The sequence below is a fragment of the Heterodontus francisci genome, chromosome 7 (genome assembly GCF_036365525.1).
Source record: "Heterodontus francisci isolate sHetFra1 chromosome 7, sHetFra1.hap1, whole genome shotgun sequence".
NCBI classification, from domain to species: Eukaryota; Metazoa; Chordata; class Chondrichthyes; order Heterodontiformes; family Heterodontidae; genus Heterodontus; species Heterodontus francisci.
The window spans coordinates 99,822,974-100,111,331 of record NC_090377.1 but is presented as its reverse complement, the minus strand read 5'-3'; the positions used below and the strand labels follow the sequence as shown (position 1 = coordinate 100,111,331).

At 43.0% G+C, this 288,358-nt stretch overlaps 2 protein-coding genes across 8 annotated transcripts; both read right to left on the bottom strand.

The window, feature by feature from the left end:
* Positions 1-29,112: 29,112 nt before the first annotated feature.
* Positions 29,113-54,536, bottom strand: LOC137372176 (BTB/POZ domain-containing protein KCTD18-like). Of its 5 annotated transcripts, none has more exons than XM_068035725.1 (7): positions 54,452-54,536; positions 53,586-53,781; positions 44,860-45,071; positions 42,103-42,296; positions 39,573-39,667; positions 37,596-37,698; positions 29,113-31,906 (listed from the first exon to the last, which is right to left on the bottom strand). In XM_068035725.1, exons 1-7 carry the CDS (start codon positions 54,533-54,535, stop codon positions 31,339-31,341), a joined length of 1,452 nt encoding a protein of 483 aa, XP_067891826.1. In that variant the 5' UTR covers position 54,536; the 3' UTR covers positions 29,113-31,338. The 5 variants fall into 5 exon arrangements, with proteins under 5 accessions (XP_067891826.1, XP_067891829.1, XP_067891828.1 ...); XM_068035728.1 differs by lacking the exon at positions 54,452-54,536 and adding an exon at positions 54,267-54,441; XM_068035727.1 differs by lacking the exon at positions 54,452-54,536 and adding an exon at positions 54,281-54,441.
* An 18,175-nt stretch (positions 54,537-72,711) lies between these two features.
* On the bottom strand, positions 72,712-282,730 carry LOC137372175 (SPATS2-like protein). Of its 3 annotated transcripts, none has more exons than XM_068035723.1 (12): positions 282,580-282,730; positions 211,886-211,970; positions 207,703-207,811; positions 196,260-196,309; positions 195,916-196,168; positions 194,517-194,705; positions 175,367-175,502; positions 133,921-133,979; positions 110,033-110,142; positions 87,803-87,905; positions 83,494-83,690; positions 72,712-78,964 (listed from the first exon to the last, which is right to left on the bottom strand). In XM_068035723.1, the coding sequence occupies exons 2-12, from the start codon at positions 211,922-211,924 to the stop codon at positions 78,584-78,586; spliced, it is 1,626 nt and encodes a 541-aa protein (XP_067891824.1). In that variant the 5' UTR covers positions 211,925-211,970; positions 282,580-282,730; the 3' UTR covers positions 72,712-78,583. The 3 variants fall into 3 exon arrangements, with proteins under 3 accessions (XP_067891824.1, XP_067891825.1, XP_067891823.1); XM_068035724.1 differs by having other exon boundaries at positions 282,637-282,730; XM_068035722.1 differs by lacking the exon at positions 282,580-282,730 and adding an exon at positions 229,261-229,432.
* Between the last annotated feature and the right edge of the window lie 5,628 nt (positions 282,731-288,358).

Genomic DNA, 288,358 nt, shown 5'->3' with positions numbered 1-288,358 from the left:
AAATGTTTATCCCTTGAATAATATTGAGTCGATCAGATGCAAATCTGCCTTTTCAACTCAGGAGAAACAGCTCCCAATTAGACTTTCATATTCTATAACTATAAACAAGTCACAAGGCCAGACTCTTGAGAAAATGTATATTTATATTTCTAGGCCTGTTTTTATACTTGGACAGCTTTATGCAGCCTTTTTCCAAAGTGAGAAGTCTTGACTCTGTTAACGTCTTTGGTGAAAGAATAACTTGAAATCTTATATTTAAAGATAAATAAAGATACTAATTTGATCACAAATGTTTTGCAGGTCTCGGCTAGTATCCTTTGATTCCCTCAGTGTCAAATGATCTGTCGATCTCAATCTTGAATCTGTTTAACAACTGAGCATCCACAGACCTCTGGGAATTCACTCCATCTACCTTCCCAGCTGTCAACTCAGTATACATCTCGAAGCTGAGCCTTCCTCTCCCACAACTGATCAGTCACCAGGACTGCTTTTTTCACCTCCATAACATCTTCCACTGCCTTTACGTGCCCCCTTTGCTGATGAAACCCTAACTACATCATGGCTGCATTTTCTCCCCCCGGAATCCCTGCTTCCATTACCTATAATTCATGCAGAAATCTGCAGCCCTTGTTCTCTCTAATCTGCACTAAGACCCACATCCCCATCATGCTTGCCCTTACCAAACTCCACTAGCTCCCCATGTCCCAGACAACCATCTTTAAAATTCTCTCAATTCTCTCTTATTTCCTAGACTTTGCTTTGGATGGCAGCTGTTCAGAATCCTGCTAGTCACACCTGCTCTAGACACATTTTTTTGCTTCTTTACATGTGCCATATTCACTCCCTCTGGCTTGCACCATGAAAGCATTTGTCATTTAATTTTTCCTTTCTTCCACCCTATCACACACCTTCCCCTTTGTTCAAGGAAATTACGGAAACTTTGAACAAGTATTTTGTGTCTGTCTTCACTGTAGAACACATTAAAAAATCCCAAGAATACTTGAAAATCAAGAGGTAAAAGGGAGCAACTTAAAACAATCACAATCACTAGGGAAAAGGGGAAAGGGAAAACTAAAGGCTGACAAGTTCCTTGGACCTGATGGCCTGCATCCTAGGGTCTTAAAAGAAATGGCTGCACAGATAGTGGATGCATTGGTTGTGAACTTCCAAAATTCCCTTGATTCTGGAAAGGTGCCAGCGGATTGGAAAATCGCAAGTGTAACACTTCTATTCAAGAAAGGAGGGAGACAGAAAGCAGAAAACTTGCAGCCAGTTAGCCTAACATCTGTCATAGGGAAAATGCTAGAATTCATTATTAAGGAGGTAATAACAGGACATTTAGAAAATCATAATACAATCAGGCAGGGTTAACATGGTTTTGTGAAAGGGAAATCGTATTTGACTAATTTATTAAAAGTTCTTTGAGGAAGTAACAGCAAGGTAGATAAAGGAGAACCTGTAGACCTGTTATACTTGGATTTCCAAAGGCATTTGATAAGGTGCCACATCAAAGGTTACGAAACAAAATAAGAGCTCATGGATTAGGGATAAATGGGTGTTTTTCGGTTGGCAAGCTGTAACTAGTGGAGTACCACAAGGATCAGTGCTGGACCTCAACTATTTTCAATCTATATCAATGACCTGAACGAAGGGACCAAATGTATGGTAGCTAAATTTGCTAATGACACACAAAGATAGGTAGGAATGTAAGCTGTCAAGAGGACATAAAATGTCTGCAAAGGAATTTAGATAGGTTAAGTGAGTGGGCAAAAATTTGACAGATGCAGTATAATGTGGGAAAATGTAAACTTGACCACTTTGGTAGGAAGGATAGAAAAGCAGTATATTATTTGAATGGAGAGAGACTGCAGAACTCTACGGTACAGAGGGATCCAGGTGTCCTGGTACATGAATCACAAAAAGTTAGTATGCAGGTACAGCATGTAATTAGGAAGGCAAATGGAATGTTGGTGTCTATTGCAAAGAGAATTAACTATAAAAGTAGGGAAGTGTTGCTACAGCAGTACAGGGCCTTAGTTCAACTGCATCTGGAGTAATGTGTACAGTTTTGGTCTCCTTAATTAAGAAAGGATATAATTTCATTAGATGCAGTTCAGAAAAGGTTCAGTCGACCAGGAAAGGTTGAGCAGATTAGCCCTATACTCATTGGAGTTTAGAAGAATGAGACGTAATCTTATTGAAACATATAAGATCCTGAGGGGACATATCAGGGTGGATGTTGAGAGGATGTTTCGCCTTGTAGGGGAGTCTAGAACGAGGGGACACAATTTAAAAATTAGGGGTCTCCTATTTAAGACTGAGATGAGGAGAAATTTTTTCTGTCAGAGGGTCATTAGTCTATGGAATTCTCTTCCCAACAGAGCAGTGGAGGCTGTGTCATTGAATATATTCAAGGCTGAGTTAGACAGATCTTTGATCTACAAGGGAGTCAAGGGTTATGGGGAGCAGACAAGAAAGTGGAATTGAGGCAACAATCAGATCAGCCATGATCTTATCGAATGGTGGAGCACGCTCGAAGGGCCGAATCCTGCTCCTAATTCTTGTGTTCTTGTGTTTCTAGCTTTTCCTAGTTCTGACGAAAGGTCATAAACATGAAACATTAACTCTGCTTCTCTCTTCACTGATGCTGCCAGACCTGCAGACAATTTCCAGCTTTTTCTGTTTTTATTTTAAAATTATCATCCCTGCCTTCAAATCTCTACATTACCTTTTACCTTCCTACCTCCATGATTTCCTCCAGTCACAAGTCATTTTATGCAACTTCTTATCCTCAACAATCAAAGACAAGAAAGCATCACTTCTAACCCTCAAGTTTAATAACCTAGAAATCATTATACGAAAATTTCCTTGGAAAAATGGAAGAATTTGTGCTTTACCTTGTTCTTGAAGTTTACATGCAAAATTCAAACTACATTTCACTGCAGGTTTTCATTCTTGGAACATTTTCTTTGAAGCACAAGAGTGGAATATGGTGCAAAACTTGCAAACAGCAGGTAGCATTTTCCTCCATTTGTATATTTTAAAATATCTGGGAGTCTGGTACAATCATCAATCACCTCAGGACCTCCTGCCATAGTAGGAAAAGTGAGAGGTTAAGATTGAAGGGGCACACATGAGTAGGCACCAAAGAGAGCCACAATAGGAAGACTGTCAGATTTGTTGTCAGTGATGGGATATGTCCAGAATGATTTGCAGCAAGCTGGAGGAATGCCAGTACGAGGGAATAGCAGAGTAGTCTCCCAATGGGAACCATGGTTGTTGTGCAGGAGAGCTACATGTCAGCCAATGGCCAAGTAAAATTAATTGCCAAAACAGGATTGGAATGACAGGATTCATTTGTCAGTGGTCTTAAATATTAGTCAGCTGAAGATCTTTCTCTGCTCTTACAACAGAGATGCAGTTTTCTGAGCCTTGCCAAGGGTGACAGTGAAAGATCCCACATGCATCTGCAGATGGAAAGGTGTGGGTACCAGAAGGTACCTATGGTGCCTTTTCAGCCTGGCATCCCTGCAGTGGGCCTCAAGACCTGCTTTCTCTTCCTCCTCAGAACAGTGGGTCAGGAGAGGCCCAAGGGAGACTCTGCTGGTTTTTGATTAAAGACCTTAAGGAAACAACAAAAAACCATTAGAATCTTTTTTAAATCTTAAAAATTACAAATCTACATTAAATTATACTTTTAAAATGTTACTTACCCTGGTCGCTATAACCTTCAGCAATGGAGTGCCTCCAACCCACCCCAAGCAGTTTCTTCCATCTCTGCCCTTCAAGCAGATTAACAATAGGATTTTGTTCCCAGCCCAACATTGGGTTCCATGGCAGGTGAGGATGGGCAGAGAGCTGGATGGGCAGCGGCCGCCATGGAACTTGATACTGGGATTGCTGGGCCCAATCTTACTGCCGGCGGGGAAGCTCCATCGCGGCCCCCTGCCGCTCTGTGATGGGACCCTAGTTTAAATATTTAAAATACCTATCTGCATACATTATCATGTCATTTGTCGTGATCTTCCCATCCGTTCCCGATCTGCAGCACCACGTGCGGCACTCATGTGCCTTCGCTTTCCCGTCCAGGAGAAGCTGGTGCCACCAGGAAGGATAAGGGTGGAAAGCGTCAACTCTGCAATATTTTGTGGATACGGGGGGGGGTGGGGGAGGGAAACGGGGTCAACTCTGCATTATTTTGAACTGTTTGCAGGCTGGCAACTTTTAAAAATGACGCCAGCACCTGCTCCAGCATCATGTGACACAGTGAATGGTGTTGCCATTGCCACCCTGCCACGTGTTTGCTTGGGCTGCCACCACCAATATGTTAAGTGGCCACCCGCCGTGTAATCACAGTGGCACAGCTCCCATGCAGGGCAGCCGTCATTTTCTGCACCCACAGCCGCGCACAGCGGTGGGACAACAAAATCCAGCCCTAAGTGTGCAAACAAAGAAATATGTGTATATGTAGAAACAAAGCAAAGGCAACCCGACCATCTTCCACCTTTAACATTCAATGGGGTGGGGCACAGGGGATTGCAGCAGCTAAAGATCTCCACCCCTAGCAGATTTCCATGAAAATCTGCCTGCAAGTTTCTGCAGCAGCATACCCAAACTGTCCCTCAAATCCCCAATTTACCTTTTGTTGGCTGCCCAGGTATGTAAGAGATAAAGTGGCCAAATGGAAGAGAATGCAATAAAAGAGTTAACGTTTCAAGTCAGTGACCCTTCATCAGTTCTGAAACTCTGGTTCTCTCTCCACAGATGTTGCCAGACCTGCTGAGTATTTCCAGCATTTCTTGTTTTTATTTCAGATTTCCAGCATCTGCAGTATTTTGCTTTTATATTATTACGATGGAAGAGAATGCAACCTGCTGTTGCAAGTTATTCCATCTTCCACTCTGGTGATGCAGAAGAATGAAATCCTGCGGTTAAATGTATTTCAATTTTTCGACATACAAAGTCAAGAACAAGGTAAAGAACGAACTCTTCATTTTTTCGCAGGTAATTTTCTTATAAAAATACCTAGGTTACTAAATTTAAGGAATATTTACAACATGCTACATGTGTGGCAAAATAAACTTTTAGATTTTGTGATATATCCACACGAGTTTCTCTTCAATATGTATGTTTATACCAAGTTTTCAAAAACAGTTGTTCATTTAAGCAGCAACTTCTGGAAAGGCTGTATGTTCAAGTCTGAAGGGAGGTTATTATTCAAAGTCTTTGATCTGAAACATTTCATGAAAATGCTGCTTAAATAAGCTAAGCACTATCGAAGAGGTATTTTGTAAAGAAGGAAATATGCAAATAAGATTTTTAAAAGTTATTTATATATTTCTTGGTCTTCACTATAAAACCTACACTCAGAACAGGTAGATGGTCGAGATTAGAAATTGCTTCGTCTCATAGTGAAATTATTTCTCTACATGCAATGTGAGGGCAGCATATCTAGTTATCTGCCTATTGTACATCCCCAGGAAACCTCTTGCAAATTTTATTTCAAATTTTTTCACTGGATATGTTGCAACCCTCTGCCCCTTGTAGCCTTTGAGTCACTATGAGTAATGGCACAAAAGTTCTTCGAATAATGCATTAAAACCTTTAAAAATTTATGGTCTTTCATTCAATTTTTGATTTTAAAGAACCCGAAAAACAAATTTAAATGAAACATGGCCAGAACTCAGAAACAAGCCCTGATTCTTCGTGGATCACTTTAACATAAGCCCTCACTGGAAGGAAACTGACAGGACCATTTTGGCCACCCATTTTACCCCCAGCCTGATATAACTTTCTGTTGAAGTCAATAAAAAGTAAAATCAGGAAGGGTGTAAACTAGGCGACTGATCCAATCCCATCAGTTTCCTGCCTGGTGGGCTAGGCTAAAATTATCCTCCTAATCTCAGTGACATTCCATATCCCCATATAGAACATGCAGGAATGTTTTCAACTGCTGGCTTTTATGTTTCATTGATAACTGGTCAAAACCTTGAAGAACGATGCACCAGAATTTGAATAGTTTACTAGGACACAGTCTGAACAATTTATTTCATCGAAGCCAACATTTCTCTATCAATGAACAAAGAGCTAGGTGTCATGTGTACAAGAAGTACGACAATGAAAAATTATGGTCAAAAACTGAAGCTATAAAAACTGACTTTGTCTTTTAAAAAAATTGACCTGTCTTTTAAAAAGTGAACAATTTGCTCCAAAATGGTCACCAAAGGAAAAGGATTTAGCCTTTGTATACTAGAACTGTCCGACAGGGATATTCAAAGCTAAGAGGTGTCAATTACATCCATCCTACACCCATCCTAAAATATTCCAGAATTGAATGGGCTCCTCTGAAACAAAGAAGGTGTGGAGTGGAGACATCATAACTGCAATATTCTCATCCTGAACCCATCTGCAAATTTCTTAATCATGCCTCCTACATTTAAGTCTAAATCATTGACATATCTTGTTACCACAAATGTTGCCTGAGCAAAAGTAAGTCAAAAAAACCTCACCTGCAACTTGTTCAGTGGCCCTTTAAATAGACCCAGAACAGTGCTTATCCTGCTTCATAATCATTGTTGTTTCAGAAGTGATTAACAAAGACACTGCCTACATGCACTGACCAAATTTGGTATCCTGCCATTACATTAGCCCATTCGGGTCACTGACGTCATGATAGCAACCATTCAAGGTCTTCACACACATGCAAGGGACGCACCTCTGTGCACCATTGTAATTCAGTAATGTCAGGTGGTCAGCAGCCAGTCATGCATCATATGCAATGAAACCTCCCGTCGGCCGCCATAGTGGCGCGAGAACCAGTGCTACACTACTGAATTTTGCACCCAAGGTGTTTTAATAGTTTCGTAGACTTACAATTTTCTTCACAATATTAGAAGAAAGCAAATCCACATAAAAATCTGTCAATGTTCTTCAAGCTTGTGATTTTTAAAAACTTTCTCCTTCTTCTGAAGCAGCATTGGCTCCGATTAGGTTCATTTCATACGTGCTTTGTACTTCAACCGAATGGCCGTTTTTATGTGTAAACCTAAATACTGGCAACGCTCTGGTACCTGCTCAAGAAACCATTCTAAACATGTGAGTGGGAACTGAGTGTTGGTAGTGAGTGTAAATTGACAGAAAGCAACTCAATACAAATCAGGACTTTATCAGTGTGGTCCAGCATCACACTAAGCAATAGATTTGCCAACTATGCCTTTACATAAAATGACCTACTTTCATTCTAAAGAAAGTTTTATTTCCCAATTATTTGAATTATAATAGAATGGACAACTTTTATATAGAATAAAGCTTAGATTAATGGCCACGGGTTGGCAACAATTATTCAATGTTCTTCAAATAATCTTACACTTCAATTGGTGCCACATATTCTTAAACTGTACCATCAGTAGCCACCAATTGACAGGCCAGAGGCCTGTGTAAATGGCTGTATGAGCTCTGGGCCACAGCTCCGATGCCTCAAAGACAAAACAGTTATCACGTCACTCTTTTATCTCATATGCAAACATTTCCATTTTACTATTAAAAACCAATTGATTCAAAATTTCAAAGACAAAGGTGTACTGATGTCTAATTATATTTACACATATTTTGTACTGAATTTCAGAGCTGGTTGTATTGGATCAATCAAGTGCTTTACGCAGTGGGATCAAAAGATTCCGAGCTGCCACAGATTCATAGTTTATAGCACAGAAGGAGTCCATTTGGTCCATTATGTCCGTGCCAACTATTTGTTAGAGCAATTCTAAACTATTGTCACTGCCCTGCTCTCTCACCACAGCCCTGTATCTTCCCTTGCTTCAAGTGTTTATTAACTGATTCCTTAAAAGATGCAAGGGTCACTGCCTCAATCATTCCCCGCAGCATAACATTCAATGCTCTGACAACTTCTGCATGAAGAAATTCCTAAACATCCTCTCCTCATTCTCTTGCTAGCAATTTTAAACTGATGATCCACTTGTCACTGATGCCCCAACAAGAGGAAATAGTCTTTCTTTCTTCATCTGTTCAAGAGTAGGGGAGATGGTGGTGTAGTAGTAATGTCACTAAACTAGTAATCTAGATGCCCAGGCAAATCCTGTGGGGGCACAGGTTGAAATCCAACCATGGCGGCTGGTGAAATTTAATTAATAAGTTCAATAATAAAAAATCTGGAATTGAAAGCTAGTCTCAGGAATGGTGCCATGAAACTATCATTTTTTGCTGCCAAAAAAACCATCTGGTTCACTCATGTCCTTTAGGGAGGGAAATCTGCTGTCCTTACCTGGTCTGGTCTAAACGACTCCAAATCCACAGCAATGTGGTTGACTCTTAACTGCCCTCTGAAATGGCCTAGCAAGCCACTCAGTTAATGGGCAATTTAGAGATGGGGAACAAATGCTGGCCTGCCAGTGACACCCACATCCCATGAAAGAATAAAAAAAAACCTCGCTAGTTTAAAACCTCTTAAACCCCTTCTGAACCTTCTCTGCTCCAGTGGAAATAGTTCCAGTATTTTAAGTGTTTCCTGAGTCTAATTAGCCATTTTATTGACTTTTGTAAATCTAGGGATGGAATTTTCTGGTAGGAGGTAACCAAGAAGTTATACTCATTAAGTATGCCCGTTTGTGCACCCATTTCGTCGATTTGCACTTAATTCCAAATTTCCTGCCAATCTCATTAATGTACGCTGGATCATAAAAATGGGCATAAGCAAGTGCAAATCCGTGTAAACAATCGCGCCTGAGGGTGGCATCGAGCACACACCATATATTCCTTCTTTAAGTATGAAAATTAAACTTGCAAGCCATCTAACTATCATTCATGCTCATTAGGTGCAGCATGTTTAAGAACATACAATCGTGGAAGCTTTTCAATTTTTAATATGCTTGATACTGATGCCACAAAAATACCTTCAAAGAAACAGAAAATATAGAGCAGGTCACAGTAAGAATAATTTTTTTTAAATCACTCAAAAAGCAGCAATAGAACACCAGAAAAATAATTGTTTCCTGCTGGAGCTATAATTCTGGACTTAATTTTATACCCGTTTTGAACCAGCATAATTGCAGGAAATTCACATGTATGGCTCTTTATCCTGAAGGTGGAGCCACTATAATAACCAAGATACCTTTGGGCACAGAGATCAACAGATGGCCTCATATAATTTAGTGTGAAACGCATTAACAGCACAGAAATAGGCTATTCAACCAAACAGCAAGTGATGCACCTCAGTTTCCTTGACATTATATGTCGGATTATTTGCCTTATGCCTTGCTTACACCTGTCTCTGGGCACAAATACACAGGAAATTCTAGCCCCTCATGTTTCCTGATTATGTAATAACACCAAATGTACAATAGATAGAGGGATGGGACAGCTTCAGGAAGCTGATGTGTCAGAAGAATTTTACAACACAATTTCATAATTTTTCAGCTATTAAAAAATTGTGAAAAACCTCAGTATATGATTTTGAGTTAAACTGAGATAGATTCCTATTGATTTTGTGCATGCTCCCAGGAAAATCTACACTGGCTTTCAATATTGCACTTGGGTTGGAGGTGTGGAGGGGTCGGGGGGTGGGGGGGGGATAATGCTTCGACAAGGCATTGAACGGAGGGAGCCATGGCACCTTTCGATGTAGCATGAGAAGGAGGAGACATAGAATCGTACAATGTTACAGCAAAAACAGATACTTTTGTCCATCGAGTCTGAGACAGTGTTTTTCTCCACACGAACCACTAGTCTAATACCACTCTCCTACTTGCTTCCTCTCTTCTTTAAAATTACACAATGCAGAAGGGTGCACAGCACCTCATAAGAGGGCATAGGAAGAACTTCCATGTGTGAACATTGGAACATAACAATTGCAAGATGAAAAAAGACCATGGTCCATCTATTTTGCTTTCTACCATCCTGGTAACTATATGATACAATGATACAATGATATTGGAGTTCTATCAATTAGTCTGCAACAGTGATAGAGAACTTTGATCATTTTAAGTCCAAGGTCACCTTTTCCTCCCAAACATGCTACACTTATCAAATGTTATGGCTCAAATTACTCAAAAGCTATATCCTAACATGTCATAGAAGGAATTAGGGTTCCGAAGAAGGGTCACTGACCCGAAACGTTAACTCTGCTTCTCTTTCCACAGATGCTGCCAGACCTGCTGAGTGAATCCAGCATTTCTTGTTTTTGTGTCATAGAAGGAATTGTAGTACATGTCAGAGAGAGGGTGGGACCACATCCCCATTGAAAGGACACAGGGCAGAATATTTCCATCCTGATGACTATTGATAGACATTAGGTGAAAACAGGATCAGGCTCAGAAGTGATATTTCTAACTGTCAAACAGCACTATTGACACTATTTAGGTTAACACATGGAGAATTATGGGCTGTGAGGTGTACTGAAAGACTCCTTGCAACCATGGAACTATGCCCTGGCATAAGGGAGGCCTTCAAAGAGGAGATGGTTCCGGTACGAAGCAGACACATTCCCATGAGAAGGAAAGAGGGCATCCAAAGCCAAAGCTCCCTGAATAACTAAAGATATAAAGGTTTAAATGAGACAGAAAAAAGAGCTGTACACCCATTGTAAGGTACATAAAACCGTAGGGAACCTGAATATAGAGACTACAAAGGAGATCTAAAAATGAGAACAAGAGGGGCAAAGGGAAAGTCTGAGAATAGATAATCAGCTAACACAAAAGAGAATCCAAAAGTATTTTATAAATGCATTAACAGTAAAATGGTAATCAAAGAATGGGTGGAGTTGATGAGGGACCAAAAATATTTTTTTTTTCTGGAGGGAGGGGGCATGACTGAGGTATTAAATGAGTAATTTGCATCTGTCTTCACTAAAGAGGATATTACCAATGTAGCAGTAAAGGAGGAGGCAATAATGATATTGGATAGAATAAAATTAGATTAGGAGAAAGTACTTAAAAGGTTGGCAGTCCTCAAAGTAGAAAGGTCAGCTAAGTCCAGATGGAATGCATCCTAGGTTACTGAGGGAAGGATGGAAATCACAGAGGCAGGGACTAAATTCACAAGATTCCACCCCCTATGTCAGCATCAAGCCATCACCAGCTTAGGTTAAGTATGAGATAGAATCAGAGTAAAAGCCACCTTTACTGTGGTTCGACATTTGATTCAACGTATTTTTGCAATTTGTTCTCCTGTCTTCATTCTCTTTGAGGCTTCAACCAGAAGGGTAGCACAGCCTGGGACACTCATCTCTGCAGAATCATCATAAATTCTGATAAATTTCAACCAATAGGAAACAAACATGGTGGGCAAGGTAACATCCTTGGTTGATTCCCACTTTCCCCACGGAATGTGGCAGGTTGGATCCAAAATTGGCTCAGTCACAGGAAACAAAGGGTAGTAGTCGACGGATGTGTTTTCGAATTGGAAGTGGTTTCCAGTGGCATTCCACAGTTCTCAGTGTTATTTGTGGTATATATTAATGATTTGGACTTAAATGTGGGAGGCATGATTGGGAAATTTGCTGACGACACAAAAATTGGCCATGTACTTGATAGTGAAGAGGATAGTGTAGACTCCAGAATTGTATCAATGGTTTGGTTGAGTGGGCGGAAAAGTGGCAAATGGAATTCAATCCAGAAAAGTATGAGGTAATGCATTTGGAGAGGGCAAACAGAACAAGGGAATACACAATAAACAGGAGGATATCAAGAGGGGTAGAAGAAGTGAGAGACCTTGGAGGGCATGTCCACAGGTCCCTGAAGGTGACAGGACAGGTAGATAGAGTGGTGAAGAAGGCAAATGGAGTGCTTTCTTTTATTGGCTGAGGTATAGAACACAAAAGCAGGGATGTAATGTTGGAACTGTATAAAACGCTGGTTAGGCCATAGCTGCAGTATTGCATACAGTTCAGGTCACCGCATTACAGGAAGGACATAATTGCTTTGGAGAGAGTACAGAGGAGATTTACAAGCACGTTGTCAGGGCTTGAAAGTTGCAGCTACAAGGAAAGATTGGATCGGCTAGGGTTGTTTTCCTCAGAACAGAGGAGGCTGAGGGGGTGACTTAATTGAGATGTACAAAATTATGAGGGGCCTAGATAGAGTAGACAGGAAGGACCTGTTTCCCTAGAGGAGAGGTCAATTACCAGGGAGCACAGACTTAAGGTGATTGGTGGAAGGATTAAAGGGAACATGAGAAAAAACTTTTTCACCCAGAGGGCAGTGGATCTCTGGAATTCACTGCCAGGAATGGTGGTGGAGGCAAAAACCCTCAACTCATTTAAAAGGTACCTAGACAAGCACCTGAAGTGCTGTAACCGGCAAGGCTACGGACCAGGTGCTGGCAGGTGGGATTAGATTGGGCGGCTAGTTTTTTTTGGGCCAGCGCAGACGTGATGGGCTGAATATCCATAATTTTTCTATTGTAAAATAAAAACAAGAAATGCTGGAAATACTCAGCAGGTCTGGCAACATCTGTGAAGAGAGAAGCAGAGTTACCGTGTCAGGTCAGTGACCCTTCATCATCTATGGTTCTATCTCGCCCAGGCCCTTAATTGGCCTCGGGCAGGACTTCTGCACCTCTGAGGCAGGAAGTCCTGCCTCCAGGAGCTGCTGGCCAATCAGGAGCGGTGGCCACTGCTGGGACTGCACCCAGCTTCAGGAGGATCATGGACGCCGGCACCGAAAAAGTTAAGTGGGGTTTTGGGCTTGGCCGGGGACAATTGGTTGGGTGCTAGCAAAGCAAGAGGTGGGGGGGGGGGGGTGTTGGTTGGGATGGTAGAGGGGAATGTAGTGCAGTGGGGGCATCTTGTGCTGTAAGGGGGGGGCCCTCTGTGGGACACAGGATGCCCGATCAGGAGGGCCACGCCCCCGCCCAGCCCCCAAGAAGGCCACCAGTTTTTACTGGGCGACCTCCTGAGCTGCCCACCTGCCACTGATAATATTATCAGCGGCAGTGGGAAGAGGCCCTTAAGTGACAGTTAATTGGCCACATAAGGGCCTTAATTGGCCTGAGGCGGGCGGGCCTTTTCTTGCTGCCGGCACCACTCATAAAATTGTGGGGGGGGGGGCGGGGGGGGACAGGAAGGCAACGGGAACAGCACCCACCGCCTCCCACTCAATTTTATGCGCCACCCCCACCTCCTGTGGGAATGTAAAATTCCAGCCACTAAGTCAGTTTGATAGTCAAAGTTAGGTTTAAACACAAGTTTACTGCTTATCACTGCAAACTTCCAACCTTTACTGAATATAATTTTAAAAGCTACATTGCCAACCCAGTCACACAGTTTGCAAGATCCTTGTATGTACTAAAAAGATGAGATTGATAGTAAAGGTTTCTTCTTTAAAATAATTTGAACAAAGATGAAAATCAAAAAATATAAATGAAGTGGCTTGAATTTTTCCTTTTAACCATTGTGGCCAGATTTTGCAAACATCTGTCCTTCACTGTTATCGGAGCCAAGCCTGCTGGAAAGTGCCATATGGTGGCAATAGCTCTTTTAAAAAGCAGCAAGTGCAGAAATGGCAGTGCAGTGCAGAAGTAGGCTGCAGCTTCAAACCCATGATTCCCCACAGAGCAACTTTCTGATTTCAATCATGTCATCTGAGGAGAAAGGACTTCCTCTGCAAGGAAGAAACCAAAATAGGAAAGTCAGCCCGTCCAGGCCTTTCAGGGACCTTTTATAGGCGCTGTTATACGTTACAATTGGCAGAGACTTACTTTAAGACAAGGGAAGAAAAAAGAAAAATACAAAATAACTATACCCTTTTTTCTCCAAATAAAACAATTATTGCTGAGTTGCTAATAGCAGGATCAATTAAATACTATGCATTAGGAATCGAAGGACAAGTTAAAGCCTCTGTATTTCATGGCAGTCAATATTTGCTGGCTATCAATCAACACACAACACTAAAATAATCAGTAATTGTTTTGAACATAGCAACTGTCAGTTAAATGCTTCTCAGAACAAATTTTATGGGAGACATGGTCAGCTGTACAAATTGTGATCGAACAATGAGTACTTCTGTTGATAAGGAAAGAGATCCAGGTTTGACAAGCATTAGCCTGTCAATTAAGAGGTGATGAAATACTACTTACTATTACCAATTCCTGTAATCAATCCCTCTGGGTCATTTCCTCCTCACTGCATCTTTAGTCACAAAGCCTTCAGTTTTACTGAACACAAGAAGGAAATGAGAAATGGTTTAACAATATCAATGCTGCTATTTAAGCTTAACCTTTAAACCTTTATTATAGCATTAATATTTTATATGAACAAAAAAATCAGATGCATTACTGTCATGAGTTTGGAAGGATTATTTGCCTTCTCAAATGCAGCAGGTACATTGGCACTCATTTCCTTTTACAATCTGTGGCCCATATCCTGTCAGCCTTGACCTAGATATAATACTGTTGTCTTTACATCTTGAGGTTCTGCATTCAGGCCTAACTCTAGAGATTTCAGTTCTTAATCTGGGATTACATTTCAGTGCAATGCTGAGAGTGCTGCACTGTCAGAGGTCCTTATCTTTTGGATGAGATGTTTAAGCAAGGTACTATGTGCCTTTTCAGATAGACTTGTAAAAGGAGGGCCACGAGCGTGCCTGTTCGCAACTTAGTCTTGTGGTGCTTCAAGTACAGTATTTAAGTCTAAAACCCCCTTGCGAGGAGTGGGGAATAAGAGTTTGAGAGAAAAAGGTTCAGGATCACAAACCTGCATGCCTGCTGTAGCAAGGCATTCCTGCATCCCATTGTTTGATAAACAAGTCTGCAATACTGCTGATTCCAAACAAAGAGTTCAACTCTCGATAGTTCTCCTGCTTGGGGGTGGAGAGGTGGGGGGTGGAGAGGTGGTGAGCGCGAGCAATGGTTATCCACTTGAATGAGTTAGCTTCTTTAAGATAAGTTTTTAGTCTTCATGACTGTACTTTCATGTTTGCTGCCAGTGGGATAAAGAGACACTGAGCTGGAACCTTCACATGTTCAGTGTGCTTTCTCCACATTCACACCAAAATTCAGGTTATTGGAATAGGAGAGTCAGCGTCAGCCTGGATAAAAAGTTGGCTTATAGACAGAAACCAGGGAGTCGTGGTAAATGGTTATTTTTCAGACTGGAGGATGGTAGAGAGTGGTGTTCCCCAAGGGTCAGTGCTGGGACCATTGCTTATTTTGCTATATATAAATTACTTGGATATTGGAATACAGAGTAATATTTCAAAACTTGCTGATGATACCAAGCTTGGAGGTGTGACAGAGAGTGAGAATGATACCAATCAACTGCAACAGGACATAGATAGGCTAGCAGAATGGGCAGACAGGTGGCAGATGGAATTTAATACAGAGATGTGTGAGGTGATGCATTCAGGCAAAAGGGATAGGGATAGGCAATAAAGAGTGTACAGGAACAGAGGGACCTGTGGGTTCATGTGCATGGATCTTTAAAGGTGGCAGACCATATTGAGAGAGTGGTTCGCAAAGCATATGGGATCTTGGGCTTCATAAATAGAGGTATTGAGTATAGAAGCAGGGAGGTAATGCTGAAACTTTATAAAGTATTGCATCCCAGTTCTGGTCACCACACTTAAGGAAGGATGTGAGGGTCCTTGAGAGTGTGCAAAGAAGATTGACCAGAATGGTTTCAGGAATGAGGGATTTTAGCTACAAGGTTAAGCTGGAGCAGCTGGGCTTGTTCTCCTTGGAGCAAAGGAGTTTGAGGGGAGATTTGACAGAGATGTACAAGATTCTGACAGATTTGGATAGGGTACACAAAGAAAATCTATTCCCATTAGCTGATCTTACAAGGGCTGGGGGCACAGATTGAAGGTTTTGGGCAAGAGATGCAGGGGGGATGTGAGGAAGAACTTTTTTACACGGTGAGTGGTGATGACATAGAACTTGCTACCGACAAGGGTAGTAGAAGGGGGGGCGATGAATGATTTCAAAAGGAAATTGGATGGGCACTTGAGGGAAATTAACTTACGGGGCTACAGGAATAAAGTCAGGGAATGGGACTGATTGGATTGCTCTGCAGGGAGCCGGCATGGACTTGATGGGCCAAATAGCCACCTTCTGTGTCGCTATGATTCTATAAAAGATTACTGAGCACAATTTGAAGAGCAGCAAGTGATTTCTTCAGGTAACCTCCTCAACATTTGTCAGGTAACCTGACCGTTTAACACTTTGCTGTTTGTGAGACAGATACTGTTCTTGGCCGAGTATCTGTAAGTAAAATGCTGAACCAGCAGACCTAAATTTATACAGCCAACTAAACTTCACATTGAGCTGAGTGACTATGGACACTGCTCACACCAACCACTTCCCCCACCCCCTGCATATGTTGGAACACTTCCACTCTTCAACGGTCAAAGAGGGAGTAAAAATAAATTTTACAAAGAGGTAAAGGAGTCTAAAGTAATAGGTTCAGGACTTGAAGAAATGTACCTTAGGGTAAATAGGAGAGATATTAAGGAGAAGGATAGTGAAGGAAAGGAAAATAAAAGGGAAAAGGATACGGAGGAATTTGGATGTGTCAGCAGTGCAGATTTTATATCCAAATATATTTATAAATATAAAGTCAGGTGAGGGTCATCCACTTAGGTTAGCCTTCTCTTGCTCAGAACTTACTTCAACACCCCAAGAATGTGAACCCTTCCCTCTGGCATCTGTATGTTGACCTTCCTACCCCTTTCCTGAATCTATTCAGCTTATGGCACAGGAAGCACTATAGAAATTACCACCCTTAATGTTTTGTTTCTCAATGTATGATGTGCAATTATCAGCTTGGCTCAATGGCAGTACACTCATCTCTGAGTTAGAAGGTCATGAGTACAAGCCCCAGTGATTTGTGCACATAATTGAGCCTGGATACTTCAATGCAGTACCAAGGCTGTTCAGCATTGTCAGAAGTGCCTTCTTTCAGAGGAAATTTTAAACCAAATCCCTGTCTACCCTCTCAGGTGGATGCAAAGGAGCCTCTGGCATTATTTGGGAGAGCTAAGAAGTTCACCTGGTGTCATGGCCAACATTTATCTCTCAACTAACATCACTAAGAAAGCAGATATCTGGTCATTTATCTCATTTATGGGATTTTGCTGAGCACAAATTGGCTGCTGTGTTTTTTACATTGCAACACTAAGTACATTTCAAAAGTACTTCATTACCTATGAAGAGCTTTGGGATATTCTTAAGGTCATGAAAGGGCTTTAGAAATGCATGTTCTTTCCTTTTTCTTGGCCTGCATTTTGGCACAAGGGCCTTACCATGCACCTTTGCCATGCAAAGTACCTTAAGATAATGTGAATACATGGAAGGAAACCAGTTGTGTTGGATGGTCTTGTTTTTGATTGTCTGAGTCTTGTGCATTTACCCAGCAAGCTAAGAGAAGGATGCCTACATCCGACTGACAAAATGTAAAAGGCAGAATGGGGAATAAACATGGTAGATTAATGAGGAAGTCTCCTCATGGCAACCCTCTTTGACAATGCAAAAAGTTAAAAAGTGTGATCCATTTTGACATTTTAATCCAATGTGTTTTTTAACACCTTTGTTTAACTATTAATTACTGAGGCTATCTTTGGGGAGAATAACTTGGAAATGTTACTGAGCACAACACTTACAACTAATAGTTACTTATCTTATAGCCAAAGCTAGTGTTGGTATCAACTGCTCTTAATTCTCCTCCCACCATCATAATCAATAAATAACTACCTGCATGTTTTGTCTTTAACATAGAGAAATGTTCCAAAGTGCTTCTGAGATGTAAACAAATAATGGACACGGAGATAAAGATATTAGGAAAGATGAAAGCTGGGTCAAAGTGCTTGGTTTTAAGAAGGGTCTTAAAGAAGGAGATGAAGAGTTAAAGCATTTAGGGAGGGAATTACAGAGGTGAGTTGGTAGAGGTCGCGGGTGTGGAAGGTGCTGTCTAAGAAGCCTTGGTGCATTGCTGCAGTGCATCTTGTAGATGGTACACACTGCTGCCACTGTGTCGGTGGTGGAAGGAGTGAATGTTTGTGGATGGGGTGCCAATCAAGCGAGCTACTTTGTCCTGGATGGTGTCTCGCTTCTTGAGTGTTGTTGGAGCTGCACCCATCCAGGTAAGTGCAGAGTATTCCATCACACTCCTGACTTGTGCCTTGTAGATGATGGACAGGCTTTGGGGAGTCAGGAGGATTTGGGGAGTCGCCGCAGGATTCCTAGCCTCTGATCTGCTCTTGTAGCCACAGTATTTATATGGCTACTCCAGTTCAGTTTCTGGTCAATGGTAACACCCAGGATGTTGATAGTGGGGGATTCAGCGATCGTAATGCCATTGAATGTCAAGGGGAGATGGTTAGATTCTCTCCTGTTGGAAATGGTCATTGCCTGGCATTTGTGTGGCGCGAATGTTACTTGCCACTTATCAGCCCAAGCTTTTTGTGCACAGGACATACCTGAGCAATTTTCCACATTGATGGGTAGATGCCAGGGTTGTAGCTGTACTGGAACAGCTTGGCTAGGGGCACGGCAAGTTCTGGAGCACAGGTCTTCAGTACTATTGCCGGAATGTTGTCAGGGTCCATAGCCTTTGCAGTATCCAGCGTCTTAAGTCATTTCTTGATATCACGCAGAGTGAATCGAATTGGCTGAAGACTGGCATCTGTGATGCTGTCAGGAAGAGGCCGAGATAGATCATCAACTCAGCACTTCTGGCTGAAGATTGTTGCAAATGCTTCAACCTTATCTTTTGCACTGATGTGCTGGGCTCCCCCATCATTGAGGATGGGGATATTTGTGTAGCCACCTCCTCCAGTTAGTTGTTTAATTGTCCGCCACCATTCACAACTGGATGTGGCAGGACTGCAGAGCTTAGATCTTATCCGTTGGTTATGGGCTCGCTTAACTCGGTCTATTGCATGCTGCTTATGCTGTTTGGCACGCAGGTAGTCCTGAGTTGTAGCTTCAGCAGGTTGACACCTCATTTTGAGGTATGCCTGGTGTTGCTCCTGGCATGCCCTCCTGCACTCTGCATTGAACCAAGGTTGGCCCCCAACTTGATGGTAATGGTCGAGTGGGGGATATGCAGGGCCATGAAGTTACAGATTCTGGTTAACTAAGTAAAATACAGGATAAAATTAGTTTTTTTTCCAGCACTCAGTAAGTCCTTTAATTACCTATTTGTGATTTTATCATTTTTATCTCTGGGGGCTGAAACTGGAAGCGCATCTTGGATCTCATCTTTGTTACAATTCTTCATTTGAATTGTTAATCAGGTTGGCTGTGATTGTATTGTCGGGATCCTGGAAAAGGCTATGTAGACTGAAAAGGACAATGGGACTTCGAAGAATATTGAACTTAAGGGTTATTTTTTGGACTTCAAATGGATATAAATGACACAATATAACATAGAATTATCATTGTCAATTCCAACAGGCTTTTTTAGAATCCACTGTAAGCAGCACAATGTCTCTTTCAAATTGAAGATTTGAAGCAAAATTCCTAAAAGGCTTACAGTCAATCAAAACAAGAAAATCAACTAACCTACCTGATTGAAGGTTGAAGGTTTTTGCAACAATCACTTAAAGAGTGCTTTGCCCTAGCATAATAGGACTGAAATTCAAAATGCCTCCTAGGTAAAAAGCAGAGACAAAATAGATCATCAGATAGTGAAATTATAAGAAGTTACAACAGCATCATCTTGATCAGTAAGAATAATAATTTGTTTTGTTGCCTTGTCTTAGCTTATTTCTGTAAAGGAACAATGTAAATATTTTTTATTATACACTTTTGTTGCTAGAGTGAATAATACGATATATTTACCTTCTTACTAGTGTGAGCTATTTTGCCCCTTCCAATCGTTTTCCCTCAGCTCCTGAAGTCTCCAATTCGTATTGGATATGGTTCCATCAAACAAGTGACCCTTAAGCATGGACATCAAAGGTAAGCCTGATTCTGTCCTTGGCTGATGACTGTACACACACAATGTTCAACTACAGCCAAAACAAAGGCAGCTGTTATTTTTTTGAGGTCTGGATAAACTCTTCCTTTTTAAAAAATCTCATCCCGCCCTGTTTCTGCCTTCCTCTTTGGGAAGGGTTAGTAGCAAGACAGGAGGAAAATACTGCAGATGTTAGAAATCCAAAATAAAAACAGAAAATGCTGGAAATACTCAGCAGATCTGGCAGCATCTGTGGAGAAAGAAGCAGAATTAACATTTCAAGCATCCATGCAAGTTAGACTGGCCTGTCGCCTTCTCCACAGCTGTAATCAATAATACTCTACAACTGATCATTAGGTGGTGTTATTCGTTAGAATAGGCTGGTCAGGATAGCCAAGATGCAGTGTGACACAAGATGTGGCTGTACCGCAACAAATATCAAATCTCCCAATTTCTTTCTCATCTTCAGTAACGGCATGGTAGATACCATCAAAAGTGATGTTATTATCCTTGATGACATATACCCATCAGTTTTCTACAAAGCCTATATCTACTCAGTGGTGCAATTTTGTCTGGCAGCTGGTAGAGAAAAAATATCTCTCTAGACTCAGTAGATTACACCACTATTCAGTTCAGTGGACAGAGCACAGCCTACTTCATACCAAAATCAACGCTCTGCAACATCGAACAGACATTGCTGAGTGATCAGTCCTCTATATGATTATGCCTAAAACAGTACAAAGATGATTAGTACTTATGCCAAGAACACAAAAATTGCTGCAATTTTATCTCAGCCTTCAATACCAATCCACAAAATCCATACAGTAAATGGGAGGTGTAGAGGAGATGAGGGGCCTTGGAGTGCATGTCCACAGACCCTGAAGAAAGCAGGACAGGTCGATAAGGTGGTTAAGAAGGTATGTGGAATACTTTCCTTTATTAGCCAAGGAATAGAATATAGGATCAGGGAGGTTATGCTGGAGCTATATAAAACACTAGTTAGGCCATAACTTGAGTACTGCATACAGTTCTGGTCACTTCATTACAGAAGGATGTAATTGCACGAGAGAGGGTACAGAGGAGATTTATGAGGATGTTGCCAGGACTGGAAAATTGTAGCTATAAGGAAAGATTGGATAGGCTGGGATAGTTTTCCTTGGAACAGAGGAAGCTGAGGGGAGATTTTATTTAGGTGTTCAAGGTTGTGAGGGGCCTGGATAGAGTGGATGGGAAGGACCTATTTCCCTTAGCAGAGGGGTCAGTGACTAGGGGGGCATAGATTTAAAGTGATAGGTAGAAGGAGATGAGGAAAGACTTGTTCACTCAGAGGGTGGTAGGGGTCTGGAACTCTCTCCCTGAAAGGGTGGTAGAGGCAGAAACCCCCAACTCATTAAATAGTGTCAGGAATGCACCTGAAGTCCTGTAACCTCCAGGGATTTGGACCAAGCACTGGAAAATGGGAGTAGGCTGGGTGGCTCGTTTTCCAGTAGGTGCAGAAATGATGGGCAGAGTGGCCTCCTTCAGTGCCATAAATTTTTCTACATTTTCTAAATATCTAAAAAGGACTATGCAGGGATGTGGGGAGAGGGTGGGGATGTGGCAGTACGTGAATATTTCCTTAGGAGGGCTAACATGGACACGATGGGCCTATTGGCCTTCTTCTGTGCTGTCACAATTCTATGATATCGGAAATCTGTATTTTACTCACTTATAGTCCCCTGTGCAATCAACTTAAGATTGGTGGGGAAGTTATTGAAAACCATTATTAGAAACAAAATAAACTTTCATTTGGAAAGGCATGGGTTAATGAAGGAACAGCCAGCATGGATTTGTTGAAGGTAAATTGTATCTGATTATTTGATTGAATTCTTTGACAAGGTAACACAGAAGGTTGATCAAGGTATGTAAATGTATATATGGAGTTTTGGAAGGCATTCAACAAAGTGCCACAGAGGAAGCTTATTAAGAAGATGGGAATCTATGGAATTAAGGGAAAGTGGTGATATGGATACAGATTTGGTTCAGTGACAGGAAGCAGGAGTGGTGGTGGATGGATGTTTTTCAGATTGGGAGATGTTTTTCAGAATGGGAGGTCGTTTGCAGTGGTGTTCCCCAGGGTCAGTTTTTGGTCCATTACTCTTTGCAATTTTTTTTAACAACCTAGACTTTGGTGTGGGGAGCAGTGCAATGAAGTTTGCAGATGATGCAAAACTTGGCAAAATAGTAGATCATGATGAGGATAGTTATAGGCTTTAGGATGACAAAGACAGGATGTTGAAATGAGCAGAAACATGGCAGATGGAGTTCAATGCAGAGAAATCTGAAGTGGCGCACTTTGGGAGGACTATAAATTGCATGATTTTGAGCAGAGAGATCTTGGTGTTCATATATACAAATTCTTAAAAGTGGCAGGGCAAGTTGATAAGATGGCTAAAAAATGTGGATTATTTGGGTTTATACCTAGAAGAATAGAATATAAAAGCAAAGAGATCATGCTGGAACTTTATAAATCACCGGTCAGGCCTCAGCTGGAGTATCATGAATAATTCTGAGAACCACCCGTCAGAAAAGATGTAAAGGCATTAGAAAGGGTACAGAGGAAGTTTAGCAGGGTGTTACCGGAGATGAGGGACTTCAGTTCTGAGTAGAGGTTGGAAAAATTAGGACGGTTCTTCTTCGAACAGAAAAGGCGAAGAGGTGACCCAATAGACGTTTTCAAGATGATGAGAGGTTTTGAGAGTAAATAGGAAAAAATATTCCTTCTGTCAAGTGGATCAATAACTAGAGGTCATAGATTCAATATCATTGGGAAATGATCTAAAAAGATGAAGAGAATTTTTCCACTCAGAGTTATCAGCATCTGGAATACTCCAATTGATTAGGTGATAGCTGATTCCATAAATAATTTTAAAAGGGAGTGGGACACATACTAGATGAAGAACTTACAGAGTTAAGGATAAAAAGAGGGCATGTGGGATTAAGCACTACTGCTCTTTTGAAGAGCTAGCACATGCATGTCAGACTGAATGGCCTCCTTCTATGCTGTATTTTCCATGACCCCACCCTCGCACTCTGGAACTCCTTTCCTAAAGCCTTACTATCTGACTTGCCACCTTCAGAAGTCTTCTCAAAACCTATCTCTGACACAAATCTTCAGTTGTCTCCTCTAACCCGTCTCTTACTATAGCTCAAAATCTATTCCTATGTTTGTGAAGTGTATGGGCGCAATTACTGCATTAAATGTGACATATAGATGCATGTCGTATTGGCAATATTACCGTGGACCAAGTTAGACATGGAAATGAAAATAATAATCTTGAAAGGATATATAAAGTGAATCTATAGGAACTTTATCCTTTTAATATTGTATTAGCTATAAAAAGCAAATTTAAAGATAACTTCACCATGCAAAAGATGTGGGTTACTAAAGGAATCAAAAAGTGTTATTGCTTTCTTAAGCAAGCTTTACCAATATAAATCTTTCAAAGTGCTTCATCCAGCGATGGTAGTAAAATAAATCGAGAAGAATAAAGAATTTTAGGTCGTGCCTCACAAACCTTATTGAGTTTTTCGAGAAGGTGACCAAACAGGTGGATGAGGGTAAAGCAGTGGATGTGGTGTATATGGATTTCAGTAAGGCGTTTGATAAGGTTCCCCACGGTAGGCTATTGCAGAAAATATGGAAGTATGGGGTTGAAGGTGATTTAGAGCTTTGGATCAGAAATTGGCTAGCTGAAAGAAGACAGAGGGTGGTGGTTGATGGCAAATGTTCATCCTGGAGTTTAGTTTCTAGTGGTGTACCGCAAGGATCTATTTTGGGGCCACTGCTGTTTGTCATTTTTATAAATGACCTGGAAGAGGGTGTAGAAGGGTGGGTTAGTAAATTTGCAGATGACACTAAGGTCGGTGGAGTTGTGGATAGTGCCGAAGGATGTTGTAGGGTACAGAGGGACATAGATAGGCTGCAGAGCTGGGCTGAGAGATGGCAAATGGAGTTTAATGCGGAAAAGTGTGAGGTGATTCACTTTGGAAGGAGTAACAGGAATGCAGAGTACTGGGCTCATGGGAAGATTCTTGGTAGTGTAGATGAGCAGAGAGATCTTGGTGTCCAGGTACTACCCAGGTTAATAGGGCTGTTAAGAAGGCATATGGTGTGTTAGCTTTTATTAGTAGGGGGATCGAGTTTCGGAGCCACGAGGTCATGCTGCAGCTGTACAAAACTCTGGTGAGACTGCACCTGGAGTATTGCGTGCAGTTCTGGTCACCGCATTATAGGAAGGATGTGGAAGCTTTGGAAAGGGTGCAGAGGAGATTTACTAGGATGTTGCCTGGTATGGAGGTAAGGTCTTACGAGGAAAGGCTGAGGGACTTGAGGTTGTTTTCGTTGAAGAGAAGGAGGAGGAGAGGTGACTTAATAGAGACATATAAGATAATCAGTGGGTTAGATAGGGTGGATAGTGAGAGTCTTTTTCCTCGGATGGTGATGGCAAACACAAGGGGACATAGCTTTAAGTTGAGGGGTGATATAGGACAGATGTTAGAGGTAGTTTCTTTACTCAGAGAGTAGTAGGGACGTGGAACGCCCTGCCTGCAACAGTAGTAGACTCGCCAACTTTAAGGGCATTTAAGTGGTCATTGGATAGACATATGGATGAAAATGGAATAGTGTAGGTCAGATGGTTTCACAGGTCGGCGCAACATCGAGGGCCGAAGGGCCTGTACTGCGCTGTAATGTTCTAATTCTAATTTGCATACATTGGATCAAAGCAGGAACCACAGCACAAAAGCTTTCAGATTGGCGATCCTCGCATCAGTGACAAGAAAAGTGTTACGTTTAAATATGAAAATATATTGTCTCATCACTTTTCACCTCATGAAAGGGTATGTATAATGTCTAATATCCAGCAGATTAATAATGTTGCTTTGAGATTTTGTTGTTGTTATTACATTCTATTCTACAAAAATATTTTACATGCTTTTCTTAAATACATAACTCGGGAAAGCAGATAAAAAGTAGAGATACAGAGTGTGCAGAAACCAGGGCGTAAACATCCAATCTCCAGATAGTCGCTCTATAGTTTCTTTTTATTATGCTTTTATAAAAGATGTACTTGGACACAGACAGTACAATCTCTGAACAGTAATCCAATAAAAAAAATCAAAATATTATTACAAACTCAATGTGAAGCCCATTCAGATATGTTCAGTGAAGCTTTGCTGATGTGATTAATCACCTTCCAACATGAAAATGTTAGCTCCAAATCACACAAGGCTGAGTCGACAAAGATGATCAGACAAAAGAGAGTAAAACCACTTTTAAAGAACCAGAACAGTTTCAAATACATGCAATGATTAAAAAATAATGCTCCACTTATTTTTTTTTTGCTGTGCTTGCTTCCTGAAAGAGAATAAATTGGCTTGTCATATCCAACCAAGTAGTTTTCTATGGAATGATAGATTTATTGTAGTGTTTCAAAGAGCTTTTCTGAAAAGCATTAATGGCATCTCATTTTAAATCCTATACTGATTTCAGAACATTTCCTGTAAGCCAGACATTGTTTTATTTTTGCTGTAAAAAGGACACTGAAAGGAAACACTAATTCATTTTTTTTCCTATTTTAGTGCCAAGAGTCTGTTAATCAAAATAATTACTATTCAATCCCATTAAGACAGTTTGTCTAGGTAAGGTTCTCTGGAGATAAGACTGAGCTTTATGAACCTATTGTATTAAAAAAAAGTAGTTTCCAATTTGCAGACTAATTGAGGTTGAAATAGACATTGGGTATAATACTAACCACCCACGGCAGGCGGAAAAGCGGCAGGGCGGGTGTTTAAATAGGTAAAAATGCGAAACCCGACCCCAACCTGGCGTGAGTGTGCCTACTTCCAGTTTAACCGTGGCGGGTTTGGGGTCGGCCAAGTAACCCACCCTGGAGATGCGGGTCAGTGATTGTAATATGTATTATACACATATTTTAGCAGCCATTTAAATTTAGTGACTGTGGTATGGTTTTCCTAGGACTCAGGAAAACCAGTGCTAAACAAAGGCAGGAGCTGCCAGATGCAGCAGGAAATTGGTTTTCCAGCAGTGCAGAAGGTATATCTACCCCACATGGACTGCAGCAGTTCAAGAAGGCAGCTCACCACCACCTTCTCAAGGGCAATTAGGGATGGGCAATAAATGCTGGTCTGGCCAGTGATGCCCACATCCCATGAATGAATAAAAAAAATTAACAAAAGAAAACCAAGTCACAGATCATCTATATCGGGTTGCCAGCTCTACCTGAACATATTACTGGAGGTTTCATCAACAACTTTTCCAACTGCCCTCCCGCCAATGGTCACCCTACATCTATCCTCACAGGGCACCACTTCCCTTTGCCAACTGAAAAGCAAACATACCCGATTGGATGATTCTTGACTGTCAGTTAAACAGTTTCTTGGAATCCAATATTTTTACAACCAATAAACAAGAGTGTTCACAGAAAATGCGAACAATAAGTTTTTTTAAGCCCTTTTGATTTTGTTTCTCCTGCATTGCTTGCAGCAGTGTCCTGAAGATTAATCTTTGATTCCAGGCGGCTTGGCAACCCTAATCATGTGATTTAGGAAATCAAATTGCTGCTTGAAAACACCAATCATTTGGGGAAAAAAATAAACCGCTGCAAAGAAACGCTTCACAGATTAGAAACGGTAATACCCCAAGACCCAGGAATGTGCATTGTAAATAGATAGAGCACGCTTAATGGCAGCAGCAGAAACCTAGCAGAATGACTATCAACTGCACCTGAACATCACACTGCCGTGTATGCCAACTGTTTCTCCAGACTGGCAATATTTGCTGTCTGAATTCAGTATTATTCACAGCCTGAGGTATCTTCTTCAAGTGACTGAAAGGTGCGAACCTGTGCAATGCTGCGCACGTGCAAATGCCAGAGGTTTGTACGCGTGCGTGCAGGTGGCGGGAATGCGCGAGCCGGGCGCTGTCCTTGGGAATGCATTGCAAGACTAGTAGGTTTTTTTAAAGCATTTCCAGCATCGCAGTGTCTGTTAATACTGTGGGATAAATGATTCCTATATTATTAACAACAACATTCTGCTGTTTACTCACAGTGTATGATCTTATAATGCTACAACCATGAACAGTTAATCGTGACTAGCTACAACTAAATGTTTCAAATAGCCGGTGTCTGCTGCAATCCTCCCAGTCAACGATTTTCACTTTCAAAGACTGAAGGTGTGGCACCAATTTGCGCCACTGGGCGGTGCTGTAAGTCTTTTGTACTGAAATATATGGATTGTACAGTGTTAGGACTGTAAACACGAAAACATTGTGGAACTGTGCATCACTGCAAAACACTGTTGTTTCTATGCTGTGGCACCTGGCAGCGAGAATCAGATACTACATGGGACAATTTAATATTGAAGTCTGTAACCAGTTCAAAAAGTCGGGAGATACTAACACAGGAAATACTGAAAAAAGATATTTGCCTTATTCTAGCTCACCAATCGAGCAAGAAGTTACAGCTCCCCTCTAAGTATAGCATTCAATTAATTTAAATGATTCCAGGGATTCTAACCTGCATTGTTATCCTGAATTCCATTCCATGGATTAATCATCCACTATGCGAAGAACTTGGTGACAGTAATCCTAAATTTAATTTGCAATAGCATTCTGGATCTATTGTCTCTACTGTTTACTATAACTCTCAACTGCTTCCTTTAGTTTCCCTGGTTTTCCCTCAGTTCTCTGATACTAGGGCTCTTGTAGCTCTAATTTGAACCACTCCAAAGTTTGTGTCTGACCAGAACTGGACGTGAGGGAGGATCAGCTCGCCCATTATAGCCTTTCCACCTAGTAGAAAAATAACTTAATTTTCCTTCCCCAAGCTCACCATCATATCAGAGCAATTCACAAGTGCAATGAGTGAAACGAGTAGAAATTGTTAGTTTAAAAACACAAAATATAGTTGAAGTGAATGAAAACAGGACATGAATGAAAAGTCAGAATTCCAAAACAGTTACAAGAAACAAAAGGTCAGTGGATCAGAGCGCCAGAAGAAAATCAGTGCTAACTCCTTTGATGGCTCAATGTGTACATGCACTCTGTAGTGTGAAACTGAGTTATACAGACCAGATAGGTCCCAGGTTCAAACTGTAGTCTTAAATTATCTCAGCCAGAATAGCAGAAGGGGTCTGATCTTAATGCCTCAGGAGGTAAGGAGAAAGTCAGTCTTATTACTATCCCTATCCAGTGACTCCTGCTGGAAAAAACAACTGCATGGATCTCAAACAAGGACAGAATTGGATTATGTAGGAACATATGGGACCAAAAAAGATCACTGCAGTCCATCTGGCTGATAGAGGGACATGATATTTCATACACACTATCTCATCTAACGTTTCTACAGCTACTGACCCAACTCTTTTGAATGTGCTACTGGACAGCTTCCACTGCCTCTCTTGGCCTGTGTAAAACTGTTAAATCACTAGTAACGAGCTCCACTCAAACAGCTGCTGACACTCAAATATCTAGGCTCAAATATGAAGAGTGACCACTTGGGTGATGTCCCAGAAAGCACTTGTGGAACTAGACGTCCAGGCAGTCAATGATTTCAGGAGGAGGAAATGTAAAAATTAGGGATAGATAACCAGTAATTTGGTGCTATATAGTTCATTTTAAAAATCATTTTTGCAAAGGAGGACAGCAAGTACAGGTCGATATCATTTGGTATGGAATACTCTGAAGCAGCACCTACATCACTTGGGAGTAGCCATATTTGGGCTGAACGCAAAGTCTCTAGTTGGTTCTTACAAAGTATGAAGTGTGCTCTCCGGTTATTGGAACATGTGAGGTTGATTTATCATCAGTAACATTATTAAGATGGCAGTTTATTATCTGATTTGACTTAGTTGGTTTCTAAGCACACTTTTTTTAAAAACTCTATCAACTATGCATAAGTGAGTTAGTTTTGTTTGCATTGCTGATGTCCCCAGATTGCTAGTTATAGCTATTGGGAAGAAGCTACTAAAGTTTAGAATGAAGTAAGAGCATCAGAGAAGTGCACCACACAGCATTAAGTGTATTTCCTTAAGCATGAATTATTCTATCTATACCACTAGGCTGAATACACCCTTATGACAACACCGATAATTGGAATTCGGATCATACAAACCGAGAAGTAGCAAAACCATAGAACTTCAAACACAAGCAAAATCATATTTTATTTTCCAGTAAAACAAACAGTTGACTTTTTAGGTATGAAGGATACAAATTTTAAATATAAAACTGGAGCCAATAAAAGTTTTACATTAAAAACCTACACATCTGTCACCAAAGGTAAAGCTTGCTCCAGATAAACACATGCCTGAATCAAGCACAAAACTCCAGTGCATTGAATCACTTCTCACTCACTCCATTATAAGTAGGGCAAGTGATCTGCCACATATGGCTTGCCACACTGAAAGTGTCAGTTTCTGAGCAATAACAAATCACTTGTCCTAATCATACAACTTTTCTGTTCCAGGTATAACCCCTAAATGTGGGGCCTTGATCCCAAAATAAAATGTTTTCAGTTCATGTTATTGTTGACTACTGCCAGTACATACGATTTATGCATTTAATTCAGCCAACAAAATCAACTTATGAGTAGAAACAGATTTATGGTTGAAACCTGAATAGGCAACAGCAAATTCTGGAGTGAATGGAATCCTCTCCAGACTATCAATCCCACCACACCATATGTGGGAATACACTGAAATTTACACCTGACCTGAGCAGCAGTGTGAAACCTCAACAAACCAAATACAAAAAGAAATTGAACAAAATAGCTGTTTTTGTTCTTTGTTTGACGGTAGGTAATCAACGTTTTCCTTTCAGATCTGAAAAAAAGCCCTAATTTGTTTTGCTCTAACTTAATCCCATTGTCCTTATCATCGTAAAAATAAAAAAGGTCCATTCCAAAATCTGCCTTTCACCAGCATATTTTTCCCCAAATGGGAAGACAGACAGACCACCTAATCCAAGGTTACAGCCAACTACACACTTGAACAGGAAACTTCAAGCCAGGGTACTGGTTGTACAAGAAACACTCTTATTCCCATACTGCACCACACTAGATGGCATGGCCAAGATTAGCAACTCAGTTTGGGAATGGAGGGGTTTGGAGGGCGCAGCAAGTAAAATCAAAGGGAAGAATTCCACTTCCTTATCCCTTAAAATTGACCAAACAAACAAATAAACTTAAAACTTCATTCTCTATAGTTTGTCCCATGTGTTGGCCATAGTTCTCTCCCACACACAAAAACCTCATGTAAAACATTGTACAAGTGATGGCAAAATGCTTCCACTAGACCAGAATTTGAAGGGGGGAGGGCTGTGTGAAGATGCAGTTTGTCAATCAGTCTTTTCCTCTATCCCCCAGTACAATAATGCACAGTCCATGACTACTATTTGATCAAATCCACTGTTGTTCTGAAGTTCATTTCATTGCTGGTGTCTCCATTGCGTGGAACAGCAGCACCCTTTCACTTTACAACTCACAGTTCAATGTTGTTGCCCAATTCAACTGCATGTTCCACAATAAGGCTACAGTCCATCAGACAAGACAGTTGTCTTTTTTACGACCTGCATGGGGGCTCTGTAACTAAACTTTTAGCTGCAAGTGTTCAGGAGCAAAGATTGTCTATCTAATATTCTATTGTAAGCTTTGAGGATGTCAACTTTAAGAAATGCTCTACTAGCTCCAAGTAGGTTGCACAAGAACCAACTTATAGTGGAAAATTTGGTAGATGTGTGCTATTAAAGTACCACATTTGCATTTAAATTCAGTTGTAACACAAGTTACTAAACGAGTTGAGATTCAATTAATAGGCTTTTGAAAAAAAAATTTCTTCCCTCCTTATGCTCTTGAAGCTGTTTACTCCACAGACAGTGGTCGTTCTCTGGTATCTTGCTCAAGTGGTCATTAATTTTGAGCCCTGGGTGAGAACTAGCAGGCGACATGAGTACAGATGTGGGAGATAGAGGAAGCATAGCCAAGGCTAGTCCTGGTGTCCACACACACGCAGTTCCAGCATGATTGACAGATAATGATGAGGTGCAAGAGGCTTGGCAAAAGTTCCCTTCCTTACTCCAGAGATGCTCAATACAAATGTAGCACACCTGCAACCACCCAAACAAGAGGCCAACTAAGCACAGAAGAAAGATCAAAACTGGGACCTCCTTGGTCAATGTGATGTACTGGAGAAACCCAAATGAGCTACCAGTGAAAGGACAAATTTTCCATTTTTACCTAAGCAACTCTATTGGAATCCTGATCTAAGGATACCATTTCTTGGGACATTATGCTATGCATCAATAGGTTTCAAATACTCAGTCCTACCAAACCACTTCAACAGTCCCATCCCCTCCCCTGAAAACCACTGGCCATTTAACCATTCTCATCCTTTTTTCTACCATTTCCACATATTTCCTCTAGATGGTCTACCATTAAATTCACAGTACTGGAGGTGTGAGACTTTTCTGAAGTACTTGGCTGTACATCTGAATTGATTGTATGCATGTCTCTTTCACTCTTAGTAGGATCTGCTGGCATTACAACTGTTGCAGAAGGTGGCTTCCTTTTCAATTTGATCACTCGATTCACGATTACTTTCTTTTCTGGAAGCTTGACTGCTGCTGTGCAACAAGACTTCGTGGCATTCTGGGACCTGACAGGTTGAGAAGTTTGGGGACTTGATCCAGAATTAGACCCTGTGGCACTGGAAGATGCTGTCCTGTGGTTTACAAACTCCCCAGTGCTTACTCTCTTTACAGCTGTGGCTTTGAGATGAACCAAGGTGTTTGGCACCATTTTTGAAGCATCGCTTGGTGTTGACAGTTTGACCAATCCAGAGTTCTTCACTTTAATACGGGTGCTGGTGGATGGGCCTGAGAACTCTACGGGTTTCAGGTTCTTTTTGGGAGTTTCCATTTCTGCTTCATTGATATCAATGTGTCTGGAACATACAAAAAAAACTTAATGTAAAGGTTAAACAGAAGAGAAAAACTAGTAGCAATTCTGATCCATTAGTAACTGAGTGAATCCATAAAAAGGGTCTGCACAGAGTGTGAAGTAGCGAGTTTGATAAGTGCTGGCATGTTAAGGGTTAAACTCTCTAGTCTAGTTTTTGTTTACATTTAGCAATTAACTAAAATTACTGTTTAAGTTAGAAGGCAAGTTAAATTTAAACTGGCAAAAAACAAGCTCTGAGAGTAGCCATAGCTAGCTTAAACTGGTTTCTGAACACTAGCAAAGCTGATTCATCATTTTTTCAAAGAGAATAAATTCATGAGTCTCTCAGAATGCTGCTTGTCTGCACAGAGTGTGAAGAAGGAAGTTTGGTAAGTGAGGGAGGGAAACTATAAATTAAAGTCAATTTAATTAAATAGAGAGAGAGCGTGCAAGTGGGACCAGCAGGTACTTCAAAAGAGTGGTGGTGGGAAGCAGAGAGAGAGAGACCAGTGAGCAGTTTAAAAGAGCTAGCCAATCTAGGTCACCAGAGCAGACCAACCTCGTTCTGAGGAGAAAAAAAAATTAAAGTGCGACATCACAGGAAAACAGATAGTTGATTGGTTAGTGAGGTTTTTTTTAACGTTTATCTTTCAAAACACAGGTAGGTTTACGAATTGTAAGGTTTTATTTACCAATACTAGTAAAGCTGAATAGATTGGCTGGTGAATATTTCCTATTAATTAGTTATGCCAATAGTTAATTAAAACACAAACAGGATGCCAGGGCAGGTGATGTATTGCAGCTGCAGTATGTGGGAGCTGGTGGATGCCAGCATGATCCATGGTAAACATGTCTGCAGTAAGTGTCTGCAGCTTTAAGAGCTTTGGTTCAGAGTCAGTGAGCTGGAGGTTGAGCAACAGACACTGCGATGCATCGGGGGGGGAAAGTTACCTGGACACTTGGTTACAGGAGGCAGTTGTACCCCATAGGATAGGGTCTTCTGATTTGGTCAGTGGTCAGGGACAGATGTGACTACGAGTAAGGCAGGTAAGGGAATGAGAAGGCAGAAGTGGAGCAGGCTCAACCCTTGCAATTGTCCAACAGGTTTGAGTTTTTTTCAGCTTGTATGGATGAGAGTGAGGGCTGCAGGGTGAATGAGCAAACTGACTATGGCACCATGGTACAGGAAGTCATTCAAGCGGTGTAGGGGGGGGGGGGGAATAAATAGAAATGTAGTGCTAGTAGGGGACAGTATAGTCAGGGGGATAGACATTTTCTATGTTTCTATGACACCGTTCTCTCCAGCCAAGAGCGAGAGTCCAGAATGCTGTGTTGCCTGCCTGGTGCCAGGGTTTGGGACATCTGCTCAGGGTTGGGGAGGAACTTACAGTGGGAGAGGGAGGATCCACTTGTCGTGGTCCACGTGGGTACCGATGACATAAATAGGACTAGGAAAGAGGTTCTGCATAGGGAGTACGAGCAGCTAGGGGCTAAATTAAAAACCAGAACCTCAAAGGTAATAATGTGTAGGTTATTACCTCAGCCACAAGCAAACTGGCATACGGTAACTGAAATTAGACAGTTAAATGCATGACTCAAAGATTGGTGTGGGAGAAATGGGTTTGATTCATAGGGCATTGGCACCATACTGGGGAAAGTGAGAGCTGTACCGTTGGAATGGTATACCCCTGAACCATGCTGGGACCAGTATTCTGGTGAGTCATATATCTAGGGCAGTAGAGAGCGCTTTAAACTAAATAGTGGGAGCGAGGGAAGATGTGATAATTTAAAGAGAGAGGAGAAGGCAAGATAGCAATAAGGATAATGATAATCAGGGTGTGACAGGAAGGGCCAGTGCATACAAATTCAAGAGTGAGCCAGCAGATAAGACTAGAAGCTGTGAGCTAACAGAGTGGGGGGAAAGGTTCGGGAGAAGTGAAATTTAGAAATCCAAAGAGGGGGGCCAAGGCATCAGAACAGTATTGCGTTGTGGGGAAAGACAATCAGAATGGGACAGGAAGGGACAGAGTTTAACATAAATTGTATATCAGCAAATAAGATCACTGCAGGGAATAGAAGCAAAAAAATTAAATTAAAGGTTCTATATCTGAATGCGCGAAGTATCTGCAATATGATAGATGATCTAGTGTCACAAATAGAGGTACATGATTTAGATCTATTCGCCATCATAGAGATATGGTTACGTGGTGATCAAGGTTGAGAAATAAATATTCCAGGGTACACAGTATTTCAGAAAGACAGAATAGCAAAGGAGGAGGTGTAGCACTGATGGTAAAGGATGACATAAGGGCATTAGTGAGGAAGGATCTGGCCTCAGAAAATCATGAAGTAGAATCAGTATGGGTGGAAATTAGGAATAACAAGAATCAGAAAACACTGGTGAGAGTAGTTTATAGGGCCCCTAACAGTAGTTATACTGTTGGACAGAGCATTAAGCAAGAGATTATAGGAGCTCGTAACAAAGGCAATGTAATAATTGTGGGGGCCTTTAATCTTCATATAGACTGGGAAAATGAAATTGGCAGGAGTGGTCTAGATGATGAGTTTGTAGAATGTTTAAGGGACAGTTTCTTGGAGCAATACGTTGTGGAGCCAACTAAGGATAAAGCTATCTTAGATCTAGTATTGTGTAACGAAGCAGGGTTAATAAGCATCCTAGGGTTCTAAAAGAGATAACTGCAGATATAGTGGATGCGCTAGCTATGAGTTTCCAAAATTCCTTAGATTCCGGAACAGTCCCATCAGATTGGAAGTTGGCAAATGTTACACTGCTTTTCAAGAAAGGAGGGAGAGAAAACAGGGAAGTACAGGCCAGTTAGCCTATCAGCCATTGGGAAATGCTGGAATCTATTATTAAGGAAGTCTTAACACTGCACTTAGAAAAGTACAGTATGATTAGAACAAGTCAACATGGTTTTACTAAAGGGACATCCTGTTTGACAAATTTATTTGAGTTTTTTGAGGCTGAAACTGGTAGGGATAAAGGGAGCCAGTAGATGTAGTATACCTGGATTTCCAAAAAGCATTCAATAGATGCCACATAAAAGGTTAACTGGCAAGATAAGGGCTCATGGAGTTGGGGGGTAATATATTAGCATGGATAGAGAATTGGTTAACAGACAGGAAGCAGAGAGTGGGCATAATTGGGGCATGTTCAAGTTGGCAGGCAGTGAAAAGTGGGGTACCACAAAGATCAGTGCTGGGGCCTCAGCTATTTACAATCTATATTAATGACTTTGATGAAGAGACAGAGAGTAATGTATCTAAATTTGCTGATGATACAAAGGTAGGTGGGAAGGTAAACTGTGGGGAGGCCACAGAGAGGCTGCCAAGAGATATAGACAGGTTAAGTGAGTGGGCAACAAGATGGCAGATGGAGTATAATGTAGGGAAGTGTGAAGTTATGCACTTTAGTCATGAGAACACAAAAGCAGAATATTTTTTAAAAGGTCTGAAAGTTGTAAGCGTCGATGTTCAGAGACTTGGGTGTGCTTGTACAAGGAACGCAGAAAGTTAACATACAGGTACAGCAAGCAATTAGGAAGGCAAACAGCATGTTGCCCTTTATTGCAAGGGAATTAAAGTAAAGGAATAAGGAAGTATTGCTACAATTGTACAGGGTTTTGGTGAGACCACACCTCTAATAGTGTGTGCAGTTTTGGTCTCCACATTTAAGAAAAGATACACTTGCATTGGAGAATGCAAAGGATATACTTGCAGCAAAGGTTCACTAGATTGGTCCCTGGGATGACGGGGTTGTCCTATGATGAGAAACACGGGGTCACAGTCTCAGGATAAGGGGCTGATCATTTAGGGCTGAGATGAGGAGAAACTACTTCACTCAAAGGGCTGTGAATCTTTGGAATTCTCTATCTCAGAGGGTTGTGGATCCTCTTTCGTTGAATACATTTAAGGCTGGGATAGTCAGAGCTTTGGTCTCTCGGAATCAAGGGGTATGGCGAGCGGGCGGGAAAGTAGAGTTGAATTCTAAGGCAGCCATGATCATTTTGAATGGCAGAGCAGGCTCGATGGGCCATATGGTCTACTCCTGCTCCTATTGCTTGTGTTCTTGTGTGGAAGTTAATCCTTTGAATACTGATGTTCTTTTCATTATTTTTCAATTATACATTTGGCAATCTAATTGCTACAAATAGTAAACTGTGAATCTGTAATAGTAAATTCTACAAAACAGAGAATATCCCTCATTTAGACCATTCATGGAATGAAGAGCGACTGTGATTTCCATGTTAGATGAGAAGGCTGCCCATTTCCTGCAGTTATTTATTTAGCAAATGCAAATCCCTGGAGCCATTTGCTGAGTTTAAGGTGATTAGTCCACCACTTAGTCTGTAGAGAGGACACTCCTCGGTAATGTGCAGCATTGTTTGTGTCTCTCCACAAATGCGTAAGGGGTTTGTACTGAGGCCCCAGCGGTGAAGGTTGGCTGCACAGGGGCCCTGGCTTATCCTGAACCCGTTTAGCAAGGACCACTCTCGCCGTGGTAGTTCAAAGCCTGTCATTCGACAAATGGGTTTGTCACAAGGAACTTATTAGTGACTTCCCCTGTTTTCCATTCCTTGATCCAAAGGATGTCTGCTGGTGGATCTTGCTCAGGAAGGTGGCACCATATGGGGCACCGAGATGGAAGGCGGGCAGTAGATGGATTGAACATGTCATTATGGAGTGGTAAGTGAGGCGTAGCACAGATGGTTTCAACCAGCTTCTGGGTTTTTGTCAGTCGGCGGATGTGTGAGGGAGTGATGTTTGTGACGACAGGAAGCCAGGGGAGGGGTGTTGAACGGAGGGTTCCAGTTATGATGCGCATTGTTGCATTCAATTGAGTATCAACAAGATGTGTGAGAGATTTCCTGCAATGAGTTTGTGCCATAGAATCAGTGATGAAATTAATCCTGTTCTTAGCAAGTCCATCACCAGAGAATTACAGCATCAGCCTCTGGTTTGGGACAATTGCCCTACCACAAGCAGTGGCAAAACTCTATGTTGTGTCCATAAATTCCCATGTAGCTAGTCGCTAATTTATACCCCATGGTAATGGAACAAAGCAAGGTCAAAGCGACCCCCTGCAGGAGGGAGGAAAAAAAACTGTAGGGTGAGTCACACACAGCAGGCATGCCTTTGTGGCCTGCTCGGAGCAGCAGTGATATGAGTTGGAAGCTGGACATACTCCCAGCTGGGCAACAACTGGCGAAGGGAAAAATAAATGTTTAAAGAAATACATAGATTTATCCTAAGTGAACATCATGTATTTAGAGAACGACAAAGGCATAACACAGCAATTTATTGTCAGGTAATTTTTTTTCTGAAGGGGATCTCTCCTCACGGATATTTCTAACGGTTAAACTTAGAATCACTCTGATTAATTAAACAGAAGCCAGTCTTTCCATATGAGTGGTTTTCAAACTTTCCTGTTCAGGAGAAGCCTTCAGCATACACCAGTACTCCTAAGACCCTCTACTAAATTCTGAAAGACAGCATCAGCTACCATAGCAACAGTTCCATCATTGTGAAAAAGCAGTTTTATTAGTTAGATCCTCCAACTGACTCCCCGGTGTCCAAGGACCCCAGTTTGAAAATCTAAATTCTATTCGGCATAAACTGAGCCACGCAGGAATTTTTAAGAGCCACAACACATGATGAAGCAAAACACCTACCGCTTCTGAATTGGCACAACCTTCTCTTGGCTGCCTTGCAGAGGTCGGCCTTCAAGAGTCCAACATTCTATCAACTCCTGAGGCACTCTCCAATAACTGACACCTGCAGGTAAAATAAGGCACTGTATCTGCTTGCTGCAGAAGATATAGATACAAAGATGAAGATCTATCACCAAGGCACAAATTACTTATGCTCAAATGCAAGGAATACGATACAGACTACTTTCAATGTGTATTTTGTTAATGCAGGATTCAAAATTATAAGAATTAAGTAGAATTTTTAGTATATGTGCAAACTATATCGCTGTACAGATTGAGTGGTCTCACTACAAACTGTTCCTTATAACAGTGTCATCTGATTTTAATTCCACTACCTTTGTGAAGTATGAAAAGTGAAAAAGATGGAAAAAATGAAAAGGATAAGTGATCTGACATAGTGTTAGGATAAGAGCACTTTCATTCCATACACTTATCTCCCCCACTTTGATTCAAGCTTGAGAGTTCAGGATCAAAAGTTCAATCCATTTCTAAAAATCACCCTTTGTGTGAATTTTGAATAACAAAGCCACCTACAGAAATCTTAGTCATTTTTTAAAGTGTATTATGGTCTGAAAGAGAGAGAAATACAATATCACAGCTGCACTCTGATGAGAGCTGGCTTGTTTTCTACTTGTGTGATCGATGCTTGTTCTTGGCAAATGATCATTAATGCACCACGTCCGTCTCATGTAAAACAGGACAATTCTTCGTATCAGCTGAAATACTCTATATCCCAGTTCAGGCCTCTCACAGTGTGTCACAATGAGAAAAACGAATGCTTTGTGTTACAGCCTACAACTCTTTTTTTTTTCTCAAAACAGTAAACTTCAAGCAATCATATTATAATGTGCTTTTGATTGAACTGGGTACTTTTTACATGAGTTAATCCACTTTGAAGTTTAGGGAGGGCATGAATTTCTGATGCTGAACAATGCAGTTATCCTGCACAAAAAAGACTCTCAGATAAAACACCTGATGCTCCGTCAATTCAGACTTTTAAAAACAGGATGAATAACTGGGAGAAGTGAGACTGCAGGCAGGAAAGATAAATTCAGATAGAATTGTGTATGAAGCATTGGCCAAGAATTTAGCGCTAGTCGGACAGGAGCTGTCCACCGACCGAAAAGTCGGTGGCGTTCCCACCTCCCCCGGGCCCGGGGATCCAGTCCAGATTTTACGGTCCCCTTAACTGGTCTTAGGCAGGACTTCCACCTCACTGAGGCAGTAAGTCCCGCCTAATGGAGCTGCCGGCCAATCAACGGGCTGGCAGCTCTTAGTCCCAGCAGGAGCGGTGGCTGCTGCTGGGACTGCAACCCAGCTTCGTGATCAAGATGACGGAGTGGTTGGCAAAAAGTTAAGTTTGTAGATCCTCACTGGGGGTGATCGGTCGGGACCCGGTGATGCAAGGGTGGTCAATTAGGGGGACGGAGAGTGTGGCTGGGCAGAAGGCCGCCTACTTTTTACAGGCGGCTTTTCTCCGGCCTGGGACGCCCACCAGCCAACGGTAAAATCCTTGTGGCGGCAGGCGGAGGCCCTTTAGTGACCGTTAACTGACCACTTAAGGGCCTTGATTGGCCTGGGGCGGGCAGGCCGATTCCCACCGCTGCCGTCCTACATTAAATGGCGGCAGAGGCGGAAGCGGATCTGGAAGGGCCCCCCCGAGCCTCCCACTTCATTTTACGCTCTGCCCCCCCTCCTCCGCCACCATCCCACTCGTTGTGGGGGAAATGTAGAATTCCGCCCGTCGCCTCTTTGTCCAGTGAGTGCTACGTTATAATAAGCATCCAACATAGGAAAAGACATTAAAAGAAACATATCTACTGATGCAACTGGCTGGTGACATTAGTGATAACCCAAAACACAGCCCACATATATCTGAGCTTTACAGCTCACCTCCAAAGTTTTAAATGTTTTTATGTTGACATGAAGGTTAAGTACCTCGTCCCTCCCAGGAGTCAAAGGCATCCATCATTTTCTTCAGCTCACCGGCTGAGTAATAGCTCCATATGTATTGTAGATTGTTTCCAGCTTCCCTACAAACAAGGAAAAATACAGAAAATATGGAGCAACATTAATGCAGGAGTACAGTGAGACATTCAATGTGCAATGCATAATAGCCACAACAGTTTATAAACTGCAAAAATGGTTATAGTTTTCTGGTGCATCTATTTATTAGCTTACAGGTATATAGGTTGGTATAAAGGCGATCATCAAGGTGGCAGGTGTTGAACTCCTTATGAACAAGAGAGCTCAGCAGAGTGCAGTTTAAGAAGAGCACCTGAAGCATTGATAGACTGAGGCCAGAGTGGCTGGGGCTGTTTGATAAGCTTGTGGAGGAAGTAACGTATATTGATTGATACAGGACGTAAATAGAACTGTGACATAGAATCATCCATTTACACGTTTCGAGCTGCTTGGGGACCAGATTGGGAAGGTTGCAGTAAAATGAGAGATTTGCTCGTGCAAATGTTTCTCGTTATGCTTCAGTGCTGAATCATGAAGATCCTTCAAAATGGAAAAGATTAAAAGGCCACAAACTGAACTAATAAAATACAAGCTCACTTGTCTCCAAAGCAGCCATATTTATTCATAGTATTCCCTCCATCTTCTAACTAAAAGGATAAAATATATTTTTTCTAAATCCTCAACTTTTTAATCAGTTCTGATTGGCCAATTCAGAGCCACCTGACTCCAGAGGAACTGTGGCAGCTTTTAAAGCAATATGTACAAAGTATTCAAAAATAAATCCTCCCAAGACTTAGCGATCCTCATTTTAATAACCATTTTCTAGTTATCCTTCCCACGAGCAGGTAACAACACTGTGGCTTTGTGGGGTGGGGGGGAGGCAGAGAGTGGGAAGATGGGAAGCCAGAGAGTTGGGGGAGAGGGTGCATGCTGGCGGGGGAAGCGTGAGTGAGCTTGGGTGGGGGGAGCAACAGCGAGTTCGGTGGGGGGGGGGAGGGAGAAAGAATTAGGGGAGAGAGGTGTACAAAAATAGCAAAGGAGGGTTAGAGAAAACGAGCTCACGTTCAAATATACCTAGCGACATGCAAGGTAGAACCACCCAGGCGAAAAAAGGGAATGGACACCACAAATGCGGACAGAAGTTCACGACTCTCGGCATCCCAGGAGGCCAAGATAAGCAACACAGAGGAAGGTGAGACAGCCAACTCAACAATGCCGATTCAATGATTAGTTGTGTTAGCTCCTTGAATCATTGCTGAAGCTGTGCACATAGCCAAAATAAGCTGAACTAAATGGACTTGCTTCTTAAAATTGTTAACTTGTCTGCTACATACTAAGTCTAACAATAAACTAATTTTAATACAAAATCAAAATACTGCGGATGCTTCTGAAATAAAAACAGAAAATGCTGGAAATACTCAGGTTAGGCAGCATCAGTGGAGAGAGAAACAGAGTTAACATTTCAGGTCTGTGACCTGAAACAATAAACTAATCCTGATGATACAAATTATATCAATATTGGATATTGAGCTTAATATCAACATATAATCAGTGAAACCTGGCTAGTATTGAGTTACTGTGCCATGTTACAAAAGCAGTTCAAACCTTAATTGTTAACTCTGCCAGTTAACGTTATCTGGACAGTTTGCATTCTGTAATATTTAATGCTTAAATGCTGCAAATTGTGTTATAAAGTATTTACAAAGAGATGTTGACTTGTGACATCATGGTCTCACTTACTCTTTGATGAATTAAGGAAAAGGGATTAATTCACTCAGCAACTTATAGACGGTTAATAGTGTACTCTAGCCATAGTCCCAAAGGACTATCGGCATCTCTCCCCATTAGAGAGAGACAGTTGATGTATAGCTTGAGGGTCACCATTCCTCAAGCATGGGGTAAGGTGAGGAGGCAGGCCTCAATGAAGTAGCACAGCCAGTATGGGGATTGAACCCACACTGTTGGTGTCTATTCTGCATCACATTCGAGCCGTCTTGTCAACTGAGCTAACTGACCCCCCCATAAACAGTTAATAGTGTAAATCTTTATCAATGAACATACAAAAAATGACAGACTTGACAAGACCTACTGGTCCATCAAGCCTGTCCCATACAATTGTGAGGTCTTCAAATAAAACAAGAAATATTTTGACAAGTTAGCTTAACCTATTAAGGTACATGTTTGCTAATACGAGAAGAATTTTTAACAGGGTGACTAAGGCTTGATGTAATCTGAATCAATTGATTTAAGGTTTAGCGAGCCAAATTTAGGTATTTTGTAGTTCCTAGACACACAGTGGCAGTAAATCCCCAACAGTTCTTTGACAAGGAATCAAAGAGACAGAATTCATCTGCTGCCTTTTGATTAATCTGATAATTTACCAACCCCAATGTTCTTCATGTAAAATAAACACAATATTACAGATCAAACATGACATACACTGCAAATTGGCAGATTTTACATCTTAGATATAGTAAATGATTGCCAGATCACCCACTTTTACCTCTTATAGATACTTCTACTTTTCATCCTGCCTCCCAGCTGTTTTTCAATGGCTCCAATCCCCTCGGTCTTTGATGCAAATACACCTAGGATCTTGCTCTCACAACTGGCACCACAAGTATTGAGATAGTGCAAGATCCACACCATGGGCTTTGTGCAGATTAAACCATAGGAGTCACATATGTCTGTCAATGCCTATATTTAATAAGTGGAACAGTAACAAAAAAACAATTGATTATTTGAAATGATTGATGTAAATGCTTTACATATACTATCTTCACATAAACAGTTATCAGGAGATACGTGTGTAACAGTTCTTAAATTAAGCTACCGTCGGCAATTTTCTTAGTCCCATATGAAATTTCACTATAGTGTCAAGCTAACGCATATGTAAAATTTCAGTTGACTGCGGCTTCTGAGAGCAGCGTATCAGAAGGATTATAAACCTCAATCCAACGATACCACTACAAAATATGGGATGAAGAGACATAACATTTCTATTTATTTTGCTTGAATTATGCCTTTTAATAACACAAGGGTCATATGGATTGGGGTTGTGAGTTTTGTAGATGGTTGGATAGAGTTTCCTTTTTGGGTAAAATCAGGAAATTGCATCCAAAATGCACTTGAAATTGTGCTGGTGAGTCCGAAGTTTCTGCTAAAATTCATTTGCATAAAGACAAACATAAAACCTTCCATGAACCAGTGCTATCGAGGACAGTAATAGAACATAATCATTCCTTATTTTTTCTCTTTCCGCTGAAGAGTATTCCGTGATGTATTTAAGAATGGGCCGGGCTTTTTAGGGTGAATTTAATCTTCAACCAGAACAGAAGATAACATAAATGCAAGTGATTTTGGGCATAACCCACTTAACGTATAAAATGCCCAATCTTTTGCACTGGTTCAGCCACTTTCACTGGAATCTGAAAGTAAAACTATCATAACCAAGCAGAAGCTCTACCCCAGTATCCCATTGTCCTGATTAAAAAAGCACCCAACAAAAAGTAGCATTCTTTATGATAAATAAATGCAGGAGGAACAAAGTTATAATAGTTTGTCTCCACGAGAGTGATTTTATTGATGTTTTTTGGAATTGAAGTGCGAGGAAGCGAACAGGGATCTTAGGAAATGACACCACTTGTAGCCTTTAATAATGTTACTGGTTAAGCCTAGAAGCAGTCATTAATGAACTCCCCTGTTCCTCAATGGGTTGCCTCAATTTTAGGATAAAACATACTAAAGTTAATTAATCTTAAAAACATCCCTCCATGAATTACTCACACAAACAATCTAGTTCCTAATAATGTATGTTGGAATAATTGTGAAAGTAAATCCAATGCACATCATATGGCAGTAACCGCATGCTGTTAAGTGATTTTATTATAAAAAGCCATTCTGAAATGAACAGAAGACTGAGCAGTAGGACAGGATTACACCCAGAGTGATTACTGATATTATGTGCAGCAATAAGTTGTGAGTTCAACGTAGTTAAGGATGCAACATGAATAGTTCATAGTTCTTGTAAACAACAAATTCAAATTCCAGTCTGGGAAACACAAGTCATGAGGGAAAAAAACTACTTTCTGGAGAAGGTAGAAAAGAAATACTCACCACGTTTCTACCTTCTCCGAGGCACTGTTTTCCTCCTAAGTTACATTTTCAGGAGTGCCAGATATCCTCTGATGACACACAAACTATGAGCCTTAATAGTCAAAGTGCCACAATCCTCCATGACAACATGGAAGCATCAAAGCCAAGGCCAGTCAACCTTGCCCAAATCAAATGCCACATGCACCTTCAAGGTATCTGGATAACAAGATTCAAGCTGAACTCTGGCCAGTTTTCCTCTTCCTAAACTAATGCCTTATTCCAGTGCTAGATGAGATCAGCCAATTCAGCAGAAGCTCAAAAATGAAACCTGGATTCTCCTGCTCTGCAGGACTCAGTTACACTGGAAGAAAGAAAGAACCTTTACTTACATACTGCCTTTCACAACCTCAAATTATCCCAAAGTGCATTACAGCCAATAAAGTAATTTTAGAAGTACAATCACTGTCCTGTAGGAAACATGCTGGCCAATTACGCAAACAGCAAGATCTCACATACAACAGTGAGATAATGACCAGGGATAAATAACGGCCAGGACATTGGGATGAACTCCCCTGCTCCTCTTCAAATAGTACCATGGGTTTTTATTTATGTCTGTCTGAGGGGACGGGGCTTCAGTTTAATGTCTCATTCAAAAGATAGCACCTCTCGCAGTGCAGCCCTGAACTATCAACATATATTATGACTGAAGTCTTTGGAGTGGGACTTGAACCCATGTCCTTTAGGCGAGGGTGTTACCACTGAGCCAAAGCTGGCATTCAATGAACTTGCAGTGCTGCTAAGAAAGGTCCAAAATCTAAGGATGTTTCAGGCCAGGGGAAGATACTGCTTGATCTGACATAGTTTAACTTGCTAAATATCAAGCTGATTAAAATTTTACTTTTTTCAAATCACTGTATTCCAAGAATGAAAATAACAATCACAGATGGTTTAGCGAGACTTTTTCATCATCAATCAAAATGATCATAAACAAAGCTTTAACGATCAATTGTCAAAACAGTGCTTAGCCCACTCCTCTCGTATATTTCCCCATTTTCACTAGGCTTCACTTTTTGGAAAAAAATTTCAAGTAGAATTAAAAAACAGGTTAGAAATGTCCGAATTAAAATTGTTGAGCTCCAAAACATTTGAGATGAACATTACAAACCTTTTTGATTTCAATATTAGATCTTGAGCAATGTCTCTCCATCTCACTCGACAAATAGTCAGTCAAACTGTAGGGATAGGGAATGCCAAAGTAATCTGCCTCTTCTTGTAATGCTACACGAGTCCTCGCTTCTTCAGGGATGCAGAGCTCTCCATGCAGATAATCCAAGAGATACTTGAAGAGTTTGCCATCCCGTTCAATAAGGCAAGCCCCTATATTAAAAGATTAGATATTAGATTCTAAACTTCAGCATTACGCATTTCAAATTCAGAGATCAGATGATAGCTCAAGTAGTTTACTTTTCAATGAGTAAGCCTCAAGTTCACCATGGAACCATAAAAAGATTACGGCACAGCAGGAGGCCATTCAGCCCATCATGTCTGCACCAGCCGAAAAAACTGCCGCCCAATCTAATCCCACCTTCCAGCACCTGATACACAGCCTTGCAGGTTACAGCACTTCAGATGCATATCCAGGTACCTTTTAAAAGAGTTGAGGGATTCCGCCTCCACCACCGTTCCTGGCAGTGAATTCCAGACACCCACAACCCTTTGGGTGAAAAACTTTTTCCTCATGTCCCCTCTAATCCTTCTACCAATCACCTTAAATCTGTGCCCCTGGTAACTGACCTCTCCGCTAGTGGAAACAGGTCCTTCCTGTATACTCTATCTAGGCCCTGCATAATTCAGTACACCTCAATTAAGTTACTCCTCAACTGTCAATAATTCACCCCATGACTCAGTCAGGTAAATTGTGTCATACTTCAGTGGCTGTTGCACAGTTATACTATACCACAAGAAAGGTAATCCATCTCAGTTAAGGGAAATCTGGCATTATCCAGCTCTTGCCTCTTAAGCAAGAAGAGGTAACAGGGTATGGTAGCATAATGGTTATGTTACTGGACTAATGAGACTTGAGTTCAAATCCCACTATGGTAGCAGGGGAATTTAAATTCAATTAAATAAATCCGGATAAAAGCTACTTATCAGTAATGGTGACCATGAAGCTACTGAATCGTTGTAAAAACCCATTTGGTTCACTAACGTCCTTTAGGGAAAGAAATCTGCCATCGTGACTCAACCTGGCCTCTATGTGACTTCAGATCCACAGTAATGGGGGATTAATAACAGGGAACAGGGAAATGGCAGATAATTTAAACCAATATTTTGCATCGGTCTTCACGGTGGAGGACACTATAAACATCCCAACAATAGATGAACAAGGTGTAAATGGGAGGGAGGAACTTGTAACAATCTCTATCACGAGGGAAAAGGTGATGGATAAACTGATGGGACTAAAGGCAGACAAGAAAAGAAGTGACTGCAGAGATAGTGGAGGCATTGGTCATAATATATCAAAACTCACTGGATTCCGGTAGGGTACCAGCAGATTGGAAAACCGCTAATGTGACCTCCCTATTCAAGAAAGGAAAGAGAGAGAAAGCAGGAAACTACAGACCAGTTAGCTTATCAGTCATTGGGAAAATGCTTGAGTCAATTATTAAGGAAGAAATAGGTCATTTAGAAAAACATAATGCAATCAAACAGAGTCAACATGGTTTTATGAAAGGGAAATCATGTTTGACAAATTTGTTAGAGTTCTTTGAGGATATAACAAGCAGAGTGGATAAAGGTGAACCAGTAGATGTTGTGCATTTGGATTTTCAGAAGGCGTTTGATAAGGTGCCATATAAAAGGTTATTGCACAAAATAGGAGCTCAGGGTATCGGGGGTAATGTGTTGGCATGGATTGAGGATTGGCTAACACACAGAAGGCAAAGAGTCGGGATAAATGGGTCTTTTTCAGGTTGGAAAGTCGTAACTAGTGGGGTGCCACAAGGATCAGTCCTAGGGCCTCAGCTATTTACTATCTACATTAATGACTTAGAGGAAGGGCCAGAGTGTAATGTATCTAAATTTGCTGACGATACAAAAATAGGTTGGAAGGCATGTTGTGATGAGGACACAAAGAATCTGCAAAGGAGTAGAGATAGGCTAAGTCAGTGGGCAAAACTTTGGCAGATGGTGTTCAATGTGGGAAAGTGTGAGGTAATCCACTTTGGTAGGAAGAATAAAAAGGCTGATTATTTGATTATGATGAGAGATACAGCACTGAAACAGGCCCTTCGGCCCACCGAGTCTGTGCCGAACATCAACCACCCATTTATACTAATCCTACACTAATCCCATATTTCTACCAAACATCCCCACCTGTCCCTATATTTCCCTACCACCTACTTATACTAGTGACAATTTATAATGGCCAATTTACCTATCGACCTGCAAGTCTTTTGGCTTGTGGGAGGAAACCGGAGCACCCGGAGAAAACCCACGCAGACACAGGGAGAACTTGCAAACTCCACACAGGCAGTACCCGGAATCGAACCCGGGTCCCTGGAGCTGTGAGGCTGCGGTGCTAACCACTGCGCCACTGTGCTGCCCTGATTTAGATGGAGAAAGACTACAAAATACTGCAGTACAGAGGGATCTGGGTGTTCTTGTACATGAAACACAAAAGATTAGCATGCAGGTGCAGCAAGTAATTAGGAAGGCAAATGGAATTTTGGCCTTTATTGCTAGGGGGTTAGAGTTTAAAAATAGGGAAGTCCTGTTACAACTGTACAGGGTGTTGGTGCGGCCACACCTGGAGTACTGCGTACAGTTTTGGTCTCCTTATTTAAAGAAGAATATACTAGCATTGGAGGCAGTTCAGAAAAACTTCACTAGGCTGATTCCTGGGATGAAGGAGCTGTCTTATCAAGAACGGCTAAACAGGTTAGGCCTTTATTCACAGGAGTTTAGAAGAATGAAAGGTGATCTTATCGAAACATATAAGATTTAAAGGGGGCTCGACAGGGTAGATGTTGAGAAAATGTTTCTACTAGTGGGGAAATCTCAAACTAGGGGATATAATTACAAAATAAGGGGGCACACATTTAAAACTGAGATGCGAAGGAATTTCTTCTCTCAGAGGGTGGTGAATCTCTGGAATTCTCTGCCTCAGAGAGTTGTGGAGGCTAGGTCACTAAATGTATTTAAGGAGGAGGTATATAGATTTTTGAAATCTCAGGGAGTCGAGGGTTAGGCAGAACAGGCCTGAAAGAGAAGTTGAGGACTGCAACAGATCAGCCACGATCTTATTGAATGGCGGGGCAGGCTTGAGGGGCTGAATGGCCTATTCCTGCTCCTATTTCTTCTGTTCTTATGTACTTAACTGCCCTCTAAAATGGCCTAGTAAGCCACTTAGCTGTATTCAAGGAGGGGGCTCACCACCACCTTCTCAAGGGGAAATAGGGATAGGCAGGAAATGCTGGCCTTACCAGTGGCACATCCTGTAAATGAATTTTTAAAAAGAGCAATGACTCCTGCCGACCATTTAGTCTGCAGCATTACAGTCTCAAAGAGAAGTCAGCAGCTCAGACTGAAAGGAGGGGAAAAAATACATTTGAAAAAAAATGGCAAGCAAATATAAGCAGAATGGCACTCCAGTTATGATTTTTCTAAGCAGGAAATTACATAGCTTAAATGACATTATTTGCTAACATTTTACAGTGATAAGGGAAAAAATACTCAGTGCTACAAAATGATAGACTTCCTTGGTAAAAGCAGCATTTTGAGTATCCCACAAATATAGAACTTCATATAGTTCAATTCAACTTCTTTTGCAATCTATGAGACAGCTGCTTCAAAAACATCCATTAATCTGACAATGTTTTAAACATTATTGCACACCTTAAATGCTTTTATACTTCTCCACCCAGTCGTAGTCACAGAATCATCTACCAATGGCTTCTCTTCCCGCTCTCGCAACATTAACTTTGGCGTCCCTCAAGGATATAGCCTTGGACCCTATTTCTCACCTACATGCTGCCCCTCGGAGACATCACTGGAAAAAGGTTCCGTATGTACGCTGAAGAGACCCAGCTCTACCTCGCCACTCTTCCACTGTCTTTAAATTGACAGACTGCTTGTTCCACTTTCAGTATTGGATGAGCAGAAATTTTGTCCATCTAAATATTGGGAAGATCGAGGCACTGTCTTTGGTCCCTGCTACAAACTCCGCTCCCTAGGCACTGACTCCATCCCTCTCTTTTGGCAACTGTCTGACGGTGAACCAGTCTGTTCGCAACTTTTGTTGTATTTGACCCCGAGATGAACTTTTACTACACATCCTCTCCATCACCAAGAGCACCTACCTCTACCTCCAACATCACCTAATTCAGCTCAGCTGCTGCTGAAACCCCCAAGCATGCCTTTGTTACCTCTAACCTTGACTATTCCAATGCACTCCTGGCCAGCCTCCCATCTTCCATAAACTTATGCTCATCCAGAACTCTGCTGCCCCTATCCTAACTTGCACCATGTCTGTGCTTGTTGACCTACACTGAATCCCAGTTAAGCTATGCCGCGCTTTTAAAATTCTCATCCTGGTTTACAAATCCCTCCACGGCCTCGACCCTCCATATCACTGTATCCTCCTCCAGTCCTACAATCCCGAGATATCTGCATTCTTTCAATTCTGGCCTCTTGCACATTCCTGATTTTAATCACTCTATCATTGGCAGCCGTGCCATCAGCTCTGGAATTTTCTCCATAAACCTCTCTGCTTCTCTTTTATCCTTTAAGATGCGCCTTAAAACTGAATAACAAGTGAGCTAATTTGCCACTTCTTATGTGGTGCTTTTAAGAAATATATTACAGTACTTCAAGATAGAATGGTTTTTCGACCACAATTGTGCCACATCTTCATTTTAATCTTTACCTCAGTAGATATAAATTCATTTTAATCTTTACCCCAGTAGATATAAATCTGCTGCTACGATTAAGAACACCCTTACAATAACCAGTCATCAAAATGTGCAGATGAAGACAAGATCAACTTTTGCACACAGACTGCAGATTCTGTCCTAAAACTATAAGCTAAAAACATTCAAGTTACACTCACAACATGAAATCATCATTAAATGTGAATACCACACAGATCTCCAGTTTCCGTGAGAAAGTAATCATTGTCACTACATCACTTTGCAAGTGTTGCTGTTCAAATTCCCACAGGAGTTCTGACTTTAAAAAGAGGAATACAGTTGCATATATGAGATGCAAAACGGTTTTCCTTTTCTCTTGCATCTGTTCAAGTTGGAACTTGAACAGATACAAGAGAAAAGGAAAACAGTTTTGCATCTCATATATGCAACAGGTTTCCTCTTTTTTAAGTCAGAACTCCTATTCCGATAGAAGTCAAAGTTTAGGAAGTTCAACATTGGACAGAGTCAAACATCATTACTGAAGTGACTAATATTTGTTATTTAAGAATAATGGCGAATATGTTCTTGGTGTTGTGGATGTCTAATCCTGGTAATGCTTAGATTTTAAAATTCTCATCCTTGTTTTCAAATTCCTCCATGGCCTCAGCCATCCCTTTCTCTGTAATCTCCTCCAGTCCCACAGCCCTCCAAGATATATGTACTGCTTTAATTCTGGCCTCTTGAGCATCCCCGATTTTAATCACTCTATCACTGGTGGTCAAACCTTCAGCGGCCAAGGCCCTAAACTCTGAAATTCCCTCCCTACATTTCTCCACTTCTCTCTCATCCTTAAAGCCTACTTCTTTGACCAATCTTTTGGTCACCTGTCCTAATTTCATCTTATGCGGCTCAGCGTCATAATTTGCTTAGTAACGGTCCTGTGAAGCACCTTGTCACGTTACACTACATTGAAGGCACTATATGAATGCAAGCTGTTGTAGTAACTAACTCCCTTTGCTATGTCACTTAATTTTAAATGGAGACTGCTTTTGTATTTTGTTGAGTTTCTTGGTACGGTTTGGATGATTCCATTTGAATCAGCTACTCAGATGGTGCAATGAAGCTTTCTATAAATTGTAGTTATTCCAAGTGCTACATACATAGAAACTAGGAATAGGCTATTCGGCTCCTCGAGCCTGCTACACCCTTCTATAAGATGATGGCTGATCTATTTGTGGACTCAGCTCCACTTTCCTGCCTACCCCCGATACCCTTTGATTCCCTTGATTGTCAGGAATCTGTTTTCCTCTGCCTTAAAATCACTCAATGACCCTGCCGCCACCGCTTTCTGGGGAAGAGAGGTCTGTGGACTCACAACCCTCAGAGAAAAAAAATTCTCCTCATCTCTGTCTTAAATGGGAGACCCCTTATTTTTAAACTGTGCCCCCTACCTTTAGTCTCTCCCCCAAGGGGAAACATCCTTTCAACACCCACCCTGTCAAGTCCCCTCAGGATCTTATACGTTTCAATAAGATCACCTCTCATCCTTCTAAGCTTCAATGAATACAAACCCAACCTGTACAACCTTTCCTCATATGATAACCCTCTCATCCCAGAAATTAGTCGAGTGAACCTTCTCTGAACTGCTTCCAATGCAATTATATCCTTTCTTAAGGAGACCAAAACTGTACACGATACTCCAGATGTGGTTCCAACAATGTCCTGTACAACCATAGCAAAACATCTCTTTTATATTCCATTCCCCTTGCAATAAATGACAACATTGCATTTGCCTTCTTAATCACTTACTGTACCTGCATACTAACTTTTTTTGTGTTTCGTGTATTAGGACACCCAGATCCCGCTGCATCTCAGAGTTCTGCAATCTCTCTCCATTTAAATAAGTTACTTTTCTATTTTTCCAGCCAAAGTGGACAAGTTCACACTTTCCCACATTATATTCCATCTGCCAAATCTTTGGATCCTCACTTAACCTATCTATATCCCTTTGCAGACTCCTTATATCCTCTTCACAACTTACTCTCCTACCTATCTTTGTGTCATCAACAAATTTAGCAACCATACATTCTGTGCTGTTTGTTAATTACCGCACGGAAGTAACGCAAAGAAAGCAATGTACTGCAGTCCTCACCTCAGGAAGGAAGAAATATGGGTAACTCAGATAAGATAAACATGGTCATCCAGCTGCTCATTCAGTAGCCTCTATTTATATCACCAGTTTAAAAAGGTGTAATTTTATTTTATTTTAAAGAACACAGGATGACTTGAAAACACCATGAGGGCAAGTTTCATTTAAATACCATGTTAGAAAACCCTCCAAACCATCCCTCATAAAGGAGATGCAAATGAAAAATTGGGCTTCCTAAAATCCACAAATACTACCCTTTTTATGATTGTTTTACTGTAAACCTTCAGTTACATGATTGAACAGTTGCGAAATTCACAATAATCAAAAGCAGATGCAGACATCGAAATCAATACTGACCATTACAGTATTCACAATATGAAAATAAAATGCAAACTCTTTTAATTCTACTTATATACCTTTAATAAAATAGTTTAAGCCTATTTGCATATCTTGCAATCATGAGCTAACAATTTTCAGTAACTCTTAACTACAAATGTCAAACCTTAAATCTTTTTTTTGGTTCTAACATCTCACTGTCGTAATTGTTTTTCTAGTCAGCAAGCAGTCTGATACGCACAGAAACCCATCTTTCCAAATCTCCTAACAAACAGAGCAGCTGTGAAATCGACAACTGCAGTTTCCTTTGACCCCATATGGAATGCACACCCTCTCACCTCCCCCACAGGACGATACCAGCTTATTCAAATCCAGAGAGACTCGGTCAGCAGGACCAGAAGGGTACTGCTGGAATTTGACCAGCTAAAATTGCACAATCCACCAGATAGGTTGTCTATGACTTTTCCAGCCATAATCACTCTAATCATTAGGATACTGGCCTGCAACATTAACTGGAATTGAGTAGGAAGAGTCCATGTTCAGGTGGCAAGTTCCATTAGTGAATGAATCAGAATAGTCAATCATCAAGAGCAGCCAGAGGTACTGCAGACCTGTATGGTTCTGGATTAACAAGTCTGTCGCATTGAGCTAGCTGGGCTCCAAACTTCCATCATCAAGCAGGTCCATACCACAGTTTGGACACATGACATACTCCACAGAACACCTCTTCCACCATCTGGAGGTGTGGAGCTCTTAGCAGCAGTAACATGCTGGATGTCGATATTGCAAAAGTACTGAACCTTAAATATAACGAGCACTTGTTTTCATACCAAGCCAGTCCAGAGCTTTCACAGCAGCTATACAACAGACACCAGCCTTCAAGCAGGGTGGAAAGATCATCGCAAGGCAACTTATGACTTACTGCTCCAGATGTCCAAGCATATGAAGCTTACTCATCACCAACATCAGTAGTTTCTAAAGCAACCACTGTATACAAACAACCCCACTCTGGAACACTGAGACTATTTGTGCTTCAAGCAGGATCCTATTCCAGAAATTCCTTGTTATTGGGGTTATGAGGAGTCTGATGAAAAGAAAGACTTGCATTTATAAAGCACTTATCACGACCACCAGATATCTCAAAGCAGTTTACAGCCAATGAAGTACTTTCTGAAGTGTAATCACTGTTCCTGCATAAAAGCAACAAAGTAAACATGTTTTTGCATAATCAAGTCGCCCTTACATGTACTTGGTAGTGAAAACAGGGCAATATTCTGGCATATTCACTTAATTCCTTTTTTTATTCTTTCATGGGATGTGGGTGTCGCTGGCATAGTATTACCCATGGCTATTTTCATATACTGAATCAGAGGTTTATCGACATCAACACTTCTTTAATTTTACCCAAAGAAATGAAAACAAGGAAAGGCAGCTACTGGAAATTAGTAAGTGTACCACATGAATTGGTATGATTGACAACTTCATTCTTTTCATTACCTGATTCATCTAGTTTCAAAGGAAATCGTCCACTAAACATAGCACTAAGCATTGAATCTTTAAAACGACAGAGAGAATTTCGTCTGGCTGTATACAAACAACCACCCACATTCAACCTGAGGATCTCGGAAATAGCTTCCCTCTCACAAGACTCCATGGTGTGCAACAAGCAATTACTCCATCGCTGAAATTCTAACTGCAGAAAACAAACACAAAAGTTGTTGTTACTAGGATAACTCAAATATTACTCAGCATTTAAGATTGCTACCCTAAATATTACTAGCCAGAACATACTTCTAGTAATTACAAAAACAGTAACTGGTTTAAAGTTGGCAACATCCAACAATATTATTTTGATTATGCTTTTGTGAAGTACCTTGGATGTTTTCTAGAGGATCTACATAAGAGTAAATTGTATTGTACCATTAATGTACAAAACAAATGCCAATCAGACAGATTATATAGAAATCTATGAGAGGCAACACAAAATCCAGAAATCCTGAACAGCTTTGATGACAAGTTGCAATAATTACTGCACACCATTTACAGGGACGAAAGAGTTTTAGACTTAAGATTGGGATCCTCACTCTTCTTATCCTTATGGAGCATAGACTTAAGAATAAACAGAGTTGCTAATAAGACAGAAAGTTTGCTTCCTGTAACAAAGCCACTTTGAGCTACATGTTGATCAGCACTTATCAAATCCCCGGTATTTTCAGTGAGTTTCCGATTATCTTCATTCTCTCAGGGAGGGCGCTCCTTACAGTCACTCTCTTGAATTCACTCCCGTTAATCTACATTTCAGCAGCCTCACTGAAATTCAGACCCTGGCTCACTCTCACTGGCATCAACCCATTTCCACTTACCCTCTTCCCAGCCAGTCGCACACTGATGACACGAACACAACCCAACGCAGCCGCTGTGCCTCCATCTGCTGACCGATTCCTCATGAGCCTGGGCCTCCGGCTGCCATGGCCCCTGGCGGCCGGAGTAGAACAGACCGTCCCGCTACCGCGACGCTTTGGGGAATGGATTACAGGGAGACCTTCGGCTGCCATGACCCCTGGCGGCCGGAGTAGGAAACTTCTCCTGTGTCTTGCAGTGTCCTCCACTGGCTCCAGAGCCTCTCAGCTATCCAAGGCCCCAAACACTGTTTTCGGGTGAAGCAGCGATTTACTTGTACTTCTTTCAATTAAGTATTTGCTGCTCACAGTGTGGTCTCCTCTACATTGGGGAAACCAAACGCAGATTGGGTGACCACTTTGCAGAACACCTCCGCTCCATCCAGAAGCAAGACTCTGAGCTTCCGGTTGCTGGCCATTTCAACTACCCCCTCACCGTTCTCATGCCCACATCTCTGTCCGGGGCTTGCTGCAATGTTCCAGTGGACATCAATGCAAGCTGGAGGAACAGCATCTCATTTACCGATTAGGTATGCTACAGCCTGCCGGACTGAACATTGAGTTCAATAATTTCAGAGTATGACGAGCCCCCCTTTTTATTTTTAGTTTTTTAAAATTATTTTTATTTGTTTATTTTATTTTAGTTTGTTTCATCATTCATTTTTTTACCATGTGCCTACCCACTGTTTTATTTCATGTTTGTGCTTTTGGCCAGGGCTGTTCATTTTTCTGTCAATTAACACCCTCTGTGCACTAACACTTTGTCTTTCAACACACCATTAACGCACCGTTTGAGTTTGCTCCATGACCTTCTGTTCAGTTATTCTCTGTGACTCTCTGTCCTATCGACACCTTGCCCTTTGTTATCTCTTGCCCCACCCCCGCTTTATTTACTTAAAACTTATTACATTTCTAACATTTGCCAGTTCTGATGAAGGGTCACTGACCTGAAACGTTAACTCTGCTTCACTCTCCACAGATACTGTCAGACCTGCTGAGTATTTCCAGCATTTCTTGTTTTTATTCCATAAAATTCCAGTGTGACAATAATTATTTTAAGCAAGAAGTCAAATTCTACTTTTATGACATGTTAAAGTTGTAGTGTCAGCTGTGGCTCAGTTGGTAGCATTCTTGCCTCTTGGTCATAAGGTTCAAGTCCCACTCTCAGGCTTAAATCAAGGCTGCACTACAGTGCAGTACTGATGTAGTGCTGCACTATTGGAAGTGCTGTCTTCGAACGAGACATTAAACCGAGCCCCCAACTGCTTGCTCGGGTGGATGTAAAAGTTCCCGTGGCACTATTTCGAAGAAGTAAGAAACTTCTTTGAAGAAGATCAGGAGAGTTATCCCTGGTTTCCTGGACAATATTTATCCCTCAATCAGTATCACAAAAACAGATATTTCATTATCACATTGCTGCTTGTGGGAGTTTGCTGTGCTGAATTGTACTGTCTGCTGTGTTTTCTGCATTAAAACAGTGACTGCACTTCAAAAAGTCCTTCTTTGACTGTAAAACACTTTTAGACATCTGGTGGTCGTGAGAGGCGCTATATAAATGCAAGCTTTTGTTTAGTTGTACTTAATTTTTGGCAATCACATTCTGAGATTCTTTTTTGTGTGACAAACACAAATCAATATCCATGATCGGTAGAGTTTGTTGAGGGCTATTTCCCTCACTGTGGCGCTGCTGGTTTAGGTGCTAAAAGTCTCCGAGATGGCTAAGATGGGGTCTCGAGCTGCATCGCCTGATTAGCTTGCCTTTTAATTAATGTAGCTAAGCAAGTTAGTGACTCATCACAGGCTCGATAAAAGCAGTCAGATTTTCAAACCGCACAGAGTAAGGGGTGCACGGAGAGGAGACTTTGCCTGAGTGAGACGTAGTCAGAGTGTGAAGGTGGGAATTTAGTGCAGAGGGGGAAAGAGGTGCTCCTTTTTCAGCCTCCAGTAGTTGTAGAAGATGCAAGTTGCTTCCTAGAAATAGAGGGTAATGTAGAGACAGCAGCGAGGGTTTGATGAGCTAGGGTGGTGAGTCTGTGGGTTTAGAGCATACCAAGGAAAATTGACATGTGACGTTACAGCAAAGAATGTAAATGATTGGTTGGTGAACATTTTCTCTTTTACTCTTATCTAAACTAAGGAATTTTATTTGGGATTAGTGTAACATTATTTGAAATAATAAGAATAAGAATCTTCTGAGTTTCAGGTAATTTATTAGTAAGGTTTTATTAGTAGTAGTAGGCTTTACTAGCAGTAGTAAAGCTTATTAGTAGTAGTAAGGCTTAGTAGTGGTAGGGTTTATTAATTATAAATGAATTAAGAAAAATAAATTAACACATAATAAAGATGGCAGGGCAGGTGATCTGATGCGGCTGCAATATGTGAGAGCTGATGGACGCCAGTGTGATCCATGTCTGCAGGAAGTGTCTGTGACTCGAGGAGCTTTGGCTCAGAGTCAATGAGCTGGAGGCTGAGATACAGACACTGTAACGCATCAGGGAAGGGGAAAGTTTCCTGGACACTTTGTTCCAGAAGGCAGTCACACCCCTTAGGATAGGGTCTTCTGATTTGGTCAGTGGTCAGGGACAGAAGGGTGTGACTGCGAGTGAGGCAGGTAAGGAGACTGAGAAGGCTGAAGTGGAGGAGCCTCAGTCTTTGCAATTGTCCAACAGGTTTGAGGTTCGTTCCGCTTGTATGGATGAGAGTGAGGGCTACAGGGTGGAGGAGCAAAGTGACCATGGCACCGTGGTACAGGAAGCCATTCAAGCGTGCGGAGTAAATAGGAATATAAGTAGTAGTAGGAGATAGTATAGTCAGGGGGATAGACACAGTTCTCTGCAGCTAACAGCGAGAGTCCAGAAGGCTGTGTTGCCTGCCCAGTGCCAGAGTTCGGGACATCTGCTCAGGGCTGGAAAGGAGCTTGTAGTGGGAGGGGGAAGATCCAGTTGTCATGGTCCACATGGATACCAACAACATAGATAGGATTGCGAAAGAAGTTCTGCATAGGGAGTATGTGCATTTAGGGCCTAAATTAAAAAAGCAGAACCTCAAAGTTAATAATCTCAATTATTACCTGAGTCACAAGCAAATTGGCATATGGTAAATAAGATTAGAGAGTTAAATGCAGGGCTCAAAGATTGGTGTGGGAGAAATGGGTTTCAATTTATGAGGCACTGGCACCAGTACTGGGGAAAGTGGGGGATGTACTGCTGGGACGGTCTTTACTTGAATCATGCTGGGATCAGTGTTCCGGCGAGTCATATAACTAGGACATTAGAGAGGGATTTAAACTAAATAGTGGGAGCGAAGGATCAAGTGAAAGACGATGTGATAATTTAAAGGGAGAGGAGAAGGCAAGAGAGCAATGTAGCAATCAGGGTAATGATAATCAGAATGTGGCAGGAAGGGACAGAGCGTACAAACGTAAGAGTGTGCCAGCAGATAAGGCTAGGGATTGTGAAAATAATAAGACAGAATTAAAGGCACGTTTTCTGAATGCACACAGCATTCACTATAAGGTAGATGAATTGACAGCACAAGTAGAAGGATACAGGTATGATCTAATTGCCATTATGGAGACATGGCTGCAGGGTTACCAAGGCTGGGAACTGAATGTTGAAGGGTATTCAACATTTAGGAAGGATAGGCAAAAAGGAAGGATGAGATCAGTACATGAGTGAATGAGGATCTTAGATCGAAAGATCAAGATATAGAATCAGTTTGGGTAGAGCTAAGAAACAGCAAGGGGCAGCAAACCTTGGTAGGAGTTGTTTATAGGCCACCAAACATGGTGGTAATGTAGGGCATGGTATAAATCAGGAAATTAGGGGTGCATGTAACAAGGGTAGTAGAGTAATCATGGGGACTTCGCTGTACATATAGCCTGGGAAACCTAAATAATACTAGTGCTGTGGAGGATCAATTCCTGGAATGTATACAAGATGGTTTTCTAGAACATTATGTTGAGGAACCAACTAGAGAACAGACTATTTTAGATCTGGTATTGTGCAACAAGAAAGGGCTAATTAATAATCTCATTGTAAAGGAGCCTTTAGGGAAAAGTAACCATAATATGATAGAATTTTACTTTTAAGTTTGAAAGTGATGTAGTTCAATCTGAAACTAGGGTCTTAAATCTAAACAAAGGAAACTACGGAGGTATGAGCAAGTTGACTGTGGTGGATTGGGAAACTACATTAGGAGGTATGATGGCTAGCATTTAAAGAATTAATACATAGTTTACAACAAATTTACATTCCTTTGAGGCACAAAAACCCAGCAGGAAACGTGATCCAACCATGGCTAACAAGAGAAGTTAAAGATTGTATTAGATCAAAGGAAGAGGCTAATTAAGTTGCCAAAGAAGTAGTAAGCCTGAGGATTGGGAGCATTTTTAGAATTCAGCAAAGGAGGACTAAGAAACTGATAAATAAAGAGGAAATAGAATATGAAAGTAAACTAGCAATAAACATAAAAATGGACTGTAAAAGCTTCTATAGGTATGTAAAAAGGAAAAGATTATCAAAGACAAATGTGTGCCCATTTACAGTTTGGTAATCTATCGATTGAAAAAGGTTTTTGTCTGTTCCACCAGTATTGGTAGAAACTTATGGAAAACCTTTTTTAATGCTTTTTAATGGTAATGCTCAGCTTCTCAACCAGTGACATACAGGGCTGAACTTTATCACAGAACTGTGAAGTTGGCAGCCTTCTGACATGGAAGTGCCGCCGCACAGCCCCGCGATATTATGCGTGGGGGCTCATTTAAATGGAGGGGACGGAGTGACCGCCCCCGATGACATAGAGGGGGCGGCCGCCGCATCCCTGGCAATGGCAGCCGGCGCCACCGCGCACTTTTAAAGGACTTCAAGCCCTTCAGGAGAGATTTAAATATTTGAAGATGTCGGTAGGATTTACAAAATTAATAAATGTTTAATTTAACATTGAATCTCCTCTCCCACCACCCCCCCCCCCCCCCCACTGAGTCCTCAACATATAAATTGACCTATCCCGCCAAAAATACACTTTTTGAAATTCCAGAAATCCCCCCGAACCTCAGTACCTTTAACCCTTCCCACCATCCCCACAACCAATAGGAATAGTTTTCCCTGCTCCTCCCCCCCCCCACCCCCCTCCGCCCTGATAATTTAATTCCTCCCCACCAGTGTCTCGCCTCGAAGGCGTGTGATTTGTGGCTGGTTGGCTGTAAAATTGGCTTGGGCCGGCCGCCATCGGCAGGTAAGTTCATCTGCATTTAATCATCCTCATTTTGATATTTTGGTGGGGTGGCACCAAGGCCTTGCCGCTGCCGCTAATATCAGGCGCCATGGCTTGTGGCGGGCCCCTCCTGCTAGCATTTTACAGGCCTCCCCACCATGACCCAGGGCACGAGGGGCTGGTAAAATGCAGCCCACAGTTGCCACTGCTGGTACTGAGAGGCTTACATTTTCGAGCAGTGAGTGGTGGGGCTACTGAGACGGATGTGACACTGTTGGCATCACTTGGCCAGCAGAGGTTGGCACAGGAAGCCCTGGGGAAAGAGCAAATGGCAGCTGAGAGAGTTGACACGAGATCAGGCTACTCTGACATTGGACAGACTAGCTAGGAGGTGCTTCAGCATTGCATCCTTCTGGATAAGAGGAAGCCAGAGAAGCACAGCGGGAGTCTGCAAGGGGAAGATAGCAGTACCCAAGTGTTATGAATGCTGGACTTTGTAATATGGTTATGTTTTAAAACCTGTGATCTTTAATGCAGTTTAAAATGGACATTTGGAGAACCCATGTGACTTCACACAAAATCTGTCCAGAGACAGAGACACCATGAGAACAAGGAACCCAGATCAAAGACCCTTTGGAAAGCAGGGTGCAAGGTTGCAACAACTAAAGGACAAAGGGTTTTGCTCTCCCCAACTCTCATTGCAAACAGGGAGCCAGGGGCTCTAAAATGCAGATTTAAGTTGCAATTTTTAACAACTGGAAACAAATGAAGGATCAGGTGGTTTTGCTATGATCAGACTTATGGGGCTGGATTTTGTTCTCTCCCAGGCCTTGGGGTTCTTGGCGGGGTTTATCGAGTCATCAACTCATTTACGGCACAGAAGGATGCCATTCGGCCCATCGAGTCCATGCCAACTTTCCGCTTCCACCACCCTTATGGGTCCTGAAGATGCCTCCAGGAGCGGGCTGCCATGCACCCCGATGCCGGGAGAGCCTGGCCCAATATTACTGGCGGTGGCGAGGCCTCGTGGTGGCTCCCACCCTCCCCAGCCGCTTGGCGATGGGACCCCCATTTGAATATTTAAATGAATTAATTAATGATACTTACGCAGCCGCCTGATGTCCTACTGTGATCTTTGGCCCGGTGGCCAGCACTCCCACGCCTTTGAATCCCCATCCGGGGAAACGAGGCACCACATTGGTGGAGAGGGCAGAAGAGGTAAATTTATCAGAGTGGGATGGGGGTGGGGGAACAGCGTCAAAGTAACATCATTGATGTAGGGGATGGTGGGAAGGGTTTGAGATTAAAATCTATGCTGTTTGGGTGGAAGAAGTTCAGAAGGTCAAGGTTAAGTGTTTTCGAGGGGGAAAGGGCAAATAATTAATTTATTTATTATTGGGTGGGGGGTGGTGGGAGAGCGGCAGAAGAAATGTCTTTATTTTCCTGAGCTTTAAATATTTAAATTTACAAGTAGGGTTCAAAGCCCTTTAAAAATGGTGTCACACCTGCGCACAGACAGCTGATGCCATTGCCGGGGAAGGACAGCTAGCCCTCTCCGTGTGATTGGGGTGGGCAGCCCGCCCCACTATTTAATGAACCACTACACGGAAGATTGCAGTGGCTCTGCGACATGTGGGCTGCCGTTCTCTGGCGGCGGGCACAGAAGATTCAGCTCATGGTCTCTGAAAACTGACAATTGCAAACGACTATTGACATTTGATCTGGATAAATTTGAGAGGCTTTCCTAGGTCTGGGGACTGAAAGGAAAAATGAAGACCAGCAGTCAGCTGCGTAGCCTAAAGAGAGAAAGAGAGGCCAGGGGGCTGTTTTCTGGGGAAACAGCTGATCTCAGATCACTGTGACAGCAAAATGATGCTAAGATCTGAACCCAATTCAAAGGCGCAAGATTTGTGGAGGAGAAAAGACCATGGGGTCACTAGAGATTCTCCTATTAATGGATGTCCAGTCGAATGTGCTTGGAAGAAGTGAGCGAAGAGGACATTGGCTTTGGGACGGGCACTAGGAGATCCAACCCTTTGCAGCTGGAAAGAGTTTGGGACTTCTAACTGCAAGGGTACTTTTTTTTGCTGAGAACACTGCAATAAATAAATGTGCTGTGGGGTTTTCAAGTGTCTTAATAAGTTAATGGGAAATCCCTCTCCCTGTAATTTAATTATCATGCTAGGCCCCCACCTGCCAAGAATGAGGCACATCAATTTTGGAGTTCCGAAGAAGGGTCACTGACCCGAAATGTTAACTCTGCTTCTCTTTCCACAGATGCTGCCAGACCTGCTGAGTGGTTCCAGCATTTCTTGTTTTTATTTCAGATTTCCAGCATCCGCAGTATTTTGCTTTTATTATAAATGTTTACCCAGTTACTGATATGGTCAATCATATACTCTACTCTTTATCCCAGAATAAAATACACCAACCAGGTTTCTTCAATAAACAACAAAATTATCAGTTTATTATAAAACAAGACTTAGCTGGTAACGAAGCAAAGCACACAGATTGAAATATTTAAGCTCCCTTTTAAAATACCCCTCACACAAAATCACATGTGCACTGAAAAAAATAAAGCAATTCTCTCTGCAGAGATCTTTTACAAAAAAAAGACAAAAAGGGAATACTTTGGCCAAATACTTACTAATACTTGAAGAAAAAATGTGAAGATATGGAAGGATGTCAGTTGTCCCTTTTGGTCTGGCATCCAGGTATACAGAGACGGATCACTGGGATAGTTTCAGAAGCAGTTCATTCTGGAGATGTCAAGAAGCAGTCTGGTAAGCTTTCCAGGAGAAATGTGGCATCAGGGGTTTCAGTTATCACACTGTGGATTCACAAGGTTTCTTAGGTGCAGGAAAGTTGAGCTGGGGGTTTCTTTTTTCAGCAGGTTACAAAATCAAATGCTTTTCAACACTCCAACTGGACCAAAGCAATATCTCAGAAGCCAAACCAACTCCTAACCCTCATAAATCTTGACATGTCACTTCTCTGTAAACATCTCCCCAAGTCACTAAGGTTTCTGTTGTTTATTTATCTTATGGCATGTGATATCCAGCAAAGGTTGTTTTCAAACACAACATCTCAAGTGTCCTTTCAGTGACCCTTCAACAAAAAAAGTCCAGCATCTATGAAATCTTCAGCCTTCCAAAATGAATCCATTTCCACAATTTAACTATGAGTCTTCAAAAAATGGAAACACTTTCATAACAATCGGACCAATTTATAGACTCTGGCCAGCATCAAATGGTGCAGTCTGGAAACCCAGCAACAGCACAACTATACCGCTGCTTCCCTTCTGCTCTCTAGAAAACCGCCAGCATCACAATGAGCCAGAATGGGCAGGTATTTCCATGAGACCAAGTACATTTCCCCCAACAAGTTTTCAACCTTGTGCTCCAAGCCTTCAGGCGTGGAGGATGAGGAGAGGCGAAGGACATGCAATGCCCTGAAGAGGCAGAGGAGGAATGAGTTGAAGATTGTCTATTGGTTCTTCGAGATGAGGTGCCAGAACGTTCCAAGAATGACAAGGCCCCAAATGCGATCATTTTGAGAAAAGCAACAGAGTATGTTAGCAGGCTGAAGGCAGAGCAACAGAAATTGAATGCAGAGAGGGAGAAACTTCAGAAAGAACAGCAACAGATGAGACACAAATTCCCCAAGCAAGAGTTGTCAAACCATCGAGACGATATATAAACTTCTGAGCCTCTATATTTGTAAAGTTCATTATCTGTATCCATGTGTAAATAGTTTTGATGTTATCTAATTTTATTTGTTTTTGCTTTTAGCATACAAGACTTATCTTTGAAAAGAAGAGGGATGTTGTGTGATTGCCTTTAAGAGTAATGTACCTTTAAGATCTTAGTATGCTAATGAGCCAAGTACCAGGACGCAGTCATGTAACTACCAGCCAGATGCGCTCTGTAACTGTAACACCAAGAGGCAAGTCCTGTAAGTAGTTAGCTCTATACTGTATAGACATGTTAGCTGTTAATAAACCTGTTTGAGATCTTCAATAAACTGAACTTCACACATCTAGCAACTACAGGGCAATTAGTTTATCACAGTGGTGGGTAAAGTTTTAGAAACAATAATCAGGAAAAAAATCAACAGACACTTGGGGAGGTTTGAGTTAATTAAGGAGAGCCAGCACGTATTTGTAAAAGGCAGATCATGCTTGACTAATCTTATTGAAATTTTTGATGAAATAACAGAGAAGGTTGATGAAGGGAATGTGGTGGATGTTGTCTATATGGATTTTAAGAAAGCATTTGATAAAGTGGCACATAAAAGTCTGGTTAACAAAACTGAGGCTCATGTAATAGGAGGGTCAGTTTCCAATTGGATAAAAAATTGGCTTCAAGACAGAAAACAGTGAGTCATAGTAAATGGTTATTTTACAGACTGGAGGATGGTAGACAGTGGTGTTCCCCAAGGGTCAGTGCTGGGACCACTGCTTTTTTGTTATATATAAATGATTTGGATCTTGGAATACAGAGTAGAATTTCAAAATTTGCTGCTAACACCAAACTTGGAGGTGTGGCAAACAGTGCAGACAACATAAACTGCCTGCAACAGGACATCGATAGACTAGCAGAATGGGCAGAGAAGTGGCAGATGGTATTTCAAATTGACAAGTGTAAGGTGATGCATTTTGCCAGAAGGAATAGGGAGAGGCATTATATACGTTATGGCAAAGTTCTAAAGAGCGCGCAGGAACAGAGGGAGCTGGGGGTGCATGTACATTGATCTTTGAAGGTGTCAGGACATATTGAGAGAGTGGTTTGCAAAGCATATGGGATCTTGGGCTTCATAAATATAGGCATTGAGTACAAAAGCAGGGAAGTTATGCTGAACCTTTATAAAGATCTGGTTAGGTCCCAACTGGAGTATTGCCTCCAGTTCTGGTCACCACACTTTAGAAAGGATTGTAGGGTCCTTGAGAGGGTGCAGAGGAGATTTACCAGAATGGGGGATTTTAGTTACAAGGTTAGGTTAGAAAAGCTGGGGTTGTTCTCCTTAGAGGAAAGGAGATTGAGGGGAGATTTAAAGAGATGTACAAGATTATGATAGGTATGGATATGTTGGACAAGGAAAAACTGTTCCCATTAACTAATAGTACAAGGACTAGGGGACACAGATTGAAGGCTTTGGGCAAGAGATGCAGGAGGAAGGTGAGGAGAAACTTTTATACGCAGTGGGTGGTAACGACCTGGAACTCGCTGCCCACAAGGATGGTTGAAGTGAAGACAATCAATGATTTCAAAAGGAAATTGGATAGGCACTTGAAGGAAATAAACTTGCAGGGCGACGGGGATTGAGTGGGGGAGTGGGATTGACTGGATTGCTCCATGGAGAGCCGGCGTGGACTCGATGGGCTGAATAGCCTCCTTCTGTGATGTAAATTACTCTCTATGACTCTCTCTATGACATCACAGCTGCTACCAGGGGGCCCATAGACAACTTCCCATACAGTCTTAGATAATTTCTATTTCTTAATTCTACCCATAAAGCCTCCACTGCCTACTTACCTCTCGTTACATTCTCTCTTATCATTGAAGTAATTTCATCGTTAATCACTTACGTCTCCCATCTACCATTTTCCCTATCTTCCCTGCAGTCCTTATAAACTGGAATATTTAATTTCCATGTTCTGACCATCGTGCAGCCACATCTCAATAATGGCTACCATATCATACCTTCTAAGTTGGTTTTGTGCCTGTAATTCATTTGATTTGTTCTTTGTACTCCATGCATTTATATAAAGAATGCTTATCTGGGCCACACACCCTAACCTGTCCTTCCACTCTAATGGTTTTCTCATGCATTTCTTATTTTCCGCTCCTGATTAAATTACTTTACATCTTTTAGTTTTCCCTTTACCTGCAGTGCATAAAACACAATTTCTGACTATTACTCCACTCTCGTCACTTCTGTTTGCATTAGAATTATTATTTATACTTTTGTAGGTTTTTGATGGGGTGCTAAAGGGGAACGATTGACCCAGATTTCGCAGTTGGCAGTGAAATGATGCTGCTTAATGCTGACCTTGAAGAAAGATGCCAATAAAGATCTACCGGTCTTTTTGGTGAGCGTTTTCCCATTCCCAACATTAGCCTAAATCTGGCGTCAAGTCGGGGGATCTCCAGGCATCCAGCAACAGTGATGTCAGCAGAGTAAGCATCCAATGACATTGACGTAAGGAAGTAGAAGGCACTGATTATCCTTCACTTTTCATTAAAAGTTATGGAGAGTGAAATAAATGATTGGGGCATACATATAGGACGAAGGTAGAAGCTGAAATATCATAACTTTGAAAAAATATTATTGTAAAGCTTTGTGAATTTTTTTAGCGTAATGGAGAAATTTGACATTCTACAAATATAAAATTAGCTTTTCAGGGCCAGAGAGATTTTTCAGCAGTAATTACGAACTTAGTGCACTGTTAAAAACCAAATTACAGTTCATTCAACAGGGTGTAACTTTGTCAAAGGTTTTTACAGCAAGACTAATAGCATAAAAGGGCAAGTTCTCATCAGTCCAGTGATTTCAATTTGATTGCAGACTGCAGGCAGCAGCAGATCCTATTGGGAAACGTAGAATCACTGATGGCAACTTCTGGATTTCAGCTGCATGTGTGTTGCTGTCAGAGCAGTAAAGATGGTGATTACTGACAGTATTGTCATCATTACTACAACAAAACCCAGGCCAATAAAGTAAACTCTGTAATATTTGCTAGCTCCAATTTTGTTTCCTTTTTTAACATTATGCAGTTAACATTTTGTTTCCTATTTGTATTGTGTGTGTGTCTGTGGAGCAGGAGGTGCTGGGGCAGATGAAACATAGTGCTCAGTCTAGACTAGAGCAAATACATCAAAACCCAGATAGACAAATGGTAAAATAATAATAGCAGTTATCACTTATATATGAAAACTAACAGACTACAATAAACTATGATCTGAATTTTGTATCTTATTGTCAAAATTAACTGGTTAACTGGTCATTCATCTCATTCCTCTTTCTGTGATCTCACGGTGTGCAGGATGGTTGTCACATTTGCCTGCACAACAATAGTTACAATACTTAGATGTTATCCATTGTATGTGAAGCTTTTTGACATGTTGCTAAGGGAAGCAATATGGTGCTGTATGAACTCAAGTCTTTTGTTACCATTTTACTCATCCCAGCTTTCTGGAGTGAAAGCAGTAAAGCTAAGTAAATAAAACATTTTTACCCCTGCCATCAATTTCACAGCATTCAAGAACAAGTGCCCAGTAATGGCCATGCAATATCTTGCATCTCTTTCTCAAAAGTGCCTGGAGAACACAACAATGGTTGCTTTAGGGATCATTCTTATCATTTACAACACATTGAGTAAACAGTTCAAATCTCCATTCTGCCCAAAGTATAATCCACTTTAGCCAGCTGTGTCCACATCTTGGGTCATCTGCTCTTCCCTTGTCGGCTGTTATCAGTTTTTGAGTGTCAACATCTTGTAACTATTTATGGAGCTAGCCGGTTGTGCTATCTCATAACATCAGAGACTTGAAACTGAACTCTTTTTAATGCACTGTCAAATTATGTTTTCTGGTGAGTTTCTGGTTTGGATCCATTAAGATTTATCAAAAGATAATAAAGCGTTATCTTTGCAACGGCAGCAAGTGTCACTGACCGTCTCTTTGACAGATTTTAAAAGCACAATTTTATCCAATATTTCACTAGAGCTGAACAAACATGGGCTGATTTTGACTTTAGATAGACTATAAGGGGGTGGTGGGTGGAGCAATTAGCGAGAGGCTCAAACAATTTTTGATGGTCATTTGAATCTCTGGCGAGCTGGGGTGGGGGCGGAGTGGAACAGGGTGGGGGTGAAGATGGGCAGCTCAGCTCACCCAATAGATGGGCAGGATTTACGACAGGGCCAAGGCCTACTTAAAGAGTGCTTGCACCTTGTAAAAATATTTCTGCTGAAATAGTTGTGTCAACTTTGGGATTGGGTATCCCATGTCAGAGCTCCAAGGATCAGTGATGCAGTGCTGGAGATTTTGTTGGAGCAGGTGAAGGTCCAGAGACAGGTCCTTTCCCTCTCTGTTGGCAGGAAGTTGCCAGAGCAAAGACTAAAGCAGACCTGGAGAGAGATGACAAAAGCATAATTTCCAGTAAGTGGATACAGTACCACAAGAAGTTCAATGACCTTACCCAGAATGCAAGCATACAAATGATGCCTTGTTATATCTGTTTCTGATAGCACTTCTCTTCACTGCTCCATCTGCTTCTCCTCCAAGCGCAAGAGGATACTGTATCATTTCTCCTCATTCTAATCGCACACTCTCCAGAAGTTGGTTCCCTCCACAACAGGCTTTTACTTGCTAAAAACTTCAACAAAGCTTTTCACTCCTCTGCTAACTACTTCCATATTTACACTGGAGCCACTTTCTTTCATGTGACCATCTCACCCTCCTGTTCACAGCTTACTCCTTTCTCTCTGTTGGCATGCACACTATATGAAGCTGCCTCACAAATCAGCACAACCCTTTACAACAATCACACATTAACTCACACCCACTCTTTCTGCAGGAAAAGCTGGCACATAGGATCTGGGAGAGGACCAGAACTGGGGGTGTGACAGCCTCACCTGTCCTTCACCCAGTTAGTTGAGGAAGCTCTGTTGATCCTTGGCACAGGCAGCACTAGCAGCATCGACAATGGTGAGACCAGCAGACAGGTACTGTAGGCTATTTGCCTATTACTCTCATTTGTTCCCCTTCCTGAATCAATTATACATTCAGGCAGCATGGCTATCTGGTACTGCATAGCGCTGCCAATCCCCTGGCATTCCATAACCTTCCATATCAGGCTGGCCCTTGTTCCCTCCCCTTTTTTTTCCTAGGTCCAGCCAATGACTCAGACCCTACAGCAGAAGATTTGGAGGGTGGCAAGCACCAGCACAGAAATCAGCACCTCTGGTGAGATTGATATTGAGTTAGAAGGGCTTGTATAGGGTGAAACATGTAACACAAGTAAGCAGTAGCTGGTGCTAATGCAAAGGATAGACTAGGAGACTGCTCGCCTGAGAGTAGAACTTTGGTTCTAGCTCAGCTGGAGGAATGAGATGCCAATTTCAGTGCCCCAGTTCTTGCAAGGTAGATTTTCCATGTGCTGAAGGCATTAGAGTTACCTGGAAGCTGATGCCCCATGACTGACAGTATAGAGGAGCCCGCTTTCCACTTGTGTGTCTTTCTGGTGCAAAGCATCAGTACTCTGCAGTCTACCATAGAGCAGATGCTATGGATTCTGCAGCTGGACTTTCTATCCAGGAATCCATGTTAGCAGCTCTAGCTGCTTTAACCAAAGCTCAAACTGGTGCAATTCAGACTCTGGCTTTGCAATTTTTGAAAGACTGGGGAACACAATGATAATGACTTCAAACTGCTATACTCTCCTCTCCCAGAGAGTGACAGACTGCAGCCCCATCGGAGTGGCAGTGGCACCATGAGAGAGGCATACGTTGCCCTCTATCAGGATGACAGTACATCTGCTTCCTTGCCACCCCTTCAACCAATACCTCCCAGTGTCAGGGGACCATTGGGTGAGACTGCCCTGGCAACAGCTAAGAAGCTGTAGTCTGCTGCCAAGAAGCAGGAGTCTGTAGTGGGGTCCTCTTGGGCCCATGCTCCATGAGGTTGCTGACCACAAGCACCTCAAGGGCCCTCATCTGAGCATCAGCAGCCATACACTACTCTTGCTGAAGCTATAAGGGGAGCACCACACTGGAGCACTAGAGAAATGAAGAGATTAGTTGAGGGAGGCACTATGGACTGACTCTCAGGTGAGAATGTTGTTTCATGCCAGTTATGTATGGCATTAAAAAGTCACACCAATTGCACTTATGACTGTCTGCAAGGTGGTTTTATAGTTGCTACTGACCCTGCAATATCAGGTGGCATGTATATCAGTGTTGGTCAATGGTCAGAAGTACTTTATTGAAAGATGGAAGGACTATTAGGATGGTATTCAGGGCTAGTCTAATCCAATTCCTCTATTTTAAAAAATATTCTTCCAATCCAAATAGATATATACAACATACAGGAATATACAACATATATGGATGTTAAAGGTCATCTCTTCTCTCTGGCCTCCTTGTCTCGGGAGACAATGGGTAAGCGCCTGGAGGTGGTCAGTGGTTTGTGGAGCAGCGCCTGGAGTGGCTATAAAGGCCAATACTAGAGTGACAGACTCTTCCACAGGTGCTGCAGGTAAAATTGGTTGTCAGGGCTGTTTCGCAGTTGGCTCTCCCCTTGCGCTTCTGTCTTTTTTCCTGCCAACTGCTAAGTCTCTTCGACTCGCCACACTTTAGCCCCACCTTTATGGCTGCCCACCAGCTCTGGCAACTGACTCCCACGACTTGTGATCAATGTCACAGGACTTCATGTCACGTTTGCAGACGTCTTTAAAGCGGAGACAAGGACGGCCGGTGGGTCTGATACCAGCGGCGAGCTCGCTGTACAATGTGTCCTTGGGGATCCTGCCATCTTCCATGCGGCTCACATGGCCAAGCCATCTCAAGCGCCGCTGACTCAGTAGGGTGTATAAGCTGGGGATGTTGGCCATCTCGAGGACTTCTGTGTTAGAGATACGGTCCTGCCACCTGATGCCAAGGATTCTCCGGAGGCAGCGAAGATGGAATGAATTGAGACATCGCTCTTGGCTAACATACGTTGTCCAGGTCATAAGCAGTTTGAAATAGCATCTATCCAGTTTACAGTGGACATAACTCTTTGGCAAAACTTTGCCCAGATTCAGCACCAATTTGGATAATTCTCTTCTAGTGGCTGTATGGATACATTAAGAAACAGAGCAAGGGTCTGTTACCATCTCCATGTGGGAAACATTTTCTAACTTCCCCTTGATTCTTCTATTGACAATACTGCATGTATATATCCTGGTTACTGATTTGACAACCAGTAGAAACAATCTTTCACTATGAATTGCCTTAACATCCTATTAGCTACCCCAGAACCTGCAGGTGAAAGGCCCATTTCTGTGCCTCTTTTCATCGCTATACCTTTGCATTCTCGGCATCATTCCAGTGATTCTCCAGCATATCCTTTCCATGCCTCTAATTTCCTTTTTTTGCGGAAAGAGTGTGAGCCGAACTATTTTTAGTATTTCAGTAGTGGTCTAAACAATATCTTGTACAAATTCAACATTATTTCCTTGCTTTTATATTCAACATCCCTGTGTGCAAAGCTTAGAATACCATTAGACATTTTATGGTCATTTTTATCAGTATTCTCACCTTTATAGATATATGTATCTGTGCTTTTACAGCTCTGTCATTCCATTTGTTTAGTCTTATTATTTGGGGTCACTTCCTTTCACTCTTTCAGTGTGCAGTACTTCACATTGATCAGAATATGCTTCCACTCTGAATCTGTTCATATCCTCTTACTACTGGCTGCACCCTTCTTCAGTTTACTATGAACCTGATTTGGTGTCCCAGATGCATGCTCTTCATTTTGACAACAAACTTTTGTCTAATTCTAATCTACTTTAGGATATTTAAATTTCCCCATAATTACAACTCTGCTATCATTGCAAATCCCATTAAACTTCTTAAAAATCTCATCCTTGATTTATTTTTTGTACTCTTCGTTGGCCTCTACTACATTGGCGATATGGTAACAGACCCTTGCTCTGTTTCTTAATGTATCCATACAGCCTCTAGAAGAGAATTATCCAAATTCATGCACTTGGTGCTGAACCTGGGCAAAGTTTTGCTGAACAGTTATGTCTACTGTAAACTGGATAGATGCTATTTCAAACTGCTTAAGATCTTTAACACCCATCAGATATAAAGGACCTATATTTAATCTATCTGGGATGGATTCAAACCCATGTTGCACGGACTGTTGAATAAAACCTATAACAGGTGTAACCATCCAAGTATGTTTCTTCCAGCAAACAAATCTAGCATTGTGGCCCTCAAGCTGTTTTTTCTGAGTTGTAAAACAAAATTTCTAAACTGGTATTTAAATATTTAATTTGTAGTCGATCTAAAGAAGTATCTTTGATTGAACATATTTCCTCTATAACTAGTTATTACTCCTGCAGTTATGAACAGCATTGTATTCATGTGAATAATGTTAGCATTGTTTTCAAATTTAAAATACAAAACATCTTCAGGATTACAACAATGGGAATCAGCATGTCATACAGCCTTCAGGCAGAAGAGCATTGGCCTGTCTAACCTGCCTATCCAATCATCCCCTTTCTTTCTTGTAGTCTATCTTCATATCAATTACAAAATGCAATGACCGCAATTTTCTTCTGATGCCAGAAACGTGTTTATTTCCTTTTGAATTCCCTTCAAGTTTTCTGTTCAACTACTTACACTGGCAGTTCATTCAATCGGTTGTCTATCCTTATGCTGTAGAATTTTGTCTGATTCTCGAATCAATCTTTTAATTTTCCTTATTCTAAACATGTCTCTCTGGTTTTAGAATGCTATATATGAGAGAAAAACCCACCTAGAATGTAGTGTTTGCTTGGCTCAGTGAGAGCACGACTGCCTCTGAGTCAAAAGATAATGAACTCACGCCCAACTCTAGAACTTCAGTGCATTGTTCAATATATTGTCAGAGGTGCTCTCTTTTGCATGAGACTTTAAACTGAAGTTCCTTCCATAGAAACACCTGTCCCCTCCTGTACCCATGGACATATCATCTTGAATTGTTGCCTTCATGATGGGCCGAAGGGCCTGTTTCTGTGCTGTATAACTCTATGACTGGGTCTGCCCAGAAGAGCATTCCAGCTGTTGCATTAAAAACCAATCCATAACTTATAAAATTTTCATCGAGTTACCCCTTAAAATAGTCAAGAGTAAAAGGTCTCAAGGTACACACTCTTCATAGCTCAGAACTTTAAGTTAATTTTACTTGCTACATTGTAAAACAAAAAAAAAAGAAAACTCCAACGCAAGGTTCAGAATCAATAAAACAAGAGCATTTATTTAATTTTTTTTTTGAACTAAAATTAATCAGTGAACACATTTGAAGACGGGTTACAGATAGATCTTCAGACAGTTACTTGTAGTCCTTGCTGGGGGTGCAATGATTACTTTACAAATCAACTCAGAATATTAAATGTTACAGCCAAGCTAGAAGCATAATGGGTTGTATAATCATTTAGTATTTATAAGAAATATAAAAACATTTTAGCTGTATAAATAAGATTAATGAGATTTAGTCATGTTGGCAGATTTTCATGGCTTTAAGTACAACAGTTGAATAGATCATATCAGTTGACCTAATCAAGACTAAACTTGAGAACCTCAGAGATTGTGGGTAGCAATGATTAATCATTACTCTATAGACATTGACTACAAACGAGTAAAAAAATCTCGGCTATGCTGCCCTTTCTCATCTTGCTAAGGATAGTTCTCCTTTCACTGGATTTATGATTGGGATGAAGTGCTGAACCAGCAATATCACAGGATACAATATTCCCTTTGGCACTTATCTTCTTACTAAAATGACATTGTTACTACTTATTTTCATTAAAAAATTAGTCACTGTCATTACTATTATGCAAAGTCCCTCCAAACTGGAGTGAGTGCACCAAGAGGATCCAGGACCTCAGGAGGGCAGGAAAGATAAGTGATGTAACACTTTCAGATGCCAAGCCCCACACTCTGACTTTCCCAGCATTGTCCTGCACAGCACTCCTCAGGCCAACACACCTTGCAGCTCCACTCATTCCTCTCTCCAGGCAACTCACATCTCCATCTAAGCAGCTAACATTCACGTACACCCTCAGCCTATTGCCCTCTTGCACCCAAGACTCACAGTCACCCTCCAAGAATCTTGTCTTTCCCTTCTCTTCACACAAGCCATTGCGAACACTCACATCTCTCTGCTTTCTCTCCTGGAAGGAGAAGATAGCACACTACTTGGTGAGAAGGGAAGACACAGGGTGGGGGGGAGGGGATGCAGGTCGGGGTTGCTCTTCATCAACAGGCACCTTGTTCCAGGAGGCTGCAGATGTTAGCACCAACTTGCCATGACAGCCTGAGTCTCTTGAGGCACTGGGGCTCAGACATGTCAACACAACTGATCATCTGCCTGCAGACACTGTGTTGGGGGTCTCACCTCCTTCCAGCTGGATCTTGGTATCCAACCCATCTGCCCTGTGGAGGGGCAAGGTGGCTGAGGAGAAGGCAGCTGGTGCTGCTGGTAGTGTTGCTGCTACTGCAGTTGGTAGTAGTGTGGCCTTTGCTCTCTCAGCAGTGGTGGAAGGTGGAGCTGCATAAGCTGCCCCCATGCCATGTCGAAGGCAGGCAGCAGGGAAGTGTAGCTGATTGCCATGGCTGGCTCTTCAGTGTAACCAATCAAAGCCTTCCCAGCTTGTCAGTTTCACTGAAGAGGTTCTTCTCCCTGTGCATTCACCTCAGTCACCCTAGCAAGTTGCTGACAGGTCAGGAAACAGGTTCCATGGCTGGGAAATCCAGGATTCAGGGCTAAAGCAGCCATAATTGGCTTCTGAACAACCTCAACAACTTCCTAATTACTTACCTGACAGATCCAAGGGTGCTGCCTACTTGCCTGCAAAGCCACCAGGGGAAAGCAGCAAGAGGGCAGAATCATGTTGGCATTCTGACCCGACATTAATTTCCGGGACTTTCCCACCCCGCTTGCCCTCAAACCCACCTCCAATGGCCTGGGAAAATTCTGCCCAACGTTTCAGGCTGAGTACTCTTTTGACAAAAGGTCATTGACCTGAAATCTTGGCCGGAATTTTATGTTGGGTGGGAGGGGGCGGGGTGTGCGAGCCTGCCTCCACCGGGCCTGGGAGCTATGCTACGATTTTACATGGCACAGGCCCTTGCTTGGCCTGGAGTGAGACATCTGTCACTGCTGGGACTGCAACAAGGGAGAGGAGCAAGAGGGATGCCGGCCCTGTTTGTGGGACCTTGCCAGTAATATCAGTGAGGCCCCGACGAGCCAAGGGAGGGTAGGTTGTGGGGGAGATGTATTTTAGTCAGGGGTGGTTGGGCTGTGCGGGGGGAGGGAGGGGGGAAACTCCATGGGGCACAGGGTGCCTGATCAGGAGGGCTCCATCCCCAGCCTGCAAGGAGGCCACCAGGTTTTACTGGGTGGACTCCTGGGCGTCATGAGCCGCCTGCTGGCTACTGGTAAAAAATAACAGCGGTGGCGGGAGGAGGTCCTTAAGTGGGAGTTAATTGGCCACTTGAGGGTGATGGAAATGGCACACCCCCGCCTACCACTCAATTTTATGACACCCTCGCCACCAGCAGGGGAGGGGGCATAAAATTCTGCTGTTACCTCCCTTTCTCTCTCCACAGATGCTGCCAGATCTGCTGAGTATTTCCAGCGTTTTCTGTTTTTATTCAATTAGAGTAGTTAGATGATCCCTGCAGTATTCACTAACTCTACCCTATTTACAAAATCCTCCATCGTACATGGACTACAGGCTGGTGCATTGTGTTGAAATCCAGCTTCTGTCTCTTACATTTTCCACAGCAGTGGATGCTACTGCTTTGCCTCCATTCAATGGGTCTTGGTTAGGTTATTGTGGCTGGCTTCTACTGTTGAGTTATGCTATAACAGTAAATGTAAAAGTGATTAACCTAAAGTGTAATATAACTGAAGGCCAAAGAATCTACAATGCTATAAAATGTTTCTTCTCCCTTTTATTTAATGACATGGGCTGTAAAATCACATTGTGCAGTCATAGGATATCAGTTTGTATGCCATTCTTCTGGTTGCAATTCTGACAGAGGCATTAAGCTACTTATTTTACCTGGCTAAGATCTCTGGTAAATAGCAGACTGAGGACTTGATAAAAAGCCTCAATACTGCACACTATAATTTCAAGGCAGTTGACTATCAGCATGTTCATATGTGCTGTGGGGGGAATAAAGTTGAAACATTTCCAAAGTGTACAAACCCACAAATAGACCCAGATGGCAGTTTGAGCATGATCAGTTATGGCTTTTCGAAGCAGGATTTAAAAAATAGACAAATGTAGGTAAATTGACGAAAGGTCAGATTGTCTATTTTCAACCTTAACCTGAAAGGTGGCACAGATTTCAGGTTCATATTCATTGTCATTCTTAAATAGACCATTAATTGATCATTTATGCATTTTCACTCCAGTTAGTTTTCAACTCTCAAACCAACACAAACACCATGTATTGATTGAAAAACAGAGAAAAAGAAAAAAAAACTTAAATACTGTAAATTGGACATTAAAACTGAGAAGGCACATGAGATTGCTAACCATTCTTCTTTATCTTCCTCTATGAGGTGCAGATTAACCTGCATTGCATGTACAGCATTTTCTGCTTTAGCTTCAGAAAATTAACTCTGACTAGATCATACAGTTAATCTAAATCTTTTGGAAGCTATCAGCAGCTTTTCAGGGGAATAACTAGTTTTTTTAGAGATGAAATACATGAGATTGACTTTTCATGACAGACGGAGCTAAATCTCTGAGGGATCAACTGTGTCCAACACTGAGTTAGTTCTTAGAGTGGCAAAGACTTCAGCTCAGTCACTGCACCCCCAATTGCTGCACACCTTCACTAACAAAAACAAACATATTTAAGATACACAAGCGGGCTAACACTCTACCATATTGGTCTACTCGGATTCTAGATTAAACATAAGATACAAGATAAACAAACCAATCCAATGAAAGCAAGACGTGTTGGATAAACAGCATTAAGGGCGGCAGTCATGACATGTTCCAGAGGAACTTTAAGACTAAGATGGACACTTGGTAAACATAAAGTGGCTGGAGTACAAAGCAGCAATGTGCTTCATAACATACATTCTGGCATTCACTAGCTGTAGCTATGAAGACAGGCCATGAGAATGAGTTGAATTCAACCCCTATTACATGACAAGTTTCAAACACCAGCCAGTTCAAATTAGGGGCTACTGCTGAATCTTCGGTCCATTTGTTTTAAACATTCACTTAATGGCTCTGTACTATTCAAAGGCACTTTTCTTAAGTGAGAAAATAATTAAATTTGCATCATCTATATCAACAGTTGGTCAATTTACTTTTGTGTTCAAGTATTAACTGTTGATGGAGAGTTCAAAATATGATAACAGATCTGTGATTATTAATTCAAAGACTGGGGAGAAAAAATATTTCAGCTTCTTAAAATGGGAATCAATAAACCAACAAAATGATCACTGTAATCCACATATTTTCAATGATTCCTGAGTATGTTTCTTTCAGGTTTCCTGTATATTTTGGAGATGATGGATTTAGCATTCAGAGTCAGCACAAGGAGCCTGATTTGTTAATATATTATTGTGTTTGCTGCTGTGCAAGTGTAGCATTAGCACTAGTTATGGGACCTGTAGCAGAATCCCTAAAACAACTACTATATTTTCCAAGTTTGACAAAGAATATTTACAGTAATCTTCAAAAATTGAACGAAAAGGTAATGGGACCATTTGAACAGGTATTTTTAGATAAATACAAAAAGATTTTAAATAATGATTTAAAATACTCATGGAGCTTCTGCCCATTTGTATAAAATAATGAATTTATTATTCATTTAACAGTGAGATTTAACAATAAAATATGAGGGGGAGAGGACGGTCCATTAACATTCCAAAGTTATGTTGCCATTTTCTTCCACTGTACTACAACCAAATGGTGGCTTTGACATCTGTTAGTACCAAAAGCCACATTAGGATGTAATTTACTGACAGACCAGCCACAGTTTTGAACTGTGCTTCTGCGCCATATTTTGACATAAGCAGAATATCTGCTCAAACCATGACATTGCACCTGTGCTCAAATAAAGTGTGTGTATGCTTGCTAGACATGTGATACATATGCATATACAATGATTGCCTGGAACATTTCTTTCCAGAATTCTTCAAATAACCTAATAATATTTATCGTGCTATGTTTCACTTTGGTGAAGGAATATAGACTTGCCTTCTATCTTTTGGGGAAAAAAATTTCTGATAGGAGATTTAAACTTTTGCCTTACACTGAAGATGAATGTCTCACATCAGTAGCTCTGATTGCAACCACCACGTTCCAATGTGCCATTGGCTGTGATGCCCGGAAGTATAATAAAAATGCTCTATTCATCCTTCAGAGCACCCTTTACAGGATTTGTGAACTGGATCAATAGGCACAGTGCAGAGCTGCTGTTCTTGTCTCTGAAAGCTTGTCTAGGATCAAGTGAAATGGAGAAGTCTTAAAGGTGCCATGTATCAGAAGGTTGTTTTTAAAATAATGAGATCACTGGAATGCTTAATCTTGACATTTTCTATCAAGTTCCCAAAAAAAATCATTTGTTGCTGCAATGCTTTACCAATGAGTTTTGTGGCTTGTAGTCCTGATTCCAAAATGGCTTGTTAGTATTTCTAAAAATCAATCATGTCAATAATATCACTTTTTGTTAAAGGGACAGCCTTCATCAAAAAAATGCTTGACAAACTTTATTGGTTGTTTAATAAACCTGATGTGAGGGCATAATTTTCAAAAGATAACATTGCATCACAAATTTTTCAGGAATGGCCTGGGCATTAAATCATTGACGTTTCAATGATTTTACTTATTGGTTTACAAGCCCTTTAAGGTCTTTCTCTCACCTCCCTTCCCCCACAAAATTAACATTGCAACATTTAAAACTCTTTGCTCAATAAATGCAAAAAACGGCTGTTTTCAGCAAAAAAAAAAATGCCCATTTTCATGAGCTTTTCAATCTGAGGCAAGCAAGTATTTTTTTAAAAATTCTTTTTCAAGTCTTAAACTGTCAGAAGTTGCATAAAGGTAAGTTATGAAACAACTTGCTACTGCAAAGAATGGTACTCAAGTAAATTAAGCTACTGCAGTCATTCTATTAGGTATAGACAATACTTTGGTATCAACAGATATCTCTTTCTTTATAGGACTGAGGACTACAGACATAGTGGTAGCTAGTTCAGGGCTTGCCGATTGGGAGTTGATTTCAGCTTGCAGTACAGTACCATTGGAATTAAAATTTGTTAGTAGGGGTTTGGCTATATCATGTGATAATCCCTGATGTCTGGATCTGCTATGCTGATATTGGTTTTTATAGCCATCGTGGGGACGTCCCTTCCGGCTCTGGTTTCTACCATCATCTGATCTTCCGGGAAAACTACTTTCATTGAGCCTGTGACCTTGTGCTTTAGGGTAAAATCCTCGTCTCTGACCAGATGGGCTGTTACGTTGGTAATTCTACATGAAAGGAGGAAAAAGGTCAAAAATTATTACATTTGATTTAAAATAGGGTTCTAATTCATATAACAAGGATGAAGCATGTAGTGTGTTTGGCTTGTAAAACATTGTAAAGCGTAAAATGTACGATGAGTAGATCTATTAGATAATAGGTCCATTGGCTCTTCCTATTTGAATTCATGAAACCATTCAACCTTCTGTCTGAACTTATGGTGAAACTGAGCATTCTTATTTGAAATTATTCTGTTCGTTGTCCTTTTAACATGCTGATAGATTATCACTTGGCAATTGTAGAGGTTTTCTTGAGTACCCTTATTCTTATGAAGCATAATAAGTGAAGGGTCCAAAATAATCTTCCCTACTTTCATTAACCATCAGGCCTTCCATTTCTTTCCCTCTAGATAGATCCTGTCAGTGCAACTCATGGATGCAAGATTAGTGAATAAGAGACCAGGATTCTATATCAGGTTTTGAGTACAGGAGTAAAGGAGTCTTGCTGCAATTGTATGGAGCCTTGGGGAGACTGCACCTGGAGTATTGTGTACAGTTTTGGTTTCCTAATCTAAGGAAGGATATACTTGCCTTAGAGAGAGTGCAATGGAGGTTCATCAGACTAATCCCTGGGATAGCAGGATTGTCTTATGAGGAGAGATTGAGGAAACCGGGCCTGTATTCCCTAGAGTTTCGAAGGATGAGAGGTGATCTCATTTTGAAACTTACAAAATTCTTACAGGGCATGACAGGGTGGATGCAGATAGGATGTTTCCCTTGGCTGGTGAGGATAGATCCAGGGAACATAGTTTCAGAATAAGGGGCAGGCCATTTTAGACTGAGATGAGGAGGAATTTCTTCACTTAGAGGGTGGTGAATCTTTGGAATCCTCTACCCCAGAGGGATGTGGAAGCTCAATCATTGAGCAAGTTCAAGACAGAAATCAATAGATAACTGGATACTAATGACATCAAGGGATATGGGGATAGTGTGGGAAAGTGGCATTGAGGTAGACGATCAGCCATGATCTAATTGAATTGCGGAGCAGGCTTGATGGGCTGAATGACCTACTCCTGCTCCTATGTTACTATGTTCCCCTATGTTCCAAGTATGAGCCTTGTAAACATTATTCAATATCAAATACTACAGCTACCTGTTTATTATTCCTTTCTAATGAATATAATGATCAGAGTTGATGATTACAGAATCTGCTATTGAGGTTCACCCCTCACTGTTGCAGTGTGACTAGTTCTCAAGATGCACCAGTGTTTTTATTACAACTTTTATAATTTTTAACTAGACTAATTAAAAACAATTAGATGGTGAAAAGAAAAGACAGTAGCTTGGTATTCTCGAAAGATGAGATCAAATGAAGGACACATTTTCATCTGAACCTACTGTTACGGTCAGGTGAGGAGGGGTTGAAGGGCTTCCCTCTTTTCCCTCTCCTTGTTTGACCACAACAGGTTTAATTCCTTTTTAAAGTGGATGTACTGACCAATTCAGTAGGTGTTTGATTACTTACTTGCTATGATCATAACAAGAGCCAATCGGACAGGTTTTCTTGAGTTTAACAAAGAGATTAACTTTATTGTACTTAAACCAATCTAAGTAAAATAATAATCTACGCTCCAACTTTCACACAAATAGGTTACTCAGTGGGGAAGGGTAGATTGGTTGAGCTAAAGTCCATAGAAAAAGGGATACACAGTCTGTGGAGTTTGGTGATTCGGCTGGCTTCTAGCTGAATTCGGTAGTCCTGAGGTTTTTAGTTTGAAGAGATAGATGATTGATTTGGTGGGTCTCTTGGAGACAGCGATGCAGATAATTCCTCCAAAGGGGTTTCTGATTGTAGCTGGAGTATGCAGAGGTGGTCAGTCAGCAGGCAGAGTTCGAAGCCTCCAAGCTTGAATGGAGAGAGAGTGAGAGAGAGACCCCCGCTTTGGTCGGCACATGCCAGATGCTTCTCCTTGCTGCTGCAGAGAAGCACCAGCTTAAAACCACAGATCGGGGGTTGGGGGCTTGTCACATGACAGTCAATCAGTGATTAAAGCATGGTAGTTAGCAGTGTATTTCTTCTTGCTAAAAAAGAACACACAGTTCCCTTAAACTTCCTGGGCCTTGGTTCTTGCTGGGATGAGCAGACATTTCATACCCACCTCACAAGCCTTGCAATGTAGGATACAGTGTTGCAAATTAGGTGGTCATCTTAAGCTGCTAGCAAAGTCATCTTTTATCTGTTCTTTTTAAAATTTCTTTAAAAAATATAAATTCAGGTCTCCGGCCAGTGGATTAAAGAAAATTATCATTCAACAAAGTACATTGGTGTCACACTACCTTGTGGACTGGATGATTTAAAATTATTTTTGTTTCTCGTCTTCAATATTCGGATAGAATGCATTTCTACTTTGGACACCAAGGTCTATAAATTCAGATGAATAACATGCAGTGCCCACACCTGAAATAGACATGAGGCCCTTTGTATATGCAAATAATGGGCCTAATGTTTCTTTGAGGCTCAACTGCTAGATTGGTTTGTTCTGAGGCTACACTCAGGAAAACTAGCTCTATATGAGGCCTCATTGTCTTGGGACCCTTGCTGTTCCTGATATATATTAATGACTTAAACCTTGGTGTACAGAGCACAATTTCAAAATTTGTAGATGAAACACAACTTGGAAGCATTGTGAACTGTGAGGAGGATAGTCCAGAACTTCAAAAGGACATAGACAAGCTGGTAGAATGGGCCAACAAGTGGCAGATGAAGTTCAATGCGGAGAAATGTGAAGTGATTCATTTTGGTAGGAAGAACATGGAGAGACAATATAAAATAAAGGGTACAAGTCTAAAGAGGGTGCAAGAACAGAGGGACCTGGGTGTATATATGTATAAGTCATTGAAGGCGGTGGGACAGATTGCGAGAGCAGTCAATAAAGCATACAGTATCCTAGGCTTTATTAATAGGGGAATAGAGTACAAGAGAAAGGAGGTTATGTTGAACTTGTATAAGACACTCGTTTGGCCCGAGCTGGAGTATTGCGTCCAGTTCTGGGCACCGCATTTAAGGAAAGATGTGAAGGCATTGGAGAGAGTGCAGAAAAGATTCATGAGAATGCTTCCAGGGATGAGGAACTTCATTTATGAAAATAGATTGGAGAAGTTGAGACTGTTTTCCTTGAAGAGAAGGCTGAGAGGAGATGTGACAGAGGTATTCAAAATCATGAGGGGTCTGGACAGAGTAGAAAGGGAGAAACTGTTCCCACTTGTGAAAGGATCAAGAACAAGAGGGCACAGATTGAAGTTAATTGGCAAACAAAGCAATGTGACATGAGGAAAAACATTTTTATGCAACGAGTGGTTAGGATCTGGAATGCATTGCCAGAGAGTGCGGTGGAGGTAGGTTCAATCGAGGCATTCAAAAGGGAATTAGATCATTACCTAAAAAGGAAGAATGTACAGGGTTACGGGGAGAAGGTGGGGGATCGGCATAAAGTGAGTTGCTCACTCAGAGAGCCAGTGCAGACATGATGGGACGAATGGCCTCCTTCTGCGATGTAACAATTCTGTGATTCTAACAGGCAGTCCCTAGGCTGCAGCTAAACAAAGGTAAGCTTTTAAAAAATACTTACCTGAACATGGAGCAGCAGTACTAACCCCTTCTCCCACAGTAACCATTGCTGCTACTTCCTGACTAAGTTGCCATCCCCCTACTTGGTTGTCCACCCTTCCCGTTTGCCCTCCCTTCCTGGTCATCCATCCTTCCTCACTTATCTGAGGGTCTCTGCAATGCCAGCAGCAGCTCAATCTTCAACTGTACCTCTTTTACAAGGTGCCTGCTGCTCTCAGATGCTCAGTGGCTCAATGGAAATGAGGCCCAAGATTGGGCTCCCTGGGGTCTCACCATTCAGATTGATACCTGCATTCCCAAAAATGGGTGTGCCAGAATTAATCAGCCCCAGTGTCAGGATAGCATGAGCAGCTAGAACACAAAACTCCTTGTTCTCTGATCCAACAAGGCACTTTTCAGAATCAGTAAGATATTGCCATGACCTCCAAACATTAACCTTTCAGTGAGATGGCTAATTTAATACTTAGTTATGGACAGTTTTGCTCTAAGAAGCTGTAGCCCTAGGAACTATATTAAGACTGCTCAAGTCATTTCAAAATGTATCCTTACAGTGAGCTGACTGAAAGCTTCTCATCATGATGGGCTAGATTCAAATGGAGGTGCTAAATGTTAATTGTATATTAATTGAGTTTAATTGTATGCAGGTGGTAGGGATTAACTGGGCATTCACTTGTGCCCCTATAAATAAACATAGACTAAATCTGTGATTGTTGGATTAGGAGGTGTACGCTTGTAAGGTGTAACTCTGTAAATAAATATAAAAGGGTGTAAAAATTGGCTCCAGTTCCATCCTTCACCAACACGAAAGCACACCTTGGCATCCAATCATATTTTACAGGCACTATAATGAAATTTTCACATTTGACAGAAAACCAAGATTGCAGTAACAATGGCAATGTCTTATTCTTACCTGTCTGTCTGCAGGTACCTTCTGAATGTTAGAACTGTCCCTGGGATTCATTACTTTATGACTAACTGAGGACAATGTACGAAACGAGGATGGCAGTGAAGGAACATTACTGGAACTGCCTTGAGGATTCAGATGCAATGGAGTCAGTGAGGAGATGCACTGTGATCTTGTAGAGTATTTATTCTTCGGGTGAGAAACTGTGTAGAAAAAAGATTTTTAAAAACAAGATGTAAAGATCCAGTTTTAGAACCTGAAGAGGACATCTCATAAATCATGTCCAAAGTTATCATCTGGTTTTCTACATTGACTGTAATAGATTTAAGTTGCTATATGAGTGCAGGTTGTCATTGCTATTGCAATAGATCTGAAATCGCACATCTCTATTGTAATCTAGTATTACACCCAGATTAAAGAAGTACCACAGAAATACATAAAAGTTATGGGCCAGATCTTGTGCTCAACCGGAAGGCGGGTTTCATTGTGGTGGTGGCCAGATAATTGGAGCAGAACCGCCCGCCACAGAATCAGATGCAGGGATTCCCAGTTCCAATCTTCCAGGAGGCGGGATAGGCCGACGATGACCTTCCCACCCAGAGGCCAATCGATGCCCTTAAGTGGCTTATTAATGGCCAATCAAGTGCATCTTACTGCAGCCACTGGGATCTTACCAGTGGTGGGGCAGCTCCACCGCACGGGGAGGATGCCTTGTAAAACGAGACCCCTCCCTGTGGGCTTGTTGGGGGGAGGAGTCCTTCCTTTATGGGCAATTTTTGGCCCATGTAGGACACCTACCCCCCAACGGGAACAACTGTATCCCCCCAGAACCCCCTCCCCCTGGACCAAACAACCACCCCCCACCCCACTGCGGCCTTCCAGACTGGTCCCAGTGACCCCACCTCACCTACCTGTGTTCCGGGGTTCCACCGCTGGGCCTGGGTTCGAGGCTGCTGCAGTACCGGCAGTGGCCACTGCTCCTAGTGGTACCGCTGAGCTGCCGGCAGCTCTTGGAGGCAGGATCCCCGTCCCTATAAAGTCTTTAAAGGAACAGGGATCCTGCCTCCTAAAACTTTGACCCCAGACCACTCTGGGGGGGGCCAAAAAAAGGAGAGGCGAGGATCCCTTCGCCTTTTCGGCCCGGTGCTCGGAGCCCTGTCTCCTTCACAAAATCCAGCCCAATAACACGGAAAACTACACATTTGGCCTAACCAGCCCGTAACAGTTTACCCTTTCCCTGAACAGAATCACAGAATCACAGAATAATACAGTGCAGAAGAGGCCCTTCGGCCCATCGAGTCTGCACCGATGCATTAAAACATTTGACCTGTCTACCTAATCCCATTTGCCAGCACTTGGACCATAGCCTTGAATGTTATGACGTGCCAAGTGCTCATCCAGGTACTTTTTAAAGGATGTGAGGCAACCTGCCTTGACCACCCTCCCAGGCAGGGCATTCCAGACCGTCACCACCCTCTGGGTAAAAAAGTTCTTCCTCAAATTCCCCTTAAACCTCCTGCCCCTCACCTTAAACTTGTGACCCCTCGTAACTGACCCTTCAACTAAGGGAAACAGCTGCTCCCTATCCACCCTGTCCATGCCCCTCATAATCTTGTACACCTCGATCAGGTCACCCCTCAGTCTTCTCTGCTCCAGTGAAAACAACCCAAGCCTATCCAACCTCTCTTCATGACTTAAATGTTCCATCCCAGGCAACATCCTGGTGAATCGCCTCTGCACCCCCTCCAATGCAATCACATCCTTCCTATAATGTGGTGACCAGAATTGCACACAGTACTCCAGCTGTGGCCTTACCAAAGTTCTGTACAACTCCAACATGACCTCCCTGCTTTTGTAATCTATGCCTCGATTGATAAAGGCAAGTGTCCCATATGCCTTTTTCACCACCCTATTAACCTGCCCTTCTGCCTTCAGAGATCTATGGACAAACACGCCAAGGTCCCTTTGTTCCTCGGAACTTCCCAGTGTCAGGCCATTCATTGAATACTTCCGTGTCACATTACTCCTTCCAAAGTGTATCACCTCACACTTTTCAGCGTTAATTTCCATCTGCCACTTTTCTGCCCATTTGACCATCTCATCTATATCTTCCTGTAACCCAAGACACTCCACCTCACTGTTAACCACTCGGCCAATCTTTGTGTCATCCGCGAACTTCCTGACCCTACCCCCCACATAGCCATCTATGTCGTTTATATAAATGACAAACAATAGGGGACCCAGCACAGATCCCTGTGGTACGCCACTGGACACTGGTTTCCAGTCACTAAAACAGCCGTCTGTCATCAATCTCTGTCTCCTACAGCTAAGCCAATTTTGAATCCACCTTATCAAGTTACCTTGTATCCCATGTGCATTTGCTTTCTTGATAAGTCTCCCATGTGGGACCTTGTCAAAGGCTTTGCTGAAATCCATGTAAACTACATCAACTGCACTACCCACATCTACACACCTGGTCACATGCACAAAAAATTCAATCAAATTTGTCAGGCATGACCTCCCTCTGACAAAGCCATGCTGACTATGTCTAATCAAATTTTGCCTCTCCAAGTGGTGATAGATTCTCTCCTTCAGAATTTTCTCCAATAGTTTCCCTACCACTGACGTGAGAACAAATGGACCTAATCATATTTATCCATCCTTTTTCCATACTCCCTTCAATACCTTTTCCTTCAGCCACCTATCGAATCTAATCTTAAGCATTGACATAGTTTCTGCCTCAACCACTCACCCTGGAAGTGAATTTCACAGCCTCAAAATTCCATATAAAGATGTTTAACTTGCTTCCTGTTCCAAATCTCTCAAACTTAATCTTGTATCTATGACCCCTTCCCTTGAACTACTGCAAACTGTAGCTTCTACTTATTCTGTCCCATCCTTTCATTATTTTAAATACTTCAATCATATCATCTGGTAATCTGCATTGTTCTAAAAGCAAGCACAATTTCTTCAAATGCCTCCTTAGATTTGTGTTTCCTCATATCAGGCAACATCTGAGTTAATCTTCACTGTACCGTTCGAACGCCTCAATATCCTTCCTATAGTGTAGAATGGCACACAGTACTCTACTGAGGTCTTGTTAAGTTTTTATGTAATCTCATCATTACCATTCGGCTTTGCAGTCTATACCCCTTGTGCTAAAATAATAGATTTGTTTTACAGCCTTATCAACCTAAGGTGCTGTCTTTAATGTCCTGTAAACCTCTAACCATCCCCCACACTAATTCCCACTCCTCTTCTGCAACGTTATGACATTACGACTGACCGCCCCAGTCAAAGACCCCAATCAAAATATACGATTCTGATTGTGGTGGGAGAAACGCACTGGTAATTCAATCCCGTCCCTCCACAGATCGCCTAACATATCATTTTAAACTTTCCAAATTAAAGAAAGACCTAGCCAAATTGTACGATCTATTAACCTCCCCGAATGAGGCGAACCAAATCAGATGTCTTTAAATCAACAAAGTAACTGTTTAATTAGAAAAACTAAATTCTTAAACACTATGAAGATATAAACAGTTAAAATAGAAAAAAAGAGTCCTTCAAATTTACAGTCCAATGTTGCTTGAAGTCCTCACAGCTGTCTGATGGGGAAAAAAAGGTTCTTCAACAGTAGAACAGTCTGTAGTCTAATTCCAGCAGTAGGTGATGCTTTCCTTCTCCTTTTCAATAATTAACAACTTGCAAACACTTTCAATAGAATCAATCTGACTTTAGAGTTTTTGAGGGATAAAAGATTGTCACAGTCTAACTTCCCTTCCTTCAGTTTAAATTACCAGAGATCTCTGTTTTGGCCTGACATTTTTTGAGAATTTTGAGAGATAATAATTAAACAGACAAAATTCTCTTCCTTCAGTTTAAGTGGCTGAGAGCTCTTTTTCAGGTGCTGACACCAGCTGTCTGTCTGTGTTCTCTGTTAGAACAGACCGTCTTCAACTAAAAGCCAGTTCAAAATTGAATTGTAACAAATGTATCGCATGACGCTCATCCAAGTGGCTGTATCCATGGTAACAAGAACGCACCCTTTGAATCGCAGTCTCCGAATGCCTGTATCCAAGGCAATGAAAATGCACCTTCTCGATAACTCTAGAGGTCTGCTGGTTCTTAAAGCAGTACTGATCCTTTGCAAACCTTAAAGGTACACCGCATATTCCCGGGAAAAAAAAAACTACAGAACCATGACAATGACAATCGTGTAATTGGCTCATTTACAGGAAATGTGTTATTTCCCATAATTTTGAGATAATATTGCATTCAAATCTTCTTATCTGATCCTAGATTGTTGCCTTACCTTCTCCAAACAGCTGGATTTGAGCCTGCAAGCTGTCGATGTTACCAGTGAATCGTGCTGATCGTCCCAGGTCTTCGTCATATTTGCGTTCACTTACAAATTGCTGTTTGAAACAGATGAAACTGCAGTTAAAGTCAGAACATTGCCACTTGCAATACAAAAAATCAAAATTCAAAACACCTCAAGTTTGTCTTTTAGATCAACTCCACAGCACTTGTTGCTACCCTACAGCAGCCTACTGCTGCCCGAACGTCGGCTGTCAGCCTTACCCAGTCCAGCGTATATGCGACTCCAGTTCCAAATCAATGTGGTTATCTCTAAACAGCACTCAGAAGTTGTCTTGCGAGTTATTCAGTTTTAGGAAACTCAGGGCAATTAGGGATGGGCAATAAATTCTGGCTTGCCAACAATGCTCCCATCCCAAGACTTTAATGCAAGGAGCCGTATATTACAGAGCTGTATCATAGCCAGGTGCATTACAGTGCTGTATGTTAATTGTGTAGCAATTGTATTTAATTACATGCAGGTGCAGGGTGTTAAAAGGGTCTTACTTGAGCACATATAAGGAGGTACTTACTGAAACTGTGGCCTGGTTTTATGTGGCCCCCTGAGCCAGGGTTGGAGGCAGGGGGGCATGGATTATCGCAATGGGTGGCTGAGGACCAACTGCTACCCCATCACCAAGCAACCTTCCCGGGATGACAGCCTTCCTGCCCAGAAGCCAATTGAGGCCCTTACATGGCCTATTAATGGCCAATTATGGTCCTCTTCCCACTACCGCTGGGATCTTACCAGTGTTACCAGTTGTAACACAAGGCGCACTCCCTGCTGGCTTGGGTGGGCGGGGGGTCCCTCCTTCCTGAGCAATCTGTGGCCCACGGAGGAACACTGAGGGGAACCATTTTACCCTTCGGGGCCTCCCTCCCCCTGGGCATAATGCCTACCACCCCACTCTCACTGGAGCCTTCCAGACTGGCTCTGGCGACCCCCCGCCCACCCTCTCCTGACTTACCTGAGGTCCAGAATTCCAGCGCTGGGCCTAGGTTCAAGTTCTCTGAATTAACAGCAGTGGCCGCTGCTCCTGGTGGCGCTGCTGATACTGCTTATACAGCCAATCAGAGGGCAGGCAGCTCTAGGAAGTGGGATCGCCATCTTTAAAGGGATGGGGTTCCCAGCCCGTGAAACTTGGATGTAAAAAGACTGGAGGATCGCTCTGTGGGGGCACAAAAAGGCTGAGGCGGGGCTTCCCCCGTCTTTTCGACCTGGCACCGGGAACCCCACCTCCTTCATAAAATCCAGTTCTATCTGAGTGTTGAGTTAGGAGGTATACTGTTTATAATGTTTCACTCTGTAAATAAGTGAAGATTGGCTCCAGTATAATCCTTCCCTGGTGGGCTCTTTGGAGATTAACATGGCAGCAGAGAAAGGTAGCCTAAAAGTGAAGGTTGGAAACTAAAAAAAAGTGCAGACAGAAGACTACAATCCTAGTAGCTATGGGGAGAAATGGCAGAAAGTAAAGGTAAGTTGTTGAGGTCTGGTTACCCTCTGATGTTCTCAGAGTCTGAACCATATGACCAGTGGAAGATTGAAGTAGATATGTGGACTCAGGTTATGTCGCCTCCAAACAGGAAACAAGGTTTGGCCTTGGCATTGTCATTTCCTACCAAAAGAAAAATCAGAAATAAAGGCCAGAATTTTAAGTGGCAGTGCTGCCCCACCCACTGGCTGAAATGTTGTGTGTGAGCCTTGCTCTGCCGGGCCTGGAAGCCACACAGTAATTTTACATGGCTAGGCCTTTAATTGACCTTGGTTGGGACTTCTGTACTTTTGAGGCAGTAAGTCCTGCCTCCAAGAGCTGCCAGCCAATCAGAGAAGCAGTGGCCGCTGCTGGGACTGCACCCAGCGAGAGTAGCAACATGGACGTCGCCCTTGGAACAGGTGAGTGGGGTTTGGCCCTTGTTGGGGACCATCGGCTGGGCCCCAGTGGGGCCAGTGCAGGGGGGTCAATCAAGAGGGCGGGGGCACATGGTGCCAGAGCAGCAGGGCCTCCCTCAAGCCCACAAGGAGGCCACCATGTATGACTGGGCGGCCTCCTCAACTGGCGAAATGCCTGTCTTCCGCTGGTAACATACCCGTGGTGATGGGAGGAGGCCTTAAGTGGAAATTAATTGGCCACATTATGGCCTCAATTGGCCTGGGGCAGGCGGGCCATTTGCCACATCCCCACCACTGGGAAAATGGCAGTGGGGGCAGGAAGACAATGGAAATGGCCCACAATGCCTCCCACTTGATTATATGCACCTCCCACCTCCAGCCCAGTCCCGGGATTGGGTGGCGAGGAGGTGGGTGCATAAAATTCTACTCAAAGTATTTTGTGAGCTGGATGCCCATCAGTTGGATAGTGAAGAAGGTTTGGATGAGATTTTCTTGAATGAGATTTACAAGAAAGATAATCTATTAAATGCCTTTGAGGCATGGTCAGACTTTGATAGATTTCAGATGACTGATAGCTCTTCAATGAAGTAATATATTATGGACTTTAACAGACTGTATAAAAGATTGAGGAAATTCAATTTAGAGATCCCTGGTTCAGCGCTAGCATTTAAATTGATGGATTGTGATAAGGTGTTGCAAATGGACAGGCTCTTGGATCTAACTGGGGTTTAGTTCTCAGAAAGGGGCTTCCTGTTGGATTAGATGTCTGCTACCTTGTAAAATTCCTGGGGAATTTCCTGCAGCCTTGGTGGAACAAATGGGACATTTTGCGATGACACAAAGAATAGAGGACTCCATGATTGCCAGATTATGAAATGGTCCAGATTTTGGATGCAGGCTTCCGTAGAGTTACAGACAGGCAGAATGAGGATGAAAGCATTTTTAGCAGCTCTGGCTATTACAGCAGAAGACAGAATTGGAACAGAATAATAGGCAAATGAATCCCAGGAATGCCCAAGGAACAGTTAATAGGTGCTTCAGATGTGGCTCCAAGTATCATTATGCAATGAACTGCCCAAAGCAGAGAGGCAACATCCTCGAAATGACACATGACGTAGAGAATTCTGAGGCAGAAGGTGAAAATAATGATGAATCTGAAAGAACTGTACCAGTCACTAGGAGTTTTAGTCATAGAGAGAAACAGCACTGAAACAGGCCCTTCGGCCTACCGAGTCCATGCCAACCATCAACCACCCATTTATACTAATCTTACATTAGTCCCATTTTCCCTCTCACATCCCCACCTTCCCTCAATTCTGCTACCACCTACCTACACCAGGAGCAATTTTTTTATTTTTGCAATGGCCAATTTATCTATCAACCCACAAGTCTTTGGCATGTGGGAGGAAACTGGAGCACCTGGATGAAACCCACACGGTCACAGGAAGAACTTGCAAACTCCAAACAGCTGTGAGGCTGCAGTGCTCACCACTGCGTCACTGTGCCGCCCTTCCTGTGATGAATGTGTTAGTCGCAGACTCATTTAACTGTGCCGTGTTAGATAATGCTTTCCCTTCAACGGTATGTGGAACAGATTGATAAAATGTTATCTAGATTCTGTCAGTAGTGAGGATTGATGCAAGGTTAAAGAGTATTAATGTACTACTTGCTTTAGGATTGGTGATGACAACACATTGAGGTTACTAAAGAGAGTTGTAATTCTACGTAAAATAGCTAGAGTAAGCCACTTTATCAGTACTGATATAGTTTCCAGTGAGATACCTTTGCTGTTGAATAAACCTTCTATGAAAAAGGCCCAAATGAAACTTGACATGGAGCATGATAAGGCAATTGTTTTTGTACAGTCAGTGGATCTGCAGTTTACCCAATCAGGACATTATTGTATCCCTTCAACAAAACCTGATGTTTCTCATCTGAGTGTTAGAGAAGTATTAATGGCATCAGGTGATAAAAATCAGACAGAAACAAAGCAAATTGTCTTAAAGTTATGCAGACAATTTGCTCATCCTTCTTGTCAAAGAGTATACAAAGATAATAGGAGAGATTAGTGAGAAGTGTGAAACCTGTAAAAGGTATTGGAGGGCGTTGCCACATCCTATTGTCAGCCTTCCATTGGCACGTGACTTTAACAAGGTAGTTGCTATGGATCTGAAGGTATGGGACAAGACAGAAATATTTTCATTCTACATTTTATAGATCTGGCAACCAGATTTAGTCTTTCTCAAATAATACATAGTAAGGTGATTAGAGATAAAGTCATGGAGAAATGGAGGCACCAAGTTCTTGACTGATAATGGAGAGGAATTTGCCAATGATGAATTTCGAGACATGTGAAAACATGAACGTTATGGTCATGAATACCGCAGCTGAAAGTCCTTACAGCAATGGACTGTGTGAAGGGAATCACGCGGTGATCAATGAAATGCTGCATAAAATCTTAGCTGATCAACCAGACTGCAAGTTGACAACTGCCCTGGCACGGGGGTGGGTTGGGAGTATGCAAAGAATTGGAGAAATCCCAAATTGCCTTCTGTGTTGTATGATAGTGTTCCTGCTTTAGAAGGTACTACAATTAATTGGTCAATTGAACTAGTTGTGCACTAAGACTAGACCAGATGATTGTTTTGATATGTTGGTGTTTAATACTGCGATGAAACACCTGAAAGTCAAGAATGTTTTAATGGCAAATAAAACATTAAAAAAATTATACCTGGAGAAATGCGTACTTAAGTTCCCATACTTAGGTGACCTGTAGGATCGGAATCCCCTCCAACTGGGAATAAAATTCAGACACACAGACATGCTTTGACCCCATGTTTGGATTGCATTACAAAAAGCCAAGCTGCAGCCAGCAGCACAGGCTGGGCAGAAAATGGTTAATTTGGACATTTAGAAAAGACAGAGGCTCAATGGAACTATGGTACCAAAGGAATAGCCATCACCTACCATCGGCTAATACAATTAAGAGATTGATTACCTTGCACAATGGGACGTGCAATCAAGGGACATGCCATCAATATGATAATTAAGGCATCATAGACAATGGTATTGGAGTCTGGCCATTGTAACTGTGATTGATCCTTGTTGAGGAGAGAGACGATACGTTCACACCTTCGAGCAACTGCAGAGCCAGGTGTTATAGAGTCATAGAGAGATACGGCACTGAAACAGGCCCTTCAGCCCGCCGAGTCTGTGCCGACCAACAAGCACCCAGGTGGTTACGGTATTGCCTTAAACAGCAGGAGGTTTTGTTTTAAATAACATGAGTATTTGAAGATTTTGTCTGGATTATCTCTGCCATGGAAGGACTGTATTATTGCACTGATCAGATTGGTCTGAAGATTTGATTGAGTTATTTCTTCCATGTTATTTCTCCCAGTATGAGCTGATCAAATTTGTCTGGGCTAGGTGTGAAATTAAGGATGTTTACCTGCTGCACACAGCATAGCATGAATTATAGAACATGTCTTAGAAGTCCTGAGTCAGTTTATTATAAAAAATCAGCCACATCAGGGTGAAGGGGCTGCAATTATGTGAAGAATGACAGAGACTGATCATCTTTGGTCCAGGCCGACAATCAACATTGATAATGACCAGCCGTGTGGGTGATTGTAAATTTTTCAGTCAAATCTTGAAGGGGTTTGCACTGTGGGGGCTGCAGTCAGAAGAAAGGTCAAAGTTGGTCACCTTGACTCAGGCCCTACAATCAACACCAGGACTGACCGGCCGTGTGGGTGATTGTAAGTGTTTTCAACCAAATCGTAGTGATCTTGGTCTGAGAGATTGTGACAAAAGCGTAGTGTTTTTGCCCGTATTTGTGATCAGCCAATTCGTAGTGATATTGGTCTGAGGGTTTGGGACAAAGAGTAGTGTTTTGCCCGTATTTGTGGTTCAACCAAATCATAGTGATCTTGGTCTGAGAGTTTTGGGACAAAAGCGTAGTGTTTTTGCCTGAAACTTGTAAGTTTGAGCCAAGCCATAGTGACTCCGTTTTGTGGTCAAATCACTGAAGGGTTCAGCTTGGAATTGGGGTGTCAATTTTAAGTTACTGCAGGAGGCTTTGTACTGAGGACAGTTTTGTTTTATTTCTGTTTCAACTAACCATAGAGGTCTCTGTATTAGGAATATTATTGGATTCAATAAAGCAACAATTCATGGTTAAGCCAAACCCTGTATCATGTGCAATTTTGTTCTTGTAATTCCAAAAGTCCAAGAACTGTAGTAAGGGGGTACAGGAACGGAACTCCTTGCAGACCCAAAGAAGATGAAGCTGGTCATGTTTAGTGGTGCTTCACATGCTAACCTTCCTGGTTTCATAATATTTCTGATGGGTGAAAATGGCGAATGCTGTCCTTTAGCTTGGGAAGCTAAGAAAATAAAAGCTGCTGAAACATGGCTCTTGTGGAGGCAGTGTATGTAGAATTCTATTTGTCAAATATTTTAGGTGAGATCCTGTACAAGGGGCGTACTGAAGATAATATACCCATTAAATGTTATGTAGATAATCATTCCTTGTGGGATAATGTACACTCGACAAAATGTGTGAATGGGAAAAGGTTACGGATTGACCTTGCTGGCTTGAAACAAATGCTGGAGAAAAAGGAAATCTTCAAAATTAAATGGGTAGATGCAAGTCATCAACTATCTGATTGCTTTATACAAAGCAATGCTTGTGCAAAGACATTGTTAGGGGTCCTAGAGAAGAGGCGTCTCGCAATGTAATGCTTTGTACAGAATATGAAATTTATTTTGATCTGTTATTTGTGCATGTTAAACTCTAAGTTTTCTTTAAAGAGAAAGAGGGAATCTGTTAATTGTATATCAATTGTGTTTACTTATATGCAGGTGGAGGGTGTTAATTACAGTCTTGACCGCATATAAGGTGGATTTGTGCCCACAGCGGGACTCCCGGCACCGGGCCGAAATGGTGGGGGAAATCCAGCCTCGGCCAACTGGAGCACCCGTTGAGCATTTCTATGGTGCTGGGCCAATTAACAATTAGCCATTACTCAACTAGACCACAAAGAGACAGCGCGGGAGCTCTCGAAAGCATGGGAAACCCCCAGAAAGAACATGAACACCTCCATTAAAGTCTAAGCAATTAAAAAGAAAGGGGAATACCCTAAAAAGCTGAGGAAAACAAAATGGATTCGAAACTTAGAATGCCTGCAAGCTTCCATGATCAGGAAGGACCCAGTCAGGTACAAAATTGGTCCTTATGGAGAAAAAGATTCCTATGATTTAGGAGAGCTTCCCAGCTGCATATTAAATCAAAAGCAGAACAAGTAAATATCCTTTTATACTCTATGGGTGCAATTGTAGATGACATGACTCTGAGGCAAGGAATAAACAAGACTTCTGAAAATGTTGAGGATGTGCTACAAGTCTTCGACAAATATTTCGATTTAAGGAGTAACAAAATTCTGGAAAGAGAAAAATTTAACAAGTGAGTCCAGAAAATAGGCAAATCTATAGACTCTTTTCGAAATGATCTGTACAGATTGGCTGAGCGATGAGACGATGGAGAATTGAAGGTGGAACTGATAAGAGACTGAATAGTTGTGGGAATAGCTGATGAGTCTTTACCAGATCTTTTACAGTTGAAAGGTGACCTCGAGAAGGCAATTCAGATCATGTGACAGGCAGAAGTCTGAAGACAAAACAGAGCCATTCTGCGGGTTGAAGAGAAGCCTTGGATTAGAAGAAATCCAATGACTGTGCAGTTCTTGAAGCCAAAGATGGAGAGGCAATCTATAGAGAAGACACACAGGTGAGAAGGTGCATGACACTGGGAAACTGTGCCAGCGCTGTGGAGTCAGGAAGACCCACAGACAGGAACAGTGTCCTGCTAGTAAAGCGGAATGTTCCAACTGTAAAAAGACATGCCATTATGGAAACATGTGCCAGAGCAAGACCTCTTCGTTCAAAATCGCGAAGCAAAAGACCTTCACATAGAGAGCGGTAAATGAAATGCATCAACTTCTAGCAGAAAAGGAACCAGGAGATTTCCTGGGAGAAATTAATGACCCAAATCAAGGATTTTGGACAATGAATATTTATGTAAATGAACATCTAACTAATTTCAAATTGGATACAGGTGCTGGGGTATCACAGTTCTGTCAGACCAAGAGCCATGGTTAATGACAAATTGCCTATAACCAGCGGACACACAATTGCATGGTCCAGGCGGGACCCAACTAAAAGTGAAGGGTAAGCTTCAAGCAACTCTCCAATATTGAGGGAGACAAATTATGGAAACCCTATACATCTTGCAAAACCAAGATTTTTCCCTCCTGAGCAGAAGAGTGTGCTTAGACCTACATCCGATCAAGAAGATTGATGAAATCAAACAGCCACAGGTAAACAATCACTTTCATGCAGAGAATCCAGAACTTTTCTCAGCTCTTGGAAGACTGAAGACAGAGTATAGAATCACACTTAAAGAAGATGCCAGAACAGTGTGTATCTTTACATCCAAAAAGATACCACAACCATTGATGAACCGAGTTCAAGATCAGCTGGAAGAGATGACCAGGATGAGAGTCATTTCTCCTGTTACGAAACCAATGGAGTGGTGTTCGGCTATGGTTCCATTCTCAAAACAAAATGGTACTCTTCATATCTGTATGGATTTAATGCAGCTTAACAAAGCAATGATGAGGGAAATTCATCCAATGTCCACAGTGGATGGCAGCTTGGTGAAATTGTCTCAGAGCTTCATGTTCAGCAAACTCAACGCCAATAGTGGTTTTTGGCAGGTTCCCTTAGATGAAACCTCAAGATTATTTACCACATTTATAACCTCATTCAGGAGGTTTTGTTTCAATCAGTTACCGTTTAAGATAACTTCCACATCAGATATCTTCCAAAGGTCTATGTCTAACATCATGGAACGGCTCAAATGAGTTATTTATCACATGGATGACATCCTGATACATTGGCAGTCAGTAGAGGAACATGACCAAAGAGTTTGAGCAGTTTTACAACGACTTCAAGAAGCAGGTCTAACACTGAATGAGAAGTGCGAATTCTCAAAGACATCAATTCGTTTCTTGGGATATAATTTCTTGGGTATAATGACAGACCCACAGAAAACATGAGCCCATACAGAATTCCCTACTCCTATTTCTGTTCAACAGTTCCAAAGATTCCTTGAAATGGTGAATCCATCAGCCAAATTTCTATGTCATTTAGCGCAGATAACAGAACCGCTAAGACAACTTCTCAAAATGATCAAGCATGGTGTTGGAGTTCACATCAAGAACAAGCATTCCAGAGGATTAAAGAAATGCTCATATCACTGGACATCTTAGCACATTATAACCCTACACTACCAACAACAATAGCTGCTGTCACCTCCTCCACAGAGTTAGGGGCAGTCCTTTTCCAGGAGCAACGTGATGGTTCTCACAGACCAGTATACTACGCATCAAGAGCTTAGCCTGAGACAGAGACAAGGTGTGCGGTAACTGAAAAAGAAGCACTTGCCGTCACATGGGCGTGTGAGAAGTTTTCTGATTACATTGTTGCATTGACAGTCATCATTGAGACAGACCATAAACCTTTGGTATCTTTATTGGATGAGAAAGAGATCGCAAAAATGCATCCAAGAATCCAAAGATTTTGTTTAAGATTAATGAGATATACGTACGAGACAGTACATGTCCAGGGAAAGATGCAAACATCCGCTAATGCGCTATTAAAAGCAATGGTAGACAATCTGATACAAGATGTGAATTTTGTGGATAAGGCAGAGTCATATTCATAATATACTGTGTGACAATGGCCTGCAAGCATACAGAAACTGCAAGAAATTCATCATGGCCAAAAAGGCGATGAAGAATGTATTTGTATTAGACAGCATTGCACACAAGGGTGGCCACAAGAATGTCCTAGTGGGAAGACAATGAAAACTTTCTATGAATATAGAATACAATTCACAATCATTGACGATTTGCGAGTTTATAATGACAGACTAGTCATTCCCAGTTCACTTAGATCAGATATCTTGGAACGTCTGCATCATAGTCACATGGGAACAACGAATTGCAGAGCAAGGGCACAATCATCAGTGTGGTGGCCAGGAATGTCAAAAGACATTGAAAATGTGATCCAGAGCTGCCAGATCTGTGCAATACAAATACCAGAACAGCATGAACCTCTGATAACTACTCAATTTCTGCCCAGTCCATGGGAAAGTCTACATATGGATTTATTCATGTTCAACAGAAAGTCCTATATAATCATCACTGATTATTTTTCAAGATGGATAGAAGTGCGAAAGTTGTATTCAACAACAGAAGCAGTTATAAGAGTTTTTGTTTTTATTTGTCTGGGGGATGTGGTTGTTGTTGGCTAGGCCAGCATTTATTGCCCATCCCTAATTGCCCTTGAGAAGGTGGTGGTGAGATGCCTTTTTGAACCTCTGCAGTACTTGGAGTATCGGTACACCCTCAGTGCTGTTAGGAAGGGAGTTCCAGGATTTTAACCCAACGACAGTGAAGGAATGGCGATATAGTTCCAAGTCAGGATGGTGTGTGGCTTGGAAGGGAACTTGCAGATGGTGGTGTTCCCATGCACTTGCTGCCCTTGTCCTTCTAGGTGGTAGAGGTTGCGGGTTTGGAAGGTGCTGTCGAAGGAGCCTTGGTGAGTTGCTGCAGTGCATCTTGTACATGGTACACACTTCTGCCACTGTACATCGGTGGTGGAGGGATTGAATGTTGAAGTTGGTGGATGGGGTGCCAATCAAGCTGGCTGCCGAGCTTCTTGAGTGTTGTTGGAGCTGCACTCAGCCAGGCAAGTGGAGAGTATTCCATCACACTCCTGACTTGTGCCTTGTAGATGGTGGACAGGCAATGGGGAGAGAGCAGGTGAGTTACTCACCACAGAATTCCCAGTCTCTGACCTGCTCTTGTAGCCATAGCGTTTATGTGGCTGGTCCATTTCAGTTTCTGGTCAATGGTGACCCACAGGATGTTGATAGTGGAGGATTCAGCGATGGTAATGCCATTGAATGTCAAGGGGAGATGGTTATATTCTCTCTTGACTGAGATGGTCATTGCCTGGCACTTGTGTGGCGTGAATGTTACTTGCTACTTATCAGCACAAGACTGGATGTTGTCGAGGTCTTGCTGTGTATGGACATGGGCTGTTTCCGTATCTGAGGAGTTGTGAATGGTGCTGAACATTTGTGCAATCATCAGCGAACATCCCCACTTCTGACCTATGATGGAGGGATGATCAGTCATGAAGCAGCTAAAGATGGTTGGGCCTAGGCACTTCTGCAGTGATGTCTTGGGACTGAGATGATAGACCTAGAACAACCACAACCATCTTCCTTTGTGCTCGGTATGACTCCAACCAGTGGAGAGTATTCCACCTGATTCCCATTGACTCCAGTTTTGCTCGGCTCCTTGATGCCATACTTGTTCAAATGCTGCCTTGATGTCAAGGGCAGTCACTCCCATCTCACCTCTGGAGTTCAGCTCTTTTGTCCATGTTTGAACCAACGTTGCAATGAGGTCAGGAGCTCAGTTGCCCTGGCGTAAACCAAACTGAGTGTCACTGAGCAAGTGCCGCTTGATAACACTGTTAACAACCCCTTCCATCATTTTGCTGATTTTCAGGAGTAGACTGATAGGGCGGTAATTGGTCGGGCTGGATTTGTCCTGCTTTTTGTGCACAAGACATACTTGGGCAATTTTCCATATTGTGGGGTAGTTGCCAGTATTGTAGCTGAACTGGAACAGCTTGGCTAGGGGTGCGGTTAGTTCTGGAGCACAAGTCTTCAGTACTTATTGCTGGAATGTTGTCAGGGCCCATACCCTTTGCAGCATCCAGTGCCTTCAGTCATTTCTTGACATCATGTGGAGTGAATTGGATTGGCTGAATACTGGCATCTGTGATGCTTAGGACCTCAGGATGAGGCCGAGATGGATCATTCGCTCGGTACCTCTGGCTGAAGATGGATGCAAATGCTTCAGCCTTGTCTTTTGCACTGATGTGCCGGGCTCCCCCATCATTGAGGATGGAGATATTTGTGGAGCCTCCTTCTACTGTCAGTTGTTTAATTGTCCACCATCATTCATGACTGAATGTGGCAGGTTATGGGATCGCTTAGCCCTGTCTATTGCATGCAGCTTCCACTGTTTGGCATGCAAGTAGTCCTGTGTTACAGCTTCACCAGGTTGACACCTCATTTTTAGTTATGCCTGGTGCTGCTCCTGGCATACCTTCCTGCACTCTTCATTGAACCAGGGTTGATCCCCGGCTTGATGGTAATGGTAGAGTGGGGGATATGCCGGACCATGAGGTTACAGATTGTGGTTGAATACAATTCTGCTGCTGCTGATGGCCCACAGCACCTCATGGATGTCCAGTTTTGCATTGCTAGATCTGTTTGAAATCTTTCCCATTTAGCACGGTGCTAGTGCCTGACAACATGATGGTGGGCACCCTCAGTGTGAAGACTGGACTTCATCTCCACAAGGACTGTGTGGTGGTCACTCAGACCCATACTGTCATGGACAGATGCATCTGCGACAGGTAGACTGGTGAGGACGAGGTCAAATAGGTTTTTCCTTCTTGTTGGTTTCCTCGCTACCTACCACAGACCCAGTCTACCTTTAGGACTCAGCCAGCTCGATGCTACCGAGCCACTCTTGGTGATGGTCATTGAAGTTCCACACCCAGAGTACATTTTGTGCCCTTGCTACCCTCAGTGGTGTTCAATTGGTGTTCAATATGGAGAAGCACTGATTTATTAGCCATGGGGTGGGGGAAGGGTGTGGGCAGTTGATGGTAATCAGCAAAAGGTTTCCTTGTCCATGTTTGACCTGATGCCATGAGACTTGAGGCGGCACAGTGGCGCAGTGGTTAGCACCGCAGCCTCACTGCTCCAGCAACCCAGGTTCAGTTCTGGGTACTGTCTGTGCGGCGTTTGTAAGTTCTCCCTGTGGCCGCGTGGGTTTCCGCTGGGTGCTCCGGTTTCCTCCCACAGCCAAAGACTTGCAGGTTGATAGGTAAATTGGCCTTTGTAAATTACCCCTAGTGTAGGTAGGTGGTCGGAGAATTGTGGGGATGTGGTATGGAGTATGGGATTAAAGTAGGATTAGTATAAATGGGTGGTTGATGGTCGGCTCAGACTCGGTGGGCCGAAGGGCCTGTTTCAGTGCTGTATGACTCTATATGACTTCATGGGGTCAAGAGTCAACGTTGAGGACTCCCAGGGCCACTTACTCCTGCCTGTATACCACTGTGCCACCACCTTTGGTGAGTCTGCTCTGCCGGTGGGCCAGGACATACCCAGGGATGGTAATGGTGGTTTCTGGGACATTGATGACAAGGTATGATTCCATGAGTATGATTATGTCAGGCTGTTGCTTGACTAGTCTGTGGGACAGCTCTCCCAATTTTGGCACAAGCCCCCAGATGTTAGTAAGGAGGACTTTGCAGGGTTGGTCGTTGTTGTTTCCAGTGCCTAGGTAGATGTTGGGTGGTCTGTCTGGTTTCATTCCTCTTCTTAGGGTTTGATACAACTGAGTGGCTTGCTCGACCATTTCAGAGGGCAGTTTAGAGTCAAGCACATTGTTGTGGGTCTGGAGTCACATGTAGGCCAGACCAGGTAAGGATGGCAGATTTCCTTCCCGAAAGGGCATTCATGAACCAAATGGGGTTTTACAACAATCAACAATGGTTTCATGGTCACCACTGGACTAATCTTTATAATTCCCAATTTCTTAATTGAATTCAAATTCCACCATCTGCCGTGGTGGGATTCGAACCCATGTCCCCAGAGCATTAGCCTGGGGCTCTGGGTTCCTAGTCTAGTGACACTATCACTACACCACCCGCCTCCCCATACTATAAGACATCTTTGTGACACATGGTATCCCTGACGAAGTAGTGTCAGACAATGGACCACAGTTTGCGAATGAATATTTCACATAATTTGCAACAAGAATGGGATTTAAATATCTCACAAGTTCACCACGTTATCCACAGTTGAATGTTGAAGAGGAAAGAGGTGTAAAAACCATAAATTCCTTTTTGAAGAAGAATGAAGACCTTCCAATCTCACTTCTAATTTATCGATCTACACCATTGATGTGTAGACTATCACCAGCAGAGTTACTGATGGGCAGGAAGATAAGAATGCAACTTCCTATAGAGCCTAAAAATTGCTTCCAGCATTGGATGTCAGGACTAGGAGAGAGTAAGAGAACATGAAAATTTAGAGAAGGTAAGAAACTCAAAGATTTCATGCTCGAGACTTACCGAAACTGAATGAAGGCCAAAGAGCATGGATACGAGACCTGGAAAGGGAAGGTTTCACGGAGGTGAAAACTACCAAAGGTCGTATGTAGTATACACAACAGAAGGGAACATATGTAGAAATAGGAGAAACATTATCCCTATTTCCCAGAAGCAACAGTCAATGATTTATTTGGAAGAACCAGATGATGATGCAGAAACCCAGAGCAAACAGGATACTACAATGCTTAGTAAGAATCAACCAAGTTAGCGATCAAGACTTACAAAAAAAGACTGGTCATCCCAGTCAGACTAGAAGAAGAATATCAGACAAAATCTGTGAAGTCAGAGACATGGGGGAGAAAGGGTAGTAGGTAAAGCCAAGAGTGTATATATGTCAAAGAAAATGTATGAATAAAGACTTGGGGGGAGATGTAGTGTAAGGACCTGAAAGGGTTAATGTTGGAGACAATGAGAGCAACCCCTCCCACTGTAGTGATGATGGTGTAACAGTCACATTGTAATGGGTTTTGGAAGAAGAGAGTAGCAGCACGAAGGATGCTACTAGAGAGGCTTGTAGAGAGTGTAAATAGAGATGTGCAAACAATAAAAAAAAGAGTTGCTTTAATTGACCTTATCCAGACTCCAAGACTTTGCCAACAACGCCCTAGCTATGCTACGACTACAACAACAATGCACAACAGATGGGAATGTTTATAGAGTCTCTTCCTCCCATTAGTTGTTTAATTGTCCAATTGGATATGGCAGCACTGCAGAGCTTTGTTCTGATCTGTTGGTTGTGGAATTGCTCAGTTCTGTCTACAGCATGTTGTTTCCACTGTTTTTCTTGCATATAGTCCTGTCTTCACTAGGTTATATAGAATCATTGAAAATTTATGACACAAAGGAGGGCATCGTGTCCATGCTGGTCAACAAAGAGCTAACCAGCCTAATCCCACCGTCCTGCATGAGGTCAGTAGCCCTTCAGGTCATGGCTCTTCAAGTAGACATCCAAGTACATTTTAAATGTGAGATACTCTGCCTCTACCACCCTTTCAGGCAGGGAGTTCCAGGTCCCTACCACCGTCTGGGTGAAACAAAATGTTTCCTACACAGGATATTGTGAGCCTAGTCAAAAAGAAAAAGGAAGCATTTGTAAGGGCTGGAAGGCTAGGAACAGATGAAGCACTTGAGGAATATAAAGACAGTAGGAAGGAACTTAAGCAAGGAGTTAGGAGGGCTAAAAGGGGTCATGAAAAGTCATTGGCAAACAGGATTAAGGACAATCCCAAGGCTTTTTATACATATATAAAGAGCAAGAGGGTAACCAGGGAAAGGGTTGGCCCACTCAAGGACAGAGATGGGAATCTATGCGTGGAGCCAGAGGAAATGGGTGAGGTGCTAAATGAGTACTTTGCATCCGTATTCACCAAGGAGAAGGACTTGGTGGATGATGAGCCTAGGGAAGGGAGTGCAGATAGTCTCAGTCATCTCATTATCAAAAAGGAGGAGGTGTTGGGTGTCTTGCAAAGCATTAAGGTAGATAAGTCCCCAGGGCCTGATGGGATCTACCCTAGAATACTGAGGAAGGCAAGGGAAGAAATTGCTGGGGCCTTGACAGAAATCTTTGCATCCTCATTGGCTACAGGTGAGGTCCCAGAGGACTGGAGAATAGCCAATGATGTTCCTTTGTTTAAGAAGGGTGGTAAGGATAATCCAGGAAATTATAGGACGGTGAGCCTTACATCAGTGGTAGGGAAACTATTAGAGAGGATTCTTCGGGACAGGATTTACTCCCATTTGGAAACAAACAAACTTATTAGCGAGAGACAGCATGGTTTTGTGAAGAGGAGGTCGTGTCTTACTAATTTGATTGAGTTTTTTGAGGAAGTGATGAAGATGATTGATGTGGGAAGGGTGGTGGATGTTGTCTATATAGACTTTAGTAAAGCCTTTGACAAGGTCCCGCATGGCAGACTGGTGCAAAAGGTGAAGTCACAGGGGATCAGAGGTGAGCTGGCAAGATGGATATAGAACTGGCTCAGTCACAGAAGACAGAGGGTAACAGTGGATGGGTGTTTTTCTGAATGGAGGGATGTGATTAGTGGTGTTCCGCAGGGATCAGTGCTGGGACCTTTGCTGTTTGTAGTATATATAAATGATTTGGAGGAAAATGTAGCTGGTCTGATTAGTAAGTTTGCGGACGACACAAAGGTTGGTGGAGTTGTGGATAATGATGAGGATTGTCAGAGGATACAGCAGGATATAGATCTGTTGGAGACTTGGGCGGAGAAATGGCAGATGGAGTTTAATCCGGACAAATGTGAGATAATGCATTTTGGAAGGTCTAATGCAGGTGGGAAGTATACAGTAAATGGCAGAACCCTTAGGAGTATTGACAGGCAGAGAGATCTGGGCATACAGGTCCACAGGTCACTGAAAGTGGCAACGCAGGTGGATAAGGTAGTCAAGAAGGCATACGGCATGCTTGCCTTCATCGGTCAGGGCATAGAGTATAAAAATTGGCAAGTCATGTTGCAGCTGTACAGAACCTTAGTTAGGCCACACTTAGAATATTGCGTGCAATTCTGGTCGCCTCACTACCAGAAGGATGTGGAGGCTTTGGAGAGGGTACAGAGGAGGTTTACCAGGATGTTGCCTGGTCTGGAGGGCATTAGCTATGAGGAGAGGTTGGAAAAACTCGGATTGTTTTCACTGGAACGACGGAGGTGGAGGGGCGACATGATAGAGGTTTACAAAGTTATGAGCGGCATGGACAGAATGGATAGTCAGAAGCTTTTTCCCAGGGTGGAAGAGTCAGTTACTAGGGGACATAGGTTTAAGGTGCGAGGGGCAAAGTTTAGAGGGGATGTGCGAGGCAAGTTTTTTACACAGAGGATGGTGAGTGCCTGGAACTTGCTGCCAGGGGAGGTGGTGGAAGCAGATACGATAGCGACGTTTAAGAGACATCTTGACAAATATATGAATAGGAAGGGAATCGAGGGATATGGGCCCCGAAAGTGCAGAAGGTGTTAGTTTAGGCAGGCATCAAGATTGGCGCAGGCTTGGAGGGCCGAATGGCCTGCTCCTGTGCTGTACTGTTCTTTGTTCCTCATCTCCCCTCTAATCCTTCTACCAATTACTTTAAATCTGTGCCTCCTGGTATTTGACTCCTCTACTAAAGTAAATAGGTTATGCCTATTTACTCTATCTAGGCCTCTCATAATTTTATACACTTCAGTTCAGTCACCTGTCAGCCTCCTCTGCTCTAAGGAAAACAACCCCAGCCTATCCAATCTTTCCTCGTAGCTAAAAGTTTCCATTCCTGGTAAAATCCTCGTAAATCTCCTCTGCACCCTCTCCAGTGCAATCACATCTTTCCTGTAATGTGGTGCACAGAACTGCAGGCAGTACTCAAACTGTTGTCTAACTAGTGTTGTATACAGTTCCAGAATAATCTCCCTGCTCTTCTATTCTATGCCTCAGCTAATCAAGGAAAGCCTTCTTAATCACCTTGTCGATCTGTCCTGCTCCCTTTAAGGATCTGTGGACATACATTCCATGGTCCCTCTATTCTGCCACGCTACTCAGTATGGTCCCATTTATTGTGTATTCCCTTGCCTTGTTGCACCTCTCAAAATGCATTGCCTCACAGTTGTCTGGATTGAATTCCATTTCCTACTTTTTTGCCCAACTGACCAGACCATCCAAATCTTCCTGCAGTGTAAAGCTTTCCTCCTCACTGCCAACCCCATGGCATTTTTTTGTGTCATCTGCAAACTTCTTTATCATGCCCCCTACATTTGAGTCTAAATCATTAATATAAACTACAAAAAGCAAGGGACCGAATACTGAGCTTTGCGGAACCCCACTGGCGACAGCCTTCTAGTCGCAAAAACATCCGTCAACCATTATTCTTTGCTTCCTGCACTAAGCCAACTTTGGATCCAATTTTCCCCTCTCCCTTGGATCTCAAAGGCTTTTACTTTTTTGACTAGCCTGCCATATGGGACCTTGTCATAAGCCTTGCTAAAATCCATGTAGACCACATCCACTGCATTGCCCTCATCAACCCTATTTGTCACCACCTCAAAAAATTCAATCAAGTTATTCAGACATGATGTTCCCTTAACAAGTCCATGCTGATTTTCCTTGATTAATCTATGCCTTTCTAAATAAAAGTTTATACTGTCCCTCAGAATTGATTCCAATAATTTTCCCACAATGGAAAGTAAGCTAACTGGCCTATAATTACTCAGATTATCCCTTCCTTTTGAAACAATAGTACAACGTTGGCAGTCTTCCAATCCTCTGGCACCACTCCTGTAGCCAGGGAGGATTGAAATAAGATGGTCAGAGCCTCCACAATCTCCTTCCTTGCTTCTTTTCATGAGATTGCACCTTATTTTAGGGTACACCTGACGCTGCTCCTGGCATGCTCTCCTGCACTCCTCATTGAACCAGGGTTGATCACCTGGATTGATGGTAATTGTAGAGTAAGGGATATTCCAGTCCATGAAGTTGCAGATTGTGCTGGAAAGAATTCTGCTGCTGGTGCTGGCACACAATGTCTCATCTATGCCCAGATTGAGTTGCTAGATCTGTTCTGAATCTATCTCATTTAGCACGGTGGAAGTGCCACACAATTTGATGGAGGGTGTCCTTAGCGTGAAGGCGAAGCTTCATCTCCACTAGGACCATGGAATTGACCCCTTACCAATATTGTCATGTATAGATGCATCTGCAACAGGTAGATTGGTGAGGACGAGGTCAAACAGGTTTTTCCCTCATGTTGGTTCTCTCACCATTTCCCTCAGGAGGCAGCCAGTTCAGTCAGTAGTGGTGCTATCGAGCCACTCTTAGTAATGGACATTGAAGACCCCACCCAAAGTACATTCTGTGCCCTCGCTACTCTCTGTGCTTCTTCCAAGTGATGTTCAAGATGGAGGAGTGCTGTTTCATCAGTTGAGAGAGGGCAGTAGTTGGTAATCAGCAGGAGGCTTCCGCGCCCATGTTTGACTTGATGTCATGAAACTTCGTGTGTTTCAGAGTCAATGCTGAGAACTCCCAGGGCCACTCCCTCCTGACTGTATATACCACTGTGCCACCACCTCTGGTGGGTCTGTCCTCTTTGTGGGACAGAACATACCCAGGAATGGTGACAGAGGAGTCTGAGATGTTGGCTGAAAGTATCATTCTGTGAGTATGAGACAGACCAAGAGTAATTTAAATTGGGGAATGGCCAATTTTATTAAGAGGCTGAGGGGAGATTTAATTGAGGTGTATAAAATCATGAGAGGCCTAGATAGAGTGGATAGGAAGGATCTATTTCTGTTAGTAGAGTGTTCAATAACTAGGGGGCATAGATTTCAAGTAATTGATAGAAAAATTAGAGAGGAGTTGAGAAGAATTTTTTTCACCCATAAGGTGGTAGGGTCTGGACCTCACTGCTTGAAAGAGCGTAGAAGCAGAAACCCTCATCATATTTAAAAAGCACTTGGATATGTATTTGAGGTTCTGTAACCTACAGGGTTATGGACCAAGAGCTGGAAGGTGGGATTAGGCTGGATAATTCTTTTTTGGCCGTATGGACACAATGGGCCGAATGACCTCCTTCTGTGCTGTAAATCTTTCCACGTCAGCCTGTTGTTTGACTATTCTGGACAACAGCTCTCTCAATTTTGGCACAAATCCACAGATATTAATGAGGAGGACTTTGCAGGATCAATTGGGCTAAGTGTGCCTTTGTTTTGTCTGGTGCCTGGGCCAATGCTGGGTGGTCCTTCCAGTTTTATTCTTCTTAGACTTTTTTTGTAGCAGTTTGATACAAATGAGTGACTTGCTAGGGCTTTTCAGAGTGCGGTAAAGAGTCAATCACATTGTTGTAAGCCTGGAGTCATCTGTAGGCCAGACTGGGTCTAGATGGCAGATTTCCTTTCCTAACGGACATCAGTGAATCAGATGGGTTTTTATGACAATCCAGTAGTTTTATGGTCAGCATTACTGATAGTAGCGTTTTATGCTCGATTTATTTAGTTAATTGAAATTAAATTCCCCAGCTGTCATAGTGGGATTTGTACTCATATCTCCGGATTATTAGTCCAGGCCTCTAGATTATAAATCCAGTAACATTATCAATATGCTACCATATACCAGCATCATGCATACCATACATCTTCATATATCTCCTTGTTATAATACAGCATTATACTTCCCCTTACTATTATATTGCACTCTTCTGTTATTGCACTTGTTATTGTTTGAAGTTCCTGTAGTAAACCAGTTGTGATTTATGCCTCAGTAAATCACCCAAATCTCGTGGTGATAGTTTTCTAATATTGTCTTACAGTATCATTACTAAAATTATACATAAAACCACCTTCTGTAGAAGATGAGGGACAGAGAAAAAGTTTGGAAATCTGCCAATACTCCGAGGCCAGTGCTACCATTTATTTATCTTATAGCCTTGGCACAAAAGCTCATTGGCAGGAAATAAGTTTGCTCAAACAAACTTTAATGGTTATGACCGTGCACCAGCAAAAACATTTTCAAATAATGTCATGGGGATTGAGCTTTCAACATCCATGAAATAGCTCGTGCAGGAATGCTAAAGAGAAACACAGCACGATCTACAGGGAACCAGGGTGTAAAACAAGTATAAAACTCCTACTGAAACACCAGGAGAGATTTTTCAACCTTCTTTCAGAATGGGTGCAAAGTGGGTGAGGGTCTAAGGTGCCAGTTTTTAGCTTTGGGCCTTATTTGAATTCAGTTGGTCAAACTGCAGGTGTGAAAAGGGTGCTCTGCTTCATTTTGGCAACTGAAAATTGGCTTATTTTTCACAAAGTGGGCTGGCAGATTGGGCCTTTTGAGGTGTAGGAGGGGCTGCTAATTTGCAGGAGTGTGAGGGGGCGGGGCACGGATCAGGAGAAGGGGTGTGAACAGTCCCAGAAAAATCTTTTTAAAAACTGCTCTTTCCCAACCAGCCTGCAGTGGTCCCTTTAAGTTCCACTGGTCAGGCTGCTCAGTGCCTGGTACAACTGAGCTGATTGTGCACAGTGCATGCTCCGCCTGTGTGTACATGAAGATTGCAGCCAGAGTCCTATAACTAGCAGAGGTTCCAGATTTTCATATTTCAACAGCCTCATACTTGTTTGTGTAGGAGTGCTGGGCACCTATTTGAAAGCCTAGCCTTGAATGTCAAGGGAGTCTCCGAGGTGCCCACCTAATTTTCATCTATCGGTCACCCATTTTCAAGTGAGAAACAGGCAGTTGAAAACAGCCCCCCACCATTTTCTTTTACCTTTATCGGTACAAGCAATGTGGTTCAAATGGGTCAAGTTCCTGCATTCATTGTATTCTGCTGTACAATCTGCACCCTAGATCTTAAATTCATTGGGCTAAGTGCTGATTTCAGAATTGTGTTCTTCAATGTTTAAGACAGTTTTTAAAGAAACCAAACTTATGTAATATGAAAAAATTCATTAGTTTTTCCATGCTTAGCCAATCAGCTTTATCACAACCTGTTATGTCTATTCATCATGCTTCCCAAATGGAACAGTTATTATCCTGTACAGAGTTTCTCCAAATGTTACCTTTCTAGTTCACACCCCTGACCCCAACGACACCACATCTTGACCTGTTTATCTTACACCCCACCTCCCTCACTGCTCCAAAATTTGGGTCAGCAATGTTGACAAGTATAGACATACACCACATAGCAGCTTGTTCTAACATGTAAAAGCAGGATCATGCCACTAACAAATGTGCAGAATTTTAGATAATTTTTGTGAGTGAGCCGTATCCTGCGATGTTAACAGCAGTTACTTGACCAGGAATTACACAGACAGATGTATAAGATAGCAGTGACACCAAAGCATTCAGCAAGGGTGGTGTGGGAGTGGGAAGAGAAATTCATTCAGCAGAATAAAGTTCTGCCTCATCAGAATGATGTATTCAACTGCACTTCAGCAAGGCATGTGTTTGTTGCCCATCTCTGTGGAGCTCCTTTCTGTCACTGACCTTAATCTCTGCTCTTAGTTCAGCAAGTTGGGATTCTGACATCTGGATGGCCATATCTGTCAATCTCTTCAGTTGCTCAGCTCTCCTCTGTCTTGCATCCAGGATCTCCACTGAGAAACGTAACAGCAAAGTAACATGAATTAACAAAAGCCTTTGAATTTTGAACAGTACATAGCCTGTTAGACATACTTCACATTGTGTCTCTCAAACAACCAAACAGAAATTCACTCTACTCCTGTTACAATGTTCCTATGACCCTAATCTGTCATCCAGCAAAATCATGTGAATAGCATGGAATCTAAAATCCATTTGTCAACAGTAGACACATTCTTTCAACGGTATAGAACTTCTTCAATAAGCACTTGGTAAAACACTGAGAAGGTGATTTTCACAGAAGACTGAAGGGGCGAAAGAGCCTTAGTCTTGGCCAAAATGGAGCTGCAACCTTGGTTTAACCCAGAATTAGTGCAAGATGCCATCTTGGTAAAGGAGTTGAAGTGCCCGTGAGGAACAGCTGCATGGAGGATCATTATGGTACTGAACGACAAATAGCCTGCTGGCACTCTTTAAAGAGGCTGCACATCATTTTGCTGGGTTTGCTTCACTTAACTCACTCTCCTAATAGCGACCAGCTGAAAAGGACTAAAGAAGTCATGCTGAGGATTTCCAATGCTACTTAAAAGCTATGCTCAGCTATCACTGTTTGCTTACTCTTGCAGATAGACTGCGTTTGAAGAGAACTTTTAAGAAACAGCGGGAGGCTTTTAGGGTCACTTTGTCAAAACTTCACCAACACTCTATCAATATTGCTCCTGGAAATTGTCAACTAAAGAGAGTGAGTGCCATGCTATATTAACTTATTGGATGTCTTATAAGGAGTCACCAGAAAGGGAGTACTTGGTCATGGGCATCTTACTAAGGGTTCCCCTTGGTCTGGAGGTGAATGTGAGGAGGACATGAGGCTAGCAGTACCAGCTGCTGCACAAGTGAGAGACAAGAGAGGGAAATGGGCAAGGCTGGTGTTCTTTTCCCACCACAGTACAGGATGTCCTTCCCTCCTCCTTTGGATCTCCTCCACCAAGACTTCCAGTGGCATGTCTGAAAACCTGTGCGTCCTCTCCCTCAGTCACTGAGCCATCCTGCAATGTGCCACTGTGAGCCAGCCAGAATACTCCACGCTTCCAGTTGAAGTGGGTGCAAGGAACCCATATATTCTGTTACACAGAATATGTGTCTAATCAACACATTCAGTGCTAAACCTGTAGATGTCTGATTTTTAAAAATTTGTTCATGGGATGTGGGCATCACTGGCTATGCCAGCATTTATTGCCCATCCCTAATTCCCATTGCGAAGGTGGTGGTGAGCTGCCTTCTTGAACCGCTGCAGTCCATGTGGTGTAGGTACACCCACAATGCTGTTAGAAAAGGAGTTCCAGGATTTTGACCAAGCAACAGTGAAGGAACAGCGATGTACTCCACGTCAGGATGGTGTGTGACTTGGAGTTAGTGGTGTTCTCATGCACCAGCTGCCCTTGTTCTTCTAAGTGGTCGAGGTCATAGGTTTGGAAGGTGCTGTCGAAGAAGCCTTGGAGAGTTGATGCCGTGCATCTTGTAGATGGTTAGCACTGCAGCCATTGTGTGTCATTGATGGAGGGAGCGAATGTTGAAGGTAGTGGATGAGGTGCTGATCAAGCAGGCTGCTTTACCTTGGATGGTGTTGAGCTTCTTGAGTGTTGTTGGAGCTGCACTCATGCAGGCAAGTGGAGAGTATTCCATCACACTCCTGACTTGTGCCTTGTAGATGGTGGACAGGCTTTGGGGAGTCAGGAGGTGAGTTACTTGCCTCAGGATTCCTAGCCTCTGACCTGCTCTTGTAGCCACAGTACTTATGTGGCTGGTCCAGTTCAGTTTCTGGTCATTGGTATACCTCAGGATGTTGATGGTGGGAGATTCAGTGATGGCAATCCGGTTGAATGCCAAGGGGAGATGGCTACTCTCTTGTTGGAGGTGGTTAATACCTGGTAATTGTGTGGCATAAATGTTACCAGGTCTTGCTGCATGCAGGCACAGACTGCTTCAGTATCTGAGAAGTTGCAAATGGAACTGAGCATTGCACAATCATTAAGTGAACAGCAACCCCACATCTGACCTTATGATGGAGGGAAGGTCATTGATGAGGCAGCTGCAGATGGTTGGGCTTAGGCCAGTGCCCTGAGGAACTCTTGCTGTCATGTCCTGGGCCAGCATCAACAACCATCTTCCTTTGTGTTAGGTATGAGTCCAGACAGAGGAGCATTTTCCTCCCAATTCCTAATTGACTTCAATTTTACTGGGGTTCCTTGATGCCACACTCAGTCAAATGCTGCCATAATGTCAAGGGCAATCACTCTCACCTCACCTCTGGAATGAAGCTCTTGTCTCTCTCACCACCTGCCACGTGCCCACTCTAGCAGATATGTCCGTTAGGACTTGGCCAACTCAGTCAGCAGTCACGCTATTGAGTCAGTCTTGGTGATGGAGATTGAAGTCCCCCCACCCAGAGTACATTTTGTGCCCTTGCTACCCTCAGTGCTTCTTCCAAGTAGTGTTCACCATGAGGAGCACTGATTTATCAGCTGAGGGAGGGCGGTAGTTGATAATCAGCAGGAGGTTTCCTTGCCCATGTTTGACCTGATGCCATGAGACTTCATAGGGTCCAAAGTCAATGTTGAGGACTCCCAGGGTCACTCCCTCCTGACTGTATAGCACTGTCACCACCTCTGATAGGATAGGACATACCCAGGGATGGCAATGGAGGAATCTGAATGATCAGAGTTGAAAGGTATCATTCTGTGAATATGACTGTCTTTGGGACAGCTCTTCCAATTTTGGCACATCCCCAGATGTTCGTGAGAAGGATTTTGCATGGTCGACTGGGCTGAGTATGTCTTTGTCATATCTGGTGCCTAGGTTGATTCCAGGTGGCTCAGTCAGTTTTATTCTTGTTCAACATTTTTGTAGTGGTTTGGTACAACTGAGGGGCTTGCTAATTAAGAGTCAACCACATTGCAGTGGATTGGGAGTCACATGTAAGCCAGATTGGATAAGAAGGGCAGAATTCCTTCCCCATAGTGCAGATCGGACCAGATGTTTTTTTTTTAATGAGAATCTGGTAGTTTCACGCTCACCATTACTGGCACCAATTTTTTAACTCCTGATTAATTTAATTAATTGGATTTAAACTCCTTACCTGTTGTGATAGGATTTGAACCCACATCTCTGCAGCATTAGGCCAGGCCTCTGGTTGACTAAGCCCTGCAATATAACCACTATACTACTGTTCCCATAGCACCTCCAAGCTAGTTCAAATTATTGTAATCATCAGTTAGGACCAAAATAACCCCTGAATTCTATCTGCTTGGGCAATATATTCTGTTATTTGACTTCATGCTGGAATTTTACGCCCCCCCCAAAGAGCGGGATGGTGGTGGGGGGGCATAAAATGGAGTGGGAGGCTTGGGGGGCCCTTCCCAACCCGCTCCCACCACCGCCGCCATTTTATGCGGGGCGGTGGTGGCTCGAAACGGCCCACCCGCCCCAGGCCAATCATGTTCCTTAAGTGGCCAGTTAACAGCCACATAAGGGCCTCCGCCCGGCACCACGGGGATTTTAACCTTGGCTGGTGGGCGTCCCAGGCCCGCGAAAAGCTGCCTATTAAAAGTAGCCGGCTTTCTGATGACCTGGGGGTGGCCCTCCTGATCAGGCACACTGTGCCCGATGGAGGGTGGGGGGCCACCCCCGATGCCCCAACCACCCCTAAAAATTTATCTTTCCCGGGTTCGTCCTTCCTCTTCTTCTCGAAGCTGGGTTGCAGTTCCAGCAGTGTCCACTGCCCCTGGTGGCGCAGCTGGGACCAAGAGCTGCCAGTCTGCTGATTGGCCGGCAGCTCCATTCGGTGGGACTTCCTGCCTCAATGAGGTGGAAATCCCACCTCAGACCAATTAAGGGCCTGGGGACTGTAAAATGCAGTCTGGATCCCCAGGCCAGGCAGAGGCGGGATTGCCACCAACTTTTCAGTTGTGTGGAATGGCTCCCATCCGACGAGGTTAAAATTCCAGCCAATACTTAGAACAATAAATTTTATCTACCAAATTAAATTTTAAGAACTACATGTAATTTGTTTGTCCAACAAAACATTTGGAATTTCTTCAATTTTTCCATAAAAATATCAATCTCAAAAATCCATTGGCTGTTTTAAAATTATTGATCAACAGGGAAAGGAAGAGGCAAATAATTCTGTTAAAGCATTAAACAAATGTAACAGCATCTGCTTGCATATTCATAAGAGCACGAAAAAATGAACTTTGTTCCTCAGACAGCTTTAGGTTTACAAGTCATAGAATCACAGAATCATTACAGTGCAGAAGGGAGCCATTCGGCCCATCGTGCCATTTTAGGTATGACTCCCATTTGACACCTTTTAATAAGATGCACCCTTTGTGATGTGCTTAAACCTGTGGCAGAAATGTGTGTATTATTGTGGAAAGAGTTCAATTGTTTATGGGGACCAGATGTGAATTAGTACTCAAACTACGACAGCCAGGACACATTTGCAAATGCATTCACAAATCATCCAAATCAGGGTTGCCGAGTTAGTATGAGAATGTATGAAAAGCCAAAAGTTGAGATGAAGACAATTTGAAGATCACCACTTCCCCCACCCCCCAGTTCTTAACTCTTCGTCATGACACCAATTTTATTCTTAATTACTTAATGTTTTGCCTTTATTAGCTTGCTTGTTGGACTATTGAAAACATCTATTACTTTGAGTAAGGAATGTTTTCCTGCTATCTGTTCGTAATGTACATTTCACTAATTTCCATTTATGTCTTCTGGCCATACTTTTCTGGCGCACTTTGAAGTTGAATTAATTTAGTAGAGCAGAGTGTAATGTTACTTCGTTATCTGCCAACATATGTCTGTGCAGTAAATCATATATTTTCCTGACTGAAGGGAAATCCCAGTAGAAGATTATGAGACTGTAGTATGTTCCCAACAATCTGTAAAACAGTGTAGTACTGAGAGGAAAATGAAAAATTTTTTAATAAGTTCAACAATAATTATCCAAAACTTCCACTACATAGTCCTAAGATCATCACAATTGCCAAATCTCTACCACATTTTTAAAAAATACAAGAATTGCGGCCAAGTGGCAAATGCAGTTCCACCTCATTATTACACACACATGGCAATGGCAAAGTGGTCTTTCTCACCCTTAACTGATTATAAAACAGCCTCTTTTATGACCAGGGCAATTCTTTATTACAACGTGATTATAGCAGATGTCAGGGCCATTCTGATATGTCCTTGGTGTTCATTTAACCCTCTCTTTCGCTCTCTGTTTCTAACGTGTCATGCATTCCTAGATTTTATTTCACATATACGACTTCAATAGTCAGTTCAGTGATTTCCACAGCTATGGTCCTGTGTTTGGTACTTGTTACGGATGTTCTCTCTGCTCTCTATTTCACGTAGCCAATCTGTGTTCTGTAGGACTATAGAAGGAACCAATTTGGCCCATTACACATTAGCGACAATAGTCCAAAACAAATTCCACTAATCTGCTGCCTCCTCACAGCCCAGTATCTTCCTCCATTTTGAATGTTTATCTAGTTTAGTTTAGTTTAGTTTCGAGATACAGCACTGAAACAGGCCCTTCGGCCCACCGAGTCTGTGCCGACCATATCATGGGACGACCTTAAGAGAGCTCCACCTTAAGAAGCTGTAAGTGAAGGTCACTAGAGGAACTGATGTCACGTCACACATGACCAGGGAGTTGTGGGTATAGCCCGACAGAATGAGATGAGTTTAAATGTGCTTGTGCAGTAACTGTATAGAATCTGTTCTAGTTTACAGTATAATAAAACCCCACATTTTCTTTGGATATTACTTGGAGTCCTATGAGTCTTACAATAGTTCAATATCAAAGGAACAAGTAATATTGCAGGAGGTCGTGAGTTATCACAGTGAGGCCGGGATTTTATGCTGGTGACGGGGGTCTTGACGTCCAGAAAAAGCAATGCCGAGAACCCCGCGTCGTCTCTTCTGTGGAAGTCCCGCCGGATCTAGTGTCAATTAGGCACTGGAGTGGACAGCAGTGAGCCTTTCACAGGATCAAGGACCCCAGCGACAGAAGTCCTACCCTCGGAGAGCTGCTGGCCAATCAGAAGCTGACAGCTCTTTAACTGAGCACGCCACTGTGGAGGTGGTGGCTGCTGCCAGTGGAGTACCTACTCGAGGCCCAGGAGATAGGTAGGACACAGGTAGGTTAGGGCAGGAGGGATCTCACGGGATGGGGGGGGGTGGTGGGAGAGTGGGGTACGAGAGGGTCAGTAGCAAGGACAGGAGGGTGGCTCTCAGCGGCCCCTCCCCCTAACTTCCCAATATTGGGTCCCTCGTTCAGGCACTGTGTCTTTAAAAGAGCTGACACCACCTCCCCCCTCCTCCCCCACACCACAGTGGGAAGCAGCCTGCACGGTTTTTCATGCTGTGCTTCCCGTGCTCAACAGGACTGCCCGCCACATGGCTAAATGTGGCGTTGGTGGAATGAGGCTCTTAATTGGGCATTAATTGCCCAGTTGTGGTCCTTAATTGGCGGCGGGGTGGGAAGGCCGTTCACAGGCCTTCCTGCCCCAGACTTAATTTTGGCGGAGGTGGGAAGCTGCCGAGATTGCCCCTACCACTATCCCACACGACTTTATGCTCTCCCCGCCTCCAAACCCATCAAGGGGGAGAGCATAAAATTCCCCCTGAATGTTTAAAGAAGCTATTGAAGTGGACGTCTTTAAGTAACAAGAGTTTGTAAACACTTTATCAATGTATTGTTTACTTGTTATAGAGTCCTTATGGAATGGTGAGCATTATCCTGCAGGTTTTACCTGTGAACAGTGCAGGCTCCCTGATTAAGTTTAAGCTTAAGCATTTACATCCCGCTTATTAAGCACATAATGAACTGGTCATACTGCGGGCTGGCCACAGTGCAGCTGCTTTGTATAATAAACACAATTTTACATCTGCATGCCATTTTATGAATTAACTAACATGAGAAAAATGCAATTCTATGAGGCTGCTAATAATTAATCGCGTGGTAAGGATGAAAATACAGAATTCAGGAGGTCTTAAAGTAATAATAACTCAAGAACCTGAAAGTGAACTAAACGGCCCACAGGGAGAATGGTCTTTAAAATCCTAACGTTTGTGGTGATAATGATTTTAGTACACTATTCAAGCTAATATTTAGTGACACTGATTTGCTGAAAGATAAATTATTGGTAAAATTGTAATAACTTATTAAAAATATTAGAATGCAGCTTTGTCTCATTAATATGCAGTATCATGGCATCCCTGGTTTTAGTCATTTCATAGTGAGGAACTTTTCAAATTCTCTTCCTTGATTTCAAGTCCCTCCATAGTCATGCCCCTACCTATCTCTGTAATCCCCTCCAGCCCTACAACCCTCCAAGATAACTGCGCTCCTCCAATTCTGGCCTCTTTAGCATCCCCAATTTTAATTGTTCCATCATTGGTGGCCATGCCTTCAGCTGCCTAGGCCCTAAACTCCAGAAGTTCCTCTGTAAACCTTTCTGCCACTCTACCTCTCTTGTCTCCTTTAAGGCATTTCTTAAAACCTACCTCTTTGACCAAGCTTTTGTTCATCTGTCCGAGTATCTTCTTAAGTTGTTAATGCTCCTGTGAGGTCCCTCAGGATATTTTACTATGTTAAGAGTGCTATATGAATACAAGTTGTTGCTGTTGGTAAGTGGAAGTCAGATATTGCCCATAGAGATTGAGGGAAGAATCAGGAGATGGTCCTGGGTCAGTCTCATGCATGTCTTAGCTGCTGGCTCAGAACAGTATATGAATAGTTTAAGAGTAGGGTTTTGGACTGCCCTCTTGGACACATCTATGCATGGTCTAGTGAGACTAGAAAATGGAGATAGAAACAACAGAAGTCTTACCATAATGAAACAGAAGAAATATTTGGTGAAACTTCATCAGTAGACTTCTACTTTAGTAAAGTGCTGAGGATTTCAAACCTAATTCAGCTAGTTGTTTCCTGGCCCTAACCGCCTCCTCTTCAGTATGGACGTCTAATCTCTCTACACTTCCACCCCCCACCAGGACGGTCTGAGGGCTCTCCGCTTCTTCCTTGAACAAAGGTCCAACCAGTTCCCATCCACCACTACCCTCCTCCGCCTGGCTGAACTTGAACTTCTGTTTCAACTCCACTCACTTCCTTCAAATAAATGGAGTTGCTCTGGGTACCTGCATGGGTCCTAGTTATGCCTGTCTTTTTATGGGATATGTCGAACATTCCTTGTTCCAATCCTACTCAGGCCCCCTCCCTCAGCTCTTTTTCCAGTACATTGATGACTGTATCGGTGCTGCTTCCTGCTCTCGCCCCAAACTGGAAAACGTCTTAAACTTTGCTTCCAATTTCTACCCTACTCTCACCTTTACATGGTCCATCTCCGACACTTCCCTTCCTCGACTTCTCTGTCTCCATCTCTGGGGATAGGCTGTCTACTAATATTCATTATAAGCCCACCAACTCCCACAGCTACTTTGACTACACTTCCTCACATCCTGTTTTCTGTAAGGACTCCATACCATTCTCCCAGTTTCTCCATCTCCGATACATCTGTTCTGATGATGCTACCTGCCACAACAGCGCTTCTGATATGTCTTCCTTTTTCCTCAACTGAGGATTCCCCCCCACTGTGGTTGACAGGGCCCTCAACCATGTCCGACCTAAAATTATATATGTAATCAAATACCATGGGCTGGATTTTCATTATGGAGGTGGGAATCAGGAACTGGATCTGGTTTTAGGTCTGAAACCTGCCTCTTCTGATTCAGGTTGTAATTTTCAAGTGGGAAAGCCTTAATTTGTATGGAGTTGGGTTTCCTGTCCTTTCAGAGCCAGTGGGATTGAAACTGGCAGTGGGTCTGATCAAATGTGGAACTCATGTAGACTTCCATGGCAACCATCACTGAGGGTGCTGGTTGTCCTAAGGGAGAGATCTGCCTTCCACAGCACCAGAGGGAAGCGAGCTGTCACAGGGGAGCTGGAGGCCTGGCACTAGGGGCATGGCCAACCCTCGCTTCATTGATGCCCACCTGGATCTAATGCTGGAGGCCGTGAGGGAGAGGAGGGAAGTCCTCTTCCTGGATGGTAGCAAGTCACCTCATCGTACAGTAGGGGCACCTCTCTGTTCAGTGTTATTCCCCTTTGCCCCCCCCTCTTCCTCCTCCTCTCTTGCCTCCTGCTCCTCCCCTGATGATCTGTTGCCTTCCTCACTGTCCTCAAGATCCACACCTCTCTGGAGGGCCAACAGACCACCACAATAACAGAGACCCTTGCAGGAGGGCATTGGAGGGCACCACCAGACCAATCCAGGCACTGGAATCACATCTTCAGAAACCTGATGGCCTAATCAATGGGTGGCCTGCTGAGCAGTTGGCATTGGTTGTATAGACTCTGTGCCTCTCTCTGAGGCTCCTGTATAGGGGGCAGTTACCATCTCTTCGAGGAATTTCCCTTGTCCCCTTGGGCCAGCCTTGCACTTTGAGGGATGGAGTGAAGTACCGAGGCAGCTTAGACTGGCAGAGGGTGAAGGAGTCATGGCAGCTGCCAGGAAAGCAAGCACACACATGGAGGAAGCTCTTGTTGTGGTCACGGACCAGTTGGACGTTGAGGGAGTGGAAGCCCTTCCTGTTGATGGATTTCACTGGCCTATCACTGCATGCCTTGATGGTCACATGGGCTCAAGTGATGATGCCCTACAGCTGGGGAGTCCAGCAATGGTGGCTGAACACAATGCCCTCTGTGCCTGCGTGGTCCATCTGTGTCAAAGCAGGTGTGGCGCCTGCCCTCTTAAAAAGGGCATCCGTGACCTGCCTGATGGCCTAATGTGATGCCAACTGCGAGATGCCACCTGGGTCCACAGCTGATCCCTGGAATGACCCACTTGCATAGAGGTTCAGAGGGCCTGAACCTTGACGGCTGCAGGTACGGGACTGCCATGGGAGCCATAAGGCCTCAGGTCATTGTGGATCAGAGCACACACAGGTCTGGGACCACCTGCCTGGATAGGCACTGGCGCTGTGTCATTTGCAGGAAGCTGACTCTTCGGCTGTGCACCCAATGTCTTGGGTAGTGCCTTCCTCCTCTTGCTGTCCCCCGCTGTGCTCCTCTGACCTCCTGCTATCCAGAAGGTTGTATCTGCGCAGCTCATCCTGGCTGCTCTGTCCAATGTCAGCAGGGCCTGTTCCCATCTGAACTCCCTCAGCTGGGCTTTATACATTCACTAGGTCTTCCCCTGTCAACACCAGCAGTCGTTGTGATGCCAGTGGGCTCACATCCCTCTCCCGTTCCCTGCCACTTACTAATGAGAAATTCACCTCTTCCAGCTGCAGCAATAGCTGCAGTGAGGCACAACTGAAGCAGCTGAGCTTTATTTGCTGCCTCTGCATTATTTCAATCAGCCCGTCCCATAGCCCTCATGGCCCTCCACGCTGTCCACGTCTTCACAACCCTGTCGTATTCCCCCCATGGCGTCTTCCCCGTTCCCAACCTTCAAAAATTGCTCACTGATACTGACAAGCCTGTTAATGAGCTCTTTAATGAGCTCAAAAGGCAATTAAATGGAAGGGTGCATCCGCCCTGTTTCCTCACTGCCAGCGTCCCTTTAAAAATGGCATTGTGTTCCAGAGGTGGCAAGTCCCAGTGCTGAGCTGTGTAAAAGCGATCTACAAATCATGCTCGGCTCCGCTCCTCAACGGGCTTTGTAAATCCAGCCCCATATATCAATTATATATAAATACGTTAATGTGCAACTTAATCTCTTTTAAATGAATTACTTTATCTTTAATGGACATTCTTAAACTTCTAGAGTTATTTAAAAATCTTTCTGTGTACGCTTTATTTTAACCCTAGTTAAATTAAATTTCTACATCGAATTTTATCTTTTTTACATTCATTTATTTGCTTAGAGGCAACATTTATTTTATTCCCATGGGGCAAAAATATACATCTTACATTATCTCCAATAACACTCTTGTCCTTATAAAATAGCACGCTTCAGCGAGTTCACAGTAAATCTGTTGAATTCTCTTGGAAGTCGAGTTGATCTGAGGTGATTGTAGATTTCTCTCTTGGTTGAAAGTTTAATTGAAGTCAGTGGGTCAATTCTAGTTCACTGCTGTGTAGTGTAGATGCAGAATTCTACAGCAGGGCACGTGCCTTCTGATTTGCTGGAAGCAAGGTGCTGGATGCTGCTTTTCTTCTTTCTCTTTCTTTTTGGAGTGTCTCTCTCTAGGCTGTTTTTTTAGGGTAAAGCTGTGTTACTTGTCACTTCCTGGTAGGAGACGTTTTGGTCTCTTCCCCATGGTGATCGCACAATGCCCCAGGATGCGGCTCCTTCACACCTTTTTTGTTTCAAAAGAAGACACTTAATTCTGGAATGTTTTAGGATTGGTGTAGGATGGGTGCAATTGACACCTTTAGCTTTGAAGATTTTTCCTTTGTCCCTGTCAGACAGTTTGAATATACACACGCCAAGACTTATTTTCTTCGGCGGCCATTTTGGAGCATTGTTCACTTTCTGAAAGAAAGCTCCCTTTTTTTAAAAAGGCAAAGTCAGTTTTTTAACTCTTTAGATTTAGTCCATAATTTGATTCATCGCACTGCTTGTGTGCGTGGCACAAGGTTTGGATCTTCCTTCGTCTCTTGGCATTATTCAAGGGTTCTTTTGACTGTCTGGATGTGTCTTTCTATAAACCCATGATCCCATGGATAGTATGATGATGAGGTGATGATGTTGAGCCCATCCTATTCAGTGAATTCCTTAAATTCTCTGGATGTGAATTGGGTGCCATTGTTTCATATTAATCTTTCAGGAATGACTTGCTCAGCAAACAGAACTTGTACTGCTGAGATGATTGTTGTGGCTCTCAAGTCTTTCCTTTTGGATAAAAGGGAACTTTGAGCAGTAGTCTGCGACTGTGAGATATCATTCTTTATTGTGTGGGAATAAATCAGCTCCTACAGTATGCCATTGTCTGGGTGGTACTTTAGTAGCTATCATGTTATTCTGGACAGTAGGAAATGATAGGGGTGGTTTCTCTTTTCACCACTCAACTGACTGCAAACAATGTTTTTCTTAAAGTTGTGTTTTAATGGTCAATAAACAGATAAATGACAGGTTTTCTCATAAGTTTAAAGAAAGATAAATGTTTATTGAACAAAAACCTGAAAATTTGCAACTTCACCCACAAACACATGCACACACACGAGATAAGATAACATTTAAAAGATAGCATGCATTTAGGTCTGGTGTTTTTTTTAAAGAGAGTTTGTTGTGAAACATTGTTCGTTTACCTAGGAGGAAAATTTAAATGGTGCAGGCCTGTTCTTCCTTTTCTCTTGGCTCGCTGGAGTCAAGCTTTGGAGAGCTTCAGGTGGACAGATGCTTTGCTGCAGACTTCCTCGGTTAAATCTCAGTTACACTCCATTGACGAAGATCCTGTTTCAATCTCTCAGATGGGGAGTTTTCAAAGGTCACCTTTTCAACTCTGCCTCGTGGTTGTTTTATAGAGATGGTATTCAGCAAGGTCTCCTTCTTGGCTGGAATAGATCTTTCTCAGTCTCCTGGCTGCTGGCTTTCCTGTCTCTGTTCTATTGTGCTTGCCTGCACAAAAAAGTATCTTTTTTAAATAAAACCTTTTCAGGCTTGGTTCCTGTCTGGTGGCCAAAGTTGCTCCTCCCTAGTATTTTCACACAATATCTCTGAATGTATGGCCGTTGTTAGACAATGGTGTTTGAATGGTGCTCATCTTGTCAAAGTGGTGTTTGGCACACCTATTATCCGGAGTTTGGGTTTGGAGACAATGGGCTGGATTTTGTTGAGATCCTGGTGGCTCCGTGGCGAGTTGGGGGTGGGGGGGTCGGTGGGGAGGGAGGGAGATCGGAGCAGCGGTGGCCTCCCATGGAGCCTGACGCCGGGAATGCTGGGCCCAGTCTTCACAGTGGTGGGGAAACGCTTGGCGACACATCCACCACTCAATATTAAAATCAGCTGTTTAAATACATGTAAATGGAAGCCGGAGCGATCTTACTGGCAGTTCCGGATCTTCCGAGTGACATGTGGCACTCCCGTGCCTTCACATTCCCGTTCAGGGAAAGCTGGTGCTACTGAGGTGGGGAAGAGGGGGAGCTCTGCATTTGTAGTGAAGTGGTTGAGGTGGGGGGGGAGGAGAAGGGTTGAATTCTGCACTTAGGTCAGTTGGCGATGGGGCAGTGAAAGGGGTCAACTCTGCACTTAGTGCTTTTGGGATGGAAAAGGGGTTGGGTATTATAATGAGTCGCTGCGCACTAGATCGCGGCAACATGGCAGTGTGCGGCCCATGCTTGCGGGCCGCCAGTTTTGTCACCCGCCGCCACTCCGAGCAGTGGGAAAATAAAGGTCATTGTTAGTCCAACTGGTTGAAAAAGGTAGCCATTAACATTGAATGGGGCCATGAACGTTTCTAGTGATTTCTTCAAGGTTGATCCAGACATGATGATGGATTCAGTCTCCAGCAGTCACTATGTATATTCACAGTATAGGAGGGGCCATAGAGTAATTTACAGCATAGAAGGCAGCCATTTGGCCCATCGAGCCCATGCCAGCTCTCTGTTGAGCAATCCAGTCTGTCCCACTCCCCTCCTCATTTTCCCCGTAGTTTATTTCCTTTAAGTGCCCATCTAATTTTCTTTTGAAATCATTGATTGCCTCGCTTCCACCGGCCTCGTGGGCAGTGGCGTCTCAGTCATTACCACTCACTGCATAAAAAAGTTCTTCCTCGCATTGCACCTGCATCGCTTGTCCAAAACCTTCAACCTGTGTCCCATAGTCCTTATACCATCAGTTAATGGGAACAGTTGTTTCTTGTCTTATCGCAGCCTGTCATCATCTTGTACCTGTTTTCGGGTGTGGAGATTGCGTTTTGTGATCTGCCTGTACCCATTCCCATTGCGGCAGGTAGCATGCAAACTGTGCTGCCTCCTTATTTAAATGATTGTAGTGTTGGGCAGAGCGAGGCCCTCACTGCTGGTTGGCTGAGCACTCAGCAGAAGACCCAGTAGCGTGTGCTAATAGCATGCGGTAGCCTGCCCCTCTTAAAGGGGAGGTTTGCACTCAGTGGATGGTAGCAGCTGTTGAGTGCCTATATTGACACTGACTGTAAGTAGGAGCTAGACAAATGGAGCACCATGGTAGAGACAGGGCTCCTAGTTTTGCGGATGCAGTGTTGGAGGCCTTAATGGTGCAGGGCAACAGGAGGAGAGACATCATGTTTCCATGGGGGACCAGGAGGTCCTCAAGGATTATCCTCCAAGGGAATTGGCTAAGGAGATCAATGCCTGGAGTTTAGCCCCAAGGAGCTAGCAGCCATGCTGCAAAAACTCAATGACCACTCATGGATGATCAAGGTCAGAGAATGTATCTTCATGTGACATCTCCTATCACAACACCATAAACCTCTTGCACTGCTCAATGCACCCCCACCACCCTCTGCTCTGAGAGGCTACCAGCCCAGATGGCTGCTGCCCATGCTGAGGTGGTACAGTCTGAAAGTAGGCCCTCAAGGCTAAACTGCTGAGGTCGCCCTGCAAAGCAATTTGCAGTCTCCCCCAGTGAAAGTCAGCAGTTTTCCATCAGCCATGATGCAGCCACTGGGACAGTACTGCATAGGAGCACCAGGACAGGCAAGGGTACCCACAAGCCAAGCACTAAGAGAATGCACAAGGGTGAACAGTCCATTCTTGCTTTTATAATTGTATGTGTTGTTTGATAAAGATATTGTGGCAAGGTTTTTGTTGTTGTCTTTTACTACAGGATTTTGGCCAAGATGATGCTATGATGGATTCATGCAGATGGATGGGAAAGTGAGGTATCGTGGAACAATGGTGGTGAAGGGATGCCATCATAAGGGAACTGAAGCCTGAGTAAGTGTTCACTGACAGTCTGTCTGGGGCGAAGGTGTCCTGGATACCTCCTCCCTGTCTCCTCTTGTTCCTTCTCCTTCCCCCCTCCTCTGCCCAGAACTTCCCCTCTCCACTGCCTCTGCTCCATCTCCCTGTCATGCTTCAGATCCAGAGGCATTGCCACTGCTGCCCCCATTCCTGTTGTTGTCTTTGTGTGAACAGGTCACCAAATCCACAGCCCTCCCTGCGAGGATGCAGCAACACTCTCTGGTAAATACAGGAACTCATTAAAACACCTCCAAAAACACTCCAGAGTACTTGCACAAACTTGGCAATGGCAAAAGTTAGTCAAAATCACCTTACCTGCAAGTTGGTTGGCTGGCTCTTTAAATAGCACTTTTGCGGGTCCCACCTTTAGCTGAACACGTATGCTTTTGTAAGTTGCATGCGTTCAGTGGACCTGCACGATTCAAGCTTTAAAACATGCATCAAATCAGCTAGAACAGCTGTTTGACTTCATGATCTGGCCAGTGGGGTTGTGTCCAGCATATGTATGACACACTTGCACTAGTGTTCTTCCCAGCATGGGGCTGTGCATGGAGACAGAGCTTTGGTTGGAGGCGGGAAGATAGCGGGGCTCCCACCCCCCACCACCGTCCCACCCGATTATATGCTCTGCCGCCTCCAAACCAGATGCGGGGGAGAGCATAAAATTCCCCCCATATATTCAACTGATCAATATCAAATATCAAAACAATTGATATCACAATACTGAGAAGGCACAACATTTTAAAAATGTCCTGATATTGTGAATGGTCTTATGTAAATGCAAGTTTTTATTTTTTGCTTTATTATTTAGCTAAATAAAGTTACGGCTTCTCTAATATTGGATGCTGGACAAGCAGTCTGAGAGCACAAGTGCAGAGCTCAAGAGAGGTGATGTTGAGTAGAGCCGTGTCTCATCAGTGAATACAAGTTGACCCCATGTCTGTGGATGATATTATCATGGGGCAGCAGGTGATTGAGGAAGAGGGTGGAACCTTGGAAGGGTGATAGAGAGGCATTGGAGAGAGATGGTGTGGTTGGCTGTATCAAAGGTGCAGAAAGGTTAAGGAGGATAGGGAGGGATAATGCACCATGGTCACAAATATACAGAATGTCTTTCCTGTGTCATGCAGACCCACACCTGCCAAGAATGAGGCAATGTAATTTCACCACATGGACATTAAATTTCAAATTGTTGCTGGGAAGAAGAGAAGGCCTATGACAAGGGGTTGCCAAGCCTGGCTGGAAAGACATTTTTGAATACTAACAGACAGGCTTTTAAACAAAGGACCATTCCCTGACCCACCCAATACACAAAGCCAGAATTGGTTACACCAGTCATGTGACTACCCTGCTGGCCAACATGGGGAGTTTTAAATTGTAGAGACACTGTTTGAACTGGCAGAAGGCAGTTTTGCTCTTGGACTGAGAAGATCTTTCCTGTCAGCTCCCATTTCTTTCTCACCAGTTTCGGAATCCATTGAAGACATATGAACCCCAAGACAGAAAAGTCTCCTACAGTGAACAAGGTTTAAGAAGAATACTGGGCCCCAACGAAAAGCAAGATCTACCTACAAGCAAGGACTACAGTGAGCTAGAAACACAGTAACAAAAACCCTCTTCAGTGTTTGCCTCAAACTTTTCCACTTTATTTTTCTTCTGCTCTTTTCTGTCTCTATTTCCATGTGTTTATTGCTTATGCATGCTAGCGTGGGCTCCTCGTGTATCCGTAGGCATCAACCGAATTAGAGTTTAAGTTTTAATAAATTTCAATTGTTCTTCTTTAAACCTAAGAAAGCCTGTTTGTGCTCATTTCTTTACCTTATAATTGGAAAGCGGTGAATAAGGATTCACCAAGGGGGAGCTAAAACATGGTGTGTTTAAAATTAAACCCTGTTACAGTAAGACCAGGTGAAGGCTGAGAGGGACCCCTAGACACCTTTCTCACCTGGTCGTAACACCTGACTTTGTTTAGGGCTGTTTTGGTGCTTTGGGGGAGGCAAAAATTGACTCGAGGGATTCAAATGGAGAAACAGAGGGATTCAAACAAAGAGTTGTAGAACCGATGTTGCTGGGAGGGAGGCAGTACATTCAAGAGACTTAGTGAGGGTAGAGTGGTCAAGAGTGGGTTTTTTGAGGAAGGGATTCTAACTGCATTTTTGAAAGGTATAGGAGCAGTATCCACGGAGACTGAACCATTTACAACATCAACTAGCATAGGGGCGAGAAGGGAAGCTGATTGGTCTGGTGATAAGTAAGAATGGGTCAAGGAAAAATAGATGAATCTGCGTCTGAGATGACTTTGGAGAGGGCATGAAGGAAGATGGGGGAGAAACTAAAGAGGGACAAGGACACAGGGCTAGAGTAGGATGAGAACTGGGACAACTTGGGGTGGGAAGAGTTGAAACAACAGAGGCAACTGATTAAATGGTCTTTAACTTGGTGACTAAAAAAATTCAGGAGTTCCTCACACTTGTTTTTATAAGAAGTGAGGATGGAGGGGGCAGGCAGGTGGATTTAAGAAAACTGTTAGTTGTAAAGAAAGGATCCTGGGCTTATTTATGCCCTTCAGATAATTCTAGAGTAGTGGTTGGCTCCTGCACTAAACAGTAAATGTCCAATAAAGCACAGCATCATTGAATTGGATTTAGTGATGGATGGACATCTGCAATGCCTTGTATCTGAGGGAGTGTAGATGGGGGCTGTCGCAAGGAGAATGACCAGTATGGGAGACTGAGAAGGTTTTGCTAGGAGGAAGGAAATCAAAGATGGAGGTAAATTCAAAAAGCTCAAAGCAAACTTGCATTGAAAGTTATCTTAATCAAACACATGTTTAAACTCGCCTCAATACAGCTGGCACAATAACAGTTGTGCATGACTTTGTGTGTTCTGTTGGGAGTCTATTCATAGACCTGCAGTTTAAATAACCAGATCTGCCTGAATATATTTTCCCAAAAATTTGTCCAGGATTAATGTTCTTCAAGAGAGTTAAAGGATGAAGCATTGTCCTTTGATTGAATGAACAAAGTGCAAGTGTGATCCTAATGCTAAGTACAATCTGAGTTTCCACACTTCCTGTAAGTGCAGTATTTATAAAAAAGACTATCATGTCTCAGTTGGTAGCTCTCTTACCTCTGATTCAGAAGTTTGTGGGTTCAAGTTCCACTCCAGGATCGGAACACAAAAAACAATGCTGATACGCCAGGGGAGTAGTGTGCTGTCTTTTGGATGCAATGTTAAACTGAAGCCCTGTCTGCCCTCTCAAGTGGATGTAAAAGATCCCTTTGCATTATTTTGGAGAGCAGCAGGAGAGTTATCCCTGATGTCCTGACCAATATTTATCCCTCAATCAACATCACAAAAACAGATTTTCTAATCATTATCACATTATTGTTTGTGGCGTTTGCTGTATGTAAATTAGTTCCCATGTTTCCTGCATAACAATAGTGGCTGTAAAGCACATCCAGTGGCTTTGAAAAATACTACAAAAATGCAAGCCTTTCTTTTCTTTTCAGAGGGCACAACACCCATATAAAGGTAGGACATCGGGAGATTTGAATGTGCTATGTTATAATGAAATATGATGCTGATCTTAAGTAGCAGATTTGAGTTACCTAGTCTTCTTTTACGTAACACCTCGCTATATAATGGAACAGAACACCTTTGTATGCATTTGAACTACTAATAATATTCTTTAAAAACACAACATTTTGTGTTCAAACAGAGGAGATTGAACCGAACTGGACGCATGAGACAGATGCAGTTAATAAGGTTTGTGCAAAATCAATTTAAAGAAAATAAAATTTAGTGCCAGAAGACATGGAAGGCTGAGAAAAATGTGGGCAGTGGTGCCAGAGAACTGTAAAAATTGAGTCAGGTCAACTAAGAACACAGCATGGTGGCGCCAGTGTGCTTCTGCAGCAGCACCAAATCAAGCAGCTGGAATGATTATTGGTCCATTTCGTTAAAAAATCAAAACTAATGAAAGAGGGATTCATCTGCCCTAAATAAGCAACTCTTTAAGACACTTGACAAGCCAGTGAGTGTAAAAGTGCTGAGGTACAAAATGTCTCAGTTAATCCATTCCTGCACTGCAGCCTTTGTAGTTTAACGTCATGTTGATATAGTAACCCTTCTCTCTCAAAATTTCTGATGCATCATGTTATGCATAGATTCCAAGTGACACAGAAAACATAAAGGGGATGGAACTGCACCATGTTACATCCATTTTACGGCACAGCAAGGGTCAATTTCAGGGACCATATGTTGCTACCAAAGGACACCTGAAAGACGTCCAACTCGATATTCAGATTTTTCAGCTTTTCCTGATGGGGCCTGGTGCCTGTTTTAGCCCGTTCGCTTTCAGAGAGTGGAGCAGGAGCCTGTCCACCTCCATTCTGGATTCACAAGGCGACCACTATTAAAAAGTAAATGTTTTTTTTAAATACAAAAAACTAATTGCTGTGGAGCCAGGAAGAGCAGGAATGTTCCCTGTCTCTACAGTATAGCAATCATGCCCCCATTGCCCCTGCACAAGCTCCGTCCCGGAATTACCGTCAGGATGCTTACCTCAAAAGGGTGAGCTACCTGTGGAGGAATGACAGTTCACACCAAGAATAGTAATAAGGCCCAAGGGTCAATTTTGGGCCAGTCTTGGGCCTCCTGGTTCTCGCACACCAGATGAACATATACCTGATATATTTCCATAAAAGTAATGGGGTAGAGTTTTAATTTTGGGTGCAATCAGGAAATTGGGCTTGGAATTGCACTGGTTAGGGTTTCTAGTTTCTGCTAAAGCTCATTTGCATAATACAAACATAAAATTTTCCATGAAATGGCATAATAGGACAGTATAATGGAATGCAATCACAGTGGTGCAGTGGTTAGCCTCACAGCTCCAGGGACCTGGGTTCGATTCTGGGTACTGCCTGTGCAGAGTTTGCAAGTTCTCCCTGTGACCGTGTGGGTTTTCGCCGGGTGTTCTGGTTTCCTCCCACAGCCAAAAACTTGCAGGTGATAGGTAAATTGCCCCTAGTGTAGATAGGTGGTAGGGAATATGGGATTTCTGTAGGGTTAGTATAAATGGCTGGTTGTTGGTTGGCACAGACCCGAAGGGCCTGTTTCAGTGCTGTATCTCTAAATAAATTGTTTATTTTTCTTTCCATTAAAAATATTCCTTGATGTATCTAAGAGTGGTAACCTGGTCTAGTTTTATTAATACAGCTGAAAAAGGGTTCATCACTAAAAATAAGTATTTTTAATAGATGTGTCAAGTCCTCCACCTACAAAATAATCAACAAGACACTGCCACCAGAATCACAGAATTTTACAGCACTGCAGGAGGCCATTAGGCCTATCATGCCTGTGCCAGCTCTTGGAAAGAAGTATCCAATTTTGACCTACACTCCAGCTTTTTCCCCATAACCCTACAAATTGGCCATCAACTGCAAGTCCAGTTGGCTTTTAGAAGTTCCTATGGATTCCACTACCCTTTTGGTAGTTCCAGATCTTAACAAAGCTCTGTGCAAAGAAATTTATCCTCCTTTCCCCTCTAGTTATTTTACCAATTATTTGAAATCTATGACCTCTGGTTACCAACCCACTTGTCAGACAAAATAGTTTCTCTCTTCTTGCTGTATCAAAACCCCTCATAATTTTTGAATACCTCTATTAGGTCTCCCCTTAACCTTGTCTGCTTTAGGGAGAACAATTCCAGGTTCTCCAAACTCTCCACATAACTAAACTCTCTCATTCCTGTTATCATCCTGGTAAATCTTCTCTATGCCCTCTCCAGGGCTGTGACATCTTGCTTAAAGTGTGCTGCCCTGCATTGTACACAATATTCCAGCTGACACCGAACCTGAAATTCATAAAGGTTTAGCATGATTTGCTTGTTTTTTATTCAATGCCCCTATTTACAAGCATCCCATATGCTTTCTAACCACCTTATCGAGATTTGTCAATAAGCACCCGCAGGTCCCCCGGTTCTTGCACCTACCTCAAAATAGTACCAGATATATTATGCTGTCTGTCCATGTTGTTTCTGCCAAAGTGCATCACTTCACACTTATCCACATTAAACTGGATCTGCCATGTGTCTGCCCATTTCACCAGTCTGTCTATGTCCTCCTAAAGTTTGCTATGATCATACTCGCTATTTACTACATTGCCAAGTTTTGCACCCAAGTCCAAGTCAGTTACATATAATGAGAAAAACAATGGTGCTAGGGAACCCCATTGCATACTTCTCTCCAGTCAGAAAAACATCTGTTCACCACTACTTTCTGCCTCCTATTCCTTAATTAATTACTTACCCAAGTTACCACCGTCCCTTTGATACCATGTGCTTCTATTTTCCAAATAAGTCTGTTATGAGGTACTTTATCCAATACCGTTTGAGAATCCATATCTACAAAATCTACTGCATTACCTCCATCAGCCCTCTCTGTTCCTTTATCAAGGAGCTCAATCAGGTTAGTCAGACATAATTTGCTTTTCACATATGCGTGTTGGCTTTCCCTTGTAAACCCGTGTGAGAATTAATTTTGTCCTTGACAATGGTCTCTTGTAATTTTGAGCCACTGATATTAGAGTGAAAATTCCTTTAAAATCTATACTGAACCATTTAATAGTTTCACCAGACAGCTTTTTAGTAAATTAATATTTCTTGATATGAAAAGATTTAAAAAAGTACCTGTGTGCCTATGAAAATGAATGCAATTTGGAGAGCCTTCCTGAACCAATGCCATCTGTGGAATCTTCCATTGTTGACCTGGGGTCATGGCCTGTATTGTGGTGGGGAGTGGGGGGGTGGGGGGGGGCCTGATTCAGGCAAGTTGGCTCTTAAATAAGTGCTAAAAAAAACATGGAAACCACAAACGCAAGTCGTTTAGGCTGTACCTCATTTACGCTTAGCCGATCCTACCCCGATTGGGCTGATATAACAGTGCAAATAAATGAAAGGTTAATACTCCCCTTTTGTAAAGTATCAAAAGATAATGCATAGTGTATAGAGTACACATCACTGAGTATACATCCTATTAATGGGAAAAGTTAGTTACAAGGGAATAAATTAATGGCCTGTACATGCTCTTTCAGCACTTCTCAGTGTCTGGAGACAGTTTAGATTGGAGATGGTTTATTGGCATTGTTCTTAGCTCATGCTGCAATTGATTTTAGCACAGATGGACATTTTAAACAAAAGTAACAGATAACATTTATTTGTGTCAAATCTTGGAGCTGTTCTGATCTTTTTTTCCATAAAGGGGTGGTGCACAGAAAGAAAGAAGAGAAAGAGAGGTAGCATGTGATATTACCATGCATCAATGGCAGTTTGTGGAAACTCAATGCTTAGAGAGGGAGGAAGCTGTTTACATCGTACAGAATACAAAGCTTTTGTCACAAATGAGTTTAATTACATTAGTTCATGTTCACCTCCAGGGTGCAATATATTTAAAAAAGAAATTGGTGTTTACTTAATAGAACCTGTTGATTAAAAGGAAGACTTTGAACTACATCCCATCTTCCTGATGAAAGGTTTCTAATCGATTAAAAATTTCTGATGAAACATCATCAACTCGAAACATTAACTCTGTTGTTCTCTCCACAGATGCTACCTGATCTGTTGAGTGTTTTCCAGCATTTTCTCTTTGTATTTCAGATTTCCAGCATCCACAGTATTTTGAATCGTTGCTTGTGAACTCCAGTCTTGTAAGTGCATGCTAATTGGACATGGAGTGGGATCTTCTCAGTTTCTCTTTTTAACTTGCATCCAGTCCATCATCTTTTGTGTTCCCCAAATACAAGACTGGCCAAATATTTTAATGTCCGATAAGAAACATAGAAACATAGAAACATAGAAAATAGGAGCAGGAGTAGGCCATTCGACCCTTCGAGCCTGCTCCACCATTCATTATGATCATGGATGATCAGCCAACTCAGTAACCTCTTCCCGCTTTCGCCCCATACCCTTTGATCCCTTTAAATCCAAGAGCTATATCTAACTCCTTTTTGAAAACATACAATGTTTTGGCCTCAACTGCTTTCTGTGGTAGCGAATTCCACAGGTTCACCACTCTCTGGGTGAAGAAATTTCTCCTCATCTCAGTCCTGAATGATTTACCCCGTATCCTTAGACTATGACCCCTGGTTCAGGAACATCCTTCCTGCATCTACCCTGTCAAGTCCTGTTAGAATTTTATAGGTTTCTATGAGATCCCCCCTCACTCTTCTGAACTCCAGTGAATATAATCCTAACCGACTCAATCTCTCCTCATAAGTCAGTCCCGCCATCCCAGAAATCAGTCTGGTAAACTCCCTCTATAGCAAGAACATCCTTCCTCAGATAAGGAGACCAAAACTGCACACAATATTCGAGGTGTGGCCTCACCAAGGCCCTGTATAATTGCAGCAAGACATCCCTGCTCCTGTACTCGATGTCAAAGTATTGAAAAATTTGGATATGAATTTCATCAACATGAATAGGAAAGATTTCATACACAGAATATTGCCATCACAGATAGTGCATGGATAGCGTATTGAAATAGTTCAACGACCACTCAGAAGAACACTTGACTACTGAACCTGTTAAGGACATACAGCTGATGTCAAATCGCAAATGACAACAGTTACATGTCAGTAGTGTTTATTTCTAACATTGCAATAGTATTTCATTGGCTGTAAAGTGCTTTGAGTTATCCTGAGGTTCTGGAAGTCTTTTTTTTTGAATGCTTAGAATTGAGCATCTAATGATAGATGCACAGGAAAAACGGAGTCTTTAAGCAGATTTTACAAGCTTCTTTTAATGAGCTCTGAAAAATAAAACTCTATTACTTACTGGCTTCCTTTTTGACTTTATCCATTTCTGACATCAATGCAACCTCCCGATCCATGATGCTGGAATGTTAAAAAGAAGGAAATTAGAACTGTCTGCAAACTGCCTTTATAATGTAAGTGCAGTATGGCAGGTAAGTTATTTTGCATACAGTTATTGGCAATCTGCATATGGAGATGAAGGACCCGCCGCCGGGCAGCAGGGGTCTGCATTGAGATCTCTCCACCACTGGTAATATGCGGCGGGCCCTTCTCGACGCTGTGGGTTGAGACAGGCCTCTCCCTGTAGAGTTTGACCGGCCCCGAGCCATGAACCGCGCCATTGAGGGGCCGGTAAACTTCAGCCCATAGAGTCATTTATGGCACAGAAGAGGCCATTCAACCTATTGAGTCCATGCTGGCTCTCCACAGAGATACCCAGTCAGTCCCATCTGCCAATCAGGAAACAGACCTTTTAAAAAGGAGCACATTAAAATTTAAGGATGAAAAAAATATTTTATACTTGCAACCTTGTAAAATCCAAAGCACCAGCATAAAACATGAACATGCTGCAGATAATTTCAGAAATTGTACGTATGAGAATTATATTGGTAGGCTGTGGGCAAATCTATTACTTCTGAGTATAAATGAATTGTAACATTGAAAGGAGGTAGAGGATGTAATTTTATTTTTAAATATTTTATTTTATTTCAATTATTTTATTTCAAAATAATTTTATTTCAGTAGTATAGAAAATATCCATAGCAAAAAAATCTATTGTAAACTGAAAGTTAATGAAGTTACATGCTCCGCCATTCCCAGTTCTCTCCTCTCCTGAAGGTGCCAACCTGGTGTGTATGGCACTAAATAACTTCTACATTTAAAACATCAGGCATAAGTCCTGCATAGATTACTTTCTTACAAGTAAAAAATACAACTAAACAACTCATTGTAACGTCAAAATTTACAAATGTACATATATTAGAGTTTAACCTGTATTTAAATGATAAGTAGATAATCATTTTCTAAAAAAGAAACTTCTGTAAATGTATTCATTTCACCTAAAGACAGTAGACTTAACTGTCTGAAATTTTGTGAGGAAACCTCAATGAAAGTATCCTCTACATCATTGAGTCTCGTGAATCTTATATGGGTTGCAATATTCCTCAGCCTTAATGCCCCTTATTTCTAGGTCTCCGTCTCCTTTGTGTTTGTTACACATTTTCTGAGGAAACCGTGGTCTGGCAGGAAACCCCCACCCAAAATAGGCTGAAGACATCTCAATTCTATGTAAATAGCCTGCAAAGACATCATAATATTCCCCATGTTATTGTCCAGGGTTTCTACTCAGTGTCCTACAGCATAGAGAAATGTCCAGAAGTGTATGTTACAGCTTGCAGGACTGCCCTGCAGATCACAGTTATCAGCAACTTCCTGGGCATTAGGCCAATCTGTTCCAATTGAAGACTTTTTTCCTAAAGCAAATTACTGGCCTCCCAGGTTCTATATCACACATCGCAAATGAGCTTGCAACATCCTCGGTGGCATTTAAACACTTTGCCAGCCTTATCTTTCAGAGATTTGTTTTTTTTGGACCCAGAAATATAGCCCGCTATTTCCTAAATCTCTTCAACAGAACTTTTAATTTGCCTGCTGGATATGATTTCTGTGCTGCATGGCATTACATTGCCATTTTCTGTTGATAACTTCCTGTCCAGTTTGGGAACAGTGGCATTTTGGTGGAAAAAGGGACTTAATTCTGGTGGATAAAGTAATAAATTTTAATAAAAACATCTGATTGGCAACTTAGCGTTATAATTTTGCACTGGAAGAATTTCAATATGATTACATCAAAAAATACAGGAAAAACGTTGGATGAAGTCCTCAAGTAAAAATGACTGCAAGTTGCCAGTTTCCTTTTTCATACAACACCAGCAAAAATGTGAAGATTTGATTGCATCAATATAATATTGAACTACATCGCTGAAACAGTAGAAGAGAGGAGATTTTCCTGGTTTTGAGCCTGACTTGCCAAGCGGTAGTGAATACTGATAAATTGGGTATGTTGGAGCACATGCCTGTGAAAGAGGCATGGATTGTTTTATCACAGAGGCACAGGCCATAAACCAAGAGGAAGATACAGAGGTAAGGAGAAAGAGTGGAGGAGTAACATTAATTTTACATTGCTCTTGCAAAGAGCTGGCACAGACATAATGACATAATAGTTGCCTTCTGGGCTGTAAACATTTATGGTTCTAAGAACTTAAAGGTTAAAACCAACTTTCCGTGCACTTACCAAACGCAGTCTGTTCACTGAATATAACAACTTGCATTTATATAGTGCTTTTAATGCAGTAAAATGTCCCAAGGGACTTCACAGGAGTGTAATCAGATGAAAATTGACACTGAAGCAAAGAAGGAGTCATTAGGACAGGATGGTCACATATGTAGGTTTTACAAAGGGTCTTAAAGGAGAAGATATAGGTAGAGAAGCAGAGAGAGATTGGGAAGGAATTCTAGATCCTAGAGCTTCTGATTTGTTTGCTTCTGGGCTGCAAACATGTATAGTTCCATGATGCTAAACATTAAAAATCAACTTCTTTGAAAAAATAAATTGTATGTTATACTGAACAATAAGTATCTGGCATTTTGTCAGTCTTGGGCTGTACTAAAGCTTATAACCACACGATCTTGACTCTAATGGTTGAAAAGATAGACAGAAACATTTGAGGGAATTTGATGGAGCTCACTGGTAGCCACACTCAGTGGAACCTCCTTTATCTGCCATAATGGGGAAACTCTCCTAGCTAGTAATTAGCAAATACTCAGGGCTCACATTTTGGCCTTTTACTGCTGGTACAGCACTATGCGCCCGAGGAACGGGGTGGAGACAAGCACAATAAAAATGACATTAATTGAATGCAATCCAACTTGCACTGTGGAGCTCATTTATATCAAACAGGAGGAGACTGGTTTTGCGGGCTCGGCAATAGATGTCGTCATGAAAGGATTTGTCATGCAAAATTTCTGGCAGATGATTGGGAAAGTGGATAATTGGAAAGGCAGATAATGGAGGTGCCAGTGTACATTGAAATTAAACAAGTTCAAAACTCGGAAATCATGAACTTAGTGTTGAACTGATAGCTCCAAATTCTCTCCTAAAACAGATCCAAAATAATGAATCCATTGTGTAAGAATCTGACCTTAACAGGATATACAGAAGTTTGCTGCAAATAATGATTTATTGAAATCACAGTTTAATATCTTGTCCAGCAATTATAATTTTATTTCAAATCCAGATGACCTCGTTTCATGCTTTTTCCAAATATCTCGTCCAATTTTATATCAGGCATCAACTACACTTTGAATACTTTTTAACTCTTTGACAGACTTTTTCCACTTTAAAGACCGTTTACTGTTGGTAAGAACTAGCATGATAGAAGAGGAGTAGAGGCCAAGTAATGACCAGCTCTCCAGTCCAACTAACACCATTCTCTATCCTGCAGGTGCCTCACTGACTACTGTAAAATCTAAAAACAAGGAAAATGGTAAAAAGTGTCTGTAGTAAAAAAAAAGTTATGTTAAATATGTATAGAACTTTGCTGAGACCACATTAGGAGTACTGTGAACAGCCCTGGTCTCCATATTATAAAAAGGACTTGGAGGCACTGGAGAAGATGCAAAAACAATTTACTACAATGATACCAGAACTCAGAGGTAATATCGACCAAGAAAGATTAAATAGGCTGCAGCTCTTTTCCCTAGAAAAGAGAAGGCTAAAGGGTGACCTGATAGAGCTCTTCAAGATTATGAAAGAGTTTGATAGGGGAGACGTAGAGAAGATGTTTCAACTTGCAAAGGAGACCAGAACTAGGGGCCATAAATATAATATAGTCAATAATAAATCCAATAGGGAATTCAGAGGGAAACTTCTTTAGCCAGAGAATAGGTAGAATGTGGGACTCCTTACCACAAAGAGTAGCTGAAGTGTCTAGCATAGATATATTTAAGGGGAAGCTAGATAAACACATGAGGAAGGAAGGAATAGAAGGATATGTTTGTGGGGTTAGATGAGGAAGAGTAGGAGGAGGTTCCTTTGGAGCATAAACAATGGCATGATCCTGTTTCTGTGCTGTAAATCTATGTGATACTATGTAAATAGGGGTCCATCTTTCTAATTTATGGTCTGGATGCTCCTCTTCAGGACAGCATGCCAGCAAGGTGGGAATTCCACCTACACCTCCAAATCCACCTCAGCCCAATTCCTTTAGCTGAGTCGAGGGTGTCCATACACTGCAGCCTTGCAACAATATTCCCACAAATGAAAAGAGAAGAATCTCAATGCCACATTTTCCCTGCTTCCCTCCCTCTCTGCTATTCTGCTGTAACCATTTCTGGGCTCATCTTTGGTTTCTACACTTTGACCCATGACCTCCCTTTGACTTGCACCATCATCCCTTTTGGCATTTAATCACTCCTGCCCTCCACCCTCTCACACATCTTTGCCTCTTTTGTTCCCTTTTCCCTAGTTCTGCACTTGCAAAAAGCTTCACATCTCCATCATCTTTCAGTTCCAGTGGAAGGTCAATGACCTGAAATGTTAACTCTGTTTCTCCCTCCACAGATACTACCAGGCCTGCTGAGCATTTCCAACATTTTCTGCTTTTGAGGAAGGTGAAGTGTTGGGTTGGGGGAGGGGTGGTGGGATTTTGCAGCTGGAAAGCATTTTCCACATGAAGTGATGAATTTAATGGAAGCACTTGATATAGCTTTTTTGAATCAGTTTCCTGGCCACAGTCTGGTTGTCAAGTGGGTAAGCAGCAGGGGATCGGAGTGGAGGTGAATCGGACATGGGTGGGAGGTCGGGGATGAATCAGTCATCAAGGGTTGAACTACCTGGGGGGAGCAGGGGGGTGGTTGGACATCAGTTGTTGGATCACAGCCAGGGTAGCTTGGAGGAGCAAGGTGGGGGAAAGCACACTTGCTCCAACTGGCCTACAACTCCTGGGCAGCTATTTAGAAGCAATAATAGGACACAGACATCTTTCATATATTGGGGGGGATGACACCGATATTTGCCCTCCTTACCCTAAGCAAACTGCCCCAGTTCCAATACTCCGTCCATGTCATGCATAATTTGAGGTGGCTGTGTTGAAGTTCAAAAGGCACAGGCAGCCAGCCCTCCAGTACCTCAGACATGTTGCCATTTTTGATGTTTGAGCCCCAACAATAGGCTGGATGTTGTGTAGGAGGCGGGGCTCCAAGGGCCAGGCCGAAAAGACGGGGGAAACCCCGCCTCTGCATTTTCATGCCCCCTCCCCCAACCCCAGAGCGATCCGGCGGTCTTTTTAAATCAAAGTTTCAGGAGGTGGGAGCCCCGTCCCTTTAAAGATGGGCCACCTAAGGGCCTCAATAGGTCTCTGGGCAGGAAGGCCATCATTGGCCTATCCCGCCCCCAGGAAGATCACTGGGCAACAGGGAGGCAATGGGCCCTCCGCCCACCACACCCCTGCCACCCGTTACGGTACTCTATGCCCCCCGCCTGTCTCCGACCCAGCCTCATGGGGCCACACAAAATTCAATACCCAATAGGTGTTGGTCAAGTTGCCCAGGCCCAAGAGCATAGACTGATTCTGTCCTTGTGCATATCTGTCAATGAAAGTCACAGGCTAGCATTCATATTTACTTCAAATAGAAGGACACACACCTGAAATGTTAACTTTGTTTCTCTCTCCACAGTAACAGCCAGATGGGCTGAGTATTTTCAGCATTTTCTGTCTTCATTTCACATGTACTTCTCTTTTAACCCAGGGAAATTCAGGGGGCTATATTGCCAACGCTTATGCCCCATTGCACCACAGTTGGCTCTGCTGCACAGCGGAGGAGTAAAGAGTGTGGGATGCAATAGTTATAGGGGATTCAATTGGAAGGGGAATAGATAGGCATTTCTGTGGCCGCAAAAGAGACTCCCGGATGTTATGTTGCCTCCCTGGTGCTAGGGTCAAGGATGTCTCAGAGCGGTTACAGGACATTCTGAAGGGGGAGGGTGAACAGCCAGTGGTCGTGGTACACATTGGTACAAACGACATAGGTAAAAAAAAGGATGAGGTCCTAAAAGCAGAATATATGGAGTTAGGAAGTAAGTTGAAAAGTAGGACCTCAAAGGTAGTGATCTCAGGATTACTACCAGTGCCACGTGCTAGTCAGAGTAGAAATAGCAGGATATATCGGATGAATGCGTGGCTGAAGAGATGGTGTGAGGGGGAGGGTTTCAGATTCCTGGGACATTGGGACTGGTTCTGGGGGAGGTGGGACCAATACAAACTGGATGGGTTACACCTGGGCAGGATCGGGACTGACCGGGAGTTTGCAAGTTCTCCCTGTGACCGCGTGGGTTTCCGCTGGGTGCTCTGGTTTCCTCCCACAGCCAAAGACTTGCAGGTTGATAGCTAAATTGGCCATTATAAATTGCCCCTAGTGTAGGTAGGTGGTAGGAGAATGGTGGGGATGTGGGGAATATGGGGTTAATGTAGGATTAGTATAAATGGGTGGTTGTTGGTCGGCACAGACTCAGTGGGCCGAAGGGCTTGTTTCAGTGCTGTATCTCGAAATAAAAATAAAAAATAAAATAAGTAAGGAGTATTTGCTAGAGCGGTTGGGAGGGTTTAAACTAAAATAGCAGGGGGATGGGAACCTTTGCAAGGAGTCAGTGGAGGGGAGATCAAGGACAAGAACAAAAGACAGTAAGGGGAATAAGAAAAGTGATAGGCAGAGAAATCAAGGACCAAAATCAAACAGGGCCACAGTGAAAAATAGTGGGAAGGGGACAGGTATAATGTTAAAAAGACAAGCCTTAAGACTTTGTGCCTTAATGCGTATAGCATTCCCAATAAAGTGGATGAATTAATCGCGCCAATAGATGTAAATGGGTATGATGTAGTCAGGATTACAGAGAAATGGCTGCAGGGTGACCAGGGATGGGAAATGAACATCCAGGGGTATTCAGTATTTAGGAAGCACAGACAAAAATTAAAAGGCAGTGGAGTTGGATTGCTGGTTAAAGAGGAAATTAATGCAATAGTGAGGAAGGATATTAGCTCTGATGATGTGGAATCTGTATGGGTAGAGCTGAGAAACACTAAGGGTCAAAAAATGTTAGTGGGGGTTGTATATAGACCCCCAAACATAGAAACGTAGAAAACATAGAAAATAGGAACAGGAGTAGGCCATTCGGCCCTTCGAGCCTGCTCCGCCATTCATTATGATCATGGCTGATCAGCCAACTCAGTAACCTGTTCCTGCTTTCGCCCCATACCCTTTGATCCCTTTAGACCCAAGAGCTATATCTAACTCCTTCTTGAAAACATACAATGTTTTGGCCTCACCTGCTTTCTGTGGTAGCGAATTCCACAGGTTCACCACTCTCTGGGTGAAGAAATGTCTCCTCATCTCAGTCCTGAAAGGTTTACCCCGTATCCTTAGACTATGACCCCTGGTTCGGGAACATCCTTCCTGCATCTACCCTGTCAAGTTCTGTTAGAATTTTACAGGTTTCCATGCGATCCCCCTCTCTCTTCTGAACTCCAGCGAATATAATCCTAACCGACTCAATCTCTCCTCATACGTCAGTTCTGCCATCCCAGGAATCAGTCTGGTAAACCTTCGCTGGACTCCCTCGATAGCAAGAACATCCTTCCTCAGATAAGGAGACCAAAACTGCACAAAATATTCCAGGTGTGGGGGAGTCCAGAACCATGGGACTATGGGCTATGGGCGGCACAGTGGCGCAGTGGTTGATGGTCGGCACAGACTCGGTGGGCCGAAGGGCCTGTTTCAGTGCTGTATCTCTAAACTAAACTAAACTAAACCAGGGGTCATAGCCTAAGGATCCGGGGTAAACCTTTTAGGACTGAGATGAGGAGAAATTTCTTCATCCAGAGAGTGGTGAGCCTTTGGAATTCGTTACCACAGAAAGCAGTTGAGGCCAAAACATTGTATGTTTTCAAGAAGGAGTTAGATATAGCTCTTGGGGCGAAAGGGATCAAAGAATCTGGGGGGAAAGCAGGAACAGGTTACTGAGTTGGATGATCAGCCATGATCATAATGAATGGTGGAGCAGGCCCGAAGGGCCGAATGGCCTACTTCTGTTCCTATATTCTCTGTCTCTATGAATCATTTAGCTCAGCACACCCCAAAGATTAGGAACTTCTTGATCTGTGTAGTTCAGTATCACATAGACTAGGCTTGCCAACTTGAATTGAATGTATTCCTGGAGCTTTCATCACAGGACTTCCCATTTCCAACTGCTCTGTCCAGTCAAACATCCCTTTTTTCCCATCTCTATTATTTTTATGAACCATAAATAAGTATTCAAAGAAAATGAACATAATTTTTTTTAATGCTTTTCTTTCCTTCTGGTTTGGTTTGCAGCAATGCTGCAATTCCTAGAGACAATCCTGAAAAGCTGGTAAATTTACACTGGGCAGTGCATACACTGTGTCGCCAGGCAGTGTAACACATTTAACCTCCAGGGAATTTGGGAATCAGGTTTAAAGTCAAATATGATATGTGGTGCAGCACGTTCCATACACACTCTTGACCTCAAACCCACCCTCAGAAGATTACCCTTTACCACACTGCTGTTATGTTTCTACTCCTTTGCCTATTTATGTGACTTCTCAGCATGAGAATTGGTGGCATTCCGTGTCAAATTTAAAATGCAGGAATTCAAGCTTGCCCCGGTCACCCCTGCAGTCCAAATGAATACTGAGCGTAGGAGGCCAGAGAGAGGAGCAGGACAGACAGTAAAAAAACAGGATGAAAGAGAGAAAAGGCTGGAGAAACAGACATAAATCATATCGGTAACTTCCAGGAGGTTTCTGAAGCTATGTGAACATTATCTCTTGAATACTATTCATGTCCTTCCAACCCCAATCTGCTGTCTATGCTGTTGATGTTTCTGAACTTTGGCAGTTCTGAATGAGCTCTTTGCATTCTGCAGATACCAAAGATTGCTGTCGCAGGGATTCATGATATGTTGCTTGCAAAAAATTTGGGTTTTGGACTGTAATTGTTTACAAATGGCCAGCACATATAACGAAGTGACACACAAGATAAAGTTTTGAGTGTCCCGAATGAGTAAAATATAAATTCAAACCTAAAAACAGAAAAAGATGGAAATGGACAAGAACTTGAATAGTATCTGAAATAAAACCACAGATTATCAGTCTTCATATGAAAACTGCACCAAAATTGGCATGTTTATTGATATAAGACCACAGACCACAATGAGCATGCTTAAGAGCAAAGAAGGTAGGTGAGAACAGCAGATAAAGGCCCAAACTTTGAAACTACTAATTACTTTCACAAGGACACAGCTAATGGATTTAATAATCTATTCTTTTCCTCAGAAAATGTCTCTACTTTGCTCTCCTGAAGAGATTGACTGTTTGCTGTGGAAGGGATCCACGGGTGTCAGGCACCCTCTGAGATGTCACCCATAGGTCCCTACTACAGTAAAGTGGTCAATATTTACATGTCAGCTATAGACGTGAGTACAGACAGGCTGTCGCATTGTAGTGGTGCATCATATCAAAACCTGATCTAGTTCTTAAAGAATGAACACTCACACACACCTAGCAGGGATTTCCGTGTCATGCTCTCGAACAGGAACCATGGACAACTCTTCCCTCTTTAATTCAGAGAATGCTGAGGCTGATTATTGCGCCCCACTGTCACCCCATCTTAAACATTCCAGACAGGCAGGGAAGCAAAGCTGGGAACTTTCTGATCTATATGGCAAACAGCTGATTCGCACATTTTCAAACGTAGGAAAGAGGCACAATGAACACCTCAAAATTCATCTCACTGTTCAGGTGGGCTTTTGGTGGTGGAAGTAGCAGGATGAGATATAAATAAATGTAAAAGTTCAACCATTTCAGGATTTAGAATGATCTAATGCTAAACTTAATACTTGAGCATTTCACATCAACAACATACACACTGTGCCTGTGTTCAATATGTATGAACAAAATTCAGGTTAGGATCATCTGAGAATTATACGAAACAGTTACATTTGTCATTAGTTACAGCTGGCAAAAGTAAATTCAAAATGGGAATGTTTGAATGAGGTTTTAATATTAAGGTTTAATGGAGAAAAATGGAATGGGGGAAAGCAAGGAAACTTCATCCTCAAACAAAAGCCAGCACGCCCATCAGTGAGAGGGGATGACTTCTGAAATTTGATTCACATTTAATCAAGAGGCTACTAATGTAGCAAGTCTTTGTGGATCACTGCAGATAGAGTTCCCAATATGCATGTTTGCAAAAGGAGCCCAGTGTTTAATAACAGGATCATCTGTGAAGTTCAGCTACCTCTTGCAGCACTGCATTGTACTATCATTATTAACAAAAGCCACAACCTTCAATATGTGGGAATCTGACGATGTTTGGGGCAGGAGCCTGTTTTCTGTAGAATGAGCCAATTAACTGGTTTGGGGGACCTATGAGCCACTGCTGCTTTCCTCAGTGGTGTTGTTTAATGTCAGAGCATCCCAATTAAAATGAGACGGTTGATTAACTTCTTATTGGCTTAAGAGACATTGCCATTGGAAAAAACACAAAACCAATGAAGAACTGAGAAATATTCTGTGTATTTCATCAACTCTACAACTATCAGAGCTGGGCACTTATGGGAATAAAAACAGGAACACTGGAAATGAACAGAGGTTGATCAGCGTCTGAATAGAAAAGTTGAACTAACATTTCAGGTGTAACCCCTGTCCAGTTCTGACAAAAGGTTCCTACCCAGAGCATTAACCTATCTTTAACCTTCAAAAGTACTGGCAGATCTGCTGTGTATTTGCAGGATTTCTGCTTCTGTTTAATATTTCCAGTACATTCCCAAACACTTACATTGTCCGCACCTGGATCAGGCAAATGACACTAACCACTTATCTTATCTACACCACAAGCATCAATAACAAAAGGTGCCTCTTAAAATAAATTAAGCGCGCCGGCTGTTCTGTGTTGTGGGATGACCTTAAGAGAGGACCACTTTAAGAAGTTTACGTGAAGGTCACCAGAGGAAATAATGTCGCGTCACACATGACCAGGGAGTTGTGAGTATAGCCTGACAGCGTGAGATGTATATTGCTGTGGCTCCTGCAGTAGCTATATGTGTTCTAGTTAAGTTATAACAAAAACCCATGTTTACTTGGAATATTACTTAGGGTCTTGTGAATCTTACAATAGTTCACATACCAAAAGAACAAGTAATATTACATGGTGGCAATATTTGGGATTTATTTTTCTGAATCCATCAAATATTACATGGTGGCAATGTTTGATTTATTTTTGAAGAACACACTAAGAGAGAACAAGGAACAGCCAATTGCCTACCCAGAGTGGCTGAAGAGCTGACAGGACAGCAGTTAGCAGGAGACCCCACAACACTGCAGTGGGTTAGGACTGCAGACAGAACTCTGGGAAGAGTTGAAACTCTGTGAGTACAAGTAGGCAATTTTCCAGAAAATCTGAGCTTTTAAGTAATCTGGCAGTGGGTCAAAGTATTTGAAAAGAAATAGCACAGCCATAACTGCTTTCGTTTTGCCAGTTTTCTTTCACTTTATGGGCGGGACCTAAGCCAAAAAGAATGGGTAAAGTTCAAAAGCACCATTGGAGGCTCAGCACAAAGTGAAAGGCTGGCCATGGCAGCTGCCAGTACTTCAAGATGCAGCCCCCTTAAAACTGCTCTCAGTTAAAAAAAACAAACAAGCTGTGTCAATAAAGAACTACTCCCTTGGTTTAAAAAAACAAGCTGTGTAAACATAGCACCTCTAGTCTCTCACTCTTAAACGGGCAGGCCTGCAAAAATGAGCCTGTCTAAAAAAGGAAACATAAAGCTATACTGGTAAAAAAAGAAAACCTGTACAAAGTCCTATATTTATTTTTTAAAAAGTAGGATCATCCAGAAAATGGCTTTCAGGTATCCAGTTATGTAATAGAAGGTGTAGGACATAGTGTCTGAATTTAAACTGTTTCGACGATGGGTGGAACTGTGCTTCCTGGATCAAAAAGTCAGCAAACCAGAGAAACAAGCTATCAAAATTAAGATTGCACTGGGCAATAAGGACCTGCAATGGATCAGTACATCAGGATTGTCAGCTGAGGAGCAGAAGGACCCTAGCAAGCTATGGACATTTCTGGAGGAGCAACTCAAGGTGAAGGTCAGTTTCCGAGTCCATAGGCTTGAACTTATGACCTACTGGCAAAGACAAGATGAGTCATTGACCAGTTTGTTGCAAGGTGCTGAGACAAAACTCAAGAATGCGACTTCGCAGATATTGAATTGTCAGAACGGGTTAGAGCTAGTAATCATATCTACCCACTAGAGGCCTTTCAAAAAGACCTTCTAGAAAAGAAGAGCACTCCATAGATATAATGGAAGGAAATTTGAAGCCATCATGGCTGGCCACCAACAGTTACAATCATTGAGGGCGACTATGACAATTGGTATGGTAACCAAGGCTCAGAAGTCTGCTGAGCTTTGTGGCAAATGTGGTCTGACACACCCAATTTGCAGCTGTCTGCTATATCAAGACCTGTGCAATGCTTGTGGCGTGCGAGGACATTGGGCAAGGCAGTGCAGAAGGCTGAGCTCAGATAGTGCACACAGAAATGGTGGCAGATCACATGCAGAGAGCGCATCTGCAAAACAGGATGGCAAATGCAACAAAAGGCATGCTAACACACAACAAAACCCCAAGCAGGTATATCAGGTCAGCAGAGAGACAGACTGTGAGGAGGACATGGATGAAGAAAGCACTGGTGCAAACAGCGAGCAAGCATTTCACATAGTTAATCTGGATCAACACGTCAATGCACGTATGCAATCTGAGGCATTTGCCATGATTGGGACTATATGTCCGCAGAAGAGTGGCAAGCATAAGCTCAGAGTAAAAATTGACACTGGAGAATATGCAAATATTCTGCCCATCTGTATACTGAAGCACATGTATCTAAATAATTGGGAATCTATGGTGCAACCCACCACAGCTATGCTGGCTGCCTACAATGGTTCTCCAATCAGGTGCATTGGAACAATAACCTTGCAGTGCAGCTATGGGAGCTCCGAATGGCTACCATAAATGTTTTATATTGTAGACACAACTGGATCAGCTGTCGCAAGACTTCCAGTATGCCAAAACTTACGAATTGTCACAATATATGTAGTCAGTAATGCACCGAAGATGGTAGATAATATCCAGGCTGAGTGTATCGGGACGGTCCATGTAAAGGACGACACAAAAGCTGTGAATCTGGACATCAAGAGTTGACATGACCCGGAGTCTCTCCTCGGGCATCAGTTTGTTGCAGCAAGTACCCAGAGGCCAGAGAGATTGCTGCTGATTGGTGATTAGATTAGATTAGAGATACAGCACTGAAACAGGCCCTTCGGCCCACCGAGTCTGTGCCGAACATCAACCACCCATTTATACTAATCCTACACTGATCCCATATTCCTACCAAACATCCCCACCTGTTCCTATATTTCCCTACCACCTACCTATACTAGTGACAATTTATAATGGCCAATTTACCTATCAACCTGCAAGTCTTTTGGCTTGTGGGAGGAAACCGGAGCACCCGGAGAAAACCCACGCAGACACAGGGAGAACTTGCAAACTCCACACAGGCAGTACCAGGAATCGAACCCAGGTCCCTGGAGCTGTGAGGCTGCGGTGCTAACCACTGCGCCACTGTGCCGCCCTAATGATGTTCCCAGTTATCATTTTTCTAAGCTTTCCAAACAAGGGACGATGAAGGCATCGTATGGCAGGCAAGCAGGACCGGAATTAGCTCGATTGTGAGTAGGGCAGGAGGTCAGAGTCCTTAATCATGCATCAGGAACTTGGAGCCTGCAGAGGTTGCGAGGATATGTGAACAGTCCAGATCGTAAGACGTCCAGATACCCAATGGTCAGATTTTCAGACAGAATTGAAGTTAAGAAAGGACCACCTTAAGAAGCTGTAAATGAAGGTCACCAGAGGAAGTGATGCTGCATCACACATGACCAGGGAGTTGTGGGTGTAGCCCGACATAGTGAGGTGTGTGTTGGTGTGGCTCTTGGAGTAGCTATATATATGTTCTAAAGTTATAATAAAAACCCATGTTTTCTTTGGATATTACTTGGGGAGACGGTGGCATAGTGGTAATATCATTAAACTAGTAATCCAGAGGCCTAGGCTAATGCCCTGGGGCACGGATTCAAATCCCACCACAACAGCTGGTGGAATTTAACTTCAATTAATTAATGAATTGAATTAATTAAAAATCTGAAATTGAAAGTCTCAGTAATGGTGCCATGAAAGTATCATCAATTGCCATAAAAACCCATCTGGTTCACTAATCTCCTTCAGGGAAAGAAATCTGCCGTCCTTGTCTGGTCAGGCCTACATGTGACTCCAGACCCACAGCAATGTGCCTGACTCTTAACTGTCCTCTGAAATGGCCTAGCAAGCCACTCAGTTGTCAAGAGCAATTGTGGATGGGCAACAAATGCTGGCCTTGCCAAAGATGCGCACATCCCATAAAAGAACTAAAAAAAACTTGCAGTCCTGTGCATCTTACATACCAAAGGAACAAGTAATATTACACTGTGCAGTTTAGTACTCACCAATTCAAAAGCTCCACTGATTTCAGGAAAAGTAAGGTTATCAAGCAGCTTGAGTCAGCCCCTCACAATGTTGACAACTAGAGGATGAAACTGGAAAGTGGGAACTATTTTGGGCAGCTTTAATTGGATTGCTCTACCGTTCACTGCATATAGCGGTATCAGACTAGCTCAAATGATGCCAGGGAGGCCGTGCCGCATTTTACCAGTGGCGACGATGCTTCAGCACAGCACCCCTGCCAATCAGCAGCGGGGCCCTCATTTACATATGCAAATTATAATAAAATTAAAGGATAATTACTTACCTGGTAGCGACAAGTCGTCCCACGCCGATATTCCGGTCACCGGCTGGAATTCCGTTCGGAGTTCCAAGGCGTGACACTGGTGAGGAGGGCTGAGGAGTGAAATTTTCAGGACGGGGGTTGGGGGGGTGAGTGGGGAAAACTACCACAACTGGTTGTGGGGATGGTGGGACAGGGTTGAGAGTCAAAGGTGCTGAAGTTGGGGGGTGAAAGTTCATCATAAAAAAATTGGTTTTCCGGGGGCATAGGTTATTTTCTTTACTGAGGACTCAGTGGGGTGGGGGAAATGTGGTTGGGAGAGGGGTTTGAAAGTTTCAATAGAATTTAATTTGGATTTCAGTGCAGCTGCACCTTTAAAAATTTACATGTACCTGAAGGGCTTGAAGCCCTTTAAAAATGGCGCCACATCTGTGCAGTGGGGCCAGATGCCATTGCCTGGGATGGAGCGGCTGCCCCCTCTACGTCATTGGGGGTGGCCACTCCACCCCCTCTATTTAAATAAGCCCCTGGGTGAAATATTGTCGGGTTCAACGATGGCGGATCCGCCCGAGCGGACCGCCAAGACCAGAGTGCGCTGCCGAGATTTGCGGCACGCTCATAAAATTCAGCCCATACACAGAGGCACAGCTGCACATTTCCCAGTATTGCTGGTCTCAAAAAGGAATTTAGCAACTGAAGAGAATAAATGTTTTTCTAAGTTTGTTTTAAATGTGTCAATGTTCTTAAGTCATTATTGGAAGCACATACTTACACACAGTGTACATAATTATCATAAGTGTTGTGTAACAAGTTAAGAACAGGTATACAATTTCACCAGACTTGGTGTACAGAGGAAATCTGCCACCCACACCCAACCCCCATAATTGCACTGTCTGTGCCCAGTCATTTCTGAACAAGTCTGCACAGTGGATCTCGGAGTATGATAAATTAGCTGTTCTTAAAAAAACATACTTGGAAATGGAGTGTCATGCAGGCCCCCCACCTGCCAAGAATGAGGCACATTAATTTCGCCACATGGGCATTAAACTTCAAATTGTTGCTGGGAATAAAAGAGGGCTTATTACAAGGAATTGCCAGGCCCCTAGCCAGAAAGACATTTTTGCAGACTAGCAAACAGTGTTGGAACAAAGGAACCAGTCCCTGCTCCAAAAACACAGAACGGATGTGGTCAGACCAGATTAATCACATGACTAACTAACTGTTGCAGAGTTTTGAACTGAGAGTTTTAAAATTGGAGAAACAGTGTTTTGGAAATAGAAAGCTCCTGGATTGAGAACATCTCTCTCCTGTCTGCTCTCATCTCATTCTCACCAGCTTTGGAATCTACTGAAGACACAGGAACCCCAAGAGAGAGAAAAGTCTCCTCCAGTGAACAAGGTTTAAGAAGAATACTGGGCCCCAACAAAAAGCAAGAATTACCTACAAGTAAGAACTACCTACAAAAGGACTCTACAGTGAGCCTGAAGCACAATAACAAGAAACTCTTCAGATATTGCCTCAAATCTCTCCACTTTATTTTTCTTCTGCTCTTTTCTGTCTCTATTTGCATGTACGTATCACGTATGCATGCTGGCGTGGGGGGCGGTGTGTGTGTCCGTAGGCGTTAACCAAATTAGAGTTTAAGTTTCAATCAATTTCACTTCTATTCTTTAAACCTAAGAAAGCCTGTTTGTGCTCATTTCTTTGTCTTATAATTGGAAAGCGGTGAACAAGGATTCACCAAGGGGGAGCCCAAAACATGGTGTGTTTAAAATTAAATCCTGAAGGCTGAAAGGGACCCCTAGACACATTTCTCACCTGGTTGTAACATGGAGCTATGTAAATTCATGTCTTTTTCAATTCTGAAGGGATTCCTTAAATATATAAAACAGTGCAGAGTTATTGTTGTGAAGAACAAAAATGTTTCACTGGAAATAATCAATGGAGAATGTCACAACATGCTTTTCACTACCAAAATGAATGTAAGGTGTGGTTATTCCAACATTTACAATGTCTGGGTCTACCAGGTTTTCCTGAATTCTGTATGTGCTCTCTACTACCTGGATTGGATAAGGTGGAATCTCCAAGTCTGAGTCCTTGTGATTGTGCTTGCGATTTTCGAAAATGCAATGGTGTGGATGAAGATTCAGGTAATCTACCCAGTGTATCTGTTTAATAATCACAGCCTTATAACAATAATCTCTGTGCTGTAGGACAAAGCATATATAGCATATATATATATGGGTTATATGTCCACTCACAGAACTATAAATGCATTGAGCTCATGAGAACATCTTCCCATATTCTGTCACTTCTACAGACCAAAAACTTTGGGCTGGATCTTGCTCTACCCCAGGCATTGTGTTCCATGGTGGGGGGGGGGAGGTGGTGCCTGAAGATGGCTCCAGATGAGGCCTGCCACAGACCTTGATGCAGTGAGGGCCTGGCCCGATTCTCCCAGCGGCGGCAAGGCTCCAAGGTGGCCCACCCGCCACTGGGTGATGGGACCAGAATTAAAATATTCAAATCAATAAAATGAATGAATTAACATACACTTACCTGCGATCTTGAGGGCCCGCCGTGATCTTCAGCACACCGGCTGGCACTCCAGCGCTTTCAATTCCCCGTCTGGGGAATGGTAGAGCCACACTGGTGGGAGTGGGGGGAACGGGGTCAAATAAACATAAAGGTTGTAGGGGATGGTAGGAAGGGTTGAACTGTCAACTTTGTAGGGGGGGGGTTAAAGGTCAGAAATTAAAGGTAAGTGTTTGTGGGGGGGAAGGGCAAATAGTTAACTTAATTGTTATGGGGGAGTGGGAAAGGGGTGTTAGAAATGTATTTATTTAATTTTGGGGGGGATCTGTGTTTAAAAATTTAAATTAGGCTGCAGCGCTGGCTGCCCTTTAAAAAGGGACAGGGTTACATTAGGAAACAAGGCTTCCAGATTCCGCACTGGAAGAAGTGAGACACAGGACAATTACCTTTTTTCCTATGCTCCAGGGCACCTTCCCAACAGGAGAGAAGCCTGGGAGATGGCTATACTCTGTGTCAATTCTACATCTATCATTCAGAGTACCTGGCTCCAAATATGTTAAAAATGTGCAGACCCGATAATATTAGTCTAATTAAAGTCACTACCATTACCTTATACCAAAGTATACATGCCACAAAGTATTTTCTCCAAATACACAACAAGCATGTCCATTCAGCAGCAGGGCATTAGTGGCAGCTGCAATTTTACCTGAAAGTTTTGACACTTAAAAAGGGTCTCATCCTTCAAACAAAATATAGCTGCATGATGATACATGTGCATCTGCTCATCTCACAATGTTTCTTTGTGCACACCTCAAACTTCCACCATCTCAACATGGCTTCTCTGCTTGTAAGAGATGGCTGTGCATAACACTAAAACATGAAGTGCATTTGAAGAGGTCACACTGAAAATCATTGCCATGGAGTACAGAGATGGAATGGGGAAAAGTAGCTGGAGGCCTCCCACTAAGTTCAGAGTTACTGCTATCCTTCTCATGTACTTTCTTCTTCCCCTACACCTCCCTCACCAGCATACACACAAGCATGACATCATGTGACACAGAATATGGCCATGTAAATAAATTCTGCTTTGCCTTCCTATAGAGGCAACTCAAATTAATAAAGTAAAAACAGAAAATGCTGAAAATACTCAGCAGGTCAGGCAGCATCTATGGAGAGACAAACAGAGTTAACACAAACCTATATAAAGAGTCAACATTTATCCCTTAACCAACTAAGAGAAAATATCTGGAAATTCATCTCTTTTGCTGTTTGTGGGACCTGGCTGTGCACAAATTGGCTGCTGTGTTTGCTTACCTCACAACAGTGACTACACCTCAAAAAGAATTTATTAACTGTGAAATACTTTGGGACATCCTGAGGACATAAAAAGCACCACACAGGGACGCCACTATAACAAGGTTAGCTATCGTGCAGAACTCAGGAGAATGCAGACCCCAAAATGTTCATTCTGCAAATGCGGCCACAAGCCTTCCCCCACTACAAACACAGCCACCCACTTTAACAAAAGAAAAATTAAAAGCAGCCATTTAATTACTTGATTGATTTTACACAGCACTTGCTTTATTCATTTATTTTGGAGCACAAGACTGGAAACTATAGGGATATGCATGGCCTTGGCCTTGGCACTGGCGGGATCAAGCCTGAATACTGAGGCACCAGCAATGAAATAATGTCGTCTCACCTATAACATGCTCTCGAGATATGGACCCTGTGGACGGTGTTATAGCGGGGTCCCAGTGTATATTTGAAAATTGCGCTATGATTACTAGGAGAAATATTTACACATACCTGCTGAAACACATGCGCAGTGCTCTGCTCTCCATCCGTAAACCGTGAATACGTTGACAGCACAGGTTGCAGTGCCCACACTCTTAAAATATTCACAAATATTAAGCTTGCAAAATGCCCAGCAGGTCCAACAGACCCCACCCCCTCCCCAAATCCTTTTAAAATCTGACATGACAGTATGCTGGAGTTATACTGGATGTGGTGCCAAACCCAAGAAGTATGGAAGTGTCTCACCAAGGGACACTCACAACATTGCACTCCAGAGTCAGACTGGGACCTGAGTTTAAAGTTATACTATCACTTCTGCATCACTGCACACCAAAACCCAGCTCACAATGATACAAAAAAATAGCTATACCTTTAACGTGCTAATTTGTTTCACCCCAATCATAGTTAAAGGAGCTTTAAACTAGAACGGAACAACTTTATTAATTTGATGTTGAGACATTAAGTGAGCAATCACAAAATATTGTTAACTTACAGTAGTTCCTTTATTTTATAAAAAGGATTTATTTAATTTACTTACTCTTTAACACTGTCACAACTGCCATTTTGGAATCAGATGTCACAGCAATCATGCTGTCCCATCATACAGCTGGTATAGCACTGCAGCAGCCTGCAGTTTTTCTTACAAAATCATCAGCAGCTTTATTTCTGAGATACTGAGGCAGCAAGATCGGCTCAGGCTTGGAGGGCCGAATGGCCTGATCCTGTGCTGTACTGTTCTTTGTTCTTTGTACTTGAGAGAAAAGCTGAGCTATAAAGGCCAGTAAAGACTGGACGATGCTGAGTTAGGAGGAATGGCTTTCAGATGCAACTATCAGCCTCAGTGCCCCTGAACTTTTATATTCATTCATTCATGGGATGTGGGGTTTGCTGGCAAGGCCAGTATTTATTGCCCATTCCTAATTGCCCTTGAGAAGGTGGTGGTGAACCACATTCTTGAACCGCTGAGAGCCGTGTGTTGGAGGTACTCACGCAGAGCTGTTTGGATGAAGGATCCATGATATAGTTCGAAGTCAGGATGGTGTGTGACTTGAAGGGAAACTTGCAGGTGGTGGTGTTCTCATGTGTCTGCTGCCTTTGTCCTTCTAGGTAGTAGAGTTCACGGGTTTGGGAGGTGCTGTTGCAAAACCTTTGGTACGTTGCTACAGTGCATCTTGTAGATAGAGCACACTGCACTATTTTTGCACCAGTGGTGGAGGGAATGAATGTTTAAGGTGAAGGATGGAGTGTTGATCAAATTGGCTGCTTTGTCCTGGATGATGTACAGCTTCTTGAGTGTTTTTGGAACTGCACTCATCCAGGCAAGTGGAGAATATTTCGTCACACTCCTGACTCGTGCCTTGTAGCTGGTGAGAAGAATTTGAGGAGTCAGGAGATGAGTCACATGCCACAGAATACCCAACTTCTGACCTGCTTTTGTAGTCACGGTATTTATATAACTGGTCCAGTTCAGTTTCTGATCAATGGTAACCCCCAGGATGTTGATGATGGGGGATTCAGTGATGGTAATGCCATTGAATGTCAAGGCGAGATGGTTATATTCTCTTTTGTTGGAGATTGTCATTGCCTGGCACTTGTGTGGCATCAAGGATGTGAAAGCATCAGAGAGGATACAGAAAAGATTTACAGGAATGGCTCAGGGAATCAGGACTTCAGTTACGAGGATAGATTGGAGAAGTAAAGATTGAGAGATTTGATAGAGATGTTCAAAATCATGAGGGGTCTGGGCAGAGTAGATAGGGAGAAATTATTCCCATTGGTAGAAGGGTTGATAACCAGAGGACACCAATTTAAAGTGATTGGCAAAAGGACCAGAGGCGACATGAGGAACATCATTTTTATGCTGCAAATGGCTGGATCCGGAAAGCACTAACTGAAAGTGTGGCCGAGGCAGGTTCAATTGTGGCTTTCAAAAAAAATTGGATAATTATTTGAAGAGAAAAGATTTGCAGGACTATGGCCAAAAAGTGGCTGAGTTGGACTAGCTGAGTTGCCCTGGCAGAAAGCTGGCACTTACGCGATGGGCAGAATGGCCTCCTTCTGTGTTTGAACCATTCTGTGCTTCTATGAATTTTACTTGCCACTTATCAGCCCAAGCCAAGAGGTTATCTAGGTCTTGCTGCATGTGGACACGAACTGCTTCATTATCTGATGAATTGTGAAAAGAATTGAACACTGCAATCAGCGAGCATCCCCACTTCTGACCTGATGATGGAGGGAAGGTCATTGATGAAGCAGCTGAAGATGGGTGTGCCTAGGACACTACCCTGAGGAACTTCTGCATCAATGTCTCAGGACTGAGATGATTGGCCTCCAATAACCACAACTTTCTTCCTTTATGCTAGGTATGACTCCAGGCAGTAGGCATCTTTCCCCCGATCCCAATGACTTCAATTTTGCTTGAGCTTCTTATTGCAAAACTTGGCCAAATATTGCCTTGGGAGAGGAATTTTCCCACAAATCCTTCCCTTATTTTTAATAATATATCATTTGGTCACTTCTTTGAGTTTTAATAATTTTATGAAGTTCTATTTTCTAGCCAATCCTGGCAGAGATCACTCTTCTTCTGAAACGTTGCTTTCAGTCCAGCAGCTATATAACTTCTTATACTCTAATCGTATTTTTGTGGCATATGGTTCACATTCATTACCACAAACTGAGCAAAGCTTGTTCTCTTCGTAAACTCATATAAGACACTTGCAACAGATTTGTACAAGTCTCATGCATGCACTGGGTGACATCGCAGAAAACAAAAGCAGCCGACAAATACAGAATCTGAAAATATTCAGTTGCCTGTCTTTGAAATATCTGCAGTTCAGGCCAGTACAAACAGGACACTCAATATTATAGAATACTTTACATATTTTTTTCTTTGGGCACTTTTCAAACCTGCCAAGTGCTTTAGTTAGAATCACAGAATAAGTGCCGTTTGGACTTGCAATCCAGTTCCTTGAGGTCAGCTGTCTTCAGTGACTAATTGTGAAAAAAGTGCTGAATGACTCAGTGTCAGAAACTGTCTGCAAAGCAAACTGAAGTTTACAAGAAAGATTTCCTGTCTGCTGTTTTGTAAATAGTAACTTATTCTTTATACTTTTTAAATTCATAGAAAATCATTTGACTAGAAGTAAACATAGGAACAGGAGTAGGCCACTTCACCCTTTGAGCCTGGCCCAACATTCAATTAGGCTGATTTGTATCTCAACTCCATTTACCTGCCTAGGTTCTATATTCCCTTAATACCCTTATAAAACAAAAATCTATCAATCTCAGTTTTGAGACTAGGCTAATTAAAAATTTTAACAGTTTTTTAAGGGAAGAGTCGCAGATTTCCATTACCCTTTGTGTGAATACGTGCTTCCTGATACCAGCCCTGAACAGCCTAGCTCCAATTTTAAGGTTATGCCTTCACCCACCCCATCCCAGCCCCCCAACCTCCACACACACATCCACCCTACCCTCTCCAACTTCTTCTGGACTCCCCCCCCACCAGAGGAAATAGTTTCCCTATCTAGCCTATCAAGTCCTTTAATCATCTTAAACACTTCAATTACAGCATCTACTAATCTTCTATACTTGAGGGAATACTTTCATTTGCAGTTTTGCTACAAAGAGTGGATGGAGGAAGTCTTCCTTCCTAGCACTATTCTCAATGTGTCCATTAATATGTGAATGCTTGGCTTTTGATTTATCCATTGTAAGAATTTCATATACTCTATAGAATAATTGATGGCCAGTGGTACATTGTGTGTGGATGCCTGTAGAGTATATAGGCACAATAATGAACAAACCAATTCATTAGCAGTCAGGCTTTACCCACATCCTTTTAGCTTGATGGAATGTTGTCGACCTTATGGTCTGCCCACTGTTTGAAGCAAACTCAAATGTAAATGGACTCCAGACAGCATCAGAGATGCACTACTTTATGGATCTTGTGAGTTGACAATCGGTTAGTTGCCCCCATTGCTGTGCCCCTAAACATGTAGGGCTGTTTCCGCATGGACGGCACCACCAGGTTATGTTCTTGACACACCACTTTTCTACTTGGTGTCAAACTAGTTAGAGTGCTAATAGAAACAGAAAATGCTGGTAATACTCAACAAGTTTGCCAGCATCTGTGGAGAGAGAAACAGAGTTTCAGGTCTATGACCCTTATTAGAGCTGGGAAAAGTTAGAAATGTAATATGTTTTAAGCAAGTGAAAGGGGGGAGGATGAGAAAAATAGAAGGGAAGGCCTGAATAGAAGGGAAGGATGGGTTGGAAGACAGGAGACATTAAATTACAAAAGAGTTAGTGGTGCAGGGCCAAAGAGAGTGGCAATAGGACAAGCAAAGAAACAAAATATGTGCCTAGATGAGGTATGAATGAAAGATTAATGAATGGCTGCAGTGCAAAAGCAAAAACAAGTGAAAACAAAATTAAGACTGACACATGCACAGAAAAGGAAACAAAATAGATGGGGATGGGGGGCTGGGTGGTGTCATACATTAGCAATCCAGAGATATGATTTCAAATCCCACCAGAGTAGCTGCAGAATTTAAGTTCAGTTAATTAAATAAATCTGGAATAAAAAACTAGTATCAGTAATTGTGGCCATGAAACTACTGGGCTGTTGTAAAAACCCATCTGGTTTCCTAATGTCCTTTAGGGAAGGAAATCTGCTGTCTTTACCTGGTCCAGCCTATATGTGACTTCAGAGCCACAACAATGTGATTGAGTCTGAACTGCTCTCTGAAATGGCCTAGTGAGATGCTCAGTGAGCCAGAAGGCAGCTTGCCAACACATTCTCAAGGGTTATTAGGGATGGGTAATAAATGAAAGAAAAATTTGAAATGAACACAAATGGACTACTTGCACAGATGCAGCAATCTAATTATAAACAAATAGGTTACTCACCCACTTAGTGACTATGTACATTTCCATCCCCAATGCTAGATATCAGAAATGAGTGGGGCAGCAAGCCATTTACCTAGCCATCCTTTCTAGTTCACCTCTGGTCAAATGTTTTTGTACCAATTTGTAATGGAGCCTTAGAGACCTCAGTTAAATGCTCCCCAGCCTCCCTATTACATTCACCCCTCTGATATTTTTCTAACTTGTGCTGAGATAGAGCTAAATTTAGAATAAAAATATAATTGCTATTCCATCAAAAATGACTTCATTAAAGAAAAATATCTGGCCAACTGAAGAAGAATGCATGCTCAGTGGTTTGATTTCATTTTCAAATGATCATGCTACTCCAAGCCTGCCTCAGGTACAACTTACTTTTCAGTTAAAATGCCAGTAAGCTGATCTTTGCACAAGCAAAAGCACACTGCTGGACAAGTCTACCTGCCTCATATTCTTCTTAAACCCAATGCACATCATCCCATCTCCTTGTCTGTATTTGAATCTGATGTGCAATATGAAAAATGCCCACCATTAAATGTTAGTTTTGTCATTGCTCAGTTTTGTCATACATCTTTAATAATCTAATTTGAACAAAACAGAAAATTGATCTACATGATATTGTTTTATTTGACAATAAGTGCGGGTTTGTTTCTACTTTAGAGAAACAATTTTGCTTATTTAACTTTTTGGCAGGTGCAGGAGAGCCCATTTAAATTTATCTTTTCAATATCTTTTATCACATCATATACTTTCATTCCAAAAAACTGTAATTTGTATTTTGATTAACTTCCTAATGTAGCACATAATTTCAGCTTCCCCATTTCAGAAATATCTCGGGGTCCATTACTTGCTTGAATGCATCATACATCTCTCCGATTAATATCATCAAGTTGACTGATTCATTTCTATAACCTCAAATTCCAGCGAACAGAGCATCAAAACCTTTGAAACAACCTTTGTGTGACTTGTTGTCTTTTAAACCTCTGCCACATGCCTGAGGCTGGGTAGCTTACAACAGAAGATGCACCATCATTGCTCTCTGCATACATATGTCATGCAGGCGAATCTGGCTTTATGTCTGAATAAAAAATTATTTAATGCTTAACTGCATTTGTAGGCACAAAGCAGATTCACTTTAAGCCCTGGAAAACTACGAATTTCAATGTTCAAAAACATACTACAAACACAACATTTTCAGATGATAAGAATAAACTGCAAAAGGCAAGAAAATAGATAAATAAATTGCAAAAGCAAAATACAGTGAAAGCTGGAAATCTGCAAGAAAAACAGAAAAGCTGGAAATACTCAGCAGGTCTGGCAGCATCTGTGGAGAGAGAAACAGAGTTAACGTTTCAGGTCTGTGAACTTTCATCAGTTTTGATGAAAGGTTATTGACCTGAAACCTTAACTCTGTGTTTCTCTCTCTATGCCTGACCTGCTGAGAGATATATATGGGCCTAGCCAATATTTATCCCTCAATCAACATCACAAAAACAGATTATCTGCTCCTTATCACATTGCTGTTTGTGAGTGCTTGCTGGGCTGAATTTTTTGGTGCTGGTGGGGCTCCAGGTGCCAGGCTGAAAAGACTGGAGTGGGGGGGATACCCCACCTCGGCCATTTGGAGCCCCCCCCCCAGTGCAATTGTACGGGACCTGGGCACAGCCCGGCACCGGGATCCCTATCCCTTTAAAGATGGGGATCCTGCCTCCAAGAGCTGCCAGCCAACCAGAGGACCAGCAGCTCAGTGGTATTGGCAGTGCCACTGAGAACAGTGGCCACTGCTGGTACTGCAGAGACCTTGGACTCAGGCCGAGCGCTGGAGATCAGGGAGGTGAGTTGATTGCTGGTGGGGGACCTCCATGGGCCACAGATTTCCCATGGAGGAGGGCCCCCTCCACAAGCCAGAAGGGAGGTTGCCTCATTTTACTGGGTGACCTCCCCGTGTGGCTGTTAATAGGCCTCTTAAGGGCTTCAAGAGGCCTCTGGGCGGGAAGGCCATCTGTGGCCTATCCCTGTCCCACAAAATTACGGTGCAATGGGAAGGTGACAGGCTTTCCACCCACCTGCCTCCCATTGCAAGTCTATGGCCCTCCCACCTCCTGGTCATTCTCCTTGCGCCCTGAAAGGAAATTTGTCCCAGCTCTATTCAGAAGCAACGCATCCGGCCTGTACTGAGAAAAGTGATAGTTCATCTGGGGGGTGCAGCAAGAGCCAAGGCCACGGCACCATGGCTGGCTCAGCTGCATGGCAGTCGGGGGGGGGGCGGCGGGGCTCAACGATGACTGGAAGAGCAATAGTGATAGGAGATTCGATAGTTCGGGGAATAGACAGGCATTTCTGCAGCCACAGACTTGAATCCAGGATGGTGTGTTGCCTCCCTGATGCCAGGATCATGGATGTCACTGAATGACTGAAGAGCACCCTGAGCGGTGAGGGTGAACAGCCAGTGGTTGTGGTCCACATTGGTACCAACAACATAGGTAGGAAGAGAGATGTGGTCCTGCCATCATAATTTAGGGAGCTAGGTAAGAAATTAGCAAGCAAGACCTCAAAAGTAGTAATCTTCAGATTCCTCCCAGTACCACACACAAGTGAATATAGAAATAAAAGTTCCCAAGAAATAGTGGCCCTAACAGTGAAAAGAAGAAAAAAATTACCTCTAGCTGTGGGAGACCGAGCACTCAATGACAGGCTGCAAATAAATTCCTCTGATTGGGTGAGTCATTGTGCTGACGGTTGAGGAATTCCAGTTTAAAAAACGGTTTGAAGTGCATAAAAGATTGATTTTTTTAAGGCTCCGTGGGAAAGCAAAAAAAAGGGGAAACCCAATTCCTCTCTCAGGCCGATCAAGGTCAGCACCATTGCAGGGGGCGTCTGAAAAAAAGTGTGGAAAACCCCAGAACACAACAGAATTTCCAATCACACAGCCAAAGCTAAAAAAAATCAGCAAACCAGTCAAACTTGAAGAATATAAATAAGCTTTAGCAAAAAGAGCAAAGGGGAAAACCCTTGAATTGCATATCAAACAGCTGTGTAAACATACAAGCTGAAGTGCTGAAAGCAAAATAAACAGAGAACACTGTCAAGCACCTGTTACTCTCCATCAATGCAGCTAGTCAAAATAAAAGGGAATCAGCGCAGAGTTAATAGAATTTGTTTTAAAACCAGTTTCAAAGCACAAACTGAAAAGTCATAATCAGTACGGTGATGAAGGCACACAAAAGATGAACAAAGTTAAATATAGAGCAGAAAGCAAAAGAACAGCAGAAAGATGGATATCAAATTTCCCAGCATGCACTGGAAGGCTATTGATATCCTAGCCGAGTTCAAACCTTTTAAACAAAGCATGCAGTTATGCTTCACAGACCAAGCAGTTGCAGAACCAGAGAAGCGGGCTGTGAAAATATTGATAGCAGTTGGAAATGAGGGATTATACAGAATCAATACTTCTGGCTTATCTGAAAAGGACCAGAAAGATCCTGCAAAGATATGGAAAATGCTGGAAGATCAGCTACGGGTAAGAGCGAATGTTCGAAGTCACCGCCTGGAATTGATATCATACAGGCAACAGTCACAGGAATCAATAGGTCACCTCATCGTAGATGCCGTAGTATGGGCATGATGATTGGGATTTTTCAGAAACTGAGCTGTCAGAGCAAATAATGGAGCTGGTGATTGTCTCAACACCTATCGAAACATTTTAAAAAGACCTCTAGTGGAAAAAGAAAGGTCACAGCATTGATGCGCTACCAGAAGATGGCAGGAAATACAAAGCCATTGTAGCTGGACAACAGCATTTGCAAGCACTAGAGGTAGCTGACAGTATCGGCACGATAACCAGGTCGCAAAAAGCAAGCAATCTGTGTGGTAGGTGTGGTTTGTCCCACTTACTGCAAAGTTGTCCTGCATTTCAAGACCTATGCAAGGCGTGTAGTGCAAAAAGATATTGGGCCCGCCTATGTAAGAAATCTGGCTCCAAAGACGCAGCCAGAAGTTATAATAGGACACAAACAAAGAGAAGACAGGCGCAGCAACAGGGCAACAGCAGCAACGAGAGTGCCAGAGACCTGCGTAAACGCAAGCCAATACACGAGGTCCACAGTGAAACAGACCCGATACAAGGCTCACAGTGGAGTGGCTTTCAGCCAGAAGATGAGCAGGCGTTTCACATTGTGTACCTGACACATTGTGTTGATGAAGTCAAACAAATGGAAGCTTTCATGTGCCCAAAGAAAGTTAGCAAACATACACTCAGGATCAAGATTGACACCGGAGCTGTTGCAAATGTCCTACCAGTCCAAATCCTGAAGAATATGTACTGAGTCAGTGGAAATTGATGATACAACCGGCAACTGCAAAGTTAACTGCATGCAATGGGTCACCCATCCCTTGCAGTGGCACACTAACAATACAATGCAGCTATCGCAAGTTGGGCATGGAAACCACAAATATTTTACTGATTAACATGAATGGACCAGCAGTGGCAGGACTACCAGCATGTAAGGACCCCAATGTTGTGACTAACCACAAGATCACCAAGGTACCTACTACAGAAGAAGAAACCAAGGGTACCTGCATTGAGTCAGTCCACAATCTACAACAAATGTACCCGGCCAGACTCGATGCCATAGGAGATTTCAAAGCTGATGCTATACTGCATCTCAGAGGGGATGCAATTCCATCAATTGCCCTCCCAGAAGGTGCAGCGTGAATGTACAAGAAAAGCTTAAACGTGAGTTGGATGACATGGAACGTAATGGCATCATCAGTCATGTGCATCATCACAGAAACTGGTGCAGCTCATTTACATGTATACTAAAGTAGAATCGTGGGAGTCAGTTGCCAGCGTTCGCCAGAGCTGGCGGGCAGCCATAAAGACGGGGCTAAAATGTGGCGAGTCTAAGAGACTTAGTAGTTGGCAGGAAAAAAGACAGAGGCGCAAGGGGAGAGCCAACTGTGTAACAGCCCCAACAAACAAATTTCTCTGCAGCACCTGTGGAAAAGCCTGTCACTCTAGAATCGGCCTTTATAGCCACTCCAGGCGCTGCTTCACAAACCACTGACCACCTCCAGGCGCGTATCCATTGTCTCTCGAGATAAGGAGGCCCAAAAGAAAGAAAAGTAGAATGGAGCAATCAGGGTATGTCTAGTTACGAGGCATCTAAACCTTTCCCTAAAGAGGTGCCCCCCACAAGATTCCAACACTACAGGAATTGAATCCTAAGTTCACAGGAGCTAAATTCTTCTCCAAGTTGGATGCTAAACATGGATATTGGTCGGTACACCTAGCTAAGGAATCTCAGGAATTCACCACCTTGAGAACACCATTTGGAAGATATTGCTTCCAGAGACTATCCTTCGGCTGATCTGTCAGTCAAGATCTGTTTCAGCAGCATATGGACAGAATTATAAAAAACGTGCCTGACTGTATATGCATTACCAATGATATTGTGATCATGAGCAAAACCAAAGAAGAGCATGATCAAAATCTTCATTCACTGATGGCAGTAGCTCATTGCGAAGGGCTTGTTTTTAACAGCAAGAAGTGCCAGGTGAATGTAAGTCAGATCAATTTCTTTGGATCAATCTATTCAGGTTGCAGAATCCATCCTGACCCAGGCAAAGTCGAAGATCTAAGGCATATGCCTACCTCACAAAACAAGGAAGACCTCCAGAAGTGTTGGGTTTTTCAACTTCGTGGCAACATACATTCCAAATGTTCTGACAAAGCATCATCACTGAGAGAGCTCTTAAAGAAAGACATACCATATGTATGGCAGGAGGACCATCAGCATATGTTTGAGTCTCTCAAACAAATATTATCAACAGAAACCTGTACCCTGCAGTACTATGACCCAAGGAAGAAGACAATCCTGGAAATTGACACCACACAGAAAGGGCTAAGAGCATACATCCTGCAGGATGGTAAACCAATTGCATTCAGATTCAAATGTTTTCTCTCAGCATAATCCAATTACTCAAACATAGATTGTGAAACACTTGCTCTGGAGTTTGGGATCACAAAGTTCCACACCTACCTGTTTGGTAAGCAGTTCACGATGGAAACCAACCACAAACCACTGGAGATGATCTGGCGCAAACCATTGACAAGCGCACCACCTTGACTACAGCAACTCTTCGTGAAAGTACAGGGGTACAACTTCGGTGTCTGCTACAAACCGGGTACCAAAATGGTCAGCTTGGATACACTGGGCAGATTGCCAAACCCGAAGAAGAATGCAGAAGTCCCACTGGATCTTCAAGTAGACAGCATGGACATTGAGGTGGATGATGTGCTCAAAATCGATTTATTGCATTTTGATCAGCACAAATGTGACCAACTGCAATCATAAACAGCCAGTCACCCACAACTGAAGGTACTGTGGAGAGTCATCATAGAAGGATGGCCTGATACTGTAAAAGAGGTGCCAGAAACCCTCAGATGCTTTCAGCCTTACAGAGATGAACTCGGTATCTCGAGAGGCATCACCTTCAAGGGAAAACAAGTGATTGTGCCCAAAGCTCTCCAACAGGACATCTTGTCACAACTTCACATAGGCCATATGGCCACAGAGTGAATGAGACGACTGGCACGAGACACTGTTTATTGGCCAGGGATCAATGGTGACATCGAAAGGTTAGTGAGGATGTGCGAGGCATGAGCTAGAGCCACCAGCCACAACAACACAAAGAACCTCTACACCCTCTCAAAATTCTGTCAGTCCCTTGGTCCAAAATCACCACTGATCTATTTTCCATTAATGGAGACAACTTTATCTTGGTCGCCGATTATTTCTCCAAATTTCCAATTGTCAGACAGGTAAAAGACATATCAAGCGCAGTCATCGCAGACACATTGAGTGCCATATTCAGTCTATTCGGTGCACCTGAAGAAATTATTTCTGACAATGGGCCACAGTATATGGGCATACCTTTCAGGGATATGTGCGCCAAATGGGGCGTAAACCATGTGACATCCTCACCACATTACCCTAGATCTAATGGTCTTGCCAAGCGAATGGTTAGCACAGTCAAAGCACTTATCCTGAAGTGTAGGACAACGAAACAAGGTTTTCGTGTTGCCATGCTCTCCCTCAGAACTACACCTATGGATATGGACTTACCGTCACCAGTAGAGATCATGTTTGGCAGACAAGTGTGAATGATTCTGCCAAGCCATCAGCTGTCCAAATTCTCCGAGATGCAGAAGACACTGCTCGAAAAACAAGGGAGAATGAAGATGGTGCATGACCGATATGCAGGGGCAGAACTACCTCAACTACATGTAGGACAAAAGGTCAGGGTCGTACACCCCACAATGAGAACATGGTTAGCCGCAGAGGTATCCAAAGTATTCAGTGAGCCTGGGTCTTACGAGATTACAACATCTAATGGAGCAGTGTTGAGGAGGAATTGAAGCCAATTAAGAGAAGCGTGCAATACTCAATTGTGCACAGCGGATTCAAAAGAACACACTCCAATAATGAGAGTGTGACAGAACAACAGGACAACAACCAACACATTGACAACATGCCTGCAAACCCAAAACAGGCAAGGGTGAAATCCAGAAGGTTATATCATAACCGGATCTGGAAGAGTTGTCAAACTGCTGAAATTATATTTGGACTCTTAAGCTTCTGCACTTGTAAATTTCACAATCCCTATCTTTATACTTGTAAATTTTATAATCTCTATCCCATATAACTAATTTTGATATTATCCAATTTTATGTGTTTTTACTTGTACCAGGAAATGGCTTATTACCTGCACCAGCTTCCCCCCCCCTTTACCCCCCTTCCACCCCCCCCACCCCCGTCCCCTTCCCTGCTCCACCCTCTCAGCTCACCCCCTCACAACCCCGTCCCAGCCCGCCCCCCCCTCGCACCATCTTCACCCCGCACCCCCTTCCCCTGCACCCCCCCCCACCCACTCCTTCTACCCCTCCCCCTTGCATCCCCTCCTCCCACCGGCACCATCCTACACCTGTGTAGGGGCCCCAACAACCCCACTGCCTTGTGGGCATCTCGGGAGAGACCAAGACTAAAGGAGTAAACCCTAACAGAAAATCCGGAGCGGAACCCCGTAGGCGGTCATGTGTCACCTTTGGCATGTTTCCGGCAGTTCCTGCAGCCATACTGGTGCCAAACGTCGTGTCCTGCACTCCTTTGGACCCCACCAGAAAGGCCGAGAGGGGGGTTTTGACGACTGGGCAACTCTCAACCTCCATAAATTTGCCCAGGCATGCGCCATGGAGAGGTCACTCCATAGTTGCCTCACAGCGACTAAAACAACACGGAAGGCAGCAGTTACGGGTTATAAGTCCAGATAAATTGGCATAGAAACTGGGCGCCACGGGTTGCCTTCGTCGGTGGGAGAGGTCATTGCACCTCACTGGACAGCTACCGCCCGGGCAGCCCCCGGTCAATAAGGTTCTGTCCCGCCACAGTCTGCCTGCTTCAATGGGTGCTTGGAGCTCAGGGTCATTGCCCGAAAGGTGGACTGATACACCGCACCAAACAACATGAAAAAAGGAAAGAAGGTACCAGCCCTTCGCTTTGCAAGCTGGAACGTCAGAACTATGTGTCCTGGCCTGTCGGAAGACCTTACACAAATCAACGATTCTCGGAAGACCGCCATCATTAACAACGAGCTCAGTAGATTCAATGTGGACATTGCAGCACTTCAGGAGACTCGCCTCCCCGCGAGTGGCTCTCTAGCAGAGCAAGACTACACCTTCTTCTGGCAGGGCAGGGATCCTGAAGAACCAAGACAGCATGAAGTGGGCTTCGCCATCAGAAACTCCTTGCTCAGCATGATAGAGCCTCCCTCAAATGGCTCGGAACGCATACTGTCCATCCGACCGCTCACCACCTCTGGTCCAGTACACCTACTCAGCATCTATGCTCCAACACTCTGCTCCCCACCTGAAGCTAAAGACCAGTTCTATGAACAACTCCATAACATCATTAGCAACATCCCCAACACCGAACACCTATTCCTGCTGGGGGACTTTAATGCCAGGGTTGGGGCCGACCATGACTCATGGCCCTCCTGCCTTGGGCGCTTTGGCGTTGGAAGGATGAATGAGAACGGGCTGAGACTGCTTGAGTTGTGTACCTATCATAACCTCTGCATCACCAACTCGTTCTTTCACACTAAACCCTGTCACCAGGTTTCATGGAGGCACCCAAGATCACGTCGTTGGCACCAGCTAGACCTCATTGTCACAAGGCGAGCCGCCTTAAACAGTGTTCAAATCACACGCAGCTTCCACAGTGCGGACTGCAACACCGACCACTCCCTGGTGTGCAGCAAGGTTAGACTCAGACCAAAGAAGTTGCATCATTCCAAGCAGAAGGGCCACCCGCGCATCAACACGAGCAGAATTTCTCACCCACAGCTGTTACAAAAATTTCTAAATTCACTTGTAACAGCCCTTCAAAACACTCCCACAGGGGATGCTGAGACCAAGTGGGCCCACATCAGAGATGCCATCTATGAGTCAGCTTTGACCACCTACGGCAAAAGTGCGAAGAGAAATGCAGACTGGTTTCAATCTCATAATGAAGAGCTGGAACCTGTCATAGCCGCTAAGCGCATTGCACTGTTGAACTACAAGAAAGCCCCCAGCGATTTAACATCGGGGGACATAATCACTGACCAACGCAAACAGATGGACCGCTGGGTTGAGCATTACCTAGAACTGTACTCCAGGGAGAATGCTGTCACTGAGACTGCCCTCAATGCAGCCCAGCCTCTACCAGTCATGGATGAGCTGGACATACAGCCAACCAAATCGGAACTCAGTGATGCCATTGATTCTCTAGCCAGCGGAAAAGCCCCTGGGAAGGACAGCATTACCCCTGAAATAATCAAGAGTGCCAAGCCTGCTATACTCTCAGCACTACATGAACTGCTATGCCTGTGCTGGGACGAGGGAGCAGTACCCCAGGACATGCGCGATGCCAACATCATCACCCTCTATAAAAACAAAGGTGACCACGGTGACTGCAACAACTACGTGGAATCTCCCTGCTCAGCATAGTGGGGAAAGTCTTTGCTCGAGTCGCTCTGAACAGGCTCCAGAAGCTGGCCGAGCGCGTCTACCCTGAGGCACAGTGTGGCTTTCGTGCAGAGAGATCGACCGTTGACATGCTGTTCTCCCTTCGTCAGATACAGGAGAAATGCCGTGAACAACAGATGCCCCTCTACATTGCTTTCATTGATCTCACCAAAGCCTTTGACCTCGTCAGCAGACGTGGTCTCTTCAGACTACTAGAAAAGATTGGATGTCCACCAAAGCTACTAAGTATCATCACCTCATTCCATGACAATATGAAAGGCACAATTCAACATGGTGGCTCCTCATCAGAGCCGTTTCCTATCCTGAGTGGTGTGAAACAGGGCTGTGTTCTCGCACCCACACTTTTTGGGATTTTCTTCTCCCTGCTGCTTTCACATGCGTTCAAATCCTCTGAGGAAGGAATTTTCCTCCACACAAGATCAGGGGGCAGGTTGTTCAACCTTGCCCGTCTAAGAGCGAAGTCCAAAGTACGGAAAGTCCTCATCAGAGAACTCCTCTTTGCTGACGATGCTGCTTTATCTCACACTGAAGAGTGCCTGCAGAGTCTCATCGAAAGGTTTGCGGCTGGCTGCAATGAATTTGGCCTAACCATCAGCCTCAAGAAAACGAACATCATGGGGCAGGACGTCAGAAATGCTCCATCCATCAATATTGGCGACCACGCTCTGGAAGTGGTTCAAGAGTTCACCTACCTAGGCTCAACTATCACCAGTAACCTGTCTCTAGATGCAGAAATCAACAAGCGCATGGGTAAGGCTTCCACTGCTATGTCCAGACTGGCCAAGAGAGTGTGGGAAAATGGCGCACTGACACGGAACACAAAAGTCCGAGTGTATCAGGCCTGTGTCCTCAGTACCTTGCTCTACGGCAGCGAGGCCTGGACAATGTATGCCAGCCAAGAGCGACGTCTCAATTCATTCCATCTTCGCTGCCTTCGGAGAATACTTGGCATCAGGTGGCAGGACTATATCTCCAACACAGAAGTCCTTGAAGCGGCCAACACCCCCAGCTTATACACACTACTGAGTCAGCGGCGCTTGAGATGGCTTGGCCATGTGAGCCGCATGGAAGATGGCAGGATCCCCAAAGACACATTGTACAGCGAGCTCACCACTGGTATCAGAACCACCGGCCGTCCATGTCTCCGCTATAAAGACGTCTGCAAACGCGACATGAAATCCTGTGACATTGATCACAAGTCGTGGGAGTCAGTTGCCAGCATTCGCCAGAGCTGGCGGGCAGCCATAAAGACAGGGCTAAATTGTGGCGAGTCGAAGAGACTTAGTAGTTGGCAGGAAAAAAGACAGAGGCGCAAGGGGAGAGCCAACTGTGCAACAGCCCCGACAAACAAATTTCTCTGCAGCACCTGTGGAAGAGCCTGTCACTCCAGAATTGGCCTTTATAGCCACTCCAGGCGCTGCTCCACAAACCACTGACTACCTCCAGGCGCATATCCATTGTCTCTCGAGATAAGGAGGCCCAAAAGAAAAGAATATGAGACTTATCTTTGGAAGGATGTTGTATGATCGCCTTAAGTGTGATGTCCCTTTAACAACTCAGTATGCTAATGAGTTAAGTACCAGGATGTAGTCACATGACTAGAAGCCACAGTCACCCTGCAACTGTAACACCCTCGACAAAGGTTCTGTACATAGTTTGCTCTGTCCTGTATATCCTAGTTTAACTGTTAATAAACCATCCAGAGATCTTCAAAGAACTGGAATCCATGCACCTCTTTGTGTTGCTTAAGATAACACAAAGAACTCATGGCACCAACTGGCGGGAAAGATGTAGAGGAACAAAATTGCAAGGAAATTACTGAGAGTTTGCAAGAATTATAGAGTAGTTATAATGGGGGACTTTAATTATCTGAATATAGACTGGCATAGCAGTAGTGTAAAGGGCAGAGAGGGGCATGAATTCCTAGAGTGTGTTCAGGAAAATGTTCTACTGTAGTATGTTTCCAGTCCAATGAGAAAGGAGGCACTGCTAGACCTGGTTCTTAGGAATGAGGTGGGCCAAGTGGACCAAGTGTCAGTAGGGGAACATTTAGGGGACAGTGATCATAGTAACATAAGGTTCAGGACAAGGAACAATCCACAGTCAGCATAATTAACTCGGGGAAAGCCAACTTCAATGGGGTAAGAATGGATCTGACCCAGATAAATTGGAATCAAAGATTGGCAGGCAAAATGGTAACTGAACAATGGGCTGCCTTTAAAAAAGAGAGTTCAGGTACAGTCAAGATATATTCCCACAAAGGGGAAAGGTAGGGCAAACAAATCCAGAGCTCCCTGGATGACGAAAGAGATAGAGATTAAATTGAAGAAGAAAAAGTGTGCTTATGACTGATGTCAGGTGGATAATACAAACGAGAAACAGGCTGAATATAGAAGGTTAAGTACGGAAGTGAAAAAGAAAATAAGAGAAGCAAAGAGAGTATGAAAAATACTGGCATCTAATATAAAAGGGAATCCAAAAGTCTTCGACATGTATATAAATAGTAAAACAGTGGTAAAAGGAGGAGTGGAGCCGATTAGGGACCAAAAAGAAGATTTATGCATGGAGGCACGGGACAATACTGATGTATTAAAGGAAGACTTTGCATCTGTCTTTACCAAGGAAGAAGATGCTGCATAGGTCATGGTGAAAGAGAAGGTAATTCAGACACTTGAAGAGTTTAAAATTGACAAGGAGGAGGTATTGGATAGGCTAGCTGTACTTAAAGTTGAAAAGGCACCAGGACGGGTGAGATGCATCCAAGGATAATGAGGGAAGTGAGAGTTGAAATTGCAGAGGCACTGGCCATAAATTTCCAGTCTTCCTTAGATTCACAGGTGGTTCCAAAGGACTGGGGAATTGTAACTGTTATACCCTTATTCAAAAAATGGTGTAAACATAAGCCCAGTAAATACAGACCAGTCAGTTTAACCTGATTGATGAGGAAGCTTCTAGAAAAGATAAGTCGGGACAGAATTAATAGTCACTTGGGCAAATGCGGGTTAATTAGGGAAAACCAGCAAGGATTTGTGAAGGGCAAATCATGTTTAACTAACTTGTTGGAGTTTTTTGATGAGGTAACAGAGAAGTTGATTAGGCTGATCTGTTGATGTGGTGTACATAGACTTCCAAAAATCATTTGATATAGTGCTGCACAACAGACTTGTGAGCAAATTTATAGCTCATGGAATAAAGGGACAGAGGCAACGTGGATACGGAATTGGCTGAGTGAGAGAAAACAAAGAATAGCTGTTAATGGATGTTTTTCAGACTGAAGGAAGTTTTGTAGTAGACTTCCCCAGCAGTCAGTGTTGGGAACCTTGCTCTTTCTCATATACATCAATGACCTAGACCTTGATGGACAGGGCACAATTTAAAAATTTGTGGATGATACAAAATTTGGAAACATTGTGAACTGTGAGGAGGATAGTGTTGAACTTCAAAAGGACATAAACAGGTTGGTGGAATGGACGGACAAGCGGCAGATGAAGTTTAAAGCAGAGAAGTATAAGTGATTCATTTTGGTAGGAAGAACACAGATTTTTTTTATTTAGTCGTTCATGGAATGTGGGCATTGCTGGCTAGGCCAGCATTTATTTCCCATCCTTAATTGCACTTGAGAAGGTAGTGGTGAGCTGCTTTCTTGAACTACTGCAGTCCTTGGGGTGTAGGTGCACTAACAGTGCTATTAAGAAGGGAGTTCCAAGATTCTGAACCAGCAACAGTGATAAAATGGTGATATAGTTCCAAGTCAGGATGGTGTGTGGCTTGGAGGGGAACCTGTAGGTGGTGGTGTTCCTATACATCAGCTGCCCTTGTCCTTCTTGGTGGTGGAGGTCATGGGTTTGGAAGGTGCTGTCGAAGGAACCTTGGTGAGTTGCTGCAGTGTATCTTGTAGATGGTACACACTGCTGCCACTGTGCATTTGTGGTGAAGGGAGTGAATGTTGAAGGTGTTGGATGAGGTGCCAGTCAAGCAGGCTGCTTTGTCCTGGAAGGTGTAGAGTTTCTTGAGTGTCGTTGGAGCTCTACCCATCCAGGCAAGTGGAGAGTATTCCATCAAACTCCTGACTTGTGCCTTATAGATGGTGAACAGGCTTTGGAGAGTCAGGAGGTGAGCTACTCACTGCAGGATTCCCAGCTTCTGACCTGCTCTTGTAGCCACTGTATTTATGTGGCTGGTCCAGTTCAGTTTCTAGTCAATGTTAACCCCCAAGATGTTGATATTGGGGGATTCAGCAATGGTAATGCTTGAACATCATGGGGAGATGGTTCGATTCTCTCTTGTTTGAGATGACCATTGCCTAGCACTTGTGTGGCACGAATGTTACTTGCCACTTATTAGCCCAAGCCAGGATGTTGTCCAGGTCTTGCTACATATGGACACAGGCTGCTTCAGTATCTGAGGAGTCGCAAATGGTACTGAACATTGTGCAATCAGTGAACATCCCCCACTTCTGACCTTATGATGGAGGGAAGGTCATTGATGAAGCACCTGAAGATGGCTGGGCCTAGGACACGAGCCTGAGGAACTCCTGCAGTGATGTCCTCAGACTGAGATGATTGACCTCCAACAACCACAGCCATTTGCTTTGTGCTAGGTATGACTCCAATCAGCAAAGAGTTTTCCACCTGATTCCCATTCACTGCAGTTTTGCTAGGGATCCTTGATGCCATACTTAGTCAAATGCTGCCTTGATGTCAAAGGCAGTCACTCTCACCTCACCTCAATTGTCCATGTTTGGACAGAGGCTGTAATGAGGTCAGGAGCTGAGTGGCCCTGGTGGAACCCAAACTAAGCAACAGTGAGCAGGTTATTGCAAGTGCTGCTTGATAGCACTGTCAACGACCCCCTCCATCACTTTTCTGATGATTGAGAGTAGACTGATAGGGTGATAATTGGTTGGATTTGTCCTGTTTTTTGTGTACAGGACATATTTGGGCAATTTTCCACATTGCTGGGTAGATGCCAGTGTTGTATCTGTACTGGAATAACTTGACTAGGGGCATGGAGCACAAGTCTTCAGAAGTAGAGCTGGAATATTGTCAGGGCCCATAGCCTTTGCAGTATCCAGTGCCTTCAGCCATTTCTTGATATCATGTGAAGTGAATCGCATTGGCTGAAGACTGGCATCTGTGATGTTGGGACCTCAGGAAGAGGGCGAGGGATCATCCACTCAGACTGTGCAGCAGCAGAAATGCTGGATGCCTCCCTCTCTCTCTCCAGATAATACCACAAGATTGAAAACCATCTGTGTCTGTGGAGCCTCCAAGCCTACAGATTGAGACCAAGACAAGAGAGCCACCTACAAGTTTGCCTTGAAGAAAGCCCTGAGCCAAGTGGGGACAGACACAAAGTGCACTTTGGCTAGCCTAAGACTTCAAGAATACAACTTCAGTTGGAAGACCACAGAAACATCCAACCTCACAGACTGTCATAGAGTCATACAGCACTGAAACAGGCCCTTCGAGTCTGTGCCAACCAACAACCACCCAGTTATACTAATCCTACATTAATCCCATATTCTCTACCACATCCCCACCATTCTCCTACCACCTACCTACACTAGGGGCAATTTACAAGGCCAATTTACCTAGCAACCAGCAAGTCTTTGGCTGTGGGAGGAAACCGGAGCACCCAGCAGAAACCCACGCAGACACAGGGAGAACTTGCAAACTCCGCACAGGCAGTACCCAGAACCGAACCCAGGTCACTGGAGCTGTAAGGCTGCGGTGTTAACCACTGCGCCACCCTTGTGTATTTAATTTTTATTTATTCTGGACTTTAATTCAACCACAAAATCTACTTCACACAGGGTGCAAAATTGAGTGGGAGGTGGGGGGGCTGTTCCCGCCCCCACTATAATTTTACACGGGGTGGCAGCAGTGAGAAATGACCCGCCCGCCCCAGGCCAATCTAGGCCCTTAAGTGGCCAATTAACTGCCACTTAAGGGCCTCCTCTGCCCCCGTGGGTATTTTACTCTTGGTGGGTGGATGGCAAAGGCCCCAAGAACACCATCAGGTAAAACTTGGCGGCCTTCTTGTGGGCTGGAGAGGAGGGCCCTCCTGATCAGGCACCCTGTGCCCCATGGAGGGCCGCCCACGAAGCCCCAACCACTCCCACCGCACAACACTGCCCTTCCCCACCCACCAACTGACCTCCCATTACCTCGCCAGGGCCCAGCTGTTTGTCCCCGGCGATGCCCCAAAAACATACCTTCGTTCTGGGGCTGTCGTTCTCTTGCCGCTGTTGGCTAGGTGCAGTCCTAGCAGTGGCCACCACTCCTGGTGGTGCTGCTGGGACTGACAGCTGCTGGCCTGTTGATTGTCCGGCACCTCCAATAGGCGGGACTTCCTGCCTCAGAGGGGTGGAAAACCTGCCCAAAGCCAATTAAGGGCTTGGGGAGCGAAAAATCCTGGCATGGCTCCCAGGCCCAGTGGAGGTGGGCTCACCCCTGACTTTTCAGCCGGTGGGTTGGGCCTCCTGCTCAACGTAAAATTCCGGCCATTATGTTTCCATATCATGCATTGTAGTGAAATTGTATTAGATGATTTTTTTTTAATATCTTGAAGTGTACAATTAATAACATAAATGTGAACTGATCTTTTTGCCAAGTTTTCTCCTCTACCCTCATTTCATGAGGATGCTAACTTCTTGCACAGATGCCACTCCACAAATGCTGGCAACTCTCGAGTAGCCTTGGTAGTGAGTGTCAGTGGGCTATTGAACCATGGAGATGACCAAAGCCAAATCCCAGCTTATCCTATCCTGACATGAACACACACTGTTGCTCACAGGACAGTGAACAACAGTAGGCATCTGAGCTGAATTTCCCCCTCCCTATCATAGGGACACCAAAGTTGTTGAGCCTCCAATTACACAACAGCTGGGGTGCTCAAACTTGGGACTTGCATTCTTGATGTCTCAACAACTTAACTCGATCAACTTGCTGAGATCCTGGGGAGCTGACATGCAAACTCATGGATTACAATAGTATGATTATGCACTGCATTCCAGAAGCTGATAGTTTGGTGTTAAGAAAGTAACTACGTAATGCTCATTAACTACTAAATCTCCAGCTATAATATTGCAGCATTGAAAAAATATATTTTATGAAACAAATTCTTCACAAATGCCCTTTTAAAAATGTAAACCTTTCCTCTGCCACGTATTAAATTTAGAATCACTTACCAGGCCTGCAACTCTGCAAAGGTAGCCTTGACTTTCTTCACAGAAGCATCCATTTCCTCTTTGATCAGGAGTTGGTATCTGGCCAATGAGACAGTGCATCGCTGTAGGTCTTTCACCGATTTTTCAATGCTCGTACCTGTTTTGAGACACACAAACTTCAGTATCATCATTAGGTAGTTTAATAATATCTTGCCTATTTTGCAGCGTAATTATAAATTGTGTCCATAACCAGCTAATGTGACTATAATTCCAGTGAATGTAACTCTCCACATTGTCATTGGCCACCATTCTGAACAGGCACATAAACAGCCCTTTAACTCTCAGAGAAAATGCATCGATGTAAGTGAGAGCTTTTTTTAAATGAACAAAGCCATAGATCATAACTTTCATCAAGAGCAGATTTGTATTCAGAAGCAAGAGGACGGTTTTCTTATTCAGTCCATCAAAAATCTGCCCCCATTGAACTCATTTGCATGTCCAAGTAGTAGCCTCCCTGAAGTTAAACTTAATAATGGCCTTCAGATAAAATAGAATATTTCTATAGATGTTGGCCCATTTTTTTAAAAATGGTTTCACTCTGGCTTTAATTACCTATGCTTTATTTTACATACCAATGATATCGGCCCACAATGTAGTGTTAGGAGCAAAACAAAACATCAAAAATCCTCCTAGTAACAGTTTGTGCTGTTATTTAACTCAGAATATGACTTTGAAGTAAACTGAGCCTGGAGATGCCACTTTGTTTTGGTTATACTGAACCTTGTGACGGTTTACATACCATACTTGTTTGGATGGGCAGACACTGATCTGTAACAAACCATCCCATTGGTTCAATTAAAATCACAGAATGGAAGAATCAAAAATTATGTTTATTGACTCCACTAGACAAAAATGCAAAAGCACTTTCTCAACAGGTATTCAAAATTTAAAAACAAATCCAGTCCCCATTGACAAATTTAGATTTATTTGCGTTCATTTATTATTTCATACCCTCTCTTTTCTGTGGTCTGCCAGCATCATATGACCACCTGCCAGTAGAGAGTGTTTGAGGGAAGTCTGCTGTTTTACAAAGAAGGGCCAGGCCACTGTTCCAGGGTACAATGTGTGATAACTCAAATCAAATACACTACTCCACAGTTTTCAGTGCTACAAACTAACTCCAGGGGTTAAAATATCTTAAAACAGCAGCATTGCCAAGAATTTCTTGTTTGCAAACCAAACATCTCTGCAAGGCATTTTGAGGGTTTTTTCTAAAGTAATGATCTCCATATAAATTCCTGTAAGTTTTCACAATTACGGTTTGAAGCTGCTCAAAAAGACAATTATTATCTAAACTATTTAACAGACCCACATGGGTTTGGGCACTTTGTCACCCTCTCCAAATAGGTCCCCATTTACATTCTGGCTTTAGGCCCAAAATTCTTGTTCACAAGTTTCCTTTAGGCAAAGGAAAAAGAACAGTAAACAGTCAGAAGGATATTATCTGGGCTGCGTGCTGAGATTAAAAGTTAGCAGCTAATCTTCTGGTTTTGTATTCCCTTCAGTATTTTATAAAACACTTGGCCCTAGATTCTGCAGCTGCACTCTGGGTTTTGCATTATTTAGTAACAGCTATTTCTTTGGGGACGTTTTGATGTGAAAATCTTTGCTCAATGGGCTCTATAAAACTGATGGCTGCCTAGTCACATCTGGAGGTGGTCAGCAAAGTTTTGCAGCACAATCTGCGCTGAGATCATTGGGTGCAGTTTCCAGCAGTTATTGATTAGTATGGGCCAGGGTTCATAGCTGGGACTGCACTCTTATTTTCCAACAAATACAAAGTTTTATTCTCCCCACAAAACCCTGTTCACAAACTATACTTGACCTTCCTTTGATCTTCACCATTCAACCACTTACATAGAATTAATCGAATTTACAGCACAGAAACAGGCCATTTGGTCCAACTACTCTATGTCACTATTTATGCTCCACATGAGCCTCCACCAGGATTGTCAACGCTGGCTGGAGGCATTTGCTGGAGGTGTGATCACATGACATTCCAACTACATGACATCTGACCATGCAATGCCGAATCACATGACTTCTATAAATGTTATTGCATTTACCTTATAAAGTTTGGGGCCCCAGTAGTTCAGTATTTTTGCTTGTCGTTTCATGTCAGCAGCTGTCGTGCAACAAGTTCCAACTACTAGGAGGCCGTAATCAGCCGAAGAGGGGAAACCACGGGCAGGGAAGAGGGAAACCTTGGGTGGGGAAGAAGGGAAGCGGGGTGGGGGGGAGCATGGGAAAGAGGGAAATCTGGGGGGTAATGGGGAAGAAGGGGAAACCAGAGGTGGAGATTCCAAAGGTAGGGAATGATTTGGAGAGGGAAAACCAGATGTAGAAGGAATTTTGATTCCACCAGTAACAAATGGTAACTCACTTAAATTGAACTGATAACTCATAGTGAAGTGGTAACAGTCAAATTCCCCTCATAACCAATAATAATACAATGTCTCACCTGATAGTCTATCTGTAATTTGTAGTAATAGGCGTAATATCCGATTGTAGAATCAGATAATAGTTACAGCACAGAAGGAGGTCATTCAGCATGTCGTGAGCTACTCAGCTAGTCCCACTCCTCCGCCCTTTCCCCATACCCCTGCAAATACTTTTCTTTTCAGGTGCTTATTCTACCAGTAACTAGTAGTATTCTTATAACCTGTTGATATTTACCCTGAAACCATAGCCAGAATCCCACTACAGTAGTCAAGGTGTGGTCAGGTTCCAAAGTCTATGCCACTTTCAACAGGTCCAGTCTCTCTCTCTGTCTCCTTCGATTCTGGTTTGGGCTCAGGTTCTGTTTAAAGGTGACAACTCTGGACTGGGAGCCTCACTCAGAGCTGATCTGTACCTGGATTTCACACACCAAATCCGGACAGCACAGACAGACCTGAACAAAACTGAGAGATCACACAAAGGGCTGTGGCTCAGTGTTTGGGACACTTTTCACAGGCCGTACCACCCTAAACTCAGCCCAGTACCAACATTTCCAAACCATTCTATGGGCTCAGACTCAATTAAGGAGGATTTTCATAGAGTGATAGAAATACAGCACAAGAGGAGGTTATGCATTCCCGGGTACTAGTGCTCTCTCCTGTAACCCCATTACCCCCGCAATGAGTTTTCATATTCCTCCTTTTCAAATATATCCTATTTCCTTTGAAATGAACTTTTAGTCTGCACCTCAATGTGGTGATGTACCCCATAGTGTAATAATCCTCAGTTCAAGAACTTTCCTCCTTCCCACCTTTTGTTTCTTCCAGTGACAATCCTTGATTTCCATTCGATAGTTTCCCATTCAGCCTCCATCGGTAACAATCTTTTACTATCTGTCCACAGCAAGATCTCTGAGTTTCACACACCTCTTTATTGGCTGTTCTTCCCTCAGTGCCATTTCCACTCCCTTGCTGCTGTTCCTGGCTGAGTGGGAAACACTGGGCTCCACGCTCACCCCAATCCCACGGCCTACCCTCGCTTGAGCCCCAATCCCCCAAGCAGTTGTCCACTTCTCTCCCATGATCCCCTATCCCCTGGCTTTCTCAGTCGAAAGTTTGACAAGCTCTGTAGCGAGTCTGGTTGAGCACTCGAGCCATATGCGATCCGACCTGCACTCCTTTACTGTTGCCGTGGGCTCCATGCTGCGGAGTCTAAGCGAGAGGGGGAATGAGGAACCTGGACCTCTCTCTGGGTGTTCCTTTCCCTCAGGGAGACAGTCAGATGCCATCATTCAAACAGATGGAGGAGGAGCGTGTGCCAGCTGCCCCGGGTCCTTCCTCTCAGGACACCCCCTGGGAAAGCAGTGTCTCATCCCCCCCCACCCCGAACATGACCCCCTTACCTCCAGCAGGCGAGCACATGGGGTACAGTCAAGCACCATTGCTGCGGCTCCCCAGTAGGATGGAGCCATCAAGGCCTTGTTCCTCCAAGGGCAACCGCCACAGTCATCCACAGCAATGGGGCAGTGCACTGAGCAGACTGCCTCCACCTCAGTTGCTAATGTTGGGATAGCCGCTGGATGTAGTGGTAAAAAAAGAGAATTGAAACAGATCACAAAAGTGGCACGGCTGATGTACATATTGTGAGAATAGTTTCTCAATATGTATTTATTTCATTGAAAATTTGATCCACTCTTGTTAATGTTTTGCTTGGTTTCAGATGGATACAAAGATGTTCTTTGGAGGCCTGTGGCACGAATGCATTGATGTTGCAAAGCATCTCAGAAAATGTCCATTGTCTATTTCTCATTGAAATTTGAGCCTTCAATCTTCAATGATGGCTGTTTTCCTATTGATGATTATCAACTTTTTCCAATACTGTCACGCCTTACTTTTGTTTTAGTCATAGAATCATAGAGTCATTTCTGCGGTCATAACTTAACACTGCTTGCAGTGGTGTGTAGTCACATTCATCATAGCCCATAGATGATTTCAAACGCCACTCATACGAAAGTGCAGCAATGCTTCATTAAGATTGCAGAGATGAATAAGACATCATGCAAAAGGGAATTTCTGTGGGGAATTATTGTTTCTCCTCCCAATGTTCCTTGATGATGTAGCTTATTGTTAGCTGAAACATGCATAAATTAGGTTCTCCCTGATGTCCTTTGCATGTCTCTCCATTGCCCTCATATCAATGATGGCATCATTGTCATTGTTGTCCTCTGCCTCACCCTCTTCATAGTCATCCTCATCTGAGGACGACTGGTGTGCCTTCTGTTTCTCCACCTGCAGAGTGATGCCACATCTAATTGCAAGGTTGTGCAAGACACAGCGGACAACCATTATTCATGACACCCTCTGTGGCGCGTACTGAAAAGCCCCTCCAGACCGGTCAAGGCAACGGAATCACATTTTCAGCATGTGAATGGTGTGTTCAATGATGGTTCTGGTGGATACATGAGCAGCATTGTATCTCTCTTCAGACTTGCCCTGCTCCTGTATGCGCTCGATCAGTCCCACCCTTCCCTCCCCAAGTACCCTGCTCTGATCCTCCATGTAGCTCCCGCCCATGCCTTCGCCACCATCCCCTGAGAAGATTCTTCCTTGCTGGTGCCCAGCTTGGAGACAAACGTCCATTGCAATGCTGGCCTGGAGACAAACTTCCATTCCAATACTGGCCTTAGTTTTTCAGATGAATTCAGTAGAGAAGAGCACAGTCCTGAGACACAACTGCACAAATCTGACTGCTGCATGCCACAGTAAAATAATCATGAACCCGGTAGCACAGGAATATTGCTCGCCGTTCACTTAATCTGGCAGGTAGGACTGAATTGTAACTATGCGTAGGGTAATGAGTATTCATATTATTTAGCTGAATGCAAAGCTGCAATCCACCACCGCGCTGGGGGAAGCCCGGTATGCTGCAAACCCGCCATCAACTTAATTTCTCTAACATATCCTGCTGTTGGGAATCTGAAAAAACTCCTCACACCTAATATATCACCCCACACGTCACCAAATCCACCATGGGGAAGAGCATAAAATTCCCCCAATTATTTGGCCTGCAGATGTCTCAGCTTCACACTGACATCAATAATGTGGTATCACAGGTCATGCAAATCGAATTCTGACTAGCTTCCCAAGGCAACCTTGAGGGGAGAGCCAACTAACTCTTTGCACTGACTACTGATTAACTGTGCTTGGCGGAACTTTTCATTTGTTTTTTCCTTCCCTTTATTTCTTCTATTCACCTGAAATCGTTGACTATCTGCCAGAGTAGAGGTCCACAGAAATCAGGGTCCCCCCCAGTACCATGCCTGAGTGCTCACTATTCACATGCAAGCCTTTACAATGACGGTGTATTTGTACTTTAATGGCAGCCTCAGTGCAAAGCTTCTCACAGACGTTGCCGTTATAATGTAAATGTAGCCCAAATCCAGAGTCAGGGCCCAACCTGATGCCAGAGCCAAGGAATGAAAATTCCTGGTGGATTTGGTCTCACTCAGCTTCACTTCAATGTCTTGACACCTGATATATGCTCCACAAATTTGGCTGCAAAACCAAAACAACTTCGCAACCAGCACTAAACATGTCATCTAAATCCACTCGCAGATTTGGAAGGCTAATCAACCTGTGAAAGCATCATGATCGAGCCCGATCCTGTTTTCACCTGCCGTCCACACATGTGGCCAGTTTCCAGGATTTGGTGAATAGCAATCAAGGGTGGGAACCTTTGCCAATTTTGCACTCTCCAACTGCCACTCTTGCTGACAATAGAAAACACAGCGCAGGTCGTGGTTAGAATCCGATACCTTTCCTGGGCTGCAGAGCTAAGCCCTCAGGAGGTGTGAAATAATGAATGTTAAAGGTACCCAGGAAGGTTAACTGACAGCTTGCCAATATTTTTTGCCATCAGTTTTAACTGTTGGCAAAGAGTTGGCTGTGTTACTTTAAGGTACCTGCAGCGAGCTTGCTTATTTCAGTACTTGTCAATAAACATTCGTGCAGAAAATTCTCATTCAGTTTAGAACCTCCTGATGAACAGCAATCAGGCATAACAAGAGATGAGATGGAAATAAATATATATCTCTTCAAAATGCAAGAGACAGACAGACTGAATTAGCAAAACTTGAAGGATGAATGACAGCTTCCCGAGAGAAACAGCTGCTCAGTGCAAGCTGGAGCTTCACTTGCAGCTTTCAACATATATAGTGGGGTTTTATGGCTCCCAAAGGAACCTCACATCTTTTTGGAAACATTAAAATTATTCTTCATTTTTTAAGCAGATGTCCCTTCAGTTAATATTTCTAGTATGTCTTTAACCATTTAAACAGGAGGAGGAGGAGATTCCCTCACTGCAATCTCCCTCACTGCTTCATTGGTAGCTGAAAAGCAGGCTACCCCAGTCCACTTACTTTTTAATATGATAGCACCTGTTCCTTGATCTATGCAGTTGTTCACTTAGTTTCTCTCCATCCTCCTGTAAAGGGACATTTTGTACTTTAAAGCTGCTATATAAATGCAGGTTGCTGTTGGTGATGCTAATGGTAGATTAGGGTCACCAATATGCACAATACAGACTTAATGGAGTAAACATCCATAATAGGTTCTCAACAATGTGGAGTATTTAATCTAGGGTCAGGGCACCCTGGGCAAGTGCCATATCAGACATGCTAGAACACCTAGACAAGTGCTATGTCAGGTATGCTCTACCAGCTGCACCAGTACCATATCAGGTTTGCTATAACAAAAGGATCAATGCTATACCAGATGCACTCGAACACATGGGTTATTGTATTACCAGGATGTGCTTGAACACATCAATTCATTTTATCTTAATTCCAGAACCAGTGACTGACAAACTCAGTTAAAATTTTGGGAGCTCGATGATCAAAGATGCCATCCAAAATAGACCTGAATTAAAAACAGAATTAGAATCATAGAATGGTTACAGCACAGAAGGAGGCCATTCAGCCTGTCATGTCCATTCCAGCTCTCTGCAACAGCAACTCACCTAGTCCCACTCACCCACCCTTTCCGTGTGGCCCTGCAAATATTTTCCCTTTAGATGCTTTTGAAAGCCACGATTGAATCTGCCTCCACCATTCAGACAGTGCATTCCAGATCCTAATAACTCGCTGTAAAAAAAGCTTTTCCTCATGTCACCATTTGTTCTTTTGCCAATCACCTTAAACCAGTGCCCTCTGCTTCTCGACCCATCTGCCAATGAGAAAAGTTTCTCCCTATCTAATCTGTCCAGACCCCTCATGATTTTGAACACGCCTATCAAATCTCCTCTCAACCTTCTCTTCTCTGAGGAGAACAACCCCAGCTTTTCCAATCTATCCTCGTAACTGAAGTCCTTCACCCCTGGAAACATTCTCATGAATCTTTTATGCACCTTGTCTAATGCCTTCACATCGTTCCTAAAGTGTGGTTCCCAGAATTAGACACAATACTCCAGCTGAGGCCGAAATAGTGTTTTATAAAGATTCACCATAACTTCCTTGCCTTTGTACTCTATGCCTCTACTCATAAAGCCCAGGATCCTGTATGCCTTTTTAACCACATTCTTAACCTGACCTGCCACCTTCAATGACTTTTGCATATTAACCCCCAGATCTCTCTGTTTCTGCACCCACTTTGGAACTATACCCTTTGCTTTATATTGTCACTCCTTGTTCTTCCCACCTAAATGTAAAATTTCATATTTCTCTGTATTAGATCTCATCTGCCTTGTGTCTGCCCATTCCACCAGCCTGTCTATGTCCTCTTAAAGTCTATCACTCTCCTCCTCATAGTTCACAATATTTCCAAGTTTTGTGTCATCTGTAAATTTTGAAATTGTGCCCTGTACACCCAAGTCTAGGTCATTAATATGTATCAGGAAAAGCAGTGGTCCTAGTACAGATCTCTGGGGAACCTCAAAGTATACCTTCCTCAAGTCCAAAAAAATAACTATTCACCACTACTCTGTGTTTCCTGTCACTCAGCCAACTTTGTATCCGTGCAGCCATTGTCCCTTTTATTCCATGGGCTTCAATGTTGCTTGCAAACCTATTATTTGGAACTTTATTAAACACCTTTCAGAAGTCTATGTACACCACATCAACCACATTACCCTCATCAACCCTTTCTGTTACAACATCAAAAACTCAATCAAGTTAGTTAAACACAATTTGCATTTAACAAATCTGTGCTGGCTTTCCTTAATTAATCCACACTTGTCCAAGTGACTGTTACTTTTTGTCCCGGATTATCATTTATAAAAACGTTCCCACTACCAAGGTTAAACTTACTGCCCTGTAATTGTTGGGCTTATCCTTACATCCTTTTATGCAATTCTCCAGTCCTCTGGCACCACACCGCTATCTAAGGAGGATTGGAAGATTAAAGCCAGTGCCTCCGCAATTTCCACCATGTTACGATTTGGTGAGAAGGGGTCAAAGGGCTTCCCTCTTTTCCCTCTCTTCGTTTGACCACATCAGATTTATTTCTTTTTTAAGTGGATATATTTGCCAACTCAGCGAATGTTTACTTGTTTACATGCCATGATCCTAAAAAGAAACACTTGGACAGGTTTTCTTGAGTTTAACAAAGAAGGAAGTTAACTTCATTGTGCTTAAACCGATCTAAGTAAAAATAACAAAATATGCTCCAACTTTCACACTCACACATAAATATGTTACAAAGTGGGGAAGGAAGTTTGGTCAAATTAGAGTCCAGAGAAATAAAAAGGGTATACAGTCTGTGGAAGTTGGTGACTGAACTGGTTTCAGGCTGAATTCAGTGGTCCCGAGGCTTCCGGTTTGAAGACGTGGATGCTGATTCAGTGGTTCCCCGGAGACAGCAAGTGATTGAATTCCTTCGAAGGAGATCTCTGTCTGTTCTTTCTGGAAGGTTCTCTACTGTGTAGCTGAAGGAGATTTCTGTCTGTCTCTTTCTGAAAAGTTCTTTACCCACAATAATGCACCCATTAGGCTTAAGTCATTAAGCACAGTTCAATTAAACCAGTGAACACTACAGCCTGCAGCAAGGAATATGCCTCAGTACTTAGGGTCAGCAGACAGAGTTCGAAGCTTGCAAGGTTTGAGTGGCTCATCTTCATCAGTTTAATATTCAGGTTTCCAACTGGCAGATTAAAAAATCATCTTTCGACCTAGCACCTAGTTTTTGTGACAACTATTACTTCCCTCAGTATCCTCGGATGCATCCCGTCCACTCTTGGTGACTAATTAACTTTAAATACAGCCAGCCTTTCTAATACTTTCTCTTTATCAATTTTTAGCCCATTCAGTATTTCAATTGCCTCCTCTTTCACAACGACATTGGCAGAATCTTCTTTCTTGGTAAAGGCAGATGCAAAGTACTTTAGCCATGCCTCTGCCTGCGTGCATAGATCCCCTTTTTGGTCCATAATCAGCCCCACCCTTCCTCTAGCTACCCTTTTACTATTTATATGCCTATAGAAGACCTTTAGATTCCCTTTTATGTTAGCTGCTTGTCTCTTCTCATATCCTCGCTATGCCTCTCTTAATTCCTTTCTCATTTCACTCTGAGCTTTCCATATTCCGCTTTGTTCTCACTTGTATTATCAACCTGAGATCTGTCATATGCACCCTTTTTCTGTTTCTTTATGTTCTCTATATCTTTCATCATCTGCTTTGATGTCCTATATTTCCCCCTTGTGGGAATGTACCTTGACTGTAACTGAACCATCTCCTCTTTAAAGGCAGCCCATATTTCCATTACAGTTTTGCTTTCCAATATTTGTTTCCAATTTACCTGGGACAGATCTGTTCTCATCCCACTGAAATTGCCCTTGCTCCTTGTCCTTTTCCATGGCTAACCTAAACATTATGATACTATGATCACTGTCCCCTAAATGTTCCCTGACTGGCACTTGATCCAATAGACCCATCTCATTCCACCAGAATCAGATCCAGCAGTGCCTTCTTCCTCGTTTGGCTAGAAACATACTGATCAAGAAAATTCTCCTGAACAAACTTCAGAATCTCTTCCCCCTCTCAGCCCTTTACACTATGACTATCTCAGTTTATATTAGGATAATTAAAGTCCCCCATTATCACTGCTCTATAGTTTTTGCGCCTCTCTGTAACCTCCTTGCAAATTTGTTCCCCTATACCTTTCCCACTAGTTGGTGACCTATAGGATATACCCAGCAGTGTAATGATATCTCTATTGTTTCTTAGCTCTAACCAAATAGATTCTGTCCTTGACCCCTCTAGGACATTGTCTCTCTCCAGCACAAATATTCTCCTTAATTAATACTGCCTTCCCTCCACCTTTCTTTCCTTCCCTATCTTTCCTGAACACCTTGTTTTCAGCAACATTTAGTACCCAATCCTGCTCTTTCTTGAGCCAGGTCTCTGGCTTATGCACCAATGATAAATTATTATTTACAGAATCTGAAATAATGGAACTATACAATGGTGCCAGTGTGGAGGTAGTTTAGCTCAGGGCCTGTAAGAAGCTTTAAGGGAATGTTATATGAGATGAAATATCTAATTGGCTTTATTTTCAGGCCTGGACTAATAAACTGCTTCCCTGCCTGTTGACAATTAAGTTGGGTCTTCAAAGAAGAATCATCATATGAAAGAATTGCTTTGATTTGGGTGTTGAGAGCAGAATGCTTTCCCTATTCTGCAGTTCATTTGCTTCCACCATTTGCTTGCACATTGTGGTGGTCAGGTGGGATTCTGTGAATGGAAGGACATTCATATTTGTGTTTTCAAAGACTCAGTTAAAGGATTCTAAGACAGACTCTCAAGATTGTGGATGCTTTTATTATTTTCAAGACAGTAATGTGTAAGCCATGCATTTTATTGTTGACTATTTCGCATAAATCCCATTTGCTCTGTGTATGAATAATTTTTGTAATTAAATTCAATGACTAGTTTTGGCCCGAATGGTGGTATGGTCTGATAGCACGGTGTTTTCTACCATTTAGAGTGCACAGGAGCATGCAATGGCAGCTTGGCAATTTTCAATATCACGATATAAGGGTAAATGGCAATAATGTGGCAATGGGCTATTCCCATTTACTGGGTGCAAGTCCCAGATCACTGGAAACACCAGTCTGCATATGGAAACTGAAATTTACTGTGAAGAGAGTACAGAGAGTTGAGAGATGGCCTGAATTGTAACACCATGTATAAATATAATTTGTAACTACATGCTTACAGACTAATTTATTGAATAAAGGAATCTGATCTTATCCCGCCCGACATTATCATCACACATTACTAAAGTCAACATGATATGGTAAGGACCTGGTATCATTTTTTGACTGGTTAAATTAGTAGTAGTGGAATGCATTTCCACCTGCAATATCCATGCACACATGGTCTGGAATTACCTTTGGGTTTCTGCCAGACTCCCGTTGTAACCCTGGCCATTGACAATGGAGCTGGCTGAAAAACAGCAGTGACCCGGTTGTGCCAGGTCTCTGCTCTTTTTGGCATTTTTCTGCCTCCCAGGGAACCTGCACCTAGCCTTTACATGGCACGTGTCAGTGAGTGCGGAGCAGAGGGTGGCCCCAGTTCATTCAAGAACCAATATACTACTGGAAGCCGGTGCACTCCATGAGGTGAGCCATGCTGGCTTCCAAATTGGTGCAAATGGGAGCCAGCAGTAGGGTAGGTGGCTGGGCATGTTTTTAAAAACCATTTGTTGATCAGTTGCACATTATTGACTTGACACTGACCCCACAAACTCCAGTGTGGGATCAGTGCTGGAGGGCACCAATAGATGCTTTGCACTGTGTTTGCTTGTCCTGTAGGGACCTGACTCAAGAGACCTCAAAAAAGTGCAACATTGTAGAATCTAGGTGTTCTTGTGCATGAAACACAAAAGGTTAGCATACAGGTGCAGCAAGTAATTAAGAAGGTAAATGGAATTTTGGCCTTTATTGCTAGGAGGTTGGAGTTTAAAAATAGGGAAGTCTTGTTACAACTGTATAGGGTGTTGGTGAGGCCACACTCGGAGTACTGTGTACAGTTTTGGTCCCTGTATTTAAGAAATGATATACTGGCATTGGAGGCAGTTCAAAAGAGATTCACTAGGCTGATTCCTGGGATGAAGGGGTTGACTTATCAAGAACGGCTAAACAGGTTAGGCCTTTATTAATTAGAGTTTAGAAGAATGAGGGGAATCTTCTTGAAATGTACAAGATTCTGAGAGGGCTTGAAAGGGTAGATGTTGAGAAGATGTTTCCACTAGTGGAGGAATCACGAACTAGGGGACATAGTTACAGAATAAGGGGACACTCATTTAAAACTGAGATGTGAAGGAATTTCTTCTCTCAGAGGGTAGTGAATGTCTGGAATTCTCTACCCCAGAGAGTTGTGAAAGCTAGATCACTGAATGTATTTAAAGACGAGGCAGATAGATTTTTGAAATATCAGGGAGTTGAGGGCTGAGGAGCTGGCACGGAAGAGGAGTTGAGGTCTGGGGCAGATCAGCCATGATCTTATTGAATTGCGGGGCAGGCTTGAGGGGCTGAATGGCCTATTCCTGCTCCTATTTCTTATGTTCTTATGCTGTAATGTTCTTATGCTCTCCTCAAATGTTGAGATTGCTTGATGATGGAGACTATTCCTTTTAGATCTGTTCATATTTGTTTTTTCCCATGAAGTAGGGTCCAATTTACAGGCTCTGCGATTGACTTTCAGAATGTCTTTGTATCTAAGTTTGGGACATGCTATGGTGTGGGTTCCCATGCTCAGTTGGCTCTAGAATACTGCCTTTGGTATTCAGGAATCCTCCACACAAACCATATGGCTGATCCAGCGAAGCTGAGCTCTGATGAGCATGCTCTCGATAACAGCTATGCGGCACCTTGCAAGAACATCGGTGTTAGGGATTTAGTCCTGCTACTTGATGTTGCAGATAGATTTTAAGCAGCGAAGATGGAATGCATCTAGTTGCTTTATGTAACATTGGTAGGTTGTCCATGCCTCACAACCATAGAGAAGTGATGTCAGAAACACTAAAAAGCAAAATACTGCAGATGCTGGAAATCTGAAATAAAAACAAGAAATGCTGGAAATACTCAGCAGATCTGGCATCATCTGTGGAGAGAAGCAGAGTTAAAGTTTCAGGTCAGTGACCCTTCATCAGAACTGGCAAAGGTTATAAATGTAATAGGTTTTAAGCAAATAAAGCGGGGTGGGGCAAGAGATAACAAAAGGCAAGGTGTTGATAGGACAAGGTCACAGAGAATAACTGACCAGAAGGTCATGGAACAAAGGCAAACGGTATGGTAATGGTGTGATGAAAGACAAAGCGTTAGTGTAGAGAGGGTGTTAATGGACAGAACAATGAACAGCCCTGGCCCAAAGCACAAACATGACAAAAAACAGTGGGCAGGCACATGGTAAGAAAAGTGAATGATGAAAGAAACTAAAATAAAATAAAAGAAAAAGAAAAAGAAGAAAAAAAAAATTGAAAATAAAAAGGTGGGCGTCATACTCTGAAATTATTGAACTTAATGTTCAGTCTGGCAGGCTGTAGCGTGCCTAATCGGTAAATGTGAGAAACATGCTGTCTCCAAAGCCTGTGGGTGAGCCTGCCGAATGTTAAGCTTGCTTTTGCCATCAATGGGTAATTTAGTTATCCAACATGGTGTTGTTGAAGAGGATACCCCCAAGATAACAAAACTTCTGAACAAAGTTTAGGGGCGTATTGTTGATTGTGACTATAGAGTTTTGGAATTTGTGGCAGGTTGGTACCAGATCGCTGTCTTTTTCCGACTTATTGTAATGCTGAAGTGTTCTGAGGCTTGGGCAAAGTGGTGAACAAGCAGCTGGATGTCCTCCGGAGACTGTGCTATGAGAGCATAGACATTGGCAAACAAGAGTTCACTTAGTAGCTGTTCTTTGATCTTTATCAGAGCCTTGAGCCTTTGCAGATTGAAGAGGTTGATGTCTGTTGTGAGCTGAATGTGTACTCCTATGTCGAGATCTTTGAGTGCATACAAAGAGCATGGGCAAAAAGTAGATGGCAAACAGAACTGGAGCCATAGAGCAGCCTTGCTTGCTGCCATTGGTGACAGGAAAGGCATTGATAAAGCACCAATCTGCATCACACTGGCCATCATGCCATCATGAAATGAGCGGATGACTCTGATCATCTTTTTGGGGCAGTTATATTTATACAGCACCTCCCACAGGCCTTCATGGTTTACTGTGTCAAAGGCCTTGCTCAGGTTAACGACCACCATGTAGAGAATCTTGTTCTGTTCACGGGACTTTTCTTGAATTTGCAAGGATCATGTCGACTGTTTCGCATCCCACGAAAGCCAAATTGTGATTCTGCGTACTCCGAGTTCGGAACATGAGTGACAATCCTGTTGAGAATAACCCTTGCAAGAATTTTTCCCACTGTGAAGCAAAGTGAAATACCGCGATAATTGTCACAGATGGACTTGCTTCCCTTCTATTTGTACAGGTGAGTTATGGAAGCATCCTTGTAATCCTGGGGCACAATGACCCGCTTGAAGATTAAGCAGAAGAGGCTAGTGAGTTTCCTAACCATGTGAGCTCCTCCATACTTGAATACTTCTGGTGGAATGCCATTGGCTCCCAGAGACTTACCAACAGCCAATTGCTTTATGACCTTAGTGACATTGGCTTGAGATGGATCAAGAGCAAGCTCATCCAGAACACGATGCTGTGGAAGTGATTCAATGGTGTCATCACACATTGTGGATTTCTGGTTCCGGAGATTGTTAAAATGCTCTGAGAAAATCTCAGCCCTGTTCGTTAGGAGCTGATTGCTGTCTGCTGAGAGGATGGGTATTGTACCGTTGATTTTGGGGTCATAGACAGATTGGAGACCTTCATGGACAACCTTCAGGTTGTGCTTATCGGCAGCTTCCTGACACTCTGCAGCCTTGTTATCCCACTATCGGTTCTTCATCTCTCTTGGTTTGGCATGCAGTGTGTGATTTGCTTGATGATATCTGGATTTTCTTGTTGGTGATGTTTTTTGTCAGATATGTAGGATCTGTGAGCATTGTGCACATCATCTAGTAGCTTGGCTATATCTTCGTTGTTCTTGTCAAAACAATCTTGGTGCTTCTGTTTGACAAATCCAAGGATCTCAGATGCTGTGCCTGCGCCTACTTCCTCAAGATGAGACTGCTCCGCAAACCTTGTTTCACTTAAACGGCTACTTCAATATCGTACCTGCCTAACGATCTGGCTATGAGGGCTGTTCTATACTCTGGTCTTGTATTATTGTCTAAAAATGTTCTGACATTCCATGAGCCAAGTGTCATCTGGTAGTTAGTTGCCCTTTGAATTTGAATTTTCTTTATGTTTCAACTGCAGTGATTGGTGACCAGCCAGGAGTGGTGAGCTGGCAGGTGCAGGGAAGGAAGGCTGTGTTTCGGGTTTCCTTTTCTTCCCCTTCCCCAGATTGGGGAGAGCAGTGCTGTATCTAAAGAGGTTTGCTCTGCGCCTTGGGAGGATACGAGCTCCACATCTGCCCCGATCTGTGGAGAATGACCATCACCCTGAGGCTGCCTGTATTCAGGGTTATGACTGAAGACTGTCAATAGCATCCTCTACCTATCCCTGTCACCACTTCCCTATCTCCACAAGGCTTGGTTAGTCTGACAAGTTGGTTGATTTGATTGCTGAACAACCTGCATATTGATTATATTTAAGTGGGTGAGGTTTGTGCAGAACCGCTCTCACTCTCTCATCTGAGGCAGCTAATGCTGCACTGGTGTAACCTGTGCCACAAGCGCAGCAGCTGAAAATATGTAGGTTTAATTTTGGAGTTATCCTTCTCCTAGATGAGCTACTAAGAAAACTGGAGAACCTCACCTTTCCCTTTCTACATCATCATCCAGTCCATTAGCACTATCTGTGTTCTTCTGCACTGTCAGCCAACGAAGACGTTACTATTTGGCCCAAAGCTGGGGTTTAAAATCAGAGTTTTTCTTCTCCTCGGTAGGCTGGCAACCAAGGCTGATGAGCCCAACCTGCCTGGAGCTATCTGGTTTTGCAATGCCAGACACTCGCCCTCACACCTCTGCCCTCAGTTCTGAACAGGGATCGGCGCGTGAAGCCGAGCATTTGGAGTTTGACTGGGGGGAAGGGGGCGGGGTGCGGGTTGTGGGGGGGAATGAAAGGGTTAAGAAGGACTGGGATGGTAAAGAAAGTTAAGATTCTCTTCAATCACAAAAAAGTCCCATATGGTCAGCATCTTTCTCAAATATAATTATTGAAAAGCACAACAAATGAAAATACCCTAATAAATTGTAATAGTATTGTCTGCTGAGTGTAATACCTTCATTCTGCCTGGACCTGAAGATAATTAATTGAATAGCTGCAAAGTAACTGCCTCCATAATTTACAACAATGCATGAGAACAGCAGATTAATCATGTCTATAGCTCAGGAACATGCACGGGGAATGAGTGGGATGCACTGGGATGTACTGGACATGCTTCTATTAATTACATTGTCAAATTTAAAATTCTTGATTTGCCCATCTCCAACAGCTGCTGATTTATTATTTGTTGGGGAAAGGGTTGTCCTGACAACTGTCGGAGAGGAATTGCAGGGGAAAAAAGCATGATGGAACCTCATGTCCCATTAATCATCTTACTGACCCGAGAGTTGACTAACAGCTTTCTCCTTTCTTAATTCATTTTTCTTGACCCTATCTTGTCCATGTGATATCCCTGACCAAGAGGATAGTTATAAGATATGTGTTCAGGTATTAATCCATAGGGTTCTCTAGCTGTGTGCTGGTAAGCAGGCAGAAGCAGCTTCTGGTATCTGCCCAACAGTATTTCAGGTGAAGAACCTGGTTGACCCTGAATCTCTGGAGGTGGCAATTTGATTGAAATCCGGAATGAGTTAACAAGCTCCTCGGTCTGTGAGATCTGTGTATAGGGTTTATTGTTGGAATGATCAAAAGCAGCAAAAATGAGATAGACGGGTATGGCTACAACATCCTTAATCAGCACAGAAAGAGGTAAATTGCTAATATTGTGGTGCTAGAAAGAGAGGAAAAGTTTGAAATGTATCTCCAACTATACATGCCTTTATCCCACAAGGACACAAGACACAGTTACATAGAAATATGTAAAAGGTAAAAGACGGAAACAGGCCATTCAGCCCAACCAGACTGTGTCAGCACTTACCCTTCAAGTACAGTCAGAAGTTACAGCACTGATGTAAACTAACTGTGACATTTTAGCTTCAGTGAATTTTAAACAATTATAAAATACAGTTTCACTTAGTGTTAAAAGGGAGGAGGGGGCAACTGTCATATTGAAGCTGTAAAAAGGCCTTATGACATAGAATTATCAAATTGTTATAGCACAGAAGGAGGCCATTCAGCCTGTCGGTCCGTGCCAGCTCTCTGCAAGAACAACTCAGCTAGTCCCACACACCCACCCTTTCCCTGTAGCCCTGCAATTTTTTTCTCTTCAGATAAATATCCAATTCCCTTTGAAATCCATGGTTGAATCTGCCTCCACCACACTCTCAGGCAATACATTTCAGATTCCCAACCACATGCTGCATAAAAGTTTTCCCTCATGTCGCCTTTGATTCTCTTGCCATTCACCTTAAATTGGTGTCCTCTGGTTCTCAACCATTCCGCCAACGAGAATAAATTCTCCCTATCTACTCTGTCCAGACCCTTCATGATTTTTAACACTTCTATCAAATCTCCACTCAACCTTCTTTTCTCTAAGGAGAACAGCCCCAACTTCTCCAATCTATCCATGTAACTGAAGTCCCTCATCCCTGAAACCATTCTTGTAAATATTTTCTGCATCCTCTCTGATGCCTCCACATCCTTCCTAATGTGCAGGGCCCAGAACTGGATACAATATTCCAGCAGAGGCCGAACCATTGTTTTATAAAGGTTCACCATAACTTCCTTGCTTTTGTACTCTATGCCCCTATTTATAAAGCACAGCATCCCATATGCCTTTTTAACCACTTTCTCACCTGCCCTGCCACATTCAACATGTTGTGTACATATACCCCCAGGTCCCTCTGCTCCTGCACCCCACTTCAGATTTTTAACCTTTATTTTATATTGGCTCTCCTTGTTCTTCTGACTAAAATGTATCACTTCATATTTCTCTGCATTAAATTTCATCTGCCATATATCCGGCCATTCTACCAGCCTGTCTATATCCTCTTGAAGTCCATCACTATCCTCCTCACAGTTCAGAATACTTCAAAGTTTTGTGTTATCAGCAACTTTGAAATTGTGCCCTGCACACCCAAGTCTAGGTCATTAATATATATCAAGAAAAGCAGTGGTTCTAGTACTGACCCCTGGGGAACCTCTCTATATACTGTCCTCCAGTCTGAAAAATAACCTTTCCCCGCTACTCTGTTTTCTGTCCCTCAGCCAACTTCATACCCAAGCTGAAACTGACTCTTTTATTCCATGGGCTTCAACTTTGCTGACAAGCCTGTTATGTGGCGCCTCATCAAATGCCTTTTGGAAATCCATGCACACCACATCAAGTGCATTACCCTTATCAACCATCTCTGTTACCTCAGCAAAAACGTAACCAAGTCCAAGTTAGCTAAACATGATTTGCCCTTAACAAATCCGTGCTGGCTTTCCTTAATTAATCCACATTGCAAGACATTACCCTTTTACCTCTTTTCTTGTTTGATACGAGGTCTGCTGATGCTGTTGGCGACTGCAGAGCACTGGAATGGGAACCAGACAAAGCTCGTGGTTTTGATTTGTTTGTTGTCGGTCTGATGGTCTGACATTTTTGAGTATCTTGAATAGGCTGAGGTATTGACTCTAAAGGCAGCTTCTCCTCTTCAGGAGTGGCACCAACTGGAAAAAGGTTGAAAGTTAACAATTTTAATGCAGCTTTCCTAAACAGAGGTAGATTATAATATGTCCCAGTGTATATAAGATATGATACAATCACTACACACTCTGAGCCATATATTATCAGAAAAATCTAGTATCCATATATAATACACACATATACTTTAGTTGGTTGAAAACTGTAAAATTAACTGGCCATGTGCACTCCAAGAACTCCAAGAGGGTGGTGGAAAAGTGTAATTTATTTTACCTTTTTTTTAATGTTTTTTTTTGCTGTGACAGTTATTGCCACTCGATGTTGCAGCTGTACCAGTTTAATTCATGTGTTGCCAGTTCCAGAAAGGTTCTTGAGTCATCTATATTTGAATCTGTATATATCACTCACCCAAACATTTGGGAATTTCAGATGTGATATTATACATGAACAGTTAAGGTAAAAGTAGCATGTTAATTCTTTAAAAAAGAATCCATTCTTGTACAAATGCAACAAAGGCCAGTGCCTTGGTACAGTTTGCCGGAGCTCCAGCAGGCTATGCCATGGGAATGGTGGGTTCAGAGTTCCTGGCATATTGCTGTGGCGAAAACACTGCACAATGATCATCTTTTTTATAATTGGAGGGAAGAGACAGCTGAATCTGTGACGAGTGCTTAGTGAGAACTTACAGAACACAAGCAGTTCTAGAGTGACAGGGGCTGAAATTAGTCCTGGGAAATCGCGTCAAATGAGTGAAAACAAGTTAGCACAGCAGCTCATCTCACAATTTACTTGATTGTTTTTTCCATTGACTTCAAGGAAACAGAAAATTTAGCAGACTGTGAAACCAGCTGCCGATTCGTTATCGCTCATTTTATGCTACCGCCCAAAACCAATTTCAACCCCATAGTGTCCTGTTCAGAACACAGTGTATCACAGAAAAAAAAGGTCTTCATTTCTACTGGAAACTTTGATAAAAATTAGCACTAAATGATAACCCACCATCTTCATTCAATTCTAACTTTACTATAACTGGGCTATATACTTTACAATGGTAGGAATAGAGCATTGGCTGACTGAACGAACTGCACATCCTCAGCAGTATAAGTGTTTTTTTATAAATCACACCTGAAATGTTAACAAATCTTTTTTCTCAGATGCTGTCCAACATTTTCTACTTTTATTTTATTTTGTATTCTCTTGTTACCTTTAACAGAGAAGACAATGTTGGGAGCTGACCTGTTTTTTCAGTTGCTTGCAGCTGATGTAACTCCAGGCTTACTGCTGCCTTCTCATCGTTGGAAACAGTCTCCATCCTCTCACTGAGGGAGTCGACTGAAGAGTCATCATTTGGAGAGCCATTAGCATGGTAGCCGTTCAAACCACCTTTGGATAGGGGGAGATCTGGATTTTCTTTCAGTCTGTCAGGCCTCTCCTCTTCCTTCACCTGATCATTTGACTGTTTTGGTTTCCTTTTTCTTTTCTTATTGTGCTAGGTGAAATAATTGTTAGATTACTCATATTGACAACAAAATAATACAATTTAGCACTGCATGTTTGAAAATGAGGCTTCTCAATCTTACCTTCTTTTTACCTGGCACATTCCATTCTTTCAAAACTTCTGATGCAGTACCTGATAAAGAACAGGAAAGAAAGCATCAAAAAGGGAACTTCAATGTTATCTAATGAGAGCTTCCTTTAAGAATGAACTAAAATTACCAGTATTGTGTGTGGAACAGGATTTGAATAAGATGAAAGAGAAGACATTCCTTTTACAGAATCCCTATCTCCTTGTTATTCAGCAGTAGTCATTTTAACATATTGGCGAGGAATTCCTTGGAGCTGTTCTCATTCTGCTGCTGTAACTTTGCTGGAGTGCAGTGAAAATCCTGTTTCCTCATTTCAACGGAGTCTCTGCTGCATTTCTGGCACCGTTACAGTGGTGGAAGCAGAGCTCATGCTCAAGGGATATTGAGGATTGGATAAGGAAAAAAAAGGAGGCTTATGGCAGATTCAGAGTACTAAAACAGCGGATGCCTTAGAGGAGTATAGAAAGTGTAGGGGGGGTACTTAAAAAAGTAATTAGGAGAGGGCAGAGGGGGCATGTAAAAACACTGGCGGGCAAGATAAAGGAAAATCCCAAGGCGTTTTATAAGTATATTAAGAGCAAGAGGATAACCAGGGAAAGAGTAGGGCCCATTGGGGACCAAAGTGGCAATCTGTGTGTGGAGTCAGAGGACATCGGTGAGGTTTTAAATGATTACTTTTCAGCTGTGTTCACTATGGAGAAGGACGATGTAGGTGTAGAGATCAGGGAGGGGGAATGTGATATACTTGAACAAATTAGCATTGAAAGGGAGGAAGTATTAGCTGTTTTAGCAGGCTTAAAAGTGGATAAATCCCCAGGCCCAGATGAGATGTATCCCAGGCTGTTATGTGAGGCAAGGGAGGAGATAGCAGGGGCTCTGACACAAATTTTCAAATCCCTTCTGGCCACAGGAGAGGTACCAGAAGTTTGGAGGACAGCTAATGTGGTACCATTATTCAAGAAGGGTAGCAGGGATAAACCAGGTAATTACAGGCCAGTGAGTCTAACATCAGTGGTAGGGAAACTATTGGAAAAAATTCTGAGTGACAGGATTAATCTCCACTTGGACAGGCAGGGATTAATCAGGGATAGTCGGCATGGCTTTGTCAGGGAGAGATCGTATCTAACAAACTTGATTGAATTTTTCGAAGAGGTGACTAGATGTGTAGATGCGGGTAAAGCAGTTGGTGTAGTCTACACAGAGTTCAGTAAGCCTTATGATAAGGTCCCACACGGGAGATTGGTTATGAAGGTAAGAGCCCATGGGATCCAGGGCAATTTGGCAAATTGAATCCAAAATTGGCTTAGTGGCAGGAGGCAGAGGGTGATGGTCGAGGGTTGTTTTTGTGATTGGAAGCCTGTGACCAGTGGTGTACCGCATGGATCGGTGCTGGGACCCTTGCTGTTTGTAGTGTACATTAATGATTTAGACGTGAATACAGGAGGTATGATCAGTAAATTCGCAGATGACACGAAAATTACTGGTGTCGTTAATAGTGAGTAGGAAAGCCTTAGATTACAGGACGATATAGATAGGCTGGTCAGATAGTCGGAGCAGTGGCAAATGGAATTTAATCCTGAGAAGTGTGAGGTGATGCATTTTGGGAGGACGAACAAGGCAAAGGAATATACAATGGATGGTAGGACCCTAGGAGGTACAGAAGGTCAGATGGACCTTAGTGTACTTGTCCATAGATCACTGAAGGCAGCAGCATAGATAGATAAGTTGGTTAGGAAGGCATATGGGATACTCACCTTTATTAGCCGAGGCATAGAATATAAGAACAGGGAGGTTATGATGGAGCTGTATAAAACGCTAGTTAGGCCACAGTTGGAGTACTGTGTACAGTTCTGGGCACCACACTAGATGACGGATGTGATTGCATTGGAGAGGGTGCAGAGGAGATTCACCAGGATGTTGCCTGGGCTGGAGCATTTCAGCTACGAAGAGAGACTGGATAGGCTATGGTTGTTTTCCTTAGAGTAGAGAAGGCTGAGGGGGGACCTGATTGATGTATACAAAATTATGAGGGGCATTGATAGAATAGATTGGAAGAAACATTTTCCCTTAGCAGAGGGGTCAATAACCAGGGGACATAGATTTAAGATAAGGGGCAGGAGGTTTAGAGGGGATTTGAAGAAAAACTTTTTCACCCAGAGGGTGGTTAGAATCTGGAACACACTGCCTGAAGTGGTGGTAGAGGCAGGAACCCTCACAACATTTAAGAAGTATTTAGATGAGCACTTGAAGCGCCATAGCATACAAGGCTACGGGCCAAGTGCTGGAAAATGGGATGAGAACAGATATGTTCCTCCTGCAGAATGTGGGAGGTAAGGGTCGCCAAGAGTGTCCCTGCTGACTGCATCTGTGGGAAGTGCACCCAACTCCAGCTCCTCGAGAACCGCGTTAGGGAACTGGAGCTGGAGCTGGATGAACTTCGGATCATTTGGGAGGCGGAGGAGGTTATTGAGAGGAGTTATGGGGAGGTAGTCACACCTCAGGTAAAAGAAGTAGGTAGATGGGTTACCATCAGGGGAAGGAGAGGGAACCAGCAGGCAGTGCAGGGATCTCCTGTGGCCGTTTCCCTCAACAACAGGTATACCGTTTTGGATACTGTTGCGGGGGACGACTTACCAGGGGTAAGCAATGGGGTACAGATATCTGGCACAGAGTCTGTCCCTGTTGCTCAGAAGGGAAGGGGGAAGAGGAGCAGAACATTAGTCATTGGGGACTCCATAGTTAGGGGAACAGATGGGAGGTTCTGTGGGAACGAGAGAGACTCACGGTTGGTATGTTGCCTCCCAGGTGCCAGGGTTCGTGATGTCTCGGATCGTGTTTTTGGGATCCTTAAGGGGGAGGGGGAGCAGCCCCAAGTCGTGGTCCACATAGGCACCAACGACATAGGTAGGAAGAGAGATGGGGATTTAAGACAGAAATTCAGGGAGCTAGGGTGGAAGCTTAGAGCGAGAACAAACAGAGTTGTTATCTCTGGGTTGTTGCCCGTGCCACGTGATAGCGAAGCGAGGAATAGGGAGAGAGAGGAGTTGAACACGTGGCTGCAGGGATGGTGCAGGAGGGAGGGTTTTGGTTTCCTGGATAATTGGGGCTCTTTCTGGGGTAGGTGGGACCTCTACAAACAGGATGGTCTTCACCTGAACCAGAGGGGTACCAATATCCTGGGGGGGGAGATTTGCTAGTGCTCTTCAGGGGGGTTTAAACTAATTCAGCAGGGGAATGGGAACCTAAATTGTAGCGCCAGTGTACAGGATGTTGAGAGTAGTGAGGTCAGGGATATGGTTACAAGGACGCAAGAGGGCACTGGCAAGCAAGAACCTGGTTTAAAGTGTGTCTACTTCAACGCCAGGAGCATCCGGAATAAGGTGGGTGAGCTTGCAGCATGGGTTGGTACCTGGGATCTCGATGTAGTGGCCATTTCGGAGACATGGGTAGAGCAGGGGCAGGAATGGATGTTGCAGATTCCGGGATTTAGATGTTTCAGTAAGAACAGAGAAGATGGTAAAAGAGGGGGGGGTGTGGCATTGTTAATCAAGGAGAGTATTACAGCGACAGAAAGGACGTTTGAGGACTCGTCTACTGAGGTAGTATGGGCCAAGGTTAGAAACAGGAGAGGTGAGGTTACCCTGTTGGGAGTCTTTTATAGACCTCCGAATAGTTCCAGAGATATAGAGGAAAGGATAGCAAAGATGATTCTCGACAGGGGCGAGAGTAACAGGGTAGTTGTTATGGGGGACTTTAACTTTCCAAATATCGACTGGAAATACTATAGTTCGAGTACTTTAGATGGGTCAGTTTTTGTCCAGTGTGTGCAGGAGGGTTTTCTGACACAGTATGTAGACAGGCCAACCAGGGGCGATGCCACATTGGATTTGGTACTGGGAAATGAACCCGGCCAGGTGTTAGATTTAGATGTAGGTGAGCACTTTGGTGATAGTGATCACAATTCGGTTCGGTTTACCTTAGCGATGGGCAGGGACAGGTATATACCGCAGGGCAAGAATTATAGCTGGGGGAAAGGAAATTATGATGCGATTAGGCAAGATTTAGGATGCGTAGGATGGGGAAGGAAACTGCAGGGGATGGGAACAATCGAAATGTGGAGCTTATTCAAGGAGCAGCTACTGTGTGTCCTTGATAAGTATGTACCTGTGAGGCAGGGAGGAAGTTGTCGAGCGAGGGAGCCGTGGTTTACTAAAGAAGTTGAAGCGCTTGTCAAGAGGAAGAAGAAGGCTTATGTTAGGATGAGACATGAAGGCTCAGTTAGGGCACTTGAGAGCTACAAGCTAGCCAGGAAGGATCTAAAGGGAGAGCTAAGAAGAGCAAGGAGAGGACACGAGAAGTCATTGGTGGATAGGATCAGGGAAAACCCGAAGGCTTTCTATATGTATATCAGGAATAAAAGAATGACTAGAGTTAGATTAGGGCCAATCAAGGATTGTAGTGGGAAATTGTGTGTGGAATCAGAGGAGATAGGGGAAGTGTTAAATGAATATTTTGCGTCAGTATTTACAGTAGAGAAAGAAAATGTTGTTGAGAATACTGAGATTCAGGCTACTAGGCTAGATGGGATTGAGTTTCACAAGGAGGAGGTGTTCGCAATTTTGGAAAGTGTGAAAATAGGTAAGTCCCCTGGGCCAGATGGGATTTATCCTAGGATTCTCTGGGAAGCTAGGGAGGAGATTGCAGAGCCTTTGTCCTTGATCTTTATGTCGTCATTGTCGACAGGAATAGTGCCGGAAGACTGGAGGATAGCAAATGTTGTCCCCTTGTTCAAGAAGGGGAGTAGAGACAGCCCTGGTAATTATAGACCTGTGAGCCTTACTTCAGTTGTGGGTAAAATGTTGGAAAAGGTTATAAGAGACAGGATTTATAATCATCTTGTAAAGAATAAGTTCATTAGAGATAGTCAGCACGGTTTTGTGACGGGTAGGTCGTGCCTCACAAACCTTATTGAGTTTTTCGAGAAGGTGACCAAACAGGTGGATGAGGGTAAAGCAGTGGATGTGGTGTATATGGATTTCAGTAAGGCGTTTGATAAGGTTCCCCACGGTAGGCTATTGCAGAAAATACGGAAGTATGGGGTTGAAGGTGATTTAGAGCTTTGGATCAGAAATTGGCTAGCTGAAAGAAGACAGAGGGTGGTGGTTGATGGCAAATGTTCATCCTGGAGTTTAGTTACTAGTGGTGTACCGCAAGGATCTGTTTTGGGGCCACTGCTGTTTGTCATTTTTATAAATGACCTGGAAGAGGGTGTAGAAGGGTAGGTTAGTAAATTTGCAGATGACACTAAGGTCGGTGGAGTTGTGGATAGTGCCGAAGGATGTTGTAGGGTACAGAGGGACATAGATAGGCTGCAGAGCTGGGCTGAGAGATGGCAAATGGAGTTTAATGCGGAAAAGTGTGAGGTGATTCACTTTGGAAGGAGTAACAGGAATGCAGAGTACTGGGCTAATGGGAAGATTCTTGGTAGTGTAGATGAACAGAGAGATCTTGGTGTCCAGGTGCATAAATCCCTGAAGGTTGCTACCCAGGTTAATAGGGCTGTTAAGAAGGCATATGGTGTGTTAGCTTTTATTAGTAGGGGGATCGAGTTTCGGAGCCACGAGGTCATGCTGCAGCTGTACAAAACTCTGGTGAGACCGCACCTGGAGTATTGCGTGCAGTTCTGGTCACCGCATTATAGGAAGGATGTGGAAGCTATGGAAAGGGTGCAGAGGAGATTTACTAGGATGTTGCCTGGTATGGAGGGAAGGTCTTACGAGGAAAGGCTGAGGGACTTGAGGTTGTTTTCGTTGGAGAGAAGGAGGAGGAGAGGTGACTTAATAGAGACATATAAGATAATCAGAGGGTTAGATAGGGTGGATAGTGAGCGTCTTTTTCCTCAGATGGTGATGGCAAACACGAGGGGACATAGCTTCAAGTTGAGGGGTGATAGATATAGGACAGATGTGAGAGGTAGTTTCTTTACTCAGAGAGTAGTAAGGGCGTGGAACGCCCTGCCTGCAGCAGTAGTAGATTCGCCAACTTTAAGGGCATTTCAGTGGTCATTGGATAGACATATGGATGAAAATGGAATAGTGTAGGTCAGATGGTTTCACAGGTCGGCGCAACATCGAGGGCCGAAGGGCCTGTACTGCGCTGTAATGTTCTAATTGTTCTAATTCTAATTCTAATTCTAAGGTGCTTGATGGCCGGCACAGACATGATGGGCTGAAGGGCCTGTTTCTGTGCTGTATAACTCTGTGACTCTATAAGCTGAAAGAATTAGATGAGCGCAGATACAGGAGGGCTGTGGGACCGGAGAACATTACAGATATAGGGAGGAGTGAGGTCATCAAGGAATTTGAAAACAAGGATGAAAATTTTAAAATAGAGGCATTGTTTAACCAGGAGCTAGGGTAGGTCAACAAACACAGATGTCTTGGATGAATGGGACATGGTGCAAGTTAGGACACGGGCAACAGACATTTGGATGACCACATGTCTGTGGAAGATAGAATGTGGGAGGCCGGTCAAGAGTACGTTAGAATAGTCAAGTCTGGAGGTAAAAATGGCATGAATGAGGGTTTCAGCAGCAAGTGAGCTGAGGCAGGGGCAGAGTTTGCCAATGTTCCCAAGGTTGAAATAGGCAGTGATGGCACGAACATGTAGTCGGAAGAGTCAAACAGTCGGGTTCAACCTCAGACGGTTGCCAGGGAGAGGGATGGAGTCAGTGGCTAGGGAATGGAGTTTGTTGTAGGAAGTAGGAAGAGCAGCCATTGCATGCAATCCTCTGGCTATAATTAGATAGATAAGAATGGAACCAAATGAGAGCAGTCCCACCCAGCTGGATGACGGTAGAGAGGCTTTGGAGGAGAATGATATCGTCAACCATGACAAAGGCTGCAGACAGGTCAAGAAGGATGAAGAGGGACAGTTTACCTTTGTCACAATCACAAAGAATGCTGTAATGTTCTCGGGATTGGAGTGAAGCTTAGCCGAGTTTAGTAAGAAATATGAGGCAGAGACTGAGACAGAAACAGCATGCTGTTGAACATAATGGAGTCTTCTTTATTCTATTTTACTTTCACTTTCTCTTTCAGCTCCCCCTGCTGGTTCATGTGTGTATGGTAGCCTCAAGTGAACAATATGCACAATACAATTCTCCAAACACTACACCCCTCCCCTTCTTTGTAAATGAGAGACATGGCATGTTTCAATGATTTGTTTCCAAAAATGTCAACAATAAACTTAAACATAAATAGTTCATTTAATTATGGTGGGCATTTTCTCTCACGAGTAGAATATCGTCTCACGTCAGATGTAGTCTCAGTTGAATCATGTTCTTCATCTGAGCTGTTGATGTCGGAATCGGATTCAATGCTTTCAAGTAGTGTTTTCAGTGCTTTGAAGAATGATGCGTTTCTCGTGATGATTTGTGAACCACACTTAGCAGTGATCATTGATCCTTTTGTGTTGGTCACAACAAATGGTTGAATGTCATAAGGAGTTATTTGTTTTCCAACATGACCATCATGTTTCATAAGTACTTTACCTTCTGGGTTTAGCGGTGTAGCTCTAAATTTCATGTTTCGCTCTGCATTTACTTTCATTCGAACCTTCTGTTCTCGATCGCGTTTGCGTACAGAGTAGCTCTGCAGGGTAGCTCAGGTGGATGTATGTGCATGGAATGTGCAAAGATGAATGTGGCTGGAAGTTTTCCAGCAGTTAATCAAGGTGTTGCTATGTAATTACGAAGAAAGTGATATAGCTCTTTCTTCCATGACTTGCTCTCAACTGTAGCTGTACATATCACTTTTTTCAAAGTTTGCATAGATCTCTCAACTTCTCCATTAGCTCTTGGTCAACAGGGTAGAATTTTCCTACAAGTGAACCCTAGGTAGTTTGCGAATTTACTGAATTCACACTGTTGAATGGGAGTCCATTGTCACTTCTTACCATTTGAGGGATTCCAAACAATGCAAAGGTCTGGTCAAGCTTTGGGATGGCTGCTTTTGTTGAAGTTGACATAACTAACTCCACGATTGGGAATCTGCTGTAGTCGTCAGTGACAGCAAGCAGGTGTTCACTTGTGGGCAAATCTTCAAAATCAACGCTAATGTCAATCCATGGTCCTGAAGTTAGTTTGGACATCTTGAGAGGATCATGAAGATTTGCTATTGTGGTTCCTTGACATGGCAAACATTGATTCATTTTGTTCTCTACCATGCAGTCAATTCCTGGAAACTATACCTTTTCCCTAAGGAGTTGTTTGGTCTTCACTATTCCCTGGTGTCCTTCATGTGCTCTCTCGACAACATTCCCTCAATGAGTGTGGAATGACAATACAGTTATTGTGTAATACGAGATCAGATGTGGTTGTAATGGTTAGCTCATTTCGAAAATTGTGAAGACCTTGTAGTATGTGAGCGATTTTGTTTGTAGGTCTTTTCTCGATCACGTCTTTCCAGTTTTGTGATTCCAAAGCCTTCATACATAGTTGCAAAGCTTCATCTTGTTTTCGTGCTGTTTTGAAGCCGGCTAGTTTTAGTGACTTGGGGACCGCATTTATACTTCCGTAGTTAAGATGTTGTTTGGCAACCTGTTCCTCACAGCTAGTAGGACCGACTGTCAGCAGCAAATGTGACAAAAGGTAGTCGACTGGGTTGAGATTGCCAGGCTGATACTCAACATGGAACTTGTACTCTTATAATCTGAGCATCCAACATTCTATTCGAGTGGGTGGTTTGCTATGTGGATTGTTGAACAAGCTCACTACTGGTCTATGTTCGGTTATTACTTTAAACTCGCTTTCATGTCAATAGAGACGAATGTGTAAGATACCCCATGTGATCAAGAGTGCTTCTCCCTCTGCTTGCCAATAACGTTGCTCTACAGGTGTTAATGATCTGCTTGCCATTGCAACGATTGATGGGTTACCTGTCTTGTCTTTCTGTATGAGAACTACACCTAAGCCATCCACGACTAACTGGGTGATTTTCTCAGGGTCGATATAGGAATTTGTGCAACTTGGAGACAAACATCATTTGATCAGGTGTGCAGCCTGTTGGTGTGGTTTAGTCGATTCCCACTTGGTGGTCTCTTTTGTCAGATTGCATAGGGGGGCAGATAGCATAGCCAGGTCAGGGATGAAATGACTACAGTGCGTGGCAAGTCCGAGCGGACTCCAGACTGCATGCACGTTTGTAGGATCTGCAGAGTTTGCAATGGTTTCAACTTTACATGTCTCTGGTGATGCTCCTTCACCACTGAACAAATGACCTAAGAAATCAATTTTGCTTTCATGAAACAAGCACTGTCTTTGTTCAAGCTGAGGTTACATTCTGTGAGACGTTGCAGGTGTGCATGTAACGTGTCTCGAGTTCCTTTTCGGTGCAGCCATAAATGAGAATGTCATCACTGATGTTCAGTGTGCCTTCAAGTCCTTGAACTATAGATTGAATCAAGTGCTGAAATACCTCAGCTGCTGAATTGACTCCAAAGTTCAACCTTTTGTATCGGAGAAGTCCGATGTGAATAGAGAATACAGTAAGATATCTCGATTCTTCTGCAAACTCAATTTGATGGTCACTTGAATTGAGGTCAAGTTCAGCAAAGTCTTTAGCACCATTTGTTTTCTTTTTACTTTGTCACCATTGTGATGTTCCCGGGATTGCAGTGAGGTTTAGCCGAGTTTAGTAAGAAATATGAGGCAGAGACTGAGACAGAAACAGCATGCTGTTGAACATAATGGAGTCTTCTTTATTCTGTTTTACTTTTACTTTCTCTTTCAGTTCCCTCTGCTGGCTCATGTGTGCATGGTAACCTTAAGTGAACAATATGTACAATGCAATTCTCAAAACATGACAGATGCCTTTTATGACTTTGATAAGAACCATTTTGGTACTGTGGTAGGGGTGGAAACCTGATTGGAAGGATTCAAACATGGAGCTAAAGAAAAGATAGGAACAAATTTGGGAGGCAACAACACATTCAAGGAATTTGGAAGGGAAAGGAAGTTTGGAAATGGAGGTGGCAGTTTGCAAGGATGGTGAGGTCAAAAGTTTTTCTTTGAGAAGAGAGGTGATGATGGCAGTTCTGAAGGAGACAGGGACAGTACCTGAAGAGAGAACCGTTAACAATATCAGTTGACATGGGGACCTGTAAGGGAAGTTGGGTGGTCAGCAATTTAGGGGGAATCCGGTCAAAGGAGCAGGAGGTGGGTTGCGGATGAGCTGGAGAGGGCATGAGGGGAGATAGGAGAGAAACTAGAGAAAGATACAAGTCCAGGGCTAGGGCAGTCCGGAACTTCGGAGGAGGTATGGCCCGGTGGGCTGGGAGAATGGAGGATAACAGCAGAAACACCTGATTGATTGGTTTCAATCTCTGTGACAAAGAAGTCCATGAGCTTCTCGCACTGACTGCTGGAAGTGAGGATGGAAGAGACACAGGAAGGGGGATTAAAAAGACAGTTTGCAGTCGAGAAAAGAAGCTGGTGGCTATCTTTGCATTCCAGGATGATCCTGGAATAGTGAGCAGTTTTAACAGATGAGAGCAGAACCCAATTGTGCTTGAGGTGGTCTAGCCAGATCTGGAGGTATCTGTTCAAGTCTGCATTCTTTGGACTTAAGGGAAGGCAGATGAAGCAGGGAAGCATCCAGGATGAGAGAGAGAATAATGGCTTTAGTGGGGACAATGGCATCAGGGTCAAGCAGGACACCAAGGTTGCATACTGTTGGGTTGAACTTGAGTGGACGTTGGAAACTGAGATAAGCACAGGTTTTCTGGTAAGGGTCAAATGGGATGCCTTCAAGCTTGTTACCATTGAGTAATTCCTGACTCATCCAGACTGGACTGTTGGACAGGCATCCTGACAACATGGTGAAGGTTATGAAATCAAGTGTGGTGGTGGAAAACTAAAGCTGTGTGTCATTTGTGTACATATGAAAACCAAACCATTTCTTATAGAATGTTGGGACCTGCTATCACTAATTCTATGACATAAGCTCTTTCCTCTTTTAATGTCATTACCCATTAATAATGGGGTCTATGTGGTCCTGAAATTCCTCTTAGAATGATTGCCTTTTCTCCACAACTTATGAAGTGTTAACAAAATTGTGGGAATGCCTGATTTTTGAAAAACCCATTGCATTAGTAGGTCATTGATAACAGAGGAAATGTGGTGTCCCTATTTTTCCCTTTAAAATGGGAATTTCACTCCTTTTCACATCAGGCATCAAAGAACCTGCCTGTAAAATCTTATTACCAGACTAACATGGTTCAACTTTATATTCTGAACTACTTCCATGAATGAAACAGTGGAGTGATCAATAAACAATGCATCTTTGGAAGAGTTTTATGGTGAAAGACAACGCTGAATGTTTGAGGGAATTGTCAAACCTATTTACAATGGCAACAAAGACAGAAGAAATGTCTTTACCATCCATGAAAGCTTGCACTGCCTTGTTCACGTTGTTATCGAAATGCTGTAGCACCAGGACAATTTCATTGTTACTTCTGTTTGGAACCACAGTTCGAACAGCAGTGATCTGGAATATGAAACAGATTCATTAAAAAGTTGTTAACACTCCTCCTTTATGATGATGTTTTCATGTCACACTTGCTGTTTTATTTTGTCTCTTTCTTTCATCTCCTCGGCTTCACACACCTGAGATGCAAGTATAGGTGGCCTGTTCTCTGACCATTGAAAGTGCATAAGAGTAGCCCACTAGAAGCTCCAATCTAGCTTCCCTTCTCTGTATGAGAATCTTAAGGGAGAGATTATAACATCATTAAAACGAAAGAATACAAAAAGAAAAAGGAACAAAAATTGGATTGGTATAGGCAGCACCAGTTGAAGAACTAGCACCAGAACAGACTTCTCTGTTAAAATGTATATAAAAGGTTTCTATGATTCTATGCTTAGTGCTATTCAGTGCCCCTGAGATTGGCAGGGTGGGGGGGTGGAGGAATGGAGGAGGGTTGATTCTGTTTTCCCCACTAGAACAGTGCTCCATAGAATAGCATCATTTTACCATGTAATTAAGGATCATTTCAAAGCCACACACATGGAATCAACAGTCAGTCCTTCCCAGTGCTATGTACCTCCTATGATGATGATGAAGAGGAAGACAAGAGGCAGGATAATAAAGAGAGAAATGAAGGTGGATTAAAGCCCACACATGAGTCTCTGCACAGACACCCTGCCTGGTTTTCTTCTGCTCCAGCCCCCTGCAATTCATCCTCTGAATCACTTACTCCGTCACTCCCATACACCAGCTCAGATACTGTCATCTGGGAGGAATTAGACAGTGTTTGTGAGGATATGGCTCTGGTTGATTCACATAGCACAAGGAAGCTGGGTAAAGAAGTGAGTAAAGCTGTGCTGCCTTTCCAGCAGAGGCTGAGGAGAAGGCTGGCTATGGCTTTGGAGTTGTGGGGCCCAGAATTCAGAATTACCTGTCTGAAAAGAAGGATATTCAGGGAATATTGCACCTACATACAGGGTCTGAGGTTAGTCATCAAGTATGTACCAGAACTAACAGATGTGGATCTACAGTTTTCAAGTGCAGCAATATTAGGGAAGCCTTTTCTTCAACATAGGTACCAGTGGAGCATGTGACAACTACGTTGAAACATAGAGCAGACTCCTACCTAAGAAACAGCCAGACATGGAGACACAAACTGCAGTTCTGCTGCAATATGGTAAAGAACAGATAGCACCCAGCACAATGGCTCCCCAGCCACCCAGGCCTGCCACCCACCCTCCACCAACCTCAGGGGCACAGAATAGCAGCATTGCACATTGCTGTCTTCAAGATTTGATAGCTGTCATTAGAACAGCCATCCAGCTGTTCAGTGAGGACATAGATACCTATCTGATACAGCAGCATGTGCCAAGCCTCCAGCCTTCCTTCTTAGAGCATACTGCCAGTGGAATATAGGAGGCGACACCTGGCTACGCAGGAACAAACTCCAATGATGTAGCTAACAGTTGCTGCTTCCACAGCAAGCTGCCATGAGAGAAAGACCACCCTTTTGTAGAGCATGAGCATCCAACCATCTGTGGTGATACTGACCCATAGGTTGTGCTCAGGAATAGCACTAGAATAAGTGCAAGAAAGGTACATGTAACCATCCAGAGGAAGCATGGTGTTAGGAAAGAGTAGGTTGGCTTTTGCTCTCTATAAATGATGTGCTTTGTTATTCATGGAGGCGAGAGTCATACATGAAATAATGCACTTATTTGATGCTGACATATTCAGTTTGGAAGTGATTACTGACACGATCACATACGAGCAAAGAGGGTTAATGTGTTATTATGTCTTAAGATACATCATGGATTGAGGGAATATCCCTTTATTTCAAAGTGATGAAGAAGGAGGTAAGGTGGTGATGTCAAAGATAGACTGTGTTACACAGAAGAGATGTCTTTAGTGCAGCAATCACTGAAAAATTGCCAGAGTTCTGGTTATGGTGATGCTCCCTGCCTGTAGTGCTGACTCCAATGGAACCAAGGCCTCACCATGAGTAACATCAGAGTCCAAAACTTTTTGATTGGCAAGGCTGTGAAGGGCACTGCAGGTCCTGAACTTTTGGGTTCAATCATGTTACTGTGGGCCATTGACTAACTGAGGCCAGATATTTTTCACAGAAAATAGAAGTAAAAGGAACTGTAGGAGCAATAGTTACCATTAAAAAGTTTCATTTTCATAGGATTTCATAGAGGTAATGCATTTTGGAAGGTCTAATGCAGGTGGGAAGTACACAGTAAATGGCAGAACCCTTAGGAGTATTGACAGGCAGAGATCTGGGCGTACAGGTCCACAGGTCACTGAAAGTGGCAACGCAGGTGGATAAGGTAGTCAAGAAGGCATACGGCATGCTTGCCTTCATCGGTCGGGGCATAGAGTATAAAAATTGGCAAGTCATGCTGCAACTGTACAGAACTTTAGTTAGGCCACGCTTAGAATATTGCGTGCAATTCTGGTCGCCACACTACCAGAAGGACGTAGAGGCTTTGGAGAGGGTACAGAAGAGGTTTACCAGGATGTTGCCTGGTCTGGAGGGCATTAGCTATGAGGAGAGGTTGGATAAACTCGGATTGTTTTCACTGGAACGACGGAGGTGGAGGGGCGACATGATAACGGTTTACAAAGTTATGAGCAGCATGGACAGAGTGGATTGTCAGAAGCTTTTTCCCAGAGTGGAAGAGTCAGTTACTAGGGAACATAGGTTTAAGGTGCGAGGGGCAAAGTTTAGAGGGGATGTGCGAGGCAAGTTCTTTACACAGAGGGTGGTGAGTGCCTGGAACTTGCTGCTGGGGGAGGTGGTGGAAGCAGGTACGAATGCGACGTTTAAGAGACATCTTGACAAATACATGAATAGGATGGGAATAGAGGGATACGGTCCCCGGAAGTGCAGGAGGTGTTAGTTTCGGCAGGGATCAAGATCGGCGCAGGCTTGGAGGGCCGAATGGCCTGTTCCTGTGCTGTACTGTTCTTTGTGTTCTTTGTTCTTTGATCCTTTCAATACCTGTGTGGAAGCTGCCTTGGCTCCAATGACCATTTGCTGGCTTTCTTTTGGTCGGAGAACGAATAAAGGAATGGAACAAGATTGAAGCCCCGACTAGTCAAGATCCCACAATCCATGAATGAAGGGCCTGAGGCACAGGCAATAGGAAGCCTATTGAGCTTCACAGGTAAGGTGAGCTGGACTGCAAATGGTTCCTAGCCCTTATCACTGCTATCACCTCTTTACAGTCTCTTTATTTTGGAAGACATGATGGGTAAATCTTCCTGAGAAAATAACGGCAAATTCAAGCAAATTGGCCAGAAAGTTCAGGAGATTAAGAGAGCCATGGTGAGTTGCGAATTTCCAGAACTTGCTGGTGGATTTACATTGCTCTGTAATTTGCTTTGGACAAACATCATTTTGCTCTTAGCCTCCACATAATTTTTAACAACTTGCTGGATTTGCACATTAATTGCCTGGGACAAGGGGGGCCCCAAGACATTCAGGTGTGTACTGTGAGGGCATTGTAAAACTTAGCTGCCTGGACCTCTTCTGCCCCATGATCCACCTCCCAGCAGATTTGGTCTTGCTTCCCGCTCAGAGCTCTGACTAATATTGCAGTCAGGTCCCGATGACATAATTGGACTCTTATTTAAGGATGAACTTAGTTGCCTTCCTGCAGTTGTCCCACTCAACAGAGAAGAGAGCAGGATCAGAGTCGATAACCTCATTTTATCTGTCCCGAGAGTTAATATTGGGACCAATGAATCGGTGCAGTGGCATATGCTAACGATGCTTGGGAAGTAAAAAGTTATTTCTTTGAATACGGAGAGATTGACATGCAAAACGTACTGGAATTAAACTGCAAAGATCCCAAATATTTGCAGTAATTTATCAACACAAAAGGCTCAGTCACAATATCATTGTAAAAGTATATGGAGACCATATGCACAGCATTCCAAATGCTGGATTTGAAATATAGAACACTGGACTTGCATGTAATATACAATGTAAACCTACACACTCGTGTCTCCTCTCATACCTTTAGACTCTATAAATATAAAAAGAGAATTTAAATGTAATGCTGGGTATTTGAGCTGAGCCCTTACCTTTTCCTTGAACTTTTCCTGAATATTGGTTTCAGACATTGCTGCTTTGGTGCTGGCCTGAAATCAAACACAATCCCAATCGAACCTGCAGGAAATGCCAAGCAGAAAGGTCAATAATCTAAATTTGCATCTTAACTAACCAATTCTGTAAGACTGAAAGCTATCGTTCCAGCCAATTTAAGATTCAAACTAATTCCGGGATGGAGGGATTGTCCTATGAGGAAAGATTGAATAGACTGGGCCTTTATTCTCTGGAGTTTAGAAGAATGAGGAGTGATCTCATTCAACTATACAACATTCTTACAGGGCTCAACAGAGTAGATGCAGGAAGGATGTTTCCCCTGGCTGGGGAGTCTAGAACGAGGGGACACAGTTTCAGAATAATGGGAAGGCCATTTAGGAGTGAGATGAGGAGGAATTTCTTCACTCAAAGGGTGATGAATCTTTGGAATTCTCTGCCCCAGAGGACTGTGGCGGTTCAGTCATTGAGTATGTTCAAGTATGAGATCGATGGATTTCTACATAATAAAAACATCAAGGGATATGGAGATAGTGCAGGAAAATGGTGTTGAAGTAGAAGATCAGCCATGGTCTCATTGAATGGCAAAGCAGGCTCGAAGGGCTGAATGGCCTCCTCCTGCTCTTATTTCTAATGTTCTTATGAGACAAATCACAACATTTGTACAGTTGCTACTTCAGTCGATTAATTCAATGTCTGATAAATTCATCTATTGTTGATGTTATCAGGGCTCCACTCTATCAATAATAATAACTATTCACATTATATCAAAATACAAATACTTCATGCCCTAAGGAATGTCATGCAAATCATTTAGAAACAAGCAGTATCAATGAACCAGTATATTCTCAACTATTCGGTCAATAGTGTTTCACAGGATATATCCTCCAAATCCTTTCTACCTGGTGTTTCAAGCAAAAATCCAAACCAGAACATTGCTAGGTGATCACAAGCATTCTCTGTTCACCTTTGTTACACATATCCTACAATATCCAATTGGTAGTCTTTCACTATATATCTAACACCACGCATATCTTCCTCTGGCCACCAAATTTGCATTATAGGCCACCAAAAAATGGAACAGTAGTTCATAGCAAAATCTTTGGGCTGAATCTTAATTCCAAAAAATGGTTAGGTTGGGGTGGCGTCAGAGGTTAAAATTCATAAAATCTGAAACAGGAAGCCAACCCACCTTGAACCCGTCCACTTAACATTTTAATGAAGGCAGAATACCCACAGGAGGTGGCTTGGCTATTTCAATATTATAATGGGGCTGCCTTCCTTTATTTTAAAAGTCACTCTATTTTTAACATATGTTGGCTGGGTTTCCCAGGCCTTGGGAAACCCAGCAGATGAAAGGAAGCAAGAAGGGCTGAATTCCTGAGGTAAGTGCCTTTACAGCACTGCGTGTGTGTCAGGCAAAGCAGGAGTATTTACTCCAGGCCCAACAAGCTGCCCAGTAAACCCTCAACCCCCCATGATCCTTATGCTTCCCCTATCCCTAATTGGACCTCAACTCCCACAGACCAACATCTGCCCCTGATCACCAGCTGCCCCTGACCACCGTCCACCATCGGATCGTCCGACCACCATCCACCATCAGACGCTTCGACCACCATTGGACCTACCTCACCGTCCACAATCGGGGCCACACTCCCATGATCAAGACACGCAAAACTCGTGCAGAATCGGGACCTCCCCATGGTCACTCATCCCCTCAGTAGACCTACCTGCTCCCTGCCCAGTTCAACTGTGGCTTTCCCACCCAATATCCTATCAATCAGGCTGGCTGTGGGTGGGAAACTGACATAAAAATAAATGTAAAGCCCTGTATGGGAAACTTGTTCGTCTGAGCTTCCTGATCTCAAATTATCACCCCTGCATGGAACACCCAACCAGACTAAAATCCATGCCTTTGTTTCCGCATCAAATTGGGTTACATTCATTTAATGTGAGATGTACAATCAAACTGAACATTCCTGTAGGCTTTAAGGTAATACAGTACAAAATAGAAAATGACAGGACACCAAGACAGTACTGTCCTGCTTACAGACTTCTGAATCTCCACTCACAAGTTATACCTATGGTTATGGTATCTTATATTCTCCTAGTAGCTTTATATTCATCACCCAAAAATTTCTTCCACCTCAGGATTCACCCTGTCCCCAACAATCTGGCTCTATGCCTGCCTGACATTATCTCACAATCTCAACCTTTCAAATTCTATGGCACAAAGCAATAGTTTTAATTTTCATTTCAACAGAATGTGCAATTCGATATTCAATATTTTGGAATTTGATATGACAGTCACATTGTAGTCAAGTCTGAGAAAATTTTATTGAGAGCTGAGCAGTGCCACTCAGTGGAATTACTATATTAATAAAGAACTGCAGAATATAAATTCAATAGTCTCCCTTAATTATGTACAATCAGCTGCACATCTATCAACATTAAAGGCTTTCAAAGATTCAAATAGGAACTTCCCCGACCTTTTGAATACCAATTCTGCAACAGTTTAATTTCTCACATTTTTTTGAATCATCAGCAATACTAGATATTGAACTCATCTTCTCACGATCAAGACTGTATATGCAGATCCTTGTTTGACTTTACCAACAACTGATGCCAGCACAGAAAGTCTGTTTATGCTTATTCTCTGTATTCTATTCTTTTGCTAAATTTCATCTAGGCTTCTCTTGTAGCTCAATAAACCAGCTCTTTAAATTTCTTGGAAGGGATCTTCTCAAATCTAAGTACTATCAATCACATTCTTATTCCTGTATTTATCATTTCATTGACGATTTATCAAAATGAACATGAACTGGGCCCAGTATAATATGGCTGACTGAACCAGAGAGAAGTTGCCCATGATTCATAGATATGCTTTTGCCCCTCCTTTGACATGGCTTTAAGATACTTCATTTAACTATCTTGTATGTATCCAGCATAACAAATGCAGCTTCCCTATAAAAAGGACAGATCTGTACCATAAATTATGTGCACAATACCATGGTAATTCTTTCTTTAAAATTGTGTATTAAACTGCACCTCCCACAGCCCCAGTAGCATTAAGAAAGTGAGTAATGTGAATCCTCTGAAGACCAGACCACTGTTTGGACCAAATTAAACCTTCAGTAGCTTCATCCATTACTATTACTACTGCTGCTACTAAATTCCCTTCTGTCAGCGACAATGCAGGTCATTTTCAGTTTGGGCTGAGGCAGAAAACTGGCAGTTGTGGATCTGTCGCCCGTCATATACGGTGTCCAATTTTCCTATTCATTGACTTTAAATTAGTAACAGTAAACCGACGTAAATGATTTTCGCGACGTTTTGCTGCCAAAGAAAGCTACTTGCCTTGATTATATACTGAAATAGGGCCAAGAACAGCATGGAATTTCTAGACCGAAGGCCTGTGATCGACTAGTCTTGGAATGGATTTTGTTCTGGGCCTCTTGCAGTGGATAACACAAGTAGAGATTCACAGGAAGTAACTTTCAACATCAGTGGGGGCACAACACTGATGGTATCAGAAAGGCTGCCCGCTATAAACCCTGCACCATTTTTCTTTCTGTTAACTTCAATGGAGATGCTAAAAATAGTTAAAAATTTAATAATCAGATAACTTGAATTTAGCAACTTTGAATTAAGAGATATAAACTATGGTCCCAAAATTCCTCAAAGGTTACACCGGACTCCCACACTAAATCCAGTGGGATTCCGGCAGATCCACTGGAAAATGACTTGACCGCAAAGCCAATGATGTCAAGGGGACAGAGACATGGAGAGAGACTTCCTATACTGGGATTTCCCATTCCTGGCTCAGAAGTGACCTGGTATACTACTGGAGGCCAGTGTACTGAGAAATCCAGATCAGTGTAAATGAATCCTGCTGGGGAGTCGAGGTGAAGGAATAAAGGTTTGTGCTTATTCCATACACAAAACTTGGATTGTCTCCCTTACACAGGATGCTTGAGTTAGTATTGGAGTTTGGGAGCCGGGGGTTTGGTCTGTACACCTTGCTCGTCCCCCTGGCTTGTGGGTAGTCACTGAACCACTGGATGTTCTGGCTGCATGGGATAGTTGAGTGCTACAGATGTGCCCATAGTGCCATGGGTATAAGGAAGCCACACACAGACTTTGGAGAGGTCAGCACTTGGAAGCACCAGTAAGCATATTCTTGGCCATTACCCCGGGATTATGGCCTTCAGATTGTTGGGATTTGTACCATTTTACCGGCAATCCACTTACTTAATTATATGAACCTTCTGGCCAAATCTAGAGAATAACGATAACAATCTTTACTTCAGGAACACATCAAGAGGGGGAGAAAGACGAGCTATAATTCTGTGTATTTTTCAAATTCTAGACAATAAAATTTACTGATGGAAATTAACAGACAATATTTACTTTGCTCTTTCAGAGATGTTTGTTGCATTTTCACAAACTTATAGACTGCCCCCCTTTATAGTTCTGATATATTAATTACTCACACCTCAACCGAGATCATCTGCCCATAAACATGATCTGAAGATACTCCTAAAGGTTACTGCTCAGCATGTTTCATTGTTAACTGTTTTACACCAGACCATTATTAGTGAAGCTTCTCCTACATCATTGCAATATGCAGAATTGTATTGCAATACACAATGAATCTCATAAAGCTTTTACACTAACATAAGCTTGTTATTGAAATACATTTTTGATGCATAAAATACAAATCATTTTTATTCTGCATACTTTTCATTAATATTAACTTCTGTGCCAACAATGGCTTCAAACAGACATTATAATAAACTGACCGAAATTTCAACTATCTAAGAATCAATCCCAGCTACTCACAGCTCTGAGTCACTCTGCTTCCCAAAGCTCTGTGCATCTGACTGCTTTTCAGCCAAGCTTTTGCCTTTGTATTCCAGGTATTTCAGCTGACTGGCTGGCATTTCAGACCAACAGACACACTGCTGATTAAGGTATAATCACATGATAATGTAAGTTTACATTGCAAATGCTATGAGCAGCAGCAACCTGCACCAATGAAAATCCCTGTTAAGAGTAATATTCTTCTTCTCAGTCTAGGCACCTTTCACCTCTATCTAAAGCATTTGATTATAGTCTTCCCTTCCTGCCCATAGGAAAGGGCAATTATCTCCACAACTTTCCATTTTTCATTGAAAAGATATAGGCTTGGTTATTAATTACCATTGCTTTCACAATAATAAAAACATTACAGGAGGGGGCAAGATACACTTTTACAATCTCTCCTTGAGGTATTGGTGCATAATATCAAGCTATTTAGCCACTATAATTTTTGTACAGAATTGTGGATGCTCTGTTTGCTTTTTCTCCTCAGTAGTCATGACATCTTCACTGGTGTTAAACAAAGGCCATGAAATTGGGCTCCATAGCACCAAAAGCATAAAACGTCATGGGCTATGCTTCCAGCCACATCCAACGTGGCCCGCATGGTGCCCCATGCTGGAAAGGGCATAAGAGCGGGCCATGCATGCACCAAAAGCATCAGGGGTGGTTGGATCGTGATGTCAAAAAAGCCATTCAGGCTGATTTAAAATGCATTATGAAAACTTTGATCATGAAGGTCCAGTGAACGTCTGTGCTAACGCTACACAATGGACCACCCACTAGCCTTATTTTCAAAGGCATGGGCATCCAACTTTCAGGTAAACTGCTTTTGACTTACATCTGTTATTGCAAATTTTATGGAAGTGCTGTGGCATATTTTTGGAGGTCTGTTGATGAGCTCATGCATTCATTCAGAAAAGGAACCAGCTTTCCTGTGATGGTAGAATAGTGCAAATGTTACTGGGATAGTCATCCAGATGCTCTGACTAAAACTCTGGGAACATGGGTTCAAATCCTATCATGGCAGCTGGTGGAATATAAATTCAATTAATTAATAAATCTGGAATTAAAAGCTAGTTTCAGTAATGGTGACCATGAAATGACTGACTTGCCATAAAATCCTTTCTGGTTCACTAATGTCGGTCCTTACCTGGTCTGGCCTACATGTGACTCCAGACTCTCAGCAATGGGGTTGACTCTTAACTGCCCTCTGAAATGGTCTAGAAAGCCAGTTGTACCAAACCACCAGAGGTGGTGGCACAGTAGTATGCAACCAGGAGGGAGCTGCCCTGGGAGTCCTCAACATTGACTTTGGATCCGATGAAGTCTCATGGCATCAGGTAAAATATTGGCAAGGAAACCGCCTGCTGATTACTACCAACCACCCTCTCTCAGCTGATGAATCAGTACACCTCCATATTGAACACCACTTGATAGAAGCAGTGAAGGTAGCAAGGGCACAGAGTGTACTCATGGTGGGAGACTTCAAGGCCCATCACCAAGAACGGCTCAGTAGCATCACTACTGACCAAGCTAACCAAGTCCTGAACGACATAGCTTCCAGACTGGGCCTGCAGCAGGTGGTGAGGGAACTAACAAGAGGGAAAAACCTGCTTGACCTCATCCTCACCAATCTATCTGTCGCAGATGTATCTGTCCATGACAGCATTGGTAGCAGTGACCACCGCACAGTCTTTGGGGAGAAGTAGTCCCGAGATAAGTGAGACAAGGAAAAGCTGTTCCCATTAACTGATGGTACGAGGACTAAGGAATGCAGAGTGAAGGTTTTGGGCAAGAGATGGAGGGGGAATGTGAGGAAGAACTTTTTACGGCAGCGAGTGGTAACGGCCAGGAACTCGCTGCCCACGAGAGTGGTGGAAGTGGAGACAGTGATTGATTTCAAAAGGAAATTGGATGGACACTTGAAGGAAATAAACTTGCAGGGCTACAGGGATTGTGTTGGGGTGTGGGACTGATTAGATAGTTCTGCGGAGAGCCGGCATGGACTTGTTGGGCTGAATGGCCTCCTTCTGTGCCATAAATAACACTATGACTTTACACTAAAGATACCAACCATCGTGTTGTGTGGCACTACCACCGTGCTAAATAGGATAGAGTTCAAATAGATTTAGCAGCTCAAAACTAGGCATCCATGAAGTGCTGCAGGCCATCAGCAGCAGAAGAATTGTATTCAACCACAATCTGTAACCCCATGGCCCGGCACCTCACTCCACCATTAACCATCTAGCCAGGGGATCAGCCCTGGTTCTCTGAGAGAGCATGCCAGGAGCCCCACAAGGCGTACCTAAAAATAAGGCGGCAACCTGGTGAAGCTACAACACAGGACTACACGCTTGCGAAACAGCGGAAACAGCATGCGATAGACGGAGTTAAGTGATCCCATAACCAACTGATCACATCAAAGCTCTGCAGCCCTGCCACATACAGTCATGAATGGTGGCAGACAATTAAGCAACTAACAGGAGGAGTAGGAGGCTCCACAAACATCCCCATCCTCACTGATGGGGGAGCCCAGCATGTCAGCGCAAAAGACAAGGCTAAGCATTTGCAACCATCTTCAGCCTGAAGTGCTGAGTGGATGATCCATTTTGGCCTCTTTCTGAGGTCCCCAGCATCAGAGATGCCAGTCTTCAGCCAATTCAATTCAATTTACTCCATGTGATAGCAAGAAACAGCTGAAGGCACTGGATACAGCAAAAGATATGGGCCCTGACAACATTCCGGCTGTAGTACTGAAGACTTGTGCTGCAGAACTATCTGCACTCTTAGCCAAGCTGCTCCAGTACAGGTATTTGTTTTGAGATTATTGTAACTTTTATCATGGTTGAAAACATTATTTGCCCTTAATAATTTCATTTATAAGACAATATAAGATATACAGACCTTTTCCTGGAAACCATATGATCCCCACAGAGTTATGATTCCTGGAAATCATGTGGTCTCCTCAGTTGCTGTGATATGCAGGATTCCTGGAAATCATGTGGTCTTGTCAGTCACAGATGACATGAAAATTGGTGGTGTTGTAAATAGTGAGGAGGAAAGCCTTAGATTACAGGACGATATAGATGGGCTGGTAAGATGGGTGGAGCAGTGGCAAATGGCATTTAATCCTGAGAAGTGTGAGGTGATGCATTTTGGGAGGACTAACAAGGCAAGGGAATACACAATGGATGGTAGGACCCTAGGAAGTAGAGAAGGTTAGAGGGACCTTGGTGTACTTGTCCATAGATCACTGAAGACAGCAGCATAGATAGATAAGTTGGTTCGGAAGGCATATGGGATACTTGACTTTATTAGCCGAGGCATAGAATATAAGAGCAGGGAGGTTATGATGGAGCTGTATGAAATGATAGTTAGACCACAGCTGGAGTACTGTGTACAGTTCTGGCCACCATACTATAGGAAGGATGTGATTGCACTGGAGAGGGTGCAGAGAAGATTCACTAGGATGTTGCTTGGGCTGGAGCATTTCCGCTATGAAGGGAGACTGGATAGGCTAGGGTTGTTTTCCTCAGAGCAGAGAAGGCTGAGGGGGGACATGATAGAGATATACAAAATTATGAGGGGCATTGATAAGTTAGATAGGAAGAGACATTTTCCCTTAGCGGAGGGGTCAATAACCAGGTGGCATAGATTTAAGGTAAGGGGAAGGAGGTTTAGAGGGGATTTAAGGGGAAAAAAATTGATCCAGAGGGTGGTTGGAATCTGGAACGCATTCCCTGAAGGGGTGGTAGAGGCAGGAACCCTCACAACATTTAAGAAGTATTTAGATGAGCACTTGAAACGTCATAGCATACAAGGCTACAGGCCAAGTGCTGGAAAATGGGATTAGAATAGTTAGGTGCTTGATGACCAGCACAGATACAATGGGCCGAAGGGACTGTTTCTGTGCTGTATAACTCTATGACTCTATGACAGTGATAAACAGGATTCCTGGAAATCGCATGACCCTAGTTCCTGTAAAACATGTGACCCTTTATCTCTAGAGAACAAAGGGGACATTTAATGGATGATTTACTGGGTGTCTATTACTTTAAGAAACCAATAAGAAAGTACCTGAGACCAATGAAAAGAACTAGGGAGGGTCATTCGGTTAGGGGCATAAACCTCCAAGAAAGGGTTAAAAGACTATGCCCAGTAGCCTTTGGCACACAGCTTTACTGAAGAAAGAAAAAGAAGGAGGAAGTAAGAAGAGGCCAGAATTAGCATTGACCTGTGTCTAAGCTGCTGTGGAGAATAAAGGCCATGTGTGACTTGTAAACTATCGCCTGGCTGTTAAATATAATTTTGTTACTTAATAAATCCTTTAATTTGTTGCACGGGAACAACTGTCTACAACTGTTTTGTCTTGTCCAAGAACCTAAATGAGGTTCAGAACCACCCAGAACCTTTACAGTACAGCTACAACACTGGCGTCTAGCCAACAATGTGAAAAATTGCCCAGGTATGTCCTGTCCACAAAAAGCAGGACAAATCCAATTCATCCAATTACCGCCCCATCAGTCGTCCCACGATCAGAAAAGTGATGGAAGGTGTCGTCATCAGTGCTATCAAGCATCACTTATAAAGCAACAACCTGCTCATCAGTTTGGATTCTGCCAGGGCCACTCAACTCCTGACCTCATTGCAGCCTTGGTTCAAACATGAACAAAACAGCTGAATTCAAGAGGTGAGGTGACAGTGACTGACTTTGATATCAAGGCAGCATTTGACTGAGTGTGGCATCAAGGAGCCCGAGCAAAATTGAAGTCAATGGGAATCGGGGGAAAACTCTCCGCTGGTTGGAGTCATACCTAGCACAAAGGAAGATGGTTGTGGTTGCTGGATGCCAAACATATAAGCCCCAGGACATTGCTACAGGAGTTCATCAGGGTAGTGTCCTAGGCCCAACCACCTTCAGCTGTATCACCATCCCTCCATCATAAGGTCAGAAGTGGGGATGTTCACTGATGATTGCAGTGTTTAGTACCATTCAAGACTCCTCAGGTACTGAAGCAATCCATGTCCACATGCAGCAAGACCTGGACAATAGCCACGCTTGTGCTGATAAGTGGCAAGTAACATTCGCACCACACAAGTGCCAGGCAATGATCATCTTAAACAAGAGAGAATCTAACCATCTTCCTTGACATTCAATGGCATTACCATCACTGAATCCCCCACTATCAACGTCCTGGGGCTAATCATTGACCAGAAACTTAATTGGATCAGCCATATAAATACTGTGGCTACAAGAGCAGGTCAGAGGCTGGGAATCCTGAGGCGAGTAACTCACCTCCTGACTCCCCAAAGCCTGTCCACTATCTACAAGGTATAAGTCAGGAGTATGATGGAACACTCTCCACTTGCCTGGAAGAGTGCAGCTCCAACAACATTCATGCAGCTTGACACCATCCAGGAGAAAGCAATCTGTTTCATCGGCACCCCATCTACCACCTTAAACGTTCACTCCCTCTACCACTGGCACACAGTGTACCATATACAAGATACACTGCAGCAACTCACCAAGCCTCCCTCAACAGCACCTTCCAGATCTGTGACCTGTACCAAGGGCAGCAGACGAATGGGAACACTAACACCTGCAATTTCCCCTCTGTGTCACACCATCCTTACTTGGAACTATATCCCCGTTCCTTCATTGTAGCTGGGTTAAAAACCTGGAAAACCCTTCCTAACAGCACTCTCAGAGTACCTACACCAGATGGGCTGCAGCAGCTCAAGAAGTCGGCACACCACCACCTTCTCAAGGGCAATTAGGAATGGGCAATAAATGCTGGCCTTGCCAGCAACAATCACATCCCATGAAAGAATAAAAAAAGTCTGCAACAGGTATGGGGGCTGCAGTTACAGTGTCTCTGGGTCTGCCATATGACAGAGAAATGCAGCAGAGGTTGGAGAGAGGGGAAGCCCTACAAAGATGGAGGAGGAGGAAGGCTGTCCACATAAGGCCCTACATGCCATGAATTTTCCAAGAGCACTTCTCATACCTCCAACTCAGCCAGGATCAGTGCCTGAGGTGACTCAGATTCAAAAAGGAGGTGGTAACAGAATTGGGCCACCTCCTTCAACACAACCTGGAGCCTGGCACCAGGACAAGGATGGCACTGCCAGTGGCCGTAAAGGTCACAGTGGCATTGAATTTTATGAGGATATTGCCAGGACTTGGAAAAATGTAGCTATGAGGAAAGATTGGATAGGCTGGGGTTGTTCTCCTTGGAACAGAGAAGGATGAAGGGAGATCTGATTGAAATGTACAAAATTTTGAGGGGCCTGGATAGAGTGGAGGTGAAGGGTCTATTCACCTTAGCAGAGAGGTCAGTGACGAGGGGGCATAGATTTAAAGTGATTGTTAGAAAAATTAGAGGGGAGATGAGAAAAATCTTTTCACCCAGAGGATGGTGATGGTCTGGAACTCAATGCCCAAAAGGGTAGTTGAGACAAAGACCTCAACTCATTCAAAAGGAGTCTGGATTTGCACCTCAAGTGCCGTAAGCTGCAGGGCTACGGACCAAATGCTGGAAGGTGGGGTTAGAATAAGTGGATCGTTATGGATAATCTAAAACTGCAAGGTTTTTTCCTGTGAGGTGTTCATTTTGCATTTGTACTCTATAGTGTAGGAGATTCATTTCACACGGAATGGCAGCAGCTCTACATAACTCACAAAGCACAACACACGCAGTGGAAGCAAGAGCTGATAATCGGTGTAACCATGTCTAGATTCAGACATCAGAATAAAACTGGCGTGAAACATACCTCCCCGTATCTGGACTTCACCCTAATTACAGTAGGATTTTCATACCAAACCCATATCTGTCACAGTACGGAATTCCTGAGAACATTGCAGTTGAATTCCACTTATCAAACTTTTCTGCCAACACCAAGACCACCTGACAATGTAGGTGGCTCTGAGCATTGTGTTAACTGCAGTATAATGTCTGGAACTGATACCGTGGGGGGAAGTCTTAACATGAGGCAAAGGGTGAGAATGGGCACGAGTGGGGGATTAAATTCCCAAAAAATGGAAGTGTTTCAGGAAGTCGGTTTCAACTGGCCGACTTCTGGCTTTTACTTAAACGATACAAGTGGCAGGCAACCAATGCGCTCCAAGGAGGTTGGTTGGCATTTTTAATATGTTAATGAGGCTGGAAGCCTTGTATTTAACCTGCTTTGTACATTTAACTGTGGGCAGCTGAGTTTCCTGGACATCAGGAAGCCCGGCAGCTGCAGGAAGCCAAAGACTGCCTTGGGAAGCACTCCTTGTGTGCTTCCTCCTAGCCCTTCAAGCTTCAACCCTACCATCAGAACACCCCCACCCTGCCCCCCCATACAAACACCCCACCTCCCCCCCACCCCCGGAGTCGATTATCAGACCTCCTGCCCCCTCAGGATTGCCCCCTTCGCTCTCCCTCGTGATTGGACTCACCCCACCCAGGGATCAGATCTACCTGGTCCTGCGGCCTCTTCTCTACCATTCACCGCCCATCACCCCCGACAGGAAGCCAAGCCTGCCAATCAGGCTGACTGCTGGGCAGGGAAACTGTCAGTGACATAACACACGCCGTGGAAATAAAACTCCACAGGATGCAGGGAAATCCAGACTTCTGGGATTCCCAGTGCAACTGAGGACATTCCACCCCCCCCACCCCCGTCTCCTTCCCTGCTCCCCCCCCCCCCCTCCCCCACCTCACCCCACTCAACGCACCCCTCCCTCCTATCCTGGTGAGTCAAAAAGTTAAAATTCCCCCCACCCCCACCCCGCGTCCCAGAATGCAATGTGTGTTATTTCTCCACCTACCTGTCACCATTAATCCAATGCCTATCCCTTCTCATCCCACTGAAACCTGGGCCAGTAGATTTAAGTATATTCAACATGGCTGGCCAGGCTACATAAATTGGCAAACACATTGCCTCCAAAGCTCAGAGAAAGGCCTGCATGTGTGGGACAGTAAAACGATGCTATGCATCATTCCACACATCCCTCTCCAGATAACAAAAGCATGCAATGTTTTGAAGACACTAATTGCATTCCAAAATGACCAGCTCTGATGAAAGATCATCGACCTGAAACATTAACTCTGACTCTTTCTCCACAAATGCTGCCTGATCTGCTGAGTATTTCTAGCATTTTCCATTTTTATCTTTAATGAATCTTGCTCTCATCAAAGTGATAGATGTTAGCACTAAGAAATAGAATTCTCTGTCACTTCAGATGGCCAACGTTAGTATCAATCAATCCTGGCTTGGGTATAGTAATTTTAAACGCAGAGTAAATTCCCCCAATGACTGCAAAGGCATAAATATGACATTTTTAATTTTCCATGATCTTTCTGAGTGAGATTGTCTGTCATTATCATGGTAATGGAAATGCTGCCCACATTAATTCCTTCCTGATGGTCATACTTGTACAATTTTACTCCCATTAATCTGCTGTAGTAAGCAAGGAGAAATTTTAATCTTATCCACATGCTTTGTAGAGCCCAGGCCCACAATATAGTGCAACTGGACTAATAGGTTTCTCATGTATAATGCTTGTGTAATCATACCACGTTATTAAATGATCGCAGCAAGACCTGCTTTAGTTGTGGTCAATGACACAGAGTACACAGAATCAAGGTTGCTATTTTATATGATCTGCTTTCAAAAGCTGGACTAGTGCATGTTAAAGAGTGAGGATCAGCATCTACTGCTGCAGATCAATTAAGCCTGATGCAGTTCATGACCCACTAAAAACAATTCCTTAACTCACAGCATGCAGTTTTCATTATGAGAATCAGCAAGAAGTATTGACATAAGCTCATGCCCCTAATGTATCTCTAAGCTGTAAAGAACAGTAATGTGGCTGCTGGGAACTGATTGTAGAGAGACAGCAGTCTGGTTCCAATGTCCTCACTAAAAGCAGAGTGAGGAGATCTTACTGCTAGCACAGGCTATGCCAGCCACCTTATAATACATGAGGATTGTTTTAGCTTTATTCATTCATGGAATGTAATTGTCGCTGGCAAGGCCAGCATTTATTGCCCATCCCAAATTGCCCTTGAGAAGGTGGTGGTGAGTTGCCATCCTGAACTGCTGCAGTCCATGTGGGATAGGTACACCCACAGTGCTGTTAGGAAGCGTGTTCCAGGATTTTGACCAAATGACAGGGAAGGAATGGTGATATAGTTCCAAATCAGGATGGTGTCTGACTTGGAGGGGAACTTGCAGGTGGTGGTGTTCCCATCTTGCCCCTGTCCTTCTCGGTGGTAGAAGTCATGGGTTTGGAAGGTGCTGTCAAAGGATACTTGGTGAGTTGCTGCAATGCATCCTGCAGATGGTACACACTGCTGCCGCTGTGCACAGGTGGTAGAGGAAGAGAATATTTAAGCTGGTGGATGGGGTGCCGAACAAGTGGGCTGCTTTGTCCTGGATGGTGTTGAGTTTCTTGAATGTTGTTGGAGCTGCACCCATCCAGGCAAGTGGAGGGTATTCCATCACACTCCTGACTTGTGCCTTGTAGCTTGTAGACAGGCTATGGGGAGTCAGGAGGTGAGTTACTCGCTGCAGAATCCCCAGCCTCTGACCTGATCTTGTAGCCACAATTTTTATAAGACTGATCCAGTTAAGTTTCTGGTCAATGGTAATCCCCAGGATGTTGATAGTGGGGGATTCAGTGATGGTAGTGCCGTTGAATGTCAAGGGGAATTGGTTAGATTTTCTCTTGTTGGTGGTGCTCATTGCCTGGGATTTGTGTGGCATGAATATTACTTACCACTTATCAGCTCAAGCCTTAATGTTGTCCAGGTGCTGCTGTATGCGGGCTCGGACTGCTTCATTAACTCGCCCCTCCAGCTTTGACTTTAATTTTCAATAAAAATGTCATTAGGTACTCCATTGATAGCTCAGTAGCTGAATGCATTGAGCCGCACACACCAGGAATGTTTCATGTTTGTATTGCAATAGTAATAGACTTCAACAGGACTGTTAGGCAGGCCCCCACCTGCCAAGAATGAGGCACACATTAGTTTGCCACATGAACATTAAAAGCTTAAAATTGGAGCTGGGAAGAAAAGAGGGCCTATCACAAGGAATTGCCAGGCCCCTCGCCGGAAAGAACGTTTTTTTATGCTAGCAGACAGAGTTGGAACAAAGGACCCAGTCCTTGCTTCTCCAATACACAGAAGAACTGGTCAGGCCAGTTTAGGCACATGACTAATTGGCTGTTTGAATTTGAACTTGCCACAGTTGTTTAAAACTCAGAAAGCTGTTTGCTCCTGGACTGAAAAGATCTCTCTTCTGTCTGTTCTCATCTCTTTCTCACAGAACGGAAGATCCATTGAAAACACATGAACCCCAAGAGAGAAAAGTCTCCTACAGTGAACAAGGTTTAAGAAGAATATTGGGCCCCAACGAAAAGCAAGACCACTTACAAAAGGACTACAGTGAGCTTGAAGCACAGTAAACAAGAAACTCTTCTGCTATTGCCTCAAACCTCTCTATCTTATTTTTCTTCAGCTCTTTTCTGTCCCTATTTGCATGTACGTATTGCGTATGCATGCTAGCGTGGGGCGCGGCATGTATCCATAGATGTTAACTGAATTAGAGTTTAAGTTTAAGGTTTAATAAATTTCACTTTTCTTCTTTAAACCTAAAAAAACCTGGTTGTGCTCATTTCTTTGCCTTATAATTGGAAAGCAGTGAACATGGATTCACCAAGGGGGAGCTCAAAACACAGTGTGTTTAAAATTAAACCCTGTTACAATAAGGCTAGGTGAAGACAGTAAAAGACCCCTAGACACCTTTCTCACCTGGTCGTAACAGAACAAAGACAGGCTGGAGGAATGGGTGGACACATGGCAGATGAAATTTAACACAGAAATGTGTGAGGTGATACATTTTGGTAGGAAGAATGAAGAGAGACAATACTGGTTGAAAGATACAATTCCAAAGGGGGTGAAAGGACAGAGAGATCTGGGTTGTTTTTGCAAAAATCTTTGAAGTTGGCAGGGCAGGTTAACAAAGTAGTTAATAAAGCATATGTGATTCTGGGTTTTATAAATAAAAGCACAGAGTACCAAAGCCAGGAAGTTCTGCTAAACCTACATGAAACACTAGCTGGGCCCTGGCTGGAGTATTGTGTCCAATACTTGGCACCACACTTTAAGAAGGATGTGAAGGCTTTGGACAAGGTAGAGAAGAGATTTAGTAGAATGATTCCAGGGATGAGGGATTACAGTTACTGTGGACTGACTGGAAAAGCTGGGGTTGTTCGCCTTTGAGCAGAGAAGGCTGAGAGGAGATTTGACAGAGTTGTTTAAAATCATAAATGGTTTAGATAGAGGAAATAAAGAGAAACCATGGTTGAAAGGTCGATAACCAGAGGGCGCCAATTTGTGATTGGCAAAAGAACCAGAGGTGACATGAGGAAAAACATTTTTAAGCAGTGAGTGGCTCAGACTTGGACTGCCTTGCCTGACAGAATGGTGGATATAGAGAATCGCATAATTCAAAATCTCAAAAGAGAATCACATAAATACTTGAATGAAAAAATTGCAGGAATATGGGGAAAGAGCAGTGATGTGAGTCCAACTAGATTGCTCTTCAAAAGATGCAGTGCAGACTTGAAGGGCCAAATGGCCTCCTCGTGCGCTGAACTATGATTTCAGCCAAATTAGTGATGGGAAATTCTGCAGTTTCCCTCAGTCTCCCTAGTTTATGAAAGTGGGGGAAGAGGGAGAAATCGCACTCCCTGATCACTATTCAATAACTTCTGCTGGTCAGTCTCTCAAAGTCCTTCTTTTGATCCATTAATTCCTCCATGGCCTTGCCTTTCTAACTTTATAAGCTCCTCAACAATTACATCTGTACCTGCACTTGCAACTCTGGTCTACTGGAGATTTCTCCCTCCTCTGCCCCCATTTTTCTGCTGGTCACAAGACTTCAGCCATCTTTCCTTCCTTCCTTCCCAACTCTGGAACTTTCTACCTAAACCCTTCCATCTTGTGACATCTATACTCATCTCCAACAGTCTTCTTAAAATCTATCACTTTTACTGTACCTCCGGACCATTCCCTCCTCCCCCACAGACATTGCTCCTACTGTTGCTGAAATCTGACTTGCAACTGAAAAGCACTTTGAAGCATTTTGCTGTATTCATGGTACCATCAGAATGTAACTTGTTGAGATTGTTCATGAATGTATGTCAGTTGATTGGATTTGGCTATGATCAAGTAACCTGTCACTACTTGCTGTCAGGCATCACACATGAAGGGCTAGATTTTACTGAGGCCCTGACGTCAGGCTCTGTGACGGCGGAGCCGGAAGATCATTCTGGCAGTGGCTCACCACAGAGCCCGACACAGGGAGGGCACCGCCTGATCCACCAAGCGGCCGCGAGGCTTTGTGGTGGTCCCCCCCGCCCCCCACCGCTGCTGGGTGATGGGACCTGGATTAACACATGGTAATTAATTAAATGTATATATTTAAATACACTTACCAACAATCGGGCTGCGATTTTCAAAGCGGCGGACGGCACTCTCGTGCCGCCACTTTCCCATCTGGAGAAAGCAGGCGCCACAGTGGTGGGGAAGGAGGGAACATGAGATTTTTATTGGGAATGGGGTCAAACTTAGTCATTAGTGTTGGGGATGGTGGGAAGGGGTGACCTGTAAACTTTGGTCTGTTTGGGGAGGGAAGGTCATATTCGAAAGGTAAATGTTTTGAAAGTGGAAAGGGCAGAAGGTTAATTTTATTGTTATCGGCGGGTGGGAAAGGGGCAATAGAATTTTGATTTGAACGGTGGGGGTGGGGGGAGCGTTGCAGGTGGTTCCCTTTAAAAATTTAAATGCCATTGCCGGCATCAGAGATCCCGCCCCTTCCACACGATTGGCAGGGGGCGGGGCAACCAGGGTATTTAAATTAGCCGGCTGTGCGGGAGATAGCGGCAGGGGCAGATTTTTTTCCGCCTAGCAGCGGGTGCTTAAAATCCAGCTCGAAGAATGGTCATTTAGGTGAGATGACTGGAACAACCAAGTGAGGACAAAATTGGAGAGAAAAATGAAAAAAAAAGTAATTAAAACTCAGCAGAGTAGGTTAGGCAATAAAAGATAAAAGTCAAGAGAAACAGAGAATGATCATAAGCCTTCAATAATATTGAAAGTGCACTGTTCTCATGAACAACCATCTGACAATCTTTTTCTCCAGGGCAAGATGTGCGTCAATTGTGTTTTGATGGTTTTGCACACATTTGACTTTGATGCATTTTGATGTCTTTGTTGTCTGTCTTCACAAATAAATCAAAACAGGATTTGCCAAGCATTTCTTGACAAGAACACTGCCAATTTTTTTTTAAAGTAGTGCTCCAGTCTAAAAGTGGAAAGCAATGCACTGACATTTTCATAATGCTAAGACTTTTTTTGATATAAATGATGTCCCTGTGACCTGAGAGATATTGAGGTACCTTTTCACCATCTGTCGGTTCTAATGTAGTTAGTGCTGCTTTGGGATCTGTCTGTTTCTCCAGTGCTAATAGCATTCAATTTTCCAGTCTATGCTCATACTTATTCACAACTCCATGTGTAAGTTCAGACGGTTCTTGACAATGACACCAGTGACAGGAGAGAAAACTTGTAAATCAAACTTAAAAGAATGGAGGCAATTTTTAAAAAGTAAATAAATCATCGCAACTTTTTAAAAAATCATTCACAGGAAGTTGACACTGCTGACCAGCATTTGTTGCCAATCACTAATTGCCCTCGAGCAGGTGGTGGGGAGCGGCCTTCTTGAGTCGCTGCAGTCCATGTGGTGAAGGTACACCCACAGTGCTGTTAGGAAGGGAGTTCCAGGATTTTGATGCAGCAACAGTGAAGGAACGGCAATATAGTTCTAAGTCAGGATGGTGTGTGACTTAGCCAGGGAACTTGCAGGTGGTGGTGTTCCCATGTGTCTGCTGCCCTTGTCCTTCTAGGTGGTAGAGTTGCAGGTTTGAGTGGTGCTGTTGGAGATGCTATAGCAAATTGCTGCATCTTGTAAATTGCACCTACTGCAGCCAGCGTGCACTGGTGGTAGAGGAAATGAATGTTTACGGTGGTGGATGGGGTGCCAATTAAATGGGCTGCTTTGTCCTTGATAGTTTCTTGAGTTTCATTGGAGCAGCACTCATCCAGGCAAGTGGAGAGTATTCCATTGCACTCCTGACTTGTGCCTTGTAGATAGTGCAAAGGTTTTGGGAAATCAGCAGTTGAGTCACACATCACAGAATTCCCAGCCTCTGGCCTGCTCTTGTAGCCACAGTATTTTGTGGCTGGTCCAGTTAAGTTTCTGGTCAATGGTAACCCCCAGGATGTTGATGGTGGGGGATTCAGCAATGGTAATGCTGTTGAATGTCAAGGGGAAGTGCTTCGAATTTGTCTTATTGGAGATGGTCATTGCCTGACACTTGTGTGGCTAAATGTCACTTGGCATTTATCAGCCCAAGCCTGAATGTTGTCCAGGTCTTGCTGCATGCAGGCACGGACTGCTTCATTATCTGAGGAATTATGAATTAAATTGAGCACTGTGCAATCATCAGCGAACATCCCCACTTCAGACCTCATGATGGAGTGAATGCCTAGGACACTGCCCTGAGGAACTCCTGCAGCAATGTCCTGGGGCTGAGATGATTGGCCTCCAACAACATTCTTCTTCCTTTGTGCTAGGTATGATGCCAACCAATAGAGAGATTTCCCCCAATTCCTATTGACTTCAATTTCACTATGGCTCCTTGATGTCAAATGCTGCCTTGATGCCACATTCATCTCACCTTTTGAATTAAGCTCTTTTTGTCCAGGTTTGGACCAAGGCTGTAGCGAGGTCTGGAGTTGAGTAACTCTGGTGGAAGCCAAACTGAACATTGGCAAGCAGGTTTGTTGAGTAAGTGGCACCTAATAGCACTGTTAACGACACCTTCAATTGCTTTGCTGATGAGTGAGAGTAGGCTGATGGAGCTGTCATGGCTGGATTGGATTGGATTGGATCTTCTTTTTGGGAACAGGACATACCTGGGAAACTTTCCATCTTGTTGTGTAAATGCCAGTGCTATATCTGTACTGGAACAGCTTCGCTAGGGGCGTGTCTAGTTCTAGAGCACAAGTCTTCAGCATTACATCGGAGATAAGCAAGAGACCAGAATTGGAGGAGCACAGAGATCTCGAAGGGTTTGGGGCTGGTGGAAATTAGTGAGGGGCATGGCTATGGAGTGATTTGAAAACAAGGATGAGTCTTTTATAATTGAGGCAATGTCGGACCGGGAGCCAATGTAGCTCAGACAGCACAAAACTTATAACTGAATGGGTCTTGGTGCAAGTTAGGATATGAGCAACAGAGTTTTGGATCAGCTCAAGCTTATGGAGGATGGAAGATGGGAAGCTGGCCAGGAGAGCATTGGAGTAGTCAAGTCTCGAGGTAACAAAAGGCATGGGTGAGGCTTTCAGCAGCAGATGAGCTGAGGCAGGGTGATGTCAGGCGATGTTGCAGAAGTGGAAGTAGGTGGTCTTGGAACAGATGTGATTTCGGACAGTGATCTCAGAGTCAAATACAACACCAATGGTCTGGTTCAGCCCTAGACAGTTGCCAGGGACAGCAATTGAGTGGTGGCTAGTGAACAGAGTTTGTAGTGGGGACCGAAGACAATGGCTTTGGTCTTCACAATAGTTAGTTGGATGAAATTTCTGTTCATTCTATACTGGATGTCAGACAAACAGTCTGACAATTTAGAGATAGTGGAGGGGGAAACTGAGGACCAGGGAAGTTTCCCAATTTCCTGGACAACATTTATCCCACAACCAACACCAAAAACAGATGATATGGTTATTTATCTCATTGCTGTTTTGTGGGAGCTTTCTGTATGCACATTTGATGCTGTTTTTCCAATATTACATCAGTGTCTACACTTCAAATGAACTTAATTGACTGTAAAGTGCTTTGGGATGTCCTGGGATCATGAAAGAAGGTATATAAATTATTTCTTTCTTTAAAACTAATTATGAATTCTAAGCAGATAATATTAGAATGATAAGACAAAGGAATTCATTAACCAGGGGTAGATGGAAGTGTGGAACTCGAGACACACAGATCAGCCATGATCTTATTGAATGGCGGAGCAGGCTAGAGGGGCCAAATGGTATACTTCTGCTCTTAATTCGTATGTTTGTAAATCAAAGCAAATAAGTTGTATTTTTCAAATCAACTAGTATTTATCAAACTTGACAGCTTTTTGATCATAACGTTTTATCATAATGCAAAAAAAAATCACAACAAACATTTTTGACAGTGCCTTAACCCTTGATTTTGCAACTGCAGCAACTTAATCTGACCCATCTTGTCCAGGCCAAATTGTATTTACTAAGAAGCCATGGCCACCCTGACCTGAAAGGGTCTTTGTCAGCATTCCAACACTGCTTGTTACCTGATGAACCAAAGGCCCCTTGGCCTCTGTTCAGCCGTCATCTCGTTTTGCAGCCATTGTATGCAGCAGAGAATGTTTTGATATGAAATGTAAATGTATATTATAAATATAACATGTAATTGTAAATGCAGCAAGGCACCTCAGAGTGCCACGTACTGTATTGAAAGGCACTGGACTGCATTGCACTTTATGTAATGTTAAATTTGAACTGTTATGTAATGTACTTTTCCAAATTTTTTGAATAAAGTTTATTTTGGATAAAAAGCAGCTGCTGTTAACAGTCATTCATACCAAGGGATTTTGTTTGAATATTTAGCCATGCAAATATTCCAGTAATTAAGTGTGAAAGGGAGTTAGAGGCATTTGAAATGCTCATTGGGTTTCTAAGCTGCCAAGCCAAGGGTTTATAGTTAAATTGCTAATCTCTTCAATATATTTGCTAACTGCAAATGCTAGCTGCATTGCTCAATTCTGGCCACTTTCCAAATGTTGTTTGAATTTGAATTAGAAGGCTGGCTGGGTTTGAACTTGTTTTCAGAGTTTTAACTCTTTTCAAAACTCTACTTTTAGCATTATACTTTAGCACTGAATGTATATATCTAGATGGGGAAGGCTCACCACAATGCTACCTTTTAGAAATCAATTGAACAGATGTAAAGATTAATGCCAACATGCTTTTCTATGGAAAAAATATGTATTTTATTCAAAAGGTGAGTTCTGATGAGATTGGCATAAGTTATTTATTAGTATTACAAAACTAACAGAATGGCAATAACAACTAGCAATCCACCAGATCTGCCTCCTTTGCCCCTATTGCAAAGTACAACAATATGATGCAAAGTGCCACTCTAAGATTCCAGATCAATACATAACAGACACCCTGGGAATGCTGGAAATGGTGCGGAGAAGATACCACTCAGCAATGCCATGCACCATGTGTCTTGCCCTTCATTTAGGCTTCCTAATAATAATAAAACAGGTTTAATAAGTGTTTTTAAATGCAATTAATGGAAGATGGAGCCATGCAATTCTGTAAGAAGGAAATTGTACCAAAAGGAATCAATCTTTTGTTACTTCAAAATGGGAACAAATGAAGTGAAAAATCAGGTAAAAGATTGTTAATATGGCACAGATGTAGTAATATTTTTTATTCATTTTTAGAATCTCTTCCCTGCTCAGCTAATTGAAATGCCATGAAATGGAGATGCCAGGTTAGCAGGTAGTGTCTGTCGGTCTCCACACGCTGCACTGCCAATTTTCAGGGAGAATGGATTAAAATGACATTTATGTATCTGCACCATTGTGGCCTGTTTATTAATGGATTCTAGTTTTTGCTGCCTTCTTAGTTTAAGCAGCACTGAGGTTACGAGTGGAACTCTGGTTTCATGAAAACCTCAAATAATGAGGAACTAAATCTGAAGAATTACATAGGAAATTGCAGTTCATATCACTAAATGGTTCATTTTTTCACGCTATTTTTGTTTTGAAACTATTTAGTACTTACATTATGATTTTATACAGTTAGGCATGTTGAGCTACTTTGTCAAGAAATTTAGAAAATCAAGACTATAGAAAATTGTCTCCAAGTGAACTTCAGTTGCACTATAGCCCATATAAAAAAAACTTGCATTCATTACACCTTATCATTGTCCCAAAGCACTTGACAGTCATGGAATGACTTTTGAAGTGTAGTCACTGTTGTTAGGCAGAGAACTGTGACAGCCAATTTTGCGCATAGCAATATCACATAAACAGCAAATTAGATGAATGACCAGTTAATCCATTTAGGTTGGTGGGATTGAGGGGGTTAATGGATGAATATTGGTCAATGTCAGGCAAACTCCACCTGCCAAGACTGAGGCACACATTATTTCGCCACATAAACATTAAAACTTAAAATTGCAAGCCCTGACCGGAAAGACATTTCCATTGTAACAGGCAATGTTGACACAATGGGGATCCAGCAGTGGCTTCTCCAATACACAGAAGTGGTCAAACCAGTTCTAGTCACATGTCTAGCTGGCTGCAGCTTTTGGATTTGAACCTCCAACAAAGGATGTTGAAAAGACTCTTCCATATAAGGAACCAGTCACATGACTAACCTGCGGGGCAACCTGGGAGTCTTTTTTGAGTTTTTGAACTTCCAAACAAAGGAATTGCCTGAGAGTACACTGTGTGCTCCTGGAACTGAAGCAAGAACATCTCCTCTTCTGGCTGCCTGTCTGTCTGCCTGCTCATCTCTCAAGGAACCGAAACCATTGAAGACACGTGAAACTCAAAGAGAGAAGGGTTTGCCACGTAAACAAAGTTTTAAGAAGATTACTGGGCCCCAACGAATCGCAAGACCATATCTTCAATCAAGGAGTACTGCGAGCTCGAGAAACAGTAACAAGATATTGCCTCAAACTGTTCTACTTATCTTTTCTTCTGCTCTTTTCTGTCCCTATTTTGCATGTTTATATCGCATGTGCATGCTAGCTTGAGGGCGACGTATATCCATAGGCGTGAACTGTATTAGAGTTTAAGTTTAAGTTTTAATAAATTTCATCTTTCTGCTTTAATCCAAAGAAAGCTTGTTTGTGCTCAGTTATTTGCCTGATAATTGGAAAGTTGTGAACAAGGAAGCACAAAGGGAGAGCTCAAAGCACAGTTTGTTTAAAATTAAACCCTGTTACAATAAGACCAGGTGAGACAGCAAGAGACCCCTAGACATATTGCTCACCTGGTCATAACAGTCAGGATAACTACTTGAATTGTGCTGTGGGATCTTTTACATTCACATCAGCAGACAGATCGGATCTCATTTTGGCATTGTATCTGATAAATGGAACCTCCAAAAATACGGCACTCCCTCATTGCCATTCTGCAGTATCAGCCGAGATTATAGGCTCAAGTGTTTAAGTGAGGCTTGAACCCACATCTTTCTGACAAGAAAAGACTGTTACCAGTTGAGTCAAACTGTTAAGAAAGAAAACTAAAAAGTGAGAAAATATATTCCAATCCATCTGACTCATTATGCGACAAGATTATCTTCTGCACATTTTGAATAACAAAATCATATGCTTAGACTATGATTTTATACAGATAGGTTGGAACTTTCAACTGAAGCATTCATCAGCTGGATAGACATGAAACCACCCTCCCCTCAGCTTCAGGGCCACTCCAGGTATCTTCCAAGTCATTGGAAGGAAAAATCAGGCAGGGTGTGTAATGGCAGGCCGGTCCGATACCGCACACCTTACATCCCCACGACCTAAAGTCTATGTGAAGGCTGGAGACCATTTACATGCCTTCAAGATAAATGAGGTTGCATAAAGGTAAGAGACCACAAGATAAGTAACCAGGTAAAGGAATAAATTAAACAAAATGCTTCCCCATTTTCTGAAGCCTGTTTTGTATATGCTGGAAACAAAATAATTCTCTGCTCGGAGCATTAACTTCAGTTTTGTCTAAGGCTGACTTTTTTTTTCAAATTATCAAATGGCTGCACTTTCTTAACTACAGTTAATTCCATTTTAAACATTTTTTCAAAGTGTTTACAACCCGATCTCCAGCTGTTAATAGCCCACCCAAAGTGGTCTCTTCCTCCAGCTGTTACCTTGGCAGACAGTCATCAGAAATGTCAGGCTGGCATTGTCAGTGAAAGTGAAGCCAGGAGCAGATGGACATATCCACTGGGAAGATTCCTGACAATAGCTAGGAAATTGTCACATATTCAGAAGAAAGCTCAGTGGCAATATGAAACATGAAATATTGAAACAAAAAGACATTGGAATTAAAATTAAACTGTTACTCCCCTTGCCCTCTTTCAGTTATAATTGTTTGATCTCTCGAGTTTCTCAAACAACAGCAAAGGTGGGAAAGTTAGTCATGGATTCCTTAGTCATTTTCAACCTTAGTGTTGCTTTGTGTTAATGCAATAGGAGCTCACTTCTTTCCACTTTACTACCCCTCTTCCATACCCAAGAGATGTTCAGCTGACAGAACCTGTCACAATGGGGTTGTCAGATACAGATGTCAGATCATGACTGATATGGATGCAATGTCCAAACTGTTAAACTTTTTGTTCACCATTTTTCTCAGTTTTAAAAAGAACACAGGTTGCGAAATTAGGCTCGGTGGCACCACTGATGCCAGCGCTATGGAAACCCCAAACTACAAAAATGATGGGGAGGACACATCTGGCATGGCCAAGCAGCATGCTCTGACAGGGTGCTAGGATGAGTGTGCCATGAGCGTGCTGCACGCATGCTGAATGGGCAGATCGATGTCATACAGCCTCTAATGCTGATTTGACACTCGTACTGCCATTTTGGACCACGCAGGTCAAGTTAATCACCCCCAGCTGAGCTGCTGCATGAGGGACCCCGCCCACTAACGTTACTTAAAGGGATAACCATCCAATTGGTAGTTAAGGTGCTTTTGCAAAATTTGTGGAAGCATAATGGTGTGTTCTTGGAGGAGTTTTGGTGACTTGTTGGATTTTGAAGGGAATGTTGCTGCATCCTGATAGGGAAGTCAGAGAAGTTTTCTGCTCTGTGCACAGAAAGCCTGCTAAAGTTATGGGGCTATAGCTGCAGACCCTCTTGGGTTGCAACATGATAGGGACATGGAACACAGCCTGCAGAGAAAGGAAGTTGTGCACATAGGGAAAAAGAGGAGAGCTCTCAATAAAAGGCTGTACCCCATCCCCACAAGGTTTGCACGGAGCACTTCTCCTACCTCCACTGCAGCCAGGAGCAATGTGTGAGATGCCTACAATTCACCAAATAGATGGTCAACGAGCTGTGCCACCTCCACCAACCTCCAGCCACACAGCAGAGTGAAGACAGCACTGCCAATTGCCCACCTGTCTCCCTCAACTCCTACTCAAGCAGATCCTTCCAAGCGGGAGCAAGCTACATAGCCAAAATTTCCCAGTTTGCAATCCATTATTGCATCTGACCACTGCCCTGTATGCCAGGAAAGGGCACTTCATAGTCTTCTCTCTAACCAGACAGAGAGAGAGAGAGAGCAGGCAACTGGATTTGCTAGGGTGGCGGGATTCCTCGTGGTCCGGGGAGCCATTGACTGCACTCAAATGGATCTGCGAGCCTCATACGTAAACAGGGAACTATACCGAAACTGCAAGGGCTACCACTTCATCAAAGTGCAGTTGGTGTGCGACCATGCACAGTACATTGTGTAGGTGAATGCCAATTATCCTGGCAGCAGCATGGCTCTTTCATCCTGAGGCAGTCTACTGATTTGCCATCTTCAGGCCAGCACGAAGAACCAAAGTCTGGCTGCTTGGTGACAAGGGATACTCTCTATACACAAGGTTCATGATTCCCCTCCACCACCTGACCATGTAAAGCACTGTACAAAGTTGCAGCCAGACTTCTCCATGCTCTTTGACAGTGACAACAGGTTCTATTCCATCATGGTGTGCATCCTCATCAGTGTTCTCCCATACGCTGCCCCATTAAAGCCCTCATCTGAGTCTTTTGCAGTAGAACTCATCTGTGGCCTCACCTTCCGGGGAGCTGGCACATGAATGGCCCTTTACCCCGGCCTGATTGTAGCCTATTCATGCCCAATTCAGTATTACTGTCTAAGGTGCATGCAGTGCCAATGTTTGAGCTGGTGGCTGTGCTTCTTCATCAGAGGCCTGGTGCAGCTCTCGCCATTCCTCATGAGGCTACAGTGGCTGGCCAGGCAGCAGGTCTTGGTTATCTGAAATCAGAAATGCAGAAGGGGAGGGTTGTATATAAGAGCATGAGAGATAAGAACAGGACTAGGCCATGCAGCCATTCAAGCCTGCTCCATTATTCAATAAGATCATGGCTAATCAGCTATCTCAACGCCACCTTCCCGCACTATATCCCCCCTTAATTCCTTTAGTACCCAAAAATCTATTGATCTCTGTCTTGAATATACTCAACAACTGAGCATCCATAGCTCTCTGAGCTGACAAATTCCAAAGATTCATAACCCTTTGAGTGAAGAAATTTCTCATCTCAGTCCTAAATGGCTGACCCCTATTTTGAAACTAGACTCCCCAGCCTGGGGAAACATACCCCCAGCATCTACCCTCTCAAGCCCCTTAAGAATTTTATGTTTCTAATAGATCAGCTCTCATTCTTTGTAACTCTAGGAAATATAGGCCTCATCTGCTCAATCTCTCCTCATAGGACAATCCTCTCATTCCAGGAATCAGTCTAGTGAACCTTCGTTGCACTCCTCTAAGGCAAATATGTCCTTCCTTAGCTAAGGAGACCAAAGCTGTACTCAGTACTCGAGATGTAGCCCCACCAATGCCCTATACAATTACAGTAAAACTTCCTTTTTCTTATATTCTAATGCCTTTGTAATAAAGGCTAACATACTATTTGCCTTCCTAATTCCGTGTTGTATCTGCATGTTAACTTTCTGTGATTCATATGCAAGAAAACCCAGGTCCCACTGAATACCAACATTTCCCATTCTCTCACCATTTCAAAATATTCTGCTTTTCTATTTTTCATTTTTTTCTGTTTTCCTACCAAAATGGATAATTTCGCACAAGACATTATTGCACAAAATTAGGTGCCATGGGATTGGGGTAACGTATTAGCATGGGGTATATCCTGGCAGGGCAAAATCACAAATGTGACAATCCTTTCAAAGGCAGAGCTCCCAAGTGAGTTGGCACTAATCAAACAGAAGCAGCTTCGGTGGATTGGACACATCAGCAGGATGGAAGACGGTCACATACCCAAGGATCTTCTGTATGGTGAGGTAGCCAGGGCCAGATGATCAGTGGGGCACCCAAAGCTCCACTTCAAGGATGCTTGCAAATGTGACATGAAGGCCCTAAATGTCGACTATCGCACTTGGGAGCCACTAGCTGGTGAAAGAGGGAAATGGTGACACATCCTGTGGACTGGTGTGCACTACCATGATGACCAGTTGCTATACTAGCTTGGCAACAGGCGCCGACGTCAAAAACAACTCACAGCGTTGCTTGGCAGCTTCAAGTGCAGCACATGTGGCAGAACCTGCCTGTCGAGGATTGGCCTTCACAGCCATCAGCAAAGGTGCACCAAGAGAAGACACCGCAACTAAATGGATTGTTTGCTGCATGTCCATCATCTTTCATAGATGGAAGGATTCCAACCCATTAGCATGGATTGAGGATTCGTTGACAGGAATGAGCCTCTCTAACCACTTGCTCCCATTCCCTTGTCAGAGCGTGCCTTGAGACCCTCCTGGCCCCCTGTGGAAACATTTCTTCTCTCTTTGGTTCCATCTCCTGTACTAATGCCTCCAGCACTACATTGGAAAACCAGGGAGCCCCCTCTGTCTCTGCTCTGCTTCTCCATTTGGTGTGCTTGTCCTTGTAGCCACTTCCTCCACTGTCAGCAACAGCTTCTGAATAATGAGTGCAGCTACCCTTTAAGAGGGGCAGGTTGCATTTAAGACATGCAGGCTAGAAGCAACATGTGCTATTCACTCATACTGCTGGACACCGCCACCCCCCACAACCCACCCCCACCAACCACAAGCACATTCAGCACTGGGCTGCATGCTGAAATCATTGAAGTGTGGAAGCAGCACAAAGTTTGTGTGCTGCCTGCCTCAATGGGACAGGGCACAAGATAATCATGAATTGTGCCCCTCCCATGCCCGCAAACGAGAACACTCAAATTTTTTCCAGTTAATATTCATAATTACTTTATTAATATTAATCATAAGTAAACATAGCACCTAAAGTAGTTTAGAAATGAAAAGAAACTACTCAATCCAGCATGTTGGAAAGTGGTAACGCAAACGCCATAAAAGCCTCAAAGCCTTTCTTCATGGCAATATTAAGTAGTACACAGCAAGCTACAATTATTCTGTAAATTCTCATTGTGCTGTTCCACTTGGATCCACCATGCTCATCTCTGCAGCTAAGACAGGTCTTCAGAATTTCTACTGTTTCCAATACGACACTTCTTGTAGTGATATGGACCTCTTTGTATCATTTGTACCCCTCTGTCTGCAGAAACCTTATTGGAGTCATAAACCCTGACTGTAGGGAACAGTGCTGATCACCAATCAACCACCCTGATACATGGCTTTGAATCATCAATCCTGGCAATGTAAATTACCACCAAATATAATTGTCATGACATGTTTCCTGGAGAGCAGGTATTTACGTGCAAAATAAGGTGATTAGTATCACACTACAGCCACACATTCATGAAATGAAAGATTTCCATGTCCATGAAATTGAGGAGTTGTTTTATGGAGTTTTCAGTGGCACATGCACTGTCAATTTCTCCTTGCACCTGCGGGAACCCTGCCAGTCTCTGGAATTGCATAGCTCCCTCTTCATTTCTCAAGTTCCATTGGGAACATGAAGTGTGTGACCCACAGAAAGAAAATATCAGTGGCTTCTTTATGCAGTGATGAGCTGCTGACTAACTAATGTCACAAAGAACACCAGATGCTGCTTGGAAACATCCAGTTGCAAAAATTATTCAAGAAATTGGTGAATTTGGCTGGTATGGATAATGTGATTCTCCTGGTGGAATTGGGCTGCTGCTCTTCATCCAGCAGCTGTTGCATTTCCCCAGTAGACTTCAGGAGAAGTACAGTCTTCTGAGGTAGTGATGTGCAGAGAAATCTAAGGCCTTCTTGGTCTGTAAGAAGTATTTTTGTGCATAGACTGTTTGTGACACCTCACTTCTGAGCCTCGAAGGTAACATCTTCCAACTTCTTATCTGTCTCCTCCCCCTCAAAACATAGGAATCAAACAATTCCCATTGGGAAAGCCATGGTCCTGGTCTGCAACTGTACCTCCTGCAGAGCTGAGTAAACAGATCAGAAAGAGTCTTCACAAAATTCCTGGAGCACCAAACTAATAAAATTGGGGTACGTTAGCCCACCTTCAGCTCCAGGAAAGAAAATAGCCTCCTCAATATGGTGTCCACTCCAAGGATACCACTGTGCTGCTCATACCACTGCTCGATCAATTACGTAGGGAGAACATCAATTAGGGTCAGGATTGGGAAGGAAGTTGGGGAAATGGAGTGGGAGGGTTAGTCTCATCCATTTAAATTCAGTGGGCCATGGAGTGACTGGCTCCATTTACCCAGCTTTGTGAGCAGAGTATATTGTGGTTGAACCTTAAAAATGTTCTGAATGAAATAGCTCTTAAAGAACAAATGTGGAACCATTAAAATTTCAGATTTTTGTGGTCAGTGAGCATATTCATGATTTCTTAAAGATCTTATCAGTGACAATGTGTGGTACATTAGTAAAAACAAGTCTCTGTGATGGTTTTACCCAAAAATTGGAAAAAAGGAGGTAGATAACACACAATCAGCTCATATTTATTTTCTACTAATTAATTTTTGTGATGTTCTTTTACTCAGAAAATAGTTATAAGTTCCTTTTCAGTTTTCACACTTAGCAGGAAGCTTAAAATTAACCCAGCCCTTTCTCCCATATTATGGTGGCAATTAGTTTTTAATGTTCCCTGGGCCTTAATTTAACGTGAAACAAACATTATTCCAAAGATCCCATTTCAACCTCCCTTTTTTCTCACCTCTTCTCATGGTGGAGTACGATTCCACGACTATCAGTTGCCCTTTGGTACCTTAGCTGCCCAAATGCCATTATCCATGTGAGTTCAGACAGTGGGCATTGGCAGACTTTTCAGTTGTCGGGAAGGGAGCGAATAATTATAGTTAAACTCAATCCTATACTCCACAACACACATTTTCCATCTAACCCTTCCCTTCTCTAGTTTACGGATGCAGAGGCCAATTGTAACTCCGATATCACTGCTGTGGTTGAAATTGGTTAGGTTAGCAAACATTAGATATAGAATTGGAACTATTCTTTTCTGTATGGCTCAGTATGGCACAGCTTCACATTCACCAGCTGAGCCATTCAGGAGCAAAGCACATCAGCCCTGTATTTCATTTCACCCACCAACCCCCACCCCTGCACTGTACCAAAGCACTCGTCAGGCATCGTGAACCCAAAGGCCCACTCCCCATGGTGGCCTGAAGCAACAGTAATGGTAGGTGCCTGTGGAGCTCTCTGTTGTGTTTCTCTGGGAAGAAAATGACAGTTCCCTTTCTTGTTGCCAGTCCCTCTTAGATACTCTGAGCTGAGGTAGGGGTAGGGGCGGCAGGGTGGGCAGGCAGAAGAGTTAAAGGTATCTTCTTCAGGCACCTTTCAAAGTGGATGCACAACCAGCATTTCCAGAGGCAAATGGTGCAGGAAGCACTGTTAGGCCCCTCCCACCTCATTTCCATTGTATTATAATGCATGTGCCTATTGTCGGTGAAGGCACTCCAGGCTTCTTCAGAAGAAGCCCTGGAAAACCTGACAATGTAAAGGGAGTAGAAACCCAGCATCATGAATCACTGTTCCTTTTTTCCTCACCTTTGTGCCTATAACTGAGTGTTCCCAGGTGTTTGGGGCAGGGGAGGGTGGTGGAAATTATGTTCCTTTGTGTCAAAATGCTTCTGGTTTATAATTCTTTCCCTTAATCTTTTAAATTATGAATATTAGCATACAAATGGCTAATGCATTCATATGAATTTTTTTTGCCCACTGAAGCATTAACCTATTAATTTTAAATATTAATATAGTGGGAAAGGGAATTTGATATGCACATATTAAGCACTTGTTTATTAAAATTCACACAGTGTAGTTCTTAGGCCTTAATCTTTAATGTAAGAACCTCACTACAAGTATCTGCACCAAAGTGCCTGTTAAATTGGGTTTTTATGCCTTTTGAAGCCCACTATAATTTGTAAGCATTTATTGTAGACTAATCCTATTACTATTGAATTTTATCTATTACTCTGACAAAAGGGACACCAGAGGAGGGTCAAAACATTTGAGTGCTTTAAGACCAACTAAAAGATCATGATTTCAGGCTCTAAACCACTTAAATGCCTGGGAAAAGGTTGCCATTTCCTGGTCAAGTTGAAGCACAATCCAAAAGCAATGCTTTCCAGACTGGAAAAGAAAAGGATTGCATTGGCTGTTTTCATAGAAGCAATATCAGGTGCCAATAATAGGTATCAGCTGTGGCTCAGTGGTGGCACTCTCCTGAGTTAAAAAGATTGTGAGCTCAAGTCCTACTCCAGAGACTTGAGCACAAAAGTCTAGGCTGACACTTCAGTGCTGCACTGTCAGAGGTGCTGTCTTTTAGTTGAGATGTTAAACCAAAACCATGCTTGCCCTCTCAGTTGGATGTGTAAGATCCCAGGGCACTATTTTGAAGAAAAGCATACTTAGCCCACCACCAACAACAAAACCAGATTATCCAGTCATGATCACATTGCTGTTAGTGGGAGCTTGCTGTGCACAAGTTGGCTGCCGTGTTTTCTCCGTTACAACAGTAACTACACTTAAAAAAGGCTGTAAAGTACTTTGAAACATCCTGAGGTCATGAAAGGTGCTATATAAATGCAAATTTTTCTTCATTTTTATCAACAACAGTTGAGGAGACGGAGCTACTGCCCTTAAGTCTTAATCCTCCAGATCAACCCTTAACCACCCTTTGTTATAAATTGCTTCTATTTTTTTAAATAAAAAAAAATATTTTTGGAAGACTCTATTGACAGAATGGGCAGTAAAGGCCTGCTCAGGTCAGGAAAAAAAACCCCGACAAGAACCCGACAGAACCACATCGGACGCAAGCCCAAGTCCTTCCATTTTTTCCCCGCCCAACCCGACCCACGCACGACCCAAGCCTGACCTGACCACCGGAATGTTGACCTTACCTAACTTCCGATTCCAAATCTGTTTTTCACTTTTTCAGGTTGTGCAGATAAGCAACAAAAGAGTCGCTCACTGTGCAGACTCAGAGTTTCCCTCCTTGATGTCCCGGACTCCCAGCTCAGGCAGGCTTTTCAACTTTTGATACTTACTAAACTCAACTTCCCAGCAGAGCAAATGGTAATACTGTGGGACTGTGTCCGACCCAGATCTGGCCCGAACCAGACCCGGCCCCACCTGGACTCGGTCCAACCCAACCCGAGCCCGAAAGCCGGACCTGGAAGTGCGACCCGACCCAAACCCGACACATGTCGTCGGGTCCCGTCGGGTTCGGGCCAGGTAGCGGGCCTTTAATAGGCAGTGCCACGTTTCTTACAAAAATAGATTGGTTAAAGGGATACTGGCAAGTTCCTTTAACACCCCAAGCTAAAGAAATGTCGGCCTTTGTCACACCAGACAGTCTTTTCCAATGCTGAGTGATGCCATTCAGGCTAAAAAATGCCCCAATCACTTTTCAGAGACTAATGAACCAAGTGGTAGCCAATGTTCCTAACTGTGTGGTCTACCTTGATAATGTGCTGGTATACAGTGACACTTGGAAGGACCACTTGGAACAACTAGAAGCTCTGTTTAGAAAATTACAATCGGCTGATTTGGTGATAAACCTTGCCAAAAGTGAATTTGCAAAAGCGAGGGTAACCTACTTCGGGCATATAGTAAGGCAAGGACAAGTGTTGCTAAGAACAGCAAAAGTACAAGCATTGGTGGAGTTCCTTAACCCTAAGACTAAGCGAGAAATCATGATGTTTTTGGGGATGTGTGGTTTTTACTGCAAGTTTGTACCAAGTTTTAATACTATAGCAGCTCCACTGACAGATTTGCTACAAAAAAACAAAGCCAAAGCAGTGTGGTCAGGAGAGTGACAACCATCTTTTGAGAGGCTGATAGCCATTTTGATTAATGAACCAGTGTTGGCTGCCCCAAATTTCACTAAGCCCTTCAAGGTAACAATTGATGCCAGCGATCTGGGGATCGGTGCAGTCCTGTTATAAGACAATGAATCAGGCATAGAAAAGCCAGTTGAATACTTTACCAAAAAACTAAATCGACACCAAAAAGAGATACTCAACAGTGGAAAATGAAACCCTGGGCTTATTACTAGATATTAAGCATTTTGAAGTATATGTCCGCCACAACTATAGAGACACACTGGTATATAATGATTATAACTCCCAAGCCTTTGTGAAAAATCTCAGAAACCAGAAAGCCAAACTATTCTGATGGAGTTTACTATTGCAAACTTATCACTTAAAGATTATTCACATTGAGGGGCAACATAATGTAATAATGGATACTTTGTCTAGGATTTAACTTTGCTTTGATTTATTTGAGTGCAGAGATGGTACAAAGCAGAACTGTATTAGCTACAGGTACAGAGTAAATGAGAATGAGTGGGCAAATGTGTTATAATATTTTTTGATCTTCTGTTTTTCCATACATTGTAATGAAATGCAATTAAAAATGGCATTTCATTCCTCCAAGGGCGGAGGTGTTAAGAAAGTGCTTCTACTTTTTAAAACTTTATTTGAGGATTCATGTGTTTGAATTATGGACATTCATTTAGGAAAACTGAAAAGACTCCATGGATGTTTTTACAAGAGTCACTGAGAGGTCTTGTTTGAAAACAAACCTTTATTGGATATCACATGGCTTAAGCTCAATAAACATCAGAAACCTTGGTGACTTGGGGAGATGGTTACAGAGAAGTGACAGGTTTCGATTTATGAGGGTAAAGAGTGGATTTCACTTCTGAGATGTTGGGCTGAATTTTACGAGTGCGCCGCAGTTGGCAGTGGCGCACTCTGATGGCGGTGTGCATCCCACGCTGATGCACCGTCCTTGAGCCCCCACAATATTACGCACGGGGGCTCATTTAATAGAGGGCGTGGAGCGGCCGCCCCCGATGACATGGAGGGGCTGGCTACTGCTTCCCCAGCAACGGCATCCGGCGCCACCGGTGCCATTTTTAAAGGGCTTTAAGCCCTTAGATGAAGTTTTAATTTTTAAAGGAAACGTAATCTGAAATTTTAATAAACAGACAATAAAAATATGGAGGCCCTTTCCCAACCCCCACCCCCCCCCAATGATCATTTCAGTGCCCGATATGACCAACACTTGCCTTTTCCCTACCTGAACATCCCCCCCAACCTTCTAACTTTTGCCCTTCAACCCCTTCCCACCATCCCCACATCCAATAAAAAGTGATTTACCCACTCCCCCACCCCTCCCGCCCTGAAAATTTTATTCCTCCCCCCTCACCACCAGGTTCCCGCCTCAGAACTCCATGCGCAATGGACGAATGGCAGCCGTAAAATCGATGCGAAAGGTCCGCTGCCTGCAGGTAAGTTAATTTACATTTCATTTTTGTTAATGTTAATGTTGTTGAATGGGAGGCGGTGGCATAGTGATATTGTCACAGGACTAGTAACCCAAAGACCCAGGGTATTTCTCTGGAAACCTGGGTTCAAATCCCACCACAGCAGAAGGTGGAATTTGAATTCAATTAATAAATCAGGAATTAAAAGCTTGTCTAAAGATAACCATGAAACCATTGTCGATTGTTGTTAAAAACCCATCTGGTTCACTAATGTCCTTTAGGGAAGGAAATCTGTCATCCTTACCTGGTTTGGCCTACATGTGACTCCAGACCCACAGCAATGTGATTGACTCTTAAAATGACATCTGAAATGGCCAAGCAAGCTATTCAGTTCAAGGGCATTGAAGGATGGGCAACAAATGCTGGCCTAGTCAGTGATGCCCACATCCCACAAATTAAAAAAACACCCAGCTTATCTCTTTCCTCCTGGCTCTGTGAAACCCTGCAATGATCCAGTGTATGGGAACTAAAACCCCAATGTCGCACTTCTCCTCAGAAGCTGGAAAAATCTGCGGGATTAATTCTCGAGGCTGCCTGAAAAGAACTGCTCTAGAAAAGATCCCAGTGACCCATCTACGTGTTCTCAGATCCCAGACAGTATGCCATTTTGGGACACAATATATCTCATCTGTTTTCTTCATAAATTAACAAGTATTTGGCCAAAGTATTCTTTTATCGTCTGTTTTTTTGTAAAAGAGCTCTGCAGAGAAAATGTCTTTATTTTTTTTCTCTTTAACCAGTGTGTGTGAGTGTGTATGTGGGGAGTATTTAAAAAGGGAACTTTCATATTTCAATCTGTGTGTTAATGCTTTGCTTTTTTACTGGATAACTCTTGTTTGATAATAAACTGATAATTTCGTTGTTTATTAAAGAAACCTGGTTGGTGTATTTTATTCTGGGATAAAGAGTAAAGTATATGATTGACCATATCGGTAACCAGGTAAACATTTAAATATATGTTGTGGCCTGTGAAGAACTAGAAGAGACAGTGCACTCCTCCTGCCTCGATTGTAACACTTTGTAACTTTTCTACCTGATTTGCATCATAAGTTACTTGTAGCGGATTTGGCAGAAATGAAAACAAGCCTTTTAATTAACTTTTTTCATTTCTCATTACAGCAATGGTACTATAGTTCTTTGAGTAAACAGGGTGATAGCAAAAAGTTTCAATGAAGAATTCAGAAGCACTACCTGCTACACTTACTCTTATAGAATGCCTGTGCAATTCAATAGAATCCCACATGGTTTTCCAATCTAAAAGACTTTCTTCGTATAAGGTTGCTTTCCCTCGGGAAATTTGGGAAGTAGATTTGTGTAGCTGCCTGCATCGGATCAACAAATGGAGATTACGTGACTTTATGAGAAGAAGCTGCCCAGTGCACATCAGTACCCTGTCGCCTTCATAATAGTATGGTTGACCAGCAGAATGCAAGCAGGCAGCAGCCGTTAAACCTTCAGCCTCAAGCAGTTATCTAATGGACCTGCTGCTAGTCTCTAGTAACTACAACCCTTCTCCCAGCACCCACCACCCACCAAGCAAAGTTGCAGTTGAGAAGCATCACTCGAGCATCCTAGCCCAGTTCTGTTTAGTAGGTTAGAATAATGTATTTGTCTCTGTAATGCAATCTCATTGCCAATGTGAGCCCAGCATCTGCTATTTAACGCAATACAAAGAAAATAATTGCTGAAAGTGAATTAATGGGCTGAATTTTGTCAGCCCATCGTGGGTCCCAGTGGCAGCATCAGAAGTGGGTGCTATTGTTGCATTTCATGTGTACAGCAAGCCGACCGCAATCATGCGGCATCCAGCCAATTAAGACAACTGTGGTGTGGGGCCCATTCTATTGCAGGATGGGGACGGGCTTCGAGGCACTGATGGTGGCATTAGATGACCTGAATGCAGGAGCTGGTGCCACCTTTAAAGCACTGCCAGCCGTGCTTGTACTGCTTTCACTGATACAGTGACTCTGGAGAGCTGCTGGACCTCTTTGCTGCTACTGTAACTCTTGGACCCCCCTCTACTGCTGAATGTGACTCATATCAAGTGCCGGGATATCGGATCAGACCCACCATATAAAGTGATCTTGACACTCCTGTTCTACATTGACATCCCGTTCAAAGATAATGTCCCAGAATAACAATCAATCTGGTGGGTGAAATTTCTCCTGTTGGTAACTGAACTGAAAAACTCAATGTGACTAAAAATAGTTCAAAAGTGTTAATAGAGGCCATCCATGACAAATATTAAACAGTAAAATGGGCAGCAGATAGATCCTCTGAATAACAGCACATAAATTGGATATACTCAAACATTTGAGTAAATATATTTCCATGCTGTAATTGGCAAGTAGTAAGAATGAAAGGCAGGAGCAAAGACAAAAGAGCCAGGCAGCTATATATTTCAAGGCAATCATGAGCAAGACTTTGGATTCAGGACAGGAGGTTGCCCAAGTGACTGTCTCTGCATGGGAAGAATCCTAGTTAAAAGCAGCACTCCTCGCTTTTGATTTTACAGGTTCATTATAAAAAACAAAAGAACTTGCATTTATATAGCATCTTTCATGACCGCAAGATGTCTTAAAGCAGCAAATTAAGTTCTTTTGAAGTTTGGTCACTGCTGCAATGTAGGAAAACATAACAGTCAATTTGAACATAGCAAGATCCAACTAACAGCAATGAGATGAACATCCAGATATTCTAATGAAGTTGGTTGAGGGATAAATATTGTCCAGGACACAAGGAGAACTCCCCTGCTCTTCGACAAATAGTACCATGGGATTTTTAGCGCCTACCTGAAAGGGCAGATTGGTTATGGTTTAACATCGAGCTGAGTTTTGACTAATGAAAAACAGTAAGTACATCCAGTCCTTTTATATCATTACTGAACATTCAGCTTACTGTGCACTTCGAAGAACTAACCCTTTGACTGAGCATTTTACACTTTATACAGGAAGCTAGACAGGAACAGTTGGTACAAGCACCCTGCAGAAGGAAGACAAATATCAAAAAAATTCAGCTGCCTGAATGTTTGGCATATTTACAGTCAAATGGATTAAACTACTGTCTAATCTGAAAATCTTTATTTTGTCTGTAATCATTCATCAGGATTTTTAAACTCCTTTTGTTGATCTTCCTTGCTGTGCCTATGCAAGCACTCATGGCTGAAATAAAGATAGACATTTCCCACTGTTATATATTGTTACACCATCTGTAAAGTGCTAGGAACTAATTATTATATGTAAGTGTCCTGGGGCAGCCACATTCACGGCTGCACTGGAGAGTCATGTGGCGTGTAACAGGAAACCAGCCTGGGGCAGTCCTATGCCAGGCAGCATGGAGGGTGGATGGAATAAACAAAGACTCTCGCCTGTCCAAGTCTAAAATGTGATTATTTTTAACATATGGGAACCAGAAAACAACTGGAGACATAATACCCACTTCTCCAGAGGAAGAACATATTCTGAATATTTTATTCCCACAGTATTTTGTAACAGGTGTCTGGCTGGGTACTGGAGTTCAGCTTTTGTCTCCCAACTTGAAAGTTCGTTAATGTCAGAATACTCTTTTGTTCTTAATATCTTTGTGACTTTTGAAAAAGAAATAGAAACAGGCTGCTAATTGTTTTCTTAATTTTTGTCCATTTTGCATGAGCTGTGAAGCAAATCTTTTGAGAAGGATATAGCCATTACAATTAATCAAAGTTTTCCTTTCAGTGTAGTGTTATGACCGAGGTTGGAGGAGTGCACTGTCTCCCTCTAGTCCCACGACTCCACTGGTCACAACATATATTTAAAAATATTTTAACCAGTTATGGATATGGCCAATTAAATGCTTCTATTTATCCGTTTCAGAATATAAATCCACCAATCCTTTAATAAACAACAAAATTGTTAATTTATTATAAAACAAGACTTATTCAATAAAGATGCAAAGCTTATTAACACACAGGGTGAAATATGAAAGTATAAATATATATTCTTCACACATACACACATGCACACATACACACACACACACACAGGTTAAAGAAAAAATAAAACAGCATTCTTTGCAGAGAGCAACTTTACAAAATCCAAAATAATTTGGCCAAATACTTGGTAATTCTTGAAGAAAAAAAGGATATGATATGAAATGTTCCTGATGACTTTTGGTCTGGTGTCCGGGTGCACATAGACAGCTGTCATTGGGATTCTTCTGGAGCAGTTCTTTCAGGAGATGTTGAGAGGTGGCACCGGATGCCATTAGCAGGACAGAGCGGCCGCCCCCTCTGTCATCGGGGGCAGACGCTCCTCCCCCTCCATTTAAATGTTTCCCCGCATGAAATATTGTGGGGGCTCAGCGACTGCGCATTTGCACAAGCGGACCGCCGAGATCAAAGCGTGCTGCCGCAATTTGCGGCGCGCTCATAAAATTCAGCCCAAAGTGTCTAATCTCCCTAACAATTCGTTGTTAGCTAACCAGATAGTAGGAGGTTCAATTTGGGAACTGTCTAAGCCTCCTTCTGCCTCATCCTCACAATCCCTTTTATCCTTCACTGTCCCTACTACCTGACATACTTGTGCTTGCTTATCTTCCTCCCAGTGGTGATATTGTTTCAACATATTGATGTGACACAGCCGATTCTTTTTCCGACGATCTGGGGTGTCAATCAAATAACTTACTTCACCAATCCTTTTGACTGCTCTATATGGTCCACTGAACCATGCTTGCAGCAGTTCACCCTGTAAAGTCAGTAATACAAACACATCATCCCCTGGTTGAAATGTACGGGTCTTGGCATGCTTGTCTGTCCATTTTTCATGTTTGTTTGTGAAGCTGTAAAGTGTTCCTGAGCCACTTTGCAGGCTCTTGTGAGCCGCTCCTGGAACACAGATACATAATCTAAGATGGAAGGTTCATCCCTCTGTTCTAAAAACCTTTCTTTGATTAATTTCAGAGGACGTCTTACCTCATGACCATAAACTAATTCAACAGGTCTAAAACTGGTAGACTCATGAGGTGACTCCCTAGTGGAAAACAAAAGAAATTCCAGCCCTTTGTCCCAATCGTGGGGGTATTCATGACAGTATGCCTTGATCATCGTTTGGAGGGTTTGATGGTACCATTCTAAAGCCCCTTGTGTCTGTGGGTGGTATGCTGAAGACTTTAACTGTGTTATATCCAAATTATCCATAACTTCCTGAAAATGTTTAGACATAAAATTGGAACCCTGATGCAACTGGACCTCAACGGGTAATCCATATTGAGTGAAGAACTGGGTTAACATCTCTCCCACTACCTTAGCAGAAATTGTTCTCAAGGGAATGGTCTCTAAGAATTGAGTATGCATCTCCATAATAGTCAGTATATATTAGTATCTCTCTTTTGTTTTCGGTTAAGGTCCCATACAGATTACCAACGTCCTACTAGATGGTTCCCCAAAAACTGCTATTGGAAATGAGAGATGCCAGTTTTATTGCAGGTTGCGGCTTTCCCACAATCTGGCACGTATGAATGACATGTTTTACAAAACGGCACCACATCCTTGTGAAGACCTGACCAGTAAAAATGCCGACTTATACGTGCTTAGGTCTTCTGGATCTCTACATGTCCCACCTTAGGAATTGCATGTGCTATTCTTACTATTTCCTGGTGCTACTTGGGCAGTACCACTATCTGGGGAACCACCATCCTTTCTTCATCTGTAGGTCTATGAGGAGGTCTCCACTTCCTCATCAGAATCCAATTTTTAATATAGTAGCATTCCAGAACTCCAGGGCGGCACAGTGGCGCAGTGGTTAGCACCGCAGCCTCACAGCTCCAGGGACCCGGGTTCGATTCCGGGTACTGCCTGTGTGGAGTTTGCAAGTTCTCCCTGTGTCTGCGTGGGTTTTCTCCGGGTGCTCCGGTTTCCTCCCACAAGCCAAAAGACTTGCAGGTTGATAGGTAAATTGGCCATTATAAATTGTCACTAGTATAGGTAGGTGGTAGGGAAATATAGGGACAAGTGGGGATGTTTGGGAATATGGGATTAGTGTAGGATTAGTATAAAATGGGTGGTTGATGTTCGGCACAGACTCGGTGGGCCAAAGGGCCTGTTTCAGTGCTGTATCTCTAATCTAATCTAACTCCCTCTACTTCAGCTTCAATTTGAGCCAATTGTGCCACTTTACTTAACTCTGGATCGGCTTGCTGAGCCTTGATCAGAGGAGACTTACTGAACATTTCCTTTGGATTATCCAAATCCTCCAAAAAAGTTTCAGATAGCCAAATATCTGTCCGTGGTGCCAATTTGACCTCTGACGATACAATTTGTTTAGCCATTGCTCTGGTTACTATACATGAAGGAAAATTCCTGGAACCTTTTCCTGCAACTGCTCTGTCTCTTTAACTTCTGTTGGTCTTTCCGTGGCTACTGCTGAAGCTACTACCTTCACTCCAGTCAAATCATTCCCCAGCTGTAGGTCAACTCCATCTACGGCAAACTATGGACAACTCCTATGGTTACCGTTCCAGACATGAGGTCATACTCCCGGTACACCTGATACAAAGCTACAGTTATCTACTCCCTGCCAATACAGTTCATGAAAACCTTGATATTTAATGTGCTGTCTGATGGAAAAGTCATGCCCTTCCCCAGCAAAAGAGTTTGGGTGGCTCCTGTATCCCTAAGTATGACTATAGGTTTACCTGCCTCACTTGGGGGATTGGGAGTTACTTTTCCTTTTGACAAGAAGTCCCTTTAGCTCTCAGGTATCTTGCTCACCTTCCCTGCACTCAGTGTTTTTTCACTTGGTCTTTGAGATGTAGTCATAGCTACAGCTTGATATGTCATACCCTCGGTCTGGGTCCCTTTTTCTGCATTAGCCTTGTGTACCCCAATAAGTCCCATGGGTTTACCCCATAACTTCCAAAATTCTGCACAAAGGTGATCCATCTTGTGGTAATCAAAACACTTAGGCTTGCAGACCTCACTTCCACCTTCAGCACCTTCCTTTCTAGCCTGAGGAGGAGATCCCGGTACGTTCCCAGCTGTCCCTTCTCATCCCTGTCTACTTGCCTTCCTTTCACCCTCCCACGTTCTATATTTCTTGGGTTTATGGGGGTGATGGAAAAAAGATTTGGGCTTGTGGACAAGCTCATAATCATCAGCCATCTCAGCTGCCGGTCTGACTGTTGAAATCTTCTGGTTCTCTACATGGGTTCTTACTAATAGAGGGAGTGAATTTTTAAATTCCTCCAGGAGAACTATTTCCGCAAGGGTCTCATAGGTGGCCTCTACCTATAGTGCCCGCATCCAACGATCGAAGTTAATTTGCTTTACCTCCCAAATTCTATATAAGTCTGCCCAGGCTGTTTCTGGAGGTTCCAAAATTTCTGCCTGCAAACTTCAGGCACCAACTCATGTGCAGCGAGAATAGCCTTTTTTTTGCCACCTCATAATCTGCAGAAGCCTCCTCAGAAAGCATGGCATAAACTTCATGTCCTCTGCCCATCAACCTGTTTTGCATAAGCAATGTCCAGATTTTCTTCGGCCACTTCATCTGTCTGGCTATCTTTTCAAAAGAAATGAAAAATGCCTCTACGTCCCTTTCCTCAAACTTAGAGAGGACGTGCACAAATTTAAACAGCTCCCCATTAGGTCCTGTGTTGGAGTCAAATTGCTCCACATCAGAACTTTCCCTGGAGTCAAGGCCACCCTTTTGTTTTAGTTCCAGCCATTTTAATTGGAATGCTCTTTCTTCTCTTTCTTTTGCCCTTTCTCTCTCCTGCCTCTCTTCTTTTTCCTTTTCTCTTTCCCTTTGTCATTCTAGTTCCAGCTTCTGAAATGTTCTTTCTTTTTCCTTTTCCTCTCTTTCTCTTGCTCTTTCTTTTTCCTATTTTTTCTCTCTGAAGTGCTTCTTTTTCAAGTTCAAGTTTTCTCATTTCTTTTTCCTGTTCCAGCTGCTTCATCTGCAACTTAATTCGAGCTAATTTCAACTGAATTACCATCTGGATTGCCTTTTCCTTCTTCCAATTTTAAATGCTGTGCTATTACCTCAATTATGTCTGATTTCCTAGCCCCTGCATTTAACTCTAACTCCAACTTTTCTGCCAATGCTATTAGCCTAGACTTGGTTAAGTTTTGCAAATCAATCAGGGATAAATCTTCCCTCTCCAGAAAGGTCGAAGCAACTGACAAAGCCATTTTGGTTTTCAATAGGTATAGCAAAATTCAACAATAAAATCGTAATTAGCCTTAACCTTAGCAAATCCCAGCAGTTGTATTTGTCTGTTGTCATGATCCTGTATTTTTTTTCTGGGAAGAATGCGGTGTGCCTTTAAGGCTGGAAAAGGAGCAGTACTGCTTTAGGGCAACAAACTCCAGAGACTGAGTCAAAGAATGCATGCCCCAGGATACAGCCACTCAGAGACTGAGCATTGTTGCTGATTGACATTTGAAACTGGTTGAAAAACTAGCTTTTGAGACACAGTTAACAGAGACAGACACAGACTGTCAGCCAGCATGTACTGAAGGAAAAGAACGCTCTCCCTCAGCTTATTTAATGTCATTTATTATATTTATTCTAACTATTTATTATACTCTCAGAATTCTGATGTCAAGCCAGATTTCTGAAAAGAAAATAACCAATTCCTTTAGCTATTTGGAATTTAGAAAGTTTAAAATGATATGTTAGGCGATCTGTGGAGAGCGGGACTGAATCAACAGTGCATTTCTCCCACCACAATCAGAATCCTATATTTTAATTGGGGGCGTTGACTTGAGCGGTCGGTCATAACATATTAACTGGGGGCTCGTCCATGAGATTGAATCATATTAATTGGGGGCTCACCCTAGATTGAATCATATTTAATTTTGTGGCTTGCGTCTGGGATCAGAATCAGACGAATTTGGAGGTGGCTCACATTTGGAATCATATTAATTACTTGACTCCGGGATAACATATTTAAATTGGGGTTTTGTGTTTGGCATCATATTTAATTTCTCTCGCGTCTGGGATTATATCAATTGGAAACTCGATTGTTGGGATCTAAATCTAACACCAATTACAAAGAAATAAAAGAACCGGGTCTCTTGTATAATAAGGTACAGCCTATACCATTGTAATGGCATTAGTGGTAGTAGCAGAGTTTTTGGGAAAGCAGAATGTTTCCCTGAGTGACTTGATAACTTCAAATAAGAACAAATTAAAATAATTGGCAGCAAAGTTGGGGTTGGAATTGAAATCAGATGCCAAAAAAGAAGAGATAATTGACATAATAGCTGAACATCTGGAATTAGTCGAAGAAGATAATGATGATGATGAAGATGAAGGGGAATACACGGAACAAGAAAGGGAATATGGGAATATGAGAGACAAGAAGGTAGTAGGTCAGAGAGTGATGCAATGGTACTGGCTAGGATTCAGTTAGAAATGAAAAAACTTGAGGCAGAACAAGAATTAAGAAAACTTGAATTGGAAAAAGAGGAAAGGGAAAAAGAAACAGCAATAGCATTGGAAAGACTTAAGCTTGAATTCCAGAAAGAGGAAAGGGAGAAAGAGAGGGAATTTAAGTTATAAAAGATGGAACTAAGACTAAAGGGTAATCTTGAATCCAGGGAAAATTTGGATCAGGAAGAATCTGAATTTAGATCAGGACCCAGTGAAAAGTTGTTTAAATTTATACAGGCTCTTCCTAAGTTTGAGGAAAGGCACATGGAGGCATTTTTCATATCGTTTGAAAAAATAGCCAAACAGATGAAATGGCCGAAAGAAAGCTGGACATTGCTCATGCAGGGCAAGCTGGAGGCAGAGCTCGTGAAGCTTATGCCAAGCTTCCTGAAGTGGCTTCTGCAGATTATTAGCTGGCAAAAAAGGCTATTCTCGTTGCGTATGAATTAGTCCCTGAAGCTTACCATCAGAAGTTTAGGAACTTACGGAGATTGGCTGGGCAGACACATTTAGAATTTGAGAGGGTGAAGTAGGTGATCATTGGATACAGGCATTAAAGATAGAAACCACATATGAGAACCTTTGAGAGTTGATTCTCTTGGAGGAATTTAAAAATTCCATTCCTTCAGTAGTGAGAACTAATATAGATAACCTGAAAGTTTGGAAAGCTAGGCAAGCAGTGGAAATTGCTGCTGATGTTGAGCATGTGAATAAACCAACCTATTTTGTCCGTCACCACAATAAACCCGAGAAGGATAGAAAGTGGGAGAGTGAAAGGAAGGCAAGCAGCCGGGGACAAGAAGGAACAGCTAGGAATGTCCCAGGATCACCTCCTCAGGTCAGAAAGGAAGGTGCTGAGGGTAGAAGTGAGGTTCGCAAGCCAAAGTGTTATCATTGCCACAAAATGGGTCATCTGCATTCAGAATGCTGGAAATTGTGAGGTAAACCCCTAGGACTTATTGGGGTACACAAAGTTAGTGCAGAGGAAAAGAGTCTAACTGAGAGTATAGCAGACCAAGCTATAGCTTTAACGACAGCTGTGAAACCAGATACTAAAACTGAAAGGAGTGTAGAGGTTAAGAATAAAATACCTGAAAGTTATAATGAATTTTTGTCAAAGGGGAGAGTAACTCCGCATCCTGTAAGTGAGGCAGGAAAAGCTATCATTATACTCAGGGACACAGGAACAACCCAAATACTCTTGCTGGGGAAAGGTATAATGTTTCCACCAGAGAGCTCCTTGAACACTGAAGTTTTAGTTAATGGAATTGGCAGGGAGTACATATGTATAAAGCCTTTGTATAAAGCATACCTAAAGAATGACTTAATATCTGTGATAGTAACTGTAGGTATGGTCCACAGTTTACCAGTAAAGGGAATTGATCTACTCCTAGGAAATGATTTGGCAGGATCAAAATTATCAGTTTCTCCTATAATTACAGAGGAACCAAGTGAAACTAAGGAAACAGAGCAATTACAGATACAAGTTCCAGGAATATTTCCTGCATGTGTAGTCACCCAAGCAATGGCTAAACAGGATCCATTGTCGGACGTAAAAGGGGCACCACAAATAGATAGCCAAGTATCTGAAACCTTATTTGGAGATTTAGATAATCCAAATGAGTTGTTGAACAGATCATCTATCATTGCAGCACAGCAAGCTGATCCAGAGATGCACTGAATAGCACAGACAGCTCTGTCAGAAGCTGAGGCGAAAGAAGTACTGGTAGGCTATTATATGGCAAATGGGGTTTTGAGGAGGAAATGGAGACCGCCTCATAGACCTGCCGATGAAGACTGGACAGTTGTTGAACAGATAGTGGTACCACCTAAATATCGACAAGGGTATTTAAGATTAGCACACAACATTCCTTTTTCAGGATATAGGAGAATTCGGAAGATCAAATCACACATAAACCAACATTATTACTGGCCAGGTCATACAAAGGATGTGAGATAATTTTGTAGGGCGTGCCATACCTGTCAAATGGTGGGAAAACCACAACCTACCATAAAACCAGGGGATGAAGTATTAGTGTTGTTACCGTCACAGCGAGAACTATTAAAAGCATGGTTTACTAGCCCATATAGAGTAATCAAAAGAGTGGGTGAGGTAGAATACTTGATTGCCACCCCTGATCGCCAGAAGATGGGCCGGTTATGTCACATTGATTTGCTCAAACGATATTACCGCAGGGAGGAGGATAAGCCAGTACAGGTATGTCAGGTAATCGGGACTGTTAAGAAAGAAAAGGATAGTGAGGCAGAAGTAGGCCTAGGAAATTCTCAGATTGATCCTCCAGCTGTCAGATTAGCGAATACAGAATGACTAGGAAAATTAAACAATTGGCTTTTACACTTAGAGGCAAAACGGCATGAAGTCCTAACCAGGGTTTTCACAATGTTTCAAAAAGTTTGTAGGGACAGGCCAGGATGCACAACCTTAGCCACACATGATGTGGGTATAGCGGAAGCATTCCTTTAAAACAACATCCTTGTTGCTTAGGTCCAGACAAATAGGCCCAAGTGGAAGAAGAGGTACAATGCATACTGAAGGGCAGCTTAGTTGAACCTAGTCAGGACAGCTGGAATTCACAGGTGGTCTTGATACTTAAACCTGATGGGTCAGCTCATGCTTACATAGACTCTAGAAAAGTCACTGCTGTAAAGAAGGCAAACTCCTACCCAAATTCTTATTTAAAGGACTTTATGGACAGAGTGGGCAATGTCTTGGAGGGATACTATCAAATTCCTTTGGCACTGCAGGGAAAGAAAAAATCAGCTTCTGTTACACTGGACAGGGTTTTCCAGCGTCAAGTGATACCACATAGGTTAAGGGGTAGTCGATAAACTTCTCAGAGAATAGTGAACCCAGTGGTGGTCAGTGCTCCTAGCTGTGCAGTTCATCTGGCTGAGGTGATGGACAATAGGGACACTTGGAAGGAAAACACAAAACAACTGGAAGACTACACTTGGAAATTTGAAATGGGTTAATTGGGAAAACCTTTTTGAAAAGTTAAAGCCACAAATGTTTTGGTGGAACTTGTTGCTGCAATCTTACGATTTTAGAAGATTGTATGTCTGTAAATGCAGGAAAAAATGTGTTAGCTTTTTTTCGTATATTTTTTACACATTGTAATGAAACGCATTTCTGGAATGGCATTTTATTCCACCAGGGGCGGAGGTGTTATGATCCTGTAATTGTTTTTCCCAGGAAGAATGTGGTGTGCCTTTAAGGCTGGAAAAGGAGCAGTACTGCCTTAAGGTAACAAACTCCACAGACTGAGTCAAAGAATACAGCCCCAGGATACAGCCACTCAGAGACTGTGATTCAAAGAGTGCATTCTGGTTGCCCCGGGATACAGCCACTCAAAGACTGAAGATTGAGAGATACATTGTTGCTGATTGACATTTGAAACTAGTTGAACAACTGGCTTTTGATATATAGTTAACAGAGACAGACACAGACTTCCAGCCAGCATATACTGAAGGAAAAGAGAGTTCTCGCTCTGTTTATTTAAACCCTATTTATTATACTCTCAGAATTCACATGCCAAACCAGATTAATTTCTTAAAAGAAAATAACCAATTCTTTTAACTGCTGAAATGTAAATGTTCAAATTCATTGCTGGAAAAGAACAGCCTCAATTCAACTGCTGAACTAGACTACGGACTGTTCTACTGTTGAAGAAACTTTTTTTTCCCTCCATCAGACGGCTATGAGGACTTCAAGCAACCTTGGACTATTCCACATTGGAAGATTTCACTTCAGCAGGAGCCTAAATATGCAAGGACACTAATTTTTCTATTTTAAATGTTATTTATATCTTTGTAGTGTTTAAGTATTTAGTTTTTCTAATTAAACAGTTAATTTGTTGATCTAAGGACACCTGGTTTGGTTAGCCTCATTCAGGGTACAATTTGGCTGGATATTTCTTTAATTTGGAAATTTTAAAACTAGATGTTAGGCGCTCTATGGAGGGACGGGACTGAATCAACAGTGTGTTTCTCCCACCACAATCAGAATCATATATTTTGATTGGGGGCTTTGACTTGAGCAGTCAGTCATCACACTGTGGATTTTGAATCCCGCAATAGACCCCAGTTATATGTTATGACCAAGGTTGGAGGAGTGCAGTGTCTCCCTCTAGTCCCACTACTCCACTGGTCACAACATATATTTAAAAGTATTTTAACCAGTTATATGCTTTTATCTATCCATTTCAGAATATAAATCCACCAACCAGGTTTCTTTAATAAACAACAAAATTATCAGTTTATTATAAGACAAGACTTATTCAATAAATATGCAAAGCTTATTAACACACAAGTTGAAATATGAAAGTATAAATATATTCCCTTCAGAATAGCCCCACATACACATGCACACACACTCTCTCTCTCTCTCTCACAGATTAAAGAAAAAATAAAGAAGCTTTCTCTGCAGAGATCAACTTGACAAAAACAAAAATAATTTGGCCAAATACTTGGTAATTCTTGAAGAAAAAAAGGATACGATATGAAATGTTCCAGATGACTTTTGGTCTGGTGTTGGGGTACACGTAGACAGCTGTCACTGGGATCTTTCTGGAGCAGTTCTTTCAGGAGATGTCGAGTGGAAGTCTTGCAGGCTTTTCAGGAGAATTACTGCATCAGTGGATTCAGCTTTCACCCTGGATTCTCAGAAGATTTTTCCACACAGATGGCTAAGAATGAGTTGGGTGACTTCTCTCTGAGCAGGATACACACCTAATGCTGAGCTCCAAACAATCCAAAAATAAAACCAAAACTCCTGACCACCATAAATCTAGACATGTGACTTCTCTGTAAACAACTCCAAATAGTTCCATAGTCCATAAGGTTTACTTAGCTTAATACATGTGACTTTCAGTAAGTGTTTGTTTTTAAACAAAGTCCATGTGTCCTTCCATGACCCTTCTAAACAAAATATTAATAATGGAAGCATGTTCATGACAGTAGCATTAACACTGAAGCAGTTCAGCAACTAATTATACATCAGAAATGAGACTGAGAACTAACTGCTCAGCTCCCATGGGTTGCTTCTCCCTCAGACTCACTTACTTTGGCTTCATTTGCCATTTCTCAGCTAACCCAAATGAAAATACAGAATTGATGGGCAGTATGTTCACCAAGACTGCCCCATACATGGACCATGTGGTTGAAGTAAGTTACTCTCCTCATAACACACGTCTTCCTGAGCACTCGAATGGTCATGGTGGAGTCTGTGCCCAAGGCCAGACTAACCACTGTACTAGTTGCTGGGTGATGCACAGATCCAGTGGCCCAGGAAGGGAGCAAAAAGACGGATAGCATTTAACTGGAATGATAAACAAAAATTTAGGGGGGGAAGGAGTGTGGGTAGATGATGGAGGGTGCAGTCACTGTAAAAACGGGCTGTAATAATCAGCTGTTCTATTGCAAATACCACTTTCTTTCTCATTAGATTTCTGCACTGTAAAACAATCAGACTGCAAGTCAAGCAGAAATCTATCATTGTCACTTTGCTATTTCAAGGGATCTGTTTGCTCTTTTGATTTGATTTGGCTGAGGAGAGCTGATGAAAATTAATTAAATTCCTCATTCCTTGGCTTGATATCAAAGTCTGGTACAAGAGTTTATTTGCAAAACTCCACAAAGCATTGCTGTTAGCTCCCCATCACACACTGGGTATGATGGCGATTAGATACTGGGATGGTTCACAGTTGGAGATCATACCTGCATGCATCATAACTAACATACCCTAAAGTACTGAGAATGATAAGGTTAAGGAAAGCACAGACTGCAACTTGGAAGATCTACAAAGTAGGGTTTAAGAGAATAAATCTTAGCCACTTGGTAGCTCTCCACACATAACATGTTCAAATCTACATCTGAGCTATGCCTCTGAATTTGCATATATATTTTGGTATTCAGACTCAAAGATTCATTCAACTTTACTTAGTACCTTTCCTGCTGTAGTGTGACTTATATAAGCTCTTAGTATGTTACGTGTGAATTCAACATGTACTTGTTACTTCAAAGCATCGTTTGCATCAAGTCTGGTAAGGCCTGGATTGAACTGGATCCAGTTCCCAGGCAATTCATTGGTAAAGTGCCAAACAGACACATTTCATTGATTCTACAAAAGATGTCTTTAATACAGGCTGAAGTACAAGTAGATGCAAACTGGTAATTGAAAGGCCATGGTTCATCTCTAAATGAAATTAAATTGTTCCAGCTCATTGACAGAAATTCATGAATGCTGATTTGAGTATATTTTGAATCAATGGGGCCTTGAGAAAATATGAGAATTCAAAGAACATCTCTAATACCCTTCTGACCATCACCTGGCACCAGTGTGCTTTTGCTTGTTTTTGTGGGGGTGAGCACTTTCCAAGCTGCATCAATCTTATGATCCTCCAACACACCAGAATCAGCCATTACATGTGGGATTCATTACATAAAACATGATTTCCCAAAGACATGTAAAGGATGGCCAGATGTCTTTAAACAGTTAACACTCTTTCGAAACATCCTGCACTAGGAACAGGGTATATATATGGAAATAAAAGCAAAATACTGCGGATGCTGGAAATCTGAAACAAAAACAAGAAATGCTGGAATCACTCAGCAGGTCTGGCAGCATCTGTGGAAAGAGAAGCAGCCTGGTCCAATCTGCACCTTCTCCTTTGTTATCTCTTGCCCCACCCCCACCTCAGTTGCTTATAATCTGTGACTTTTCTAATATTTGTCAGTTCCGAAGAAGGGTCACTGACCCGAAACGTTAACTCTGCTTCTCTTTCCACAGATGCTGCCAGACCTGCTGAGTGATTCCAGCATTTCTTGTATATATATGGAAAGATACTGGAAAGTGTCTTGTCTAATGTCAGAATTTTTATGATGCTGTTATTACCGACAGGTATTTCAGGGCTAATTTTCTTTCTCAACAGACCTTAATCAATCTATTGTGAAAAGCAGCAGCTCTGCTAAAAATGAGACAACTGCAATTTCATGTGACATTTTCAATTGTTGCTAGGGCTTTGTTATAAAGAAGCTGAAAGCTCGTAAAACATGTTCTTCAGGCAACTCTACAAATTACATTTTTGTCATACTTACAGGATATTAAAGGATTGATTATCTCTTTGATATGTGTTGAAAGATTAAGAATGTACCTCTGTTGTGTAAGTTTCCGAGCAGAATTATTAATCAACTTCTTCCAGAAAATACTGTCAACACTTAATTGAGCCCATGAAATAAATGATCTAATTTAATCAAACATACCCACACAAAAACACACACATACACTAAACAAAATACACATATATACAAATGCCAAACAATGGATATGCAAATACATGCACACACAAGTGCACAAACACACCAAACAATGCACACTTTTCCACATGCCAAACAACACATGAATACACATAACTACACAGCAAACACACACACAGGGACACCAAACAATGCACACGCAGACACATGCAGGCACATACATTGATGTGTTTTTCTTTAAGAGTTCTAGTGATAGCTACAGCTTTCACCCATTTTAAGTCCTTGACTAAATAAACATTAGGAAAGGATGTTGCACGGACAAGGGCTTATGTTACTGTTTGTCTCACATAAGTATCCACGAACTGCATCTATTTATGTTATATATAATAGAGCAGCATTTTCAACCATATTTTTTATTTCATAATCTGACTGTGGGAATTCAAGTAAACCTTATAGAAAACTCATCGACAGGGGAAGAATGGGGCAGTTTGAGTGGAGGGGAGGGAAGATTTCCTTTAGTTTCTGCATCTTAGAGACACTGTAACTTTACCTTGTATTTGAACTCAAACCAGAAGTACATTCTTTTAGAAAGCTTATTCAAGTTTGCTATAAATAATTACTTGAAAAAAATCTTCCATCTATGTTGAGGATGCCACTAACTCAATGGAAAGGAGAATCGGGCAGAGTGTATAACAGGAGGCTGATATGCTGCTGCCCATTTTTATGCCTCCACCAAAGTTGGAAGTTCTACCAATTGTATACCAAAGGTGATCTTCCCACTATGTTTAGGTTGCCAGTCACTAATGTCATGCATTATGAAAATAAAAAGTCAACCGTGAAACGGAACCACAAGAACATGGACACTTATACCACAGCCAAAATGGAGTAGCGGTCTCGTGACCCCTCTTGTATTGACAATATGCATCTCTGTCTGTTGAGGATCAAACTCGTTAACCTCATCTGAAGTAGCTCTGGGGAGAATCCATTGAAATTGAAAGGAGCGCCATTGTACATTGCTGACTCCTATCGACATGAATGAACGCACAAAAGGTTCTGGAGACAGACTGAATCACAGCCCAAACCAAAATGAATAGTTGTAAAGTAGCACCATTATAACAGAATGGTCCACATTCAGACATCAATAGATATCCATGGTTTCCATATCCTGGTCTTTTGTGTGGTCACACCAGGGGGGAGGGCCATGTGTCACCTAACAGGGACTCAGATGTGATGGATTTTGACCTTAAAAGGTAACCGTCTTGAGAGAGGGAGAGAGATCAAGCCAAGACCACAGAAATCCAGTTTCCAGCCAGAGGCTATGAGAGAGATCCAGCTAAACAGAAGAACCCTGTTGAGCAAGAACTGAACAACCACTGCAACAGAGAAATTACAAAGTGACTTTGAGACTCTCCATCTGTGAAGGTAAACCTAATTCACACCACCAACTTAGGGTTGCGTTTTAACCACTAGAACTCTACAATACCTCAGCAAGTTCAAGACTGCAAACATCCAGGCCTGCACCTTTAAAAAGGCTTTCCTCCTGAGAAGACTCAACAGTATTCTGTAAGCCACAAACTCTTATATCACCTTGGACTTTAAATTGCATCCTACTCTTTTCTCTCTATCTATCTATTCTTGTATATGCATGTGTGTGTGAATGTGTGAGTGGCTGAATGTTGCAACCATTTCAGGAACTGTTTAAAAATAAAGAGCTATCTTCCTTTTTTTTAAACCTATGAGAAAACCTGTCGTTCATCTGTTTATTTGACCTAAAACACTCAGGGATTAACGCACATTTTTTAACAAAACATGATTGCAGTCAGTTGGGAGGTAAAAAGCGGAAGCCACCCACATCACTTACCACCTGTCCTAACACTAACATGTAACAATTAGGGAACTAAGCTAGAAATTAGATCCCACCCGAGTGCGATCTGATCATGCCGCAGCACATATTGCACACACCTAATGAGGCTGGCAGCAGGATCGAAGCAAATTGGATGCCAGCCTTACTTGGAATTACCAGCGAGCTGCAGATGCCAATCGTGGCCCCAGTTCCGGATCACCACTCGCGGAGTGGGTCCGAAGCTGGCTTGTTCAGCCCAAGGGCCTCAGGTGCACAGGGGTGACAATCGGGAGAAGGTTGAATGGTGGCTGGCAATGGCCCACGGGTTTTAATGCTGAGCTGGGAGGAGTGCTTCTGCATCTTCTGGCTCCACATTAAGGTAAGTAAAAAAAACTTGAAACTTAGCTATTGAGGGGGAGCTTCAGCAGACGGTCCCTTTAAAAAGATTGTCAAGCACCTGGGAATAGTGACCACAATGTGCCAGTTTCAGTTCAGCTCCCTGGATGACTGCAGGCTACTATAACCAGTATGGCATGTGGTGCATTACCAGCACGTAAAATGGGCACGGATCAATCAAACTTCGAGGCGCCAGTCTCCTCAGGCTGTAAAGAGACAAGAATATTTAAGCTTGAGAGGATTGTGAAAATTTAATTATAATTACCACTATTTATTTGTTCCAGTTCAGTGGCAAGACAGCCATGGGGAGAAAGGGAAAGATTCAATTCCTTAAATTACGTTTGGGTTTTTTTGCTTGTGCATTATTTATGTTGGCCTAGAATTTCCATGATGTTTTGGCAGAATTTCAGCATATAATCAGGGAAAGTAACATGTTTAAGCAGAAAAATTGGGCACAAGCTGTTTCCGCTGATCTTTGATCCCAAAATGGATCCTAATGAATTCCCTTAAGCTTTCTTGCCCTTTCTGTGAATCCTGAGTGACCCAAGATGCCGTTCTGGGTTTCCAGTTTTTACACTGACAATGCAGATGGAGTAAGTTAGATTGAGAATTATAAGGCACAGCTGCTGCCAGTATCAGCTCAGACAGGTGGCAGTGAGATGCTTCAGTGTCTGGAGAGTTTCAGTAGCAATTTCCAGAGTTGCGAACGATTTTTAGCAGCAATGATTTTGGCAATCAGCTTGCACAGTCCTGGATTTGCTTCCCATGGCTTCTGACAATGGGAGATGTCCAGGAGATTTTCACTACTCTCACAGAAAAATACTATTTAACTGTCTTAGCAAGAAGGGCTTCCACTCCCTGAATGTACAATCATGTGGAACAACATTCAAAGAATCTTATTACTCCTTTGGGATTACAGAGACAAAGAAGAAGGTGGAAGCTTATGGTGATGTGATTTTTCACAGAGGTGCCACGGTGACACTAGAAATGTTCAGAGGAGACTAGCACCTAGAAATTTGACTGAATATTGACAATATACTCGACATCAGGCTAACCAACGGTTTGTGTGGATCTGATATGGAAGTAGTGAAGTACATCTTTACATTCCAACTATGGTGTTAAATTGTTACAGGATAGAAGTAATCATTCTGTCCAAACGCTCTGAATTTTAAGAGTGAGGAATGTATTTCCTTGTGTTTGCTTATCTTCCAGTGTATCAATCAATTACATGTAAGCATGGCAAATGAAAGCTGTTGTCATGCTAATCTAGGGTTAATTGACAAATACTTAAGGTTTTAGAATACAAGAAAGCACACTTGTTAATATGATTTTGCTGTTTTATGGGGAAGGCCTAAATCGTGGACACAACAAATTGACCAGAACAGCAGCATGATTGATAATGAGGCCCAACAGCAGCTAACTGTGCTAACTGTCCATTTAAACCACTGCAATAGTACAAGGAAGAGCTGGACAGCTGTTCACAGCTGTACTATAAAGGCTGTCAGACAAAGGTAAATCAGGTATGATGACCAGTGCTGGATGGACTTCTACACCATTTGAAGAGGTCACCCTTGACATTACTGGGTTGGAGAGCAACAGGGAGGAGGCAATAATGAAGACAAAGGCTATCCAGAGCTCATAGATAGTATTACAATACTATGCAACGTTGTCTTACTGGATGACTGACAAAATGGTCACATACACTGAATTAGAGTAACATAACAAAGAGCATCAAGAAATGAAAATAGCGCTTGAAGGTGGGTATTTTGTTCTCTTATGTTTTTCTCAAGGATGGAATAACAGTCAAACCACAGTTCCATAGCATGTATCCTGTACTAGGCACAGCTACCCAGTTAATGACAGTAGAAATGTGTTCAATCCATGAAATTTAGCACAGAAGCACTGACAGAATTATAACACGTCCTCCAGGGAGATCGCCACAAAATGTGTACAGAACTGCCAATGGCCATCAAAGTCAATGTGGCCCTTAATTTTTATGTGCTTGGGTCCTTCCAGTCTAGCACTGTGTATCAAAGCCACAGATAAGCTATTCAACAGAGCCATGGCCTCCATCACTTCCATCACAGATCAAAAGCAGCACGATGAGAGAGAGAAACATGAACTTATGGTACTGGTGGTTTTCACTGAGTCGACAGAATTGTCCACCCATAGCTAATTCAGCCTCTGAGCACAATGTAGTGCCTATGAGATACCGAGGGATTTTCTTCATTACAATGTGGGAATAGTATCAACCACCAGTACAGAATCATGCAGTGTCATGCCTGCTTTCCTAGTAGCTCTTATGATACCTTCATTTTAAGGCCATCACCTGAATCATTCTTAGTTGAAGAGGAACGAAGAGTAAGATTGACTCCAGGGAGACCATTTGCAGCCACACATACCTGCGCCAACAACCAACAAGCAGAATAATTATGCAATGAAACTTATGCTACCACCAGAATTATAATCAAACAAAATATTCATATAGCGAAGCAACACTTCCCATATCAAAACCAACTGGGGGCAACCTTAGAGCACAACCTTAACCACTAGGCTTTTGAGAATAATTGTCAGCTACTGCATACTCCATAACTTCACCCCAAAGGGAAGCCTCAGTACACAGGTTGATGGCCAGGATGTCAAAACCATTACAGAGTGGGAGGGCGAAAATCCCAATGAGGAATTAGCAGTGGCACCAGCAATGCAGCAAAGAAGGCAAGTGCGACAGGCACAAATTCCAGACCTCTTCCAAACAGTGCCACAGCTGCACCATTTCCTAAAGGACAAATCACTTTATGCTCAGTTCTTCAAGAAATATCGCTTGCCATTCTATGATGGGCGCCTCCTTTTTTCCAATCAATGATGTAGAATACTCAGTGCAATGTTCAAATCAAGTGTTGTGTATTTATTTTCCCTTATTATGTGTTGAGTGAATGTTGGCAACTTAATTCAGCACAATGCTGTCCTTGGTACTTTGCTTCATAGAATCATAGAGGTAAAGAATGGTTACAGCACAGAAGGAGGCCACTCAGCCCATCGAGTCAGCGCCTACAAGCGCCTATCTACAAGAGTCATTCAGCTGGTACCACACCCCGCTCTTTCCCCGTAATCCTGCATATTTATCATCTTCGGATAATTATCCAAATACCCTTTGAAAGCCACAATTGAATCTGCCTCCACCAACCTCTCAGTCAGTACATTCCAAATCTTGACCACACGGTGCATAAAAAAATGTTTCCTCATGTTGCCTTTCTTTCTTTTGTCAAACACTTTAAATCTGAGTCCTCTGGTTCTCGACCCATCTGCCAAAGGTAACAGTTCCTCTCTAGCTACTCTGTCCAGATCCCTCATGATTTGGAAAACCTCCAACTCTCCTCTCAACCTTCTTTTCTTTAAGGAGAACAACTCCAGCTTCTTCAATCTAACCACGTAACCAGGTCCCTCTGTTCCTACACTGCTTTAGAATTGTACCCTTTAGTTTATATAGTCACTGCTCGTTCTTCCTACCAAAATGCATCACTTCACTTTTCTCTGCATTAAATTTAATCTGCCACTTGTCCACCCATCCCACCAGCCTGTCTATGTCCTCTTGAAGTCTATCACTATCCTCCTCATGGTTCACAATGATTCCAAGTTTTGTGTCATCTGCAAATTTTGAAATTGTGCCCTGCACACCAAAGTCTAAGCCATTAATGTATATTAAAAAAAACAGTGGTCCAAGTACTGATCTCTGGGGAACACCACAGTATACCTTTCTCCAGTTCAAAAAAACAACTGTTTACCACTACTCTCTGTTTTCTGTCATTTGGCCAACTGCATATCCAGGTTGTCACTGCCCCTTTTGTTTCATGGGCCTTAACTATGCTGGCAAGCCTATTATGTGGCACTTTATCAAATGCCTTTTGGAAGTCCATATACACCACATCAACCAGATTACTCTCATCAACTCTCTCTGTTTGCTCCTCCATGCCCAATAAAATATTATGGCTCACTACTGGTCCCTGTGCACCCCCTCCTCTCCCACCACCCACCCCCACCCCCCCCCGCCCCAGTTCCATACTGTCAGCCGCCTCCGTATTGCAGTCAATTTCCCACCCTTCCTGAGTGGCAAGTTGCCTTGGCATGCTTATTCAGAACTCACAGCTCGCCATACACACAGTATTGGAGCCTGACCTCCAAGCCTGCTCAGGCGTCTTGCTGCTGCAATTGGGAAGGTGGCATGATTTCAACACCAACAGCCCGCCCAAAAAACAGTCGCCCATCAGATTTGGTCCCCATGTCTTCTCTTCTTCTCCTGATCAAGTTTGGTGGTGTCCCGCACCATAGGCTTTGGTCATTCGCCTAGTTATCTCAATTTACAAAATACATCTTTCCCACATCTCTGTTCCTCAAGGGCACAGTCTCTACTTTCTGAGCCCTGATGTATTGTTATTTAGCTATGGCATTGTGATGGATTTATTGACCCAATTCTACTTAAGGACACTCTTCATTTCCAAATTAGCCTGAGGTAGTCTTTCTTCCAGCAACATCTGTTTTGTGTTATACTCTCCAGTCAGCCAGCAGAATCTGCAATAAATTAGTAAATCCAAATCCAATTTCTTTCAACCAGTTTATGGCATTTTCCTTTGGGGCAGGACAGTATTTATCCCCTCCTTATGAGTTGATTTTGCCCATATAACAAAAATGCTTGTACTTTCTTGGCCTGACTCAACAATTGCTCCAGTGTTGTGTCTGAATTTCATTCATTGTGTATGGCATGGTCTCTAATGGTGATGTCATAGACAGAAGCCTCATTATAAACCTATGTGTGTCTGATGAAACATTAGAAATAATCCTTTCCATTGAGATGATCAACTTAGGATGACTAAAAGCACCCATTTTAACATACAATTTTTAAGTGAGTGCCACTTTGAATATATAACAAAACCTTTGTCCAAAACACTCCAATGGCTAATTATTACAACACCAGGCAGGGAACTAGTCTAAAAATGGAAAACTCCACGCAGTGCCTTCTATGAGTTCACATCCTGAATTAGTTAAATGTTGGCAACGGTACTTTGCGTACAGTAAGTCTTACAAGTCTCACCAAGACAGTGACTTTCAGTGAGGAAAGACAGACATGCCATTGAATATTGATAACTTTGCATGCAGCTTCATGCACTGCACTGTACAGTTTGATGGCTCCACTTCCAACAGTTTCAGAGTGAAGAATGGAGGGAAAGAGGGTTACGTCCTAGTCCCCACTCCGTTTGACATTTTCCTCACCATGCTCCTGACCTTCACCTTCTCTGGAGATATGGAAGGAGTCTACTTGCACACTAGGTCAGATCGCAAGCTTTACAATCTATCAAGGCTGAAAGCAAAGAAAAAAAAACACATCGCATCCAGATCAGAGAACTCCTCTATGCTGATGATGCTGCACCAGTAATTCACACGGAAACTCAGCTACAAAGACTCAAGGGTTGTCTCTCCCGTGCCTGTAACTTATTCTCCTTGGCTATAAGAGTCAAGAAAACCGTGGTCATGGGACAAGGTGTTGCATCGCCGCCCCTGATCACACTAAATAACACCTCATTGAAAGTGGTTAGCAGATTTTGCTACCTTAGGGCATGGTGACAGACAGAACTCGATACACACATTGGGAAAGCAGCTCTCACCTTTGTCCGACTCGCGAAACGCGCATGGGATAACATCAAGCTGACCTTTAGGACCAAGCTAATGGTTTATACGGCCTGTGATCTCAGCACCTTGCTGCATGGCTGTGAAACATGGGCGACTTACAGCTACCAGGAAAAGAAGCTCAATAATTTCCATCTTCGTTATCTGCAGCACATTATGGATATATCCTGGCAGGACAAAATCACGAATGTGGCAGTCCTCTCAAAGGCAGAGCACCCAAGTGTGCTAGCACTAATCAAACAGAGGCAGCTTCAGTGGATCGGACAAGTCTGCAGGATGGAAGACGGTCGCATACTCAAGGACCTTCTGTATGGTGAGGTAACCGGGGCCAGACGACCAGGGGGGCACCCGAAGCTCCACTTCAAGGATTCTTGCAAGTGTGATATGAAGGTCCTAAATGTTGGCGGGCAGCCATAAAGGCGGGGCTAAAGTGTGGCGAGTCGAAGAGACTTAGCAGTTGGCAGGAAAAAAGACAAAAGCGCAAGGGGAGAGCCAACTGTGTAACAGCCCTGACAAACAAATTTTTCTGCAGCACCTGTGGAAGAGCCTGTCACTCTAGAATTGGCCTTTATAGCCACTCCAGGCGCTGCTCCACACACCACTGACCACCTCCAGGCGCTTACCCATTGTCTCTCGAGATAAGGAGGCCAAAGAAGAAGAAGAAGAAATGTTGACTATCGCACCTGAGATTCACTAGCTGGCGGAAGAGGGAAATGGTGACACATCCTGTAGACAGGTGTGCACTACCACGATAACCAGTTGCTACAGCAGCTTGGCAACAGGCGCCAACATCAAAAACAATAACTCACAGAATCACATGGCAGCTTCATAGGCAGCACTTGTGGCAGAAACTGCCTCTCAGGGATTGGCCTTCACAGCCATCAGCAAAGGTGCATCAAGAGAAGACACCCCACCTAAATGGATTGTTTGCTACATGTCCATTAAAGCCTGGCTACCCCACCCAAACCCGACCAAACCCGACTGCGTGCCTGGTTTAGGTCGGATCGGGTCTGTGTTCTGCATCCAGCATTCGGGCTTGGGCCGGGTCGGGCTGGACTGTATTGTTTTGTTTCGTATTGTTTTTGTTTAATCTACAATTTTTTTCTGTTTCAATAATATGTTCGTTATTTTCAGGTCGGGTCAGGCATTTTAAAAAATTAAAGGCCTTGGACCCAGGCCTAGCGCTGGAGACCCAGAACTCAGGTAAGTGAGGCCTTGTCGCTGGGACCAGTCCGGTTGACCCCAGTGAGGGTGGAAGGGAGGGTTGGCCCTCAGATTGCCCACAGAGTAGGGCCCTGCCACCAACACCCTCCCCCACCCCCAAGGCAGCAGAGAGGTCGCCTCATTTTACTTGGCCAGCAGTGGGGTGAAGAGGCCGTTAAGTGGCTGTTAATAGGCCTCTTAAGGGCCTCAAGAGGCCTCTGGGCAGGAAGGCAGTCTTTGGTCTATCCCACACCCAACAAAATTGCAGTGCTACGGAAGGCGACAGGCGTGGGAGGAGTCGGGCTGAATGGCCTATTTCTGTGATGTCAGTACTATGGAATTCTATATAATTAAATATTCTTATTTTAGTTTAGTTTAGAGATACAGCACTGAAACAGGCCCTTCGGCCCACCGAGTCTGTGCTGACCATCAACCACCCATTTTTATACTAATCTTACACTAATCCCATATTCCTACCACATCCCCACCTGTCCCTATATTTCCCTACCACCTACCTATACTAGGGGCAATTTATAATGGCCAATTTACCTACCAACCCGCAAGTCTTTTGGCTTGTGGGAGGAAACCGGAGCACCCGGAGAAAACCCACGCATACACAGGGAGAACTTGCAAACTCCACACAGGCAGTACCCAGAATTGAACCCGGGTCGCTGGAGCTGTGAGGCTGTGGTGCTAACCACTGCGCCACTGTGCCGCCCTTTATCTTTATAAAAATAGCATACTGCGTGTACTTGGGCAAATCAATTGCAAAGATAAGAAATAAACCATTCCTTTCACAGTGCCAGCACAAGTGCACGAGATGTTGTTCAATGAAAAAGGATGACTGATCGAACCTGTGTTTGCAAGGTCATCTCGTTTAATTAATTTGAATTTGCTGCCTGCACATTATCGACTTGACAAAGGGAGAACATTTGATCCATAAGTAGGATATCCAGTGAAGCTGCTGGGAGAATTTGAAGGCCTGCAGCTGCTTAAAAATAAGTGGCCACATATGGGTTAAAAATTCTTCGAGTTTTTCAAAAGTATTTGAATATTTGTCAGCCTTTCCAAAGACGGTAAGGCGGAAAGAAATGGAAAGTCCAGGGGCTGCAAATACAAAATAGAGGCACAAAATCGACTCACACTGCTATAGCATCTGACCTCCTGTTTGATGACTTGCAAAGTGGAGGTGCTGCTGTGTAAGGTGGGGGCAGAGTGTACTGCCCTCATTGGTGTTTAAGAGCTCCCTCCCCAACAGATAGTAGTACAGACTACTGCAGGAACTGGCAACAAATCTCAGGACTGTATATATACCTGCAGGATCCAGGAGTAAGTGTGGAAGGTGATGGCATACTTTAGGGAACTTAACAAACTAAGACTACCCAAGAGAACCAACATACCTAGTAGGTGCTCAAGACTGCATGTAACAGTGTTGTCATTCTGTTTTACATTTACAAAAGCTTTGGCACATTGACATCTTTAAAGAGCTTCTCTTTTGGATGAGACGTTAAACTGAGGCCCCATCTGGTCTCTCAGGTGGATGCAAAAGATCCTATGGCATTATTTCAAAGAAGAGCAGGGGAGCTCTCCCTGGTGTCCTGGCCAATACTTATCCCTTACTCAACATCATTAAAATCCTTGTAACGCAACCTAACTGAGTGATGCATGGTCACTTACTGATGCCCAGAATGGGTTGTAGTTTGGACAAATGACTGCCATTGTGTACGCACTTCTCCCAAAAATACTTCTCAGCTCACAGAACAAAATGATTTGATAGGGTAGATAGACAGAAACTATTTCCTCTGGTGGGGGGGGTGGGGGGGGTGGGGGGGGGGGGGGTGGAGGTGGCAGTGGAAGAGTCCAGAATAAGAACCATAACATTAAAATGAGAGCTAGGCTGTTCAGCGGTGATGTTAGGAAGCATTTCTTCACACAAAGGAAAATGCAAATCTGGAACTCTCTCCCCCAAAAAAGCTGTGGAGGCTAGATCAGCTTTAAAATTTCAAAACTGGGATTGGTAGATTTTTGTTAGGTAAGGTTATAGAGGGTTACAGAACCAAGACGGTGGAGTTAAGATACAGATCAACCGTAACCTCCTAGAATAGCCGAATAGCGGAACAGGTTCCAGGGGCTGAATGACCTACTCCCATTCCTGTGTTCCTATAACAAAAGAAGGACACAAGCCCTTGATTCCCTTGGGGAAGAGCACTCTGGCCATCTCAACTCCCAGTTTTATGGTTTGCAAACCGGAGGTACTTCTGTATGAGGAGAGTGTAAGGAGGACTTCCCTGTTTGGTACTTTAGAGCACCCTCCCGCCCTGATAGTAATGCAATATGCCTGGCAGGAGCTGGTAACCAGCGACAGTGCATATGTGCATGGATGCAATCAAGGAAAATGTGGGATAATGCGGGTAAAAGGTTTTGAAGTGGACGATCAGCCATGATCGTATTGAATGGCGCGGAAGGCTCGATGGGCTGAATGGCCTACTCCTGTTCTGATGTTCCAATGAAAGTGAAGCTGCAGCCCACCCCAAAACTCAGCCTTTACCACCTTACTCGTGTATCTTGTTTTCCTTCACACTCATTTTCATACAGGAATACACATGGCTACATAACCATCACACAGTTTTACTGCAGTGCAGTAGCTATTTGAAACCAGTGTTCCAACACTTGCACTTTTCCTGTTATTGACAGACCAGCCTGGCAGCACTGTAAGCTGCCCTGAACAAGGAAGCTCAGCATCTCTCTCATTAACATTTACAAGCACCAGCAAACCTGGCGAATGAGTTAGCAAGCTTGAGGAGGCAGCACCAGGTGAGTCATTGTCTATGGGTGAAAGGGAGCATGTGGTGTGGCAGAGTAGGAACATGCTGGCTGGGTGACCATGGGCTGCCATCAATGACCCTCTCTATTTTCTCAGATGCAGCAATGCAGTAACATTAAGAAAGAAAAGAAAGGAAGGAAAGAAAGAGAAAGGAAAGAAAAGGAAAGGAGGAAAGAAAGGCAGAAGAAAGGAGGAAGGAAAAGGAAAGAAAATTAGGAATGAAGGAAAAGGAAAGGAGGGAGGGAGGAAGGAAGGAAGGAAAAAGGAAGAAAGGGGAAAGGAAAGGAAATGAGGAAGGAAGGAAAAGAAAAGGAAAAGAAAGGAAAGGGAAAGGAATGAAGAAAGACTTGCATTGATATAGTGTCTTTCATGACCTCAGGATGTTCCAAAGTTCTTTACAGTCAATGAAGTACTTTTGAAGTGTAGTCACTGTTGTCGCGTATGATATGCAGCAACCAATTTGTGCACAGCAAGCTCCCACAAATAGCAATGTGATAATGACCAGATAAATCTGTTTTTTAATGATGTTGAGTAAGGGATAAATATTGGTCAGGACACGAGGGAGAGCTCCCCTGCGCTTCTTTGAAATAATGCCATTGGATCTTTTGCATCCACCAGAGAGACCAGATGGGGCCTCGGTTTAACGTCTCATCCAAAAGACAGTACAGCACTCCCTCACTACTGCACTGGACTGCAGCTTAGATTTTGTGCTCAAGAACCCGCAACATTCTTTCTCAGAGGCGGGAGTGCCAAGAAATAAAAGTTAAAAAGTGAAGAAGGTGTTGGCCATGGCAACCAATACACCAGTGAACAATTGTATATATGGCCAGCTTATTGATTGATACAAGAATGATAGTCTTGAATGAATTGGATACTTTGGGGTCCATTTTGACTTTTGGGCACCCAAACTGTTTTTTTAAATTATTCATTCATGGGATGTGAGCATCACTGGCAAGGCCAGCATTTATTGCCCATCCCTTGAGAAGGTGGTGGTTAGTTGCCTTCTTGAAGCATCGCAGTCCATCCGGTGTAGGTACACCCACAGTGCTTTTAGGAAGGGAGCTCCAGGGTTTTGACCCAACGATTCTGAAGAAATGGAGATATAGTTCCAAGTCAGGATGGCATGTGGCTTGGAGGGGAAATTGCAGTTGGCGGTGTTCCCATGCGTCTGCTGCTCTTGTTCTTCTATGTGGTGTAAGTCGTGGGTTTGGAAGGTGATGTCAAAGTAGCCTTGGGGAGTTGCTGCAGTGCATCTTGTATAAGGTACACACTGCTGCCATTGTGTGTCGATGGTGGAGGGAATGAATGTTTAAGGTAGTGGATGGGGTGCTGATCAAGTGGACTGTTTTGTCCTGAACGGTTTCGAGCTTCTTGAGTGTTGTTAGAGCTGCACTCATCCAGGCAAGTAGAGAGTATTGCATCACACTCCTGACTTGTGCCTTGTAGATGGTGGACAGGCTTTGGGGAGTCAGGAGATGAACTACTCGCCACAGAATTCCCAGCTTCTGACCTGCTCTTGTAGCCACAGTATTTATATGAATAGTTCCTGTTAATTTTCTGGTCAATGGTGATCACCCCCAGGATGTTGATAGTGGAGGATTCAGTGATGGTAAGGCCATTGAACGTCAAGGGGAGATGGTTAAATTCTCTCTTGTGCCAGACAATGACCACCTCCAACTTTTGTGGTGTAAATGTTACTTGCCACTTATCAGCCCAAGCCTGAATGTTGTCCAGGTCTTGCTGCATGTGGGCATGGACTGCTTCAGTATCTAAGGAGCTGTGAATAGTACTCTGCACTGTGCAATCATTAGCGAACATCCCCACTTCTGTTCTTACATTGGATGCTAGTTTGTCACCCGTTCCATCAGCAAAGGGGTTTGTGTACTTTTGAGGCCCTGGCCTTATTTAAATGTTAAGCAAGCTGTGGGTCACCAAATAAGCATCTCTATGAAGCTCACGGGATTGAGGCTTCAAGATCGGGCTGGAGCAGAAGCAGCAAGGTAAATTGTGGGAAGGGGAAGATTGCAGTAGAGAAGGGTGGAATCCTGAGACAGCAGTGATCCAGATTATTTTTGTAGCTCCTGCTTCTCCGAGACTCATAAGACTAATTTGACACTTAAATATAAGCAGGCCTCTTCGATTCCATCATCCATGGAACAGGTTGGAATGTCCACGGCGTAGGTTCCAACTACCTCTGGCCTAAAATGCCAATCAGGGTCTATTTACATCACAGGACTCCAATTTTATCATTAAAAAGGGCCTATCATCTGAAACAGGTGGATACTTTGAACACCCAGCAGTTGATCCTTTTCAAAATGGAAGTGCCCACACCACCAGTGTTAACAGGCTGGTAAATCTACCAACCTCATTTTGCAGGCGGGCAAAAGGCAGTGAAAATCAACACCTGTGTTACAGATAGGCAGCAGGTGGAAAATATCTCCAAATTGCTCCTGTTGACCTAGAAGTAGTTGCCTTCAACTATTAGCAGATAGGTGTGGTACAACGTGCAGATAGAATTAGCGGTATTAATGGTGGGTACAAGTCAGGTGCCTGTTGGTCTCCCTGGCTGTGACTTCTGTCACCTAGGATCATACAGGTCACGAGGCCGCCATTTGGCCCATCGTGCCTGTGCCAGTTCTATGAAAGAGCCATCTAATAGTCCCACTCCCTCCTCTTACTCCAATTCAATTAATAAGTACTGTATTTGGAGGCGGATCCAAACCAGCCACCACCACCACCACCACCATCACCACCCCCTTCCTCTCCCTACCTTTACTTGCCCATTCCATTCACATCCGCCCTCTTTTCATCGCTTCCTATTCTGCTGAAGTCCTGTAAGTGCTTTACTCACAATCTGCTTTCCAGTGACTTTGCAAACAACAATGAAGTATTTCTTTTCAGGATGTTGAAAAACAAATTAACCCTGATGAGTAAATAAAAACTGTCCCCACACCTCTAAAATTATTCCAAAAGTAACATATCATTAATTAAAATGTAATGAATGTTGAAAATACTTGTAATAAAAAACAATCCAGTATTAAGAGGTACAGTGAACATTCAAACCAAAAACCTAAATCAAAAGATCCTTTGTGGCCACTTAAAGGGGAGGGGATAAGCACAATTCCAGCATAAAGGCTTGAGAGGTACTCATTTAAATCTTTTTGAATACATTCTAGGGCTTTGATGAAGCCATGCCAACAAAGGCTGCTGCTGTCTCTTCGTGATGGCTCCAAGTGCAAAAAACAAATACAATTTAGGTTTTCAAAATCACAAGGATCAAATAACAGTTAAAAGTAGAAGCTGACAAATAGTTTGAAATGGATTGGGAGTGCATGGTGGGTACTATGCTTTCAAAATCAAGGAAATGGTAGGGTTCAATTTGAGAGGATTTGATCATTTCCTGCACAGTGCTGCTAAATAGTTAAATCAGCAGCCATCTGGTGCAATGAATGCAGACTTCCGAAAGAAGACTCAGATCTCTTTTCAGGAGGGTGTAAAGGGTATAAACTGTCTATTGTTGGATAAACTGAACGTTTAAAAGCCAAAGATAACAATGGCCGGAATTTTGCGCCCTCTGCTAGAGCGGGCTGGAGGCTGGGGGGTTCGGTGGGCGTTGAGTGGGAGGCAGGGGGTGCCATTCCTGGTGCCTTCCTGCCCCCACTGCAATTTTACGAGCGGTGGCAGTGAAGACAAACGGTCCACCCACCCCAGTCCAATTAAGGCCCTTAAGTGGCCAATTAATTGTCACTTAATGGCATCCTCCCATCCCAGAGGCGAGCAGGCGGCCCAGTAAAACCTAGTGTTGTGGGCTAGGTGGGGGGGAGGGGGGCCCTCTTGATCTGTGCCCCATGGAGGGCACCCCCTTGGCACAAGTCGACCCCACTGCAGCAAATTCCCCCCCCACCTTGCCTCACCGGGGGCCCAGCCAATTGTCCCCAGCAAGGCCCAACGCACTTACCTTAATTCTGGGGCCTCCTCCGTTGCTGCTCCTCATGCTGGGTGCAGTCCCAGCAGTGGCCACCACTCCCGGTGGCACTGCTAAGACTGAGAGCAGCCAGCCTGCTGATTAGGTGGCAGCTCCATTAGGTGGGACCTCATGTCTCAGAGGGTTGGAAGAGCCACCCAAGGCCAATTAAGAGCCTGGGCCATGTAAAATCGCTGCGTGGCTTCCAGGCCCGGCGGAGGCGGGCTCGCCGCTGTCTTTTTGGCCGGTGGGCGGGGCCCCTGCCCCCACGTAAAATTCCAGCCAATGAGTGGGAGCTGCATGTAATATCAATTCACCAGATGAAAAAGCATTGATGGACAAACACCTTATCTTTTTCCACTCATTAGCTTTTGTAATTTACATTTTGCCTCTATGCTATCTTTACTTCTTTTGTCTTCCCTTTCTTTTGCTTCACCCATGAATGAAACAGATGTTCTGCTCCCTGGCCTCTGCTGTTGCTGCTGTGTTACCAGCTGCTGGATAGTGTGCACAAGTGACTCCATTTTCTCTCCTTCCCCGTTTGGAAGCACTGAGCTTCCACTTAGTATCTCCCCTAATATATGGTTAAGATTTGGTGTTTACCATGTGGGAAATAATAGACACAGAACCACAAGATAGCACAAGAGTCAGCCATGGCTCAGTAATAGCACTCATAAGATTGTAGGTTCAAGTTCCACTCCAAGTACCTGATCTCTCAGGGGTGGCCATATTAAAGCACATGTTTCGAAGACAAGTAGGGAGTTCTCCCTGGTGTCCTGGCCAATATTTATCCCTCAGCCAGTACTTAAAAACAGATTATCTGGTTATTATCACATTGCTGTTTGTTGGAGCTTGCTGTGCACATATTGGCTGCTATGTTTTATACATGACAAAAGTGAATGAATACAGTTCAAAAGTACCTCATTGGCTGTAAAACACTTTGAGAAGTCCTGAGGTTGTGATGAGCACTATATAAGCACAAGTCTTTCTTTTTGTATGACACAGCATAATGGCACACAGATACAATGCACCAGTGTATCACCTCTCAGTCCGTGGATCCTTGTGTTCCAATGGCTATGCACATGTGGTTTATTCCTAATCATATCCTGACCACATTACTGCTTACCATCTTGACTCCATCAGCATTGTTAGAGTGCAAACAATATAACTTTTCCCAGTGTCATACTCAGAGCCAAGAAAAACAAAAAAAAATCACTTTACTTTATCACTGGTGCTTAAAATTGTCTGACATTGTCTTTGAAGCAGAATTTTAAAAGCCGCAATACTGGCTCATGAAGTTGCAAATTAATATTATAAATTGAATCCATGTTTAAAGTGTAAAAGGGCAAACTAAAAATCAATGTCATCTCAATCTATAAAAGCCAGTGTATAAATTAAGGACACTCAATATAATGGAACATCTGGAAGTAACCCAGCAGTCCTAACCTTTATGCAATATCTGAAATCATTTTGAAGTTATTAACATAAATTGTCACTGTCTTCTCTCAGTCTTCATCTTTCCCTGACTTTCTGTTTTGATGTATTAGGATATTATGCCTCATCAACCAGGAATTGATGAATTTTACAGTCTCTTATCTCATGTTACACACTGTAACATTTCAAAAAGTGTTTTTTCTTTAAACATAGTTTAGGCAATATTTTATGCTTTGAACTGTTTATAAATTTTGTATCAAAAAACACAAATCAGACTTGAACTGGGTTAAAGTGAATGTGTAGACCAGAACATTTCACAGTTGTGCACATTTTACTCTTGCATCAAGCTACCTTAAGAACCACAAGAATAGCTTTTCTCACAGTCTGGACTACAACTGTCAGCTGTATAAACAGAACAAAACCAGCACATCGTGTAAACTGAGTGTCTGGAAAACATTTAATGAAAGTATGCAAAGCAAGCACTTTTTAAAAAACACAGTAACGGGACAGACATCAATTTTATGTTAATAAAAAGTCTGAGTTTAACTTAATGATTGGTAAATGGTTCGAGGTCTTTAGCACAACCACTGTTGGCTCTCCATCAATTTCATACAAAATATACTGAAAAGATTGTACTACTGTGCCCCAGTTGTGCACAGTGCAATGATTGAAACAAATGGCGGTCCAGCACAATGACTGGATCTACCTCTCTACCCGACCAGCAGCAAAAAGACTCATAGGAATTCGCTGACTGTTTATGCCAAATCATGCTGGAGCTGTAAAATAGAGAGCTGTCTGCAATGTGCTACTACTACTGCCTTGCACAAGCCCTTGCTTAAAGCAGCCTCTGCTTCCAGACTTTCAGCCAGATCCACAAAGCAAGCCTGGGCGTTTGGATTTACCTGTCACCTCTGCAGCAAATTATTCCTCTGAAGGAGAGGACAACAGCGCTAACTTAAAGAATCCACACAAGAATCAGACACGTCAGCAAGCAAGAGACACTCAGGCGAAAGCTTTTACTAAAGCACACAGATTTAAATCAATTCCTGTCCATATTTGAATTCCCTGGAAATTCAGAGTAGGTGAGTCAAAAGTACATTTGAAAATGAAAAAGACTGTGTGACCCTGTGGCAATAGTTATGCTTACTTTACCTCAAGGGAAGGCCTTTTGGTATTCCTGTTGTGGTAGATAATAAAAAAAAAAATCACCTGGATTGGCTGGTGGTGCCACAGCCTAAAATATCCAACAGCTGCAGTGAATGAAGCCCTCAATTCAGCCGGTAAAATAGTTAAGACGAGCACTGGCTCTGCCCTCTTGAAAGAAATTCCCTACGTTTATCAGTGTGTGCAAACAGAGCACACAGCTGCCAAATGCAGCCCTTCCCTAGGCTCTGCCAATATTCTCCTTCCTGTCTCGCTCAATCTTTCCATTCACTGCTGCACAAAAAGAAGGGAAATTTTAAAAAAAACACTGCAACTGAAGTGTACGGAGCAGTATTGCAATTTTTGTTTAAATGGGCTTATCATTTTCAGTGGCCTGCTTTCTCCCAATTTGCACAGTAAAATAAGAGAGCATTGGGTGCTTCACAAAGAATCCTAAACAAGGGTATTTAGCTCAACATATGCTAAAATATTGAGAAGAAAATGTATTTCTTTGTCATATTTGCGAATTGTGAGTTGTGGGACCGAAATCTCTTGGGACCTGATCCTGCTGGTGATGCTGGGACTGTACCCACCAATGCATTTCAGTACTGACCCCCATCAGGGTTTCTGGGGTCATGTGAGGAAATCTGGATACTGATGACATCATGGGATATGGGGATGGGGATAGTGCGGGAAAGTGAGGTTGAGGTAGATGATCAGTCATGATCTAATTGAATGGCAGAGCAGCCTCGATGGGCTGAATGGCCTACTCCTGCTCCTATGGTCCTATTTTCCTAATTAACACGGGGCAAGCACCACTAGGGAACATCTTTTGCCTGTCCCATGCACCCAGAAGCTTTGATCTGCACTCACCCTTGGGGTAAGGCTGTCCAGGACCCCCAGCAATGCCCATTATTATCTTTTTGTCCTGTTGAAAAGAGGCTCATCTACCAAAATATTTTTTAATTTTCTTCTTTTGCAGTCCAAGTCGCTGTCCCAGCATCCCAGTGGTGGCGATCACATCTGTGCAAGCCAGGACAGTCTTCACTGGTACATCAGGTCCCAAATAAGCCTAACGAGTGGTTCGCAGTGTATGCTGTGTTTGCCACTGGCTCTCTTCCCTGTGCCATTATTGCCTTTTAAAGGATAGACAGCAGCTTTTCCCCTTACAAAGCAAAGAGGAATCTCCCAGAAACAATGAAGACCGAAAGCCACCAAGTCTTCCTGGGGGTTTCACCAATCTCCCACCAGAGCTATGTTGGGAGAGTAGTGGAACCTCCAAGGAATTTGATGGCCAGTAGACCCTAGTGTCATTTTTGAATACTGCACTACAGTAACCTCTTCACTTTGTTCCCTGAGATGCTGTCCAGTGAAAAATGTATTAATTAATAATTAATTTAACTGAGAACTCTCGGGGTAGGGGGTGGAGGTGTGATCTCAGGCCTCATGGGGGTTGTGGGTGGGGTAAGGAGAGCAATCGGTTGCTCGGAGGGGCTAGCAGGAGTTAGCAGCAGAATATGAAATATGGGGCTGAGTCGGGATTGGGACCTGGGTTGGGGGCTCAAATGCGCAGGGACCTGGGAGAGAGATCTAGGGGGCCAGGAGTCATTACGTGGGTGATCAGGAATATCGATGCCAGGGGGAGGGGGCATGTGAGCATCAGCGATCGGGACAGATCTTTAACATGGGGTCAGGAAGAGTATTCTGGCTCCTGGTTTCACATTCGGGCCTTGATCACTGACCCAGCTCCAGATTTCACCTTCTGTTGCAAGCGATCTCGAGGGCTGGTTTCCCTGAGTACAACCTGAAATAGCGGTGGCTGCCTCAGGGCAAACCATTCTTGGGGAGGAGACCTCAAGCAGATGTTAGGCTCTTTATTTACATATACAAAGGGCATAATGCCTGCTTCAGGCATGGCTAAAAGACACTTCTTATTTCTCCTTTCCCAATGTGGTGGATGGCGCACTTCTGGCTAAAAGTGTGTACCCCTTTCCTGCCCACCATTTTGGGCCCGTAACAAGCAATGTCATATCTGTAACTACACAAACTAATGTCTAGGCTGATTAGTTCAGAATCCATCATGATGAGTTGTGAAATGCAATCTAAAAATTCTCATCTACCATCCAAAAATGACCGTGACAGCTGTTGGAAACTGATTTCATTGAAATCCTGACCACCCTTGCCCAGTCCAGCCTACATTGTGACTCCAGTTCAAACTATGTGATTGATTCAATACCCTCTGGGCCCCTGGGATTGGGCATTAAATATTACCTGCCAGTGTCACCCACATCTCAAGAACATATCAAAAGCATTGCATTGGAAGGAAAATTCTTTTTGTAAGAATTATTTTTCCTGTCACAAACTTCTGTAGCCTTGTGCACAGGAAACTTCACCTCCCATTGAGCCTTGTTGAAGTTGATGCAGGAAAGTTTTTACACTTACTTGCAAACTTGTCATCTGGTTCAGTGATAGTAATCTTGCCTCTGAGTCAGATGATTGTGAGTTCAAATCCTACTCCAGAGATTTTTGCAAATAAGCTAAGCTGATATTCCAGTGCAGCACTGAGTGAATGCTGCACTGTCAGAGATGATGATCTCTGATGAGGAAATTAATGATTAAACTGAGGTCCAAAGAAAGATCTCATGGCACTATTTCAAAGAAGAGTAGGGGAGTTCCAGCCAGTTTCTACCCCTCAATCAACATCACAAATACAGATTATCTGGTCATTATCACATTGTTGTTTGCAGGACCTTGCTGTGTGCATATTGGCTGCCATATTTCCTACATTAAAACAGTGGATTATGTGACGAAGAAAGTGTGGGATCATAAACTCAGTCGGCTTGGAGCCAAACAGGATGTCAAGATTGAAAGCAGACTGGTTAATTCTGAGGAAATGGGGAGAGAATTAATCGGAAGAGTACAGAGTTTGTGGGAGAGACCAATCCTTGGAGGAAATTCCAGTTCATCCAAGAGAGGATATAACACAGAGAGAGGTGGGAGAGATATAGAGTTGGATATCAATAGTGTGCATGCACAAGAAGTTGATCTCATTCCTGTGGGTGATCCAGCCAAGTGATTACATGTAGATGATGAGGAGAAGGCCAGGGACACACCGTTGGGAGACTCTGGAGGTAACAGTATTGGGGTGGGAATGGAGTGGAGACAGAAGCCATTGCTAGAGATTGGATAGTTAAATTGGAACCAAGAAAGTGCAGTCCCACTGAGCTGGAAATAGAGGTGTGGTGGACATATCAAAGGTCAAGGAGGACCAGGAGGGATAGAGTACCACAGTCACAGAGAATGTCATTTATGACTTTGAAGACACCGGAAACAGGCCAAATAATGTGGGGACAAAACTAAATTCAGCAATGGATCTGCAAGTTGAGCTAAGGATACGCTTCAATATTTAAACCGAAATAACATCATCGGCTCCTTTTAAGATAATGATGAGATTTCAAACTGATCTATAGTATGGCACAGCAAGTTCAACTTTAAAATTCCATATCTCCAAATGACTAAATTAAGGTGGTTGCTGGCATATTACAAATACAACGGCCCATCTAGTAGGATACTGTCTTACTGTAAACTCTGAATTAGTCAGGCTCTTAACTAATAGAGAACTATTATGGAACACCCTCCCTGTAATGTGCCCCTGACTATAGCACAGTTTCTTGTATGACTGCCAAAGCCAGTATTACCAAGAGTTATACATTTCAAACTCTAAGGATACAGAAAGAAAAGGATTGATTCAGGAAACTTCAGTGAAGGACATCAGACCACCCGCTTCCTCCAAACTATTTCCTGTTAGCAACTTAACTAAAAAAAAAGTAAAAGTGTGAATTGTATCAGATTGGATGAAGTCAATCTTCAAGAAACTATGTGTACTTCCAGATTATCAGAGGCCCCAGCTCCTATCTGAACTTTTCCTAAAAAATATCCCTCTGTTTTCCTATCTTGTTTTAAATGTATCCCATGTGCTTTTCTTACAAACTGTCTAAAACTAAACACTACCTTTGAACAGTATGGAAATATTGCAATTGTCGTGCTATTTTGCTAGATAATAAGTCCCACCTCTTTAGTAGCTGGTTATTTTAATATTGTAACTGGCCCTGAAATTCCTAGAGCTGAAGAGGACATAGGTAGCAGTTGCACAAGGAGGATAGGGGCTGGAAAATGGGATGGCTGGAACTAGGCTCCACCGAGATTTTGCCACGTTTCAACCAGACAATGAAATTCCAGTCGAGATGGAGACCATGAGCAGGTCTCTCGCCCATCCCCCATGTCAAAGGGGTCTTGAATGGAGTTCCTAGGCTTCCCCAGGAAATTCCTGTCCTTAAGCCCTTGAATTGGCTCAGTGGAACTCCTGGAGATCTCTTGTGGAGATCTGGCATATCCCTTTAAAGCCTTCTAATGGTCTTGAAGCTTGCAGAAGAGTGATTAACTTCTCTAATTGATATGGCACCAATGGGAACCAAAGAGTTCTATTTTCTGTCCATTTAGACCTTGGGAGAGCTCCACTAAGCCTTGGAAGGCACAATCGGCTTGCGTTGGACTGGCCTCCACTGACTTTCTAGTATAAATGCCAGCAACCAGCTGTAGCCATGCAAATTATACCCAAAGTTAGACTGGGTATTCCCTTTGGGTGAGGGCAGGCAGGAGTTCTGTTCCACTGCACTTTCGCCAACAGAGTAAGGCCCCCAGGCATTTCAAGGCCAGTTAGTTTAAACTGAAAACACCAGGTCAATTGCTCTTGTATATGAGCATTTGATTCTCAGGATATGGGCATCATTGGCAGGGTCAGCATTTATCCCCCATCACTAGTTGTCTTTGGGAAGGTGATGGTAGGCCTTCATGAAGGTGTTCCCACAATGTAGTTAGGTGGGAAAAAAGTGAATCTATTTGTTACAAGAGTTTTGTTTTTGTATTGAAAGCTTAGAATTCTGTGTGTTATAAAAACTGAGGAAAGGATTTTTCTCTGTGGACATTGATTGCTGAAACTTGGTGGGTTTGAACTGAGTGAAATACACAGACTGCAAGGCACCTGTTTCTAAACAACTCAGCAGGGGAATGACAGGTGAAGAGTTATGATTGTCATGTGACATGATTGTTGAAGTTTAGTTTCACTTTTGGATTGTGAAAAAAAACAGTGAGCTGGACAAGGAGCAGGCAGTTTGAAATGTGGCTGTACCTGCCTGGAGACTGGAGAAAAAGACCCCTCTGTAAAGGAAGACTTGCATCTCTTGAAAAGAAATCCTGCAGTTGAAATGTGGCTCTGATCTGCCTGGAGAGAGAAAAAAGACCCAGGAAAAAAAAAAGAGTTACTTCTCTCTGTCGAGGAAGACTGCTTTTCAGAGAAGAAACCCTTATGTGTCAGATGTAGCAGATTCCCTTTTGCCTCTTTGAAGAATTCATGCCTCAAGAATGGTTCCTGTTGCCTCCTGTGTTTTTGGAGATCCTGAAATCTCAAGAAAGATTCTACTGCTAGACTGCTGCTTCAAAACCCAAGCAGACCTGTTGCTACTCCTTTGCTGAAAGACCTGTGTGACACCTGTTGCAGACAAATTGCCTTTAACACCTACCCATCACAGACTGTTCAACAACCTCGCCTGGAGAGACTTCGAGTGGTATCTGACTATTTGACTCTGGGACACCTCACTGTACTGAAAACTTCCTACCAGAATGTGATAAACTCAATCATTTGATTTTTTTCCTTTTTATTCCTAGGAAACAGCTGTAAATCAAAAAAATCCTTTTTTCCCGGTTAACCATTTTTTAATGTATGTGTGTG

What these genes read in the sequence shown, in the direction of transcription:
- LOC137372176 (XM_068035725.1), bottom strand. Translation starts at nt 54,535, where the DNA reads ATGAGGAATCGGTCAGCAGATGGAGGCACAGCGGCTGCGTTGGGTTGT. An exon ending in TGCGACTGGCTGGGAAGAGG is followed by an intron (nt 53,782 to 54,451) that starts GTAAGTGGAAAT and finishes TGTTTTCTGCAG; the next exon opens with TTAGAATTTCAGCGATGGAG. An exon ending in TTTGAAACTAGATGAATCAG is followed by an intron (nt 45,072 to 53,585) that starts GTAATGAAAAGA and finishes CTTTTAATATAG; the next exon opens with GGGCTTGCCTTATTGAACGG.
- LOC137372175 (XM_068035723.1), bottom strand. Translation starts at nt 211,924, where the DNA reads ATGTCTGAAACCAATATTCAGGAAAAGTTCAAGGAAAAG. An exon ending in AGTGCAAGCTTTCATGGATG is followed by an intron (nt 196,310 to 207,702) that starts GTAAAGACATTT and finishes GTTCTTTATCAG; the next exon opens with GTACTGCATCAGAAGTTTTG. An exon ending in AACTAAGAGCAGAGATTAAG is followed by an intron (nt 87,906 to 110,032) that starts GTCAGTGACAGA and finishes TGTTTCAAACAG; the next exon opens with CAATTTGTAAGTGAACGCAA.